At 42.0% G+C, this 279,259-nt stretch overlaps 10 protein-coding genes across 11 annotated transcripts; 3 read left to right on the plus strand and 7 right to left on the minus strand.

Moving 5' to 3' along the window:
* Nucleotides 1-48,165: 48,165 nt before the first annotated feature.
* On the minus strand, nt 48,166-103,380 carry kiaa1549lb (KIAA1549-like b). Its single transcript, XM_070834587.1, has 22 exons — nt 103,161-103,380; nt 79,470-79,838; nt 75,687-76,175; nt 75,435-75,550; nt 70,283-70,502; nt 69,848-69,981; nt 68,904-69,072; nt 64,899-64,958; nt 63,903-64,054; nt 63,179-63,350; nt 62,469-62,632; nt 61,943-61,978; nt 60,110-60,300; nt 56,365-56,495; nt 55,290-55,414; nt 54,028-54,257; nt 52,867-52,999; nt 50,873-51,247; nt 50,697-50,791; nt 50,193-50,341; nt 49,873-50,024; nt 48,166-48,429 (listed from the first exon to the last, which is right to left on the minus strand). The coding sequence occupies exons 1-22, from the start codon at nt 103,378-103,380 to the stop codon at nt 48,166-48,168; spliced, it is 4,146 nt and encodes a 1,381-aa protein (XP_070690688.1).
* Nucleotides 103,381-107,278: 3,898 nt separating this feature from the next.
* On the minus strand, nt 107,279-146,889 carry hipk3b (homeodomain interacting protein kinase 3b). The gene is made up of 16 exons (XM_070832519.1): nt 146,556-146,889; nt 135,777-137,085; nt 123,640-123,763; nt 118,384-118,503; nt 117,757-117,843; nt 117,056-117,240; nt 116,806-116,965; nt 114,180-114,303; nt 113,959-114,080; nt 113,602-113,726; nt 113,108-113,275; nt 112,677-113,009; nt 112,439-112,585; nt 112,062-112,324; nt 110,679-110,818; nt 107,279-110,095 (listed from the first exon to the last, which is right to left on the minus strand). The coding sequence occupies exons 1-16, from the start codon at nt 146,626-146,628 to the stop codon at nt 109,625-109,627; spliced, it is 3,951 nt and encodes a 1,316-aa protein (XP_070688620.1). The 5' UTR covers nt 146,629-146,889; the 3' UTR covers nt 107,279-109,624.
* Nucleotides 146,890-149,309: 2,420 nt separating this feature from the next.
* cstf3 (cleavage stimulation factor, 3' pre-RNA, subunit 3) lies at nt 149,310-160,438 on the plus strand. Its single transcript, XM_070831297.1, has 20 exons — nt 149,310-149,488; nt 150,141-150,245; nt 150,430-150,525; nt 155,497-155,529; nt 156,361-156,458; nt 156,549-156,615; nt 156,698-156,732; nt 156,821-156,947; nt 157,045-157,122; nt 157,248-157,410; nt 157,569-157,678; nt 157,767-157,883; nt 157,982-158,200; nt 158,283-158,385; nt 158,544-158,613; nt 158,726-158,921; nt 159,047-159,197; nt 159,411-159,505; nt 159,613-159,673; nt 159,846-160,438. Exons 1-20 carry the CDS (start codon nt 149,462-149,464, stop codon nt 160,043-160,045), a joined length of 2,151 nt encoding a protein of 716 aa, XP_070687398.1. The 5' UTR covers nt 149,310-149,461; the 3' UTR covers nt 160,046-160,438.
* A 1,932-nt stretch (nt 160,439-162,370) lies between these two features.
* depdc7a (DEP domain containing 7, paralog a) lies at nt 162,371-170,771 on the minus strand. The gene is made up of 9 exons (XM_070833543.1): nt 170,698-170,771; nt 167,599-168,064; nt 165,354-165,484; nt 165,025-165,217; nt 163,802-164,022; nt 163,531-163,673; nt 163,322-163,447; nt 162,957-163,035; nt 162,371-162,830 (listed from the first exon to the last, which is right to left on the minus strand). The coding sequence occupies exons 1-9, from the start codon at nt 170,753-170,755 to the stop codon at nt 162,607-162,609; spliced, it is 1,641 nt and encodes a 546-aa protein (XP_070689644.1). The 5' UTR covers nt 170,756-170,771; the 3' UTR covers nt 162,371-162,606.
* A 5,214-nt stretch (nt 170,772-175,985) lies between these two features.
* qser1 (glutamine and serine rich 1) lies at nt 175,986-189,249 on the minus strand. Its single transcript, XM_070828483.1, has 13 exons — nt 188,802-189,249; nt 186,719-186,828; nt 185,947-186,084; nt 181,825-185,166; nt 180,525-180,829; nt 180,266-180,382; nt 178,959-179,092; nt 178,679-178,866; nt 178,400-178,537; nt 178,149-178,246; nt 177,779-177,925; nt 177,464-177,559; nt 175,986-177,292 (listed from the first exon to the last, which is right to left on the minus strand). The coding sequence occupies exons 1-13, from the start codon at nt 188,909-188,911 to the stop codon at nt 177,152-177,154; spliced, it is 5,064 nt and encodes a 1,687-aa protein (XP_070684584.1). The 5' UTR covers nt 188,912-189,249; the 3' UTR covers nt 175,986-177,151.
* A 1,154-nt stretch (nt 189,250-190,403) lies between these two features.
* On the minus strand, nt 190,404-193,903 carry prrg4 (proline rich Gla (G-carboxyglutamic acid) 4 (transmembrane)). Its single transcript, XM_070828833.1, has 6 exons — nt 193,323-193,903; nt 193,063-193,226; nt 192,933-192,960; nt 192,473-192,614; nt 191,648-191,836; nt 190,404-191,504 (listed from the first exon to the last, which is right to left on the minus strand). Exons 1-6 carry the CDS (start codon nt 193,429-193,431, stop codon nt 191,477-191,479), a joined length of 660 nt encoding a protein of 219 aa, XP_070684934.1. The 5' UTR covers nt 193,432-193,903; the 3' UTR covers nt 190,404-191,476.
* Nucleotides 193,904-197,722: 3,819 nt separating this feature from the next.
* On the minus strand, nt 197,723-204,114 carry eif3m (eukaryotic translation initiation factor 3, subunit M). The gene is made up of 11 exons (XM_070834168.1): nt 203,997-204,114; nt 203,278-203,410; nt 202,862-203,000; nt 202,427-202,550; nt 202,196-202,290; nt 201,724-201,807; nt 201,528-201,627; nt 200,825-200,906; nt 199,883-200,026; nt 199,479-199,539; nt 197,723-197,963 (listed from the first exon to the last, which is right to left on the minus strand). The coding sequence occupies exons 1-11, from the start codon at nt 204,036-204,038 to the stop codon at nt 197,840-197,842; spliced, it is 1,128 nt and encodes a 375-aa protein (XP_070690269.1). The 5' UTR covers nt 204,039-204,114; the 3' UTR covers nt 197,723-197,839.
* Nucleotides 204,115-213,720: 9,606 nt separating this feature from the next.
* Nucleotides 213,721-222,105, plus strand: wt1b (WT1 transcription factor b). 2 transcript variants are annotated; one of them, XM_070840034.1, is made up of 9 exons: nt 213,721-214,446; nt 216,659-216,781; nt 217,689-217,788; nt 219,178-219,258; nt 219,761-219,869; nt 219,986-220,133; nt 220,324-220,413; nt 221,208-221,300; nt 221,472-222,105. In XM_070840034.1, exons 1-9 carry the CDS (start codon nt 214,032-214,034, stop codon nt 221,591-221,593), a joined length of 1,281 nt encoding a protein of 426 aa, XP_070696135.1. In that variant the 5' UTR covers nt 213,721-214,031; the 3' UTR covers nt 221,594-222,105. The 2 variants fall into 2 exon arrangements, with proteins under 2 accessions (XP_070696135.1, XP_070696216.1); XM_070840115.1 differs by having other exon boundaries at nt 221,208-221,291.
* Nucleotides 222,106-228,842: 6,737 nt separating this feature from the next.
* rcn1 (reticulocalbin 1, EF-hand calcium binding domain) lies at nt 228,843-234,999 on the minus strand. The gene is made up of 6 exons (XM_070828496.1): nt 234,530-234,999; nt 233,497-233,690; nt 233,221-233,399; nt 230,869-230,929; nt 230,374-230,573; nt 228,843-230,198 (listed from the first exon to the last, which is right to left on the minus strand). Exons 1-6 carry the CDS (start codon nt 234,748-234,750, stop codon nt 230,091-230,093), a joined length of 963 nt encoding a protein of 320 aa, XP_070684597.1. The 5' UTR covers nt 234,751-234,999; the 3' UTR covers nt 228,843-230,090.
* A 28,438-nt stretch (nt 235,000-263,437) lies between these two features.
* Nucleotides 263,438-274,412, plus strand: pax6b (paired box 6b). The gene is made up of 10 exons (XM_070850856.1): nt 263,438-263,481; nt 266,936-267,066; nt 267,514-267,729; nt 268,095-268,260; nt 271,516-271,674; nt 271,924-272,006; nt 272,107-272,257; nt 272,815-272,927; nt 273,224-273,365; nt 274,112-274,412. Exons 1-10 carry the CDS (start codon nt 263,469-263,471, stop codon nt 274,195-274,197), a joined length of 1,260 nt encoding a protein of 419 aa, XP_070706957.1. The 5' UTR covers nt 263,438-263,468; the 3' UTR covers nt 274,198-274,412.
* Nucleotides 274,413-279,259: the final 4,847 nt, after the last annotated feature.

Raw genomic sequence — 279,259 nt, forward strand, 5'->3', positions numbered from 1 at the left:
CAATCATTAGAGTACATTATGGGAGTAATATTTTTCTCATGTTCTTACCAGACACAATGGAGCAGACAAAGTGTGTTGGTACTTTGTGAAAGATCCCAATGAGGCAAGTTTGCTTAGGTGGGTGTAATTACCTCCAGATAGCCAATAGCCAGAGATGGTATGAATGATACTACAATACAGTATATTTCTGGTTATTGTATGACAGCAGACAGAATAATTGGACTGTTATTCTGGGCTATGGGGATATAAACCTATATGACTATAATATGTTCATTCTCAAATGTGCACTGAGGCAGAATGTTCATCTTCCCAACTTAATGAGCCAATTAATCCAAGCAATCGAAACACAGCAATCAAGCTGTAGAAAACAGATACAGTAAAGTCTATTATGATTTACAGATATTATAAATCAAATTCTATAATAATCAGATCATTTCTTCTAACACACTCTTCCTAATACCTTACTCCTAAAACACCTGTGTTACCATGCACACCAGACACACTGTATTTCTGCACTGTATATATATATATATATATATATATATATATATATATATATATATATATATATATATATATATATATATATATATATATATATATATATATATATATGTATATCTGTATCAGCTGATGTGCAAGTTTGAAGGGATGGATGATTTATTCTTCTTGCAGGGAAATTTGGTTGATCTGGAACCATGTCAAGGAGGATTTACTCCTTAATGTTTCCAGTTGGCAGGGTTGAGTTCACAAATCCCATCCCTCCAACACTGTCCTAAAAGACAGCTTTGACGTATAATTTCTTCACACTATAAATGTGTGAATGTTAAGAAGGAAGTCACACTCAAATATTTACTTGCATAATAAATCTCAGAAAGAATGGTTGTTGAGATATTTCAGTAAAAGTCAAACGTGCCAGCCTGCTGGTGGTGCTAGAGAAAATGTCTGAGGATCACCCGTCAGTTGGCATCACTCTCTAGGGCAGCGTTTACGAAAAGCCGGTACTGGGGGCTCACTGCCTTGAAGGTTTTAGATGGTTCAAATGAATGAATCATTATGAGGCTTCTGCAGAGTCTGATGACGAGTTGATCATTTGAGTCAGGTATGGTGGAGCAGGGAAACGTCTAAAACGTGCAGGGCGGCGGGCCTCAGGGACCAGGACTGGAAAATACCATTCTAGGGACCATGAATGTCGGTCCAAAATTTCACCTCGATATATCTAGGTCTGATCCATCTGTTGATGAGCTTTTTCAGACTGGACCGAAGTGGTGGACCGAGCAACTGAAAGAAAATAAAAATGAAAAAATAATGAGCCAGGCTCAGCCTAATGAGGTGTGTGCTACTACTCACGGCAATGGAATCAGCAGAAGCTCATCTTGAGCAGCTCCCATTGAGCTAATGGAATATTCTTTTTTTTACTTCAACGATCTTACACTACTCACTACAACCATTAGATATATGGCACAGGTGTTTTTTCTTGTTTTTACTTTTATTAAAAGCCTGAATGCTGGAATGGTAACATGTCAGCCACAGTGTTTGTTTGAACACCATGAACAGCCTTCTCCAGCAAACCCCTCCCTCCTATCAATGTGTATCTCAAAGTAGTCCTGTCACAGACCAGCCCTAGGCAAAACACAGAGGCCTGCTGACCTAACAGCTTTGCAGCTCGCATCTTTGACAAGGTTGACGACCTCCTCATTCAGATGCCTCGGCAATGCCAGAAGGTTACAGGCCAAGAGAGAAAATGATTCACAACTCTGAATATGAATTTGGTTTCAGATTGCTTGTTTAATTTTCAAATGTTGAGCTCTAAAAGTGTAAGATTGAAACGCTGTGTCAAAGAGAACACAATGCAAAGACTGAGAGTTAAAAGGAGCACTCTATTCATTTATTTATCGCCTTACTTTAACAGACTTTAACGGAGCACCAACAGACACAAAGAGTTAAAGACCTCATCAATCTGATGAAATCGAGTTCACACAATGGAGTTCAATAAGACTTCAATCAAGGCTACTTCATTCATGCTTATTTGTATTCAAAAATTTTAAAGGCAACCTCCTGGCTCACCCCATCTAATCAATGCGCCTAAAGCCACCATTAGAACATCTTATTCACGCTGCAGCCAGTCCCAAATCAGCATGCTTGATGAAAACCTAATGTGCTGTTGCCTGCTGCTTCTGTTGCTGATGTTAACATCTAACTACTACCTTCCCCATGCCAACATCCTCACTCCAGTCAGTTTAATAGTTCGGGGGCCTATGTTGCTGGTATTAAACACTGAAGGAGTCTGTAATTTCTTTAAATTGCTTCTGTCTGTAAACCAGTCTGTGGCTTCTGAAACCAGAGGTTTTAAAGAGTGCTATAGTATGCTTTTGAAAATTGTACAACTTGTACATAATACAGTCATGCCAGTGCATCCTTTAAACGAATAAAGAAAAGAAAGTAGTTTTTTTTATTTTGATTTCTGGCAGCTGTAGAGTAATCTTTGTGTATCAGCAATCACTTTTCTTATCTTTGTTCCACCTCCCTTCCCTCTCACCCTATATACATGTAGTAGGTATTAACTACACAATAACATTTTTTTCATTTCACTGAGCACCCACACAAGTCAATATCCAATATACATTGTCATAGACATAAAAGTTACAGGGTACGGGGCTATAAGCGCTTTCCGCTCTGAGATGAGCTCACAACCATCCATCCAGCACCCGTACCCACACACAGACAAACAGACACAGGCTTTCACACCAACCTCCAGGCAATAAACAGATGAATTTTTTCTCACGCGCAAGTTCTATTATGCGTGGGGATAGCTCTTCGTCTCAGAGATCATCACAACAGCGGGGCATTATCTCCATCTGTCTCTCCATCACACCATCCACTCCCCCAAATCCCAATACCTTCACATGAGACCATTCTTCCTGTCACCTCCTTTCCCGATATAATCTCCGCTTGCGGCATTACTCATTTCAGCTCAGCGTGTTGGGAGGTGTGTTTCACTAGATCGTGGACAAAAGAAGCACATGGCGTGTCTGATACTGAAGTTCAGTCGGAGTGAGAGTAGATGCTTCCTTCACACTGCAGCATAGCTTTTCACTTTTCACCAGGATTTCAAAAACAAATTCAAACCGATGACAATCCTGACATGTTTGTGAGTCAGATTAGGGGGTTTGATATGGCACAGAAGAGCATAAATGAACTGCTATAAACTGAGATATTCTTTCAATCAGCAACAATCCTAAATTTACAAGTGAATGATATTATTAGCTATACTGTGCTACACTATGATAAAGTAAACCTGGGCTAAGCTTATCACCACCATTAGAAAGACAGCACAGCCTATTTTGTTCATCCTAATATGAGGCTTTAAAAGACAGGACTCTCATATCACATTAACAGTCCTGAGAGTCTGCAGTTTGTCAGAGCGGATATACTCGTGGACTAGTTTGTTGCTCATGAGGAGAGGCCTGGAAACAAGAAAACAAACTCCAAACCTTTATGTTTCAACTATTTCCACACTCCGAGGTATGTCAGACTGAGAGAGCCAAGATATTCAAGGTTATATTTCAAGGTCGCATAATTTTTTCACACATATTTTTCTGAATTTTTACGGTAGAAGGGAGACAGTTAAGGAAAAAAGGTAGAAAAGACAAAGAAAAAACAAAGATTTAGGATTAAATTCCTTTTCCAAGCACCATTAGTTTGAAATGACATTCTTTGTTCAGGCGTGGTTCACACAGTGGTAAGAGTCAGATTGTGTGGGATGTGGTGCATAAAAGGAGAGTAGTAACAGAAACATCTGAGATGGCAGCAGATCTTAGAGGCACTTCACTAAAGATCAATGCATTAATACAGTGTGGATCTATTGGCTCTCTCGGTTCGGGGGGGTGGTGGTCCAGATCAGGATAGAATGAAGGCAAAAAGAGAGTTAGGTTGGGGAGAGAGAAACTGATCCTGATATGACATTTTCTATTTTCTTTGCACAGTTAATGTCCTGACCCAGTTTTCAGTTTGGCCCCAAACCACTTTACCAGAATAAACTTATAGACTTTTTTTGCCCCATCCGTCTGCACAAAGAGCATCTCTGCATTTACACAATGTACTAGTAATAACATATCATGGTTTCTATTTTAACTGAAATACCTGAGGGATAATGCCCCAATGAGGTGTCCATTATCAGGAAATAATGAACAGGCGGTTGCCTATTAGTGTGTGTCCTATTAGTGTGTAATTCCTGATTATGGACACCTTGAAGAGCATTATCCTGCTTCTACCATTGTCACTTGCCAAAGAAAAATAATCATTAATTTATATTTCCACACATTCTGAAATCAAAATCTAAAGTTTTTTACAAGCCATAACTTATGCAATGGAAAGGTTGTTCACTACTCCAGTAAATAGCACAAACTTTATGTATGAGTGGGTAACAGGAGATATTTCATGTTCAGCTCATAGAACTCTTTGGCTCAGCGATAAGCCAGAAAGCTAACACCACGTGTATAGCTGACAAACCGCAAATGCACTATGACAGTTTGTTTAACAACAAGAGTAGCTAGCTATCCAACCATGTCATTGTACCCAAATCTGTATTCAGATTTTCATGCACAAACGATAGGCCATGAGTACTGTTGTCTGATGTGAGATGATCGCTTCAGTGATGTAAAGTGTCAGTAAGTTCAGAAGCTCTGACCCGTCACTATGGTTACTCATGTAATGTAGCCAACGTTTTAATTAGGAGCGGCATTCACCCAGACCATGGTATAAAAGTGAATGGACCAGGGTGCTAGAAAGTGCTACATGCAGAATTTTTTCCACAGCATTTTCACAAAAAACACATGTTGTAAGCACACTTTTACTTCCTGCAACCATCATGGCTATTACAGAAAAAAGGTGAAATGCATACCAAACACAGAGCATGGGCGTTTCTGTCGGACTGTGCTGAAGCTCTAAAGCTAACTATACGACAGGATTAACAAGGTGCATGAGAATTAAAAAATATTGCAGGCTGGACTGATTTGAATGATGAATTGGGATGCTTGTTGCTTCCCGGTTCTCAATAGCTCTTTGTTTAAGCCAGGCTTTGGCCAAAAGTTGAGGCCCACTCAGCTCCATAGAGCTCTCCTACACCTGAATACTAATGAAGAGTTTGTGATCTTAACCTGACTTTGGCTTCAGAAAGAAGCAGACAATGTCAAGCAGTCTGCTAGTTTGAGATAGAGACATGCAGAGGGCTGTCTGAGATTGAGCTATAGAGGATCAACAGTAGAAATAGTGGAGGGCAGAGTGAGGTGATGAGAGCAAGTAGAAAATGTCAGCATGTGATGCTTACATCTGCTCTGGAGTGAGTTTACTTATGGTGCAATCATTCTGAATCACTCCTTTTTTGTACTGTTCCGTTTTATTGCCTGTACCTCAATGTGTACTCCAGTGAACAAGCACTTGATCCCATACACTGATAGCAATTACACATCATGTTAATTAAACTCAATTTCTGTTTCAATCATGAGAAAAGTAAGTGGGAGAGAGGGGAGTTTGGAATGTACTAGATGCTGAACTGAAAGTGTGTAGGGTTGACTGGTCCCCCTGAGAGTGGAGGCGTAGGGCTCTGTGGGGAGCATTAGAGATGTTTTGTAGTTGGAAACAGAAAAATGGAGGACTATCAGGGATCAGAGCAAGCTGAAGTACACTATGCGAAAAAACATCTCCCACTCCTGGTTTGATCTGTGTGTGTTTGTGCATTTGTGTGTTGCTTAGAAACATGACAGCATCTCTTTTAGCGTGGTCGTTTGACGTGGATGTCGATTGTTGGCCGCACTGACTCCCACTCACTCTCACTGCACTCTAGAGTATGCTTTATACTCAGCACATGATTGAGCGAATCAAATCTCGATTAAAGATCAGTTCTAGTACTTTGCAGCTTGAACAAAAGGCAACAGGGATATGCAGTGTGACTGAGGCAGAGCCTGCTTTTGCTTTTATAAAGTCCACAACTGTGCAAGTAATACTTTGTACTTTTGTATTGGAAACCAAAACAAATATCAACAACTTCAACACCATTCAACGTGCCTTCATTCTCTCTTCACACACAGTTGCATGCACAAAGTGATCCTCGTGTCATAATTACAGTTCAAATGACTTCATTTTGTCAACTTTCTATATGAACAAATTAAAGGATTCCTTGAATCATTGTAGTTTGTAAATAGAGCCAAAAAGAAATCTCCTTTTCAGTGAGTAGTAGCAGTAACAACATTAGCTGCACAGCGCTGCATGTTGGGAGGCCAAAGCTCTTGACATCAGCTAAACTGAGAGCGGCTGAACGCAAAATGAGATTGTTTTTGTTCTTTCTTCTGTCATTTTGGCAATTACAACCTTGTCTTCAAAAGAATTCAAGTTTTAAAAAATCATTTATAAATCATGCTTTGTGTGTGTGTTTCTGTGTGTGTGTGTGTGTGTGTGTGTGTGTGTTGGCATGTTTTGCACATATAACTGCATTGTGCTTTTGAAATCTTACTTATGATATGGGAGTACTGAGGAAAGTCTCAGAGAGCATCAGGCAACTGCTCCTCACTGTTAGAAATTAAAAAGCAAAACACTGACAAAAATCAGACTTAACCGTTTTGAATAGCTGGAACTGAAAGGTTTCTTGCAATAAAATGTCACGGTTATGCAGTCAGTTGGACAAAAATCCAGAAGCAACTGGAGAAAACGATTATTTATTTGCCAGACATACAGTACTGTAAAAGTCTTAGGGAGATGTGAAGAAATGCTGTAAAGTAACAATGCATTTCAAAAATTTTAAATGTAATTGTTTATTTTTTAACAAGTTACAAAATGCAAAATGAGTGAACAGAAGAAATCAATATTTGGTGTGACCACCCTCTGCCTTCAGAACAGCATCAATCCCCTTAGGTACACTTGCACACAGTCAGGCATTTTATAGGATCATAGTCAGGTGTATGTTTAACCAATTTTGAGTCACAGTGGTCTTTATATCAGCCACTGTCAGGATTTTTTTCCTGCAACCCAAATCAAACAATAAAGTGATGTCCGTCGCAATTTAGAGGGATTCTAAATTTATAAAAAGGACACAGATAACATGTTTTATGCTTCCTGTGGATATAATCCAATTAGTTTCATTTCCATAGCCTATATTTATGTTGTGCATACCATGTTAACTATTTATTTTCAAAACCAGATGTAGTTACATGTATATCATTGCACTACCAATGACAAATCAAGCTGTAAGAATGGGAGTGAGAAATGCTTTGCTGAAGCAATGGCGCAAAACACAATGTTACAGATCTTTTATGTTATTGTGAGAACTTGAAAAATATTTTTGGCTCATTACAAAACCGTCATGGGCTGCCAAAGTCTAGGTAATTAATGGGAAACATTTAAGAGGCACAATTACCATAAAATAATAAAGCAGAATCAGAACTTAGCAGACCCACGGGGTGAACACAGGAAACCAAAAGAGCAAAAACACCAAGAGTCCAAGATCCAGGAACCCATACCAGGATATGAGCCAACTGAAGTACTACTACTGTTGATTTTGGTCCATTAGACTACTGTGTATAAAAAGCACAGAGGTTTGCATAACCCAAGTTGGAGAAAGTGTGATTGTTTTTTAAAGCTTTGTCAATGTTAACAGTGGAGAACAAGCTCAGCATGTAGGTAGGAAAACATTTATCCCTCAGCAAATTGGAATATATGTGCTAATAATTGTGGGTACATAAACAGTTTTATGCTTATCCTGTGAACCAAAGAAAATAGTAAACTCCAAAGCCATTTAGCTGCTACAGCTGCATTGCCATGTGGAGTAGCAATGAAAGTCATTGGTCAGGCAACATTAGTTATTATTGTCCTGAAGAGCCTCAGCAATATGGTCGTAAATGTGTGTACAGTTATGGGTCTGCAGACAATAGCAAATCAATTAGACTTCTGCACAGAGACACATATTCAACTAGTGAATACTTATCTTAATCATTGCTGTGCAGGATAGCATGGTTGTTTTAGCTACAGTAATGTAGTGTGTGGAACTTTGCCTTGCATCACTCATGAACTAATGGTTCATTCCCAATTAAAACTCAACAGCATTTGGGTTCGATGGTGGTGTATTTTACTTGAAGTGGTACAAAACTAGCAGCAAATATTAAGGTTGTCATAGAGTAATGAGGTAATGTGAGTACCTCTACCAGCAAATATAAAGGAAACATGAACATTTCTTGAGATTACAGTTTTTCCTCAATGCTTATAAAACTGCTATGGCAAAGCAACTGCTTATGAAGGCTAATTAAATCTCAAATTTTTCTTTTCTTGGTGAAAAAAAAATGGTTGGCCTTGGTTCTTCTAAAGAGGATTGTTGTAAACCAACTATAAGATCATCTGAATAACAACAATATACTGGAACAATATATCAGAAACGTACAAGGCAACCTACAGCACTGAATCATCCACACAGAGGAATTAACTGAGAATTATTGTTGATGCCAATAAATTCCCCTATTTTTTCAGATCCAAGTTCTGCATTTGACACAGTTGATTATGGTACTGTGAACAACATACTTGAGAGATGGGTGAGTCTGTCTGGTGTAGTGCTTCATTAGGTTTGTTCATACTGTCAGGTTTTTAGTTAATTTAAATAATCCAAAACATTTAAACACATTAATCCAAAACATTCAGTCTACAACAGTAATTACAAATTAATTACCACTGTTGCAGATGACACACAGTTGTATATGTCTGGTTAGTCAGATATAAGCAACAACAAACAAAGCTCTGTTTACATTCAGTGTTTCTTACTAAAAACCATTTTGTTTATCCTTGAGATCTTGGGTCTGTGTTGAATTCATTTTTCCACATATTTAGTGTTTGCATCCATGTTTGCTTGCTGGCAGTGTTCTTCTTCCCTGCCTTCGTAGGCACATTGCTATCTTTTTTGGCATGTTACCACCAACTACTATCATTGAGCAGCATTGTGTGCCCTCCCATGAATATGTATGTCCTTGTGCATGTGCATGGTAAAAAACTAATTGGGTACCCACTCAAAGAAAAAGTTTTTTAATTCGCAACTAATGGTAAAAAATTCGACTAAACTCAGCCTTGTTGAGTTCCATACTACATAAGCATCATCTCTGTGGATATTTAGTCAATTTCAATAGTTACTGTGAAGTATTCCAAGATTCTTCAAATATTGCCCACTGTTCAATGTAGTGTGTGTAGCTGAATGGGGAAACAACTGGACCCAAGGCAACAGAGCCAGCAACAAGCTTCATCAGCACAATAAGGCCACCCAGCGAGGAGACAGGAGCTTACTAACCCTATGACAAATGAGCTTTCCATTGCACAGGCACTATCAAAATTATGCCATCACCTTCCTCACAAAACCCCTTAGTGAATACATGTAGAATATTACACAAAAATACAACTACACACACTGTTATCCTCTTGAGAATCCTTCTTTAACTACTCTTTAGCTACCCTACAACAGTCCCTTGGAGAAGTGAGAACCAGTCAGCGAGGTCTCACTTATAGATAGCAGTTAAACACAAATACGCACGCACGCACACACACTACAAGGTTTTAAATTATGCATTTACACCAAAAAAAGTTTTCGGCACACTCTACCCCATATCTGAGTGTGACAGATAAACCACTCACAAAGAAACAGGACAAATTAAATCCCAATGGAAAGGTGAATTTAATTAGACCAATCTGCAGCATCACTCACTCTCTCACTGTCTCTCAAATGATGTAGCTCATCAGCACTGACAAAATCACTCCCCATCAAACATAGGTAGAACAGCTTGTCCTCTGATAATACTGATGTAATTTTCTGCCCTGCTGAATAGTAGTTATCCTCTTCAATCTTAGGGAATCAGAATAGTGCAACCTGTCAAGGTGCCACACAAAGTTACATTGGCTACTAGGCTATGTTTACCATTGGGGTAGTGAAGGCAATCAACCATCTCTTTTTGCAGCTCTGCTACATAATTATGTGTAGAAATGTAACATATCAAGCAGAGGGTAAAGGTCATAGCTGTAAGACACTGTTAATATCCTTGGGAAGCATTTTATGCAAGAATACAGACTACTTCCCCAAATTATCACTGAATAATCAGTTTATTTCTTCAATGCTCATTTTATAGTATCAGTGATGCTTTATTCGCATCTTATATTTGCCAACATTAACAGGGAAAATTTGTAAATATGGGATTAAGACCTCATTTAAATGTTTGTTGCTGGCTACATATTAAAATTATATGTATGTAGCGGAAGCACAGCTGATAAAGTAAAACATTTTGCCAAATGCACAGAATATGATTCTCCACATGACCCATAAATACACTGTGCAACACATACAGACCAAGATAAGTAGACCTGCATGCAGTTAGCAAAGAGACAGACGAACACACTGACTGGCAGTTTGACAAAATAGCACATTGTAAGGGCTACAGAACACCCTGCAGGTTTAACATGCAGTAGTTACTGTATAGAAGAACATAAAAGGACTTCCATATTAATAAACATCATGCCAGATCTCTCATCTTGTAAGACAATGGAATAAATAACAAGCTCCTTCAAAGTCAACTGAAAGCTGTATGTGCTCATTATATGTGTACCAGCAGCAAGTATCACAGACCAGCCTGCCCAGGTCACACATTTACTGTAAAGTATATGTGGTTAAAAGCTGTAGAGGTCAAGCAAAGTTTTGATAAAGCACAGCATGTTCCCAATGCTCTTCAAATCAACTCAGACCATCATTTACTCTTTGAAATAAAATTCAGAGTTAATCCTCAATGTTAGGGTAGAATTTTATGTTGTTTCCTCATTAAGGATTTTCATATTGCGAGGCAAACATGAAAAATCCAGCTTTCATTACAGAAAATGCAAAATGGGGCAATTCTAAAAACATCTTTATCTTGTGAACGATTCTCTGGTTTACCTTTTATGTCTGTATTTTTATCTGTGTTGTTTAGCCAGAGTAGCAGCAGGTCGGGACAAGTCCAAATCTGGCTTCAAAGGCGAGAGAGTCACTGCTGGGTCAGGTCATGGATAGACCAGATGCTATTTTTGTAATAATTAAAAGCTGAACAGTGAAGTGACGCTTGAATAAGCAGGGTCTATACTCTACTCTGCTAATTGAAGTAAACAGCTGAAGCTCAGTTTGGAACAAAATTCAGCGAGTTTTTGCCTGGACCAGCCCCATTTTTCCACCCAACATACGTGCCACAATATCACTCTATTTATATCATCTATTAGCTCTGACTAACTGAATATCACTACTTTTTATGACCTGATGGACTGCAGTTATATCCAAGGGCGTGACGGTTAATGGATTAACTATTGTGCCCGCAGATATAATTACAGTCCATCAGGTCATAGAAATGTATATTCTGATTAATAGCAGGTTGTGGGTGAGTGAAATAACTCTCCCCATTAAGTCAGATACTGTGCACATTTAAGCACAAGGCACAGCAGCATAACTTCCCTGATCATTTCAATCTTCAGACATGCGTGGTTTCTGTGGTTTTCTGCACATCCAAAAAGTTACACACACACTCATTCCAGGTCCATATAGTGAAACAAATCCTGAGCTCTATCAGAGCTGTCTAAAAAATTATTAGAATGAGAAGCTAAAAGTTTGATTGTGTTTCACCTGAATAATGACTTCTGTCATATCAAATTTATAACTATAGTTTTTAGTTTTGCTGCTTACATCACAATATTTGCTGCATTAACATTACAGCACACAATACTCTGGCCGCCTGACATAAATCAATACACAGTCTGCAGCATGAGAGCGCGTGAAGTAGGAATACTTAAAGAAAAGAGAACTTGCGAATTAAATAATTACATTTCAAGCCTTGTTCTATCAATTCCATTTTGTGCATGCATTATGCATTGCTGAGTTTTGTGTCTCAGCAATAGCATCATCTTTGATCTGGATGCACGTTTGTCCGTCATTAGCATTTTAGCATTTGCAAATACTCCTGTACTGTAAAGTATAACACTTCCAGTCTTACATACAACACTGCCATGGCTTTCAAAAAGGACACACTCTTGTTCGCCACTCACAATTCTCACTTCTGATGGGTTCTGGTGAATAATTTAAGGTAAAACTAATTAGTTTAAACCAATGCAGTGGGGTTCATTTCAGAGAACTAATGAGTTTCAAAGTGTGCATTATAAAGACATTCATCAAGACGAAGAAACCTAGCTTGACATGAGTGCTCTCCTTTAGCCACCAGAATGACTGCATTGAGACATTTTCCACTTTTGGTCATACTGAAAGCATATATAATATTTGTGGTGAACTGATCAACATTTAACTTGTGTTAAGTTGAACCAGTGATTGTTGTATAAATTTTTGATTTTAGCAGGTGTGACGGCCTTGTGATGTGTCTCCTACCCTGTTCTTCATCAGGACTCTGGAGAAGTGGGCGTCGACTTGCCTGGCCACACCTGTAGGTGTGGTCCTGTCAAATAAAAGGCCTTTTGCTTTGGGTACACCTCCATGACTGTCTAGGTAGGTCGCCACTCTGCATGGTTGCCTGGCTGAGTCATTGGGCTCTGTGTATAAGTTTCCCACCGACACTGGTGCACGAAGACTAGGGTTGAGACAGACAGTTAAGATTCCTGGTTAGGTAGTTAGCCAGGGGAGAGGATGTTCTACCTTGTGGCTGCTGCACTGGGTTAAGGTTAAACTTTTGTGGTTAAAACATTTTTTTTTTGGCAGGCTTATGGAGGTTGGTTTAACCCTGGGTTTTTTTGGCAGGGAACATTTTTCAGTTAAGTATCTGGTGTTATTATTTGAATCATGTCTACTTTTGAGGATTTTTTGCAGAATCCCAGTGAGGGTCTGTTAAATTCTTAGGGATCAGTTAGTAAAAATAGCAGAGCATTTTGAGATTGATCTCCCCAGTCAGGGACGCAAAGATCGTATTCTGTGTATAATAAAGGATACTCTGGTTCAGTTGGGGGTTTTATCTGCTGCAGGTAAAATTAGTGACACTCAAAGGATGTTTTCTCCCCAGGTTAGTATTCCAGAGCAATCTGTGAAATTTGTGAGACCTGTTGCTGCAACAGGAGTACCTTCAACTTTTGAACAACAAAAGGAGTTAATAACTTTACAGCACAAATTGGAATTGATAGAGACCAAACTATTCGTGCGCAGGACCATGCTGTTGAAATGGAAAGGTTAAAATGTAATGTGAGGATACGTGAAGCTGAGCTACAGCAAGAGAAAGAACGTCAAGAATTTGAACGTTACAAGTTGGACTTAATTAAAGAAGGCAGGATTCTTGATTCTCTAGAAGATAAAGAGTGTGATCCGGTAGTTCTAATTTTGATGTCTCTGGTTGCTTGCAATTGGTTCCAAAATTTTCAGAGAAGGATCCAGATACATTTTTCTTGCTTTTTGAGAGATTGGCTAAAAAAAGGTATTGGAGTGATTCCGAACAGACCCTACTCCTACAGTGTGTTTTCACTGGGAAAGCCCAGGAAGCCCATTCTGCTATGCCTATGTCTGACAGTGAAAACTACCTTAAAGTAAAAATGGCAGTGTTAAAGGCATATGAATTAGTACCTGAGGCTTATCGGCAGAAATTTAGGAAGGTAAGAAAACCAGAGAAAGAGGCATTGGCTCTCATTTGGGCTTTGCAGCACTTTGAGGTTTATGTGGGTGGTGGAAGAAAACCGCTGATAGTTATACTGATCACAATCCACTAACCTTTTTGTATTCTTTGCAAAATCCAAATCAACGCCTGATGCGTTGGTGTTTGTTCCTTCAGCCTTTCAGCCTCGATATTCAACATAAGAGGTTCTGAGAATGTTGTAGCTGATGCGTTGTCGCGTGCATTCTTGCCCTGAATCTTTCTAGCATGATGGTCCACTTTCTTTTGAACTGCTCTTCTCTCCCTCACTGTTACGACCGACTCTGAGCCGCAACACACGGAGCATTACAAGACTGAATTACGTTCAAAAGAAGTATCATTTATTTAGCCAAACGAACATAACCAACATGCTGGAAACTGAATCGTGCCAGGGAGCTGAGAGAGCATGTGGGGGAAGGACAGCTTATATGCCCACAACTCCACACAGGTGTCATCACTTAGTCGTCAGCTGCACCTTGAACACAGAACAAGGAGGGAGAGACACATATGCAAAACAACAACAGAACAGTGGCCCGTAACACCCCTCCCCTTAAGATGATAGCCACGCTGTCAACAATCCAAGGCACGCGAGAGAGAGAGCATCAGCCACCAGATTATCACGCCCCTTCTTGTGTCTGATCAACGTTGAAATTCTGGACCATGAGAGCCCAACACATGAGCCGCTGGTTACTGTTGTACGTGCGAGCCAAAAATACAAGGGAATTGTGATCAATATTCGATAATAGGTTTTAGTTATGCCTAGATGACCAGATAAAACATCATCATGAGCTAAGCTCAATATCTGTGCACAGTAACCAGATGGGACAACAATCTGGTATGTACTATTGTACCCACCATCCTCATTAACTACAGGAGCCCACTTACACATGAGGATACAATCCTTCCTGTAGTAAGCCACTTGAGAAGAACCAATCTTATCTTTAGGTAACGCTGCTGCAACACACTTTGCCAAAGAAGGATCAACCTTCTGAGCTTCAATCAGCTGCTCCCTACCAACTTTTAACAGAGTCTCAGATTCAGGCAAGGTGACAGGACTGGACGATGTAACCTCAACAGTCTCTGCCACAATCGAATCAGACGGTTTAGCTACAGGTAACTCCGGAGATGCAGAGGGACCAACAGCTACAGGCTCTACACACGACGCCATAAACATTTCCGATAGGTCTACTACATCCTCAACCTTACATGACTGAGCACAGGTTACAACACAGGCAGGAAACACTGTTGGCATCTGGGATAACTGCTCACCCTGTTCATCACCAGACTATCCACAACAATGGGTGTAGGAAACACCTCCCCACCAGCTAGATCATTACCCAGAATCATGTCCACTCCTGCTACAGGAAGCTCAGGGCGAATCGCCACCCTCAGTGCCTGTAACCAAGCCAGATTGCAAGTACACAACATGCAATGGGGCTTCAATCCATGTCATACCACAACCCTGAACTAAAGCATTGTCCCCTATAAAGGTTTTTTCAGAGAGGGGCAAGACTCCCTTTACCAATAAAGACTGAGCAGCTGCTGTATCTCTTAGAATGCGAACTGAGACAAGACTCAGTGGTAGCCATCAAACCTTCCATACGGGAAGGTGCAAAGAGATCAGACTCAGCACTGTCCTCAATGGACTCACCAGGCTTTTTCACCACCCCAGACCTGTCTTTAATGAAGTGGCAGAGTTTGAGTTCCGTTGAACTAGACAGAGATGGTACTGAAGCCAACAATGTCACTGGCTTAGCAGCTTTCTGCTTTTTACTGAGAACATGACAGCTATAACATGACCAGGCTTCTTACAATAGAAGCCAACTCTCTCATTGTTTCCAGTGCTGGAACTAGCAGATTTTGTAGCAAAAACTGAAGAATTAGCTCCATTGTTGCTAGTTCTAAAACGAGGAAGGCGAGGAGAAGCATTGTTCTTAGTCTCATGGGCTTTGTCAGTATAAGCTACTCTATGAACTAAGATGTATTCATCAGCAAGCACAGCAGCATCTTCAACCTTTGACACTCGCTGCTCACTCAGATAAGTTGCAACTGCTGGAGGAACACACTTTTTAAATTCCTCTAGGAGTATCAACTCACGAAGTTGCTCTTTGGTTTCCACTTTCTGAGATGTACACCATCTATTAAACAGAATTTCCTTCTCACTGGCAAATTCTACAAATGTCTGTTTCTCCACCTTACGACAACCTCTAAAACACTGCCTGTAGGCCTCTGGGACCAACTCATAGGCACGCAGAATGGCTGCTTTAACAATTTCATAATCAGAACTTTGTGTTAGCGTTAACGAAGAATAGACATCTTGTGCTTTACCTGTTAGGACGCATTGCAACAATAATGTCCAGACATCTTTAGGCCACTCAAAAGTAGTAGCTACACGCTCAAAATGGGAGAAATATTTCTCAACCTCCTTCTCAGAGAAATGAGGAACTAAACTTATGTTCCTACCGACATCAAAATGACGTGAGCCCGAAGAGGTATGGGAACTGGCACTCCGAGACTATATCTCCATTGCCCTCAGCTCCAATTCCTTCATTTTCTCTTCATGTTCTAAACGCATCCTCTCCATCTCTAGCCTTCTCATCTCTTCGGCTTTCTCAGCCTCAATTTCTAAACGTTTTATTTCAAACTGCAACTCCAGCTCTTGTAAGCGCGCAGACTCAATAGTTTGAGTCTGCAAAGGTATGGCCTCTGTCCTGCTGACAGACACCTTTACATTTTTATTCAAATCTGAATCCTCAGTCTCACATGGAAGCACTCCTTGCTCAACGAGTATAGTGCCTATTCTGGTTCTAATTTCATCTTTCTTAAGAGAAGTTGATACAGTTTCAATGTGGTAATACTCAGTAACAGACATGAGCTGTGCTTTAGTACAATGAAAAAGCTGCCCTGTTGTAGGAGCTTCAGTAAACTTCTCCATGTCAAACTCCATAGTGAACTTTAACAAAACTAAAGAGAATGAAACTCAAAGAAGCTCACTAACCAAGACTGCGCCAAACCAGTGTAATGCAAAGCAACAATACCACAAAGACCAAGTGCTACAAAACAAAAGCACGGCTGGCAAACTACAAACAATCCAGCATGACACAGTATAGGTCAGTACAAAACCAGGTGTAAACCAATATAACACTCTAGGTCAATAACAGTAGCAGTTACTCCACAATAATTTCACACCACACAGTATAGATAGTACTAATACTGCCACCCTAGCATGAATCAGCACAACCCAACTCTAAACTCTACCAATCTTACTCCACTGAGAAGAACGTAGGTTACACAAAGTGTAGCACCTGCAAAAACATGTGACCACACACACACAAAGCTCACCAACGAGCACCTGGGTCACAAGTGTTTCAAAGGAACACAGCTACAGCCTAGACTCTAACAAACTACTGCACAAAACAAATGCTCTGACTCACCATATCCCTACAACACTGTGTGGAGACAAAGGCCTGCAAATGCCACCACATGCTATCACTAGAATGAGAAATCAATGCTGTTAACTAACCTACTCTAGAGCATGCCTAGTTCCCTCTCTATCAAATTTTCTATCTAACTAAACCTCGACTAGTCTTCATCGGCTTTCCCGGGCACGCCAGGGGCCACCCCAGGGTTACCGCACAAATAATAAAGTGGTGATGGTCTCTCCAACACCCGGAGGCTAACTTAACTAGGCAGCTCAGAAAAGAAAATCTAGCTCATGTGATGACATAAGCATGATCATCTAATCAATTAAACCAACAAACAAAAAACTGAATCATGTGCCAGGGAGCTGAGAGAGAGAGCGTGTGGGGGAAGGACAGCTTATATGGTCCGCCCACAACTCCACACAGGTGTCATCACTTAGTTGTCAGCTGCACCTTGAACACAGAACAAGGAGGGAGAGACACACATGCAAAACAACAACAGAACAGTGGCCCGTAACACTCACTCTTAACTCACGCTTCTTCTAGATACCAAAGTTGCAGGTTGGAGTGGACTGAGTACCCTTTGGGCCCTCATTTTTATGAGAGGGGGTGTGACGGCCTTGTGATGTGTCTCCTACCCTGTTCTCCATCAGGACTCTGGAGAAGTGGGCGTCGACTTGCCTGGCCACACCTGTAGGTGTGGTCCTGGCAAATAAAAGGCAGTCTGTTGTCTCTGTCTCTGTCTCTGTCTCTGTCTGAGCTGAGTTGCTGGCTGGCCACATGGCCAGAGCCCTTTGTTGTGTGGAATGGTCCAATTTCTGTTAAATTACTTGGTGGAAATAAATATCTTTTTGGAACTTTTGTGTGAACTCTCTCACTTGTTGCAACCTGTGAGCCAGGGTTGTAACACAGGAAAGACTTTTCTAAAAAATATAACCTTATTAATTCTCTCTGGTAATGAACCAATATAATTTCCCTTTTTCCTCTAAGCAATCTGTACCATGTTCATCCATCAATAACCTTTTATACTTTCCTCTCATTTAGAAACGGGGAAATACACGTTTAATATTGCCAGAATATTTGATATTTCCATAAATAAGGTTGATTGCTGTGGGACAAAATTCTAGCAGCGCTCATCCAATTTGATTTTCACAATTTGATTTGACATAAAATGACCAGAACCAAACCCTTTGTGATAAACCTATTTTATTATAACCTCTACCAAGACATAAGCCAGTCTTTCAGGTAATATGTTTACCTTCAAACAGCAAAAATAATTGGAAATGTAAATGGTGCGTGGGTGTCATCATGCCTTGCTATTATTAAAGAGCAACTTGCAGGTTAATTTCTTTCTGCCATTTATATGTAACCTTGTCTGAAAAAGACAATTTTTAAATGCAACGCAGGATTTAATATGTTTTACAATATATTAAGAAATTCAGAGGAGAAAGTGGCCATTTTCTGCAAAGCTGTCGCTGTCTGTTGCAGTAGTGGGTGGTAGAGAGTCTGAGCGATCTGTTAGGGTGTTACAAGCGAGATGGTGTGTTTTCACTGAGTTTTAGTGGCATTTCAGCATATATCATCATCGTAAATTATTGTGCTGGTTACATCCATTCATTTCATTCAGGTCATTCTCCTTTATCTTACATCACTTCCGGTTTGACTTTTTCACATGCAGAAGTAAAATTCTTCCACAAAAACATCTCAAGGAATCACGGTAGGGAATATATAACTATATCTTTATGCTACTCTTTAATGCTTTATAGAAAAGCAACCAAGATCCAAAAGAGAGGATGAGTGAGGTTAGCATATTTAAAACGGAGAAGAAAATGTTATAAATAAAACAACATAATGAAGAGGAACTACAGCTGTATTAGCGGGGAGATTAATTAGAACATTTGTATCATGGTGGTTTTCTGATAATCATTTAGAATATTTCATTCTTTTATATACTGCTAACTCTCTTCTTGCACATCATTACCGAAACCAAGAGTGAGAAAAGAGGACGCTCTGGTATGTCCAAATTTCTTTTTCATTTCCCTGTAGCAGGTTTGTGTCCTTTGGATCACCTTAGTTAGTGAATTTGAAAGCATTTTTCTTCAAAGGCACTTGCCTAACAATTGAGGTGGGTGGTAATGAGAAAAATTACAGCGCTTTATTTAAGGTACTTTTCTCCTCTTTAATCTAGTATGTGGAAGCAACTGTGACACTGTGAGAATCGATAACCTCTTTGTTGTGGAGGTGAGTCCAATAATGAGATGCAAGAGACCATATTTGAGGGAAAATAGGCTCGGACATATATTTAATTATTTTCTATATAAATCTCTAATGGTTGTTAGGCTTGTTTTCTGATGATAATCTCAATTGACAGTAAATGTATATACTGTATACTTGTATGGGTACTTGCATATATTTGATATTGCATAAAACCATGAATCTGGCAGCTAAAGGAAAGCCAAATGTCATTGAAACCTAGTCAAACTGCATAATTTCTGTATCTAAAAGTCCTTGGATAATGGGTAATGCTGTGGGAAAGATTCCCCGCAGCTACGCAAAAACAATTTCAGTCTGTGTCAAATGTAAAATTCTATCTGGAAGAGCATGTCAGCACAACTTGATCATCTAACATTCAATAAAGTGCATTTTTTCCTCAATCAGGTGTTGTCACCTACGTGCTGAAAAATGTTTTTAGTTCAGTCATCCACAATAGGCAGCATTATCTTATCTGACCACGCCCCTCTGTATTTGGTTTATTCTCTTTCTGAGGACGGCGCTGTCTAGGCATTGGAGATTTCAGACCTCTCTTCTTAAAGACGATAAATTCATCTCTTACTTAACCTCTGAACTCAAGATATTTTATGCGATTAATGCCGCATCTACAGATAATCCTTCTATCCTTTGGGAAACGTGCAAAGCTTTTTCTCGGGGTCTCATTATGTAGCATCCAAAAGGCGTCGGAAAGATGAACATTATAAATGTCTTGAATCCAAGTTAGCTGATCTGGAGAAACTCAATATCTCAGCGCAGAGTCCAAACTTGCTTAAAGAGTTGACTGCCACACGCACCGCACTGAATACTCTTCTGATTCAGAATTCCGAGCACTCTCTTAAATTTGCTAGACAAAGGCTCTATGAATTTGGGGATAAACCTGGCAGATTTCTTGCTAATCTTGTCAAAAATAGGTCAGACTCTCAAACAATTGTCTCTGTTATGAGTGGTGATGGTATCAGATCATTTGATAGTAAATCTATTAATAAAGAATTTGCATTATTTTACACTAATCTATATAAATCGGAACAGCCAGACAATGCCTTAGCCCTCATGCGAGCATTTTTCCTAGACCTGCATCTCCCCAAAGTTACGGAGGACCAAAAATTGCAACTTAATGCTCCAATCACGGAAGAAGCTTTGCTTGCCCTAAATTCTATGCCATCTTTAAAGGCTCCAGGGCCCGATGGGTTTGGATGCAAGTTTTATAAGGAGTTTAGTTCTACCCTTCTGGATCCTCTTTTAGCTATGTTTAACCATTCATTTGAAAGTGGGATACTACCCCAATCACTTAGAGAGGCCAACATCTCCCTTATTCTTAAAAAAGGAAAGTGTCCTGACAGCTGTGCCTCGTACCGACCGATAGCTTTACTCAACTCTGATCAGAAGTTGCTTTAAAAAATATTGGCTAGGCGGTTGGAAAAAGTATTACCTCACATTATTAACGAGGACCAGACCGGTTTTATTAAAGGTCGGAATTCTTATGATAATATGAGATGGCTCCTTAATGTTATTCAGTTGTCACAGAGTTCCATGGACCCGGCCCTGGTCCTTTCTCTCGACGCTGAGAAGGCTTTCGACCGGGTCGAGTGGTCATATTTACACTATGTTCTGGAGGAATTTGGCCTGGGGGGCTATTTTGCAAATTGGGTCAAAATTCCGTATAATACTGCAACCGCAGGTGTCCTAACCAATGGACTGAGATCTAGTAACTTCCCCCTCCATCGAGGTAACAGGCAGGGTGACCCCCTTAGCCCGTTGTTATTTGATATTGCTATTGAGCCTCTGGCTCAGGCAGTAAGGCAGAATACTCTGATATCTGGTGTCTTGGTTGGTGGGAGGGAGCATAAAATTACACTATATGCGGATGACATTTTGATGTTTTTATCTCGTCCTGAAACCTCTATTCCCTGTCTGACTAATCTAATCTCCTCATTTGGTGCATTCTCAGGGTATAAAATCAACCTAGCTAAGTCTGACGCCATGCCATTAGGGTCTTTGGTGTCGGTTCCGGTCCTAGCAGAACCCTTCCTTTTCGATGGTCCGTCTCAGGTTTCATCTACTTGGGATTTCATATAACACCTACATATGAGCAGATGTATAGATTTAATTTCCCCCCACTTCTGGACACCATAAAAGCAGACCTAGATCATTAGGCCCCTTTGCCCCTCTCCTGGCTGGGTAGAGTTGCCCTTATTAAAATGAACATTCTGCCTAAACTGTTATACCCGCTGCAAATGATCCCTATCTTTTTATCAAACAAGGTTATTAAGGTGCTGGAAGGCTGGCTAAGTGCCTTTATCTGGAGCAAAAGGAAGCCCCGGCTTAAGATAGCAAAACTTCAAATGGTTGGTTCGGATGGTGGTTTAGATGTTCCTAATATAAGACTTTATCGACTTGCAGCACACCTTCGGGTGATAGCTGATTGGCTTAAACAAGATCCGACCTCCATTTGGCTTGATATTGAATCGTCTCAATCCAAACTCCCCCTGTCTAAGAAATTCTGTACCAACCCTATTACTTTAAGCACAGCTTTAAGCACAAGCTTGGAGGTCCATTCGCACCTTAGAGGGTCATGCTCATCTAACACCTCTTCTTACACCTATTCTGAATGGCCCGGATTTCCTGCCAGGCTGCCAGGACCAGGGATTCAAAACCTGGTATGCTTCTGGGCTGCAAAGCTACAACGGTACTGGACTGATATTGTTAATGAACTGTCCATTATATTTGGCAAGCCAATACTGTTGGACCCTATGTGCCTCATACTTGGCCTCCCTGATGTTCATATTATTAACAGTGAACACAAGAGACTGTTCAAATTACTGACCTTTGCCGCAAGGAAGAACATACTGCTCTTTTGGGGCAAGGATGCCCTCCCAACAAAGAAATCGTGGTACAATCTCATAATGGACTCTATCCCCAATGAATACATTACATGTATGCTTCACTCAACAGTGGACACTTTCCATAAAGTCTGGGACCCATACTTGAAATACATTGGACCTACACTATCCTCTCCCATATTACTAGGATTTCCTGAACTGGTCTAACCAATGTATGTGTGTAAACTCCAGTTATATGTATGATTGGTACCTGTGCAACCTTTCTGTTTTTGTTTTTTATTTCTTCTTTCTCTGTGGTACCTACATGTACCATGTGGCGGGTGGGGGGTGTGTGTGGAGATGCCCAATGATATTTTGCATCCATTTCTATTGTCTTGTCGTGCCTGAGCTGTTGTTTATGTTGTTGGTTCTTTGAAAAATGTTAATAAACATATTGTTAAAAAAAAAAAAGTACCAAGGTCTGAGCATTAGCTCTGTCCAGCTAGACTTCTTCTCATTATCATAATCGACGCCAAGCCAGCTTCCCAGATCTGCCTTCATGTGGAATTATTCTTAGAAGTAATAGCTGATAAATTATTGATTGATTTTTGTTTAACCAAGACTTGTGACAGCACATTACTTTACTTCCTTCTCAGTGCTGCTTAGTAATAATTACTCTTTTCATTGAGAGTGAGGATCCTGTATTCACTGTTAACACAGTCAAATATTTCCTCTCTCTTAGCTAAGTGCTTCTGCTTCAGGTGCTGAGACACTGTGCTTCAGCTGAATACGAAGGAGCACAAACCATTGATGGGTTTAAAGACAGCATGGTTAGCAGTAGGCCATCTGTGATTTTGGTTGTTAAGGCAAAAAGACAAAAAGAAAGAACAGCTGAGTGCCATGAAAAGCTGCCCCTTGGCTCACCTTACCAATCTGTACCTTCTGTTCTCACATGAATCTGTTTCAAAGTAGGGAGTTACGTTGGGGTTGCACCAGGTGAGGAAATGCATGCGTCTATGGTCCAAATGCAAATGAGAGTGTGTGACAGAGGAAGAATGAGGAAGCTGGAGAGAAACCTAGTTTCACCAGATGATGTCACTTTGGGACATCGGGTGAAACAAAGTCATGCCATTTCTCTAGCATTCCTCTCTCTAATGGAACATATAGACTGCATAATGCACCCACCAAGTCTGTAATCTGACGCTTGAGCAAAAAAAACATTGTCATCAACATGACTGCAGGAGACCACTGCATGACAGACAAGCCTGCATAATAATTGTGTGTGTAACACCCAGAATACACTCTTCCACATGGCTTCTTGTACAATATTACGTGTGTTTATTAATTCAGTACCCTGTGGTTACCTGGTAGATTTGACTTTTTTAAAGAACATCATTAAAACATTAGTCATTAAAAATATTACACGAAACTAGACACCCATAAATTAATTTCAGTTACCAAAAACTTTCATATCAAATTATTTGTGGCTGCATTTTGGGCCTGATGTAGCAGCAGCAGCAAATACTTAAAGTTTCTTTGGAGTACTATGGTCATTACAGAGCCTCATTTTGATGCAAGGTTTGGTGTTCCTGCTGGGTTTGCAGTTGGCAAAGCTCATTCAAACATCAGGAGGGCTGCAGCTGGAGGGAGTGAAATGTAATAGCCTGTTTGGTTTACATAAAATCTTGGGAGGAAGCTGGTAAAAGACTTTTTTTTATATTGCACATAACTATTAATAGAGTATCTTGACAGCAAAAGTTTGTGTTTGCTTCATTCATATCTCTAAATGTTGACCTCCATAGAAGATCTGTGGTAACACTGATCTGTAAGATCTAAAACACATGGTAGCATAATATATCTCAGAAACCACAATTAACATATTCCTACCTCCATACATTACAGCAATATCAACATCTCACCTCCCTAAAGCTGATTGGCTAATATGACAAACATTCTGTGACTGTAACAAATACATATGGATACACACACACACACACATTTAGGTGGGCTAGTGTCTACACACTGAATGAATGTGGTACCATTTCTAGTCGGGAGAAATAGTTTTAATAACCAGCCAGAAATCATTGTCCACACAACAGGCCTAAAATTAATAATTTGGCTTTGTTGCAAAGATTATTGCCATGAATGTTTTAATAAAATAATTTAGAAACCTTATTTACATATGTGATACTCATTTGTGCACAACAGCAGTTGGGCACAAACCACAAGCATATGAAACATAAAGTGAAATGAAGAAAGACGAGTATTTAAAGGCTGGTGATTTAAATAAACGAAAAAGAAATCATGCTGCTGAATTGTCTTGTATCGACAGATTTTCCTCAGGACTCTGGATATTAAATAGATCCCATAAATGAATGTTATTTTTTCCTGTTCATACATGGCACTGGCATGTATGTTTATACAATATTGTGCTGGGCTCCAGCTATAGCTATCGCTATAGCGATAGCTATATAGCTATAGCTGAACTGCAATTTAAGACCTCTTCCTTCTTCTTCACCTCAGATGCTAAATTAGATTCAGGAGAACATGAGCGCAGTGGAAAATGCAATCAACGACTCCAGCTGTTCCATACTAACTAGGGGATCTATGTACTGTATGTCTCAGGTAAATTTGTGGATCGCAGCTCGGTCAGGTTGAAAGAACATGATGGGTATGCCAAATATGTAATGACCTTGGCCACAGTTAAGACTGAATTTTAATTCAAAAAGTTTTCTCTGTGGTGCCAAGCCAGTTATCCTATACTGCAGAATTTCAGGGCAATAAAGACAGTGCTCCAGTGCAAATGCAACACCCACTGACTTCTATTTTTATTTTTTCCCTTCGATTTAACAGAGACAAATGGGGGAAATGAAATAAGACATCTTTAAATAATGGTCTCAGGCCAGATCCTGTACAGTTTGCATAAATGGTATGAGTTTTAGCAAATATGTATATTGTTTCTTGATTTGTTTGCTTTCGTTACCTGCCACGTAATTGATGTCTCAACAGAGCTCATCTACCATGCTGTTATCTTCGTTGACTTACCCACATGACTTTTCATGGTCCCAACTTTAAGAACTCCACACCCAACAGTTTAGGCCCAATCTGAGTCTTAATATTTAAGTCCATATGGTCACACAGTGGCTGAAGCGCACTTCAAAACAGTACATTGTCCCTGGATAGAAGGTGGCAGCACATAAAAGAGCCGGCACCAGGATGTAGTGGATGATAAAGAGGCAATGGCATTTAATATGCAGTCCTTAGGAGCTCCACAAGGACGAACCAGTGTCATCCCGTTCCTCTGATACAACCGTGTACAACAAATCTCTCATATCTACAGCCCTCCCTCTCTATACTATTCAGCAACGTCTACGTTTGTTTGAGTGTAAGATATGGGCTTGTCAGTATTCACCAGCGAGGTTGGTGGTGTGATAGAACTGCAATTTCCAAGCTGTAGGCTCTCCTGAAATTAGAAATCATTCCTCTCCCTTATGGAAAGAGGCCAGCTATTGTACAAATCACTGCCTGACTGAAAACCAGGGCTAGCTGAAATGCTATTGTAGTGAGAGAGGACAGATATTTTGGAACTATTCAGACAGGAACACTGGTGGGCTCAGATGTGTTTCACAGGGAGAATGAAGGAGAAAGAAATGAAATAATTTGTGTAAAATGAATATAATGTGTTCATAGGGGATGAAAGCTATCTCCTATTTTAGTTCAGTTTGGAGGGAAGGGATGTATGAAAGAGAGGGGGAGTCAGCCATGCGTAGTATTGCCTCTTCAATGGGAGCACATCTCCTACATGGCAAACCAACATTACGGACAAAATGGTAAAATGGACACATCTGATCCCGGTGCAATCTTATAACTCAGCTAGAAGGACGATAGAGCGCGGCCATCTGGAGATCTTGCCACCACTGGTCTGTTACTCAAAGTACTGCAGACCTTATATACCTTTAACCTTCCTCTTGTGTTAGTTTCCTGTTACCATCTCTTATGTTAACGGGTCGGTTTTGACCCGTGTCTTAAATCAGCTGTAAAATACACTAAAAACAACTATCTATCATCCAATTTGTTTCTCATCTCTTGGTTACCTTGTTAGGCTTCCTTATCCATGAAAATATTGGTTTTAATATTTTTGGTGTGGGCCCCTGGGCCTTTTTTAGTCAGTATACCCCTCGATTTCAATTTTTAAAAAATGCAAAATGAACCTCAAGAGAATCATATAAATGAATAAAAGGTTGTTGTGTTACCTGAGTATTACTGAGGGGATTTAGAACACATCTCTTAAATAAATTTGTTTTGTTTATTTTTTCATTTTAATATTATTAACTATAGTAACATCTACGGTGTTACGGGTCAATTTCGACCCATATATATTTACTTCAAGAAAAAGGCAAAACAGTAATTTTTTTTTTCAGCAATAGAAGTTTAGTACAAAGACAAAATTAAAAGCAGAACAAATATATATATATATATATATATATAACATAAATATAAAAAAATATAGATTTGCAAGATCAAACAAACAACCCTGCAGTCCAGTAGTCATATCGAAGACCACACGTTTTCCTTGGTTTTTCTCAGGGATGCCACTCACAGTTTTGCCTGTGTAAATCTGTATATTCCAGGCATAGCTGGTTTTTGCATCACAGGCTGCCCAGATTTTTATGCCATACTTCCCTGGCTTACTGGGTATGTATTGCCAGAAGGGGCATTTTCCTTGGAAAGGGACAAGACGTTCATCCACTGTCACCTCATCAATGTCTTTCCACATGCCGCCATAGACTTTTTTTCCTTCAATGTTTGTCATAGCAATGATGACTCTTTTTAGTGACAATGGCATAAATAGCTCAAAACATGTCTTGATGTCACTGACGCTAGTCACAGCAAACCTTGTGATTCCAGGGGTCATTTTGATGACATTTGCAGCAGCTGCCCTGCCATGTACATCAGGAGGTACTGAGCTCCAACAGATCTTATCATTTTTGGACTTGAATCTTTCAGCTGGAGCAGCTTCAGCACCGGTGACCTCCTCATCAGACTCATCAGATGTGTCTGTGTCTTATGGATGATAAACCTGCTCATCCGAATCACTATGCTGCTCTGTGTCCTCTCCCTATTTTCACCAAAAATATTATCCAGAACGTGGCTCACTGAAAATCTTCTTCTCATTTTTGCATGCTGCAAATTGGAAATGTGCACTCTGCAAGTCACTAACTCCATACTGAATTGACCTCACATATCTGGACATGCCCGTCTTTGTGCAGGTATACTGGAAAACAAGGCAGAATGAGAATCCCCTAAAGCTCACATGATTGGGAGAGGAGCTGGCAGTCAGTGTGTTGGCTGACAGTGAACTTATGATTTCAGTTTTGGCTCTAATTATTTCTTAATAATCTTACTTTTATAACTGGGTCGAAACCGACCCTAACAACACAAATGTCATAATTTCAACTAGAGCATTTTATAATTTAGTGAAAACTATTTTTTTTGTTTTATTTTGTTGAAATAGAGGTTCCTGACAAAGTCATAAAGCCTTGATGCAATAAAGAAATTTATGTGGTTATTTTATGCATTTAAAACCTAAAATGGGTCGGTGCCAACCCTAACACAAGAGGAAGGTTAACTTATTTGAAAAGCTATTGGTTTTCTCCCTACTCCGTCCTCATTGGAGAAAGTAGTGACAAAAAACCCATTTGGAAAAGGAATTATATCCTAAATGTATGATTTGCTGACTGCTGGATCACTCAAGTCCTCAGACTCTAAATTAATTGCACGGAAGGTTGATGTAAAAGATATTTCTAATGAAGAAATGGAGTAAGGCGTGTAAAAGAGCTCAAACTCACGCTACCAAATCACACCTGAAGCTTCTACAGGTTAACAAGAGTACAGATTATACCCGAAAAATTATAGATTAAACAAAAATAAAATGATAAATTAAAAAATATATATTTTCCTAATAATACACATCACCGCAACAGATGCAAGGAAAAAAAGGGAGCATTCTTTCACTGTGTTTGACAATGTCTGGAGGTCAGACAATTTTGGGAGGAAGTGGGTCTATTTAATACAGGAAGGTTTGTCAATAAAAACAGCAGTGGAACCCAAACTCTTTATTCTCAGCATCTACCCAGAACAACATAATTTAAAATGCAAAGAAAAGATCTGAGATATGAGGCTTTTACGAGACAGAAAACCTACAGCGTTAACATGGAAAAATACTGATAGAGTGAGTAGTGAACTATGGCTTTAAGAGGTGTCTACCTGCCTACATTTGGAAAAAAAAATATTGTACACACTTAAAGACAAAGAACTGTTATAAAGCATTTGGGGAGCATTTATAAAGTACTTGCAGGTGAAGGATCTGTCTCACTTGTTAACTTCATGCAGGGATTATGATTCCTCTGTCGGCTTTTTCCAAATCTCTCAAAGGAAGGATTGAGGAACAGTCCATGACTAATATCTACCCAGGTTCCCCTCCTCCACCATGTATTTAATTACCTTTATATTTAGTTAACTACCTTACTTTATTCAGGGTTTATTTATTCATGCATGTATTTTATCTATTTATTTACTTTTTTAATTTCAGGTGTCTTTCCAATTTGTAATTACTGAAGGAGAAATAATGCAAATGTATGTGTATGTAAAGGGATTAATAATGTGGAATCTGCACTGAAGTAGCACAAATTGCAGCCTCTTGATGCTTATACCAACTACTAATGTGCACATATGTACATTTTTGTGCATATATTCATATCTGGCACATGTATAGTAATGCTTATAAGCTTATAAGTGTACATTTGAGTAATATTTTTGTTATGTTAGAAAAGCTATTAGTCGCAGCATGTAAATTTGACATGTTTTGACTGTCACTGCCTGTAGAATACTGCACAGAGATACAGACACTCCAGCTAGTTTTCCATCATAGTGGAGGTAACTACATTTCAAAAAAACTCAGCAAAAGAAAATAAGAATGAATGCGTGGCAGTCAAACCTCAAATAGTTTGAAGGACAGTTTGGTCTCTTTGTTGATCCACACAGATCACACGTTTTCATCTGCCATTATTTTTCATCTCTTCAGTGGAGCAGAAGCTTCAATCAGTATTTAAGTCACATGCTTCATGTCTGTCGTAACAATTTACTCTCTAAGTCCCATTTAGCTTTTATCAACAAGCCACCTTTTCCACCTCAGCCATGCATAAACACTAATTTTTTTACTCAAATTGAAAAAAAAAAAAAAAAAAAGTTCAGCATTTATGCTCAGTATTTTTTATTAATGCACAACTCTTCTTTACAGAATTGTCTTAATTCAGCCACATTGGAGGGTTTTCGAGCATGAACAGCCTGTTTAAGGTCATGCCATAGCATCTCAATTGGATTTAAGCCCGGACTTGGACTAGGTCACTCCAAAACCTTCACTTTGGTTTTTTTTGAGCTATTCAGAGGTGGACTTGCTGGTGTGCTTCGGATCATTGTCCTGCTGCATAACCTAAGTGCGCTTGTGCTTAAGGTTGCGAACTGATGGCCGGACATTCTCCTTCAGGATTTTCTGGTAGAGAGCAGAATTCATGGTTTCATCAAGTACGGCAAGTTGTCCAGGTCCTGAAGCAGCAAAGCAGCCCCAGACCATCACACTACCACCACCATGTTTGACTGTCGGTATGATGTTCTTTCTCCGAAATGCTGTGTTAGTTTTACACCAGATGTAACGGGACACACACCTTCCAAAAAGTTCCACTTTTGTACCGTCAGTCCACAGAATATTTTTCCAAAAGTGTGGGGGATCATCAAGATGTTTTTTGGCAAATGTGAGATGTGCCTTTGTGTTCCTTTTGGTCAGCAGTGGTTTTCACCTTGGAACTCTCCCATGGAGGCCATTTTTGCCCAGTGTCTTTCTTATTGTTGAATCATGGACACTGACCTTAACTGAGACAAGTGAGTCCTGCAGTGCTTTAGATGTTGTTCGGGGTTCTTTTGTGACCTCCTGGATGAGTCGTCGATGTGCTCTTCTCGATGTGCTCTTAAATGAAATCATAATTTAAAAACTGCTTTTTGTATTTACTAAGGTTATCTTTGTGTGATATTAAAATTTGTTTGATGATCTGAAACATGTAAGTGTGACAATAAAGCAAAAACAGAAGAAATCTGTAAGGGGGCAAATACTTTTTCACAGCACTGTATATCTTATATAGCTATCCCCAGCTGAGATGTCATTCTTATTCAGTAGATCTGCACATGTGAGGAAATCAGCTGTTCTGAAGGTCAGACAGAGTTTGCCCTAGAAGGATGCCTCGCTGTAAACAACCTCTCATAAAAAGCTCTATTCAAGACTTACAGGCTAAGTGATGCATTGAGCTCCAAACTCATCTGGCTCTACAGGCAGTAGCCTGGTAATCAAACTTTGAATTACTCTAGTGGTTACCGGTAATATGCTATCACACTTCTTTCTTACCCTCCAACAAAATGAGTGAGGGGCCAAATAAAGTGTGGAGGGTATGTGGAGTGTGGGGGAGGGGGGTATTTTTTTTAGTTCAATAGTACGGCAGCACTGTGCTCATTATCAAATATTCAAGGATGTGAGCAGCTATTTTAACTTCACTGTTTATACTCATTGTACTGTTTATAATTTATATAATAAATCCATACTGTATCAGCTATTTTTTCCCAACACTCGTGCTCGGCCACTGATCCTCATTTTGAAATACATAGCGTATACCACTGCAAAAAATGTCATCATGTTGCCAAAGCCTTGCAGTTCAGCACGTTTCACTATACAGTGTGTGCATCAACTAAAATACTAGTAATATCTCTCAAGATTACTGTCCCTTCTCCCTAACAAACCCTTTAGACCTTTGTTCTGTGCAAACATTAAGAAGTACACGTACTCAAACCAAAACTAGAACCCTGAAACGAGCCCGTGACTGTACTTTATCCTTGAAAAGGCTGCACTAATCAGGCTCCCGTTCTGACAGCCCTGAAATGTCAGGTGTTCTGACATATTATTTCTTTTGTGCTTTTGTGTCTATATAACTTGTGTCTATATTAGAGCAAAGTGCATGTCAGCCATACAAAAATAACAAAGGTGTTTTGAAAGAGCAACAATGCAGATAACATATATTAATTATGAGCAGCAGGGGCTGATAACTCACTGTACACACGATGTGGGAGCCATTGTTCCAGTGAATAAGCCAGCACATTTATGATGGACAGGAAGGAAAGGCTCACTATGTTATTATCTCCAACGCCATTCACTAATCCATCCCCTGAAGTTAGGGTATTATAGAAAATGTGTTTCGCAAAATTGAGGTTACACTACAGAAAGGTTTTCCAACACAAGGGCCGGCACCACAAATGTTAACTGGTGGTCAGGAGACAAGGTTGTCATTTTACAACTCATTTTCCTGCATAAAAGCATGAGCCTACAGTAATGTGGGACAATGCAGCTTGCCATACAGCTTATATTGTGAGAGGATGTACCAAATTAAGTCCTATGGGTCTTATTAAATGATTTAATTTAGGGCTATAGACAATTTAGGATTTAGCAGTCAAATCTGCAAACCGTCTCCCGAGTGGTCTTTGGAATATTCATTTGTCCTGTGATTGTGTTTCACTAATTCATATTTCCTTATCTATAGATACTCAACATTATTACTGCTGTATTTTCTTCGATACACCTTACCTACAAATATGAGAAATACATCATTCACTTCCCTGTCAGTGCACACTAAACTCCTACATCAGCCTATGTGAGTCTCATGTTTTACTGTTCATCATCTGTGATGTGAAAACATAAGATTTACACACAGTCTGAGAACTTAGAAGTGTGCATCATTTTCAGCGTTCAGTTATAAAATCTTAGCACACCACAGAGCGTCTCTCGTTTGCTGACAACCCTGTCGCTCAGTCTCAACATTCAGGCGGCACACTGGAAGGCAGCAGAGGAGGTCGTAGCAGCACTGAGTCGCGCTGGCCTGCCTCGTGCTGTCCTCTGTTTCCACTACTTAATTTCTCCACTTTTAGTTTTGGGGTTAGGTCATTTTGAGACAATTGTACAGCCTGCTATGCTGTCGCTCCAGCATTGCTCCACAGCTAAAGAGAAGGCTGCTTCAACACCTCATCACTGAAACACAGCTGCTTGCCTGTTGCTGACTGACTGGACTTAGCACAACGTGTAGCTTTAGATTCTTCTAAAATAACTTAAAGTTCCTATTTTATGCAAAATGCATATTTTTCAACATAAATATGTCGATCATGTGACCTCCTCCAGCCCTTAAGCAGGCCGACTGTCCCCGCCCACTGAAAACCTGAAAATCTGAATCCACCTCGCTGTCCGCCATCCTTCATCTGATTGTTCTGTTCCTCTAAAACGGAGCGTTCAGACTGAGGCCAAAAACAGCTGCAGTTGCCACATCTGCTCCGAGAAAAAGAACATGTTTTTTGAAAATTGAAACCTGTTCTAGGACTTCAAAATAAAAATAAAATAATGAACTTGAAAATGAGCAGAATGTGGGACCTTTGAGATAACAAATAAGACAAGAATTTGGGAGTGTAATTCAGTCTTTCAAAAAAAAAGAAATGATCAATGTGAGGGAATGATTTCAGTAATTTAGGGGAAGGAATTATTCTATTAAGGGTACAATTGATTAATTTGGAAATACAAATTATCAAACATCTTACCACTAATACCTGCCAGGTGCTACACAGCATTAACTAAACACATTTGATTAGAATGATTTGAATATCCATGCGCAGAAGGGCCAGCTATTTCTCCCACAGCTAAAACATTTCATTTAAGAAAATGGATTTTGTTCACAAACGATGTGTTGAGTGAACGAAACATCACATTTATCTATGCGCCATGTGGGGTTGCAGTGAGGTCCAAGACTGATTCCACATCCTCATTCCCATTTAAGTAACAAAAGCACTTAAGGTTGGGGAAAGATCGTGATTTTTTTTTATTTTGGCAGAAAACAAATGAAATCCGCTATTTCAACTTGCCAGGAGTGTTAATTATCAACATTTCCTCGTTATGTTAACAGACAATGTAATTCAGTAGGCGTTTCCCTCGAATTTGCTGTTACAAATTTGTTGTATATAAATGTCATTTCTAGGAGAAGAAGCTGTATTTGTAGCTATGGTCTACAAAAGGAATAGGAAGAGTGATGTCCAAAGGTGAAGAGGGTTGAAGTATTGAAAATTGGAAGTGGAGGCACCATGTCAGATGTGGAAATGGGGTCAGAGTTCATTAACTATCTCCCTTTCTAATGTAGCTTTTTCCGGCTGAGGGACTTCAGCAATCACTGCAGTAAAGCTAGTGATGCATGAGGAGTCAGGAGCCTAGGCCAAAGCCAAAGTCAGCCCTATAGAAAGCAGACAGATGGGGTCAGTATCAACGTCAACCTTTACAAGACAGCAGCCAGTGACTATCCTATTGAACTGAATCTCATTAAAGCCCAGTACTAAGCACATCTGGTGGGAGTCATTATTTCCAAATCCTTACTGCAGAGACAACCGTGAGCTCATTAAAAAAATGTTGGAGGTGCAAAAAGGTTCTGAAAATGCCTCTATTTCTCCAGCTGATGAATTGGAGTCATATGATCCAGAAAACATACCCACAGATCACAATTAGATTTCAAAGTGATTCCCAAGGCAGATAAAAACTATATTCAGTGGATGATAAATGATCATAGAAAAAAAATTAAAGCTGCAGGGAAGTTTTAAAAGTAACATAACAGCGTTTTTGTGCTGACCTCCATGAGCTGAACTTCTCACCTTGATATAAAAGTATACTTCAGGGTGTGTCACAGTACACCTGTTACTTGTGGTGTTCCTTTGAACCAGAATGCAGTGAAACACTTACTGTGAATTACTATCTAAACCTAAAACGTTATAAGTATTTGTCATGGTGGCCTATCAACCTGTAGCAATGTGTTTTTGCACTATCCTAAACTCTTTTACATTAAATATTCTTCATTTCTATTCCTAATGGCATTATACAATGCTGGACAATCTTTAATTATTGCACTGAAAATGGTGAGGATGTTTCTCTAAGTGGACCACTGGTCCTTTAAAGGAAATGTTATGCATTCATTCAGGCACATGTTTATGTGTTAGTTGCTAATGTGCTTGGCCAACATTTTGCGGAACTGAGCAACAGTTTTTTCCACTTTCAATAGTGAATAGTGTTTTCTCTACATTAACTAAATGACATGTCAAATAGTTTGATCTTATAATTAAAGCACAGGCTGAACTAGTAACAGTAAAAGCTTGTCAACAGTACATTTTATACATATAGCATTGCCCTTTTCTGCACACATCACTTGGGGCTGAATAGATTTGACGCATTACAAAACTGGTCCTGTGTTTTGTCAGCTGTCAAAATCAATACTCATTTCAGGTGACCATATTATTCTCTTATTATTTCTTCCCAGTCCTCTGGTTCAAATATGGGCCTGCAGAGTGTATTGCAGTTCTTCTGTTACCTGCAGTGCATCACACCATCAACCACAAGCATTTATTTTTAAGTGATTTCTTGAATTTTGTTTTGATGTTATTCACATAACCTCCTTCATTTAACGCACAAAAGAAAGACAGCTTCCACCTTTTAAAATCATATCTCTGTTTTCATGAGCTGCACACATTGAATCTCTGTGAATTTAGATGTACCTTCCTGTAGTTTTAAGAAATAATTCACAAGGACAAGCTGGGACACTATGGCTGCCTGGTCAGGTGTGAACTTTTGGTGACTTTGCTCAGCATCAGGGATTAATGGCACCCCCACAGAGCTGAGTAAGTGCCCATTTACCCAAAGAGTAGAAAGGCAGGAGTTAGAGCGGTAACCTAAATACTGCTTGTTTTGCAATTCTGTGTGAACCCAAAATCCCACCAAGAGAAGATGGAAGGAAAGGAGGAAAACAAAATAGAAAGCAACACAATAATCTTCTGTATTTCTCTTTGCCTACATAGGAGTCCTGCCTCAGAGTAGCACCATGTCTGGTTATGTGTACTGTGATTTACGGAGCTGTGGCTGAGATCCATTAGCAATGAAACAACATACCCTCTATCCAGGAAGTGATTTATGTATTCAATAAGCCTCTCTGGCTTTCATTCCCTCCTTTCCCTCATTTCACTTCCTTATTCTTGACAGCAGCAGTAAGAAAAACCTCAGCATGGGAAGCAGAATCTGCCAAGCAAAGTATCCTATAGGTGAGAATACAATTACACCATGGACCTGCTGTAATGGCAGTTTGCTTTGGTGTGTCTGTAAAAACCTGAAGCAAAGTTGTTCAGTTATACAATAAGTCCATTTTAAAAGCATGTAAGGCAGCAATTCTTTAAAGTAACAGATTTTTAACAGGCAACACCAGGAAAAGGAACCTGCTTTATCAATAGCTGAGGAAACAAGAAAGAATGTATTGAGCGAGTCAGTTTAATAAAGCATTGTCTGTGCTCAAACTGAAGTTTTAGAAATTAAAAAGAGCTGTAAAGCATGACTTTCTATGGACTGACAGATAACTCATCCATTGTGGACAGTTTTGCTGATGTCATCCTGCATCATCAGTGACGTTACATGGGCATGTGGGCATAACAAATTCAGGTGACTGACAGTAAGTCATGAACCGGCCAAATTTGTCCACTCTGGTTTCACAAAAAGCTCACCACATAATAATGAGCTTTATTAGGATCCACTGTAACTTGACCTCATATTATGAAAAATGAAACACAGGTAAACAACATCACCATAATACCATAATGGATGGGCAGTAACTGTGTGGCCACTACATTTCACTTCACCGGAGTAGGAAACAACACACCCGTTATGTTAATTTCCTGATGCATATAGAATAAGCCCTTCAGTCATATGCAAAAGCCCATGCATGTTGCCATGGTTACCATATAATTTGTAAAAAAAAATAAATAAGTTGTTTAAACAGATATTAGATTTTAGCTGCTATTGGAAACTTCTGTGGCCAGTGTGTTATGCTTTCAGTGTCCCAGACCCTCCTTTTGGATAAATACACCTGACTTCATCTGAACTGAACCACACCGAACCACATTTACCTTTACAGTAAAATCAAGGTCACTTATCAATGTTCACTGAATTTGTAGAAAGACGGTTAAAACTCCTTTTTATTTTTTATTCTTTTTATTTAATCTACCATTTAAAAATATGTAAGGGTTGTCGAGGCTGCAACAGAAATAGCAATGATAAAACTAAAATTGGCCGCATCATGACGGTACCAGCTGGGAAAATTACACTGAAAGCAGGCAGATGAATGAGAAGGGCAGAGAACAAGAGGAGCCTTGAAGGAGAACTGGAAAAGAGAGGAGGTGGTGCACAAGAGTGCATAAGAAGTGGCAAGTGAGGACCAAGCAGTGAAATCCTGCTGACTATTCAGCTTTTAAACAGCTGGGTAGGGAAACTCACAGCAGTCCTTAACAGTATCACTGAGCAATTAATCTACAGAGGGAAAGTAAGGGGAAGGACAACGGAGAGAGGGGAAAAGAGTTGGCAGAAGGGGTCAAGAAAGTAAGAAATCAGCAGAAAAGGTTTGAGGAAGAAGGAAAGCTGCTTACAGTAACGCCCATTAATTTCCCCAAAGACAGGTGTTGGGGATATTAATCCAAATAAAAGAGTTAAGCTGAACCAGCTTCTCTGCTCTTGCTCTAGCCAAAGCTCTGCATATCCCATCCAGCCAAAGATGCTTTCAATTGGATCCTGGAGCTGTAATTTATGGCCAAGTTACAAAGGAGGAGCCCAGCCTGCTATTTACCACAAAATAGCTTCCAACCTAGTTCTAAATTTAATCCAAAATTGAACCTCACTGGTCTATGATCTGCAGATCTGTGCCTAATCTCAACTATAAATACAGCCACCAATTATGGCCAATAATTTCAAAGATGTACATTCTCTTATTTACAGTATTACTGCAGTATTATTATTGCTGCAGTTTGGCCAAATAGTTAAAATCACAGAGCAGGACAAGTCGTAAAGAGAGGAAGTATATGATGGAGAATAGTATAGACCAGGGATCTGAATTAAAGGACCATTACATTATAGCCTCACCAGCAGGAGCTTTATAATACATCTGAGCCCATACAGTTGTCCCACCGCCTGTTGACCCAAAACAGACACAGTCCCATCCCACAAATAGCATGAGAGAATGGACTGGTTTCATAGCGTTTGTGTTAGGGAAGAATTATAAGTTTGTTTTTTGAGATAAAAAGACCAACAAACCACATGTAATATATACTCACACATGTAATATATACTCCCTTTGAACTTGTATGAGCAAGCATACAGCATTGCAACTAATAGCATACTTATTACAAGGACTCTGTGTATTGAGCCATATTTTGATGAGATCCTGAATGTCTACAACAGATCAAGCATACAGATGGACAGAAGAGAAGTGGATCATGCTGCAGAAATGGATTCAAAATTTCATCATTTTTCACCTCTATGAAACACAGTCACCTCTGGTAGCCATTGCAGCCACCAAAAGTCGGACACTGACTAAAGCTAATGTTTCTCCAGGCTGTATGTATGTGAACACACCCCGGGGTCACTTTGAGGCACTGGTGTGACCGTTTCTTTTGTGTTTATATGAGGAATGTTTACACTTGATTTTGTCCTTATTTCAAACAGGCGTCAAAAGAGGAGTTAAACAGACAAGCCAACTGGCTTGATGCACAGCTGCACAGAACACGTTGCTGAGATTTGGGAGGTGTGCGTCAGCTGCTCCCTGAGCCTCTGCGAGTGTATTTAGAGCATGGGCTTTCAATGGAGTATTCCTTTAAGAAGCCAAAGCCACACAGTAACCATACCAGTTTAACACATTCAAGGGATCAGTCTTTTCTCCCTATCCAGGCCTGACGCCAAATTGCATTGCACTAACTACAGATGTATTCATTTAAACCTCTGGCTCCTTGTTTAAGTATGAATTAGCGAGACCACTTGATTGCTACAGGATTAGTTTCAGAAATGAATCAGGCTTTAAGCATCAGCTTAAAGAAATTACAAATGTATACTTTAGTGATGTCTAGTTTAGTCTGATTTCATTTTATATCAATGGAATAGGCTTGTGTAGTCACCCCAATACAACTGAAGTAAATAGCAGTTCAGTTGTGGCTCTAAAATGCAAATGTGAACAATTATCATCAAGTATTTTCTACTAGAAGTTACAAGTGAAAAGTCACATTCATGGTGAAGAAAATGGCTGACACTTCCATGAGGGCGAATATGGACACGAGGGGTCTCACCGCTTCCCAGCATTGCACGCTTGATGGGCACTAGGTGATTGACAGGTGCTCCCCTTCCCTGAAACCATGCAAACACATCCTGGGCAGTTAATTGGAAAAACATTTTCAGTTGTGGGCTGTCATTAAAATTAAGATACTTTCCAGTTTACAAAACTGTGAAAACCTGCTGAGCAACTAGAATCAACAATATTCATTTAGTATTATTTAGCAAAAGCAACAGGCGTTACCATCTCAAAATAAAAGAGAAATCCTAAGGTGTTACATTTTGTTCTGTCCTCTAGCAACAATGCAGCCAGTGAGTGAATCATTTCATTAGGAGAGCACCCTTTGCTTCTTGAATGCCTTGAAATGACATGATTCAGGTCATTATTTTATGGGACAGTACAGAAACAGGTGGGTGAAAATTGGTAACAAAAACCTTTGTCAAAAGATGATTTCATACTGGATGTTTGCTGAGGAAAAAGCCTCCATCTAACTCCCTTTCCCTCAGCAGTAAAGTGGTATTGAGATGATGCTATACCTGCATGGTTAAGTATCTTGGACAGCCCCTAGTGTCTTCAAACAGCCACTACAACAAATGTTTGACAAGGGACAGCAGCAACTGAGGGGCAAGACTGAGAGGGGCATGCAGTTATCTTACTACTGGGCAGCAATGCTAGGACTGAGAATTTACTCAAAGTTTTACACTCACACCAACCAGGTCATTGCAGTGGTCTGATCATTTCTGAGGAGGTGGACAACTTCTGTGGACTGGAATTTGCTGCGATGCACTGACTGGAGTAGGCAGAGAAATCAATAGAATTACATGAAATAGCAGGCTGAACCACACAGAACTGCTGTTATGAAAACCCTAAAGGTTTGTCTATTTAGAGCTCATCTGCACTGACTGTATGTGCATGATTCATTTGAGCTGGAGCATCTGTTGCAGAGGCACGACAGGCGATAAGATAATTCTATTCCGCTGCGTAGTTCAGAGGCGCCTCAGTTAATGAGACTCAGTCAGTCTGGTTTTGAGTCTGACTTTCAGTGCACCACCCACTGAGTTCATATATCAAAACTGCACCACTGGGGAAGAGTTCAGTCAGTGGAAAACAATGTGCCATTTTCATCCATGTCAAATAGAAGAAGAAAATATTAGATTTTACGATACCTATCGTCATTAGAACATTTATTAATGTATCATGTCTCATTTGTCACCTCAGTCTGAACCAAGTGTGAGAGCACTGTGAACGTACAAGTGTCCTCCTGAGTATCAGAGTACAGAAACCTCACTTTAAGTGTCACAGAACATTTGTCCTCTCGGTTACTTTCAGGCCTCTTTTCCTCCCTTAACCTGTCCTTGCACTGACCATTGTGCTAATTATCTAATCTCTGTGCTGATGTCTGCGCAAGAAGGCTGTAATATAATTACTTTAAGTAGCCTTTATTAGAGATAATGGACCTTCAGCATTAGATCACATCTAATTAGAGCTGCTAAATTAGACTCCAACCATCTACGCTTTAACTGAGAGAGAATGCCTTGTCAAAAACAAGTACGAGTTGTTTGACAAGTGTTATACAAGTCAGTGAATTAAAATGGTAACATATAATAAGGTGATAGCTCTAAATGGAGCACAAAGATATGTGTGCATACAAGCAGAATTGTGCAGACATCTAAAAAGGAGTGTTGTGACACCAACATATTACTTCTCTTACATTACATATACAGTTTTGGCATCATAATGTTCTTTCTGAGACTCTCTCTATTCTTATTTGAGGAATTGTTCTTTTAGGCTTCATCATGCCCACTATACACATTTGGAGAGACGCATTACTGTAGACAAACATTAATAAACTTGTGCGTTACAACATGGAACTCATTTGTGGATGGATAATAATTATGGCGTGTGGCAATAAGAACAAGATTAGAAACTGATATGAGCCACATTTCACAATGACTAAAATATCAAACCAATTTCTTTCTGTTTTGGATGATAATGGCAGACTTTGTGCGTTTATAGACCATGACAGCACCAATGCCATGTTTTGCCTGCTTGATTGTGTGCAGTATTTACAGCAGACACCCATAAATAATGCTTATTATTGCTTCCCTCGCCTCTTCCAATATGGCATGCAGTACCCTATTAATACATTGTTGAATGGAAAATCAATTATAAACAGACAAATGTGAAAAATAGCAGACATTAGCTCTGATAGTTGCAAAAGGCAAAAGGTTATAAACATGAATAATAACATATGTAGCCAGTAAATAATCTGAACATTTGTAGTAACCCTGGGCAAGAAAAATCACCTCTAACATATACCACTGTCTCTCTCTCCCTCTCTCCGTCTGTCTCTCTGTGGAAGAAAATCAAATTAGCCGTGTTCTGATTTGGCTAATTTGGCATTGAGATGTGTCTCTCAATGACAGGCATTTGCTTACACGGCTTTAGGCTGAGCCCTGGTGGGGAAATGCTGAACTACAGATTTACGGCACTATTTGTATGCAGACACACGTCAGAGACAAACTAAGATGGGACAGTCTGGTTCTGGTGCTGGTGCTGACAAACATTAGCATAATCAAAGAAAAATAAAAAAAATGAGCACATGACTGAGCTTTTAGGTCCTTGTCATTTCATCTCTCATTCATTTCTTTTCATCTGAGCATTTGGAATAGGATCCATTCAAATGTGCAGCAAAGCAACAGGACATTGCGATATGTATTATGTTTAGAGGAGACATTCCTGGATATTTCTCAAATTTGGTCAAATAAAATGAAAAAACGCTTAGGAAGTCCAAAACATTCTAGAAGATACATATGAAATACTCCGCTTGCAGGTCAGTTTTTACTTACTGTGGTTGAGACTTAAAATACAAAACAAAAGGATGACCCAGTGACAAGCACAGAAGTGGCAAGTTGAGGGTTAGCGGCAGAGACTCAGTGGACTTGGCTGGCCCGTCCACATCCTCTGGGATACGGGGCCACTGTTCGTATCAAGATGCCTTCAGTCACCATAGATATCCTCATTTGGGAGAGTTTGTCTTGGCACAGGACATAAACCATACATACATACATGAATATATTCTGAATATGTCTCTCACTGACAACTGTTAACAATAACCATATAAAATGCAATAGTAAATCTGGCTGTCAGTCATATGGTTCACTGCAGCTCAGCTGTCAAATACATGGCAAATTAGTGTAAACAGGACATAAACAGCAGTATCTTCTAAAGTCTAAATCACTCAACTTTTTTTTACACTACCTGTCAGCAGCCATGGCACATCAGTCACATCGGGAAGGTATGTTGAGGCATCTTGAGGCATCTTTTAGTGTGGCACATCTATTTGTTTTGATGGATGTTGAGGTTGCCATATGAAATCCTGATGACAGTTTAGCTGTGGCTTCTCTACACTGGAAACAAAAAATGCATACTGAGATTATGCTTGTTAGGTGCTAGTGTGTTATGCAGCAGCAGCTAAGTCATTAGTCTTGCTTGGGTTGACAGGTGTTCCAGGCCCACAGGAGCAGTTTGGGCCTGAACACTGATGATGGTTGTCTTAGTTGTTTGGTGAGTCTGACCTGCCTCTCTCAGGCTCTGTGGCAGTCTTAAACATCGTTTAAGCCCGTGGCTTCCGGGTCTGAAAAGTGAAGCCAATGCCATTAACCTGCATTCTTTCTAATGACCAGCAAGGGGCGACTTTGCTTTATAGCTTTATTGCCTCAGTAAAATGTTTTCCTAATGACTTTATGGTCTCAATTACTAATTTCAAGTCTTCTTCAAGACAGTTTAATGTTCATTCAGTAAATTATGGTCCTATTTAGAGGAAAATACATAGTAAGGCGTGCTTTAGGGCGGGACTAGATTTTGACTAACCAATCAGAGGCGGTCATCATGGAACAAACGTCGTTCTGGTTTAAAAAAAAAGATGGCGACGCCCATAGATTTCAAAATGGCGGTCCACAAACCAACTGGTTGACGTCAAGGTGAATATGTCCACTTCTTAAATACAGTAAAGGGCTCGAGGTCCTTGACCGTATATGAAGATGGACGACTTGACAGCCCCTCCCCCATAAGTGAAGCCAAAACACACCTATCGCCCCCTGGTGGCTGGCTGCAGTAGAGGTCACAAAGCCTGCTCCCTCCAGGTTAATGTGTCTTCACATGCAGTCAGTGTACAAAATGAACTGACATGGCTCATAACGTTAGATGCCATAAATCTACAGACATCAGCAACAGTAATGTTGGTCAGTTAACTCACTAAACTACATTCAAATACATTTTCCTTCACTTAACTTTAATTAGGATTGAGAGCAAACACCAGGTCTAACACACTCAATTATTGTAACTAACATTTTAATTTAATTTTGGCAACAAAAAAAACACACATTTAAGTCAATCGACATGCATGGAATAAAAGTTGTAAAAAGAACGTTAATCTATGAACTCACCAGAGTGGAAATCTTCTTGGTGACTTTTCCTGAGAGAGAGAAAAAACATGTCATGTGGGTTTAAAATACCCCACAACACGATTTACTTTGATGGAGAAGGACTGACTCCTTGTCTTGTACATTAATGTCTCCTACTAAGAAGAACCGAGAAGAACTTGTTAATCCAAGATGGCGCAGGATTTTTTTTCTTCGTTCGCTGTCTGTTCAGCTGCATTTCGCTCAGTACTGCCACCGGTGGCTGGACATGAAATTACAACAGTCAGTGATCTTAGGAAAGCAATAAATAAGGTTTTTCAGTCAAAGTTTACTTTCAGTCAAATAGCTGAAGGTATGATGAGTGCAATGAACTGCAAACCTCTATGAATCGTGAACTATGAATTAAAGTGACCCATTGACGCAGTGCAGCCAGTGGCCTCAGACCAGCAACATGCCTTCAATACTGATGGATGTTTCCAAGGTGTTGGGACAAACGGGCCTGTTGACTGCCAATTTAGAAATTCAGAATGTCACGGCCATCACAACAACTGTCATCACTTGGCAATGAGGCAGAAAAGACTCAAAGAGGCAAAATGACCAGTGCAGGACCCATGCAATGAGTACGCCCTCATGTTGCACGACTGGGAGGGTGATAACAGAGTGCTGCCATACAGAGAACAGTTGTCAGTGACATGGACTTTAAAGGTAGGACAATTCTGAATAAGAGCACATCTAGGAGGCTGGCAGGGGGGCACTTCATCGCACTGGATGTATGCAAGAGTCAGTTTCCAGGACCAAGGAGAGAAGCTTCCACTGCTTGTGGTTTAAGGGGAAGACCAAAGGTCAAAGACTGATGAGAGGGTCTGTGTTGAGGAAGGTGTGTTTGAGTACTTTCAAGAGCACATCAGTGGATACTGCAGAGCACATGCGGATGACAGCTGCATAGGGAAGCAGAGTGATAATTCCAAAGCCAGGATGGGCAATAGTGATTAAGAACTTCATGAGGCCCATCTGTTGTGGCAAAACACGGATGGAGTGAGACAGGGTCATGCATGCCAAACTAACCAATCCATCCCAGCAGCACCGCCACTCATGTGGATTTTTACTGGCCAGTATTTTTTTTCTAAATGTTGAGGTGGATCAAAGCTTACCCAACACAGTGTAGAATCCTTGATGAACTTGACAGTGAGTGAATGGTGAGTGCATATTTCAAACTATTCCTTAAAAGGAATGGCACATGAACAACAACAGCATCACATCATCCATTATCCAATGGCTGTGCTGGGCCTGCAATCTGGGGGTTCAAGGTGGCAATCAGGAAGATGGGGGAGGTGAGCCTCGCTCCCTGAGCTGCTAATGAACCAGGGGATGATGAGTTGAACCTTGTGTGTTCTTCAGTGGGCGGCTGTGGCTCAGATAGAGCTCAGGTAGAGTGGGTCATCCCTCAATCGAAAGGTTGGAGGTTTGATCCAGCATGTGGAAGTGTCCTTGAGTGACTAGCTTCAGTGTGTGAGTGTGTGTGAAAGAATAATCTCCTCCAATTGCGATTTCCTCCTGTATGAATGATGTGTGAATGGGTGAATGAGGATGTGATGTAAAAGCGCTTTGAGTAGTTTAAATGACTAGAAAGGCGCTATACAAACACAAACCATTCATTCACCATTCATTCACTCACTGGGAATGTTAAGTGGGATCAGGCCAAACAAGAAGAGCATCATTAAAGGTGGGACAGAGTGTTAACGGAGTCAGGATTGGTCTATATGTGCATATGGCCTGCATATGGCTATGCAGGCCAGAGAGGATTCTGGGAACACATTTAAATCATTTAAAGAACTGCGCCAGAGTCTTGCAAAACCCATGAGATCCAGCCGGTGAACCAAGGAACCATTATCAGATGTCCACAGTATAACAAGAAAGAGATCACTTCCAGTCAACTGAATGAGACACTGAGCCAGAGACTGCAGTGCAGAGAGCAGTTGGTCTTGGGCAGAAGAACAAGGATCAGAAATATTCAGTTAGTGAAGAAGGCACCTGTATATCTCAAAGACTCAGTTCATATAGAGGCAACATAACCCCATGGTGTCTTAGTCAGTCGATACCCTACCTTATGGTTCAGATTTAGTGTAAGTCAAGAAAAGCATATTTAACTTCATAGATGCTACAGACTATCTGCACTATTGGTGGAGGGATGTTGTAGTGTGAATTTTGTGAAAGAGCTTTTATCTCAGTTAGCCTGCAGATAGTTTCTGTGTGGAGCCGATGGAGAGTCTAAACAATGTGTCTCCGCAATAAGGAAGTGATTGTGAAGCACATTAGAAAAAGCTACTTCAGTTCAAGCTGAAAACTGGGTGTGGAAGTGGAGCAGAAATGCAACAAGTGCTATAATTCTTTTGACACCGCCCATCAGGAAAAATGGCATGTAGAAAATACGGGAAGTACTGAAGACACGCACTGATGATTGATTCTTCTATTAAAATCTTTTATTTGATTTTAATCATGTAGGCTAATATTTCTTTCATTCTCCATCTGTCTCAATGTCTCTCGCTCAGATCAATCTCTTAGGAACATCAAATATAACAAGCAGATGAAAAGGAAATAACAAAAAGACACAGATTTTTAAAAGATTTAGCTCACTTCATATTTCATTTCATAGAATAAATATTCATCATTTTTCTAAACCAATAAACCACCAAAACCCCTTTTATTTAATATCGCTAAGTTTTCCAGCATGAGAATGTGGAAAGGTGTTCACTTCTGGTATACACAAAAATGGTTTCACTGTATGTAGTACAGTTCTTAAGACATTAAGTGCTCCTCTGAATAATGGGTAAAAGGAATCTTGGGAAAACAAGCAACAACAAAGTCCTTGTTGAGTTTAAGACATACAGTTTTTCCTTATACTTACTTACACACCAACAGGTAGGAGTATAAAAGAACATGTCTTGGAACAGAAGGAGGGTTTGCTCAAAAGTCATAATGCAAAAAGGCTAAATTCATCGAGGACTGCTGTAACAGCAACACTGGTCTACAAAAAGAAATAGTGATTTAAAGGCATTTTCACTCATAGTTGTCTTACTTCACAACTGGCGTCTTTCGTGTGACAGCATTGATTATAATAATCAGCAAAGCATTCCATGTGATTTGCATTAACATAGCAAAAGTAGGCATCTCTATAGCATCTGAATGTTTATGCAAACATATTGCAGCACCCCCGCTATGGGTCTACATGCGCTCATCTGCAGCTAGTCCCACTTAGTTCCACTCCTAAACCATCAATTCTGCATTAAGAATTCATCCAAACCCATTGACAGCTTTTATGCCACAGTGAAATATGAGTCTTTTGTCAAGGAAGATGAATTCCTTTCAATGGTACAATGATTTAATGACTTCTTTCATAGGGGTTCTACTTACTAGTTCATAGTTCAAGGCAGACTGGCCAGTTATTCAGATAAAATGAGCACAGTTTCAAGATGTTAATTAAACCTTGTTATCACAAAGGTTAGTTGGATCCTTCAATGCCCAGATCTTCCACTTGATAAAGAGCGACCTCCTTCCATCTTGTCACCATTGAAATAATTCTGGCAGGCGTGGGTCTCCTGTATTCCAGTAGCTATCAGAAGGCTCTTATTAAAGAGATGTACTATACTGTGGGAACATCTTTGTCAAAGAATTGTATTCTGTCCAACGCTTTACTTTGTACATCATATCGGGAGGCTGGGGTCTGACTCCTTCATTTATTTTTAAATTTCCTTTGCTTTTTTGGTTGATGTTTCTGATGTTTTTATGTGACCTGGTTGGCGGAAGCTTGTCATGTTGCTCTGCCATGCCCTCGTTTACTGCTTGGCTGATTTAAAATGTAATTATGACTGATGACTAATGTGAAGAGACAATTTTTAAACATATTCGATTATGAAATTAGCATTTTAAGATAAATGTCTGCCTCAGCGTATATGCACTTTGCGCCTTACGAACTGATGATTCCATTCGCACTGAACACTTTGCTTCTCAAACAGAAAACAACAAGTGCTCTACTGCACACTCAATGTAAGTCGACACTCAGGCAGACATTCACAATGTTATACAAAGACATCAGGGTTGTGCACTTAAAACTGCTTAGAACAGGAATACTGATGTAGCACCTCTTATTAGGTCAATAGTTTACATGAACTTTGTATTTTATTCATGAAATGTTATCCTTACAAGAAACTGTGGCACTACAACCAGCAGCAAAGACCATTGTTTTGTTACAAAGGTTTTGGGGTTGTGTGTCCATCAAACCATCTGTGCATCTTAAAACCATTTTGTTTTCCATTTGGGTTTTTGAAAGTGCTTTTTTGTTTTCTCCAAGAAACAACAAAGTTCATGTTTTTAAGTATTTACCATCAGTAATATACTATTACAACCGCCCATTACTACTATCATTATTATTATCAGAAAAATCTGTGTCAACCAAGTCAATGTACTCAGTGCACACCGAAAACAAATATTACAAGGATGAATGTTCCCTCTATTTTAGATACATGAAGGCAAACGTTTCCACCTATGTTACATCATCAGAGATGCTGCTTAAGATTTAATTTTCAGTTGGGTTGAACCAAAAAAGAAGATGCATATATACTGTATTTGTTTATTAACAGGAACTACAGTTTATATTTAAAATTATTAGTCCACCAAGAACACTGGGTTTCTGTTGTTACTGTTATGGTGTCAACGTGTGATGTAAAAATAAACTGAAGATCATTTTGAAAAGAGATGTGGTAAATGAATATGATATGGATGCTTGAGTGAACTGATGATGATATAGCCCGTCTTGTTGAAGCTAATGTGGCCTATAAAAGGAGATAAAATACATGATGTCCTAATACTGTACATGCTCATATACACTGTGGTTTATGTGGTTTAACCATCTGACAGGAAGTATTTGGTCCTCTCAGTACAGACAATAATGCTACTTTTTCTCTCCTCTCAATTGATGCTGATTCACAAAAAAATGCCTAACCGTGGAAAAAATTATATTTTCCATATTTAGCGTATCCTATTGACATATCTACAAAGAACAGATGCATGTAGTTACTTGGGACATCATCAATAGAGAATGGCATTTTTTTCTTAAAAAAACAAAATATGTTTTCTGTTTCTTTAAGTCAGGAGCTGCAAAACACCAATGGTGTGTGAAAAGAAATCAATCAGTGGGAAAAGAAGATCAGTCCGTTTTACAGTACAAACATCAAAAATCAGTCTGAAGGAGTACCGCCTTTGTGTGCCTCTGTTGAAGACCAACCCACAGTCCACCATCTCCTGCACACAAGGGGGCAGAATTAAAACTAGAACTCAAACACGTCGTTCTGCTTCTTCGCCAGCTTGGCCACCTCCTGCCGGATAGCCTGCACGAGCGCAGAGGTGGAGAGGCTGCTCAGGGGCATATTGTCCATGTCCTTCACCACCTGGGGCAGGCTTTGCTGGGATGCTGTGCTAGGGGCAGTTGGCGGCTGCTCCAGTGCCTGGTTATACTGCAGGGGCAGCCTGGTAGGGCTCCCCTGAGGGTAGCGAGGATGAGGAAAAGCCTCTACATACCCAGGCAGGGGCAACTGGAAAACAGGGGAGACATGAAATCAGTAATACAGTAACTTCAAATCGTTACTACCCACGAATATAATGGCTTTCAATTATATAATCAGAAGGAAACAGTATATGATATAGGTTTTTATTTTGCTGAGTGAACATTTTCTCTTGCACCACTATTTTAGACAGAATTAAATGGGTGATAAGGGAAAATATAAACAACTGTATCTGGGAAAATCATTCTAAATGGACCAAAATAACAGGGAAAGTAATGAGTGTGGAGATCTACTTTACGAGCGTGTGATACTGAAATGGATTTTGGTTCAAACGGTGTTTGAACTCCAGAATGGACTACTTTTGAATGTTAATAAAAAATCTTCATAAGTGTCAGATTTACACGACAAGAAATGAAAAAAAAAAAAAGTAAAAAGGGTGTTCATTTAGGAAATGTGCTCAACTACCCCGGTATTTTGTTGTGTCCACTCAACGCCAGCCATAAATTCAGATCAGCAAATGGTTTCTAAATGACACTGGTTCTGCAAAAAGACACTGCATGAAGGCATCTGGTTGAAACAGGCAAACAGACAGGAAAAAAAACAGAACATTCCATACAAACAAGGAGAGTCCTGTGCAGGGGAGGGGAGGGAGGGTCACATGGGTTACAACAGATCTGACAGGACGAATGGAGCGCATCTTATTTTAATGAAAAACAGAGGAGAGGGTAGGACGATGCTTAAAGAGTATTGTATAATGAGGCCAAAGGGCTTTTTAAGGGCAGATAGGAACATGAGCACAAAAAGACTTCAAATCAAAGCCAGTGACATAGTGAGATGGTCTACAAAGGTCAGTGTTTTAACACAGAGAGGCAATCTCACCTATGCATTACAGATATATTTCCCTGCTAATCGTCCTATTTCGTATGTTTTGAGTGTTTATTCCTTTTTAACCTTCGCTGTGGCAGTGCTGCGGCTCACTGGCTGGCTTCACAGAGAAGTAACAGAGAAAACATCCTAACAACCAGGAGGTGAGGGTGACGTATTTTATCACCTTACAGCAATGACAACATTTTTATTCAAGTATGTAATTTCATTGTCTGGGACTTCTTGTCTGGACTGTAAGCCTGAAAACTGGCCTTTTGTAACCTCTGCAAGAGTCCAAAATAACAGCAATTAACTGAGTCTAAACTTACAAATTCTACACTAACAAGAGAGAGAGAAAATAGGCACTTCTTTTGTGTTTAGAGCACTGTCCTGTCAGTGATCTATTTTCTGGAAATTAAGGGTCTACTTTTTAGGACAGAATGAGACTGCCCTAGTTTAATAAAGACATCTGGTCACGTTATTCTACCACTATAAATAGCTTGTTAATAATCAATTAATAATTGTTCAGTTATCTATTTCTTTGTTTTGGTTTTTTTTTTTTAAAGTAAGATTTGTTGTTTCCTAAGCAAGCAAAGTGGGCTTTCTTACAGAGTCTGCCCACTGTGGCGGCACATCCTCAGGTTCAGGTGGATAGGACATCCAGGAGGGACTGTGGTAGGAGGTGGGTGGTGTGGAGACGAAGTACTCTGAGTAGCCGGGCCTGCTGGCTGGGATGGCGTACACGGCTGTTATTGGGTTTCCTACAGAGACGAGAGGAGAGAAATTTACTGATGATTAAATTTAAGATTCCAATTCCAAGACTTTTATTTTGAGCGTCAATAATGATATTGCAAAACGTACATTGGCATGGAAGCAGAGCACATAATGGGTTGCTTTTAAAATGCAAAGTCATGTCCTCATGTGCTTACCTGAGTAGTTGGACACAGGCTGCTCTGCAGTGATAGATGGAAGTGCTGCTCTAGTAGTTTGCCCATATGGGTTGTTGTCATGTTGACTCTGCATTTCAGTGACAGATGTCTCTGAGCTCCTTCCCTTAGGCCCCAAGTCAGAAGTGGAGCTGAGTTGGACAGAGATTGAGGAGGAATAAATGTGGAGTTACTGAAATACTTGGCCATTACCACTAGATGGCAGACACACTCCATGTGGAAAAGTCAGCATCTTATTAACATTCTTGCCATCTCTCATTGCACTAGTTCAATATTCAAATTTATACAAGGCCTAAAATCACCCTGGCCACAGCACATTACCTAGTGAATATCCAGTCCCTGAATATGAATTTGAATGTGAATAAATGTGGAATATCTGATGGACTTTGGGATGTTACAGAAAACGTATGCATGTCTGTGTCTGCCTGCATCTGTGTGTGTGTGTGTGTGTGTGTGTGTGTGTGTGTGAGACATATTTAGCCTTACCGCCTTAAGGAGGTCCCTGGAGGAGGTCCAGTGCGAGGCGGTAAAGGGGGAGGAGAACCCATGGCCATCTCAGGGAGCTGTGTGAAGTGAAAGGCCTTAAACAGATAAAGAAAGATTTTTAAGGTTACATAAACTCGAACACGGTACTTGAGGGCAAATAGTCTCATCCCACTTACTGGTTTGGGCAGGCTGCATTGATACACTTCTGCACCATAAGACGGTACCCACTGCAGGCCTCCCCGTCCACAGCTCATTGTACCCGGGGCGCTGGTCACCACGTCTGCGTAGGGGAGGGGAGGCGGGGCAGGGCTGTAGTGGTCAGGAGGTGGGTGGTGGTGATGGGAGTGCCTTCCGGATGTGGACTGCCCCCCTGAAGCCAGGCTGAATGCCTCCTCCAGCAGCAGGTGCATCTGCTGTCGCACTTCATCAATGGACGGCTGTGAGCTCAGAGTGGATGTCTCTGAGTGGCCTTTCAAGCCGCGGCCGTACATGTATCCCCGCGGCCCCATGAGACGGTCAACATTCGTCTCCTCAATCAACTCCGGCTCAGTCTAGGTTGTGTACAAACAGGGAGTCATATACGAAATGAGACTCGACACACATCTTGAAACTTTGACAGTAGGTTCAGCAGCAGAACCAGGCAGTTTGTATCGTCCTTCTCCATTTCTCTTTCCTTATCTAGCAGTAAACAATATAACTGCCATTCTGTCTTCCCTGTATATTCACTGCCTGTCTGTCTTAATTATTCACTTGCTACCTCACTCCATCTTCTCCACCCTGTTTCTAACATCTTCTTTGTAACATCCCTCCAACTTTTCATACCCTCTACTCTTTCTCCCTCTCCCAGCCCACGTTTCCATCTATCCAGCCCTTACATTCAGTGATAAATTAATAGGAGTTGAGGCTGCCCTACTTCCTGTGCGAATAGAGGATGGCCACAGGAGGCCTAGCGTAGTGCACCTCATAAATCAGCCCCCCCTGCAACACGGAACGACAGACTTGCATCCGCTCTGATGGGGCCTGCAGCTACACTACTCCCATTCTAGTCAACAGGGTCCGGAGTTCTGAAAAAGGACCCCGTGGCTTGTACTAGCCATACGGTATACTAGGTATTACTAACCGAGCTACGCAAACCAACCAAACGTCATGACAATGGGAGGTCAGAATCAAGAAACTACCATTTATCTAGGAAATCTCAATTTGTAGAGCTTGCCAAGAGTTTTCAGTCATATCATTGTGAAGTTTTTCATGTTGAGGCCTGTGGCATTGTGCCTGTGGCGCCACCTTGTTTTCACAAGACCTTGATCTGTCTAAATCAAATGCACAGGAGGCTATTTTCACAGCAGACTTTTGACTTGCAATAGCAGAAAAAACACAGGTTTACATAATAACATTTATTTTCCACCTAAGTGTCCCTAAGCCATGCCAGCAAACAATACCAGAGCAGGTTTACACCTGTGTTTTTCCTGTGGTGATGGCTGGCAGGTCAATGGCAGTTCAGGGAAATATTTCTATCACTTCTCATATTTTTTACAAAAGGACAGCTCAGAGTGAAAACACTTTTTAGGATCGGTCTGCTCCATTACTCTTGGGCGCTCGGATACCAGTATTCTGACTTCATGGCAGAAATAGCCATGCACAGACCCATAATGGAGCAATAAAAGAGTGGAGGAAAAAAACCAGCCATCCTGAGATGCATTACATTTCAAAACGACAGGACCTTATAAATCTTAACTTTTAATTATGAATGAACCACTTTTCTTCTTTCAGCTTGTTGTGGTACACTTGAAACCACACCTGAGTAGAATGTCTAGCTCAGTGGCTGTGTCTTAAGTAGGGCAATAAGGCACAGATTTAGCACTGACAAGCTCTGATGATAATGATCTTATTTCTATTTTTAGTCTGAAAACACTGGCATGAGGTTTAAACAAGATGACAAGTTTGGTAATAAGTATAAATAAAGAAATACGTTTTAAGTAGTCACATAACTAATGTGTTTATATGTGATTCACAAGATAAAGTTACTATTGCCAGCATGTCAGCCTTGTACACATATATTGCATGTGGCTTTATATTATATTATATCTATATTTCAAAATGGTGAAGATTAATGTTTTGGCAATTTTAGCTGCATCCTGTTGGGGTCAGCTGGTGATGACATGTGACTCACATCATAGCCGCTGTTGCGAATGCCTCTCCTGGGTCTCTCCCTCATAACGAGCAGGTCCATCTCTGTGCCTCCAGGACTGGGACTGCTCAGACTCTGTCTGCTGCGATAGGCCGTCTGCCCTACCTGAGAGTGCCTGCCAATTAGAGCAAAGAATGGATTCAGTACAAATCAGACCTGGGTTTACAGTTATTAAATGAAATCCTCTCAATTCAGCGATCTCACTTTCAGCCATGGTTTCAGAGTGCCTGCAGTGAATGGTGGATGAGAAGTGGAGGTGGTGAGAACACAGTGGGGGAATGTATTTGATTCCCATTAATAAAGAGGTGCTTAAAGTTGTGATACAGGTCAAATGGATACAGTATGTTAGGATATCTCATAAGGACATCAAGTAAAAGAGCTGAATCAACAGTTTCAATAATGTTTAAACATTTGAATAATGTGCCATCCTTTTGCCAGGTATGAGGATATCCTTGAGGCACAGCAAAATGTAACACTGATAAAGCATCTAATAAAAAAACAACAGTGCACCATCAATGACAAAGGACAAAGATGCATATCAGCATGTTGTTGGTGTAACTGATCAGCCACATGCTCACCTCGACAGTAAATGGCTGCTAAAATCCTTATCTTGCTCACCATGCCCGGATATAAAAATAGCAAGTCTATTCAACCCTTCACTAATTTAACACACAGCCAAAATTCAAATGTTGCTTTCTGCTCTGCAGGCAGCTAGTGTGATGTAATCTTAATCTCATGTGGAAAAGGCTGTTTTCCAAAGACTCTGACCATCATTACATGCATCTGTACAGCAGAAACTGAACAGAACCAGCATGGTGGATCTCTGGACACCCTGCCAGTGCTCTTATCTCCATTACAGAAGCTCAGGACTTGAATCAAACTAATCAGACAGGCCTGATGGATCTCTCACTAACACAGGATAATGACAACATTAGAGGAGACAGTTTTCCTTATCTATAAGCTCATTAGGCAAGGCAGAGGTCAGTAGGAACGGATAACTGCCCACGGTTATAAGCCCAATATGCAATGCCATGTCACCTGCAGCACTTGAAAACTGCTTGAATTGTATCCTCACACCATTGTGTATTTTCTTTTACACTCAGCCAAACCCAGGTTCCAATCGCTTTTCCACTCTCCCCTCACCTCCTGTGAGACTTGACATAAGTGGAGCCTCGCTCATCGTCAGGCTCCAGTGGTCTGCCATGCTCACCGGCTGCCCTCTCATGGCCGTGCCGCTGTCTCTGCGCCAGGGCTCGACCACTGCTGCTGCCGTCGGTGGAGGGGAAGTCATAATAGCCCTTCCTCTTAGCCTTCAGCCTCAGCTTGTTCCTGTAGTGCTCAATATCAGACTTCTGCTTCAGAGCCAAGTTCACCTGTAGAGAGGAAAGAGCGCAGGATGCAAAGAAACACGGGGAGGTGAGAAAACAGACAACAAGGTTCTCCTCGCTGCAAGTGGGATGATGATTTTGCCTTGTCTTAAAAGACGTGTGTGGATGAAAGGTTTATGAGAATAAGAAGCTCTCAAAATGACACTGTTAGGCAATAATGCCAGACAGAAAGGTTCAGAACATTATTATTATCATTAACGTTTATTTTACTGCCTGAACGAACTGTTTCAAAGTTGTTCTTTCATCTAATGATGACATTGCTTATCCTGTAAAGGCTGTATCGTATAATTTTCTGGGCAATAACACTTGGACGAGCCTACAATATATCCAAACAATCATATTTTAAAACACAGAAACAGCACGAATATGTTTATTATTACAGTGAAAATGCCCACACTGCTTTTTTACACGTAATAATACTTGAATGTTGTCATCGGAGGTCAGAGCTTCATTAGATGAAATCACACAGTGCCACAAGACGTGCTACTAATTCAAATTCATTTGAAAAAGCCGTCTATTTTATTTGACTTTACTGATGTCAGAGTGAGGCATCTTTTAAAGCCCCAGAAAGCCCCAGTTTCAGATCTTAAGAATTTCTCTGTAACATTAAATATTGAAGTTTAGATAAACAGTGAGGGAAAAAAAAACCTCATTAGTTATCATTCATTAAGTGTTTAGCATTCAAATTGTCAGCTAATCCGATTCATTAGGACGTTATTAGGAGAGACTTGACTGACAGTTCTGGCAACAACAACTCCACACCTGTCTTTACACTTTGAACGTTCAAATGTTGCTTAACTGTGATTGATGGACAGAAAAGTGTGACCTTTTTCTAGATGAGCGCTGTCCACGTTAAACCGGTGAGAAAAGCAAAGCACACAAGAAATATTTCATGTGAAATAACCAAAACTGTTCTAAACGGTGAGCTCTTCTTTGTGGCTCCTAGTAAGAATCTGATAGAGAAAACAGTGTTCATTCGTTCATGTCTCTCTATACGGTTGTGTGCATGTGCATCACCTCTCCATTGACGATGGCTGAGTCCTGGCTGCGGTCAGAGGATGCAGGGTGTGAGTAGTTGGGCTGAGCCGCCATGGGCTTTATGGAAATGAGCTGCAGGGAGCCAGAGGAGGTGTCATATGGATCTGAAGAACAGAGAGGGAGTTCACTCACAAAGAGACTACAAATACCTCTAATCATTACATTGTCAGTCAAAGGGGAGGAAATCGTCAGACTCCCCCTTTGTCTCTCCTCCTGCCTTTGTCCCCCTCTCGCTCTCTCTGTCGCTGTCTTCACCTCGTCTCTCTGTGGCTGACACTGTGGGATTATGTCAAACATCAGTCGCCTGTGTCAGCAAATGAAGTGGTGAACGGAGACAATAGATCACAAAGATAGTGTTGGCTTCAAAAGTAGTGCCAATGCATCTCTTTGATAGATGAAAGAAACTGACTATGCTCTTTCGTTCCTTATCCAACATCGGACAAACTGGATTTAATTCTGGTTTCCCTTAACTCAGCTGATGAATTATTCAGATCCACCCATTAAGAAAATCATAATCTAGTGAACTCCATCCAATTTACAAGCGGAGTATTTGAATTTGATTAATTTAACTCACAGCCACCACATGTGGAGCATTTAGTGTCAGCAGGCTAGAACAGAACAGCGAATAGTTCAACATCTGTATGGCTTTTACTTAAACTGCTATGCATCTTAGATAGAGCACAGCATGAATGGCTTCATATGGTCTTTTTGCATTTTTGTGTGCATGTGTGCATGTATGTGTTTCTGCCCCTGTGTCACAGCATTCACCATTCTGACATCCTGTATCATGTCAGCAGAGTGTCTGGTTCATGCATATTCATCGGGTCCATCTCCGCTTACTGCTGAGTGGCTACCTTTCTGGCTGTAAAAAAAAAACCTGCAGTTGCAGTGCATTTCTCAAAGGGTACCTGTGTGCATGAGAAACAGAGACTGGAAGTGTATCATGCAGGAGAGAGGGGGGAAAAGATTTTTGGCACTTGTGACACACCTGACCTTGTCTGCAAAGGAGCTGTAGAATGAATTATTTGTATATGCATCAGTGTGTGACTCTCACCGTCCCTCTTGTGCATCTCCTCCTTTGTCAGTTTCTGCTGTGCTGTGACTTTCAGCACCGTCAAGCCCCTGCCGGAATTCAGCTTCTCTGATTCGTTGCTGATGACGGAACCGTCCTCACTCGGCAACTTGCTGCAAGTAACCATAGCAACAGGAAAGGCGGTGAGCTCTCCGGAAGCTGGGCACACTGCCAGGTTATGTCATCCCTCCCTTTATCAACCTCACCTTCCACTCTCTGTCTCTCAAGCTTGAGTCCAGTAAACATAACCTATTTTTTTTTTTATTATTATTATTGCATAATGAAAAACATGCTTGCCCAATATTAAAACCATCCCTGCACACTGCCTGTTTTTGAAGGATATCAGTCGAATCTGGCGGCATATGCTAGAAAAATCAGCTGATTGTGCCAAAATTGCGGCAACAGTCATCAGCTAATTAAGTTTCAAATGCTATGCTAATAATGCCAAAGGCTGACTGTCTTGCCGAGTAGCATTTGCCTGTGTGTGTGTTTTGCACGTCTATATGTTTTCATTAATAAACTTGTGCATTTTCATGTTCATATGTCTTTAGTACATATGCATTGTGGATGTTCTCCTAAGTATGTGTCATGTATGTTTCAAAACCGCATGACTGGCTTTTCCATTAATTGGACAAACAATTGCTTTATCCAATTCTTGTGTCACTTGCTTCAAACGCTGTACTGTAGTTGGAATTAGAGCTGATCAAGCGGCGACTCAGAGGACCACGAGGCTGACAGTGACATCAAAGCACCGTGGTCTATCCCCTAATTGTCTGGTAAAAATGATAACAGCAAAGAGAGACAGAGGCACAGTGGCTGCCCTCCCTGCTCTTGCTGAGGCGCTGCTGCAGAGAGCCAGATCCATGCAGCAGTCACAGGCTCAACAAAGACGTGTAGTGTGTAATAATTAATTGAGGTGTACAGAATACATTCAGACTGGCTATTTGTGAGGGTTGTGCGTTTGATCCTGTGGCTAACAGTTGTGTGACCTTGGTACAAATGAAGGCATGACTTCAGAGAGGAAGAAGCAAATTAGAGGTAATTGTGTTCATGCTTTTTTTTTTAGATTCGTTTGTATCCAACAGTTAAATAGTAACTCGCAACCTCGCAGCATCATGCCACAAGTTTCTCTTCCTCTGGCAGGGATCAACAGGCATTTGGGGACAGATGTCATTTCAAACAGACTGCAAGACAGTTGAATGACAGTTTTACCATCACTCATACGTCAACATGAACCGTGAGTCTACACCTGATTGATAGAACAAAGCACTTGCTTGTCTGTCAGTGGTCTAGCCATCAAATAGAGAGCTACAATCAGGTTGCAGGACAGATGCTTTTCCACCAGCTGTAGCATATGTTGCATAGCAGCAAGTAGCTGAAATACAATACTGCGTTTCTCTACATTCTCAGCTAATTGTACGTCTACTACTACAGTCTGTTATTCAACTGGAAAAACATGGTGGCTGTGCTAGAAATGCCAACATTTTCTGATCTACTATCCACTAAAATGAGTTTTAAGGTAAAACTGAGGTTGAAAATATTCCATGCACATAGTTCATAGAACTGTTCACATGGTTCAGGTGTTTTGAGGAGCATGTTGCACATAAACACTCATCATACCTCTCTGATTGTTTCGATGCACAGGTTGAGCTTAATGCATTCTCATTAAATGGTTTCCAGGTTTTGATCTCATAAAAAAAGAATTAATGAAATTGAGCTGGTGAGATGCAGTCTACCTTTGTTTGGCTAATGAAAGCTAATTTTTGAAAAATGTATTACAAATTATTTCACAGTCCTGCTGATCTCTTGGTTTTCATCTATGATGTCACTAACTCTGTGGACCTTATGAAAAAGCAGATAAGAGAAATTAAAGAACAAGGTTATTTTACCCTGGAATGAATGCATATTGCTGGTTGAAAACTGGATAAACGCTAATGAATGATAACATCTTAAGACTTGATCATTATGATCAATAGTTTGATGAATAAGAAATGAAAAACTTAAGCTGCCTCAGGAGTCTCCAAAACCATTGCTGCAGGACCTCCAGGACCATAGATTTCCTATTCTGTCACAAAAATTTCATTTGATCTCATTACTCTTCATGTCTTTCAAAAATTACGGCCTTTTGCATTCCTTGATTAGATAATTTAGTATGATTTAACACGGCAATTAATTTCTGAAACAGCGTTACTGGGGAAAATGGTCAATCCCACCTGCTCAAACAGAGAACTCTGATAATGACTTCCTACCGCTCAACATCGGGGTAGAATGAGGACAGACAATATGGCTGAAGGCATCTTAGTGTTTTATCATCCTGACTGTCTCTATGCAACCCAGGGGCTCTCTGATAGAGCAGCGGTGCAATTCTTGAGATAACACACACACACTGTAAGAACATGTACTATCCCTTAGGGAGGATGTTTGCCTTCTGACTCCGTTGAAGGAGAAACCATAAAATATTTCTGAAAAAAATTTAATCTGAGAGAACGATGATGCCAGGTTAGAAAATTATTTTGTGATCACTTACATTCTGTAATCTCCATCTTATTCAGCCGCATTGTGCAAGTCATTGCGAATGTTGGCAAGATAGGCCAACTAGCTTCCACTTTTCAAATAGAACACAAACTTGACAGTACAATAGATCCTTCTCAGTTGTTAAATGCTGCGTTAAATGGCTAATAGATGAAAGCTAACACTCTGTGGGGCTGGTTAAAAAGAGAATTAATGTATCAGTGCTCACAGGATATAAAGTTTGAAGTTCTCCAGTCAATAGGGCACCCTGGAAGCTGACAGCATGCCCCCATGTAACACTGGGCCTGAACCCATGATGCTGTTTCCACAGATCTTATCTGATTTATGCACAATAGCTGCAGATAGTTACAGTCTATAATTTTTTTCTGACATAAAACGATCACTCAAAAACAACCTTAGATGCACTTCAGTATGCTAACTTTGAACACTGTAGCTTGCAGTTATCCAAAGTGAGCTAAGCATTTAGGCCTGATTATAACAGTAGTTATAATAACATTAAACAGTGTTTTATATCCTGTTCATCCTTAAATCCTAACAGTTACGTCCTTGATGACTTTGTAGAGAAGACGGTGATGAATCTATTTTGTTAAGACTGCTTTGTAACATAGACTGCATATAAAGATAGATGATGTGTCAGCCCCCCCCCAAAATTAATCGACTCCAGCCACGATCCATCACCACCGCGCACAATCTGGTTTCAAATGATGTTGCCAGTGCAATTTGGTAGCACCCACATCCAAGTTATTTTGATTTCATGTTTGTACAGAGGGGGGAGACGGAGATGTGACGTCTATCTTTATATACAGTCCAACCTTTTATTCTATTTTAACTTTTAACTTAATCTGACATTACAATTGTCACAAATAATAATCACGCACAGTGTTTTATCTTACCTCCATAATAAACAAATCCTTTGTTAGACTGCGTATCAATGAGGTTTTGCCTAACCGACATCCAGTTACTCATAATAAAGCTATTCTAAGGCCAACATCAGCTAGATAAGGCTAAGATTTAATTTTACTATTAACAATATTATTGTATTCTTCAATCTTCAGTTAAGTCTTTTGACCCTGAAAATATAAAAATTGTCTCAAAGCTATGGTTAATAAGGCTGAAAAAATCGGACCTTTTCATACCATTTTTGGTGATACAGATCACAGCATGAGGAGGTGAACATGTGTAGATATAATGATACCTTTTGTGTTTGTCACTGGTGAGGCTTTTCTTGTTGGCAGTCCCGTCTTGCTGCAGGGCCTTTTCTAGTGAAAGCGGTGTGTCCCGAATTTGTAAAGACATCACTAAGGTATCCTGACTGGCAGGCAGGGTCTCCTCATCCCCTCCCTGTTGGCCCAGGTGCTGCTTGGCGTAGTCAAAACCCTGGACCGGCTGATGAACAGGTTGATGGAGAACGGAGAACAACAAAAGAGACAGCTTAACTAAGACTGATTTCCTTTCACATACCTGTTGTCGTGAAAAATCACCAGTGATAGGAGGAACAAAGAGATGTACAGTAGCCAACCAGAAGTGTCACGTAGACAGACATCTCAAAATAGCCCAGAAGTGTATCTTTTTAAGAGATGTCCAGAGGATTTAAGGAACAGAAGTGGGATTACTGCGCTGCTGTGCCTTGAAATAGATAAGCACAGATTTAACTGGGACCCTTTTTCATCTTGTTCCAAATTCTTGTCAAATAAATGACTCGCAGTGGGCAGTGACAAGATGAGATCTGCACACTTTCACAGAAATATATTAGTCAAGTTAAACGTAAGAACACATTAGAGGATAAGGGGGGAGGCAGGATTCACGGTGTTCTACCTAACAGTGGATATCCACATGTTTATAGGGAAGGTAGTCGCCAAAAGAGTTCAAACCCACACACACACACACACACACACACACACACACACTGAAATATTTAGGACTGCTCTCATGGCAGTGTCATAAATTGTCAGTCACACATCACTGCATCAATGCAGTTAAGGCCATGGGGCAGAATCAATGCGTGATACTCCCCCGAATGAAGAGCATGTATTCTCTCTCTTGTTAAGGCACACACACACACACACACACACACACCCACTCATAAAGAAAGCGAGGATTTTCTTTAGGTCCAGTTTTCTCACGAACTAAAAGTGCTACTGTAGGTGGAAAAAGTGGAAATTCTAACGAGGGTATGTGATGAAGATGTGAAAATAACACAGGAGAGGAAGTGCAAGAGGCTCATATAAACTTTGAGCATTTTAGAAGATTTGACTTAGCTTCTACATTATTCATTGGATAAAACAGGCTATAGACACTGCCTATGATGTGAAGGTGTGTCAGAAGCAACTCAGTAATAATAATAATAATTTTACATGATGAGACTTGGCAGGACTTAAGATGTTGTGTAATAATAACTGCTCTGGAAGCAGCACGGAAGTGAATTTCACAGTGTAATACAAAAGATTTTATTACTTTCTCTCTTATGAAGTCCCATGAATAAGCAGTGGGATGTGCTGAGTGCCATACTATGAATTTTCATTTATCTACACTGGCGTATAAGAGTGAAGAGAAGCACAGAGCAGAAAAAACAAAGAACATGGAGGTGGAGAGATAACTTTGATTAGGACATTGTGGCACCTTTGATGCAGCCGTAATGGAAATAGTTTTCAATCTTCTCTAAACAAAATCAAACAAGTGTCAGTACACACACACACACACACACACACACACACATTCATTATGCTTGAAAAAAACTCTCCCCATAACCATTCGCTGTAAAGCTTCGTCTTGCAAATTTTCCATCTGGAGACTGCTTTAAGGAGAACAGGCAATACCAGCCTTTCATCCAAGAAAATCTCATTGTGAAAGGTTTGTTACTCCAAAGTGCTCTTGTATCCTCCGTTTTCATCAGCGCAGCAGGATAAATTGAAATATATCATAGGTAATGTTTGCCCTGAATCCCATTCATATCCCACTGTTGGCACAGTTGAGCCGTGAAGATGGAAACACAGATCTGCACTGAGGGGAAACACAAAGAGATAGATACCTGGTGATAATAGCCCACATCTCTCCGATACGCCATCTGAAAACAAGAAGAAATGTTTTAAACAGTGTCTGTGTATGTGTGCTGTTCAAGGTGTCCAAGATTGACTAGGATTCTACCAATGCATACCAAATGGCACCGAGGAGGCATTATGCATGTAATACAGAACACAACACTCAAAAACACAAAACTCTGTTATCTGCATGCAAAGAGTCACCCTCCCACAGACACACACTGTACCACACAACTGTTGCTATAGAGTGACAAACACCTATTCTACGTTTTATTACATATTACATATATAGAAACAAATGAAAACTGCCCGTTAGAATTTCCCCAGTCCAAACCCCAAATACATTCAGTTTGCAATGATATACAACCAAGTAAAGCAGCGAATGATCACATTTGAGAAGCTCGAAAAATGATTGAAACAACAAATTGATTGTCAAAATAGAGCTTGTATGATTATCAATGCTGATTCGGCTGCATCCTACAGACAGACATATGCACAGAATGAGAAGACAGATACCTTAGCTCTGGGATTGAGGTTGCCGATGGCATCAGCTTTAAAGTCATTTTTATTCTTCCTGCACAGCACAGCTGTGATAATGATGATAATGAGTGTTACTACGGCGATGGGGGCCAACACCGCAGCAATTATCCAAAGGTTGTTAGGAGGGTTCTTGACCACAGCTGTAAAAAGAACAACACTTTTTTCACCGTCATCACTTTATCACATGGCACCCTGTAGACTCTAAACACTAAATGATAACAGCCCAGTATTTGGTTCGTTGGAGGTATAAGACACAGCCTGCTTCTCCTAATAACCCATGCAGAAGCATCTGTCATACCTACGCTTAGTGACACTGCGCACAGCTGAACCTATACAGTGTGGCTGATTCAGCTATTGTAGGCAACAATCTATAAGAGTGCAGCAAACTCTCTCTTTCTTCCTCTGCCTCTGTCCTGACCATCTCTGTCCTTACCCTCTCCCCCTTTCTCCCTTTCTCCAAGCAGTGAGAAGCACTGCAGCCAAAACAAACAATGTCCTGCCGGGAGCATTTCGGAGAGATTAGAGAGCAAAGAGTTTTCTCAACCTTTTCTTCTACTCCCCTCACCCCAGCAGCAGCTCCTCTTTCTAAACTCAGCATGAGTCATGTGTTTTGGTTTGCATGTCTGCCTGTCACTGTTTCTGTCTATTTGCCTACTTGTCAAGCGCTAGAGGGATGCTGTGCTTACGTTCTGCCTGCAGCTGGACAAAGTAGCCCAGGGTGAGCGCCATAGTCTGAGAGTCCACTGTGTTCAGGACCTTGGCAGCTGACGTTCCGGATAAAGGAATGCCGTTGTGCTGGACGTAGTAGGTCATCTCTGCTGGATTCTTCAAACCGGACACCCTGCGGATGCTCACCATCTGATTAGAAAAGAACAGGGATGACATATGTTTCCTTGAAGTACAGTACACTCTGTATCAGCTGTTTCTGAATGGCTGGTTCATTGTCAAGAAGCGGCTTACGTTTCAGGGAGGAAAGCAAAAGTAAAACAATGCATTTAGGCGAAGAGTCTCATGAGAGGAAAAACAACATGGACAGAAGAGAGTACTTGTTTAATAAAACATCCAACCTCTGGCTTGTTTTGATGTGCAATTAGCAGATGATGAGCTGAGAAACTCCCTAATTATCGAGGGCTGACCACAAGTAATTATGCAAGCGTGTGCAGAAGTGTGTATCAAAGTGTGCATCTCATAAAATATTCATAGTGTAAAATACAAGCCAACAAAACTATTGGATTAAAGCTTTCATTAGACTTCTGACTAACATGTCAGGGCATTAGGGCAAAACATCAAAATCAGAATCTAAAATAATCTTGAGTTTTTTCTCTCTAACCCTGTGCATCGCAGACTGTTTATTCTTCCAGAGAAATTCAGACCTGGCCCTCCCTGTGGGCTGCCGTGCTAGTTTCTTACCTGAACAGTGTAGCTGCCTACAGTAGTGGCTCGTCTGAAACGAGTGCCCTGCTGCCCTGCCAACACAAACAGCTCTGCCAGCCTCTGCTCCATTAGACTGGCAAAGCTTTGGTACTGTCCCTCCAGGCTGGCATTATCCACATCCTGGATCACTGCAAATGTCGACGAAAAAAAAAAGAAGAAGATGGCCAGATGGTTGTTAAGAGAGAAAATAAATTATTGGCAGGAGAAGAGAGTAGCACAAAGACAGAAGAGATAGAGGCAAAATTAGAAATGTGTTTGAGACAAACAAACAGTCGAGTCTCCTCTCAGTTTTCATATTCCAGTATATGTACCTATGTACTGTAGACATATGATAGTACTGCTGACAATAACTGCCAGCCAAACCAGTAACAGCAGCACTATAACAGAGGCACATGAGTGACTGCAAATGTTTTAAACTTTTTGACCATGTCAAACTATTGCAGCTTGAAGAGCAGACCATCATGCTTGATGTTGTGTAATTTCGGCAAGAGTCTGTCCGTCTGTCCCCTAGTGGTCAAACATCACCTAATGTAGCTTTAATCTGTCCGTTTTATCAGCAGTTGAAAAGCAATAATCCTGGTTGTACATCGTGTTCAGTGTGAGTAAATCCCATTATCCAGGGGATGACCTTGAAGTGACTTGCCCTCTCATCTTGGTAAGTGCAGGGTTAAGAGGTACACAGCCTGATCTGAAAGGCCCATCCATTATACAGTATAGTGGTGTGGGTGCCCTTGAACACTGTGGAATATATTCATGGTGCTCAGTACGCGTAGTTATTCATAAAGCCAACAGAGGAAATACTAAACAACAATCCATTCCATAAAAAGCTCCCTGTATGAGATTCACAATTGTAATGGTACATTTCATTCACACACGGGTGTATAATATAATATAACACTCATAAGATCCCCATCAAGAAGTTATGCTTTTTATTATTTAGTAAAAGAAGATGCGAAGCAATGATATCCCTACCTGTAATAACCCAGAAGTCTCTTGTAGCAACAGAGGTGTTCAGATTGTGGTACTCCAGTGCTGTATGGACATAAAAACATCATAATTACTCCTCTCGGGATTATTCAATCATTAATCTTCATGAATTCAAACTTAAAATTTACTATTTGATCTTAACAAAACAGTTTTGTTTTCTTTCCTTATTTAGGATGGAGAATTTTTCACTGACTATTCAAATGAAATCGTTTGATTTCTACCATAGCAAAATGAGAATGTCATATAAAAACAGACTGCAACAAGGTACAATTGAACCAAAAGGTGGAAATTTGAATATGAAAAAGACAAGAGGTGAGGATGCAAGGATAAAAGAAAACTGCAAATTGGACGGAAAGTTAAATCCGAACTATTACATGATCATTACCTCACACTGCTCTTTCAGTTTTTAAGCTGTGTGTCAACAAAGAGAAGCAGCGTTTAAATCACAATCAGTCTTTAATCTGCAACAAGTGGTGGTCTCACTCGCTAACAAATCTGGATCAAAAGTATAAAAACCTGAAGCTGCTTGTGAAGATGGGGAACAGTTTACAGTTGGGTGCATTTTGTGAGGTTGAAATCTTTAGTTTAAAGCCTTATTATCACTACATGTCAGACAAATACTGAAGCAAGGAGGGCTTTCAGCTGCCTGAGCTCTGGTTGTCTCTATGTTCTTTTACATCTATTTCCTGCCTGATTAAGCTCTTGTGCTGCAGGCTGGTGCAGCGTTTGGGGGAATGCTGTATCAGTGGCCTGTGAAAGCAGACTTGCTACAGAAATGTACACTCAGGCATGACAGTATTGGTGGGGGGGGGGTGGAGGATGGGGATTTGAGAGGAACAGGAAGGGCTTCGGCAATGTTAATGGATAGGGCTGCAGGGCTGTCAGCAAAATCTGTCCAACATTGTCTATAAGTCTGACGTCACGTGGAATATTAATCGGCAGGGAGGTTTCACATTAGCCTCTGCTGCTGTGTGATGACAGCCTGGGGTATACAAACTGAACTGAAGTCATTCCTAGAAGTGAAAAAGAATTCAGCTATTATTAAAGCAATATTTCATATTCTACATCAGTGCTTGTGATATAGTTTTCAGCGATGTTATGGTCCAAAATGAGACATTTTCCACCTGAGAGAGATCGTGTAAGATGCAGAAGGGCAGTTAAACAGCTGAACACAGCCGTCCAGCCCACACAGGCACCTCGGGAATGACGGAGAACACTGTGCTACGAACAGCCGCTTCGAAGTGGTGTGAGATCCTGGACCTTTTCTGTCAGAGCAGAGCCCAAGGTGGTATGAGAATCCCCCACTGTTAATTATTTACTGCGATAATTGGCTTTGAAGTGAGGAGGCAGCCACTGCCGGCATATGCTCACACCTCCTGTGAACAGTGTAATACCAGGCTACAAAACGAACAGGGTAAAATCACTGTCACACACTTTAATTTTTTATTCTACTCCCCTGTCTTACTGGAGTTTTTCTCTGTGTGAGTCTCTGCTCCTTTAGAGCCTCCCTCTCTTTCTCTGCTCCCTGACCGAATCTTCCCGTCTGTGGGGGACTTAACTTAACTTTCAAACTTAATTCAATCACAACACAAAGTGAGTTTTCATTCAACGCTCACTAGCAGAAAATCTATTCATCTTGATTAGAACTGTGTAAAGCAAAACTTCTGTGTGCCTTCAGTGATACTGATGTTGTGTCCAAATTCAGGAGCTGCATCCTTTTTGTTTAGATTTAGTCATAATCGCACCGAAGCCACTTGTAAATATGGTTGAGAAATGCAACCGCCATATTTTATTATATCTGTATCATCTGTGGCACTCAGTCACCCATAATCCATTGCAGGTTGTGTGACTGTGTGACAGTCAACAGTGTCAACTGACAAGTGTCAACTCCTAAAAGGAGGGAAACCATGGTTTACTTACCAGCTATTTGGTTCAGATGCTAATCAGTCACCTGTAAATACATCACATCTGGTCCAATGAAATATGTAAAGGCCCTGAACTGGGAACCAGTGTGTGCCTTTCCAGGTAGACACCTATTATCTAACATACTCCTGTCCTGCTCTGCTTAACAGCCCTCCATCGAACATGATCTTTTGGTTTAAATTCTGCTAAATATGGTCCGCCCAGGTACTCTGTGGGAGGGTAGAGAGGATAAGCCATTTACCCAATGGGCTCAGCAGAGGCGAACAGGAAGTTTAAAAAAAAAGTTGGGCTCAGCAAGATGGTAGTACAGGGAAGCTCCTGACTTTATTCCTGGCTCAAGCATGAACTCTGCTGTGATCCTGACCATGATCTCGAATAGCCAAAGCTCTTGTCAACCTGACCAAAGTCTGGGAAAATTCAAGCACTGCGGCTTTAAACCTCAAAAATGAAGCCAGAGAGACTGAGAGACTGAGAAATTCCTGCTTGAACAGAGAGGTGCCATTTCTAGACTCTTCAAATGCACAGCCAAGCCTCTGGATTTCTCCTTGACCTAATGCGCCTATATATACATTTTCTCCAGACATCCTTTATCTTGATAAGACAGAGGTTTGGTTACACAAGAATACATTATGCAAGACACTGAGGTTCCTTTCACATATCTAACCTGTGACGGTATGTGTACACAGAAAGGCAGTTCAGTCTTCTGTCAGTATCTACGCAAGATGGATTTTCAGAGACAGTATTGGGTGTAGTGAACATACGAGAGCCTAACACACAGTCACTGTAGCTACACATGTAAAACAAAGGAAAATAGACTTGAAGCTTATAAATACTATCAGGTCCGCGTTTACACGTCGATTGTAGACACATGTATTGATTAATAAATATAGTGTAGGAGCGTATCTGTTCCATAACACACACGTGTGACGGTCAACTGAAAAAAGCACCTGAAACGCTGCCTGCGTGGAGATGCCGTGGCGTTGCTGAACTCTGCCCGAGATTTAAGGCTCATCTGTGAATTACCCTACACTGTGAAAGCCCCATGGTTTTTGTTTACACTAACAACATAAGGGAAGCACAAACACACGTAAAGGTTCCTGTTAGACACTGGCGCTGACACTGGAAATGTTCAGGTGATTTCAGGGTGAACCTTTGTGTGTGAAGGGAGCTTAAACCCTTATATCAGCTACATGGTGTACATTTCTTTAGATGAACCTACATTCTGAATTTACGGTGAACAAGGTCAAGTAAACAGTGAATCTCTCCTTCAGACGTCAATAATGCACCATAAGAATTATATCTCATTATATCATCATAAGTTGTGTGTCTGCCATCTCTCCCTCTACTGAGCAGTTTACACATCGTTCCCCGGTTACTTTGGGGATGGAAACAGGCTCCACACTGGGACTCTACTAAGATTGCTGTTTAGACTCCCGCTGATTCCCTGTCACTCTTTATTTGTTATTCTCTGAGTACAACTCTAATACAGATGGAGCTCTAGGCTGAGTATGCCCTCAAAGAAGGCTGAGATGAAAGGCCTGGGCTTAGTTGTGTCTTTGAATCAACTATCTTTAAGTGACTCAATAACGACTGTGATCGTGAAAGCAGCAGAACAGTCACAAACATCCAATTACTGAGAAACTGGACGTCAGTCAGGCTTAGCGATTGAACTCTTGAGTTCCACATTGCCTGGATAGACCTTCTGAAATAGTCTAGTCCAAGTGAACGCAAAAAGGCACAGACAACAACAATTTTGACTACAACAAATCTTGTGTATCTTAATGTCTGCTGTTATAGTCAATATATATATAATATATAGTCAATCAATATATCCGTTCCTTTGTGCAAAGGTCTAGACCCAAGGATGAGAGACAAAGCCTTACAAGTTTTTAAAGAGTCTCTTGTAGCTTCAACACAAAGAGAAAACAAGGAAATTGTTGAATCTAATTTGGATTTGGAGAACAAATCATTAAGAGAACACAAAACTACTTCTGGTGTCTCTTCTTGCAAGGCTGCTGAATTACTCCTCATTAGCAAACATATTTTTGAATGCAAATTGCAACTTACGCTCAGCAATGATAAGTGGTGGATAGAAGAGGAAGTAGCCCACCAGCTCAGCTGACAGCTGACCAAGGAGGTTTGAGGCAGTGGTGCCATTAAGGAAGACAGTCCCATTCCTCACAGTGTAGACCAACGACACAGCAGGGGAGCCTGCTGTCTGAGACACACTCAGCATCTGGGAGATAAAACAGTACCGCTCAGAGAGAGAAGAAGGCACAGAGGAACATGGGTATAACCACATAAATGACAAGTATTACATGACTGTAATGTGCAAGTCTAAAAGATTAGCACAAATCTCGTAGAACAAAATGACGCAGTAGAGATGACAAACATCAAAAAATCAATTATTGTCTCGGATAAACAAATATAAAAATCATCAAGAAGCACAGCTGGGAAATTGGCAAGGCATGAAAGAGTGCAAAAATATTGCAGAATCAGTTTTTTTCATCCATGCGTAACCGTCAAATTAGCTTTAATATAGGGCGCACTTCAATGTGGCAGCTTATTAAAATTAATACAAACGCTGTCTCCCTAAAATAATCAATTTGTATTTCAGAAGGAGCTCTTGTTTAAAAGGCAAAGCCTGATACACTATGGGACGATTTTGTACAAATCGCACACAGTTTGCATCTGTAGCTGCCAGATCACCTAAACCATACTGTAATACTGACGTGTAAGACAAACTGCTGTGTAGTTACATCTGTTCTAATATGATAAAACAATATCGTTAGACTCTGTTCTCTAGCTTAAAAAAAGGTGACAACAGCTTTCTATCTGAGTCAGACTGCAGATTGTTTTAATCCAAGTTTAAGTACAATGACAGCAGAATGCTACATTGGACAAGTTTTAACACTGTAATTGTGATAAAAAACACGGCATTGCCCCTGTAACAGTGCGGGGGAACACCTACACAGTGCTGGGAGTGCAACACAACTCTTACACCACAGTACCTGAACAGAAAGCCTGCTGTTGGCGTTGAGCACTTTGGCCTGCGCTTCAGAAAAGACCTTCTCGAGCCTCTGTTCCATCATTTGAGAGAACCGACAGGACCGAGGATCATCAGCTGTTCCCACAAACTGCAGAACTGGAACATAAAAACTAAATGAGTTCACAAAACTGTGCACTGGCGAGGCTACTATTCTTCAGGATGCCACTGTGTTTTTGGTTGTGTATATATTGGGAAAACTGAGAATATAATATACAGTATTCTAGCTCTTGTGTACTCAGATGTGGTATCACAGGATTCATTTCATTCCCTAACGTCTCAAACCTAGTTTCCACTGATATCGCACCAGTGCACAGATGCAGCAGGAACAAATAACTGTAAGTCTGTAAGGCTGATCTGACTTATTTTTTGCTTTCATCCTGACTGAACACCGGCTGACCTGTTTTCAGCTGGAAGCCAGGGGCTGGGCTGGGTCTCCATGATGCAACTGGGATGGGCAGGGCTGTCACCATGGGGAGGTACTGTCGCAGGTCTGCAATCAGCTTATCACGGCCATAGGAGCCCAAGCCTTCCAGCACCACAGAGGGAGGGTAAACCACATCCCCTCCAGTCACGTGATAAGCCACTGTCATGTTGGGAGAACCGAACACTGTCTCCACCTGAGAGGGAGAATCAGAGAAAAAGATTTAGTCTTTAAAGAACTATATATGGAGTTCTTACTTTGTAAAGCACTATGAGACACTCTGTTGTGATATTGGGCTATACAAATAAAATTGAATTGAATTGAATTGAATTGAATTACCATGTTTTATCCCTTTAATTGCACAATGGTTTAACATAAGGAGATATTAAGGAGTAACCAGTATCACTAAAGGGTAAGGTCAGGTGTGGTTACAAGCGTGCCTGTATCCCCTGTAACTACACCCAACAGTGATGTTACAGGTATTGGAGACTTGCACTCATCACTACAGCGAGACGAGGAGCCAAACTGAAGCTGATGCAAAAAAACTTTGGTAAAAGTTAAGATGCTCTTTAATCAAATGTTCTAATTTTATATCATGATATCAATAAATGTATCAAGATGAAGTAAAAAGTTTTTATTTTTTCTGAACCATTTTAAAGTGAAATAGTCTAATAAGTAAGTCTGTTTTCAGCTAAACCAGTGAATTACAGTATACTTGAAAATCAAGGTAGGTTCAAAATTTACATTAATTTACTCGGAAATAAAATTACAGTGGTTCATTCTGATCAAACAACACTGATTACCAAAACACGGGAAATAAATACTGACAAAATAAAACCATAGATAAAAACAACACACAGTACATTCTGTAATAAAACTGGTAAAACATCCAAGCAGCATAAAAACAGATTAAAATTAACTCCCACTTTACGTCTTCCCTACATAGTTCTGGCTCTACTGCTGTATCCCCTGTGAGATAAAAGAGGCACTTCATCACGCTAATGCAGCAATCCTGTATATCCAATAAAGCTGCAATTTGCAGGATTGCAGCTTGATTTTACATCATTACCCACAGCACAACCATGGGTATTTAAGTGATGGCTGCCTCTGTGCTAACGGCATAATAAAGTGGTATTTGTGGTATCTATCGTACTGCCAATCATATTCCACAAGCCACTGCAAGGTGTCAGAGCGATTCTCTAGCTTCGGCACAGGCTTTTAGCCATTTTAGTACAGTATGAAAATCACTTACAGTCACTTGAATATTGCTTAAAACAGGTATTCCATTAATTTGAATAGAGATAAACCACTTCCTTCTTCACTTTACTTCCATCAAAACCCTGGTTGTGTGATAAAGAAAAGTTCTTTTCCAATAAGCTCCTTGACATGTAACAATAGAAAAAGTACAGGTGTAGATAATGAAATTAATGATGGCTGAATTCCATTGAACTGCTTCAGTTTCAGGGTCCTGATATTGTGCATGCTGTCTCACTGGCACACTGTCATGACTTAGTGTGACATAGTCAAAGTCATAGTCAAGTAAAAAATATCTGCTGCGAAAAACGCTTGTCTGAGTCAAAGTTCATTTTCATACCATAGTGAAATGAAAAAAAAAACTGCATGGAAGCCAGTAAATGAATCGAAAATTGTACGCACACTTTGGAAAACGGTCAGCTGTGATGTAAAATATGTATAGTTAATCAACATCTTCGTATCAGAAGGTGGTGTCAGAGGCTGGTGTCAGTAAATCATATCAGCAAATGAGCTGAATGACAGGATATTGAACTGTATTGGATTGATGGAGCACTTGAGAGTGTATTCCAAGCACTCACTAATGAAAGCAAGCACAGGAGAGAGAGTGATTGTGGAATACAGATGTGGACAGAACCAGGAGGGGCTGAAGGGTTGCTGGGGAGGGAGAGAGGAGAGTTAGGATGAGGGAGACATGTTGAGTTGAATGGGGAATTTGGTACAAAGAGGCCTATGTTCCTTCACTTCTAACCCGAAAGGCCAGGTATCACTGCACTCTCATACTCTCACACTCACAGAAACATAGCGTGTTTCGTAACCATCATCACATGTATGAATGTGCATGTGTTTGTCGGTAACAGCTTGACATTTTGGTGAACTGTTTGTGTATGTGGAAACCGGAAAGGGAATGATGACAGGTGTAACGAAACTAGGTGTGTGTGCGTATGTGTGTGTGTGTGTGTGTGTGTGTGTGTGTGTGTGTGTGTGTGTGTGAAGGAGAGGTGAAACCATTCAGGCCTGTTATCTAAACCCATTTGAAAGCCTGCGCTGACAAGGAGATCCACTGGCCGAAAACACTGAGAGCCTACAGTCTCTGTAGCTGAGAGTCACTGCTCGGCCTCCTCACAATTCAGCCTTGTTACCAGCTCTGGGAAAAGAGCCCTTTATTATCACTTCATCCTCTCGGGCTTCACCCATGTGAAGGTGTTATTAAGAGATTGCATTTCCAGCAAGCAGAGATTGGTAACACACCCACTAACTCTATCTCAAAAAGTGTGAAACACTGCCAGCAGATTAACCCAACGGATCTCAGTCGTTTTCTAAAAGTTTCGAGTCCGAAATGGAGCGCACAAAAATTGCTTACTTTTATCTTTTTTTTAAAGCTTCTAAATAGTTTTAGCCTTGTGGTTCAACTCATTTAGTGTATTTCTCATCATCTTTTTAGCATCACCATGGCACACCGCTCTCATCCCAACCATTTTAACCTATAATTAAACGCAGAAGCAATTTCCCTTGCCAACAGCTTGCTTCCCATTGGATGAGAGCGCAGTGCTACTAAAAGGAACCCAAGCAATGTTAAAATGGGTGACAGGAGTGCACTGAAGCAAGACACCTCCAGAGACTGCGCAGAGAGAGAGAGAGAGAGAGACTGAACTTGTGAGAGCGCTGACCTTCACATGAGCAGGACGAGTACACAGGCCTCAGTCTCAATTATCGGGTACTTCCACATTGAGAAATACAACACGGCAAGACATTTCACAGGATTGCAGATATGAAAGTAAACACACACACACACATACACACACACAGAGAAATATCCACGCACAGTTGTACTTAACACTTGCTCAAAATTGCAACACTCTAAAGGCGCTCCAGTCCACTGGAGATTTCGAGGCTGAGAGGAGAAAAGTTTTTTTGTAAATGTGGGGAAGGAATCCCATTGCTACCTCCTTCATTTCCCCTGCAAACTAAATTTAATTCAGCCATAACATTTTTTTTTTTCACATGCAGAGAAAACAGACATTCCTACCAACTCACCAACATCGTTCCCAGAAGAAGATTTCATCTCTCCCTTCTACTCATGAGCATTCACATATTTACTCAGACGCACATTTCTGCTGCTCAAAAACTGCATTTTAGCATAGCTTCTCGTAAGAGGTGCTCCTGATACAATGACATACTGAGCCGAGGTATTAGAGGCTTATTGGAGAGAGAAACTGGCTTTGGCACAGTAGGAACCATGATTGGTTCCACAAATGGCTAATCCACAGACACAAAGATCATTGTGAGTGCACTGGATCTGTTTGTGTCATTACTGCAGGGGAAATACGGGGATTTGTTTCCTCCTGAGCTTTTCTTGAACCAAATCTGGTTTGTCCACTGCTTTGGTAAGATGGCCTTTCAGTGAATCGTGGATCTATCGTCTCTCTGGTTGTAGATAAAAGTCTGTCCCTAGTAAATATGATGGAATTGGAGCAACAGTTCTCATCTACAGCACTGCCACAGCCCTAATCTACATCTGGATTTAGTGTTGGTACAGTTACTCAAATACGTGACATCACCCACTGCCTTCTGGGACACATTCAGTCAACCTCATTTCTATATTAGTCCTCATCTCTTCTCACACAGCCTACATGAGGGTCCTTGGTATAAGTGCCTAATTCACTCCCTGCTAATAAACCTCCAGATTTCTGGCGAGGGCACAATTAGGAACCATTTATTGTTGAGTTTGTGTTAGAGGATTGTTTGATTATTCAGCCTCAGTCCAGGACGAGAACAATTTGAGTCTGTAAAAAAAGCACTCTTCAATCAACATGTCTGCTTTACAAACTGCTTCAAAGGGGAAAAAAATGAAACGTACGATACACCTCATACGATATGTAAGAGACAACCTTGAAATAAAGCTCTCATAAATTAAGAGAGGCTTGACTAGCAGAAAATATGAATTCCAAACTTCATTCAAGCACAGCAAAACCTTTCTTATTGCACAATTAACTAAAATGTCAGCACCAGAGCACTGGCAGAAATTGTAACACTTCCCCCAAAAAGGCTGACAAAACTTTTTGTTCTTTATGAATTCGTTTAAAATTCATTTTTGCATTAATTTGGATTCTAACTCTAACTTTAAGTCACAGGGGATGTTTTTAGATTGTAGGCAATTTGGCATAACCATAGGCTGTATAAAAACGTATTTTAAACAGTCTGTGGACGTAACTGAATAAGCTGTGCCCTCTGCAATGCTGCTGGTTGGTAATGTAGAGATCAAAACAGTGTGGATTTCACTTACTGACCAGTAAGAAAGCATAATACTGTCTGTATGTAACCCAAGCATGCATCTAAATCTGCCCTCAGGATAAGATAACTCATTTAGTTATATTAAATGTACCTTGCGTCGTTTTTGACCACTGGTAATGCTGTAGAGCATTCTTGATAGTGGGTCCCTGTTTTGTTGGTATCTCGTGCGCACACACAGACACACGCATTCCCATGTGCATGTGCAAAGGTGTGACGTGATACTCAGACCTGCCCATGCTTTCACACTATTCTGCTGATCAACAGTTGGTGGTGGTAATGTACCAAGAAAGGCAGCGACAAATGTAGCAACGAAGGAAAGAAAGAAGAAGATGCCACGAAAGCAAACATGTAAACTATGCAGGTTTCAAATGCATCCAAAAGTGAGCATTACAAATGTTTTATGAGGGGGGTAATGCATTCAACATGTTTATTAGGCTTGAGGGACGAGTATGTGTTTTGCTGAGAACCAGCGAATGTAAGGTAATTTGGTAATGTTTGAGTGTATGTGGATAAATAAATGTTCTCCATTCATTGGAACAGCTGTATTTGTTGACTAACCAACAGTAACTGATAACAGTCTGACCTGGGCCTGGGCTGAACTATCATTCAGAGCTTTTCGGAGGCCCTGACTTAGTCCCCTCCGCAGGTTCTGCCTCTGAATGCTATCCAGCCTGTTTCTTCTCACATAGATGGAAACAACTAAGAGAGATACAGAGACAGAGAGGCAGACAGACAAAAGGGAGAGAAAGCAAGACAGGTACCAGACAAAACATGTTAGAGAAATCTTACAATGTCACAATTAAAGTTTTAAGACAGTGGCAAAACTATCGTTTACCTGTTCTCACCCACAATCTCTCCGTGATGTTGCACTGCTGTGCCGGAGCCTCTGTGGTGGTGGTAAAAGGGGAAATAAAGATGGTGGTGGCGCCCTTGGGAGGGCTTGTTCTGGGGATAGGCGGTGTGGACGTTCTCCTATTGGTTTGAGTCCTGACGGTGGTGGTGGTCGTCACCCTCCTGGTCACAAGCGTGGGCTGTTGTGTACTAGTGGTGGTAGACTGTGTGGTGACTCTTAGGGAAGGCATGGGAGCGGTGGGGTTTGTAGTTCTGGTGGTTGAAGCTACAGTTGTGGTGGTAAGCTGGACAGAGGCTGTTGAGGTGTCCTGTCGGGGGGGCAGAGGCGATACCTGAGATGTCCTCTCGGTGGGTCCAGCAGAAAGGGTGATTCTGACTGATTGAGAGGGGGCTTGGCTGGCCACTTTTTCTTTGGGGAAAGTGAGCGCAACTGCTCTGGATGTTCCAGCGGTTAACTCATCCGTCTCCGCCTCTGTAAGGACAACAAATGTCTCAGTCACTTCCTCTGAGTGATGGGAATCTATTGATAAGGCTGCACTGGGCGATGAGGATGGAAGTGTGGCTAGTACAGCTTTCACATGCATGGATGACGAAGCATTGCCTGGGTACACGGTTGGTTTGATTGACGATGTCATGCCGGCTGAATGTAATGCTGATGATGACAATGATGATGAAGACAATGATGACGATGAAGCTTTTGAAGACACTGAGGTGGGAGGTAAGGAGGACAACAGAGAGGCTTTGATACTACTGAATGATGGAGGTGAAGTCTCTGTGGATGATGATGGCGAATTCAATGAAGAAGATGACGGCGGCAGCTCTGTTGGCAGGGTTAACCCCCGCAGTTTGGAATCACCTGTGTTATCGATATCATCAGTGTCAGAGAAATTGAGCACAGGGCTGTTTGAAAGTGTGTCAGCAGTATCAGATGCAGATTCAGGAGAGTCAACAGCTGCCAGATTGGGAGGGTGCTTGCTGTTGTACGCCAATGCAAGAGAAGAAGCTTGTGAGGATGGTACAGAGTTAGTAGTTATGTGAGAGAGCGAACCCCATGCTGGTGGAGCAGCAGTGTTCACGCTGACTCTTTGCTGTAAACTGACAGCCACAGCAGATCTGAGATCAGCTGGGGACAAATTCAGACTCTCTTCTTTATATCCTGATGTGCTTTTAAAATATGTAAGAGATGGATCTTCTTCAACAGTTGGGTAAAGTGAATGTGGATCACTGTGGACGACAACAGGGTGAGTTGAATTCAACACATGCACATTCTGCTGTTGTCCGTCTTCCAGCTTTGAAAATTCATACGGTGGTCCATCTGCTTGTAAATTAGAATTTGCTCTATCAAAGCCAATAGATGTATTTTCTAATTCAGATGCAGAGCTTTGAAAAGGCACAGGCTTGGTGGCTTTCCACTTTGTATATGCTGCCATTAATTTTGTGCCAAAGCTGAAAATAGCACTAAATGTTTCACTGCTGTTTTGTCCATCACTGGAGGAAGCCATTGCGGCAGAGGAAGCAGTTGAAGCAATGGCTGCCTGTCCACCTAAATAATAGTTTGATTTATCACTTCTCACATTGGTGATTGGTCCCTGAGAGCGTGAAGCAGAGTTTGTCCTCGGTTTTAGGATGATTTCTGACCAGGAGGAAGGAAAAGACCGCTCATAGCGGCCCATTGGTGTCACATTGTCTTTATGAGAAAGACTTTTAAGAGCATCAACAGTAGCTGGATGAAAGGGGATTTCAGTGGGAGATCCTTTGCCAGAACCTTCAGAGCCTTCATTCAACATAATGAAAAGTTTTGTAGTCGTGAAAGATGGAAACTGTGCTGTTAAATGCCCTGATGGAACACCGTTCTTGTTAAATGCCGCATCTCTGATTAGAGTTGCCTCTTCATTTCCATCAAATAAAGGAGAAACTGAACTCACTGCCGTTTTTATTTGGAAGCTCTCAGCAGGCCTCGTGCCGCGCGTCACGTGAACATTTGAGGCTTTACTGTTTCCTCCACTTGTTTCCGCCTCGAACGTCGAAGGTACACTGTCACCAGTTCTCTCTGATTTTATGATATGAGCAGAAAGTTCAGCCGAGGACACTGTCTGGTGAGATTTATTGGGAGGTGGAGACAGTTCAGAGGTTGTGTAAAATCTGTGGGGAAACTTAAGTAAAGATCTTGTTTGAAAAGGTCTCTCTGAGGGGGTAATTTGGGATAATAATGATGGTTTGGGTTGGTCTGCAAAATTAGCCTCACTATTGGCAGACAGGCCGGTGTCATCATCAGTGTTGTTTGAGCTGTGGCTGAGAAACAAGGGCAATAAGTATGTAGGCCGAGTGGGGTGGGGCAGACTTTTGGTTTTATAGTTCATATATTTTGCTAACCTAACTGGCAACGCTGAACCAGAGAGAGACATTGTCCTACTGTCAGAGGAAAATATCATTTTTGGCGTCGACCATTCTCTAGGTTCCTGAGTTATGCCCCCAGGAGACCCCGTTTGTGTTACAAATTCTTTACCGTTTATGACTCTGTCACTTGGCAAATGAAGTGAATCTGACTCTGATGTGGAGGAGGTTGTTCCTGTTCTGGTGATCGAACTGAGGATGGAACCAGTAGTGGGCTCTGGCCTCAGCTGTGTGAGGGAGAGTAAGTTATTCAGGTGTGCTTGAGCAGAAATAGATTTAGGCTCTGCTCCTGCTATCTCTCCGTGGTTGTAATTTATATTGATGGCAGGAACTCTGGGGCTGCTGTGACCCACTGCCATCAGTAAATCACCAGGATTAGATGCATGCTCTGAGGACATCATGCCAGAGTGGATAGGTGTTAGCTTAGTGATTGCAGTTTCAGAGAGAGACGTTTTACCTGGTGCAGCCTGGGAGGAAACTGTAAAAAATGATCCGGTGGATCTGGATGTCACTGCTGATGATGCAGTTGGATTTACAACATGTGAGCTAAGAGGTGACGTGACTGCATCTCCAACGCTTTTGTGAACAACAGTCTGACTATCTACCGCTGTCTTGTTTTCCTTTTCCGCATATGGTGCTGGATTTAGCAGCTGCTGTGTGACATGACTAGAAAGTGAATAGCCTTTAGGATGAGCAGACAGCAGTGCTGATGTGGAATATTGTAAAGTTCCCTGCTGCCTTTGAACAGCTTGACTCTCTCGATTGGAGGGAAATGAGGTGCTGATTTCAAGATCATTGGCCGATACAGAGTTCATACCTGTATTCTTTTGTGCATGGTTAGGAGTAGAATACGATATATATGTGCTGCTTGCTGGTGTTTTGACTTCTTTTTTGCTTGCATCCCTTATGTGTGTTCCACTCACTCCATGGATTTTATCTGCTGATGAGTAAAATAAGGGTTTTGTCACTTCATTGCTTTTTTGAATGCTGGTTTTCACTTTGGTTGTTGTGCTTTGCAATCCATGTGTAACAGCTGGTGGAACAACAACTGAATGAGTGGTGGGCTGCGTGGTTATCCAACCCAGAGACCCTGCTGGTGATAATGTTGCTGTTTCTGTCTGAGGGGCAGGGCTCGACACAACCCTTTGACCTAGAGATGAAACAGCAGCAGCTTTGTTTATCCACCCAGTAGAAGATAACAGAGACACAACAGATGATGACACAGAGGAAGTGGATGGAGCTGATGAATACACTGATGAGGCATTCCTGTTTCCATCTATAAAAGACATATGTGATGGTCTAGAGACAGTTGATGCCAGGGTACCAGCCTGATGAGGAGTGGGCTGTTGGTGAGACATGTTGGAAGTCAGACCTGAGCTGGCGAGGTGGATCATATCTCCCTCAGACGGCGATGAGGAAGACATCTCAGAGCCCTGGCTGGAACTATGTGAAGGCCATTGGGTGGTGTGGGTCTCGTCCCTGGTGATAGTCGGCGAGGTTCTACTTTGATCAAGGCTCACTGGATGTTTGACAGTTCCTGCCATGACGGTTAAGACAGAAGAAAAGGCGGCCTGCCCTGACAAACCTTCCCCTTCAGACTCTGCGTCACCATCTGAATGGACCACTGAGAAAGGCACCTCCTCCTCCACTGACAGGTTAGCCAGCGGATGAGTAGGAGCAGCTGTGACTGCGGGGTCATTTGGTAAAGACGAGGAGCCGGAGGCATCATAGGCAGGTTTTTCTGTTAACAGAAAAGAAGTGAAAGGACAGGTTAATATTGGACATCATGTCAGCAGAGGCCTGTTTTTAAAACTGAAGCTATATCTAATTCCATTTTGGTCAAAACTCTTATGAGGCAAGTGGTTCTAAGTTTTAACTAATGTCTCGTTAATGTCATTTACTAATTCTTCATAGCTTAGTTATTGGACATTATTAAAAACGTTGCCTGGTTGTGATTATAGCCCGACTGGTGCTGGCTTTCGTTGACACCAATATGAATATTGCAAAAAAAGCAAACAATAGCAACAGATACTGAGGAAATTAGCTTTGAAACACGAAAAGTAAAAAAGAACCACTACAAACACCAGGGTACGCTGACTACAAACTAACAAGGAACAGTGTGAAACACAAATTCACATGAGACTAATACAAGAAACACAGCAAAGCAAAGATACACACAATTTTTTTTTACAAGTGACACAATCTATCTATGACACTGCTTCTAAACTACCTCAAACTTAGTTTGGCATTTCTGTAATGCAATTTCTTGTTACTTATCGACTGACATATCCGCTAACACTGAGTGTATTGGATAGCACTTGTACCCTCTTTGACTGGTGTTTGTCGTTTCTATTTGGTATCAGTGCAGTTGTAAATGTGGGGAGTTCGTTAATCAATATTTGTTTCTTACTTTCCAATAAGCCAAGTCTGCAGTTATAAGTGTTAGTGAGTCATTAATAAAGGGTATTTACAATAATCCATTAAGTCTGGAGCCGTGGATGCTAATAAGTTGTAAGTTAAATCGATTCTTGTTCAGATTCTCTGCAGCTCTTTCCCAGACAGTAAGTGGTCAAATGCCCATTGGAGGGTCTCCCTAAGAGCTCTTTGAAAACAATGAGCAGGTATCATCCTAGAGAGGATACACAGCAGCTACAAGTTTTATCCTGGCAACCCAAAAAATGTTCTTATCAATGGCTCAGAACTGATCTCTGAAGCATTAGTGAATGATTTATTGAAGCCATTACTCACAACAGGTGCTTTATTAGCAGGTGGTAGAAGGTTCTTGCTGTCTATGGGCCAAAAAAAATGATTCAGGAGGAATTCAGGGATTCAAGTTAGAATAAAGACAGAAACTGGCTTTCAAGTGCAATCTTTAAACTAACTGTTGAGTGGTGGTAATCATTTTAACCTGTGTGCCAAGGTGAAAACAAATCACAAATACTACTCACACTCTATGTTTGGAGATGTAAATACATCTTTCTAATAGTCACAGACAGTACACCAAGGGCAGGCATTTATGTATTCCCAAAGGAGAGAAAAAGAGACAATCCTCAAAGTGGAACAAATAGAATTATTCAAGAGATGGCAGCTGTGTGCACAAGTATAGCTAAGATAACGCTACTTCGAAAAGCACACAATGGACCCGTGTTACAGCGTTTCGTGCCTTTGCAGAAATTATGCCCGAGTAAGAGGCAGAAAGAGAGAGAGAGGCACACGGGTTCGCAGTACAGTAACTACCATGAAGATGGTGGAGGGGATTAATGCACCAAGATGGCCAACATAAAGTTGTCTCTCATCCGTTCCTGTCCTCTCCTCTCCTTTTATTCTCAGCACATCCTTGACACATCCATATAGGGGTTCTTTTATCCATTTATAAAGCTTTGCAGTCCTGTCACACCTCCCACCCCCTCAGCATGTTTCCCCTGCTCAAGTGCATCCAGCTAGCACTCACATAAAACTCTTCAGTGCTGAAGGAGCATGAGCAGGATAGGGGGAAACATTTATCTAGATTACAAAAGCATACCAGATCAGTCATTGTTCTCATACTGTGGTCCAAGCTTGATTAAATGAATACATAATTTTAGCATAAACTTTAAATCCTGAGAGCTGTCCAGCACACACTGTGGAAATAACTGAGGAGTCCATGTTTTCCTGAATTAGACGCATGATGCTTAGCCTAAGGCAGTGTGTACTCACACAGCTGGCACGGTAAAGCTTTCTGAGCTTTCAGTCTTCAGACATTTGCCAACCATTAAATGAGAACTGTAATAGGACACACTGACCTACAAAGTCAGTAAAAGTTCCAGGTCATTAAGTCTGCATGTATTCTTAAATGTCACCAATATCCCAGAGAACCGGCATAATGCTTTTTATGATTTGTTTTCAGAGAAATAAATCTCTATATTTCATTAACTGCCACTATTCATTTCTCAAAGATAGTCCCTTCATGCTGTATGCATGATCCCACTTAATTCTTTTCTTCCATAAATCACTTATGTGTTAAAATGTGATTACTGAAATTGCTATACTGCCATTTTTAATCCATTCTTAAAAAGACGGTGATGTAAAACAAAGAGTGGGAAGAAGGGAAATGTATTTCTGTGTTCCCAAAAGTGCTCTGAGATAACAAAGGATGTGTGTCCTGTTTCAAGGCCACTAAAAGGTCAGTTAGTCAAATGAGCAAAATTAAAGAGAACTTTGGCCCCCCCTCCCTGGCCTGCTTAGTGCACCCAGTGGCAACACGAATCTGGGTGCGCGGGAGCGAGGCCAGTCCGAGCGGAGGTGTGGGGTCCACCTGTGGTTTGCCACCTGCTCTGACAGAGCTGAGCATATGGGAGGATTTTAACAATGGACGAGAGAGGACAAGGTGTGCAGATAAAAGGAGATAGAGGCAGAGAGCGGACTGTAAGGAGTGGAAAAAGAAAACCATATAGAGCCTTTTGTGGGCAAAAGAGTGGTAGAAGAAAAGGACTGAATTTGCAGTGATGTGTCCACAAGTCTGCTTCCAACTAAAGTAATTCACCTTCATGATTCCTCAGACTATGAAGCTTCAGTCTTGAAAGCAGATTAACAGATGATGTCACATTACTGCAAGTAATACTGCATGTTGTGATACTTTGTGGTATTAAGTCACAAAAGTAGAGGGTCTACTTTGTAGTAACGGTAGCGCTGTGTACTGCGTGCGCTGTTTTGTGTATATAATTATGGACGAGACAACTAGAATATTTTCCATTTGATGGTTGCATGCAGCCATAAAACACATTCAGCGTAAACATTTAGCTTCAACAAAGAGTTGGAATGTGCTGATGCAGAAAGGCTGTATTCGATATTGTCAGGCAGTGTAGAATAACTCTTAATATGGTGGAATAACAGTGAAATATAAACCTGCCAGAAAGTGACACTCTAAGCATGTATGAGCAATAAAATTTATGGTTTTAATGTACTTCTTCAGTCATGAGACAGCTACATGACCCTGACTTGTGTCTAAAACCTTGTGCAACCAGCACACACAAACCCCAGACCTCATTTCCACACTCATTTCTTCTCCTCTGCAACCAGCACTATCTTAGAGCTACCAGGACACAGACATGACACTGCCGGGGCTCCCGCTGCTCCACTTGTATTATACACTGCTTCTCCTTTTGCTTTGAGCTGTTTTTGTTCTCTTATGAGTGGAAAATGGTAAACAAGAGAGTGTAATTCAATAGTTAGGTGGGTAGAACCCTGGGAGCACAGAAACAAATTTAAGAAGCCTGGTCAGCTGCTTCTGAGGAAGTTTTGTTTGGCTGTCTGTGGAAGGCGACGCCATATGCAACTGCTTTGAGCTGTTGTTGTATCCAAATTCTAAATAAGAGCTTCGGTGGTGATGTGGAGGGAAGTCTGGGAGGAGAGAAATTTGAATGGGAAACGTTATCTGAGCATATGTACTGCACACACCCTCTCCGTTTTTTTGTCTGTGTGTGGAGGCGTCATGTCAAGTGCAGGGATGGAGGAGGAGGGCGGCAGTGATTGCCGAGCACTGCTGAGGTGACAGTGTGGATGGGAGGGAGGATGTCGCACACACCCAGCACCATGCTTTTCTTTTTTTTTTTCACAGGGGGCAAACAGCACAGTGGGTAGAGACACACATCAGCTGTCTGGAACACGGCCCAGCGGACACTTAACCCTGCAACCACGCAGAGACATGTACATGATATTAGAGGAGATGTTCTTTCAGTCATTCACTCTGTTATTAGTCCTGAGAAAGAGGATACTTTAGTCTGTTTGTGGCCCAGAAGAAAAAAATATATATTATTATCATTATTAACAAACTCTTCCTCTAACTAATTACTCTGAACACTCTATAGGGTTTTGTTGCTAACAGCTCTGCTTGGTCTGGTTTGAGCAGTAGCTTATGGTGAGTAATGGTAGCTAATATTTGCAAATAGATATTGTTGGACCACTGATAATGACTTTGCTATAAGTGTTCTACATGTTCTAATACTCTAATCTTGTACTTGTTGCCACAATGGGCACTTATTGGGCATTTATTGTCAATGACTCGGTACACGCACCAGACTGACACGGCTGTCTTTCACTACGTATGTGCATTTTCTGCATTTGCACATCCAAATGCAGCTTTCTAAACATGACCTAACATATGAATACATTTTTCAGATTGTGTAGCCTTGGTGGAGGGATGCATTCACATGCGTTGAGTGTTTTCTAGTTAATATGTTTAATAAATCACCTAAAGGGCACTTCTAACAACTACCACATCACAGCTTGTTTTTGTTTCAAGTATTTTTTTTTTTGATCATGTTAAGAATCCAGCACCCCTCTGACACCAGTAGTCTCTCCATGTCCACTGATAAAATGACAGAAAACAAATACTTGGAGGAAAAAACAGCTCTGGACAAGACTCTGACTCAGGGGAGGCTGAGCAGTCTCTCGCCGCCTATTTTTCTCTCTCTATGTCTTGCTCTCCCCTCTCTTTCTCTCTCTCTCTCTCTCGCTCAGGCTCTTCGTCTTTTTCAGCCTGACACGTCGACACACTGACTTCTGTCCTGATGCAGCTCAGGATGCTGCAGTCATGGCTCATGTTGTTGCACTCTGTCCACTCCTATTACCGCTCACCGGCGCTGTTCTCCACTGTCCCCGTCCCTGAGCTTGAGCTAGCCTCATTCATGGCTGAACAATACGATGATACATGAGACGATAGAGATTTGTCAACAAGTAGTAATAAGTGGAATACTTACTAAATAGTTCAACACCACTCTAATTTCTTCCTGTGTCCGTATCTCCCTAAACATAGGGATACATTTGTACTATCAAGTGTCTCTGTGTTTTCCACTGCAGGCACTAGCTCAGTTAAACACACCAGAGAGCCATTATTCAGGGCTTTTAGCAAGCTTTTGGGAAGGTGACAGGGGACACATTCCCTCCACTCTCAGCTGAGGGATCATATATCTGCTGCCTCAAACTCTTTTGGAGAAAATGGACGAACGGCAGCCAAACTTAATTGGTACCCCTTACTATGCAATGGCCCTTGGCCCTTACTGTCTACATAACAAAAGAATAACAATTACGCGTCTAAATGAGCGACCACATATGTCAATTATCTCTCAAAAATATGCTTATCATGGCGCCACATTTGCTGTCCTCTAACCAGCCCCAACTGATTGTCCCCCAAAGCTTCTTTAAGTGCTCATTTTTAAATTGCTGACTATGGTGCAAGTTATATTCTATGTTCCACCAGCAAATGCACTCAAAAACTGTCTTAATGAACTATTATCTATTGTGGTTTCGCAACAAAGCTAATACTGAGCCGGGAAATAAGAACTTATAAGTGTTTCTGGGTATTGTATTGTTTTAAGGACATGGACACTACGATGATTTCCGAAGCATTTCAGTCTGCATCTCTTGTCTGATGGCGAAGTCCCTAAAATAAACCATCACATTAACAACTATTATATCGACAGTAAGGAGTTAGAATAGTCTTAATGGATATAAATGATGCAAAAGCATAAACGACCTTTAGAGTCAGTCAAATGCCTTGATTTTTAAATGTATGTTCTTCAACTGACAGAAACACTGGTTATCATCTACACTTGATCCTAAAAAGTCAGACCAAAGTCAAGATCTATATAAATAAAACTGAAACTCTCTCTAGCATTGAACAACCTAAATAAATATGGCATGTGTGTGTAGCTTTGATGAAGGATCTTCTGAGGAAGCTCAGACTTTTTGGGAGTGTAATGCCTGAGTGGCCTATTCAATATTAATATTAGATAGACAGCACGTTAGCATCATCAGCAGAGCAGCGAAATAAAATATGGTGCTGTTTTACATTTCAACGGGAGGAGGATGAACTGCCAGCGGCTACTGTGCTGATGGCTGAGAAGTTCAATATGCTTAACATTGCAATGTGTTGTAGCGCAGCGGAGTACACTGAGGTCTGAAAGGATCACATCTGAGTAAACTGCTACATCTTATAATTTCAAGGAAAACATTTAGCGCTGCACAACTCAGTTATATGCAGACAATAACTAACGGCAGGCATAGCCCCTCATTTACCCAAACTATAACCCTCCCCAAACTTTAACTTTAACTTTAACAACATCATTTTCTAAAACTTAAATAAAGTGTTAGTTGAATAATTTCCAATAAAATAAAATAGCCACTGTGCCATGGGTTGTTTCCTTATTTAAATTGAAAAAACAAATGCCTGATTTTTTCACATCAGCTGTTTTGACCTGTCCCACCAAGAAAAGCACAGGTGGAATTAATAACATTAACAATGGCTCAGCTCCATTAAGTGTCCCAGCAGTCAGCATGAACAATAGCAGGGCCCTGAACAGGTCACATCTAAATGGAATACACTCCTTAGTAACTTTATTAATTGCACTTGTGTGCTTCCTGCAATGACGTCAAAACGGTCTATATTAAGATAAAGTTACTCCTGCACAGCCCGTGGAAGTGGATCAGAAGTAGCCTGGTTAAGCTGAAGGAAACTGGTTGCATTTCATCACAAAATAACACACAGAATTACACTGATTACTATAGATGTATGCTATATAAAAATGTAAGAATATTCATGAAATAAATGTGAAATATTCCTTTGATGCGTGGAGCGATCGGATGAACCTCGCTGAGGCAGACAGGATGACTGGAAGTGAGACAGCTCAGTAGGGTACTGCAGGCAATCACAGTCCCATTAAAACCACCCAAAGTAAGTCATCTTTCACTTCAGCACCATGCCTGCAGGCAACACTGGCCTGTGAACTGTCAAGGTTGAAAGCAGAGAGAGCATTTGCCGGGAGCGGAGAGGCAAGCAAAGGTAAATGCATGTGTTGTCTTGCCACAGAAGCATCAAACAAATGAATTCTAACCATTGCATTTATGTTTTTTATCTGAAATATCTTACGTTGAGGTTGTATAAATACAGCACAGTGTGAAAAACATGAGATATAGCTCCAAACAAGATCTAAAAACATATCTGATGAATCATCAAAAATATTCTACATATCAGTGCCTCTTTAAGGAAGACCTCTTGTCGTGGCGTAACCTAAAACACATGCATACGTAGAGAGAGAGAGGGGTCGGTGTCAAACTGGAGCTCATGGCCGTCTCCTGGGGCCGCACATATCAGAGCAGGCAGGGGACGAGTGTAGGAGTTTAGCTGCATGCTGAGGCTGAGATGTGCCCTGGGATTAGAAAAGCCATTTGACGAGGCAGGCTGGGGGTGTGAAATGACAAGGAGGTGGGGTGGGGGGGGGGTTCAAGAGAGGGCATGAGATGGTGACACAGCAGCTGAGAGGACAGTGTACTGGGTTAAGGTGAAGGTCTCATTGAGTTATGTATATGCTCAGCTTGATTTTAAACATATACATTGATAATAAATAGGGCATTTTTTCACATAAAGGTTAAGTGACAAACCGCAGCAAAGGCTCCCTGTGGAGTTTTCGACCTCTAGTAGAGCCACGGAGGTGTTTCTCAATGACTGGGTCACAGTTTTGTTGCTACATGCAGGTGACATGACACACAGTCCTGCCAGTGGTTTCATGCTGTTCCACTGACAGGTGGCGGGATGATGCAGAGATTTGCTGCAGTGCACCAGCAAGGGCAGTAAAGAAGAATGAAAGCTATGAATGTAACTAACGCAGGACTTTAAATACTGAAAACATCTGCACTGCAAATGCTTCATGAGGAAGGCAATGCACTCGTTGCCTTTCTTCAGTCTCAAGGATGCACACGATGCACATCTCCTGTAGTATAGTGAAAAAAAAAGTATCAGATGGAGTTTTACAGTATTGGGTCGTGATGTATGACTACATCCATCCAGAGAGAGCGGCGGGGGTACACCCTGGACTGGTCGCCAGCCAATAGTGTATGATTATATGCTCAGCCCAAATTGGAAAAGTATAAAAACAGAAAATCTTGGGCCTGTTTTAACAAATAGACCGGCAGGCATTTTGACTTGTCAACGCAGAAAAAGCACTGGCAGAATTAATGACATTAATGATGGCTGAGTTCCATTTAGGTGAGCCAGTTCCAAGGCTCTGGTACTGTGCATGCTCACTGGGACACTTGATGGGATGGAGCCTTCATTAATGTTATCATCTACACCTGTGAAAGGGTCTGTAGGAGGCAGATCAGTAGCCAGCTGAGAGAGGCTCACTTTCATATGTGCATGAATTGCTTATCGTGTTTAGATCTACTAAGGTTCTTTTAGGCAGGGACCTTGGAATAGTCAATGTGGGAAATAATTACACGAGTGAGAAGAAGAATAGCCCATTGGACAGGATGGGATTAGCAATAAAAACAACGAGTAAAAAGTTAGAATTAGTTAGTTAGTTAATAAAGCAGAGTGACCTCGGTGAAGGGTCGAGGCCTGCGGTCTGCTATTCGAAAGGCCAATACATCACAGGGAGGACAGGTGAAGGATAGGTTTGGTCACCTGTGACGGTCTGAGATAGAAAAAACAGACTCCTCAGGGGCGCTCTGGTACCACTGTTGAGGAGATCACATGCCTCTGTCTTTCTAATTAGGCCCTCAGAGGGTTAAGAGGAAGCCAAAGCTCAGCTTCCCAAGTGACAGACTTTTATGTCCTGCACAAATGCGAGGTCTCACCATTCCCACAGCACCCATAAAGGTAGAACATGTAGCATTTTCCAATATTTGTGTATTACTGTTAAAATAATTGTAGCATTTTAATATAATTACCATCAACCACTATTTATGAAAATTAAAACCACATTTTCCAAAAGAAAAAGGATAATGACAACACATAATGAGCATACAACAGTTTATGAGCTTTTAATGTGAGTGCTGAATGCACAATGGTTTTCCTCTTCTGTTGAGTAAAAACCTAAATCCAAACCTCCAACGGTCTCGTTTGTTTATGGTAGCAATACTAATGAACCCAAATGATTTTACCTTTGAGTTATTCATGTTGGATTTCTACACATGGCATCTTGAACCTCTAGTGTTTGACATCCATGTCATTAAGGCAACATTTCTCCTTCATTTACTGTACATGGTGAATAAAGTGACTCTGATTCAGTGATTCTGTCACAGCGATACATAATTCATGCCCACCATGTCAAACCAAATTGCCTCTGGGGTGTATTAACATAAACATGATGCAAAAAAAGACCATTGTGAATTTCAAGGCTCTTAAGTGACATAACAAAGACATCTTGCAGCAGGTGTCTACCTGTTTGCTGCACTAACCATTCAGATGCCTACACTTCACTATGATCATATGTGCAGGATTGTGAGCAACTCCACCCAATAATGACGTTACTTTCATCTTTCTCACCCCTCAACACGTCTAGGGGCTTGAATTCATTTGGTATTTCACAAGAAAAAGCAGAATTAGACAAAAAAAAAACAAGAATAATGGTCATGATAATAACTTTGCATGGCAGACGATCCTAACGTATGACACTGAGCAGATACACTGACTGACCGTATTTACTGGCTACAGCACAACAGAGGTTAGCCGAGGCGTGAGGAGGACAGAGGGAAGAAGAAAATAAGGGATAACAAGGTGGGATAAGCCTGTTAAGCTTCCGGGATCCCCTCTAAAATCCACGCTCAAGTCAAGCACGAGAATGTCAAAATGTATGTAATACCATCGCAATGCTTTATAATCCGAGGTCACTACAAGCAGCAGGCCAAAAATTAAAGCAGAGAGCTTCACCTGGTGACGTTATTTGGAGTTTTTTTCATTCAGATGCATTTTGGACGTTTCTGTATTTTTACTGCATCATAAATAAATGATGTGATACGTTTTCAAATGTTTTTAATGGAAACACATTTTACTCTGTATAGCTATTGAAATACAAAATGAAACCATGTCCCCTCTAGACAGCATGCTAACATATAGCCTAACAAGAAGTCCATTAATAGGGCTATTCAACTGAACAGAAAAGACCATTATTTAAACAAAAAAGCTTAAAATTCTGTGGTTTCCGCCTCTCAAATGTGAATATATTTGCTGCTTTTCTTCATTTTCTATTATTGTAGATTTTGGTATTTAATTGCTGGTTGAAGAACACAAACTATTTGAATATGTTCACTGTTTTATGGTATTTTCTTTAGACAAAACAACTAATTGAGGCAAGAACTGGCAGGTCATGAAAATAATTGTAAGCTGCAGCCCTGGCTCATGTGTCTCTGGGGGTGTATGGAGGCCACACTGGGAGCTATTCAGGAATATGACCACTGCTTATGTTTTTGCAAGTGTTGGTGAGCCAGTGAGAAATATTAAAATGGTAATAACTTGTTCATGCACCGCAATGCAGCTCAGCACAAGACATGTAATGCGCTGTCTGAAATGAAATATTTCCTGGACTTGCTGCTCCTTCGGTGATCAGAGAAGAAACACCATGTAACAGTTTACATTACACCTCCCGTTTTGTGAGAGACAGAGAACAAGAAGAGAGAGAATCTTACAAATGCAATATGCAGGTGAGAATGAAAACAAAGCGCAGCAGCGTACCATATGGATGCCAGCTTAAACAACATGTTTGAGCTGCAACGCTGACGACAGTGTTCGTGCTTCACATCCCAGCGATCATACATTCAACCTTGGCACTCCACACAGTCAAAGCAAACACAGAGATCGTCACCTCCTCCAGCAGGCAGCATGATGGATGAGCTCTCACACAACGGCCTCGGCTACACCCTCAATTCACCACAACACCGCAGGGCCAGGGGCTGTGTCAGACTACAGCTATACCGCTGTCACTGTGGCCTTGTAAGATCCTGCTATCATGTCTTTTATGAGTCTCTGTGCTCATTTTGCAGATATTTGCACCAGAGCAGTGGTATGTGAGTACCCACGTCAGTAGCTGTATCATTCTATGTGTTTCAAGGGTTATTTCCATCGATTTTTTCTTTCTATAAGTACACATTACATTACTGCAAACCACTTCCAGTGTTTAAGACATTATTTTAATATCCCCACAGGCTGATTTTATTCAATGTTGAAAATCAACTTATATCTATTGTCATATCTAACACTATGATGTTGCTATAATTTCAGACTGATCTAAAAACTTCTCTTCTTTTCCTCCATTTTGAAAAGTATGGAGATATGCAATTAAATGTTTTAGAGGTAATTATGTAACGTTCTTCTAGCTGAGTACAAAACAAACATCTAATTAAGCAAGTTAATTATGAGAGCAGTTGAAAAACAAAGAGCGCTCAGAGGGCATATTCAAAGATAACAATATGTAGAATTTAAAATAAAAGCATAAAACCTGGCTTTTCAAAGGCTGGCTTATATAAGTGAATTACACATTTTTATTCAAGAGAGAGTTGGCTTTGTTAGTATGTAGCACCATGGGTGAGACCTGACAGTGAACACAGAACCAAACCAGAAACGCTCAGTGGAAGGTGAAAACACACTTTGGTCCTCACATCCAGACATCCAGGGTACTTTACTGTGATGACAACTGCAAAAATCAACGGATAATAAATTCAAAATCTCTTTGGCAGAAGGTGCACATAAGACTGATGTCAGTCTTGATTGTTGTATTGCTTTTTTAGGTACTTAACGAACGGATCTGAGTCACAGCTAGTGACTGAACATTAGCAGTACGTTGCAACAGCAGATGTGACGCTAAGGACAAAGATCACCTCAGTTTAAGGCCCCACACTTTGAGGTAACTAATGATGTATTGTATTCTATGTTTTAAGACATAAATCCTTGTTTCATAGTGTTATAGAGAGATAAATCCTTCAATCATTCTATGGCGTTACATTTGTGATCAAGAGCAACAAGAACATAACGAGAACTGGATCTCAGAAATTGATTTTCTGCCATAAAAAGTGGGGCTCTATGAGTAATGTAACATGGTTTAAGGTGTCCTCTGTTAATGTCCAGCACTTGAAGAATTTTGATATGCATTAACAGTACTGAGTACTCATATTACAGAGTGGATGGGGGGGAATGAGATAACGTGCAACATGCACTGGCAGCATGCGATGCATATCAGAGCACCAGCACCAAACACTTCCTGTGCACCAAATGCAGCGTTTGAAAGCAAGATGTCCGAATACTGCTGTCCTAACATAAATAGCATTTTCACACATGTACAGTGCATCCGGAGAATATTCATACCGCTTCACTTTTTCCACACTTATTCCAAAATTGATTAAATTCTTTTTTCCCCCTCAAAATTCTACACACAACACCCCATAATGACAAAGTGAAAAATGTTTTTTAGAAAATTTTGCAAATGTATTAAAAATAAAACACTCAAATATGACATGTACATACTGTAAATACTCACACCCTTTGCTATGAAACTCTGTCCTGTTTCCACTGATCATCCTTGAAATGTTTCTACAACTTGACTGGAGTCCACCTGTGGTAAATTCAATTGATTGGACATGATTTGGAAAGGCACACACCTGTCTATATAAGGTCCCACATTTGACAGTGCATGTCTGAGCACAAACCAAGCCATGAAGTCAAAGGAATTGTATGTAGACCTCCGAGACAGCATCGTATCGAGGTACAGATTTGGGGAAGGGTACAGAAAAATGTCTGCAGCATTGAAGGTCCCAAAGAGCACAGTGGTCTCCATCATTCGTAAATGGAAGAAGTTTGGAACCACCAGGACTCTTCCTAGAGCTGGCCGCCCGTTAAAACTGAGCAATCGGGGGAGAAGGGCCTTGGTCAGGGAGGTGACCAAGAACCCAATGGTCACTCTGACAGAGCTCCAGCGTTCCTCTGTGGAGATGGGAGAACCTTCCAGAAGGACAACCATCTCTGCAGCACTCCGCCTATCAGGCCTTTATGGTAGAGTGGCCAGACGGAAGCCACTCCTCAGTACAAAGCACATGACAGCCCGCTTGGAGTTTGCCAATAGGCACCTAAAGTACTCTCAGACCACGAGAAACAAAATTCTCTGGTCTGATGAAACCAAGATTGAACTCTTTGGCCTGAATGCCAAGCGTCATACCTGGAGGAAACCGGCAAAGCTTCACCTTCCCACAGGACAACGACCCTAAGCACACAGCCAAGATGACAAACGAGTGGCTTCGGTCTCTGATTGTCCTTGAGTGGCCCAGCCAGAGCCACTCCCCAAATCCAGGTGTGCCAAGCTTGTAGCATCATACCCAAGAAGACTGGAGGCTGTAATCGCTGCCAAAGGTGCTTCAACAAAGTGTAAAGGGTGTGAATACTTGTGTACATGCGATATTTCAGTGTTTTATTTTTAATCAATGTGCTAAATTTTGTAATTACGGGGTATTGTGTGTAGAATTTTGAGGGGGAAAAAATAATTTAATCCATTTTGGATCAAGGCTGTAACATAACAAAATGTGGAAAAAGTGAAGCGGCATGAATACTTTCCAGATGCACCGTATACGTGGTCTAAGATAGTGTTGCATCTCTATGCTTTTACAGTTGGTCAAACAACAGTGTAGGCTATCAAAGGTATCAAAGGCTTTTAAAATGAATGCATACATATTGTCATCCAGGCTGCTACCTATCAAAAGGATCCAAAAAAATACAGTCAAAGCTCCACTTCTTTTGAAGTACGGGGTTGAAAAGGGGTCCTTGCTTTTTGTATGAGGATTTATATGTGCTGAAAACATTTGTTGCAAGTGGAAAAGATGAATCTCCGAAGAGATAAGTTTTAGCGATACCAGCGGCTAAGACGCCTCCTCTGTGCTCCTCTGGTTGTGTGGGTCAAGCAGAACTCTACGTCAACACTTGGCATCTCAGAGTTCAAAAGTATTTGGGAGTCAATATATTATTTAATGATTTTTTTCCTCCATTACCACAAAGTGCAGCTCTCAGACACTATTATTGAAAATGCTTACTGCAGAAAACAGAGGACTTTTTCAAAATAGTGAAACCGGTTCTACTTCAAGGCATTTAACTGATTCTACTGGACACCGTTCAAGAGCTGAGTGTTGGAGGTGTCAGAGTTCAGATGAGGCCATCTGCTTTGACAATGTCCTCTGATTCAGATTATTTTAGGGGGCAGAAAATTCAAATGCACTCCTTTCTTTTTGACTTTTGACCGAGCTTATATATCCACTCGCAGTAGCCCACTGTGATAATGCAGATTTATTCCACATAAGTTTAATAGTGGAAAGACAGGTATGATTAAGAGGATGGATGTCCCCACAGGGGCCATCTTTTAAACAATGCTTTATCCAGTAAGACAAGGTTGCTTCATTTGAAGAGAGAGAAATGGGACCAATCAAGACAGATCTAGATGGGGACATTTTTCTGACATGCATCTGTGGTGTCATAAAGCATTAAAAGGTAAGACTGTAAGAATGCAATATGGTCTCAGTACCTGAGCTGCTGCTCATTCATGACATATGTGTATGTGTATGTGTATGTGCACTTGTAATATGACTATTGTTTGAACAGAAATGACAAACAAGCCAAGATGCCTTGATTTTTAGTTTTGTGATCCTCCTTAAAGGCGTTTGTGTTCAGTTAGATATTTTGTCATAATTCTAATTTGAACTTGTGCCCGCCCCCACTACGACAGCATTTAGTACGCACAACTTAATGGGTGCCATCCATGATTTGTAATGACATCCACTGTCAAGGAGAGGCCTGTTTCCTGGCTGACAATATCATTACTGAGATGTATGTATACCATGAGCTAGCATGATCTAATCCTACGGACACACTCTTAACCTTCACAGGCAACGAAGCAACACTGAGTCAGAACCACACACACACACACACATACACACAGTCGCACTCTAAACTGCGTTTCACTGATAGTGTTCTGCGCAGTAAAACTGTTAATTTGGTTTGTTTGTTTGGATGGTAGATGAATAAGAGAGTCATGCATTGTTGTAATTTAATCACTGAGCCTGCGCAATATATCAGGTCATTGTATTTTAGCACCAAAAATATTGATGCAACACATTTGATATTAAGAAACAAATTGAACATCAAATGCAGCAGCTCCATCATTTAAAAAAATGTTTAATATTAAAACAAAGGTAATGTCCCCTCTCTGCAGCAGGTTATAAAGTGCTGAGAGGAGGCAAGTTGTGACACACATCACACAAATCACATGCACGTGAATATGCGCATGCTGGGCCAATCTCTGAGGCCAGACTAATAAAATATCCATGAAGGATGAAGGGAAACAAATTCTGAAGCTCACATAGACGGTATGAGCTGGAGCATGTGTAACGGCCTGTTTGTGTGACTGCAAAGGGTTAGTCCTCCAGAGGCGGTGGAGCTACACACTCGGATTATCCCGGTAATGAATTGGCCTGTGGGGAACAGCCCGTCTCATTTTAAGACATGAGGGGTGACTTCAGCGCACTAAAGTAAGATTATAAATCAAACAAATGCTACGTTGTATAGATTTATGAATGTGCATAATAGCGAGTGCATATCAAATGCATTGTGTGTGTGTGTGTGTGTGTGTGTGTGTGTGTGTGTGTGTGTGTGTGTGTGTGTGTGTGTTTGTGTGGCAGCAGGAAAATTTCCCTCACACTTGGAAAAAATGACACCAGTTCAAAACATTCAACTAAATACCTTTTTTAGTTTGTGCAATGTGATAAGAGTAAGTATAAGCACTACTACTAATAAATAAAATGTTATTTCAAAAAACAGTGTGTCCAGCACACACAAACATATAAAAAGTCACACACACACACACACACACACACACACATTTCCCTGGAGAGGAGTACTACTTCTATATTCTGTCAGGAGAACATTTTTAAAGTTCTGAGACAGCTTGATTACTGATTAATAAGATAGGCTTCTAAAACTGTTGAACATTTCCTTTAATGCTGTCTGAGTTCGGCTTCGCCCTCCCCAGGACTCTTGATGCTTCACTGATGCTGTCATCGCTGCCTCCACTCTCAACCTGCTTCACTAAAGCTCGAAATCAGAGAGCGAGCGCCTGAATCTGTGATGTCACGGGGGCTTAGAATCAAAGGGTCCTCGGCAGGACCGTGAGTGGGACGCTGATGTTTCAGAGCCATGATACACTACAAACAAACCTTTCTCTGCCTTGGGCTGCAGACGCTACATGGGGTCACTTGATGTGCTGAATCAGTTGTGAACAACATCTAAGATTGATGCACTGATTGTAGTTTTTTATGAATAAATTCTCTCTGAAATGAATGTCACAATATCGAACATCTCTCTCATACTGATGCTACCACTACTGTGCACGCCCAGACATTGTGTGCAAAGTTGCACATATATGCTAACATGATACAATGGATGGTCAGTGCAGTGCATTATGCATTAAAACAGAAAACAAACAGCAAACTCAACTGATGTTACCAAACATTTACTTTTTTAGTTCTTAATTAAAATTGATTTAATGAATTTTGCACAACCCATTATGCCGATCCCACCATGGTGCGATCATATGATATATATATATAAGTTGGTAGACAATGAATTATCCCAGCCTGGCCTCAATTTCTATAAAATCCAATTACAGCACACAAAAGAATGACATCCTCACATTTACATGACAATAATGAAAATGCTCTGATAGTTGTGGTCATGAGAACTCTCAGGCTGAAAAAGAGGTCACATACCAACAATGCACCATTCACTGGTAATTTCCTACATTAATGTTGATTCAAATGGCTACATGCAATGTGAAAGAGGGTGCCTGCAGTAAAATACCCACAAAGAATTGGCAAATAACTCTAAAGGCCTGTGTAGCTTTTTAACGTCTCTTAGTCACAATTAATTGTTTTTGCTTTACAGCCACAAGATGCAGAATTAGACACGTTACACTCACTTATAAACCTGCACGTTACACTGAAATGTCTGTACAGGATTTCATTTTTGAGCACTTTTGACTAGAAACGTATCCAGAAGATCCTGCAGAACCTGGAATCAACCATATTTTGTCCACTTTTAACAGACAGTTCGACATTTTATTCTGGATTATGCTGTTACTCCAAAAACAAACTGAAAGCCACGAGCCACATCTCAATGAAACCGATTTTCTAAATCTCCATAATTATAAAATTCTTTTGTTTGCATTCTAACTGGCTTGCCGACCAAGGACCTGAAGACTGGGTAACTACCCAGCGTACCTCGATGGTGCATTTCCTTCCCGAATTTCCACTTTTACTGTGATTGCTGAGCCTGATGAACCCAAACATCAGCACTTCTCCTATCAGTCAGTTTAACTATTAGCTAATGCCCTAAAGATTCTTCTATAGGTTTGTCCAGCTACATGTACTTATATTTAGTAAACAGCTCATATACACCTACTGTTCAACACTTGCCACACAGCCAAAGTTAGACAGTGAGGAACTCTATGAGCATACTGAAGATACCAGCACACTTTTCTTATAGGTTGGTGCAGCCCAAAACAGAGCAAAAATACAAATGAATGATGTTGGACTCAGGTGGGCAGAAATACAACTTCATTAGCACAATAATGTTGTTTTGTGTCTTCTACATTTGTAAGTAGGCAACTGTTGTCAGCCATGACACCTTTAAAAAACAATACTATATCAGGGCAGTGTGTTTGTCAGCTTGTTTCTGCCCTCTAGTTGCCAAAAAGACATATAAGTGCAGCTTAACTTTCAGGAAAAGTGCTGCACTTTGAGTGTATCAGACAAAAATAAATCAACTGGATATACTGTGCAGCTCGTGTTTCTTGCTTGTATGTATTGTGTGACTGTGCGTGCACACTTTGCTTGCCGCAAAGCATGTAACATACTCAGTGTAATGAATGAGTTTGTATGTCTCAGCGATCTCGCATTCTCTCCTCCAGCAGTTCAAAGGGATTAGCTGAAATGCCACAGTCCACAGAGGCATGTGTGGAAAAGTGAAGCCCACAGCTACACTTAGCCTTACACTTAGCATTTCCATTTATAACAATAGCAGAGAAAAACTAAATATGATACAGTGATGGAGATGCCATTAAATGTGACTGATGACCCCATCCGCGAAGAAGCAAATCTCCCCCTTTCGCTCTCTGTCCCCCTGTCTTGCTCATTTATGCAGAGCATAAATCTAAATCCTGGTCTGATCCAGTCACAGTCACTTCTGGCAGCAATCTTCTTAAATTTTTAACTTCCGTATCTTTCACTTTCCCATCAAATCACTCAAAGTTAAAGAGAATGACTTCGCTTGTTCAAATATGACAAAAAGCAGGGCCCTCATATGTGGCTCCCAAGAGGTGCTTCAGTGAGATAGCTTATAGAGCCGTATCGTATAAAATATATTTTAGATGTTAAAGAAAGACGTGCACACTACTGTTTGAGCATAAAACAAGACAAATAACACCTTTTATCATCGTGTAGTCATCCACCTCCTCCGGGGTCTCCCCTGACTGTGGAGTTAAAGTGATATTTACCTCATTCTATTTTTAAATCTTTTATTTCCTATAAAATAGGGTTCTTGAAAGCCAAGTCACCAGATTTATTCCTAACATGTCCCTAAATTTCCCAGAGAATCCTGCCGCCTCATACTGTGGTCCGTTGTGATGAGCGGCGGCCTTGTGTGGAGCGGTGTGGTGTATTACACAGTGTGTCCCAATAAATCAGGCATCCTGCTGTCCTTCCTCAAGCAGCAGCAGAGCCGAGCCTTTGTCCGCGGCATCAACCGGGCGCCAGACAGCCAAAACACAGGGAGACAGACGAAAGAACAGGGAGGTACAAGAGGTACAGAGAAACACTGGAGGAAACATGGAGATATCTCCACACACACACCACACAAACACAATATTCCCTGATTGCACTGCACTATACAAGGGATAATGTGAGGCAGATGGTCCACGATACTAATTAGAAGCCTGTTTGCCTTTCCTACCATCACATCTATGCGTTGTCGGAGTGCTGCCTGCTTTGCTTACAGCGGTGAAGGAGAAAAGACTGGAAAACCTTTTAACTTTCTTTAAGATCTATCAGATTAAAGATCCCTGAGGGTAAATTACAGTGGAGATGGATTACAACAAATGTTCTTTCACTCTCACAAGGATTGCCAGCACTAATATATATTTTGATTACTTGAGAACGTTCTGTTTTTGCCCCTTTAGCATTTTCATCTCTGGCACTCAAGTTCTTGCATAGCGTTGAACGGAGCTCAGATAGTCTCCCCGTCCAAACGTTGGAAGAACATGCAAAGGAAAGCAGATGGAGACGTGAGAGTAGAATATAAACAGTGCTTCTGTTTACAAAAGAAAATCATCGCTGGTTTTGCAAATTGACCTCTCAGTTTGATATCAAGTCTGTTCACAAAAACAAATGCTTCCATCACCACTGAGCTCCAAGTCAAGACAAAAGAGTCACACTGAAGCTCCACCTGAGGAGAAACCGTCCATCTTGACTGCGCAGACACACATCACACATATGCACACATCCATCTCTGACATGCTCACACGACGTAATTAACTGCTGTACAGTAAATCACAGCAATGAGGCGAAACGAGAGAAAAATAAACTGGGAGACGGTGTCCTCAGTGAGCTCCTGAAACCCCAGAGAGCACGCAGACAGGTCATCAGACCAAGGGTGAGTCATGGCTGCTGTGTTTTAAAACCAATTCCTGGAAGCTGGTTTAACATTAACCATTGTGACAGCACGGCCAAATCCAGGCAGAGATAAAGAAAACTGCAAGATGCTGCACCACACAAAGCAAAAACAGCTATGAATCAGAGATGACGCTGGGATGTGCAGCTCCCTGGTCGATTATTGCATGTTAACAATCATTTAATAGGCAAAAAATGCCCCAGACTGCATTGCAAATAGGAAATGGCTTTGAATCTTCCTGTGATGTCTGCTTTCAATGAATTCCTAAGCAGAACGTGATGACTGGCTACAGCTCAGGGACAGCATCTCATACAGCGAGAGGTCTGTGAGGTTAACCCCCGTCAAAACCGGGCTGTCAGCACTCATAAGCAACGGGCGCGCTGTGGTAGTAGGAGTAAACAGAGCTGACGTCAGGGGGAAAGTCATTCGATTGTGGAAGGATCAAAGATGCCTTTGCTCAGCTCGCACTGCTGTGCGTCCTCAAGCTGCTGAGTGTAATTTCAGCAGCTGTGCTAATAAGAGAGCAGTAACGCAGACAAAAGATCCTGCCACTTAATTAAAGATCAATCCGACTGCTTCATCTTTGCGGCCACATCACCCAGGATGCCCGCACTGCACCCTGCACTGCCCTCTTGCTCCACTGACCTCTGAGGGGTCCAAAGGGGAAATGGTTAATGATGGACAAAAACTGGCGTTCCCATAGTAACCACATGTTGTGCTGATTCCACTCAGGAGGAAGCTGTGAGTCAGGATATTACCAGCTCACAGCAGCTGAGGATGTTTTTCATTCAGGAAATCTTTCACACACACACACACACACACACACACACACACACACAGCATTAAAGCCTGACTGATGCTGGATTTTTCAGGCTGATGCTGATATTGATGTTTAAAAAAACCTGATAAAGATCTATTGGCCGATAGCAAATATTTAAACATGAAAAGAAAAATCTTGTTTTTTAAGAATTCTGACGAAGATACAGAACATTTTAGAGCTGAAATATCAACTTGTCGGCGCTCTCTTGAGAACAAATTCTGCAATGGTGACACTAAATTCTTAATTAGCTCAAACTTAGTTTGGCATTTCTGTACTAAAACATCGTGTTACCTGATACAGATGAGTCTGCAGCAAGCTGATATTTAGCAGTTCAGTCTAATACCAATGATCTGTTTTTTAATACATTTAAAAATCAAGATAGCTCACTGCATTTTTATGCAAGATAATACGAATCCAGGGATCACTGTGGCACTAAAAACTCAATCAGCGGCTCTCTGTCTCTTAATGAATGGAACTGATGGAGGAAACACATAATTTTATAAAGGCACGGACAAAGAAAAGGTCTTTGATGCGGATCGGTCACATCATGGCCGTTACCTGATTAAGGTCAGTATGTGGGCTACGATACAATGAATAATGTATCCCATTACTGATCCATAAGGAGCCGTGGAAGGAGGAGATTTGGACTAAGCCAAACCTTAGAAAATTGCATTCAGATCAAAGAAGATTATTGAACTATGTATAAAATTTAATTTACAGAGAGGACAGGAGCTCCTGTGTGCTCAGTGAAGAACCAGTACCTTGAATGTAAATGCGTTCATGAAAAGCAGCACCTCTGTGTTTTTTTTTTGTGATCTTGCTGGTGCCGGGGATGAATTTAGGTTTCACTGCCCGATGTACAGTGACTCTGAACACAAAATGTAAAAGAATCCAGATTTGCTGTCATCTAAAGGTAATATGTTGAGTTGGCTCTTTAATGAGGAGACTTTTATTTTGGTGAGCCTTACAGAAAAATGTAAAAACTCTTTAGTGTAAAAACTATTTAAGTGTTTCATCTTTTCAAATGTGTGGAATTTTACACAATGATTCGATGTGTGAACATCCTGGATGCTGCTGTTGTCCAGTGTCCTGCGAGCCCATACGCACGCAGGACACTTAATTAAAGAAATCAATGAAATCAATGAATCTGAGTATTGACTCGTGCTACATTACATGATAGGTTTTCAATGAAAAAGACACACATTGTAACTGTGAGAAAACCCAGGATTTTTCTTTTGGAGCTCAGAAGGACAACCTCCATTTTCCAAACCTGTAGCACGACTAAGAGACAGCCCACTTACTACGGTAAACACTCGGTCAACCAGTGAAACACGGCAGCATCCAACATTCATTCTCAGCGGGCCAGTTCATTCAAAAACACAAAAGACTACAGTTACTTGGCGATGGTCGATACTAGAGGTACTGGTGTGCCTCTTTCACCCAGTGTGTACTGTTTAGCTCAGGTGCTGCTGCTGCTGCTGCTGCTGGGCTCATGTGTTTAAGAATGGATGTGCTGACTGTGAGCAGGAGGAGGTGGAGGTGGGAGGGAGGGAGGAGGACGAGGAGGAGGAGACTATGCTACTGTAGCAGTGCATCAGCAGGAGGTGAGACCACAGCCACTACAACGCAGTTTGCAGGCTGGAGAGAAGGTGATGGAGCTGCTGTTGGATGCACTTCCTTTTGAGGTGTGTGTGTGAGTGTCTCAAACCCACACTGAGGGTTTGTATGGCCTCATTCATACTGAGGTGGTGTAGATAGTCACATGTTGGCGGGGGGGTGGTGATAACGCAGCCAAATCAGTGCACGTGCAGAGACTAAGTGTCTTTTGCAGCCTTTTCTTTAACGGCTGAAGGGCAGCTATGTCGGCCAGCTTTACCCCAGCTGCCTCTCATGCTGCCAGAGACAGCCAGACCTACAGTGGGCTACAGTAAGTGTGTCATTAGTGCTGACCCAGATGCTCTGAAACACTGACTGTCCTGTGACTGCACAGCATTTCCAGCATTCCCTTTATCTCGTTACGTGCAGTAACAGGGCTGAATATCCTCTATCGTGGAAATGCAAACCCAAAACAAAAACAAAATGAAATGCCAATAGCAATACAAAGGGGAGGTGAAGTTGAGATGCAGGACCAAGTTGAGGCTGAGATGACTCGCAGTGAGTCCAGCTGCAGAGGAGAGGCAGAGGTTCAAGGTCTGTGCAGCGCAACCTGATCGGAGAGACAAAAGAGTAGACTGGCTTCAGGCTCAGGTGGAAAGATTAGTAGGTGAGAGGGGGGAGAGAGAGAGAGAGTTACATCACATGAAGCGAACCCTGCGCAGTCCAGCATCCACACCATGTCTCACACAGCATATCATGCCAGTGCGGCCGGTGTGGGAATGAATGCTGAATAACAGCAACGTGGACGCAACTCTGATTGCGCAAATTTCAATGCAATAACAGCCTTTCTGCACGCGCCAAGAGCTTAAAGGTGCCTGGATCACAGATAGTTAAGTTTTTTGTTCTCTATTAAAAAAAAAAAAAAATACAGCATTCATCCATTCAGCCTGTGAATCACGCACCCAGCAGCAATAAATGTGCAATGATTACAAAACGCTGCCTGGGTGAAACAAAAGATCCGCTTTCCGCCCAAAAATGCTCCAACTCATCACAATAGATGTCACCGGCAGTGCAGCCTGGATGTGACTGAGGTTAATGCAACAAAATCGGCATGTTGGAGCAGACAGCTCGGCGGTGCTTACCCTCTGCGGCCAAAGCGCACCGGACAAGAAGTAAAAGCATTCCCACAGACAGCAGACAGTTTCCCAGCATCCCCGCTGCTCCGGCTCGCCACCTGGTCCTCAAACACCTCCCCTGTCCTCCGGCATCCGTCCTCCGCGGCGAGCACCCACCGGGCTCCGCTCCGCCGGCCCCCACCACTTTGGGGTGACCTGTCCGCCCACTCCTCAAACCGGGAGCCATATCCAGTGGATAAGTTGCTGAAGTTTCGGTCGTAAATAATACATTGGATCAATCCTCGTGCGCGAACGGGAAGCGCAGCGGTCCCGCGGTCTCGTCGTGTGTCCAGGGCTGGAGGGGGGGTGGGGAGGAGGGGGGCGTGTGGGGTGGGTTGGTGGTGGTGGTGGGGGGGTGTGGGGGTGGAGAGCGGCGTGAAGGGAAATTAAGAAATGCGCCCTATCGCTCCGCTGCGCTCGGTCCAGCCCTCACCGCCGTGTGGCGCAGGGCGGCGCGCACACTTTGCCAAGGGTTTGACATTTAGCTGTCGGAGGTAAAGAGCCTCAGTCAGACCTGCCGCAGATGCTTGGCAGGCGTTTAGGTCCGCTCAGGTGACGTTTGGCCACAGACGCAAGGATGAGGAAGCTGGTGGGTGGATAATTAAAGTGCAACACCCCTCTGGTCAGAGTGAGGAAATTAGTCTCTGCTGTTAATTGTCGGGAGGAAGTAGGAGAGAGCAGCTTGTAGGGCGACCTCTGCTGGGGGGAATGACGCCATGCAGAACTCCAGAGGAAAAAGAGGGAATTTTAGGCTCGTTCGGCCACACGGTGGATTAACGTTGAAAAGAGCGATTTCAGAGTTTTTCTTCCCCCTCCACTAACAGGCATGTGCAGTCTGTCCTGAGGGACTGCAGTAATTGCCTCCTCGGCATCCGATCGTGTGGTTACAAGCACGGCTGTTGTTCCACCTTTCCACCACAAGATGTCAGCACAGACCCAGAAAAGCACCAGACTACTCAAACCTGCAGGTGAAGAGAGTGCATGTAAAGGCCTCAAAGGTGACCCAGTCAAACCCCACGGTGCAAGAATTCTCCACAAAGAACCTCTTTTGGAAATGATCTCTACTTGTGGAGAAAAGTTTTTTTGCATCATTTGAAACTACAGCGACATGATTAATTTAGAAATAAGTTTGTTTTACATGGAATCCAGGGTGAAAGGTGTTTGGCCCATATTACTCATGTGAGAAAATATCACCACAAGGTCCATTTAGAAGTTGTTCTGCAGCTTTTGATTATATTACATTAATTACATTAGGTCTTCGTCAGCACATGCACTTATAGTGGAAAAGTGTCCTGAAATGTTCAAATGTCTGTTTATGTGTTCTATGGATTTTATGGACCTCTTTTCTGTATTTGGAGCAGAAATGTCTAGTCAATTATTTGATTGACAGAAAAGGACTCCAGAGAATGACCAGTTCATCCTGAAAATGTCAAACACACTCAACATTGTTTGGTTCCAGTTTCTCAGATGTAAAGACTTGCTGCCTGCTCTTCATGTAAAGCGTCTTGAGATAACGCTGTTGTGAATTGGCGCTATATAAATAAAGATTGATTGATTGATCGATTGACTGCAAGAATAATTAAAAATGTAACAACTTTGAATTTTTAACAGTTGGCCAGACATGACGAGGGATTTGAAGATGCCACTCTGGGCTCTGGGATATTATGAAGCACATTTTTTACAATGAAAGATGCATTGTGACTGTAAGAAAACTCAGGATCATTTCTTTGGAGCCAAGACGCCTCCCTTTTTTTTTTAGTGTTTTTAGATATTTTACAGATAAAATTATTGATCAATAACAATAAAAATCATTAACAGTTTGCAAACTGAAGCATGATGTGCCAGAGTTACTAACCAGCGCGGTCTCATATCATCATCATTAGTCCGTGTGTTCAATACTAGAAAAGGACCTGAATGAACGAAATGAAGCAAAAAACAGACCGAGACAAAAGGAGCTGCATCAATAGATTTTTTTTTAATTCAAAGTGAATCTTAACAATAATACACCATAAAGTCTTATTTTGACACTCACCAAAAGAGTCACCTGGAAAACCCGCTTAATGTGACAAAGTAGAGAAGGCTTGGTCACACCTAAATCACTGAGAACTAGAGAGGAAACACTATCGCAAACTGTAAATAGACATCACATCCATAGAGTTAGTTTTCCCAGTCCTCATACTGTAAATATTGCACAGTGCAATTGCTACATGGCAAACTAGTGTAGCACAAAATAAAAAAAGCAAATGAAACAAAAACAAAAAAAACAAAGCCACAAAAAGTTTACAGGTATTAAAACAGTAACAGTTCAGATTTCATGATCAAGTCTATTGATGAGCAATCTAAACAGATGATTCCATAACTTGCAGTGTGAATTAACTCTGAAATTGATACAGATGACCAGAAAACTGAAAATAAGAGCTTGAGTAAAACAAACCTCATTAAATCAAAGAGTAACACAGTAGCACATTTAGACAGACCCTGAATTAACATTTCTAAAAGGATAATACCGCAGCAGAGGATTTTTTTTTTCTGATATCAAAGTCATAATTGTAATAGTAGTAATTTTACAAACGACTGTTTTATCTGTTAAATGTTACATGAATCCTCAAAAAAAAAAAAGTTATCCATAAACCAAGGTGTCAATCATGTGGAAAATTAAAAACAGTTTTAAGATTTCTCTCCTCTTGCATCCATTCTTTTCCTAACAAGTATGGGAGAGTTTATGCAGGCGCATTGCTGGTGAATACCTTTGGAGGAATCAAAACACAGATCACATTTCACATGCTTATTACTGGGGAACTATTACAAGCACTAATCTGCCAAGTGCATGCCTTGTCTTCATAAGCTTTCTTTCCCAAAGTGATACTCGAGTATGATCAGTAAAGCATACATACAGGTAAGAAAAAAAAAAAGCTATCAAAAAACATACAACCACATCAATGTCAGTGTTTCAATGTGAAGTATTGCACTCATGACTGACTGTGCAGAGAAACCACAATAATCTCCTTGACCGAGCAGTTTTCCGTTCAGAGCACAGAATAAGCATCCAGACTCCTGGACATAAAGCATGGCTCCTCTGATTTTAAAAAAAGCCCAGTGTTGTCAACTGTGCTCTGGTTGCTCCCGCCGAGCCTCAGCTTGCGCGGTGGAAAAGCTGCTCTGAGCGGACAGCTTCTAGGCAGACAGAGTGAAGCAACTTAGGTGTACATGCAAGGTAATGTAAAGCATGGAGATTATCTAAGAACACTTGGTGGTGCAATGACCGCACAATGTAAAGTATTGCATCTGCTGTTCAGCCAGAGTGAGTGTCATTCAAAGTGTACGTACGTGTGTGTGTGTGTGTGTGTGTGTGTGTGTGTGTGTGTGTGCGTGCGTGCGTTTTATTGGTGTGTTATCACAGAGTGGTGGCGGCTATCAGAAACAAGAGGACGGCCGCCGCCATGTACGTGTCCTCTGTCACGTCTATAAGCTGATCAGAGGAGTACAAGACACTGTGATGAAATCCTATTTTGTGTTTTGTTTTGTTGGGTTTTTTTTTTTTTTTGTTTTCCTGGTCATGTGGCCATTCAAAGTCTGTTTACTCTATACGGTTATGGACTGGTTTTGGATTCTATCTATGCCTTCCTCTACAAATAGAAATCACCGTCTTGAACTCTCACTTTCTGAATCTCAAGGCACATACACAGTGCTGCTCACACTGTCTCAATTTCAGTAAGGAACACATAACAATGGCCACAGTTTTGCATTGACAAACCATCATTTTGATATGAGAGACTCATAAAGGGGAGAGCGATCTGAACACAAGGCAGTTTAGAATATCCAACTGTGAAACCGATATTCTCGCCAGATATGACATTGGACAGTTACAAGGTTGCAATAAATGTTTGTTCAAATCAATTTAACAGTAAAACAAGTTGTAAAACATTATTTTGGAACAGAGGCATTGGGCTGAATTTCTTTTTTGGACACACAGTCTAATCACCGTTACCCTTACAAGCCTGACTACCTGTATGAGTGCTTAGTGGCAGGTGTTTGTGTGCGATTGGTGGAAACATTACTGAAGCTTTTTCAATGAACACGATGGATTTTTCTCTTTTTTGTTTCGTTTCTGGCATCTCACAGTGCTCCTGCAACACACCAAAGAGTACTGGTAGTACAATGAGAAAGTTAAATCAATCCTGCAAGCTACAGCTCTTAGATGTGTACAAAACGTCAATATGAAAACATACAAAAATTAAGTTACATCGATACATCATTTATATGCAGTGATGAGCCCAAAAGGTTAATAAGGATAAAATACTGATGCAAAAACACACACCCCGAGAAACAACGAATGCAACTAATGTTCATCATCAGCAATACAGTAGTTACAATGACACTCCAAATATGAACGCAAAACACAAAAATCAAAACCACTTCTATTTCAGATAATTAGGGACCTATACAAAAATAGCAACGCTAGGTTTAAACTCAGAGAAATCACCTAATTTCACAGCTATTGAAGTGGCAATCATCATATAGCAGCTTATCTATGATACATTCAAGAAGAAATGATACGACTTATTAATTGCCCAATAAGCTAGACAAAACCTCGGCCATTTTTTTTTTTTTTTTAAATACAATTTTTTTGTTTGTTTGTTTTAATTTAACCCCATTCTACAACTACAGTATAACTGAGGTCTATGCGAACAGAATAGCTACCTTGCTCAGGAAATGAATTACAGTCTTTGGTGCTGCACAAGCAACTTCATTTTGAAAATAAAAAGACAAAACAATTACACACGTAACTAGTAAAACGAACAGAAAAAAAATGCACACACAGCATATCTACATATATATATGGACTGGTGCTACCGTCATATATATATGTATATATCCTCCCTGACGGAATGTATAAAATAAGCAGTCGACACCGATAAGCCTTAAGCCTTTAACAAATGGTATAATGTAAAGGGAAAAAGTTAACTTTGTCACACATGCATAAATGAGAGAATTGCACACAATTAACTCACACCTTATCAAGCATCTGTACTAAATAGTCTAGCTCTATAATATATGTCCATATATGTGTGTATATCAAATACTGCATGGTTTGCTCAGGCTTAGAAGATTCCATACCGTGAATTAATTTGCATTTTTTCCTTACCTAATCAAAGCCATGCCCACCACACTTCTAAACATCTAAGAAACAAAGTGAAAACACTCAAAATGAAAATACGGAGACGAAAAAAGAAAAATAATCAACGACTATTTAGATTGTATTGCAGTTTCGTCAAACAGTACAAATACTGTTTGTAGTAATAGTTTCACTAAATAGAAAGTGATTATCAAATATTAAGCAATACTCAGTACTTGCACTTTGTACACTAGTTCATTCGGGATAAGGGGTAACGGAAAAAAAAAAAGAAGAAAAAAAAACGAACATTTTTAATGAAACAGTAAGCATTCGCAACAGCAAAGCATGCTGTTCTTGTTGAAAGAACAGAAAAGTAACTCACTACACACTGAAATATACACCGACTCCAAAAAATAAGCACCGCTTTCCGCGATACATCACATCAATGCAGGCTATGCATGGACATATACACATGTGCATATATATACTCACACATAGGATGCATCGACCGATTGGAATTTCAAGTGCTGCAGTCCAGTACATTAATATTCATGTATATAGTCATATATAAGTAGTAACATTAACAACCTCAAATATGTAAGGCACTATGGCTGGGGACAGTTATACAATGCAGCGAGTCTTGTGACACGAACAATAAGAGCAACGTCTATGCATCTTTCCGTTTACATTTTTGCTCATGCAAGACCACATGCAGCGTGAGGAACAACCCTATTTAAAATCGGTTAATTGACTTGACATTGCTAACACCAAAAGACACCGGAAAGGTACAAATACTTCAAACGCGGTACGACATACACTGTGGACAATGTGTGCATCTTTCAATCTAGAGCTAGAGAGTGGGATGGCTTTACAAATATGAATGTGTCTTGCACACGTAAGAAGGCAATATAGAAAAATAGCTGGGATCAGGGGTGCAAAGTCTAACTATTCAACACCACCCCAATTATTTACCTGTTTTGAGGAGTATTCGTAGAAGATCCAATGCAAAGATATATATCAAATGTGCAAAACACATTAAGTGTGAGTTTAACTACTCATTCATTCTTTCATTCAATCATTCATACATTATTTCCTTCTTAATTTTTGCCCAAATCATCTCCACCATTGGAACTCGTGTTGTTGTTTTTTTTAAAGCTTGAAGTTCAATTACACCCAAGTCTACATGATTCAAAAAATAGCTTGCTTTCTCTGTGGTTGTGCCATGGTTTTGGAAATGAAAACCATGTTTGTGGTTTAAGATAGAAACTGCTCACTTAGCCCTCGGGTGGTATGAAGGGTACCTGGGCAGCCGTGCTCAGATGTAAGGGTACTGGTTTATTTTGGTGGGGCTGAGAGGGAAACTGGCGTAGGCTGGCGAGGCGATGTAGGAGTGCGGGGGAAATAGGGGCTTGAATTGGCCCTGGGGGTGCAAGGTAGGGGAGGGCAGCAGCCGCGGGTTGATGCCCACTGTGACCTGATGCACAATGCCTGCCGGGTGGGAGATGCTGTAGGTGGGCTGGAGGACGGGGCGGGAGGCTACGGGGGAAGCCAGGAGGTGGGCCACGGGTGCAGCTGTGACCAGAGGACCAGAGGGGGGGTAGGACAGTAAGGTGGGCTGGGAGTGCGGGTGGCCCCCAAGGTGGGGGTGGGGGCCCGTAGTGTGGTTTGGGCTGCTGTGGGAGAGGGTGAATGTGTGGCCATGCATGGTGGGAGGGATATAGGCCTGTGGTCTCCGGTGGGCAAAGTTGCCGTTCCATTCCTGATGGCAGGAACCGAAATGCTGCACCTGAAGAGGAGAAGAACAATATTCGGTTCATCAACCGTTTGTCTTTTTGAGCCGCTAGGTGCCGCCACACTGTGGGCCTGTTGTGTCTTCAATCATTAACTACCCTGACATGCACCTCATCTTAATTTGGGCGTCTAAAATTACAATATTCCATTCATTCTCACTGACAGTAAAATGCCTTCAAACACACACACAGTCGTACTAGATGTTCACCCATCAACTGTGAGCAACTCTGAGCGAAGCTGGTAGATTTGTTAACAAAAAAAGCAACTGTGGCAGATGAATTAAGATCCATTCACAGCGTGTGCTCTTGGCGGATGCTCTGATATGAAAAGGAAAACGAAAGCAATTCAAATGTTGTGCTCTGTATCACCTAAATGCACAGAGTGTTGTCACAACCACTTTAGAGACTGGACTTTCTGGTGCAATTTGCAAACTTCAAACTTCTTCACATTCCACAAAAGGGACAGGACAGTTATAAGGGGACTTGTCCCCATTGTCTCTCTGAGCTCAACATATGGAATATAAGTAGTTGCGTGTGTTGTGTGCATGTGTTTGTGGCTGTTTCACTGCCTGTGCTCACCTGCCCAAAGCCTATAGGCTGCTGTTGCTGGGGCTGGAATGCAGGGGTGATCTTCTGCGGCCTGTTGAGGATCGGAGTCGAGTGGTGATGCTGTCGCCCAGGAATGCCTCTGCCTTTGGACTGGCATGAAGACTCCAAGACTGAGGGAGGAGGTCATGTAAAGGTGGACGGACGGAGACACACAGACAGATGGACATGACATGTGTTAACGTGCATAAGTTGCTGTCTGACTATCAATATCACAATGTCAACAATAGAAAGCAAACAGCAAAAAGAGATGCAACTGAAGATTGGATCAAACCACAACCACAGAAATGGCAACATCTGTGGCAGGAAGCTTTGTAGGCTTGATTTCAGCTGTGTTTGATCAGTTCCAAACCTTTAAATATAGTGGCATCTGTCCTCGGAATATGATCTAGGTGATTATAAATAGATATGTTTGGGGATGTGGGAGGAGTTGGTAACTAAGCTTGCTCATAGAGCTTATAGTGGGGTCAGACATCAGCTATAAATACACCTGGTAGCACTAGAATAGCAAGCTGTGCCCTTTTATGTGGGGCTTTAGTTGCAATAGTATGAGGATTGGGAGGGGAGATGCCTTTGACATGACAGACGATTTGACTTTCTTCTCAGAGGATTTACGGTTGAACCCTCCACAATAAAAGACCTATAAAGTGAACTCTTGCTGAGAGGGACATTGACGTCCCACCGACCACAGCTGTTGTAAACCCTACATATAGCACGCGTAACTCCATTTCAGCGCCTGAAAGCAAACATTCATCAAACATTTATTTGTTTATGACAGCCAGAAAAACATGCGTCCATGTTCTCTGGTTGGCATCCATGTTTTGAATGTTTGAATTCAGGACATTAAACATTTTGGGGCAATTACGCATGTCTTATGTAGCGTTGAGAAGTGCACGTCCACACTCTCTGAGTCAGTCTAGAGCCAGAGTAAGCAATGTTGACAGCAAACAAATATCCACTCCAGAGATCAGAGCAGATACATCAGGGCAGGTCACCCATAATCACCTGTGAGAACCTCTGTGGCCTACAAAGACAGCGTAATCCCAGGCCATGTGACCTGTGGAGCAGACAGCAGCAGCGATGACTGGATCTTTGAGCTAGCATGACCTCCTCGTGCACCTGCTAGTCTTCTGAGTGGCTAACACCATCAGTGTCCTGTCCCCTGCTTTATTTACATGCTAATTTAGGTTTAGAGAGAATCTGGGTCTAATAGTCTACTGGCCACTTCTACTTCCAGTAGTACTCAAGCTTGAAACTAAGCACATTCTTTAGTCTGTAGGCTTGCGGGTATACATTCGTTAACTCAGGTCAATTCAAAGTCTGACAGACTGAATGTATTTGTGTTCTCAGTTTTACCTGTGTTGCCATGCGCCTCACTGACAACAGGGTTGTTGTTGTTGTTGTTCTGCACCCTCATTGGAGGCACCACGACGGTACGAACAGTTGGCTTGCTGGGCTCCGTCTCCGGGGCAACGCACGCAACACGGGGCTCGCAGTTCTGGTTGCTGCCAGCGATGAAGCGCCGCTCTGTGAATGGACTGTTGCTATGGCCAGAGGCGTCTGAGGCAGGCGAGCTGTCCACTGTGTCACAGCCACTCTCCTGTTCATCATCTGACATGCTGCAAGAGGGCGACCAGGGATGAGGGAAGTTTCAGACATCTCTTTTGTTGTGGTGTGGCAGCTAATGTGGAAGCGAGAAAAACATTTGTCTGGGTCGGCTGCGTTGAGCGTACCTGTTGGGGTGTTTGCAGGGTGATGTGCTGGACTGGGCCGAGGCCGAGGAGCTGGTGCTGAGCGTGCTGTCTGGACTGCTGAGGGAGCAGACTCTCTCCATACTGACAGTGCTCTGGCACGCCTCGCAATCTGCACTACCCTTACACCTGTGAGCACAGAGGCAAAAATAATAAGACACAGCATTTTTAGAACCAACCTAGAAATGTTGCTAGAAGGAACCTGACGGTTGATACTCACTCCCCCATCGAGTGTCTTTGTGTGCTCTCCTCTTCGTCGCTGCTGATACTGATAACACTAACAGTCGGGCTAGCAAGGTCAGAGATCACCATGGCCTGCCGCTGCTCCTGCGAAACTGACAGCTCCTCACAGTCTGGCTCCACTTTACAGCAGTTCTCCTCGTCGTCCTCCTCCACCCGCTCTGTTCCCTGCTCCTCCCTAGCAGTGCGCCCTACCTCTGGGCATCTGGCCTCCTCCTCCTCTACTTCCTCCACATTCTTTGCTGTATCGGCCATCTTTGGGGATTGGCATGCTAAATTTTGGATGTTTGTGTTTTGGGAGAAGTTGCTGCCCCTGTTGAAGAAAACAAGTCATTTTCAGAAAGGCAGAACGCCTTTTAGCGGATGCACATGGGGTTTTAGTTGCAAAGGGCAGAAACCTACGTGCCGTACCTGTTCACACAAGGCTTTGCTCTCTTGTTGGCAGCTGGCTGTGGCCACACCACATGTGCAATGCCGATGTTGATTGGCTGGTGGGTGGACATGGTCATTTGGTTGGTTAAGAACGGCTGAGGGTGTGCAATCATGGAGCTGTAATGGTTACCATGGGGACGCACTTTCCTGCATTAAGAAAACAGAACATTGCAAATTGAGCCAAAAGCCTTTAGCACCATTACTGACAAAATGGTCTCAGTCACTGGTCCCAAAGGACATTTATGACTCATCGATCATTAACATTCAGGGGAGCAAGCGTGCTGTATCAGAGCACTAAAGCCATTCCCAAGGGTGTACACAGCAACTAAAGGAAATAAAGCACTAACAAATCTAGCTTTATTTAATACTACATATTGAAACTATAGGAAACCTATCAAGAAGGGACATGAATAATGTGTCAAAAAGAAGCTGCACTGTAATCTCTTGAAACGAGAAAGAGAAATATTGCTTACCCCCAGTCACCCAATCTCTGTGAGCCTGCCACAGTGTCAGATGCCAAAGTGGTTGGTGGTGGGGGCACTGATGTCACCTGCTGCCAAGTGGGCACCAAGATCTGCTGTGCACGGTTGGACCAGGCCTGTAGAAGCACAGAGAAGGAAAGCAGTTACATCTTGAAACCTTCCTCTCAATGACCCCCATTTAAAGATTAGCTTTCGATTTCATTAACGCACACACACACAAAAACTTTTTTTTTTATGATGCACAACAGGAAATAAATGCACCTATCAAACACACCTGATCTACACTTAACCTCAGCCTATGTACTCTGACCTCATTTACCATCATTCCCATCCCTGCTACACGATTACCTGTGTGATGACTCCAGGTCTGATTTGTATGGGCTGGATGGGGGGTGCTTGAGTGACCAGAGGCACCGAAGCCTCCATTCGAACAGGATAGCCTGCTGGTTTAGCTGTGTTGGTGGGGATTCCTGCAGAGACAATGAACAGGAAAACATTTACGTCAAAATATTTAGTCTAACCACTAGAAAGAATAATAAACAAGTGAAGTAAAGATTTACACTTACTACCTTGGATGGTTGGGGGACATAGAATGAGTGCCTGCTGAAATGAATCGTTGCATCCAAACTGGCCACTTCCTGTCTGCAGTGGTATCCCAGGGTGCATCACTGAGGGGGCTGATGGGGCTAACCCCTAAAAAAAGGAAAAAGGGACAAGACTGAACTTTTCTGAGGTATTAAAATGTGCAACAGTAGCATTGAAGAGCCAGTAGATGGCGATATCTCTGCCGAGAGCAGTCTGTTTTTCTGTTTGTCAGAGAACAGGAACCTGTCCTGTAATGAAAGATTAGCGGTTTAATCGGTTAGCTTCAGGCCTTAACCCAGGCTTTACAATGGGAAAATGGTGGTTCAACTTGTGGAAGATCATCATAACCTAGAATACACGGCTGACTCCAGAGGAACTTCAGGGTACTGAATCAAAAAGTATTCAAGGCCAACTAGCTTACTAATCAACTCAAACAGTGGGTCATCCCTCAATCAGGACAGTGGTACGAGCCCCGGCTCCTATGAGTCAGCGTGTCGAAGTGTCCTAGGGCAACACACTAAACCCCAACTTGCTCCTGAAGCAGCTTCAGTTTGTGAATGTGTGTGAAAGAATAATTTCCAACTTAGATTCCTCCTGTATGAATGATGAGTGAATGAGGATGTAACGTAAAAGCGCTTTGAGTAGTTGAAATGACCAGAAAGGAGCTATACAAATACTGAGCCTTTACCATTTAATGTGTATTGATCAATACTTTTATTTTGTTGAAATTGTGCTCTTGATCTGTTGTTCTTACATGTGATTGAAAACCTTTTTATATGAACACGCACACAAATTGACTGTCAAATCCTGGCTCATCAAGGTCAGTTTTTCCTTTAAGGCTGGAAAACTAAAATGTTGTCAAACAATGGTGACTTTGGTTCTTATCGCACAAAGAACAGTCAAACATGTGCCTCTGCTTCGCTCCGCTCGTGCCTGCCTATAATCATACTTATTGAATAACGTGAACTAGGCTTATATTGTTCTGCTGCAGCTCCTACATGTAGCCCAGCCCCCACACACATGACAGTAGACACAAAGCAACCTTTCAGAGGATCATACTAAAAATCCACCATGTTTCCCTGTTAAATTCTCCTGAACAAGGAAGATTTACAATTTATCGTGCAGGAAGCAGAAATTACAACTGAGCAGTTTTATTGTGCATAACCAGGTATCCTTTCTTCATGTTTCAGTTCTGAACAGGAAGCCTTTTAATATTATTCTGGTATCTGTACTGATTTAACACATGTAGTCACGATTAGACTGTATTACAAATAAAGTGTCACAATCTTTTCAAGCATCAGTCCTCAGTATTGTGGCTTCTGAGTTGACTTTAAGATGTTTTGCATTAAAAGACTGGATGCCAAAAAAAGGGTCAACTCCCTTTTTCTCCTCAGCAACAACACTGCTCCCATGACCTTACAAACATGATGTGATTTTGTTGCCATGACAGCGGTGCTAAGACGCAATAAGGTGGGTAAGTCAGCATACACAAACGCAATAAAGGCCAGGAAACTGTTTATATAATCAGTCTTCACAGGAGCAGATGAACAGACCACACATTGCATGTCAATAACCCAGACCATCTGTGATTATTTCGTCACACAGATATCAGGGTGTTTTGTTTTTTGTTTTTTTTTCAAACAAGAAAAATGCATCAAGAAAAATAAAGAAGATAATCATGTCATTGATTTAGGGATGCACCATTTTATCAATATTCAATTTGCTGACCGCCATCTGCCCATCAGCAAATAGGATGACATTCACTGACAGCAGTGGCTGATGTTTACCTGTTGTGTCACATCAATTTTGCGTTGGCTAAATGTTGTGTTGGCTAGTTGTGGACGGACCTGGACATCAGCTGCTGATTTTAAGAAGAAGCCCGCGGCTGGACGCGACTCTGGTATAATGTAAGAGGGCGACGGTGCTGTGTGCTTTGTAGTGAAATAAAAGTGACAGAAATTGTCGGCCATGTGAGAGCACTGCACTGTCTCCGAGAAAGATCAGCAACGTGCATTTGTAAGATATGGACCATTGACATTTCAAGAGGAAGTGCAACAAGCAAGAATGTTAGCACGTCAAACCTCATCACTCATTTCAAAACCATTACTTGAAAGCGCACAACAAAATGGAGAAATGAACTGGATGCCAAGAAAGCACAAACCACTACGACCAAGACTCGGTCCATAATAACCACAGCATTTGAGAAAGCGCCGAAGAGACAGAGAGCCCTCACATGATTAGGTTGTTTCATGTGAAAGAAGGTTATAATGAAGTTTGTTTCATAAATGTATATGATTGGATTAGTGCTCATTCACAGATGGTGTTATGAATAGCTGAATGACTTTATAACAATTCAGCTTTTTTATAATGAAGATTTGTTTCCCCTGGCAAAAGAGGGGAATAAAAAAAGGACAAAAACTAAATAAACTACAACATCAGCTTTAAATATCTCTGCCAGCCCACAATTTCACAATGTGTGCATCCCTGAATTAATTGGTTGGTTTCTTTGTTTTTAAGTGTTTGCTGCTGGTGGAATGAGTGCAACAAAACCACTACTGCACATTGATAGAAATTGCAGATCATGATACAAACACATCCAGGAGGGCTTACTTGAGCGTGGACGCCGGTCATTTTGTTGAATGGGTGGTTGACAGAGGCAGCAGCGGTTGTGGTCACAGGTCTGACGAAGGGACCTTTATTTCTGTTTGCAGCCTCGTACGCGCTGGGACGAGTCCAGCAAACATCCATGATGTGGAAACATGACTTAACACTGCCATTGAGAGGAGTGAAGTTAAGGAGAAGTTAAGCACCGAGGTCAGAATGATGACATGTCTGAAAATCTGAGGCAAAGGGGACTCACTGGTTGCTATGGGGAAAGTCGAGCAGGTGTTGCATTGTCACAAAGGGGTGGCTGAGAGCTTCCGCAGGTGCAATCCTCTCTTCTGCATCAATCAACAGCATCTTCTTCAGCAGGCCCACAAACTCCCTACGGTCGGCCTTCTCCGCTAGCAAGTCACAACCTTCCAGATTCATTACCAAGTTCACCTGGAACACAGAAACGTTACTATTAAAACTACGCAAAACAGGGTCAAAGTGGCTGTACTTCCAGAGAATAAGGCATCACATGAGAAATGTTACATTACAGTGCGCACTGTGTATGATGTGTCAAAGGATTTTTGGAATATGACGCTCATTGTCTAAGAAGACAAACAATTAGTCATAAACATGAATTCGCTAGAATCTCTGCTGACTTACAAAAGTACAGACCAGTACGAGCACTGGCGCCTGCCTGGGGAATTTCCACCTGTGGTCTGTTTTGCTGTGAGCGAAACCTGAACCTTCACTTTTAGATTTGGTTTTAGTATTTAACTGAAGGGAAGTTAAGCTTAGAGGAGCCCTTGTTTTTTCCAGTAATACCACGTGTACACTCTATTTTGTTCGTGCAGCTGTAGTTGTACTTCCTCTGGTAAAGGCCTAGCAGCCTGCATCCTCTACACATTTGATGTTGAACTTCCTCTGAAGTCCTATTAAATGCGTTGTGGTCTGAGAAGCTGAACATACGTGCGCTATGTCATCCAAACAGCTGAAGATGTACTTCCTTGCTTCCTTTGATTTCATTCCCGTCTCCGTCTCATGCTCATCTGTTGACTACAGAGGGGGGAAAAAAAAAAAGTCAAGTGGGGATTTAAGAACCAAAGTCAGTAAAGCAGCTGCTGTGCTCAGTTGCGTTATGATTTTAACCGTTTATGTTCCCATAAACTGGTTCATTCGTCTTACATAGAAAAACCTGCATGCTCACAACTTGTGATTCTTAAGTAAGGAGAAGAGCTGAGAATTGATGATTAAATGCTCCTAAAATGTATTTCCTCTGCTCATTAGCAAGACATCATTGTAGAACCCTACGCTGATTCACAGTGTATGAAGCAACTGAGAGTATAATCTTTCCTTTGACTTGATAAGACTTTATCTTAACGGTTAATCCTGTGCATGTTTCAGGTTGTTTCCACAAAGCTATCATTGTATTAGTAACTGCAGTCATTGTTTGCCCAGAGGAAGGAAATATTTGTTGATTGAGTTAGAGCTGTCCTATGATTTTCACCATTAGCTTTATAGTGAAGCAACACAAGGCTTAAGGGGTTATATGTTTTGAATGAGTGGTAATAAAACCACTGTGTAATTACTTCTCACCTTTAGTCTCCATGCTGCATACGGTGAGTCGGACTCTTTGCAAAAGAACCGTGCCGTCTTTGTCCCAGCATTCAATAAATGTTCCCCTGGCAAACCTTGTGTCTGAGAAATGTAGCGAATCTGTTGGATGTGAGGAGGGAGGGAGGGGGGAGGCGAGAAAAAAAGAATATGAACAGAAGAAGAAATACATCTTGTAGCTTAAGAAAACAACATTTCTATTGGTTTAAATGTGTAATAAAAAAGCTCTGTAAAACAATTTTATATTAAATGATCAACATTTGTCTTCCTTCTAAAAATGTCACTTCAACAATGAGCGCTGCTTTTTCACATTATTGTTCATTTCTCCAGTGGTGGTTCAGTGACATCACACCATCCAGTCCCTCAAAGTTGAAGTTACTGTGTGTACACGTACACGGTGGAGACAGCTGCACACAACTTGAACATGGCACATTCCTGAGAAATAGCTTGACCCAAATAAGAGTCCCGTACGGACTGTGATCTCAGAAAGGTGTCAGGGTCTTTTCATGTAAGCTCTGATAACAAGGTTCCTATGGTGTCATTGCCAAATGCTTTGCTGCGTAATGATGCCCATCAGTCAGATGCTGTGGGGCAAAAGTGTCACACACAGGTTTATGACAGGAGACCAGTGAGAAGCCTGGCTGACGTCAATCACACCCGAGTGTAAAGGACAACAACCATTAGAGGTTCAGCACTGCTAAGAGGCCGAGACAGAGCAAAGAGCTCAGAGTCACTGGACACATTATGTGGCAGATTAAAGATCAGCATAATACTAAGGTCTGTCTCTCAGGTGCTCTTTGAAGTACACAAATGTAGATGTAAGGCACACAAGCATGAATGTCTGCAGCCCTTTACTTAATGTATATGAAGTTTCTACCCTGAAGCTGCAACAAATAGCTGCAACAAAATTTCCCAAGCAAGCAAACAAGAAAGAAAGAAATCAAGAATCAAAATGCCAAAGTCCTCGAAGATAAACGCATGATACGGGGGAAGAAGGACATCCAAAACCAGATCCAGCTGATGTCATTAGCTGAACTGTAGCTAACACTGTAGCTCTACGATTGCTGAATAAGCAGTTCCGGTCCAACCTGTACCACCTACAGGTAAGTACAGTAGCAGCAGCAGTTTGGAACAGCAGATGTCACGGCGTTGATGTGAGCCATGTACAGGCGAGAAAACAGCGCCTGGTGGTTGTGCCACCTACATCTACATATGTTGTTTTCTTGTCTTAAGCTCACTTGTCAGATGATCAAATGCCTGACAAACCTTGATGTTAAACCCAATGTTCCACTTTTTATTTTTCAAGAGGACAGCTGGCACAAGTGCTCAATGTAAAACCTCTAAGAACACAAACAGAGACAACAGGCTGCTGAATGTGAATGAGTGTGTTTGTGGTTGAGTTCCATGAAACACCTCACATTTGAAAAGTGAAAACTACAGAGACTGAGGCTGTTTTTGTTGGAAGCCCCTCGCATGTTGATCTTCATGTTGCTCTCCCTGGCCAGTGTGATGCTTGAGCGGTAGCTTGTTGTTGTCTGACGCTGAGGTTAAAGTATAGACATATTGCAGTATTTGAACATGGGTGGGACCTGTGTCTGTTAACTGGTTATAGATGAGGTTATGATAATGAATACATTCACTGGAATTCTGAAAACATGCATGGTGATTATAACCTCATCTGCCAAGAGATTTAGATGGAAGGGTGGAGATCCCCTGGTGTATCTAAAGGCACACTAACATCCAAAAGTGCCACCGTCCATTCCTCCTTTTGGAATTGCTCTTTAGTCATTTCTCCAGTAATGCTGATTTATGTCAACCAAAATCTCTCTCCCTTTCTAGCAAGTTCTGTCTGTCCTACCATCCACAACTGAGCCTATTCACAACATAGTCAAAGATTACTGAAACTGTACATTTCAGCAAACTTTACCCTAGAAGAACACTGACTAAATTCCCCCTCTTTCATGTCCATGTTATAGCTGTGCTGTGGTTCAGCAACACCATGTAAACAGCAACAGACACAAAAAACAATACCGTCAGTGTGTGTGGGTGGGAAAATTCTTGTGACGGGAAAACCCTTATTTTTCCTGGAAGGCGTGTCACTGCAGAGACCTCACAAACCAGGGAGATCACTGGTGCAAAGCTACCGCTTCACAAAATAACTATCTAGCGAGCCTGGGCCTGCTGAAGAGCAGACAGGAAGCGCAGGCAGCGTTTGTTTATGGCTGTCCAGATAACAATACACACTGCAACAGATTCATTTCAATGATATCCGTCACTGCAATAAATAAAAGTACATCTCAGCTCAGAATAATGTACCCACAACCTCCTACGTACCCGGTGGACAGAGAATCTCTTCCACATTTTTGAGGCAGCATGTACAAACTTACAGGAAAAATCCTACTGGAACGTGACGCCTCTAACCCCCTCTAACCCAAATCCTTTCTGCTTCCACTGACCCTGACTACATCCTCTTATTCTTACAGATCTTCCAGGTTGCCAGCTAGGCCAAGTCCCAAATGAAAGAAAAAAAAAAAAAAATCAGCAGGCATACGCCACTTACATGGTGCCTGAAAAAGAGGGCATAAAGAGGGAGAAAACAAAAACATGGGAAATAGAGTGATGCCAAAGACTACAGCACCTGGGCTAATCATAGCCACTCATAATAAGACAAAGGCTGAATCATGAGGTTTACCAGTGAAGTAAAAGGTGGAGTGACTGGGCGATGAGGTAAGGAGAGGGGAGAGTAAGAGAGGAGGAAGGGGGGAGGAGGAGCCCGAGTTATAAATACAATATGCTGTGTAGCATGGAACAAGACCCCTTGCAGAAAGATAAGAAGAAAAGGGGGAAGAAGGGGGTGGTGGTGGCTCAGTCAGCTCCAGCCTGATCACCCTTTGGCCCCTGGGTGACACCTCACACCAGCTGCCTGGCTGTTTACTGGCAGTTGTCTATTTATTTTAGGTGATAGAAGTTTACTAACTTTCTAATTTCAAATCTATTATTTCCATATACTTAAATATAGATATTCATTTGCTTCCACTTGTTGAAACCAATAAATTATGGTAGATGCACAATAAAACAGGGCAAAGCTACAAAGTAATTTAAAAAAACTGCTAGTTTGGATGCTAGAAAACTAAAGGCATCCAGTGATATCAATATATATTGATACTGTTTGGTTTTTAATCATATACACTTTAGTCAAGCATGTTTCAATAGAAAGGATGGTGGTTTGGATTTCGAATCATGTTGTCATGTTAAATCATAGTGACCCACAGCTCGATCAGTGACAGAAAGACAGAGAATATGGACAGACAAGTGTACGTTTGTGTTCTTGATGCTATTCTATGACTGAAATTCTTTAATGACTGATGATTTATTTAAAAAAAAAAACTGTGTGTACTGTACTTCCTCTAGAAAGAACCAGAAACCAAAATAAAATAAAAATGAAGTTGTTTTTTCTCATTAGTCCTATGATACTGCACTTGCTGGTTTTCCCACTCGTTGGGCATTTCCATGACCACATTGAGAACTGTGCGTGCCAGTAGGCACGCTTGGCAAAGAGACAAAGTGCTTACTATGTGGGGCGGGTGTTCAGTCACAGAAAAAACCGTAGGGATTCAGTGCGTTTCTAAAAGGCATAGGGGTTAACAAGGATCCTCCAGGGTGAATTACTCACACCCTCTGCCACAATCCACCACTTGCGTTTACACTGCTTTTGAATCAAATCAGCTACAGTAAGTTTTGATCTCTATCAAATACAAACTACATTCCACAGGTTCCTTCTCACGTGTTATCTTGCTTTTTATTTCATTGTCTCTCACACTCCCTATGTAAGCAAACTTTATCCTATCCCCCCTTGTCACCCCGCCAGCTCTAAGCAGTCTCTCACTAAATTGAGGAGGCTCTCCCCAGATATCTCTAAAGCAGCTTTGTAACATGCTGACTGGCTTTGGCAAAAACAGATTCATCATATTTAGACTGGTGGGGCAGCACTCAAGTCAAATCTCTTTCGGAGGTGTTGAGTTATCTTTCTTGTCTTGGTCCTGCGGAGAGTGAAAAATGATGCCAGGCCATAAAAATACTTTGGTATGAGTGCAACGTGCAGTGGGGCTGAGTGCCGTAATGTAGGGTGCTGCGTGAGACAGAGAGGGATCTGACTGAGGCTCTATTGGCAGGCTTTGAGTGGATAGGGCTCCAGGGCAGGGGAAAGCAGCTCAGCGTAAGCCCAGATCAGTCTAGTCCTGAGGAAGACACTGTCAGGGCTCCACTGGGGGAGGCAGGCTTCCAACAGCACCTAATAGACAAGCTATCAATCACAAGAATATGCCTATGAATATGCTATTCTGCTCACTGTCACAGACGGCAGCTGATACAATCCTCAGGGTACGTAGGTCACCAGGGAACCAACAAATACTGGACTAATCTGTTAGGGCATGTCACTTGAGCCCTCAGTCTTTCTTCATTCAAACAATCAATCACCATCATCCATGACATAATTAGTGTATTTATGCCAAAACGTTTTTCTTTTCTTAAACCGCAAACGTTTCTTCTCCCTCCTATCCATGCTGTCTGTACAAAGAAAATCCCTCCAGTCCCTTAAGGCAGCATTAGGCCTAGATCTCACACAGATTAAAATAACAGATTTTTCCTACTGTACACACTGTGACAATGTTGCATTCTTGTCCAAGCTTCAAACCATCTGTCCAAAACTCTGCAGCTGTGATGTTCCTGTCTGCCTTTTTAAGGCTTTGTCAGCTTCCCTTCCCGACTGAATCTGTGCAACACTTCTTCTGGGAGATTTAGACTGGCGTGGCCATGGGTCACAGTTCTTGCAAACCTCAACAGTGGGAGCCATGTCTGAGTCAGTAACCTGAAGGCAAGACTGAAATAGAGAGCTGGATTGAATGCAAACTCAAAAACAAACTCTGAACCCACTCTTCTGTGGGTTGCCTTGATTGGAAAGTGTACAGGGGTAATGGAAAAAGGAGGAGAGAAGAAATAAGAAAAGAGGCGCAGAGAAGAGAGCAGGAAAGTAACTGGTCGTGTGGAAAAGAGAGGGCGTAATGCTACAGAGAGGGTAAAACTTCTAAATGGAGGAATGAAAACGGAGCCCCAGAAGAAAACAGCTTCCATGTGGAGATGGTACAGAGAGGAGAGACTGACTCATGGAAGTTGAAACTAGAAGTAGGAGATGCTGGGATAAGTTGCTAAAAAGTGAGTGAGGAGAGGATGGTGGTTTACCTGGTCATACTCCAGGGCCCCGGGGTAAAGGGGCCAGCCCAGGAAAAGTTCAGCAATCACACAGCCTAGGGACCACATGTCTATGGCTTCACAAAACGGCAATCCCAAAATAATCTCTGGAGCCCTGTGGAACAGACAAAACACACAACTGTCAGTCTGAGGTCACACAATAATGATAACGCAATATGAAAACATTAAATGGTGTTATACTACAGAATTTTATATATATATATATATATATATATATATATATATAAAGGAAAAATGTTTTTGTGCCATCTAACTAAAACGGAAGCAGTCTGTCTGTCTGTCTTGTCCTTCGATTTTCTCAAGAACTGTTTATCTAATCAGCATCAGACTAGAACGCTGTAGGGATGACGTATTTCTGTAGACACACCCAGAAGTTAACATCGCTCAGGTTCCCTCAAAAAAATTGCTTTGGATTATTGCAGAAAAAAAAGCTCTGTGGCAAATAAAAGTTTGATACTTGCATGTTTTGTTTATCAACATATTCTCCACAAATGAACGCCACTTTGATTTGTGTAAATGCCAGAAGTAAAAAGCTAATGAGTTTCAGCGTAACGTCCCCGACAACCTCTGAAGTCTCATTTAGCCACTTGTTAGCAACCACATTTTCTGAGACAGGTAAAGGCTTCACAATTCCAGAGTGGGGTATTGACGGGCTTCTTTTCTGTCGGAACAAAATGTGAAAATCTCTTAAGCTTGTGTTAACCACAGGGCTTATACAAGCACCAAACCAAAAGCTCATTCAAAAAACCTGAAGACTTTGGGGACAAGAGAACTAGAAGTGCAAAACTGCTAACTCATTTTCAGGTTTCAGGGCTCGTTCCTGTGGAACTTTTTGATGAGGACCCAAGGCAGTGCTCCTGAGACCTAAGGCACATGTTAGTAATGCATTACTGTGGACACACTGTGTGGTGTATTGAATCAGGACGCCTATGGACTGTTACATGCCGAATGGCTTGCTGGGTGCAATTCTCCACTGCTCACGACAGAATATTCAAGAACAGATGAAGAAAAAGAGGCCAGAGATGTTACATTGTAGAAAACATTTCAAGCATCAGAGAAGTAAATTGCAGAGTGAACGCTTAGCCTGGTCCCACATACCTTGCTGGTAGCAATGACCAGGTATAAACAGCCTAGGTAAAAAGGGGTTAATAAACATTTAAATCATCAGCAGAGTACTCTAGAGGTAGTGTGTCTGCTTGCTCCAAGGGACAACATTACCTCGAGTTGCACTGTTGAGTATGTAAAATCTGCCTTATCTGGACTTGGGGGGCCTTAACTTCACTCTTGCTCGTGTGAACCTTTGCAGTAAATGAACATATATACTCTAGGATTAAAGGGGACACAATAGCAGGTGTATTGCCGAGGACCTAAGGAAGCACAGTGTCGAGTGTGAAGTTGTTCGGATGAGCAGTTCTAGAGAAGCTATAGATACTATACTGTCAATTTATGCTTCAACACCACCTTAAAACCCTTTTCCCCTCAATTTCGCTATTGATGCATGCATTGCTTTTTGGCTCTTTAGACTGGTGCTGCTGTCTTGAGCGAATAAATATCCATTATTTGTAATGTTTTTGAATTCCTGTTCCATCAGATGGGAATGTGTGACGGTACCAGGCGACTTGTAGGCAAGTGTTGTGAGCGCACTACAGTCGCTAAGCATCAGCAGGCTGAGTCAGTGGGTTAGCAGGTCAGCCAGACCAGGATCAGACCTTTGACAGGATGTTGTATCTGCTCTAGGCTGTGAGCAAATAAGCAGCACAGTCACTATGTCTTCGCCTGCATGCTGGGTCAGTGTTACTTCAAGTAACTCCATAATAGCCTTGTAATACCATGTCACAGGGACGGCTAGTGGTGACGCAGGACTGTCAGCAACAATTAAGGTAAGACATGGTGACAACTGTCAAGAACTCTGTGTTTAGGGCACACCGCAAAGCCTATAAACTGCGACAGTGCACTGACAGCATGATGTAGCCGGCACTCTTTTCCCGATTCCAAGTTTTTCTGTGCAGGAGTGGTCTCTAAGCTCATTAAAATCAATACGACACAATGTCTTTCCAGCTTATAGACTGAGCCAGGGCGCTGCCTTTAAGGGAGAATGTCTTTAAGAATGACAATCAGAGTATGGGCATGAATAATAATGCTGAATACTGGCTAAAATGATGACAGATGTTGTGTGTCAGAAGGGCAGGGGGATAATTCAACCATATCGTTAATAGTCTTAATAAATATATAAAGATATATGTTGGAATGATGCTGTGCTAATCGTTTAAATAGTGATTCTGTTCTTGTTGCCGACATAGATGACAGCATTTCTTAGAATAACTGAGCCCTAAAATTACATGAGAAACTTGAGTGACTGAGACATATCATTTCACTTCCGCTCAGCATATATACTCAAGATATACTCCTCAAACTATTTACCAACATGAAAGAATCCAGAGGACTGAAATAATCTAACTGACGACAAGGATCGCCAGTGAGATCGCAGTTTCAGATAGCGGGGCATGCCAACTGAGGCAATCATGCTCTTTCATACTGATCATTTCTAAAGGGTTCCGGCAGACTACTCTGACGTCTTTGGAGCCTTGTGGGACTGAACAGTGTTGGACATATGGCTAGCAACAAACTTAAGACCTGCTAAATTAAGTTTTAGACAAATTTATCACATGTTCAAAACAAACGCCTGCAACAGCTGGTGCGGTAAGAAACATAGCAGCAAGAAAACCAACCAGGCAGTTATGCCAACCATTTCAGCCTCACAGGCATGTCCTATTTATAAGGAACAGGTTTTCCCTGGAGAGTGAGGAGAGAGAAGCTACATATCAACACACCCTTGCATTCATCTGGACACGGGGCTAATGTAAGGATATACAGTAAGGCCCATCAGTTCAACTTGAGCTGCACTACAAGGCATCATTAGGTTGATCTAGTAGTTAGAGGCTAGCCTGTAACTAAAAACTGACAGGTGCCCCCTGCAACAGCCAATGCCAAGTCCATCAACAGCTCCTATCGAGGTCTGAGTTTGACAGCCTACTGGTTCTATCAATTAAAGGTGCACTGGATAAGAGCTTCTACACAGGCCTTAATGGCCACACGGTTAATCAACATCATATATTTCTTAAAATCAACATAAACTACTAATTGGGTCTGTGCAAACAATAGTTACAACGATGAGGCAATTCAGTATTAAGGTCTGGTCAGGGATACAGTTTTCTTATCCATGTGATGTACAATATGTCAATGGTCTCAGAGATCAAAACCTGAAACGGTTCTAATTTCAGGAAAATAACCAAGACAAGGAAGGGATAGAATCAGGAGTCACCTTATGTTTAGCTCCTCTTTTGTTTATTACTTTGTCAGATTCCACCGAAGATTGTGCTTCTGGGTACACTGATGAAAGGTTAAATGTGCTATTTTCTTACCTTCCCCTGCTGAATGCACAATATCAGAGGCACATGTAAAATCGCAGAGTGAAATTACGGAGAGCCAAGTAGAAAACAGGTCTCTCTCCTTTGGTTTCGTGGGGATGAGTGGATGTTGTCATGGTTGCAGGGCTCTGTCCTAATCAACGCAGCTCAAGCCTCACCGCCCTCTTGTGAAACTAAATCTATTTTCCATCCTGAGGATATGACGTACAAGCTAAGGGGCCACTGAACCCTAGACGAGCAGAAGCCTCGTGACTGTTGACTGCCACGTGCACCAGCTCCAGAGGAAATGGACAGGTACAATGAAAAAAAAAAATGAACAAGGTGATGGACTGGTATTGTGCTGTTTGCCCAGGGCATGGATAGACTCCCAGCCCATGTAACACCCAACGGGAACGAGTGGATATGGACAGTGAATGAATTGGTGTATCTGAGCAAGCACAAACTCACAGATGGCAGCACAAAGCACCCGAGGGCTGTACCAAGAAGCAAGTTCAACAGAACCAGGCTTTCTTAGCTTGGCAAACCCTAAACTCACAACTGGAGATAACAGGTATCACGACAGTGGTTTTCAACTGTCTTTGTTAACCTAGGCTTTGTGCTGCCAGCTCTGTGTGCCTTCCTATAGAGCTTTTATGTATCGTTTTATTGATTATTCAAAGAGTTTTATTGTATTGTGGTCTGACACTGCCTCATAATGACAGATGTGGAAATCCCTTTTGTTTTTGGCCAAATCAAACTGAAATAAATCTTATTGATTGAATATTATCTGTGATAAATACCAATAGGCAAATCAATTTTCTAATCAGTGGAGCTGCAGTACTTTGTAGCTATTGAGGAACAAACATAAAAGCATAATCCACAGACTTTAGCTGCTGAGGCTTAGTGTGATCTGCTGTGGAACATCTGACAGTGTGTGTTAAGAATGAAAAGTTGTAAATATTGTGTCGACCTCAAGAGTAAGTGTACTAATAACAATAATTATATAAGCTGAGAAAACCTTGTTTTCTAAATAGTCTTTGACCAATTATGTAAAGAAATATTAAAAACATTATAACACTGCAATAGATGATTTCCACTTTTTCTTTTCCTATACTATTATATTTTTATTAGAAACACTGGTTACACCACCTGACTATATTGCTTCTATATCCCCTACTGAATTCACATAGTTTCTTCTAAAGACACCATGCTGCAGTTTGCACCACTGTAACTGCACGGCTTCTTTCAGTGACATTACTATAACGTATGACTCTACATGTTTGCATCGTGATTTGCATACACAGTATAAGGTCTTCCCTCTACTTCGCCCAAGTTATTACCACACAAACCATGTAGGTACAGTTTATACAGATACAGGTCACTCCTATATGTAGCAAACACAATGGCAAGTGGTACATAGTACAGCACAGTACATGAGTGCATGATATAAAAATTATTTTAAAAAAACATAAAATCTAAAAAATAAAAAAAATCATAATATCACATTGATGATAGATTGATGAATTAATGGATATTTGCCCGTACTTGCGAAATATCACATTTATTGACTGTTTATGCAACAACTAGGGATGCATCAACCCAACATCAATATAATTTTACCATCTATTAAATGCAGTCAGTCTGCTTCTAATTCTTTAATATGTTGCAAATATATTGATTGTTAATCAAATATAACACAATTAATAAAATACAAAAGATTAACACATTTTCCCTCAGTCAGAAGACAAAAGGGTGCATATCAAGCCTGTCGACTGATACTGTGAAGTGTTCAAAGGTTGGAAATGAATTACTATGAGTGAGACATGACTTTTCTACAATATCACTGTGTTCAAAGGTTTCCATAGAGTGTCATGTGTTAGCGGTGAAAAACACCTCCACTGGCAGCAGGAGGGGAAAAAAGACACATCTTCAAAGAATTTCCTGCGTTTGCTAGCAGCGCTGTCAGAAGCACTTTTCAAAACATTCCCCGGTGCACAGATCACTTCTAGTTTCAATCTTTCTATCGCTGTATGCCATAGAATTTTAGAGATGCTCATTAAGTTGAAAACAGTTACAAGAATCTTGCGAACAACTTTTTCCAACAACTTGCGCTTTTAATGACTTTCTTCAATACATTAAGCATGAAACGGTGCAACATTTGGTGTTGGTGAAGTCACTGCAGAACACAGCCTGACTGAGAATAACAAACTCTGCACTGGCTGCTGGCTCGTCTTTAATGGGAACCATCACTAACAAACCCTAATGCACAATGCTGAGCACAGCAGAAACAGCAGGCCCGGCACGAGCACACCACTGTGCCAAGTGGAACCCGCCCACACTGCAGGTATGACATTCAGCAACAATCGCAAAATAGAACCCAAACCAGCAGGAGCAATGGTAAAATTTGGTTGTCGTTTTTTTCTCCTTACTGCCGTCCAGTATATTTTACTGCTCCTTTGTGGATCGGCTCTGACCAATGAAAACAAGTCTGTCCCCGGTCAGCAAGTTCAACGGTTTGCTCCTTCACCTCAAACAGCTGCTTCCCGTCTTCCATCCATCCCTTCTTTTCCTCCCTCTTTGTTGGCCTGTCCACATCCACAAAGAGGCTGAGGCACAAGGCAATGTTATGTCAGTGGAAGCGACAAAAACATGACGCCAAAACAAACAGTGTACGTTCACACTACATCGTTGACCCAGAGGTTCAGAAGTTAATAAGTTAGGTCTTCTTCCCACACGGATAGACATTCAAACATGTTTCTTTAGCCTAGGCTGCATTTGTATGTCTTCATTATTTAGAAATTCGGTTGAATCCTTTACTAATTTTAAGTTCTGCTGAGTGACACTGTGTCTCCAGCTGGTTTGGAACAACTATGTTTTCACAAGAATTGAATTTAAAAAAAGCTAAAATACAGCATCAAATATGTCAATAGTCTTCTCCTCGCAGTCAGGTTGCCAGCTTTGCACACTGCCCTACCTCTAATCAAAACCCATTTGACGGATGGTTGTATTGGTGCCCGGATTGCTGGCTAATAGTTAATACAACATGTTAGTATCTGTCTTCATTTTTTGGACTTTTGACAATGGCTAAGTGTTCCTTTTGCTTTCAGTATGAGTCAGGCTAAGCTATCAAATACACCACATATACCTCCATGCTGTGCTCACTACTGCACAGATAAAAAAACTGATATTAATCTTCTTCTCTGACTGTGAGTAAGACAGCAAACAAGCATATTTCCCAAAATGTCAGCGTCGCTTTGATATGAAGTCTGTATCTTATTTTTATCTCACCTGAAAAAAAAAAAAAACACAGATACGAGTTTCATTCTTTGTAAGAGGGGCCATGGCAGAGCAGAGAAATTATCTTCATCTCTATTTCTTATTCATGGCCATTATCTCACACTCCAGAAATAGTTCTCTGATCCTCCCTGCTCGGTCCTCACAGGGAGGAACCAAGTGTAAAGTGGCATCCTACCAGCTCACACAGAGAACAGCAAATAAGGGTGGCTACACGTAGGGAGGGGGTCATTGTCATTGCACGCTCACCCGGGTCTTTCGGTAAGCTTGTTCTGATAAATAAACTAATCTGGCCAACACTGCAGTTGGCAAAAGCTCAGCCACAAAGACAAACTAACAACATGGTGACTCCATGATTGAAGAATGGAGCTTTACCTCACATCTCCTCCAGGAAGTGTAATTCCAAACACACTCAGAGCAGCCTGCATTATTCAGTGGAACACAGAGGCAGCGTAGCAAAGGCGGAGGTACCACTTGCACTCTGATCCGCCCAGACCTTAGATTAAGGATACATGGCTTTGGACATGTTTTACAGATGTTAACCATTCAATGTGTTGACATGGAGCCAATGTTACAGAAAGTCTTTTTTCCAATTCAGGTGGACTGAGTTTCCCCTCTTCACTTTTTCCCTGAAATAAGGATCCTGAATTCAGCTGCAACAACTGCATATGGGCTCTGAACAAGCTAATGAGAACCTTTGCCTGTGGACAAACAAAACTAAAAATGGGTCTATATTAAAAGTTTTTTAATTTTAAGAGAGAAAACTAATTTTTCTAATGACAGTGAAACAAAGCTTCATGTACAACAGCTTATGATCAACTGAAATCTTCTTTAAGCCTAACATATACCAGAGTATATAGCAAAACGAGAAAGCCATCGGCACTTTACGGCCTTGACAAGAGCATTTCCTCGCTTGTAGTTGCCAACTGCATGGCCTTGGTCATGCAGGATGTCATTTTCAAGGTGAAGTCTCCCAAGTGCTCCATGGATATTTCACTCAAAAGCCATTAAAAACAACAGCATAGGTCTACAGACATCAGATCGTTGAATTTGAATTACTTTCTTCAGGTTAAGCTATCAACGCAAATAGGAATACCAGAGAAGGAAGCATTTAGATGTAAAGCAGTAGTATTACAGCACAGTATTTTACTGAACTGCAGCTCCCAACTGTGGTACTATGATTAATGCTGCAGGACTATTCGAACAACATTTGAACTATAACATACTTTCAAAAGCCCACAGTCAAGTACTCTTTGTTTTGCTCACATTTAATGTGATGAAACAACACATTTGCAGCTTTGAGGTGAGGTAGCCAAAATGCTCTTTCACTGAGAGATAAATGCAGCAGCTTCTGTTATTCTTTCCATTAACAACATATTGTGATGTGATCTTTGGCACAATATTAGCAGAATCTGACAATATGAAGCAGTATGTCAGATGGCCCTGATGATGGGTACGGGGTGCTAGTTAGCATAATAAAAAGTATGGCTGAAGTGATCGACAATGAGTCTTAAGGATGCGTGTATACATTTGAGATATTCCTGTAAACTTTAAGGGAATATGAAGTTAAAAAAAAATGTGTCAACTTAAGACAAAAAATCAATAGGGATAATCACATGACATGGCATCAAAGTGAACTGACACACACACAAAAAAAAGATGTTGAATAAACAGCATCATGAGAATAAAGCATAATGCATAATTGAGGTGCTTGCTAACTGACAGATTGGAAGTCACTTTGGCAATATGAATACCTGGAAGCACTCATTACCCACTAACCGAAAGAAGCACATAGTTCATACGAGGGTTAGATGCATGTGTGCCCACAAGTTCCCACACACTCACAAATCAAGTCTCTAAGACCGTCTGGGGGCTTATTTGCTCATTCTGTAAAAATGCCAGACCTACTTTTCAGGAAAAACATAACCCGGTAGTCATAGTGACTACTAGTAGTCATAGTGACTTTTGATTGTGACTATGCTAAATTGTTGCACAGGAACACAAACAAATAAGTGTTTACTGAAATACTGCTATTGCATGTCTGCATGTGGTAAGCTTAAAAGTGTTTGTGCTTAAATGTGCACATCTACATCCATATTATTCATGACCATATTATTTGTAAGACAGCATGTTTTTGAGGACTACTTCCTGGCAACGGATGGTATTTCGTCCTGTGGGTATTTGGTAATGGTAATATGAGAACAGTCTAACTGATAGATACTGATATGTATTGACATGTATGGCTGCAAAAGCACTGTCACATTTGGGTTTGTGCCAGGACTAAGGGAAAAACAAGAGGGGCCATGATCTGTACTCACTGGAGGCATGACATCGCCTTTTGGCTTTATGTGGAATAGAATGGATTACACTGATCTAATCAAGATGATATAAAAGCATTTACAACCTTCTTATATTTATCATCTCATCTTTTCTTTTGCCCTGACAAAAGAAAAGAGCAGATTTCTGAGATGCTCATCGGTTGATAAAAACATGACTGAATGACTTCTGTAAGTTATTTTTGAAATGAAGGATCTCTGTTTAATATCAAACCTGAGTTTCTGGCTGCAAATTGGACAAAAAACACGCTTGAAGCCCCAGCGTCTCGGACAACAGAACATCAAACATCAAGCTGGAGGCTTAATAGAGGAAACCGTGTTTTTGTTTTTTAGTTGGAATATGTATCTAAAAAATACGAGAGCTCCAATTAAGTGGCAGACCACAGCAGCAACTTGTGAGTGGCCACTGGCCAAAGGCTTGTAAATCGTGGAGGCAGCTGGGGTGCCTGCCAAACTTATTGGTCTGACTGGCTGATAGATTTGAGATATCCATCAGTCACTTTGCATTACTGGCCAACAAATATCTGGTGCTGCGCACACAACCAAACACCCAAACACAAATGGACATATGAAAATCAAAACAGCTGACGTTAGAGCTGGTTGACCTTGAACAAGTAAGTGAGAGCTCCAGTATTTCGAGCTGTCCTTATTTCATTCTGGCTGCCTATGTGCTTCACCATCTATAGAAGTCAAAGCCCACTGGCCGGCGTCCATGAGCTATTTTAAGCAACCCTTCACTCTTAGCCTCAGCAACGCTGTTCCCTCAAAGTATGCTTTGCATAGGGGTCTGCCAGGGGGTACAAACTGTAGAGGGACAATCATTTTACAAATTTATCCATAATAAAAAATCTAAGGAATCTACGCCCCTGTTCATAGCCTATGAGACATGTTACTGTACAACATAAACAAAACAGTATTTTACATTTCTGTGAGTTGGCATCAACAATTTCTTTTATTGAAACTCCACACAGCCATACCAAATGACACTGATATAGTATGGTGAGCATCAGTAGTTTCTTTATTTCAGGCTGAAAAGTGTTGCCACATGAGTCACCCATTAATTGAACTACTTTCCATCCGTGAGCAGTTTAACATCGACAGGAAAGTGAAGCACATTTTCAGGGAGCTTGCTTCGCTGATATAAATCAATTAAAACTGGTGCAAATGATGTGTATATCATTCTGCTCTCTCAAGTCAATAATAGTATTGATGTATATTGTATCAAAATACAACACCATGCAAGACCTGCAAGAAACTGCTGGTCACCAAAGCCTGAGGTTGACAGAGCTGACAAACAGAGTTGAAGCAGCTGCACTGTTCACTTCCTCCCCCACAAAAGCAAAGTACGACAGTTCTATTTTGAGCTACTCTCTGAAACAAAGTGCATTTACAATAACAAGAAAATATTCACCAAAATTATTCATAATGAGAAGAGAATGCAATAATGATGTCATTGACAAGTACTCTTCCCGCTGCTTCTGTAAACTATGACCAAGGAATGGGTCAAAGCAAGTATTGTCTTCTCACTTTAGTCAGTGAATGCAAATACAGACGTCGAATCATCTATTTGCATCTATTTTCATCCACTGTATTTTATTTCCTGTGGAGCGTATTGCTTCACTGCCTCGGTGTGCAAGCAATGAGAATTATTCAAATGCCATGTAAATGCCTTTCACTAAAACAGCTAGCACTAACCTGAGTGTGGCTCATAAATCCTGCTCTCGTCTTTCCAGCCCAAGAAAACCAAGGTTTAAGACCAAAAGCACTAAGAATCTACACCACAAAATCAACTTCATTTTGCCATTAGATTACGTCAGCACCTGGCCAGATAGCTATATAGTGTCAAGCTGTGAGACACTATGATCAACGTTTGCTTGAGACAGGGAGAGCATACGTTGAAAATAAATGTGTTCTATTTGGAACTGGGAAGTCGGAATTTCCAAGTTCCCAGTCAGAAATTTCTACTGGAAAGCCCCCTAAGGTCATATTTCCAACTAATCAAGGGCCTCATTAGTTGCATCAGGGGTGCTTGAGACACCATCTGATTTGCAAATGAGTGCTCTATGAGGGATTTAATCAAAGAAGAAGAAGAATTTTGAGACTGCAATAGTCATTGAAAGTGGCATATCGTGTTGAATTTAGAGAATCCACTTGTAATACTAGTTGTGTTGAGTTATTTAAATTGTTCTTTGCGCAAGTTGTTCATTGAGCACAGCTGAAAGATGGCAAATTTTGCATAAAATGGCACGATGTCTTACTCTTCTATGTTTTTATTATCTCTTTTTTATCTCTATGCAAACCAGAAAAAGGTACAAACCAAACTGTGAACTGGGTCACTCCTACCTCTGACATAACAGGTGATGCTATTTCAGGCCTGTTTTTCCAAATCAAATCGAAGTATTCGTGACAAAATGCCACGGTAATTTGTCCTGACGGTTTTCCTGCGGCACATCCAAGACGACCAAAAACACAGGCGTCCTCTCGCATAAACATGAGGTGCCTACTGCCATGTCATACCCCAGAGCCTGTCACAGCACACTTATTTTTGGAGTGACATTCTGTAATTTTTCTCCCAACCTTTCTTGACTTAATCTAACTGTTCATGCTATGCATTTTTTTCAGCCTTCAAATATTTGCCTATCCATTTTTTTCTATCGTACTATAATCTCTGTAAATCCTTTCAAGTCCCAAAGCCAAAGCAGCTTCGCCCTGAATGCAAATAATGCCAGACAGTCAATTAAACATGTTTTTTTTTTCCTTCGCTGTTTTTAAGTCTCGCAGAACACAATTTTCTTTCCCAGGCAATAGGGACATGAACAGTCAGTGTGTAGTCTGCTAGTAAACACTGCAGGGTCACATTTTTTCACAGGCTGTGGTATGTGGCTCCTAAATGGGCAGGATGTTGTGCAGTATGGGAGACATTTCCTTGTTTTGCTAGAGGAAGGGCTTTTCTTTTTTTAACCTGACTATGGTGGTCTGGACACCAACAGAGGCTGGAATTAGCTTGAAATGCACTGAACTCAATTCTGCTTTGTTAAAAATTGTCAAAAATGTCTTCGTTTGTACTCACCTATAGTACCGAGACTGGAGGTACGTGGAGCACACCGCCTTGGACACGTGACTGGCTGAGCCAAAGTCTATCACCTTCACCCTGTAGGGTTGCCTCACTGGGTCCACCAGCATTATGTTCTCCGGCTTGAGATCTGCATGAATCAGACCCATGTTCTTCAGCTTTTTCAGAGCTGTAGCTACCTGCTGTAGTACAGGTCTGATCACTTTCAGGGGCAGCGGGCTGAACTTATTCTGCTTCAGAAAATCATACAGGTTCTGCTCAAGCATCTCAAATACCAGGCAGGTGTGGCTGCGGTGCTGGAAGCATTCAAAGGCTCGCACCAGGTTGTGCTCATCTGCATTCTCCCCACTCAGACGAGCAAGGATGCCAACTTCAATTTGACCCTGCCGTGCATATGAAGGGTGGTTCTTCAGGATCTTCACAGCCACTACCTCGCCCGTGCCCCTCTTCCAGCACTTAACAACCTGGCCAAATGTGCCACGTCCCAAGAAATCCAGCACTTCATAAGTATTCTTCATGGAACACAGGACTTCATGCTGTACTACCTGATAGTCTCCATCCCCTCCTCCCGTCCCCCCTGCTGCACCCACACCCCCAGGCCCTACACCCTGTTTAGAGGGGCCCCCTCCTGCCCCCGTGGGCACAGGCGCAGTCATGGTTGCATTCCCCACATTCGTCGTTTGCAACATGGCAGGCAACATTGACAGTTCCTCCACAATCTGCATGGTGCTCCCTCGGTTATCCAGCTCCTCACTCTTACGTTTCAGCCCACATCGCTGAGAGCTGTCAGCTGAGTTCAAACCTCCACAGTTCACTTCTCTATCACCCTCGTCCTCTCCACCTCCCTCACCTTCTCCCCTGCAGCCCTCTCCCCTTCCCCCTCCTCCTGCCCCTGTTGCTCCACTGCTGCCCCCACTTGCTGTGTCTGTCTGCTGCTGCTCCTTGCCCTGCGAGTGGACAACCCCTGCGTCCTGTCGCTGCTGGGCCGCAGCTGAGCCTGGTCCTCCTCCTCCTCTTTTACCGGGCTGCTGTCTCTGTACACCACGCACCACCACCGTCTGCACCGGGTACTCTTGTCCTCCACGCACTTTCACACCCACTGCCAAGTCTCGGCTCGCAAATGAGTGGGCTTGTTTTGTTGGTTGCACTATGCCAAGGGTTCTGCTGTTCAGATAAGTCCGCGGGTGTGCCCTCTCATGGTACACACAGCTGCTGGGCTCAACTTTGAGTTTCTTCACACTGCTAAAGGCACTTGTCTGGGTTTGATAAATGTGTGGTGGGTAGACCAAGACTTGTGAGGCCATACCTGCAGAGAAAGAGAATAAAGCAATAGGTCATTAGTTTGGAACCTCAACAAACAACCGTGTCAGCATGCAGGGTTTTCCCTGCCTAGCTAAATCAAAGGTGGGCTGACAAAAAAACGCCAAAGTTATTGTGCTTTTTATCAGCCACTGCTAGAGTTACACTCAACATAGTGTCCCTGGCACACCCTTAAAGATGACATCATCAATTTTATTGCGTGCATGGTGCTGCACAATATTTGGGACTCAGTGCCCACTGTTCTCACAGGACTTTTCATTTCAGGGTGCAAGGGAGCAAATTCAAAGGGTTCAAACAGGCATCTGTAGAACATGACATTTGTTCATAACACAACTGTGAAAATTACAAGAAAGTAATGTAAAGTAAAGAACTGTTTTTTTAAAATATATTAATTTGTCTTGTCTGATTTAAAAAAATGTTTTTAAATGCTTTAAAACCAGGAGGCATAACACAAACAAACTAAGCGACTGAGGCAGCGGTAGACCAGCAACTCATACCCCTCGAGGTAAAATTACTGGTTTTGTAAACGGTCTTTGAAGACCGCCATGTAACAACTGTTTCTGGTTAAACAAAAAGGATCTTACAGGTCTATCTTTCCAGGGTTTCTCTCAGTAATGTTGTCAGACACTTCCAATAACAATCTGAGCCTGTCAGTGGCAAAAACAAGCACTTTTAGTGGAGATACTTTGACAGGAGCTGTTGCCCCAAAAGGATTACATTACAGCTATTGTAGCACATTTGCATCCGTTTACAGCTGCCGGCTGAGGGAATCTGTTGGGCCAGTTCCAACGGTTTTGTACCTACCAGGGGGGCTCAGGTTTAAAAAGACCCAAGCTATCCTAAGGTTGAGGGTGAGTTTAAGTCACTATGAGTCCAAAACAGTGGACAGATTCCATTATATTGTTTGTATTACTACTATATGATGACATCACAAGTAATAGTGTCCCACTACCATCCCCGACCACATATGCTAAATGTTTCAGGGTAAGATAACATGTTGTAGTGGAGTGCTTGAGAACACCTTCACCATTCTGCCCTATCCACTGCAATCCCACTAACACCTCCACACAGTAGATGACTAACTTCTCAAAGGTTTGCCTGACCTTTTGCTGCCATTTCCATGCATCCTACTGCAGGTCTCTAGGCAACCGATGGAGACAGAAAAGGGAGAAAAATAAAGTCACAAAGCATCATAACACCCATGTTCCAATTACCCTTTTAAGACATGGTTTATTTCCCCCCTCTTCTCCCACCATGTGTGTGTGTTTGAGGGAGGATAAAGCATTTAATGCTCTTGGAGAGACCATCATATCTTACTGAAATATTCTGAAACTCAATAAAGCGTAAAGGAAGAAGAGTAGTGAGGTAAAACAACAAGTTTCATGATTCTGCCCAGCTTCAAAATCAAATTGAAAACTGGCACACTGACCTTATCAGACTGCGTCTGTGTGCCATACTGGAGTCTATGACCTACTTTCATTCCAGGGCACATTCACCGAGATACAAGCAGCTAGTCCCCAAAGGTTTCCACACTTTAATCAACAGTGCATTTACAGAACCATGATCACCTACATAGAAAACAAATCAAACAAATCTTAATCAATGTCCCCAGAGCTGTGCATTAACAAGCTTATCTTAGTCGTACCACAATCACATTAATGCTTCATTTACCCAACTCATTCAAAATCTTTCAGTTTCTAAAAATCTAAACGAAAAGGACACACAAGTAACACAGGTTTGGGCCGTTAATGCCCCTGTGGAGTCTCCTAAAATAGAAATCCTTGATGGAAAACACACACTTGAATTGTGATAACACTGACGCTGTGAGCCACCCCTTTGACTCTATTCTGAGCAGCAAGATAAGGTCAACCTATTCCCTTGACAGCTCTTTGTAAAATCACACCCTGTGTTACTGTTTGGTGGCACTGTTTACCATCTTCTCTGTTAGAGACAATTTATCAAATTATCCCAAGCAGGGCTCAAAAGGGCAGCCATTTTGGTCGTGAATGGAAACAAAATTGGAAGGGCTCCCTGGGGAAATTGAAATTGGCGCACCTACAAATAAGTGTCCTAGCTGTCCAGTCTGAGGCCTGCCAGTGTCAGGAAACGTTTTCATTCTCAGCCCCATACAGCTAAAATGACTTCTACTGGTGTTAACTAGGCTGGAAGTTAAAATGTTTTCAGTATCTTGGCAGCTAGTTTGGATTTTTCTGTGTAGGGTTTTGCATATTCTGTGCCAGCATGGGTTTCCACAGTCCAGAGACGAGCAGGTTGGATGAATTACCTGTAGGTGTGTGAGCGAATATTTTGCCTGTCTTTATGTGCCAGCCCTGAATTAGACAGTACTCCACCTCTGGCTCAGTGTATGCTGGGATTTGCTTAATTTTTGTTGGGGTTGCTAACCCAACCTGTGTTTATTGTGTGTTGCCTGTAATTTAAAGCCATGTGATGTGCAGAATTTGAGATTGTCAGACTTTGGCAATGTTGGGAGAAAAAAAAAAAAAAAGATTATGCTGCATCAGCAGTTTGAGAAGTTTTTATGTGATTTCACATTTTGGCACTTTTAGAGGCAATTGTAACTCTGGATGAAACATTTAGGGCAGAGAAAATGCATACCTTAAATACAATCCAACCTTCTGGCCAATACCACACACTGAGGTTGTGATTAAATATTCAGTTAGCTTTAAAGGAGTGGATTTCCCGCTTTGATTTGATAGTTCACAAAGAGGGTGGGGTGACATTTTTCCCCTCATCAGGCTCCGTAAATGCACATTCAACAGCAGCTGATGTGCAGATCCGTCATGTGCCTCACTAAATTCACTGAATAAATGCTCAGTGATCTCTGATGTTTTGTGATGTAACAAAGCCAAGTATTTTTCATGACTTCCACATCTCATCTTGGTGCCTGGGGATTGGAGATGTTAACTGACTGGTCTGGAGATGGAGAGCATGCTGTCTGGTGCCTCCACTTGGACCACTCTCTCTACTAAGCCATCAAGATGTCGTGATATGAACAGACCCTAATTTCAGTGCAGTGACAAAGGCAGAGTTGATTGTATTAATAAAAAGGCAGGCTGTGTTAACTATTGATCAATAAGAAAGATTGCCAGCTCAGTTGTGGTTTGGCTGCGCAACAGTTTGCACACGTCCTTTGTGCTGTAAATCAAGCCCACATTTTTCCCGGAGATCGCACCTGGTGGCAAACAGTAGGCTTAGCTCAACGTAAACATTTTCAAACCAGTTTGATATTTATTTTAACTTTCCTTCTTCTAAAATTTAACATCAAGGTAAAAATGATGGAAAACTTTAGAAAGGCCTAAGAATTAGGCCCACAGGAGGCGAACAGCAGGGTCATAGTGAAAGTTATCAGCTGGTCCACCCCGCTGATCTTTATTTTTAGCCGTCTGTCTAGGCAGACAGTGTCCGGTAACTTGTACTTTCATCATGACAGATCACGGTCAGTTAATTTATTCGAACACTAGTGGCTCCGTTTAGAGCATAAAGCTATAATATTATGTTGATCATGTTGTCATATCGCTTAATGCTAATGTAATACAAGTTGGATTTAGCCATGTCTGCACAGGTTGCTAATACAGGCTAATTTTAATTTGCCAGAACGTCTCATATTCACAAGTGCCGGTTCAGTCAATGCACATAAAAACAAACCAAGTTAAGCTTGTACACCGGACCATACAGGCAAACCAGAAGCCGACCCAATCCTAGCAGACAGATTTGCTAAGTGACAGCAAGGCTTATGGGGAACCAATCCAAAGGCCGATGGTATCATTACCCTATAACCACTACACTGTGCAATCAACGTTAACTTTCTGCTTAAAAGCATAATAAGTTGTCTACTTCCACTTTCATTTCCCTAACAACATAAATTAATAAATAGTCAGATGAATTCTGAGAGGGATGTGAAGCAGACAGCCTTTGTTGTTTCAAAGCCAAAATAATGGCAGCTGCTGCTATTATTACCATCTGAAGCTAGATACTCCCATGGCCAGCCATGAGGCGCCTTTTGTGGCATCACATTACCTTTAAAGCTGTACAACCTCCTCAGCAACCTTGAGCTGCTAAGTAATTGCTCACAGTTGAACTTTTGACCCAGTCCTGCTGAAAATTAAATAGTGAAGAAAATAAACACTAGACAGCTGTCCGTGATGAACAAATGGTAGGCTATTGATTGACATAACAGAAGTGCCTAAAGACACAGAGACAATAGTAATAGGTGAGAGGACAGGTGAGGACAGTCACAACATGTTGTGAGGGGGGGAAATAAGTAATCTTTCCACCCCATTTTCTACCCCAATGGGGAAAAACAAATAAAAGGCATTAATCTAATCTGCGGTCAATTTAAAAGACAGAGTCAAGTCAATATGAGAACCATCTTGATATGGCACCTCAACATCACGGCTTATCCAAAAAAACTTCTCTCTTTTAGTAACAATCCTAGGTGAGAGGCAATAAGTCTCCAAACCAGGCCTGTGTTCTGTAGACACACGTCCTTGCCGCTCAGGACATGTAGAAACTATTCATGGCTATGGGGCTTGACTCCACAAATAAAAGCAAAACACAGTGTTGCTGTGATCAGTGCAGCTTGGACTCTGGAACATGTGAGCTCTAAATGTTTGCCATCCTACACCACATCAAAACAGACGCATAAAGCACTCACACTTTTATCAAACACCAGATGATCATGAAATCAGTTAGGGTGATAACATCAGCTAGCATTGTGCGTTCTGTTAGGGTAGCTTCACTTTCTGTACAAAAAGCAAACAAGTGAATACAATACAGGAGATAGCCCACTACAATTGTATCATGTCCCAAGTGAAGTGAAATTACTGAAATGGTCATTATAATCTTATTATGCTACTGGAGCGCAGCATAGCATCAAACATAAGCATTAGCCCAATCAGTTCTGTCAGGCTCATGTATGACTCCATAAATGATCAGAAATGTGCTGTGACCTCAAAAATATGCAGTTTCGCATTCCTGACTTGACTGCGGCTTGATATTTACTTCTAGTGTAACAGGAAGGCTTTGTGTAGCATTTGTGTTGCAAAGCAATAATCCTTGAAAAAGTGACCAGAGCCATCACTGACTAACTTACTGACTAAGGCAGTAACTTAAGTCATGGTCGTCATAGTCTTTTTAAGGTTAGCTGTGGATGTTTGAGTGGCCACGGGGATTTTCCCAAGTTTTCCCTCATGTTTTTGAGGCATTTCAGACCACACATTCATGGTTTTGCATTTGCTCGCAAATCATCATGGTCTTACCACACAGCTTTTTTTTTTTTTTTTTTTAATGGTACAAACAGAGCATTTTTGTCAGAGCTTGGGATGTATAACTTAATTTGTTGTTACTCACCATCCCCAATGTCATGCAAAATATTATTTGTCGTTCCTCAGATATCGTTCTTTCATTTTACTCCACCGTATCTCTTAGAATGAACAGGCAGAATGCTGCATATTGCACTGTTGTCACAATATTCATGAGTGGATGAGGAATATAATGCAAAAGGAAGTGTGTATTAGACTTCTTCCTCTTCTCCCTTACATGTACAGGGCTATCTTAGACACAAACAAGTGGTGAGGACATATGAACCCAATTTATTATCAGTTTTTATCCAATGGCATTTTGTTCCTCTGCTCTCTAGTTGACTGCCAACATTAATACACATGCATATTGATTAAGTTATCCATTTTGCTGGGCAATATAAGCAAATAAATAGTAAATAGCGATTATTGTGTTATATATGGTACTACATAACAGTTTGAATAATTTATTCATAAACTGGCTAAATATGTTTTGATGCAGCTACAAATGCATTAACGGATATATAGATCTTCATGCATCACTGTATCACCGCTTTTCATGCAATAAAATAAGTGCTGTGCACAGAATGGTTGCTTGGTATGCTTGAGACGTTTCTAAATGCTTATTTTGTGTTTCTTGAGGTCTCTGGATGCTTCAGCCAAACTAGGTTGTATGACGTGTTGTAGGGTTGGGGTCTGGGGACTGGGTAGACGCTCTGACATATTGCTTTCTCATGGTTTAAAGGAGCAAACTCACTTTGGCTGCTCGTGTTTTTAATTATATTTGACCCAGAACATGTTTGGTTATTTATGAAATTATGCAGCGAGGTCTTCTTGGCCTCTGCTGAGCTCAGATGATGATACCAACGGCAGACTGTTATAGTGGAAATGAAAGCAGCTACAAAAGTCCCTCTCTGGTTCCTGCTGTTGCTGTCCCTTGAGCATTAAACAGTGGTGCCTGTCTTAACTCACAGCCCCACAACACACTGTGGTACTTTTCCTGTGTCTCGTGAACATGATCTTCTATGCTCAGTAGATAAAAGGCCCTCTATTTCCTAAAGCATGTGACCACATGGTATTTCGACTGTGAACTTATGACTATCATTTAGAAGTATTCTCCTTGCCGGATTAGCTCCTGTTTACAGGCAATACACTGCAGAGTTGACTAATGTGCTGAGGGGACGGTGAATGATTTTTATAAGGACCACAAGAGTTATTTTACTTGTACAATTTGATTTCACATGGCACACAATGTGAGCATTTGTGTTTCCGAAATTAGCATTTACCTCCACTCAATCTTATCTTATAAATGCCTAAACTGATTGTGTAGGCACAAGGAACATGTTGATATAACTCCACTGTTGGAGCATTAACCCTTTTGTACATGCTGTAAATGAAAATTTAAAAATCAAGCTCAAATGGGCACAGTGAGAAAACATAACATATAACAAATGCTAGATGTAGCCGATATTGGCTATGGGCAAGAACAGGCAAATGTTTAAATATAGAAATTAAAAAGTAAAACAATTTATCAGCATCAGGGAATAGTCATAAAAAAGAACATACACACCTGTCAATCACTGGCTGTTTGTGCTGTCTATTTTTTTTTTTTTATTTCTACCTCAAAAATAAGAAATAAATGCATTTTGCTCCCACAACCATCAGTTTATCACCTCCAGAGCCTCTTAACAGCCATCACCAAGTCACTCACACTGAAATACTACACGCCCCCACAAGCACTTATATTGATCAGCAAAGCATTGATCATAGAGCCACTCCAGCTGTTACACTTCTCATTAAACCAGCCCAAAACACAGAAGCATCGAGAGCTGTTTCACTTTAAACAAGTATTTCTTCCTCACCAGTTTAGAGACAAAAGCATCTACTGTGTTATTAAAATCCAGGCCTCTGACCAGATCACTGACTGCGTAAAGGTAATTACGTACTGTGTGCTGGAGCAGATGTTTACTTCTTGGGATATTGGACATTTTCTACCCATCACTTTTGTGAGTCATGCAAGTTACCGCGCAACATCTTCTTGGCATTGCACTCTCCATCATTCTGTTTTGTTTACTGCCTCAAGTCTGTACGCACGTCTCAATATGACATCACTCAGAAACCCGTGTTTAAGTCAGCCACAAGGCAATACAGACAACAAGCTGTCCCACGCCATTGCAGATCCGCGCGGCATGACATCGCATGACATCACATGACAACTCGGTCCCACGTCCTACTGCCTCCCCACCCCCGTAACAACCAGCATTACTCACTAATACCTAACAGTAATAAATTACTGTTGGGGAAAACACTTCACACATTTATTTACTGCCCACATTGTGCTGAATTTCTTCTGGCAGTAAAAGTATCATTAGCACCCACAAACCTTGCTTTTGTGCCACTGATAATCTGAGGAATGTGACACACGTACAGCAGACAGAAGTGTGTATGCAAAGGGGAAATCACACAAACATAGCAGTACAGTGCTCCAGTGTACTCGTGCTGTTTCATAAGGTTCATCGTATTCACAGATGGTAACTGGTGGTAGCCTCACTACCATAAATGTGTTTAGATAGAGTTGGCAGTGAAATAGGAATACCAGCTCATCTCTATTCCCAAGAATGGATGTTTACAGTATTAAGTAATTTGGATCAAATCTGAATAAACATTAGCAGATAGCCTCATTGGTACTCAAGCCGTATTAGAGAAATGTTCTCTACAATCAAATTACAAGGAAAAACAACAGTGATCTTTGGTCCAGCAACAAGAACTGTAACTTCAAAACAGGTCTGCATATGTCTGCATGAGCCAAAGTCAGAAAAGCTAGGAAAAAAAAAAAACACAATATGCTATTCCTTTATTGCAGGACAACAAAAGAATAAGTGCTGCTATCATACAGATGGGGGAGGTACATAAACTTCTAGGTGTACAGGCCACAGCGTACTATCTCCTTCCAGTTTCATCATTTAACAGAAAAAGCCCCCATGAGTCTCAGAAGGGACAGGAACTCCAAGTGATGGCTCCCTGCCATAGAAATATTGCTGGCTGAGCAAACAACCCAGCCTGCTATTAAATAATAATATACTTTTAGTTTGGTGGTGGTGAAATTTCATATAGGAGCTGTGCTGTCATTCCCCATCTCATGAATACAAAACAATCACCTTCATTATAGTAAAACACCAAGTAGATAACAGCCATGTTTAAGATAGCATGATTAACATTAATCCTTTATGCCTCTTGTTTTCCCCTGTGGGTTCATACCTGCTACGCTGACTAAGGATGAGATGACAAGTGAGGGAAGTTGTGATCCACGACTACAACTTAAGCCTCTGAACGGGAAATCGGCCACAATGACAAAAATACTCGACTTGACATTTAACCAGGATAAAGCCTGGGGCGGTTTTCCAAACTTTAAGAGAATCAGCTAGCTTGATTTAGCACGCAGTTTTCATATAAATCCAGGAGACACACTGAGGTCCCCAAACGCTGTTTAACAAGTGCGTTTACTGAACAGTTTTTAAGTAAACGGTGACATTAGCAGACATCTTGAATCCAACATGTACGAATCTGTAAATTCTGGGTTTTGTTAGCCATGACTGATCGAGAGGTTGGAGTTAATATTAACCGAGCACCTCGCAGTGTTTTTGCTGTGTTAACTGAGTCACTTAGGGAGCCCGGTGTTAGCTAACACAAGAGCAGTAACACCGCACTCACAAGTGAAATGGCTCGGTCCTTTTAGGGCAGGTTTATCGTAGAAGAACCGACGAACTAAACGCCATGTTAGTGAACACAGCTGATGATCTGAGCAACATGCTGAAAAACATCAACTGGTCGCTGTGACAACACTGGAGAGGACAGTCACGTCCATGATTACCAGCAACGTCGTTTGCTGTGGCTAGTTGGCAGGATAATAAAAAAATAATTCACTAATAAATTAATTAACTCTAATAAATTATTTACCTCAAAGTGCTGACAGGGCTGGCTGAGTACGAGGCTAATATTGACATCTTCTACAGCCAGAAGCTCGCTAGCTAAGTTTGGGGCTAAGTTATTATGACTTTGTATTACGTCACATTTAGTATCGTTTCAATTGTTAAATTAGGAAAATGTCACCACCGGCAGCCTTCTCTGCAACACTTACCTTCACATAGAGTCACTATAAGTATAATCCAGGGCTTCTCTGAACATGTTATGGACTTATGAATCCATACCATGCACAGTTCGCCTGCATTGCTGCCATCTTGTCCTAGACGACAGGAAGGGAGAGCTCGCTCTCGGTAACGACACCATCTCCCACATTTTAAACATTAAATAACTCCTGCATATGAGCGTCCAGGCACACCACGACGAGCCCGGGTTGTAGCTACACACTTCAAATTCGTCTCCGTCCTCTTTGGGCGAAGTAGCCCATCTCTGAAAGGGTGTCCGTAGCCCAGTCTAGACGTGCGGTTCCTCGGCCTCGCCACCCTCTAACATGTCCCTTTTCTCCAGCAACTGCAAGCAAATGTTTGTGAACTGACGGCATCGGGCAGACCTGAGCAATCGATCGGCGAGCGCACACGTTCACAAAGCCTGGTGGAGGGAGAGAGGGAGGGAGGGTGGGAGGGTGCTCATGTCACAGTCAGCTTTACTGACCAAAGGCGTGCACACAAAAGGAATCTGCCTTGTTTATTTCGTTGATCTCAGTGTCAGGACGATAAAGCTGGCTCTGCACAAATATAATTCTATATTACAAGTATATGTAGAACAAATGTGAATATTGCAAACAAGAACACAATAATACAATGGTACAAGCAAAGGCACTGGAATAATAGTGGAGTGATTAAAGTAACAGGTTATATTCAGTGGATGTGAAAGTATTCGTACAATGTACGCTATAAACAGTGTGCTTTAATTTATATTTGACAATGTTTGACATGTAAAATTAGATTAAGCAACACAATACATCATTTAGACTGTGGATACTTGGTGTTAGTTAGTGTCGCTGTCATCAGATGGGTTACAATGTGCTTTTGACTTGTAAATAAAACATATCTAAGTTAGAGGTATAGGCTATAAGTCAAACCTGCAAGTTGATTTTAAAAAAAACATTGATAATAAGACGATCACAACCTCCAGTTATTCTCCGTAATGACCTGAAAGTTCTGCATTTGAATATGAGGTTGAGAAGGTTTTATGGGTGATAACAATTAGTGGTTAGGGATCAGCTGATTTGTTACTATATTTTACAGGCATGCATATTTTAAAATAGCTTCTAATGATAAGTGTGGCTAAGTGGTTGCTGAAAGGTGAGCAAAAATCTAATAAACCTCTGATCAGTTTCTGACTTTTGCCCCATATCTGATCTTTGAAAATGCCAGTGGAAGAATATGATAATAACTAATAATCATTCCTCGTGTTACAAAGTGCTAACAGCAGAGTGTTCTTGAGGAAATTAGTGGGGGAGGACAAGCCAACGTCTGCTGCTCAGACAGTCAGGAGGCACCCAGCTGACAAAGTAAGCTGCTCATAAGCCCCCAGTGTCTGAGAGGACCAGCTGTAATTTAATCCACCAAAAGGCATTTGTCTTCTCCAGTCCTCCCCAGCCCCCACTCCAATTACAGACAACAAACCACCAGGCCCAGTCAGCTGGAAAACAGGTGTGAACACCTATTGTCTAACCTGCTGCATCATGAGTAAACACAGCTGGGGTTTTAAAGGGGGAAGCAGAGTAGCCCACAGGTCTACGTTCCTTTAGCTTCTCATGGAAGACAGCAGAGTGCTTCTTGGGGAGCCCGGATGTGTTGGCCTACCCAGTTTTGTCACTGTCAGTTGTGCATAGTTTACTAGACAAACATATATTTCATCACTGTGACATCATTAACAGTATCCTTCAAAAGCACACTAATGTCACACCATCCGACTATATCGTTAAGCCATGATTTTCTCAAATTTAACTGAAAAACCTTAGATTTTCTCTTTTTTCCCTTCTCCACAAATGTTTGCTCCACCAAGACTCAATCACAGTCAGGCTCCTGATGCTGTAAAAACATCTGATGTTTAGTCAGTGTCATTAATCCAGCTCATATGATCCAGCTACTGGAGGATCCTCTGGGTGATAATACACAAGTGTTCTTCTCTGTGGGTGGTGAGGAAGCTGCTCTGCGGTCTTCTGCTCTGGTCTGTTCGGGGTTGTTGGCGCTCACGGTGGCTGTCATTTGTCTCCCCCTTCTGCCAAGCAAGGCGATCAGCAGTGTGCAGGACAAAACGGGCTTTTGTTGTGTTATGGCTGAGAGGTATTTTTGAGATCTTAGTCACCGTAACAAAATAGTGACCAGTCCTGCATACAAATGGCTTGAGGTTCATCAAATCAGACGATAGAGGAATATAAAGGTCTGTATTTGTCTGAAGGCCACTGCGAGAAGCCGCCTATGGGCCACACTTAGAAAACTTGGTTTGCAGTTGCGTATGAGTCATCTGAATGCACGTGCTTGTCATGCTTAACATATACACACTATAGGTAGACGCAATTATTCTACACAGCACGTGTATGTTTACACATTATACATGTATATATTATAATCTAATGAAATGCAAAAGGCACATCCTACTCCCCATAATTAAAAAAAAATCCCCATTTCTAAGAGTCTCAGTCTTATTCCAGTCAAATGCAAAAGTGTAACCCTCAACACATAGAATCTATATCTGTTTCCTTCTGGTTACACTAGTTATTATGAGGATATATTGTATCGCATTGCAGCATGGAATTTGCACAGTGACAGCACACACATGAACATGTTTTAGTCACATTGGGAGATTGCTGTTTTATTTTGAAGGGCTAGAGCCGGAAGTGTTGTTGTCGCTGCTGCTGGCGGAGCGGAACACAGTTTTCACGCCATTTTGAGGTACTGGCCAGCCATTGAGCAGTTAGTTGCTCGATGGCAATGTGATCGACCCTTTTGAAGCTATGCCAATTACTTAGACGTTTTTTTAAAGTTGCCATCACGTTCTTATTGAAGCGTCAATCCGAGTGGTGTAACGTTTCTAACCTAGATTGCTCTTCCAGCCATGTCCGCCGAGGGAGCAGCCGACCAGGTAGCTAACTGTTACATGCAGCTCTGCGGAGGGGCAAGCTAGCCCTCACTGAAACTAGCATACTTTAGCATGGGTGTTATTCTTCGATAATGTGAGCTCTGGTGCAGCATATGCGCTGTATTTATGACCTCTTACGCGGCAGTACTAGCTAGTATTACACAATTATGCAGGCTGTTTTTGACTTTAACGTGTTTGTTGTAAGTTTAGCATGTCGTGCGCCGCTTTGACTTGGCTAGCTGTAGCTAGCATCGACGCTAACGTTACTTGTCCAGCGTTTACGCGTTAAGCTAACTTAACATCACCTCTAAGTTGAATCTATATTAACGTATTATCATTTCTAGTTAGTTAACTTTACTGCCTCCACTTTTCACGACGATGTATTCCCCCGAGGTAGTTAACGTAGTGCTTAAGACGGTCTTTGTAACTTGCTTTTCCTATCTATTAGCCGGAAGGCCGATAGTTTTACCCCATACTGCAGAGGAGGAGCCATGTATTCAGCGCCCCATTAATCAATATTTAACCCATTTCACCATGCTGAGCCTGTAGCTTGCGTTATGTTGGCCCTCTCCCGCCACGGGCCCCTTACAGTCGCCACCACAGTGTCTTTTCTGCAGCATAACCCTTTTGTCCTGTGCCCTGTGTTGTCTTGCAGGCAGCGGCAGAGTACATCCCAGAGAAGGTGAAGAAGGCAGAGAAGAAGTTGGAAGAAAACCCATATGACCTTGACGCTTGGAGCATTCTGATTCGAGAAGCACAGGTTTAGTGACACAGAGTTGCATTCCTGGGGTTAAGCAAACTGGGAGTACTGGCGGGCGGGATAGTGGGTTAAGGGTTGTAGACTGTTATAATACAAAGCACTTTAATCTTTCCTCCCTCCCCCTTCACGATTGTTTCTTCTTATGTTAAATGGTGTGGAATGTAAATGCATTCTCCTCCTTTAGAACCAACCCATAGATAAAGCAAGGAGGACATATGAGCGACTTGTCACGCAGTTCCCAAGTTCTGGCAGATTCTGGAAACTATTCATTGAAGCAGAGGTTAAAATTTCTCTTTTTTTTCCTTTAGTGTGCATGGCTGGGAATTTTTCTAACATGATCAACAATGTGATTTTCACACAAACAAAATGTCTCCTACTTCTCTGACGTTTAAAGTCACAATTTTTGTTTTGTATCAATGGGCCTGGCTACGTTGTTTGCAATCCTCAGCTCAAACCTATACAGTCTTCATCCCAAGTTTATTATCCATGGTTAAGGGTAATGAATAAAGACATTTTTATGGTTGAAAGCATCCACCTGACCAAGAATATCCTACATAATGATGGACTTTTAATTTGTCAGGCTCTAGCTGGACTCATTAATAATTGTGCCTTTAAACACAAACAAAGGGGAAATTAGCTCTAACCATTTCTTTTTCAGAAAATTCTTATGTTCCCAGGATTTAGAAATACAGATTCTCTGCGTCATATTTAAATGGGGTAAAGTGCAATTGTTGCATGTTTGGTCTGCAACAGTATTAAAACTATTTTAATGGTATTGGAGTGCATTAGCCTTTTATTCACTTGTCGTGTCAATTTATTGCCTCCTGTGTCATTTCTTTCGGGTAATTTTATAAACAAATATTTTGATTGTGTGACCCATTCTTTCCTTGAGACATTTCTCCCCATTCCTCCCGAATATATGACCAGTGATCCATTTGTCTTGATGCCGTCAACATGCTTTGCTGTTATACAGTTAGCTACTGATGGGGTGATTCATTTTTCCCTCACACATAATCATGTTTGCTAACCTAGTGAAGTGCATTTTCTGATGCCCTCCACCCCTGCAGATGACTATTGCAATTGGAGTTAAACGCATTGCTTACACAAAGTTCCACAGTATTATAAACCATGACAATTTAGCTTCTAGGTTAAAGTCCAGCATGTAGTTCTGGCAAATGATTACCTCTTTGCTATCAGTTGACTGTTGCTGTATGTTGTGGTTTGTTGTTGTGGGGCTGCTCCCCTAGGCTGAGCTACCCCCACCTATACCCTCAACCTCAGTCTTCATCTACTAGTAAAACCCCAGTGCAACAAAAGGCCAGGTGTGATATTTCATCAATCGGACGTTTGGCAAAAGAACACGTTGGTGCCTTTTCTAGATGGACTATGCTCCTCAGGAATAGTCCTTTTGAAATAATTCACTGTAGCCCATAGATGGCGCTAACTCTACTTGTATCAGTCTCCACATTACTGACAGGCAGCAACAACATAAAAATGCCAGAGCAGATAGTACAGCTGATAGAGACGTTTAATGTGTGGTCCTCAAGAGGGGGGATCAGATAGAAGGAATTGGAGTAAAACATGTTAACGTCACTGAAGCTTCAGATTCAAGTACATTTTTCTGAAAGGTGACTTAGATTCAATACATTGATTAGTTTTAAACAAGCTGCTTATTGCTGCTGATATATATTTTAAAATCAAAATATGCACAATATCCCCCAACAGAGTAATTGGATTTAGATTTTAAATGTTTAAAAGTTTGTACAGACTTAGCTTTTGACTGTGATTGTTGGCAGATGGACAATTACCTAAAGTTAAACTGAAGAGTGCATTTATAGGAAGAACATGTTCTGACCATATTAGATATTTTCACCCAGTTTATTTATAATGTTAATGTGAACAACTAAGTGAGCAACAAAATGAAAGAAAAAGTAATTGGGCTAATGTCCTACTGTTTATGGTTTTAACATTTTATTGTTGGGGATTAGGCTAATGTATTGATGTGAATCTGAGAAGTTGTGACTGAATTTAGACTTTATGGCCAGTGGGTTGTTTTTTTTTTTAAATAGTTTTTAGGTCTCCACCAAATAGAAATACTCAGGTTACGCTTTTGATAGAATAGAAACACAAGGGGGAAGTAAGCACAAAGAAGAGCCCCTTAAGATAAAATGAAGAAATACTTGTAGTTTGTATTAATTGTTCTCCCCACTAAACTCCAAACCACAAGTCAGCTGGAGGTACTACTTTGGCATATTTGCATAGAGGTTTCTGTTTGCCAAAACAAGAGACTGGACATTTGAATTAACACGACGTTTTTCTTTTTTTAGAAGTGAAAGCAGACAGTCCTAAAATTAGTTGTAACCCAAAGCATGTGTTGGCACTATAGTGTAGTCATTTACAACTCAAATCATAGCATAAAGACACCTACCTTATTTGGTAAGTATATGGATGAGCTGTTTTCTGCCCTTAATTAGAACTACATGTAGGTTAAAACTATTAATTCACTAACCCAATTAGGAAACCCTCATGGCCCGAAAAGCCAACTTATTTTGCTCTTTTTTTTGCCATTGAATACAAAGCATTTTCACTAAAGCGTATGCAGTAGTGTACCCCTGTGCTTGTGTGAGAGTCTGCTTCTCTGGAGATTTTACATAGACCTCATTTGTAAAATTTGCACACCATTGTTCACATCTGTGTTATTCCCTCTTTCAGAGAGTCCAGCTCAATCAGAGCACTTCACACACTGCATTCACCTTAATGCCCAGTGAAGAAAATGTGCCCATGAGTGAAGTTTGTCAGCCAGCGTTGTCTGGCACGATGCTGCAGTTTATCTTTGAGTTATACTTTTCAAACCTTTGGTTTGAAAATGTGGTGAAGATGTCACATGCGGAGTGTGAGAAGGGCATATTGAGGCCAGCTTCCCCAGTCAGTCAGTCAGTCAGTCTTTGAGACTATTTCAGGATACTTTTTGTCGTGCTTTTTTCAAATCCTCTAATCATTTTTAAAGGTTACAGCATGAGCAGTGAGGAAATGTATTGTTTATCTTGAGGGAGAAACCAGCATGGACTAATAAATAACCCTGTGTAGCCAAAATCAGCTTAGAGTCTACTCTAATTCCTGCTGCATAAATTATCTAAAAGCGGTAACCAAACTCTGTGGAGTTTCAGTGTATTCACCGCTGGATTGTAGAACCAGAGCACAGTTACACACTTGGTAACTGTAGAAAGTAGAAAGATATTGACATCAGTCAGTGCTGTGCTTTTACTGGGCGGTAGACCTTACACAACTGGATGACTGTATTCAGTGTGATCAGACTTCATCACAATTTGGTTACAGTATTGTTTCCGCTATGTTTTTAAGAAATCGAGTTGAGGTCAAGGGAACAAATAGCGACGTCGTGATTCATTATGGCAATCATGGCTCCTACCTGCCCCTCTTTGTAAGTCCATGTGTGCTTCAGGAATTATATCGGTGTGTTGTACATCTTTTGGCAGTGCTCTGGCAAGTCAAGTTTGTTGTTTATGCGGCTGTTATGTAACCAGGCACAAAAGACTCAACCGTAAAGCAGTCGGTCGCTTCGTAGTAAACATTCCCCTCCAGCAGCAGCATCTAGAAAGATCTGTAACCATCCACACGCCATATTACACCATCAGTGTAGTCCTGCTCATATGCATTATCTAACTGATCTTTTTCATCAGTTGCAAAGGCTAACATATATTTTACAACTTGAGAGGTTTAGAAAATCTTTTAGTCATGCCCAATGTTGGTTATTCCAAGAAAGCCTGACATACATATGCCTAACATATCCATATCGGTGGCATTATATTAGATTTTGCATGTGAATTAACTGATTTCTTGGTTAAAAATAAACATTTTCATCAGTAGATGCTCTCCCTAAACACCACACCTCTTGTCTCTCTCTTACTAGATATTCACTGTTGCTTTTTATGTTTTTTAATGAAGGGGAAGCTTAATGTGTCAGATGTGCTTTTTCAGTGCCTAGAATGTAGGTCAGTCTTTTTGTTTTTTTGGGATGTTACCCTAAAGGTAGTCTGAACTGTATTTGGCGCTTACTGCACTGTTTTACAACGATCGAGCTTTAGGAAATTAATTTCTTAGAAAATATGCTGTTGTAGGGATCCAGTGTAGAAGTTGTACCAAATTTGAAAGTTGTTTCTTTGTGTGTGTTGTACAGCAGATTAATTTTTGCACTTTTTAATTGCATAAATTAACTAAAGGATTAAAAAAAAAAAAAAAAAAGGCGAGTTGTTAAACGTTGCTTTGTACGTACCAATGTAGATGCAGATAAATGTATGTTTTTGGGCCATTTATCATTAGTGGACAGTTGAGTGGACAGGACACCAGGGGGGAGAGAGGGGATTGTAACAGGAACATTGCAGTCACAGTATATGGAATACATCTCATTTAACAAGCCACAGGACGCCCCCACATAAATGTATGTTTAGATTTAGTCACAGCATGTCACTCAATCAAGTTCATAGGGTGGAATTGAGTCGTTAGTGTTGCATAAATACCAACACAATTATGCCATCATGTTTTTAATCATTTATTCAACAGTTTCACTCTAATTTTGTATTCATCAAAACCCCAGCAAAACAGTGGTCTAACAGCAGGTCACTGTTCTTTCTCGGTCTCGTGGAGACATTTTATATCACACCAAGACTAGTTTAATTCAGTTTTTCCGACCTTGTAGAGCACATTAATGTGAACACAGTGGAAAAGGATAGGTCTACCCATGTGGGCCTGGGGTCTTAATACTACAGAGGCAACAACCCCCCCCCCGTCTGTATCGGAGGTGCTGTGTGACTGCTGCTTCAACTCAGCGGCAGTAGGCCAGATACAATTCCCTGCTGCAACAGTGTTTACCCAGAGAACACCTAAGGCTATGACAGGAAGAGATGCTCAACATGCCAAATACTGTATCTGTCAAAGTTGGAGCACTTTTTCAGCATTTTCCTTAAGATTAGTGTTTTTTCTGTAACACATGGTCCCTGGTGTTTTTTTTTCTGGGTCATGTGGCACAATCTAAAAAGAAAATAAACCCCTTTATTTGAAAGTGAATTGTCATTCTTGTGTGAATTTCACTTTGTTGATCTGTAGAGTCCCGTGTGTGTGTGTGTGTGTGTGTGTGTGTGTGAGAGGTCACATTTGCATGAATGCATGTTTCCTGTAAGCCGTTAAATTAGAGTAGACCTTTGAATTAACGTTGCATTTACACTCTTATTTGCAGATCAAGGCTAAAAACTATGACAAAGTAGAAAAGGTAAGTGTCCATCACACTCATGACAGCTGACTAGTGTGTCATTTTGATACCTGGGTGGGTTTGATTGTTTTCTAGTTTGTCTAGCTCTTTTATACTGTCACGATTTTTGTGATTTGCAGTAGAAGGTGCACACACATGATTACAGTGTCCATTAAAATCATCGTTGTATTACAAAGCATCTAAAACACAAATGTGAGAGATGTGTCATTTTGCTCCCAACAATAGCAAAGTGCGTTTATGGGAGAAAATGTCTTCTTAGAAAATAAATGGAAGTCCTTAGAAGTGGAAGCATGTGACCATTATTTTGGTACTACTGTTGCCTCTGCATTGGTGTGGGATATAGATGTGTTGTTTCTCACTGGGTTTCCCCTCCTAATAAATGATGTGAGCGTATCCTGTTCAGTTTTTCAGTCATGTCAACACCTCAAGACATTTGTATCCCTCAAACGAGCTTCAAAACTGCGGTGTGCTCATTTGAGTTTGGAGGAGCAGACTGAAAAGTAGGCCACATCTGAGGTCTGTCTAATGAAGCAGAATAAGTGAAGTGCACTGCATAACTGTGCTGTGTAAAACCTGGAACCCTCCCCAAATCTGGCATATGGCTGAAGTAAAACCGCTTTTCTGGGTTTTCCTCTGAGCGTCGGTAATCCTCCTACATGGGATATGCCACCAATAATCTTCATGCTAGTTTGAACATGGCTTTGTAAAACCAGATCAATGGAACACTGCAGATGGGGCTGGTTGTCTTGTTGAATGTGTACAGCACATATAAAATATGTATTTGTGTCTCCATTCTGGTTATTTTATTTTTCTGTATTTTTGCACGTGTAGCTGTTTCAGAGATGCCTAATGAAAGTTTTGCACATCGACCTGTGGAAATGCTACCTCTCATACGTGCGAGAGACCAAAGGGAAGCTGCCCAGCTACAAGTAAGAGAATGTGCTGCACAGTGGGGTTAACTTTGCTGACATACTGTCGTACCGGGAAATACACATTTTTTGACATTTTCTTATCCCTAGAGAGAAGATGGCCCAGGCGTATGACTTTGCCCTGGATAAAATTGGCATGGAAATCATGTCCTATCAGGTACACAGATCATTTATTTGTGCCGGTGTGCATGGGTTTCTGTCAACTACTGTCACCTAATAGCTATTCTTTCCTCAATCAGATTTGGGTGGACTACATCAACTTCCTCAAAGGAGTGTAAGTGTTCTTCCGTAATGCTCTGAGACTTCATAAACTGCGTTAGCCAAGTCATAAATGTTGACGTTGTTGTTCTGCGTTTCGTTAGTGAGGCTGTGGGCTCATACGCAGAGAACCAACGGATCACTGCAGTACGGAGGGTGTACCAGAGAGGCTGTGTGAACCCCATGATCAACATTGAGCAGCTCTGGAGAGATTATAGTAAATATGAGGAGGTGAGTGACCCACCAAGGCCTCTGGCCTTTATCTGCCTGTCTACATATGTTTGCACATGCAGCTGTTTAAAGACTGACTTGTCTATTTCTTTACCAGGGAATCAATGTACACTTGGCCAAAAAGATGATTGAGGATCGAAGTAGGGACTACATGAACGCCAGGAGAGTGGCAAAGGTGAGACGTTGAACCACGCAGAGTGCGAAAAGACAGACACAGACCTGTTTTGAATTCTTGTGCTGTACATTGAGAAGCCAGGCGGTAAACTATTGCCGATTGTTGTATGTACTGTGCGATTCCAGGAGTATGAGACTGTGATGAAGGGTTTGGACAGGAATGCACCCTCAGTTCCTCCCCAGAACTCCCCTCAGGAAGCTCAGCAAGTGGAAATGTGGAAGAAATACATCCAGTGGGAGAAAAGCAATCCATTACGCACAGAAGACCAGACACTCATCACAAAGAGAGGTAACTATATTCAGGAAGTATTGTCTGTATTAGAACTAGTAAATCTATGCCTCTCAGTGGAGATACGTGATGTATGACAGGTTTTCTCCTGTAGCATTGCGGGAAGGGTGCAGATAGTTTATGAACTGTAGTTAATTGCATTGTGTTGCGTGTTGCAGTGATGTTTGCCTATGAGCAGTGCCTGCTGGTGCTGGGCCACCATCCTGACGTATGGTATGAGGCAGCACAGTACCTGGAGCAGTCCAGCAAACTGCTGGCGGAGAAAGGGGTAAGAGATAAAACCTTCCGGACTCTCAGAGAAGTCAAACTTCAGCTCAAAGCTCTCCTGTAATTCTTTAAATGGTTCCGTCTCTCAGGATATGAACAACTCCAAGCTGTTCAGCGACGAGGCAGCTAACATCTATGAACGTGCCATCGGGACTCTCCTGAAGAAGAACATGCTGCTATACTTTTCGTTTGCTGACTATGAAGAGGTGAGTGTCCAGCTGCTTACTGAACAGACACAGCAGCAGCAGCAGCAGCAGGAGACACAGGGGGACTCATCAGTGTACATGTTCTGCTTTCCTCGCAGAGTCGCATGAAGTACGAGAAGGTCCACAGCATCTACAACAAGCTGCTGGCCATTGAGGACATCGACCCGACGCTGGTCTACATTCAGTACATGAAGTTTGCCAGGAGGGCAGAGGGCATCAAATCGGGTCGCACCATCTTCAAAAAGGCCAGAGAGGATCTACGCACACGTCACCATGTGTATGTGACGGCGGCACTGATGGAGTACTACTGCAGCAAGGTAAGCACACGCCATCACACGTTTAGCATGTGGTCGGTAAAGTCACGTTTTTTTACTAAATTCTGTGCATCTTTCTCCATAGGATAAATCAGTGGCCTTCAAGATTTTTGAGCTTGGTTTGAAGAAATATGGCGACATTCCAGAGTACATACTGGCATACATCGATTACCTCTCACATCTCAATGGTAGGTTTTAGGAAATATGTTCTGTACTGCTAATCCATTAATGTAAGAGAAGTTGTCTCGATGTTGTTGCTGGTGGTGAGGAGGCTGTCAGCTGCTCCATGATTGTCAATATACTAGAAGATGAATGAGTAACTGTTCCGTCTCATTTTCCTCTCCAGAGGACAACAACACCAGAGTTCTGTTTGAGCGTGTCCTCACCTCAGGAAGCTTGTCACCAGAAAAGTCTGGGTAATGTCAAGTACTGATTAAGTTCTGTGCGCGTGTGTAAATTATTTAATCGCCGCTATCTCCGATCATGTTTGCTGATTTGTGCTTCTTCTTTTTTTTTTTCATTCTTCAGTGAGATCTGGGCTCGGTTCCTGGCTTTTGAGAGCAACATAGGAGACCTGGCCAGTATTCTGAAAGTGGAACGCAGGCGATTCACGGCCTTCAAGGACGAGTATGAGGGCAAAGAAACAGCCTTGCTTGTAGACAGATACAAGTTCATGGACCTGTACCCCTGCTCTACAAGTGAACTCAAAGCCCTTGGATACAAGGTGTGTATGCGGCCATTTATAAATGACGTGTCCTGGTGCCAAATCACATACACACACACACACACACACACACACACACACACAGGCTGTTTCTTTTAACAAATATATTTAAACTGTGTTTGTAGGATGTTTCTCGTGCCAAACTGGCAGCACTGCTCCCTGAGACCGTGGTGACGCCGTCTGCACCAACACTAAAGGATGAAGCTGACCGCAAACCCGAGTACCCCAAACCTGACACCAATCAGATGATCCCCTTCCAGCCACGTCACCTTGCCCGTACGTAGTCCTCAGCACTAAGCAGTCCTTACATCTTCACTCAGCTCAGTCTAAGAATTATCCATATATAATATACATATATGATAATATAATATATATAATAACAAAAGATATGCAGATGTGTTGTTGCCATCTCTCTGCACCACTGTCTCTTGTACATGTACCTGATGGATAAAAGGATCCATCTTTGACGTAGCCTCTTCCTCTCCACAGCTCCAGGTCTACACCCTGTCCCTGGTGGAGTTTTCCCAGTCCCACCAGCTGCTGTTGTCCTAATGAAGCTGCTCCCTCCGCCTACGTGCTTCACTGTGAGTAGCAACAGCTTAATAGCATTAAGCTCATATTTACTGGTAATGAAGTAAAGACTTTTTCCCCTACCACAATGCAAAGAGTGTCTGGTTGTGTCTCGCTGCAGGGTCCCTTTGTTCAAGTGGATGAGCTCATGGAAAGTTTCAGGAGATGCACACTTCCTGAGAGTAAGTCGCAGTTGTCAGATCTTTAAATGAATCCAGACAATGTCTATTTTTAGAAAATGTCAGTCAGACAGTTGGTCAGTCACCCTATGATCAAATGGTGTGTTATAGTGTGTCAAAATGTTCTTCATCCCCATGTCTTCCACGTTTACTGATGTATTTTCTGTCTCTCCAGCTGTTGATGCTGCTGTAGAACTGATCACTGGTAGACAGCCCGATGCAGGAGGGGAGGGCAATGGATCCATGGAGAACCATGCCACTGCCAAGTCACTCAAGAGGCCTAATGCAGACTCCGATGAGGAGGATGACAAAGGAGCTGTGGCTCCGCCCATACATGACATCTACCGTTCACGCCAACAGAAGAGGATTCGATAAACTAACTATAACACACACTGAACCCTACGAGAATGTAATCTTAACAGGTGGTGCCGTGCGGTAAACGTACACGTCCACATGTTCGAGTGCGTCTGACAGATTATACATCCGTTGATCTCTGTACAGAAGACATACACATGCACACACACACTCACACAGACAAGCATACAGTATGCACACCTGAGTGTTCTTGTGGCTTTCCTTTTCGTTAACAGTTTTTATTTTTAAAGACTGACCATTATACTGTACAAAATTTTTAATTCAACCATTGATTTTGGCACACAGCTCTGTTTTGGCCTTGTGATGTTCCAGTGATGGCTTTTTTTTTTTTTTTTTTTTTTAGATAACTGGAGGAAAAACAATTCCTTTCAATAAAAGTGGAAACAAATTCAACCAGATTTGCCTTTTTATTTGACTTCACTGATTAATTTTTTCCCCAAGACTTCTCATTGAGCGCAGCCGTCCTGGGCCTCACCACTAAGGGGCAGCATACAGCTGCAACGGATCTCAAATGTTCAAATAACCAGAGGCCTTCTGTGGAGAGCAGCAGCAGTTCATTGGCCTAGATTGACCCAAACTACATGAGTGCCACATGGCTTTATTTGGGGTTTTTTTCCCAACTTAAAACTTCTCATTTGTGGCTATTTGTATTTTAACTCTAGTTTAACATTGAAAATCCAAATTAAAAATGTTCATTTAAGCCTTTGGGCTTAAATTATTTTGACCTGCAGTCATTGTATCAAGACAGTGCATTAGTTGTGACAACAGTGAGCATTTTTCAATGTAGACCAGCTGCTTATTTTCACATTGGATCTGATTACATCATTATTTGTCTGTCCAGCACAGCCTTTGTTCTGAGCACGTGGCAGCTAGTATCAGCCTGGAGCCTATTCACAGGTAGCACTGTGGCATAAAGCAGTTTCTGCAGAATACGTCCCTACTGCCACATAATGAACGCTGGTTTCTGCTTTTAGCAAACTCTGCCAATTGCTCTTAGAAACTAAAATAACTTCTGAATGATAAACGCTGGAGAATAATTTGTTTCCCTCTAAGTGTTCAAGTAGAGCTTCAATCAAGCAAAGAAAATGGGTTTTGTGTCTTGCTCATTTTCCTGTTAGTTGTCAATTTCAAGTCGCTGATTACAGCAAGAGAACAGTCAAGGCATATTAAGAGTTCTTTGATTTTCTTTAGAGCAGAAGGCGAATCTAATGTCAGCCACCGAAACCAAAAACCAGTTTCTGAAGGGAAAGTACAGCTCCTTTTCTTATTTGAATTGATAAGCGACTGTTTGCATTTTAAAGTGGACTACCGAGATATTGCGATGAGAGCATGTTTTTTGGCTGGAAATGTTAATGTAAGCAATGACCGAATACGACAAACAGTTCTGAGCTTTCCTAAAGAGAAAGAACTCTGTGTCACAGTACTTCCAGACTACTTTAATTATTTTACAGACAGACAGTATGAGTGAATAACAGTTTCACATGTTTTGTTTGACTGGGAACGTCAGTAACATAAAACAGCCTTAGATTTCACAATTATGTCACTCTGTTGGGAAAGGAGGGGGATTGTGAATTTGTTTTTAACAGAGAAAGCTCAAGTAAGAACGGACGCAGAGAACTACTTAACTCGAAACTGAATATTATTTGTGTTGTGTGGATAAATAACCTCACATACCAGATGTCACTCTTTTCAACAGAATATGCACATTTTAAGCCTGCAATGAAAAAGGTTAGACACAACTCCAGGTGAATTTTATTTAGACATGCCAGAATACAATGAAGATTTTGTGTGGTTTGAAACCCAGTCTGGGAATGCTTTTGTTACCTGGAAATGTGGATGCAATTTCCGTATTTTAAAGCAGAACCCTGGAGGTGCCATTAAAACGCGGGTAACGTTTTCAGTCAGAGAAACACAACAAGAAAAACACAAAAAAAAAACAAAACAAGAAGTTACAAACATCTGTTTTGCTGATTCCCAGAGGGCTGATTCTCATGAATGCCTCTGACTGTTAACTACAGCACAACATCAGACTTCCAAATGTCCAAGTTCAAATTTCCGTTTGGAGGTTCCTCAGACATAGCTCTACTGTGCGTCACATTGTATATGAGAAACCACATGAACGGACACATTTTTATTGCTAACACTGTTTCTGTTGCACGCGCATAAAGAATACATCCATTGAAAAGCCATATGCAGACAGAATGCCATCGAGACGCATTGCAGCGCGAAAACATTTAAAAAAAAGAACAATTGGTTCACTTTTTCATCCTGGGAAAACAACAGTCTCATATATAACTGACAAGAACTTTTCATGTTAGTGTCCCGCACCAAAGAAAATATCTCATAAGTTTCAGATAAGTAAATATGTCCTTAAATATTGCAGCTTATTACGAGTCTCTTCAAATCAAAATTCACATTCTTGTTCAGTAATCTAAACTACTTCTCGTACAAGCAAATAAAATCCACTTACTGCACCGAAAATCATTTACATCACATTAGCTTTTGGCCTCACGTCTGCCCCTTTTTACATTATAATACATGAATTGTTAAACTAATAAATATCACTGTAACAACATGTTGATGCTGGACAGTCTATTTCCAAAGTACTGGACAAAAATCTCTGGGTGGCCTTTATAAAACTGTCCCAGCAGGCGTCTCTTCTCCTTGTTGGAGAGTTTAGGGTTCTCGTGGATTGTCCGGAGCAAGGACCAAAGTTCCTCTTTAGTGGTTTTTTGTGCATTTTCCGAATAGGCCTTAGCACTCACTCTCGTGCAGTAGGTCGATCCTGCGGTGAAGAGAGGTGGACAAATTAAATTAAATGATGGAGGAGTTCTTCCAAAGAGCTCACACAGACAGCAGTTAAAATAACTGAATGTATACGATGAATAGACACAAAGGGAAATCTGTAAACCTGTTATTGTATCTGGATCCTTCCCTTTCACTATATTCGTTATTCTGTCACTGACCATCTTGTGCAACGAAACAGGAATCTGGGGGAAAAGAGAGCAAAATAAGACTAGAAATCGAATATGGATTATGTTATGATGAATTATTATGTTTAGTTCATTTGTAGCATCTTAAACAGTCGAGCACATTTGATTTGGACATTCTCTTTCAAGTAATATCTGATGTCAGGGTTGCAATCCTGCCTCTAAAGAGCCTGTGTAAACATCCACCCAAGACAAGAAGGTCTCTGGCAGAGATGTTGTTACATCCGTCCTACCACACCGGACACACACACACACACACACACATTAGGACATTAGGAGTGCTCACTTTGAAGAGATCGCAGTGGTTATCCATCATGAACAGGACCATCAGATCCACCTTTCCTTTGGAGAGTCTACTGCTGTAGACGATGGCATTCGCGAAAGACCTTTTCACCGCCATCCTGTTCTCGATCTAGACAGGGGATTATTTCGAGTTAACAAAGATCAAACGCACACACGTGCAGACTCACACAAGGTGCTCACAAAAGCGCTCACCTCTTTGTGGAGTTTGACCTGCTGTGATTTGGCTGCGATGGACATGAATCTCAGGAGCCTGCGCAGCTCCTCCCTGCTGCGAGAGTCCTGCAGTTTCAGGCTCAGCTGCAGGGCCTCCAGAGCTTGCTCCTGCTTGCCGTTCACTGACATTAGACCACAGAAAATATATGGATGAAAACATGAAAATGTATATAAAACCAGCCCCATCGCCCCTCCTGAAAACTACACGACACCAAAGATTCCTCCTCTCCCTCCTGATTCCTCCTCTTACCGAGTAACTCCGAGATGCCGGAGTGGATGTCGAACACGTGGTTACTGAGGAGAGGTGGCTGTTGTGGGTGTCCGTAGTACTGAGCCAGGACCTCGTGGAGCAGTCTCTTAGACTGGAGCAGGTCGTCGGCGCAGCCAGATAAGCCGCGGCTGACCTCCACCACCACTTCATCAGGCAGAAACTCCAGGCAGTCCACCGCCCCTGACATCCATTCGTCCGCCCTGAGGAAGAGGGAAGTGTAACGACTTTAAACACAGCTAGCAGATTGGCCAAAGATGGTCAGATAAGTTCTTGATCTTTGGTGATTAGCGAGAACTCAGCTGCTTCCAGTAAAAGTGTGGATTTGGTCATTTGCAGATGCAAACACATCTCGTACCAGTGTCCTCTTTTTAAGACCCACCTTTACTATTTAGCTTTTTCTTGAATGTTGGTGTTTGTTGTGCTTTTATGGGTACATGTATATATTCATATATGTACACTGTTGCCCATAAAGTTGGAATAAAATGTTTTTTACCTCTTCTCATGAAATGATTGTGACAATGTGATTTATTCTTGATAAATAAAGTGTATATCTTCTCAACTTTATTGATCAAACTCTTCCAAACATATCACAGTGAAACTTAAACCACAATTAACCTTTGCAAACTGTGTATTCAGGCTTTAACAAAATTGGGGGTATTGAACAATTATTCCAACTTTATGGGCAACAGTGTATAAATATATATATATGCACATACATATATATAAAGTACTTTGCCCTCTTTTTTTGGAAAGGTGCTATAAAAACACAGTTATTGTTATTATTATTATCTAGGTTAAAACCAAGCTAATTACTGATTACTATATATAATACACATGATTTATACATTAATCAATACTTTAACAGCTGATCACATGTTTTGTTATTCAGTGTAAGTAGTAACTCTTGGTTTCATAGAAATGTTGACGAGATAAAAGTAGAAAAGGTCCCTTTGAAATGCAGTGGAACAGAAGTAGCAGCATAAAACAGAAATTCTCAGGTATTTAAATACTGTACTTGAGTACATGTTATTTTCCACTACTGTATGTAATATTTGTTTCGGCACCATTTCAATGACCAACCATCATTTACCACCATTCATCACCAGTGTATCAGTTAAAGAGCATTACAAAGCAAAACATATCCTATTTATGGCTTTATTAGACCTTTCTCTGTAAAACTGTAGGAGCTTTTGAGGGCTTACTGTGCTTCACTGAAGGCCTTGAGAACCTCTCTGTCCAGGTAGCTTGATGTATACAACAGGTCCGGGTCACTGTCCATGCCGTGCAGGGGGGGCCGCGACCTGTGTTTACCCTCTAGCAAGTTCTCCAACAGGGGGAGCTCTATCAGCTGCAGCAGTCTGAACACCGCCTGCTGGTGCCACACCTCATCCACAACTGTGAAAACACAGAGTCAAAAGCCATGAGGGTCATATGTTCACTGGCACACTGTCACCAAGCATTTGCTGCATGAAAACATTGCCGCCTGTTTTGCATCACTCTCCCGTGTCTCGGCACACGGGAGACGACTTACTCTCTTGTGAGAGGCCGAGGTTGATCATCTGAGGGGTGATGGTGGAGCTCAGGTTGAGGTTTCCCAGCACGTCCTCCAGTGATTTGTCTGTTTTTACCGGGGAGTGGGTGGAGTAGCTCAGCACCTCTTGTCTGAAGAGTCACATAATAACAGCAATCAGTGGAAATGATTGGGAAAAAAACAGACGTAACCTATTACAGGAACAAATGTGTGCACACGTTTTCTAGTTGCTGTGATTCAGCCACAGTTTGGTGCAGTTTTGATTCTGGTCATTTCATATTCAACAGACAAAATAAATGCTCAATTTCTAGCAGTGAACAGTTTCTGATTAGCATTAAATAGGCCACGGGAAACTTTTATATTCAATTTACATTATTCCCTTGAAAACCTGACGCTGAAAATAGCATGTTGTGAATAACAAAAACCTCATTTAAACTATTAGAGCAATCTTTCATCTCCCATCAGAGACAACAGGGCTGTCAGTCCCTCCACAGCACTCAGCGCTGAGGCCATGTGTTAGCACCTCATGGCCGATGCATCCTGCCTGTCTTTGCAACAGGCTGGACTGCCTCTGTAGGAGTCACCTCAAACAAAAGGAGAATCTGCTTTAGTTTAAGGTTAAATAGCTTGACATTTTGGATAATACGCTCATTCTCTTTCCTGCTGAGAGTTAGATGAGATGTTAGATATGACTGTCATGTCTGTGTGGCAAATAGGAAGCTAGCAGCCAGTTCAGCACTAAAACCCGACAGCGTAAAAAAAAAAAGAAACGACACATTGTGGCTTTAAATGGAATTATGTGGAGAGTTGTAAATAAACGACAATAAACATGTTAATAAGTGATCTTTAGAGGTGCTGGTCGGTGCTTTTTCTAAATTAGCCGGCTGCTGGCAACAGGTTGATATTGACCATACAAACATGAAGGTGCCGTTGATCTTCTCATGTAACTCACAACTTTGCAAGAAAGAGAATGAAATGTGTTGGAGTAAGTACCTCCGTGGGTCCGTGTCTTTAAATCTAATGGGTTTTTTTTATTTTGTATTTTGCATTTTATGGAGCTACTAAGGCAAATATTTTTATGTTCTCTCAACAAACTTTTGCAAAAGGTAAAAAAATATATATTTTGGCATTGGTGTCAAATATAAAAAGATTAAATCAGTTCTTGGCAGTGGACGTGGTTTTTATGTAGGTGAGAATACCGCTTTTCCATGGCCCAGTGGGAGCACACAGCCCTATAGCATTGTATATTTATCTACTGCATTAATGCTTAACAAATGCTCTTATTTGTGGCAATCATCTTTAGAATCAATCATTGTTGATGATGCCTATAAAAATGAAGGAAGCACTCTAAGTAGAGTTCCAATTCATTTTCTCCAAAGAGAAAAAAAAACGTTTAGATCCAGAAATCCACGTTGTCCATGGCTTTAGACCCTGTTCTACACCAGACATATATATTCTATACATCAACATCAAAAAGAAGCCATTTCATTACTTTCAATGTTGCCTTATAATCTTGCCTTCTATATCTTGTCATGCTCTATCAAGTGAGTATACATTTTTTTCCACAATTATAATCAGATTACTACTTTATTTACTACTGAAAGATGAGACTATTTTACATGCACTACAAGCCAAACAATATTATTAAAAGATAGAAGCAACAAGGAGTCTGGGGGCCCTAGTGGTAGCTCATGCTCACACCCAGGAGCCTTGTGGTCTGTGCGCACTGAGGGCCCTGGCTTGGAGGCCCCCGTGGCACTGACCCCACGGGGGGGGGGGGGGTGTTCATAATCCTGCCTAGGCAAGGGAACACTCTCATCATGGAGTGGACTCTACCTTGTGGTTCAGGTTGAATTTATTAGCAACTCAACTGTACTCGGGACGGCTTGACGGGCACTGCTGGGTATACTCTAAAAATCCAGAGAACGTGGACTATGTGTGAAGAAAGAGGACGGAACTACTTCTCACAAAGGGCCGAACTTCATCTGGCACCATGGGGGTTAACTTTTTTTCCACCCATGTCCTCTTAGGGGCTCTGTAGTATTTCAACTCATTGTCACATACTGATAATTAGGAGTATCAAGACGTGACTGCATGATGGGACTTCAAGGGTCTCAGGTCATGCGTCACTAGTTTTCAGAGGCACCCAGTGTAAAGCTATACTGGACTTGGGATTAGCTCTGGAGGAAGGAGAACAAAGCGAATCAAAAATGAGATCTGAGGACGTTATGACACGAGTCTGTACCTTTCACGTGACGGACTGTAGCTGTTCTTGTTCCTGTTCATGCTCGGTGAGTCATAGCCGCTCTCGATGGTGCTAGTGGAGAGAGAGTTGGCATTGGTCAACGATGAGGATGAGGAGCTGGTCGTTGGGCTCAGGAACCTGTACAAACTGCAACTACTGTCCTCAAATGTAGCTCGCTTCTTCTCCTTCCCAAATACTTTAGCGCCCACTGGCTCAAACACCCTCGAGTCCATCAGGGCCTGACAGAGGCGGACGGCCTTGTAGCGGGGCACCGCCTCGTCACCGAAGAAACGGTTGAGCGTGATGTGTGCCAACACCACGTCCACGGCCTCCGAGCCCAGGAAGCAGTCGTGGTAGGACTTCAGGTTGTGACGCCGACGTTTGACCTCCACATGACTGTGGAGATTGGAGATGATGCTGCCCCAGATGTAGGTGGCCCGGAAAGGCTTCCCAGCCATGCCTCGCTCTGACGGAGAAGGGGAAGGAGAGAATCAGTGGATGGTAAAGAGGAGAAGTTTACATCATCATTGTGGATCAGTTGGTAGACCTCCACCTCTGGCTCTGGGAAGCTGTGCTGGCCATTTTTCCACTTTTTTTCTGACATTTTATGAGTGAGCAATTAAATGCTAGAAACCCTCTAAACTACTTACTCAACTTTCCTAAACACAATGCGTTTTGGTGACTCACTCGTTATTCTGGCATCCTCAGCCTTGTCCGTTATCTGAGCACCACAGGAAATTGTGCTGTCTGTTTCGACCAAACATACACTCCCTCTCCTCCGTGTAATTTCACATAATCACAATCTGATCCTAAAAGTTAGTGTGTGTGGGTGGAACAGCACATGGTCCAGAATCAGTGCATCTCAAGGGGGGAGGTTGCCAAACCCAAATCCTCTTTTGAGGCATGCTTGCATACAGCACAGCAGTTCAGAGGCTTCATTTTATTTATTTCACTTGACTGATGATTAACAGCTAAGAATCAAATACAGCCGGTTAAAAACATTAAGAAAAACCAAGAGCATCATGTGTGCCTGATTTTCTTACCAGAACAGAAGCCTGATGCAATCTATCTCTGCAGCCCGCTACACTCAATCACACACGCACAAGGAAACGGAGACAATGATCATATTGTGAGCCTCCTCTCACAAGAGATATCCTGATATGTTCCTGTTGTATTTTCCACTGGACGGGCTGCATTGCTACTAATACAAGCACACAAATCAGAAGATTCATGCAATGAAATACTAACACGTTCAACAGTCCATCTCATCTCATCAGACCTTTTCTTTTCTTATGGAAAACTAGCAGTTTGGATCATCCATAGCAAGCCAGACTGAGGAGAGGCATCTGAGCTGCACTTAGCGAAGATGTCAGCGGGTCTCTCATCTCACAACAGGAAACATTTAAAGCCTGTCGAGCAAATGTTTGGGGAGGATCTGAGAGACTGACTGAGGCCAGGGCCCATAAATCAGGTGTCGTCAGCAGCAGCCAGGCTCCATGTTATGATAACACAACAAGACAAATCCTATTACTGACCCATCTGTAAAACTTGAAAACACTCTGGAACAATACGGCAGCGAACAGATGTTTGCCCATTCCTGAAAAAAGAAAACCGCAAGAGCACATGGAGAGCAGAGGTGTGTGGCAGACATCTGTGTGATCTGCTGATTAATGAGACACATCTACGTCAAACTGCGTCTCCCTCTGGGGAAGAGGAAACTGGGGATTTGCTAATCAGGGAAGGACAACTGGGGCTGCAGCCGCTGGTCAAGGAAGAACGCTTTCAACAGCTTGCGATCATGATAGGAATCATGAGAAAATATAACAGTCTGATGATGCGTTGAATTTAAACATTTCTTTCATTGTTTTGAGACTCTCAAGATTGATATTGTGTATATATTGTGCAAATATGAACTCTATCACAGGAGTAGCACACGTTTTGGTAGTAGTAGAAAGAAACTGCATTATCAGAATTAAATCAGGACCATCTGGAGAATCCCGTCAGGGGTCCCTGGATTACCAGTCACACCATAAATCCGGATCTTATCAATACCCATTAATGCTTGTTAAAAAAGAAGACAAATAATGTGGGGGGCAGGTGGAACCTGGCTGTGTGTGTGTGTGTGTGTGTGTGTGTGTGTGTGTGTGTGTGTGTGTGTGTGTGTGTGTGTGTGTGTGTGACAGCAGTGCATAGTGTTTGCACACACCAGTGCAGGTAAATAATCGCAGGGGGAGCACTCATGGGGATCTCCCCCCTGTGAACACCACTGTCATCACCAGAGCTGCGCTGGTAATGTAAAGCAAAAGCACAGGAAGACTGTAAGGACCGTACCTGGCACATGACTAATGATTTTAGGCATGGAAAATACCATCAGCCCGAGCAGCAGGTTGTTAATAGCCTGTGGCAGATACCTTCATTCCTGCAGCATGCTGGGACTGGTGAGATTAACTGATCCAGACCACGCTGAGCCTCGGCAGGCTATTGGCCCGTATGGATTTGAACCAGCATATCCTGTGTGATATATATGTTGGTTTATACACACACACACACACACACACACACACACACACGCACGCACACACGGATTTGCCCTGCTACACCTGTGTTTTGACACAAACACTGCACAGCTGGCTGCTGAGTCGGCACTGATTCCAAATGTCAAAGAAGACAAACGTTGTTTTAACAGCTGATCTACACCGTGTTTGATGACTTATACCACTTTAGTGAAGCATCATTCATACAAGGGACCTGTTTTTTTTCATACACTTTGGATACTACAATAGTTTAAGAAAGCAGTGAATTTTAATGAGAAATAACATCCAGTGTTTAGTGGAGGGAAATGGATTCGCTGTAAATAGTCCCAAACACGCAGCGTGCGTAAAACACATGATTGAAATATGGCACATTACATTTCAATAGTTTTCAGTCAAATCTGACTTCTATCTATATCAAAATGCAGCTTCTTAGAAGATCCCATCTGAACACAGCAGGACTGAATAAGCCGAACTCTTCAGGTCACAAACTTATTTCAAACACGACAAGAAGGGAACATCTATTCTATGTTTTATCACAGCAGAGTAGTGATTGAAGGTCCATTACCTGGTGCTCGGTGCATGGACGCGTCCTCCAGTGACTGTACAGACAGCCATTCACCCATTCACACCCCGTCCCTGGTCCTCAGCTCACAGCGTCACGCACGCAACTGACTACAGTAGAGCCCGAAACTGCCCCCTCCCACCTCAGCACATTATTCATGCCCCCTCCCTCCCCTCCCCTCCCCACCCCGCCCCGCCGGGACATTAACGTGGTAATGAGGCTCCTACTGTTTCCCACAAGTTTAACAAAAGGCGCACTCAAAAGTCACTCCTCACATTTGGGCACTTTTTTTTTTCCTGAGCTGAGAGCGAAGAGAGAGGGAGGAGGACCGGTCAGCCTCCCCACAGGTGCTGCCACGGTGGAACCAAAGCTGCTCTGGTGAACCACTCATTTACAGCAGGTCCAGATTAGTCTCTTTTCACCCCTGAAAGCATCATCAGACATTACAAAAAAATCATTGTAGCCAAAGACAATATGCATATTAACAACGTTTCCCTTTATTAAAAACATTCTTATTGGTCTTATACATTATGTTGGTCTACTATAAGACTTTTAGTTTAAAGGAAATGCTAAACAGACACCAACTTGGGATGGAATCACACTGTGTGGTGCACTGGAGCACTTGATATTAGAAAAGTGAGTCTGGTACAACGGATGAACTGTGCCAGATTAAATTTAACATGTCCAACCACCTTGGCATGGATGGGGATATCCAAGTAAATGTTTAACGCCTTAAATAGTATGTTTTATTCATTAAAACGCTCACAGATGTCTGCTGTGTTAGTACATTATGTGAGATGTGTCCAGCTGTTAGTAGGTTTCTGAATGCAGGTTCACATCGTCATGTAGAATCTAGATTGGGTCAGATCAGTGGACGGGAGTGATTGATTGAAACTGGGGATGAACCTGCCACTTATGGTCCATTCCTACCCCCCCCTACTTCCAGTGCACTTGCTCAGACCACACCCAGTCTCACATACGCACCTGTGAAGTTTCCTGATTATAAAGTTTATTCCACGGTCATGATGTTGTCGCCTCAGGCCACAAACTGACAGACAGTCACAAAGTACTCAACATGGTTTCTCCAGGACCACCTTTTGCCTTGACCACACACACACACACACACACACACACACTTGTGTGATAATCACAATTCCAGCCCCACGCTGTCGCGGCTGATAGGAATCCAGGAAGTTTTAACACAACCTTTCACTCACCAAGTCACACCCTTAAAGCCTACAGTGGAAGCAGAATCTGATCTGATAAAGACCTGCAGTGTTTAAAAGCAGCTACCACGTGAGACAGATGTGGGTCGTCCCAAGAAGAGAGGAGAGGAAGAGGAAGTTTGAAAGATTTGGGATTTAAAGGATAAAAACACAGAAACACTGAGAATGTGGATGTTATGGAAAAACAATTTCCTCTGCCCTTCGGTCAAAACAATGCACTTCGCTGGAGACACAGTACTGAAACATGTGACTGCAGGCGCCTCGGGTGTCAGAGTGGCCTAATGCTTGTCTGGGATCATCTACACAGGCACATTGTCACTGGACTTAAATGTCTCCAGAGAGCCTTGATAAACAAACACACACACACACCCCAGAGTGAACACACCTGAGCTGCAGCAGGGACAGATTTCACGCGCTCAGGCTCTAACCTGGTGGCCTCTTTCTTCAGGTGTAATCTGACTGTGGAAAAGCAGTAAGCTGACACTGTAAACCCAATGTTGGTCACTCGCTGAAAGAGAGACTGAAAGGAAGACAGCAATTATCATCACGAGGTGTGCAGCAGGTGCAAACCGGTTTGATTACTGTCCTTCTTTTACTTCCTTTAGAGAGAAAAATGCTCTTTTACACCAGGTGAAGTGGCAGCGTATGAGCATGTAAGAGAATTCTGTTAACCTCCGCCCTCATATACTGCTGAGCCGCTCTCGGTGCTCTAAGGAAACTGCAGGTGTGTTTATGTGTAACTTTAAAGGGGTATTCCACTGATTTTACACATGATGCTCAGCTTACTCGTCAAAAGGAGTTCTAGTTAGCCCATGAGAAACTGTTGTGTAATATTGTTTGCAGGTCTGGATGAAGCTTTTGACATGTTAAAAATTGGGTTGGGTTTAAGACGTGCCTGTGTAAACAAACTGGAGGTATTATGGGAAATGTATTGGATTTGGATTGGATAATGGATTGACCCCTACTTGGAAATAAAAGTCAGGATATCTTGACAATTCGTCCAGCTATGGAACCGCAACACATGGAGTACCCCAGTGGCTTAGAGGCAAAGATTCTGTTGGTGTGGCTCCATCTAATTCTCGAAAGAGTCTGAGCATTTAGCTGATGTGTGCTTCAGTGTTGTCCGTATTCTTGGTTCAACTGTTTACTGAAACTTTCTGATTTAAAATATAAAACAGAAAACGGCAAATATGGTCACAGACTAGTCCCAAGGCTCCATAGCTTCCATTAATGATCTCAGGAGCACATGTAGCATGTATTTACACTTCAACCATTCAGAAGGCAGGGCTGACCGCAATCATTATTGGTCCTAATTTTAAGCATAACAAAATGAGACCATGGAGCTAATTATCCTTAGCTGGTCAAACACAGCAAAGCTATTACAACTATTACAAATGACGCCTATGTTTCTATCATACAAATGGCTCTAATGCTGGCTGTGAATCTGTGTGAGTCTGGCTGGACACCTTTGTTGTATCTCTCTTCTTGAGTAATCTAATAAGGCTATTAAATGCCCCTAAAAGTAGCACATTAAAAAAGGAGAAAAGATCAATTATTACTTATCAGAACCATTTCCTTGGATGGCTAAACACGGGGACAAGAATAATGGATGGAGTACTACAACAAGCCGTTACAATAAGGGCTATAAAGCTGTGATGACTTTAATGATGTCAGTCAAAAGCTGCTAAAGCAAAACCTCTTTTCCCTGATACAAAAATCTCATCACCCCTGAGTGCACTCAGTCACAAAAGTAAACCCAAGTCTTGAACAATTGGCATTGTCCGCACAATGAAGTATGAATCATAAGCACTATGCTCCCAAGCAATGAATTCATAGAAGCTCGGGGGACTTGTCTGTAGCTGTGACATGCTGTGTGTGTATAGAAACTCACCTTTTCCTCTGCTGTAGATGGTGTGTTTTTACATCTATACAGGCATCATGTCCATATGGAGGCAATCAAAGGAAATGACAGGAGACAAAGGAGATCCGTACCCTGAAGGAGAATCAGCTCTGTGCCTTCAGTGAGAGAGAGAAACCTTTGGCTGAGGGCGAAACTGGTTTTACAACTCCTCAAGTGAATGCATTGAAGCCTGATGTGCTGGTATTTTGTAAACTCGCCTCAATGCTGACTTCAGCGTCGAGGAGTGAGAAATGTTTTACACCGACACAGAAAATCAAAGAGAGAGAGAGAGAGAGAGAGGAGAGGAGAGGGGGGCGAGCACACTGGTTCACACAATCAGAAATTCTAGTCCACAAGGTCAAAGCAATATTTACTCTCCTGTTTCTCCGCATGTGCCCGGGAGGCCCTGCACGCTTCCTTCTCTTTCTCCTTCACGCTTATCGGTCATGTAATGTTGGTGACGTAGTAGTTATGATGACAAATATCCAGGAGATGGTTTGCATAGTGAGAAGAGAGGAACCTACTATGTGAGTTTCTGTTATGCGACATGGAAAAAATGAAGGAAATGTTGAGCGAACAGGTGGCAGGCACAGTGTGAAGCGCTGCTGCTACTGTGGAAGTCGATGATTTAGATCCATTGATAAAACTGGGGGATGCAAGAAGATGAGAACTCTTGAGCAAATCCCAAAAATGCCAGTGGTGGATGATGCAGCTTCTACCCTTCTTTTATATACTTTTTATACTTTTTTATGGCACTTAAAGTGGATTGCACTTTCAATTTCGTTGTACCTGTACAAACAACAATAAAGACAATAGAGACATTCTATTCTATTCTATGATGCCTCAACTAAGTAAAAATACCAATACCACAATGTAAAAATACTATTACAAGTAACAGTCGTGCACTTAAAGTCTTAAAATACAGAAGCATCAACAGCAAATTATACAGAACACATACTGATGTGTGACGTTATTAGGTCACTAATACCTGTGCGGCCTTGTGTAAGTAGCATTTTATTGTTGTTGGTTGAGGTTGAGCTAGTTTTAACTTCTTTGCGTGCACTTTAGTCCAGTTGTTCCCAAACTACAGGTCAGGCCCAATCCTTCACATAATACATACATACACCTAGACACTGCTTTTTTTCTAAGGGTCACAAGCCAGAAATTTTATTAACTTTAGTTTTTTTTTTTATAGATCTACATTTATTTTATTTTCAATATTTTGCTCTTAATTGAAGCAGAGTAGGAGTGTGAAGGAGCGTAAAACGATACAACCAGATAAAGTAAAGGAACCTAAAAAACGTACTTAAAAGTGTCATCTGAGTAAAGTTAGTTGCTTTCCACCACTGCCAGATGTTCAGTTGTTTGTAGTAAATCTGAAATCCTCCCTTCTACAGATTTCGATTGCACGTCCCTAAAGTGTGTATGTCAGTGGTTAAGACAGCTTTGAAACATCACCGGTATCACACAGTAGATCAGGTTTAACCACGTCCCATTTCCAAACCCAACAGGCAGTCGATGTTTCGCAGTCTTATATAACATCATCCGTCCAGTTACTGTGCTCTGCTGCCTCAAGGGTGCTCTCAGTCTGTCTCCCACATACGGAACAATGCAGTGCATTAAAATTCATACGCTTTTCATCTGGAGAGCAGACATCCAGTATTTGTATCCACCAGTGGTGCCCGTACTGGAATCCCAAACGCTTGCCTAACGGGCCGTCCTCCGCAGCTCCAAAGGACAGAGGACAGTGGCTTTCCTCACAGAGCCGATGCTGCAGCACAGAGGAACTTTTGTTTTTTGGGCGCCTGCAGTAATTTTGCTTTGTGGCTCGACAATCATATTTTATTCAAAAGGCTCTAGACCCTCTCAGACGACACAAAGTCAGCCACCCATTCTCAGTGAATAGTTTAGTCATGAGAGCATGGTGGGCGAGCATTGCAGCAAGTTTCTCGCCCTGCAGTGGCCCCCCCCTCAGAATATGAACTACACACTCCATCAAGCAGGTGGAGTTTAACTCTACCCGACCTGTCTGAGCTCAGAGGTGGGACATGAGTTTTGAGTTGGGGGGGGGGGTGCACAGTCGAGACCAGTAGCAAAGTTGTAATTAGTATTAGCGTGTCGTGGACCACGTTGACCCCCTCACACGAAACATACAAAGGCAAACATCTAATACATGCGACACTTTATTTACAAACTGCATCTGTAAAGAACAAGATTTTCTTTGATAGCATAAAATTGGTAACTGACTTATAAAGAGTCTGTTTAGGAAAACTGTGAAAAAACAATGAAAAAGTGTCTCAGAAATTGTAATGAACAAGAGAACATAACAATATTTACTTCTGTGAAAAATATATATCTATCTGTCATAAAATGTGGGCTATGTCTGTAAAGGAGTATAAAGACAACTTTTATTTGTTTCATTTTACCCTCAGATAAGTCAAGGTAATAATATCTGATTAACAAAATTCACAAAAAGCAGTGCTGGAATGGCACTGGCTTGTATCTTATAAGCAAAGGGGTGTCTGAAGCTCTAAAATTAAACCACAATATAGATACAGTATATAGTTACTAAATTCCTCCTTAAGAGAATTGCTGCAGTTCCCACCTCCCAGTTCTTTTATACAAAATGTACATTATATATAAGTTGGCGCTCCATTATAAAATGGATGTTTTACAAACAGTATATAGCTACGGTTATATATAATATAGAGGCATTTTTTTCTTTTTTCTTTTTCTTTTTTTTTTTTACAATAAATCAATTTCTCTGTATGTGAGCCTACTTATGAGATGATTGATGAAGGCTTGTTATAAGTGTACGTAATCAGATTTCTGCATTTTCATTTGCCGTGCTCTAATTCCTATGCCGATTGCTTTCTATCTAGTGCATACTCACGGGTTATGATCTGGCATTTAAAAAGAAGAAAAAAAAAAAAAAAAAAGAAGAAAAAAAAACCAAAATAAATCTACGAAAAGGCCCATAAAAGTGGGCTTGTAACTACAAAAACCTACAAAGACTAGGAGGAGCATTGCAGCGAGTGGAAGTCTTCCAAAAACAAAGTCCTTGTCCTCTGATGATCAAGCAGTAACTCTCTGCCCCACCGTTCCACCGTTCACCTGCTGCCACTTTTAGGCCACAGGCCCCGAATGTGTTCCAGGTAAGTCGGGTGACAGCTCTCTGATTCGAATCTCTCTGTGGCTGGAAGGAGACACTCTCTTCCTCCTTCTCTGCTGCCATTTCGAGCTGGAGGCATCTTCTTTTTTTTCTAAGTGTCTGACTGTTGTTTTAAGCTTTCTTTTTCTCCTTTTTTAAACCAAGCCAGTGGAGGCTGGCTCATCGGCAGACCTGCTGCACTTGATTAATTAGCTCTCCAAAGCGATCAAAGAGCCCCTCTACCCAAGCTCCGTTCTGCAGACACTTCTGTACCGTCTCCTCCTGCCCCAGGTCCTCGGCCTGCACCCGCATGGATGCGATCTGGAAGCCAGAACCACAAACAGTTCGAAAAAGAGCTAATACAGAATAATAAGCATCTGAAGATAAACCTGCATATTATGACATGTCAGAGAGTAAAATCTACACCGACTTAGCACCTATGTAGAAAACAGTTCATTACAGCAAGCATACATGTGTACAACAGTGTCTCACCTCGTCCTTGCACATGAGGTACGTGTGGTACTTGTAATGCTGCAAAGAGTGGTACAGAGAGAACCATTGAGTTTTCTGCTGGTCCACTGTGTATTCCTAGAAACAGAAAAGAAATGTCTCAAAAAGCTTTTCTTGGACATTTGAAATTCCAAATATTAGTCTAATAAGAGACATGCATGATGGGAAAGCCAGCAGTGGCATCAGAGCTCAAAAGAATAAAGGACTGAGAGAGAAACACAAACAATGACACTGTGCCCCCTGCTGGTAATATATTGAAAGCACAGGGACATTTACCAAAACATGACCTTATCTTACCTGGGGCACTTTGTTAGGCATCTTGTGGGGCTTCATGGTTTTCTTGTTGTATGCCTTCCCACTGAGACGCACTTTAAAGGCCGGGGTTTCACCATCCTTCTTCAGTTCAGTCACCACCGAGATCTCCGGGAAGCTGTCTAGAGCCGTCTGAAGACGTGAAACAAGAGAGTTACATACACCGCAGTCAAGGTCCTGTGCTTTAGCTTTGCCTTCAAAACAAAACAACTTATGTTTTTTAAGCTCGCCTGTTACAGTGACAATAATTCCCTTGAAACAAATGACTTAGCTGGGCATCACCTCAATATTGAAATAAAGAAAACTCCATCATCACATTTAATGAATTAATATGCTGTTTTTAAGATGCACCCACCTTTAGGACCTGCCCTATGTGCAGTTTGTGAAGCAGGCGTTTCCTGTTGTCAGTGATCATCCCATCCACTCTTTTCATGTGTGGCAGCAGCAGCTCATCTGAAGCAAGACAAGTTAACAAATCAATATAGATTAAGTCTACTACATGACTCACGTGACCCCTGATTCTACGTTTTCATTCAGTTTTACTATCGAGTCAAAACTCCATAAAAAAAACAAACAAAAAAAAGATCAATGGGTCGATTCACTCACCGTTTGCTCTCTCAAGTGCCGTGATCACATCTTCGTCTAAGGCGATGCTGATGAGCAGTTCCACAAAGCTCTTGAATGTCTCCTTCATGGTTCGTGTGTTGAGGAACCGTGAGGTAAACGGCACCGGAGGGTTTAACTCTGAGAGAGTGTGTGTGTCAGAGATCAAAGATCAGGAGGGCATCAACATACAGTGAGAGAGTGGGGAGAGACTTCGACTAGAAATAATATCAGCTTATATACAAACTAGATTTAATGAGAGAAGTCAAAAGGCTTTCTCACCATCATCCTCGCCACCTTCTTCTGCAGAGGATCCCGAGGCAGTAGGTGAAAACTCCTCCTTCCACTTCCTCCTCTTCTTAGGCGGGGGCTCTGCCCTGGACTTGGGTTGCTTGGGTCGAGGCTTTTGGCTTTGGGAAACCGCAGAAGGGGCGGCTGTTAAGCCGAGCAAAGTCTTCACCTGAACACCCCTGGGTGGCAGAATAACAAAGTTACACCACTGAAGAGTCATGTTTAAAAACACCTAGTCATTGAATTACATCAGTCAATGCTGTGAGCGTACCTTAGGGAGTTCATAGGCTTGCAGCGTGGCTTCCTACTACAGACTCGCACGTACTCCCTTTTGTTAACCGTGTCCAAGAACTTCACATATACCCTCTGGTACAAGGTCTTGGCATCGCCAAAGTATCCAAGATACTACGCACACAAAAAACAACAGAATTAAGAAAAATCATTTAAATTATAGTGACTGCATAGCAGTGAGCAGTGGCTGAGCATGTTGAGGAGGAAGACGATGAAGGATAAGATGAAAAATGGGAAGAGAGGGAAGAAATGAGAAATACACAAAAAGGTTCATCACCAGGGACTCAAACTCACATCCTTAGACATCACCAGCAAATCATGATCTTTTTGAGCTACCAGTCAATTCACTTGACTTAGGGCAATCACCAGAGATTCATTTATAACCGTTACGTATGCAAAGAACAGGGGGCTGAAAGAGGCGAACACCACTTCCATGAAAAAGTTGGGATCTATAAAAACCAAGCTGACAAGAGAACGTGCACATCAGAGCTGCTGAGGAATTCAAGATGACGTCAATTAGCATGAAATAATTGCAAAACAGAGCATCACTAGTTTTTAACAATATCTTCTAATACAGAATATATATAGTCACCAGTTTAAGTTTTCATATAGTTTTTGTGTGAAAAAAAAATCGCTGCTCTGCCTTCTGCAGTCACATCACCTGACACATTAGGCAACATTGCCAGCATGTGTGTGTACACACAGTTTTGACCATGGTATTTTCAGCTTTCAGCTTTCAGCTGTCAAAGATATTTTTATCAAGACAAAATTCTGAGAGTTTCTGTATTTCATCTAGACAACATAGAGGTGTCTGTAATTTATTTTTACAAAGAGTCATTACTCGATAAGTGACAAACTAATGTTTAAAGATGAGCTACACTGACTGCAATAGTTTAAATGAGGAAATCTAAAATTCACCTCACTACATTTACCATGACATCAAAACATTTTAATGCACCATGGGCTCAGTTCTTTACAATTCAATAATCTGGCTGGATCATTTTTGGAGGACAGTCTGGACATGCAGTGTAGCAGGTTTATAGTCAATAGAGCAAAAAATGTTTTACTGTTTTTGAGAAATAGAGTGATGGACCAGCACACTGGTGAAAGTTGCAAATTGGTGGCATGTACAACTGATTTGTTATCAATTAAAGTTATCAATAATGAAATAATAACAATAATGATATAAGTTAATAATAATGATAATAAGAGCAGAGCTACCTGCCCCCTAATGACTAAGTACTCCTACATGCACACATGGGTATTGGCGTGTCTGCTTTTACTTACGCTGTTGGTGGCTGAGAAGACCCTCTTTCCATCCCTCAACTCAGGCACAAATTTCTGCAGTAGAGCCTTCTGGACTTTCCAGATGGCTGGAGGCTCACTGCCTGCTCTCATTGTCACCTGGATGCATGCACATGACACCATGAAGAACAGGCTTTAGTTTGTAGTCACAGTTGCAGTCTAAGAATATAAACCAATGAACGTTCAGCTATGAGTGTACACACAAGCATTCATTTTCCATCCACATTTTTCCAGGCTGTACCTTCAAATTCTCGATGTCCTCATTCCTGACGACAAACTCATCTCTTTCTCGGTACATTCCCTCCCCTCCGCTGTCCGACAGCTCCTCGTCAGTCAGTCCCTCGATGGCCACACTCATCAGCTGCACAGCCAGCTGACCTGAAGGGGTCTCTTTGGACTCCTCTTTGGCCACAAACACACTCCCTCCAGAGGCTGCACTTGTTGCCTGTGTAGGAGTGGCGACTTGCAACAAACAGGTCTCAATGACAGAGTGGGGCATGGTGGCAACTTGGTTTGGCTTCATCATCGAACCAGGGATGTGGTTATCTGGAGAAAGGTTGCACATGTTGAGGAAAAATGACAGCTAGTCTCTATATACATAATAAATCAGTCAGCGTTTATCAAAGAGGAAAAGAACACAGACAATGCATATCGCATCACAAGACTAAAGAAGATGTAAGAGCATTATTGAGGTTTCAAGCATGATCAAGTTTTGAAGAGACTTTGTTGATTTGTTTTACATTTTTGCATGACATCACACAAGGAAGCATAACAGCAAAGACTGCAGAGACAACATGTGACGAAGGTTAGTGAACCAGCTTAATACCAGCAACTATTCTTTCATTAGCTGAGGACTAACTGGATAATGTCAGCTTGCCAACAAATTTCCTGCTTTGCTCTTCAATGGAGCTTCGTGAGACATTTCTGGTTGAGGTCTGGGCAAACTCTTCTCTGTTAACTTGATTCATGTGCTTCCACAGTGCATTGACAGTATGGCTGGATATCTAATCTCAATACTGCTTTATACTGTATCTGTACTGCAAGACAGTCAAGTACCGAAAACGGGTGTTGAACGCCTGGTGAGCTCTTCTGTCCTGTTTATTCAAATCATAAATTATCTGATCAAAAAATAAGCAAACATTTTCAACTTTACGATGTAGGCCGCCTTTCTTTACTGAATGAAAAGATGGCTACAATACCCAGCCACAACTGAATGAATATTATTCAGGCATACTTTTGATTACAAACACTTTTGAAGCTTATCGGGTAAAATACCTTTTGCAGGTTACTTTTATATTCTTGTAAATGTATTTTATATACATTTGGGTCTCTGAATGTTGGACAGAAGAAGCAATTTGAAGACACTAGTCTGAATCTACAGCAACTTATGGGGGTTTCGTTATTATTTTCAAAATTGTCTAAAATACATTATAATCAAAAACACAATCAATAGATGAACAATTCTAACATAATATATTGCACATTGATGCTCTGGTAACAATATTCGTAGCTCTTAACAGGCTTGAGAGGGGCATCTTTACCTGTCCTGTTTTTCCGATCTGAAGACTCATCCAGAGCCGAGAGCGCTGAGCTGATGCTGTTCCTCAGGGCCTGGTTCTTCCCAGTGTTCTCCTCTTCATCCGAGCTGAACGATGGCAGAGTCTCCAAGTTCTTTTGCAGATCCTCGTCCAGACGTTTCTGCTGAGAGTTCACTCCTTGACTCTCCTGGGGAATCAAGGGCCCAGGCAGAGTTTCAGAGCAGAGAGCCAGCTTGGGAGGCAAAGGGGGCAAAGTACATGGCAGTGGTTTGGACGCAGTACAGGGCTTTCTCGGCCGACTAATAGTCCGTGTGGGACTTGGAGAGTATTGCTGTTTGGGGCCAGATTTGATGAAGTCGAGGAAGGAGCCAATGAAGCCAGTTTTGACCTCTGGCTGTTTCTCTTCCACTTCACGGATCTTCTGCCTCATTCTCTCCTGCTGCGGACAACCATCAAATACACTGTGTGAGGACGACGGAGAGCTGACGTCACTACCCCTGGAGTTTTGCCGCTTTGCCTGCCCACTGCGCTTGGCCAGTCTGGCCTGTCCACCGTCCTCCTCAGGTCCACACGGCTTGCTTAAGTACTTAGAGCGAGCCTTCTTTTTAGGAAAGTCTTCACCACCTGGGGATTCCATGAGACTATCCTCTGTTTTAATACACTTCACATTCCCTTTGACTCTGTTCTGGAGACCTGAGGGGTCATACACCTGCCCAGCTAAGTGATAATCATTCTCAGAGCTCCCTCCATCTCCATTTGTGTCCAGCTCAGAACTGTTGTTGTGGTGAACAGACTGACCCTGACAGTCTGTGGCCATCTGAGCTCCATTTAGTGTCATGGTCATGGTGTGGGAGTTAGTGTTGGCGATGATTGGATGTTGTGCTGTAGAGAAACTTGGTGACATGTGCCTTATATCGACTGTCTGGAAGTGACCTTTAGAATCAACTGGGCTTGCCATCACTGCCAGTTCAGCCTCAGCAGAGGATGTAGCTTTGACAAAGTCTTGTGGTGTGACTCCACAGGCCGCCACAGTGGCAGCCAGGATATCGTCAACATTTGACAAGATATTTCTGTCATCTGCGAGTAGCATGGAGTCAGGGAAGCAAATGGAGTTGAGAGCGAAGTGGTTCTTAGCATCGTTTGATTGCTGGTTTGCCGCCTGGCTGCAGTGGTGTTTAGAGGAATCAGGGCACCCTGAGCTCTGTTCACACACTGCTGTGCCCTGCTGACTCTGGGTTTCAGTGACACTGGGACCCATCAGCTCTCGATCCATCTGAAGATACTGGACATGAACATGGCCCAGATCTTGTGCTGGTTGAATACCTTGAACTGATACCACCTTTGAGGTGTTTTGACCATGGTGGACAAGGGGCTGCTGGAGCAGAATCATCTGGTTATGCTCGAGGAGAACCTGAGTGCTGGGGACGGTGATAAATTGGGTGTGGGCGGCCGAAGCCTGGCTCTGGGACTGACAGTGATTCTGGTGGTTTTGTTGATGCGGCTCAGATTTGAGTTTGAGTGGGTGCTGCTTAGGGTGCTCTGAGCTAAGGGGCACATGTGAAGATACAATACTGGAGTTTGTAGTTTTCGTGTTGGCAGTTTCCTGACCATTGGCACTACTTAGATGAATGTGCTGTTGGCTCAGAGAGCCCATCCTTTCCCCCTTTAGCTGTGCTGTGTTTGTATGACCTAATCCCATGAGCTGGTCATCAGAGCGTGAATTGCTTCGGATAACACTTTGTGTTTTGTGATGATCGTCCATTTTTGAAACAACATAGATGACATTGTTGTGAGCAGACATATTGCTAGCGGCAGCAGAGGCCTCCATAGATGCCTGCTGGAGAGCATCTAGGTCCTGGATAGGAAGCTCTTCAAGTTTTTGTTTGCCATATGTTGGCTTTATGTCCTGTACTGAGGATCTGACGTTATTCTGTAAGGCTTGAGCAGTTGAAGAGTAGGTAGGCAACGATGCAGACAAAACATATTTATTGGGCTGCGTTTGCTGCTGGGAAAGACTGTCATGAGTTTTAGCTCCCACTGAGGCCTGCATGAGGGTGTAGTCCTGTGTAGAATTTGATGTGGGTAGACTCCGCACGCATGTGGGTGGGTAAGAGGAGTTAAGGGATTGGCTAAGAGATTGTCCTGAGGCATAGCTCTGAGACTGAGTCACTGAAGCTTGCCCCTGTGACTGAGATGTGAAAGTCACATTTGGGGCACCCTGAGAGTGCGTTGTGGGGTAGCTCTCGGAGAGATTCCCCTGACACAAGCCCTGGACCTGGGTTCCGTACTGGATCCCCTGCTCCTGGCTCAGCCCCGGACTGGAGGAGTAAACAAGAGTCTGACTTACAGATGCCACATTGTCAGACTGGCTGGAGAGGGAAGGCAGAGTCTTGTAAAGGGAAGAAAGTTTCTCTGGGGTGGAATGGGAGGGCTGTGACTGGGTGTGGGGGGTGATATAGGTTTGAGGCAGACCACTCGACATGAGGCTGGAAAGCTGGACTGTCTGCTGATTAGCTATCACTGAGTTCTGTTTCTGTGCAGGGGAAGAATAATGCTCAGGAGACCCACCTGTCAGGTTCTGGGAGTGCTCATGGCTCTCTTCATCCCCACCAGGGTGTGGAGCTAGTTTGGAAGAGCAGTCTTTAGCTTTCAGCAAAGAAGTGGACGAATAAGCTTGAGTTACGGAGTCCGTTTTGGGTTGTGGATCTCGACTGACCCCTTCAGAGGCATCTGCTCCTGTGGAAGGGCTGCAGGAAACTGGGGTCTGCTGGTAGGAAACATCCGTCTCACTGCCAGAACCAAAGTACCCCTGTAGGGAGTGCTCTGAATTGGGCAATTGCTCTGGAACTACATGGCTGCTGGAAGGCCTCTGGTGGTGTTTGATCACACTACATTCACGCTGAAGAGCTCTTTCAATAGAGCCTGAGAAAACTGTGGCCCCGTAGGGCTGTGAGGCACCATGAGGGGTGGGCAGGGCAGAAGGTAGCAGGCTGAACTGGGGTTGCAGGAGGTGGGGGGCTGACTCCTGGGCTGAGCGATAAGTGGAGGATTGGACAGGCAGAGTCGAACCCAAAGCAGGGGTAGAGAGGTGATTGAAGGCCAGCGCAGTGGGAAGCACGGTCTGGCTTGGTTTTAGATGGAGGAGGGGGTCATGGTGAGAGAACAGGCCATTGGTGGAAGTGCTGAAGGCAGGGTCCTGGAGAGCCAAGGAAGGGTTGGTGGCATAACTCCTAGAGGGGTAGGCACCTGTGTGCTGATAAGACGACAGAGCAGCAGGAGAGGGGAAAGTGGCAGTAGAAGGCAGGGCACCAGTCAAATACAGCTCTGTGGTGGAGGAGTTGGTACCTGCATTGAACAGAATAGACAATATAAGGACAGTGTGGAAAACACGAGAGGTATAATAATAATACAACAATAACAATAACAATGTCATAAATTAAACCTGTATACTCAATAGATAAACCAAAATATTGGAAATAATTACATTTTTTATCTTTCTTATCATTTTTTATATCTTTGAAGGTCAGTAAAAGTCTTCTCCAAGTTCTTTTAAGCAGAGGTTGACTGCTAGCAGATTTTTAAAGGCCAATATAATAACAATAGCTTCGAGCTGGAAAAAGCTGACTGCGAATATATCCCACGGAGCAAAGTTCCACCAAAGAGGATAGCTTGTAAAATGTCCTATCTGACTCATTTAATCAGCCAAATTGATCATATGAGTTATGTCCTAGTTCCGGTTTCAGACAGATTTTGCCTTTATTTTTTATCTTAATTCAAACCATATTCGCACGCAACATGCTAACTGCTTGAATAGTTTAAAATATTTACAATAATCTGACAATTGCCAGCGAGCAGGTAGTTTTATAAGTTATTTGAATCCTTTTTGTATTTGTAGTCCCTTCTCTATAATATATAGATTAGGTGACTGAATTCTTGGACAACACTAGTGTTTTATCAATGAATATGTTTCTCTCAAATACACATCAACACAACATACCACTAAAGAAATGGGATCGTGTTTTCACAACTCAGTGTCACATATAAAATCAGTACCTGCTGTAGGTAGATCTGTACCACAATAAGTGATGTTTAATTAAAACACTAAACAAATGTATGCACTCTCACCAGCAGGCCATGATGGGGGTCTAAACGGAGGAAGCAGTGAGGCACTAACAGGACCAGCCTGAAGGCTTCTAGACTCCATGGCTGACAGGAAGCTCATGATTGAAGTCTCAGACGTACCACTGCTTGAGTCAAGTGCTCCTGACAGACAAAAGAAAAGAATAGAAATCACCACAGGAATGGGCAACAAAATAACTAAAATTTCACGTTCCAATCGAACAAGAGCCTTAAAGGCTTTAGTTAACCCAAACTGCGGAAAAACACAACAAAACAAAACAAAATAAAAACTCTCACTCACCCCTTGTAATATCTGCAAGAGGTCGATATTAGACCAGTGCATATAGCATGTGTATTGGCATTGTAAGCGGATGAATTACAAACAATTGAAGAAAAAAAATGCCAAAAATATATTCTGAGACAGTTTCACTTTTCTCTAGTTTGTTCACCAAAGTAATGACAACTTTATAAATCAAGTTAATTACTTAAACTTTAGGGCAACGTTTATTTATATTATAGGTTGTATAAAGATTAAAATCAATACAGATATATTATTGCCTGATTTTCTAAACTCTTAAATATCAATATTAGTATAAACCTTCAAAATCCTATGTAGGTCAATCTATAACATCTACTCATGTACTCAAACAACCAAATCATATTAAACCAAAAATATCCGTACAACTAGATGTCACTGGGGTTAAGTGGCAATGTACATTTATTGTAATCTGAGTGATCCGGCCCTTTAAAAACACTGTATATGGCATTTATAACTCACCTGCTGCAGCAGGAAGGTGTGATGTAGTGAAGGTGGGAAGCTGGTGGGTGGAAGTGTAGCTTTGCCGCTGGAGAAGCTCTGCATCAAGGTGTGCTGCACCATAACTGGAACTGCACAAACAGACAAGCACATGCATTAAAGATCTCATCTTTGGAAGAGGTAATAAATCAGCCAACAACGTATGACCCATGTAAATGGCTTCTCTTGACACACACAGCGGGCAAGTGTTCATTCTGTAAAGTCTTGGCTGTCTATTCCATCACAAACTCAGTAGATCCACACCCGATTTGCAGAAAATGCAATAATAGTTCAAGGAAGCTTGCTTTAAAAAAAAAACTGTTCATATTCTATGTCAAACTTCACAAGTGCTGCTGTTAATGCTCAAAAATGAAAATGGATTTCTCTATTTGGTGTGAGTTACTATGATGATACTTTTAATAGCCAATTGTAGAAAAAAATCATAGGAAAAAGAAATAAAATCAGAAGTAATCAGATGCAGACAGTCTGATCCAATGTGTTCCCTTTTTGCCAGAAGGTAAACATCTGTGGAAGAACACAGAGGGGAGAAGGAATCATCTGGCTCTTTCTCTGGTCCCTTCAACACACAAACACACCAGCAATTCTGCTGCTTGACTGTAAAGCCAAGAAAAACTAACAGAACACACAGCCAAGCCCAACATACACTCCCTGGCCACTTTAATAGGTACACCTACCTATACCATTTAATACAATCCAACACAGCAGATCAGCCACAGATCATTAAGTTTAGGTTTTGTTGACTCTGTCACAGAGATGCTAATTTAACCGTATGTTTATTACTCTGGCCGTAGTTAGTGGGGCTGTTGTACTGAGCTACATTTTACGGAAATGCGGTTCTCATATTCTGCCCCTTTGCGTATGTGCAAACGGAGGAGGAAACATTAGAAACACCTCTTGATGCAAACTACACCCTACAATAATAAACATATGGTTTAATTATTACCTCTCTGATAGCACCCATCTGTACAGAAGACTACTGTCTTTGTAAGAGGTAGAATTTGAGCTGTTGCTATTGGATTTAACTAGATCTTTCGAGGTATATCTAATAAAGTAGCCACTAGGTGTTTATCAGCTAATCAGTCTCTCAGGCAATAATAGCAAATGCGTGGATCATTTTATCAGTGTCTAATCTAGTCTAATCAACAGCAGCACAAGCCCCTGCTATTCAGGTCACACAGATATGACACAAGGAAAAAGTCTGAGCATTCCTGAACCTGTGATCAGCACATTTATGGTGTATTTTGCTTGATTAATCATCATGGCCAACTGATTATAAATACTGTAGCATGCTTCGATTATAGCTATTAATCAAATGGATTGTCTAATGTAGTGGGCTGCCTTTCACTTCATGTTGTAGGAGGGTTTAAAGAACATAAACTCAAGTGCTGCTTGTGCTACAGTTTTGTCCCTCTCCATTATTAGCACGTCTAATACAACATAATACACCAGTTTTGAGTTTGTCTAAGTTAGAGCGCCACAACTTTGTCAGGTTACTCTATTTTACAAAGCACGTAAGTAAGTTATAATAATATTAAAAGGTAGCAATGGCTGTCTACGTCTCCTAACTAAGAAAATGTCTTGAATATGCACAGATTTGGACACGTCGCCCCAGTAGCTGTGAGCCACTAATGAGAAGTGCCATAACTGACATGATTAGCATTTCTAGCTAGTTACCTATGTTGTTCTGGCGTTAGCGAGCACCTGTGGGTCAACAAAACAGGCCCATAAAATGCAGTTTATGCTGCCTAGCTGGTCAACTTGGTAGTGCTGAAAAATAAATGCCTTCCTAGTTTGTGCTAACTGTGTACATGGCCATGCTGGGGAGACGGTGTGCTAGCAAAAAGTAGCAAGGTGGGAGACAGTAATTAACGCACGGCTAAGAAACCACTGACGACTCAACGCATTTACAACTCTGAACACATTTCTCCAATTCCTCCAGTGCTCCCGATAACAACCAGGACCCCCGCACTTTTCTCCCAAAGCAAAGCTAGGCCCTCCATCACCGACATTTCCTCCGGAAGGTGCCCTCTCCTTCATCCTTTACCTTGGCTTGACACTAGCTGTGCTGCGGTCATAGGCCCACGAAGCTACGGTCTGTGCTGGTGGAGCCAGCGCGTCCGCAAAGCTGGAGGTCGGGTAGTTCCTGTCCATCATCCGGTGAAAGATTCACTTCCCCGACGGAGCTTCGTGGAGCAGCGGACACACATCGTAGCAGCCCGGGTCCGACCCTCCGACCCACCGACCAGGGTAGGCAGTCCCGTCAGAGCGCCTCACAGCCCGCCAAGCCGCCGCGGAGCTCTGCTAGATCCTCGATAAAAGTGTACCGTGAGCCTTCTGACGGTGGTATCGTTATTTTTTGTTCATCTCCCGTCATAGAGAGCCGTGCAAACACTGCATGGTTTCACGTACCCATGTTAGTTTATTTCCCAGGATGCACCGCAGACTTTGGCTGGAAGTTTTGTAGTTTTTCTTCCTTCCACCCCAAAAGTTCAGCTCCGTGTGTCCCACCTGCATGGTTCCTGGATCAGTTCACATGCCAAAAGGTTTATTTCCTCTGATGTCACAGAACCCACAAACACCCATGTGAAGCGATAATTGGGTAAAGAGTTCAAATTATTAGAATAATGCCATGATCTCAAATAGTTTTGTGAATATGGTTATTTAACTACTAGTGAATTGGATAATAACAATAATAATAATAATTGAAGTACGTTTGTTTAAACAATTTGAAAACTTTAAAGTAAGTGTGAGGTTGTGTTCTGAATCCCCTTTTTTGGAATAACTTATTTTATCGGCATTTAATTTTAAGATAAGATAAGATGGACTTTATTGATCCTCCATTGGGGGAAATGTACATGTTACAACAGCAACAAAGGCAGGGGCAAGGTAAGCAATAATAGAAAAAAATAAGCAATAGTAGAAAAGTTATGCAGGATACTGAAGACTGATACAATACTATAACAATATTAATAACAATAATTATCTTTTACACTATGTACCCCTTTAAAACAAGAGGACATTACTACAAAAAGACAGAATAAGAAAAATACAGTAGTAAGTAGTAGTAGTACTAATAATAAAGGCAATAGACAATAGACAATAAAGGCTATTCTATTCTTCTTCTATTCTAATAAATATTTACACTATGTACACCTTTCACTCTTAGTGGAAACACACGGTGTGCAGCATATTGATATGGTTGTTGTTGATGAGTAAGGTGAAATGTAAAAATACATAAATAATTATTGCACATGAAAAATTAAACATAAATGTACAGTATGGATGAGGTATTTTGAAATTATGAATTAAAAACAGTTGGATACATCTCTCAGAAATATAATACATTTACAGATAGCAGCCCAGCTTCTCGGTGTTCAAACTGTACATTAATTAAAATGCTGTATAAATTAGACAGGCTTGTGTTTTGTTTCAAATCTTAATATGAAGTGTAATCCCCTACACCTTATGCTCTGTACTTTGTGTTGGCACAAGGTATTTGTTCTGGTTTATTTCATTAAAGAAGAAGACAAAAAAACAATGGGGTCTCTGTATTACTATTGTAAAATAAGGGAACTTCATCATACACACACACACACACACACACACTTACACAACCTCACACACGGTTGAAAGATGAGACAAAAAATTAATCAAAATATCCATTTTATTTAAAACATCTATCAAAGAATTTAATTTCAAGTAGTTATGCATCCAATCATCCTTCAACTTTCCAAATGTCCTGATGAAACTTTGGTATTATAATTTGCTCTTTAACTCCTCTGCAGCATCGAAGGAGACACCAGCGTCCAACAGCTAAGTGAGTTTTGGACGAACTGCTGTGCTACGCCCTTTACAACTGAACTTTTTATTACCCGTCATATTCACCACAGCTATAATTTTCTTGTATGACAGCTAAATAGCCTTGTGTTTAAGTGTAAACCCTTGTAAAACTGCCTTTGAGGAGCGTCCACCTCCATCCATTTATGATACATTTAAGAATTAACCACAATGTAGCTACAGAACATAAAAATGACTTCACATATTAGAAGAATATTCTCATTAGTTGATAGGTTAAACACACATAAGACAATCTGCACTTAAAAAAAAAGGTAAAAGATGATGTACAGCTGAAAGTACAAAAGCACTTTCTTTATGACAATACTAACCATCATTTTGCTGTTACTATTTTTCCTTCTGATGGAGACAGGAAGCTGCATCTCTTCAACTGCAAGTAATACTTAATGTGTAATGAAACGTAGTCGTTATCTTGCTCTCGGTCCTTATATACATGTTGTATGTAAAGAAACAGCTGTATTCCAGTATTCCAACAATTTAAAGCTCTCATGTCCGTCACATTACTGATTCTTCATTTTCATTTAGATAAAAGCAGCAAACCGAGTACAGTGTATTATAAAGCTTATTCGGCACAGGGTCGGGGTTATATTACAAAGCATAATCACACCTGTGAAAAAACTCAATAGGGGTTACTGGAAAACTGTGTTTTGGCACAAGCAGAAGATAACAGAGCTAAAAACGGAGAGGATTATTCTCCTATGGAAACAGTACATCAACACAACGATTAGAAAAATACGAGTGGAAAAATCAGTGTTTTAAACCTTATGGTGATGAAAAAAGGTATACAATGTTGAGTAGAGCAGCACAGTGTAAATGTTAGTCAGACACAGACATGCAGAAATGTTGTGAAATGTCTTGACGACACTACCGCCGAATAGTTCCAGGTCGTGAGCTAAAACAGAAAAAACAAAAGAAAAGATGTTGTTATAAAGACGTGCATGAATCACCTGTCTAACCTCCTGTAGCCTGTAACAGCATTGTGGAGAAAAACCTGAAGTGAGCTGTAAACATGAATGCAAATGCATATTCAAATACCCAGGATAGGGAGGAGGTGGGGCGTCGTGCTGTCCACTTTTAGCGATCGCCTGCTCATAGGAAGGCAGCCCAGGGGGGTCTATTTCCTCCATAGGGGGTGGGGGTGGTGGAAGCACGGGTAAGGACACCTCGTCTAGTCGCCGCATTATCAGAGAAGCATTAGTCCTCCTCGGTCTCGCCCGCATGGAGCTGTGAGAAGAGTGCAGACTTATATATCATTCATATGTGACCTTCTTGATCCCTTCAAGTATTAAGATGAACTTTATTCTGTTTATACAATTGTGTGCAGCAAATTGCAATTGCAATTATTTTGATTTTAGTCAATGTTTGAGCGAAAATACAGAAAACTCACTGGTTCCTGCTTCTCAATTGTGCTCAGTTGATGCTTTTCTTTGTCATGTGTGACAGAAATCTTTGGGGTTTTTTGGACACAAAAATGCTTAACTGACTAAGTTAACGTGGGCTTTGGGAAATTGTGACAGGCATTGTCCACTATTTGATAGAAAATATGATTAATCAAGAAAATCATCTGGTGATTTATTGATAGTAAAATAATGGTAGTCGCAGCCCTAAGCAGGAAACGATAATAGTTGATGAGAGCAACATCAAATTAAACAGTAAAAACCTGAGATGCAGTTGTCAGTAAATGAGAATAATCTGAAATAGTAAGTGTTTATTTACATGGTGTTTGTTCAAGTACCCGAGTTTATAGAGCAAAAGAGATGTAAAGAGTTCCTAAAAGGTGGTGGTAGTGGTTCTATACTTAAATCAAAGTGTAGGAACAATGTAGCTGCCAGTGACTGTAACACAGACCCTCTCACTCACCCTGCACGGCTGAAGTCGTCCTTGCATTTGCCTTGACAGAAATACCACACCAGGAGACCAAAAACAACGACGGCCACTCCAGCAGCGATGACTCCCACCAGAAGAGATGTCACATCAACTCGTGAGGGCCGCTTGTCCTTATCTGTAGATCACCGCAGGCCACAGTGAGTAACTGGACGCCAACTGAGCTTGTTTGGTAATGGCGGTGGCTTTTTGTTACGTTATTTCACACATTTTACGACCGAGCGACATGTTGGGCTGTACACTTGTAGACCTTTGATGAAAATTCAGAGCCACTGCGTGCTGCTGAACAAGTGGAGAAACAGGTTTCGAAAACCACCAGTAACATAATTGCCTTCGCTGCAGGCTCCTAAACAAACCATACACTACTCAGGTCTTCATATTTGATCACATGCATTTAAAATGAATAAAAGGAACAAAGTGAGGTATTTAACCCTACCTGAAGTGTATTCCTTCCAAAAAACGTCCTGCAAAATAAAACATCATTAGTATGGTGACCTGTGCTGTGTGTCCTCCTCTGCCTCACTCCCACTGAAGCTCCCCCAGCCCACTGAACAGCCCCACTTAACTGTAGCCGGGATGTTCTCAAACACCTCCCTCGCCTCCTCGTAGTTGCAGACCTCTTCATAACACTCCCTTTCCAGATTTCCAGGAACGAAAATCTCAAAGTCAAATCGGTTGAACAGCAGATGGCGACCCAGGAACGAATTTGCGTCCCCTTCATCTACAAAGACTGGGAGCGGATGGAAAGATCACCGGGAGAGTTGACAGATGTTGGGTGCGTAAAGTGGACACACCTTTACGCAGCGAGTTAAAATATACATCTCACCTTGTTGGCCTTGTGACGCGTCCTCTTTGGAGAGTAACCTCCTCGTACAGGCCAGATCTCCGCATGACAGGAGGTGAAGGAGTATGAACAGATGAAACAACATGGCCATGCGTGCACCTGCGCGCAGACAGCGGGTGGGGCATTAATTGGCGGCGCAGAGGGCAGAGTACCACGAACGGCGCACCCAGCCTCTCCAAACTAGTACAAGTACACTTTACTTTTAACCAACCACGACCAGACTCCTTTACTCTACATTACCTACGACGAAAAGTGGCACATAATGCTGGACAGAGCTCCGCGCCGACAAAATGAAACCAATCTAAGCAATCGGAGGCTACGTGTCCCAGAGTCGGCGTCGATTAGACGAGTCAGGAAACGTTCAGAGATCCTCAAAAACTTCAAAAAGTTTATCCAGGCGCATCATTTGCAGGCAAAACACAGTAATCTGCAGCCGTGGCGGTCCGTGAACAACCCAGGAAAGTTCGGGCAGGTTTAACAAAGCCTTTGTTTACTCCCAACAGATGTGGCCTCAGCTCTTCCTGAACTACCTGCGCAGACTCGACCAATCGATCGCGTTTACCTGGATAGTGTGATAAAGTTATGGAAGCCAAAGCGGACGCTAGATGGCAGCTGGATCCGCGAAAGTGAAAGTACCCTTCAGCAAGTCTTTTCTCACATCTATGTATGAAATAGAATCACACATGCATCATCTGATCATCTGACTCTGAGTCACATACCACAGCTGTACTCCTCCCAGAGCTCAAATATTTCAAGCTGGAATCACATGCAGCTTATTTGATTTCTGCAATAATACAGAAATTTGCTGTGAAAAAAAAGGGCTAGCAGCTAAATATCTAAGAGGGAAAAACATGAAATTGGAAACAAATAGTCTCACATTTTTTTCATTTTTTAAATGAATATTTATTACCATTCAAGCTTCAACAGCTCTCATAATGCATGTGGACTGTGTGTAGTGTATGAGCGTTTTCACATTTTAAAACTTTAAAAAAGTGTTGCTATACAATAGATGTTGGCCCTTAACTATTCCATGCAGATAACTTGCATTTTTCCCCATTTTAGATTCTAACATAATGTTTTCGTGACGCATGTTCTGTCGTGTAACCTCTGGTTGATCTTGCCAACTGAGCCTTAGTGAGATTTAAAGGCCTTTTTACTTTAATGACCCTTTAAAAAGCCAAACGGTTCAGCTGAACAGGTAATATCTTTTTTTCACGTTTACAATGTTGTCTCTTCACTTCTAATGGGTGGGCACAAATTACTGCTGTAACACGATGCTATCTTTTGGGATCAGGACTCTTTTATAAACCTCCTCTCTCCAGACCTCTCAGTAGCTGAGGAGCTGGTGACTACACCACCATGCGCAGGCCATGTATGGGAAAAGGGTGTGTAATGGGCTCCAGTGTCATTTTGACAGGATGGAGTCATCTGTGATAAAATACACTTAGAGTGGCCTTTTCCACCACAAAGAATGGTGACTATAGCAACTTCACAGACGCCACAAACAGCTAGACATGCAACACAGCAACGCAGTCAAGATAAAGTTCCCATTCTGCCCGGCAAACTATCCTGCGTAATAGTGTTTATGCTTCACACTCTCCATGTAAATACATGTATCTATCTCTGAGCCCCCGGGCCTCTGGGCCAGTGTTTATGTAAAGCAGAGATAGGATGCAATTGAACATTATCAAGCTGACTACTGCATGGTGCTAATTGAAAGGCAGTGAGAGCCCTTCTCTCGGACTTGGCTACATCTCTGGATACTGTCAGAGTCTTAGATTTGCCCAAAGGAATGTTGATACGAAGAAAAAGGGGTGAAGAAAATGAGAATTTCTGGACTTTATCTGGTGAATGATGTCAGGTGATATTGCCACCTTACACCACATACTGCCATATCAATGTTATAATGATTAATAGTGTCTCAGTGCTGGGGAATTCATGCGGTTATACATGAGCTCACACAGTGCTGTTTGCACTTTTGCACTGGTGAATTTTCACCAGTGGTGGAAGAAGTATTCAAATCCTTTGTGTGACTAAAAGTACAACATTGTAAAAATATGCGATTACAACAAAAGTCTTACATTCAAAATCCGACTTAAGTAAAGCACAAAATGTCCAACAGCAAAATGCCATAAGTAAAAGTTTAAGTATTCATTGTGGAGAGAAAACTACTTTTTTCTGACGTATTATTATAAACTATGAATTTACATTTAGGTAGTTTAGTCCAGTGCTTTCCAACCAGCCTCTCTACATTGTCGCAAAGTAAACCTGGGGGGTCATGAGATGATTAGTGGTGAATGAAAGAAGAAAAAAAAGTTCTTCTGCTCCCTAATCTTTGCTTTCTTGAGTGGAATGTGGATAATTCTATAATAACAATAATAATGCATTTTATTTGTAGTGCTCTTTATATTAGCAAATCTCAAAGTGCTACATAAAACACCAATAGGCAAATCAACAATTGAAAAATCAGTTTTTAAACAAATCTGTGAATGTGACCACCTGAGGAAATCTGCAGTGGAACCTGCTAACAACTCAAAAACACATGAAATGTGACAACGAACCCCAGCTAGTCACTGCTTCTTCGTAAGGAGTCACAAGCCAAAAAGATTGGACACCGCCAGTTAAATCTTGAGCAAGGCATTTTATAAGCTTAATAATATGTGTTATGTACAATCTTAATCTGAAAAGCTATAAAACAAATGTAGAGGAGTTACAAATCTATGATAAATGTAGCCGAGCACACATATTAATTATTAAATTAAAGACAATGGAAATACAATTAACTCAAAATTCTAATGAAAGTACTGGAGTAAATGTACTTGGTTACTCTCCACATTTGCTGATAATCAGAGCTGCTTGTGCAAAAGGGGCCAGTTAAGCAGCTCAGCTTCCAAGTGGGATATCAGCTCATTTGCTTTTCATCACCAAACAGTGCAGAACTACTTCTATCTGACGATGATAAGAGGAGGCCGTGACATTTGCACCAGATAAACCCACCACGGCACACAGTCTTTACATCTGGGACATCTCACATGACGGGCCATTCATAAAAACCTTACTTAAAGCCAGTGAGACAAATTAGAGACAAGAGGAGGGAGCGATCATTGTTCAGGGTGAGACAAGCAAGCAGCCGAGCAGCTCTTCTTCATGCAGAGAGAAGGCGCTCACGCTGAGAGATGGATACCAAGATGTTTGGCTTTGCAAACATTCTGTTAGTCACATTGGTTTCTATCTGCTCTGCGCTCCAACTTGCGGGTGGCAGTGATGAGGTTATGCTTCTGAGAATGTGTTTTGTGATTTACACCCGCTGATAAGAGTCTGAGATGCTGCTCCCTGAGGACAACTGGACAGGGGTGAGCGGTGAGCCTCTGCAGACCTCTGGCATGATAGGGAAAAGAACACACAGCAGCAATAAATGTATACCTCTAATGCCCATTTCATCTGAGTGAAAATATTTCAGTGGCAGGGCTGAAATGATCAGATTACTCGGTGCAGAATGAGGAGTGGCACGCTGCTAAAGAAAAAGAAGAGGTTAGCAGGTTTAGCTGTGGCTTTATAAGTCAAAGAGAAGGCACTGTGTATTTGTGGTGGGGGGTGGGGATTCAGAGAGTGCAATGTCAGTAGTCTGCACTTTGTCAGTTTGTGCTGATTTCATCACAGTCCCAGAGGGAGAGAACTCCAACAGACCCCTTTTACACCTAATGTAAGGGCCATATATCTTTAGAGTTCACATCCTAATGCACTGGACCGATGCCTGAGAGCAGATTTCTGCGTGGGATAAAGGGCACTTTACAACAATGGGCAAAGGCAAGGTGAACTAAAAACTCACCGTCCTTGTTTTTCCACTTTTCAGACACATCTGGGGACAGTGAGTCATGCTGACTACGGCTTAACAGTATCTACTACCTTGGTGGACTGTTTCAGACTGGTAGCGGCAGTGATTCAGCTGATGCCACAAGTGTTGATGGTACAGTAATACATCTCTGACCTCAGCAGACAGGGTCATCTTAAGTTTACTTCCCTATTGTCACCTCCCATGCGGTCCCAAACAATGACCCTCTCACTGCAGGCGTTTCTTCACTCCAAGTCACAGCTCATCTAATACTGGCGTGCTGTCCTTTAAGTGGAACCAGATGTTAAGAGCCGTTAGAGGACGGGTCTCCATTAAAATCACTTTATGGCTTTCTGAAAAGATAAGGCAGGTAGTTGTCTGAAAAGACTGATAATCTGTGTATTATCCATTAGTGGCGCTGGCATTGTAAAGCTTTTGGCTGTTTCACAAAATTTGAGATCGTCATATTCAAGTTAAACAACTTACTGTGGGTGTTACTTAACTTAAACAAAAACAAACTATTAATAATTCAAAAAGACGCAATCACATGTTATCTCCACTGTTCTTTTATTGGATGAATATAAAAACTGATCATTTCAGTCTGGGGATTTGGAGAGCAGAAAAGAGTAGAGGGTCAGGCAGTCTAGACAGTCGGGTTAAGGTGGAATTAAGCAGAAGGTGACAGGGCTTGCAGGCTTGTCTTGACGGCTGCTAGGTTGGCCTTCCAGGAGCTGAGGCTGTCGTGCAGCTGCTGCCACTGCTGCTTGCCAAAGGTGCGGTGTGTGCTGTGGCTGATTGAGTGGAGACAGAAAAGCAAGGACGTTCATTTGACAAAATAAATGTGGGCCAAGGTGGGTTCTTCCAACGCTGACGAAATAATATGTAGCTCTAAAGTAAACGCAACTGTGAAGAAAGACGGACTTGGACTCTGTATTAAAACCTAAAAGGAAAAGATTTACAAACAATAATTTTTCTAGCTTCTGCACGGATGACGTGTTCCTCTGCAAACAACAGCGCAATAAACTCATCAGCATCCTTGAACACACAGACCACACTGCTTTGACCACATTCAGGAATACAAACTAATCCTAATTAATTCGTTAATGTTTGCAGTCTTGTTTTAGCCTTGTAACGACAAGGAAAAAGATCAAATGAAAATCTCCATGAAGACAAAGAAAAAAAACACACATCATCTGAAAGTGAATCTCAAGATGTTTTTAACATGAACAGATTTCCAGACCCTTTTATGCAAATCTTGCTTTCAAGATTTCTCGTTCGAATGCCAGTGAGACGTTAATTCGAGTTATGAAAAAGTCAGAAACAAAATCTGACGCACACACGTCGAAGTATTATTTATAATATTATAATTCCTCTGCGCAAATCGCTGAATGTTTTCTCAACAAGAAAAAAAAGTACTGATCACATGCTGCTCCTGCAGTCGGGAGGAAAGCGTCGTTATGAGGAGAAATATGAGGAATATTAAAAACTGTTGTTGCAAATAAGGCAAGAGAGGAATTCTTGCAGAGTAAGTTAAAATCAGTGACTCACGTTTATTTCTAACGTAGTAGCTGCACACTGTGGACTGAAATGTTGTCTATGTAATAATGTTTTTTGCTGTTAGCTTTCTCCTCTCTTGCTTTTGGTCAAATTAAAGTGAAATTGATTTCACTGACCAAATGTTATCTGTGATAACTGATCTATTTTCCATTAGCTGTAATACCAGCGGTGTAAAACAAACTTTGTGGTGTCCGCTAGTTGCTGAGCCAACCGTAACTTCACAGCATTCAAGCTTCAAAAGGCATCATGACTCACATTTTATAGTTTACTGCATAACAGTTTCCCTCAGCTGAGAATCTATAACGCTCATAGAGAACGTCATCAGGAAAAGAGGCTTTTTACAGCTGATTTAAGGTGAAACTTGGAACATAACCTGGTACGGACCAGGTTAAGTTTGCAGTGTAAGTTGCCACGGTGATCTAGCCGGGCTAAAAGAGAGCCACCTTCGTGACACAGAAAACCTCGGCTTTAACCTCAACAAACCTTGGTAACTAATCTCACTTTGTAGTAAAGCCCTAAGGCGGCTGCACCATGAGTATTAGGACCGCTTTAGGACCAGTTTTTAGACGATCATCTTGTTTCTCTAAGCACGTGCTCCTTTTCTCTGCAAGCAATTGCTTCTCAGCTCCTTTTCCCAAGTACATCAGGTCTGGATTAGTACCAAGCCTACATTTACCACCACTGCCCCTCCCATGCAGATATTTACTTAGTCCAAATCTAACGCATGACAGTTTGATGACACTGCTTACCTCACAACAACTTTTCGCTGCGTCTGGTCGATTTTGCAGTACACCATCTTGGTACGAACAGCTAGAAAGAAAAAGCAGATAGGACGGGAATAAAGAGACCGCAAATTCCTTTCAGAAATCAATAAACATGCCATTGACACAAGAGTGCTTTAAGAGTGGACGCACCAGAAAATTATATTGGAGAGGACGCTAATCCCAGCTACAAAATACTGAAAATGCTATTCTGGGTTCTAGGCCATCTTTTTGCTGTAAGTTTGTAAAATCCCACCCACGATCGCCGCCGCATTCTTTGTTTAAGTAGGGAGACAGAACTTTTTTTGGCACAAGTGAGTGCTTGTGAGAAACTGCCAGCACACTTAACAAGGGTAGACAGTCAAGATTAATTTGGGGTGAAGTGCTCGTACCGTCAATGACAAAAGCCTCGACGTCATCCGCTCCAATCTGCAGCTCCTGTTGCATGGTGTCAAAGGAGATCTCCTTGAATTCCACTGCCATGCCCATGAATGTCAGCAGACGCATCTTGGCCATGTTTTGCTCGTGAGACAGGCCTGGAGAGCAACACGCAGGGATCATTAAGCACAAAACAGTCACAGTCGATTACTCTTGACTCGGGGAGTTTCCCTGTGATAATTGTTTCTGCATTCAGGAGCATGCAGTCAGGGAATCTACTCATTAACACAAACACCGCTCCACACTGTCTGTTTTGAGAGTCCATCCTACACATGCTAGTAATTACACCTAAGCCTTTAGTAGTGAGAAAGAGACACACTGCTGACACTCACACATTCCTGTTCAGTGTCAACAGAGCACACGCTACACTGGCTCAGAAGAGTTGCCAAAAAAACCCACAATAACATAATGTAACTTACTATAAGCCTGTGTTTAAAAAAAAAAAAAAATGAAACAGTGGAAACGTGGTTTTTAAATGCACTTTAGAAGAGCACAGATGTATTTACACAGAAGAACTTCTTAGAAACAAATTACATTCAACTCCAAAGCTAACTTTCCCTCTCAGAAACAGCAGTATATTTGAGTTTTTACGGTGTTACAATCTTACAGAGTTCTGTTCTTACAGGAAGTTCCTAAAGACAAAGAAAATACTATATGTACACTATACCGTACTGTACTATACTATAAAATACTATATACTAATTCAAAGCTGGTATGTTCTTAAAATGGCAACATTAAAAAGTAGGTTTATTACTAACATTTTAGGTTAGAATACACTTAGACAATGTGACTACCCATTTATAATTCTAAAACTAACTACGGTACAGTTATTTAAACATAGTACGCATGTTTGGGGAGAAATGTTGCAACAAATATCTTAAGTTAATGTTACTCACCGAGAGAATCAATGAAGTCTTTGTTATTCTGGTAAAACTTTACATAAGCTGCTAGTTTGGCACTCACAAAGATGGTTAATAGCTGAAAGAGAGTCAGAAGAGGGAGATATGGCATTATAAGATACTATAAGAAACACAGTCGGATGGTCTTTGTAATCATACGGGCTGAAAGTTTTGAGATTGAGGCAGATAAATAGAATACAAATGGCAGTGGCTACAAGGCAATACCTTTACAAATGTCTGTTGAGCAACTAAATCTGTTTTAAGAAACCTCGCACGCACCCTATTAAAAAATACTTTTACATACATATTCTCAACCTGTTCAGCTGGCAATGTACAACAAAAAATTCCTGCTGCTCAGCTTGAAACTTGTTGGCATTATATTACAATGGGTTGCACCTTAATTATCACTGACATCAAAAATGCTTCCGGGACCCAAGTTAACAGTCAGGAGGCTTTCACGTCAGTGTGTTTTATCACTGTGTTCACATGACCGACGTGGGCATTCTACACATACAAGACTGACAGGGTTGTTTCAGCGGCTCATGGACAATGTTGTTCTGGGGAAAAACAATGGGGATTTGGAGGATTTTGGTGTGCTTTATGGGCTAAGAATGGCATAGCACAATAACTCTAGTTTCTAGCCAGTGATGCCTTTTATACATTTAACGCCACAAAGCATTGTACATCCTTCAGTACTCACGTCATGGATAAGTTCTCCCTCCAGGAAGCGAACAGGTTTCAGGGTGAGCAGGTGGTCAATGAGGAAGGTGTTGGGGTCTTTGAGAGCACGGACGATACATCTAAAACAAAAGAGACACAGATGGATGTTTGTATGAGGGATGTACATCATTTTGGAGGCTCAACGACTAATGTTAAAACCAGCTCTCTTAGTTTACCTGTGGGCATCGACACGTGCTTGTGAAGCGTTGTCTTCTGTGTAACTTCCCAGCAGCTCAACCATCACTTTTGCTGCAGCCTCACTGTGAAATGAGTGCAAACATTGTTGACAACGCTCATGACACACAATCTCACACAGGTCCTATTGATATTTGGCATTGCCACACGTGTTGGGAGGACAGAGCCAAGTACGTCAGTTCACACCTGGCATTTGAATGCATCTCCAGTGATCACTTCCTACTTCCTCTATTTGCAAATATAGTACATCATTTGTACAAACATTCAGAAAAGAGTTTGAACATTTAACAAAAAAAATCTAATAATCTAAAAAATAGCAGAGCTAATCAAATGGTGGCTCAAGTCTGTGTGTTGGTGCCATATTATCACAGCATCATACACTGTGAATTAATGTCTCTGCTTCTATGGATACCAAAACATGAATTTTACACGTCTGACCCTATATGTAGTTACCTTTTTTTACAGTCAACCAATGCTTCATACACCAGCCTCAGGAGTGTGTGTTTCTTCTCTGTGTTCAGGTTCCAGTCGATAATCCACTTGCGCACCTGACCAAAAGCATAAACATACATCAGAAATCAACTGCAGAGAAGAGAAATGCAACCTGTGGAGATGTGAAAGGTGAGGAAATACACAATATCTGACTACTGTATTTCTGGTGATTCCTGTGGTGAACAGATATACCTGATCAAGGTCAGTGGGGATAAAGGCGATGGCATTACAAGTTGCAGCCACCTTGATGAGGCCACAGAAGACAGTGTACCTCACTGGGGTGTTCTCATCCATGCCATGGAACAGGTTACTCAGCCTGTAACATCAAAACGTCAAAGAAATAGATCAGTGTTGGAGCGGAGAGATTCCTTTCCACAATTCCATGTTTTCCCAACACATGTTGTTCATTTTTTAAAGGAAGATGCTCTTAAAGGTGTCCTGATGATACGCTCATAAGGCCAGCAGTGCATGGAAACTAATATATGTAGACCATTGTTTTTGCCTCAACACAATGCTGAATTAGTTTCCATGCATGTGGGCACAATGCGTGGTCAGACTTTTGTAAACAACAATGAAGAGAGGCACTGCTGTGAAGAGGTTTAAGGGAATAAAACAAAAAGCACTCACAGCTGCATCCTGAGGGAGGGTCTCTCTCCTTCGCGGAACTTCACCAGCTTCTCACACAGGCTTTCGATGAGAGCCTCCTGCTTGTCTGTCTCCAGGATCAACAGCAGGGACACGATGCTGTTCATCACACTCTCTACATCTGCAGAGAGGTACACAGGGACAAGCCATGAGCAATGAGACAGTGTTATCTATCCGGGGGCAGTTTCACAGTCAGGTCACATTCAGCATAAATAGGTCATGCTTGGTCACTGGAATAGCTTACTGGGTCACTTAGTGTAACTAAAACTCAATAGATGATATTAATTACATGCATGTTTTCCCTGTAAAACACATCAAAATATCTACTAATATAAAAAAGTCTACTGCTTGTTGTCCAATATCTAAATAACTGATGGGTGTTCTTCATCATTTCCTACCTTTATCATCATCCTTGAGGCACACATCACATGCCTCGATGATCTGAGCCAGATCTACATGAAGTCCACCCTCAGAGTTCTCCTCTGATATATCAGCACCTTTGGACTTGATGTAGGCTCTCAGCTCTGAAGCCTGTAATGTGAGACAGGAAAATAATTTGTATTAGTGGGCATAGAAAACAACACACACACACACACACACAAAGGTGCGTTGTGTCATGTTGTCTTTTCATTTTCAAGGATTTCTGCTGCAGCCATGTGGGAAGTAACAAATGTTTTTTAAAATCTAGGCTAAGTTATCAACTTAATATCAAGCTGTCTATCAAGCAGAGTGCCTCGAGTGGGATGTTACTTTTTCCGGCTTTGTTTATTGAGCTGCCTTGCTAAGCAGCTAGCTAGCATTACAGCTGTGAGAACATTTGTGCTAGCGTTAGTCGCTAGCTAACTAGCTGAAGTCAGCTAATGACAACGGTTCTCAACCAATTTACATACGAACAGCCAAAACAGTAAATTTACCGCTGTAATCACCCATAATGATCGTCCACATGTGTCACATAATCAGTATGTAGCTAGCTAACCACCAGCATGTACCTGTCAGCAGCTAAGAGCGGTTAGCATGTTAGCTAGCGTGCTAAGTTATCTGTTTGGTTAGTGTCCGTTTATCGACTCATCCGCAGGCGGAACAGTGAAAACTGAGTGTTTAACGACATGAATCGTACCTGGTCTTCTTCTGTAATGTCGATAAACGCCGGGACGCTCATCTTGGGTGATTTTGTGAGCCTAGATGATGAAATCCACGCTCCCACCACTGCTGAGACCTGAGCGGAAAAGAAAAGGCTGCAGCACCGGTGACCAAGTCTTCATCTTCCGGGTCATGTTATTAAAGCCACAGGAACCTAAAAACCCCTGTTGTGGAGAGCCCCCTTCCACTAATGTTACAAGGTTGACTTAGGTTAGCTATGTGTGAATTTTAAAATATGGACCACCATTATGCACATGAATTATTGATATACTCAATGAATATCTTTATGGAGGGGAGGAGAACTCCATGCCAGTGCTGCACAGCCTCAGCTTGTGCAACCACCTTTCTGCAGGGGTCAGACAACCTCCTAACTTTTATTTATATCACCCAGCCTTCCACCTCCACATCCTAATATTTCATTCTATCTTATCCAGATACTAACTTCCACTCCGGCAGATTAACCCTGGATGTCTTGGATGAGAGTTACAGAGGTGAACCTGATCCCCAGGAGAGGTTATCTGATGGAGCTGCAGCCCATCTGTGTGGACCACCATGGCAGGCCAGAGCTTTCCAACCCGGAAACACCGTCAGTGTCAGAGGGCAGCACTCTTCCTCCAGACACCCGCTGACCTATGGGTGAGCTTGTTGGGCCTCTGTACTGAGCGGGACCCTGTGCATTGTTACCCTGGCAGGTCACTTGGTGATTGAGGTGAGTGAGGTGAAGAGGGTAAGTGGAGCAGGAGGTCACCCTAAAACTATGTAGTCGGGTTACTAACGTTTGAGGTGTTGCGCTGGCTGTGTCCCAGGGTGAAGACACAGTGGAGTGTTTTCCATTTCGACACAGCTCACAGTTCATCTGTCTCAAGAATATGTGTATTTTAGAGGATGCATGGAGACACATCATGCCACGTCATAATTCCTTAAAAGCCTGCTAGTCACATATTTCTCCTAGCAGTTACTGTTAGAGAAGTGAACTCTGTTGCGCTCAGCAGGATAAATACCGTAAAATGGTGTGCAGAGAGGAAATGGCTGATGGAGTGTTTCACCATAATGCTGGTATGATGCGTCATTCGGTTGGGAAGGAAAGTGCCTGGTACCAAATCCCACCCTCACACTCTCCCTGCCCTGTCATGGCAAAGAATTTATAGCCGCTTCTCCACAAATGTGCTTGTGTAACTTTGAGGCTTTCATTATCTGATTAACAGCTGTTGTCAAGTGCCTGGTGTATTTCACGTCCAGAATAAGAGTTTTGGAGGCTTTGAAGCTCCAGGTGCATGCGAGACATTGTTTTTGTCTTCTTTAAAAGGTCTTTAAAATGCCATAGTGTGTTATGATGCTTAATAGCCTGTATCATATTCAAGGCAGAATGTCCTGAAAATAGCATGGATATTAGACGCAAGTAAACCTTTTAACTCCAAGGAGTCTGTACCTGGTACATGTATTAAACTAGGATTTAGTCTGTTTTATATCAATCTAAATCTAACCTGGCAAGGGCAACAAAGTCTTGCCCAGATGTATACTTCATCTGGCAGCAGACATCACCCATCTTTTCAGAAACTAACGCAGATGAGGATTGGGTGTTCTATGGTGGTGTATATGTGCAGAACTCAGTGGAATAGTATTGGTAATTCTGCGTTTGTCACGCAGTCTGCTTCTTGAGGTCACAAGTTCTCTTGAGGTTGTGAAATCATTACAAATATTGCCAAAGATAATTCATATCATCTTACCTTAACAGGAAAACTTACGTTAAATCTCAGTTTTCTTATTTTCTTTGCCTTGTTGAGACAGATTCTTAGCTGACTCCACAGAATACTGAGCTTTTGTTTTTGTGGCTTGAAAATACATTTCCAAGTAAGTTGATGAAAATTTTATGAAATATTTCAAAATAGCTTTGGATTAATTCCAAAGAAAGCTGGTAAAAAGCTAAACTAACTGTTTTCTTTGATTTTTTTTTTTATCTTGAAGTGTTGAAGCACTAGGTTTTGACCATATGTTCATAGGTACATGTATTGGGTTATGCAAATGTGTGTGTGTGTGTGTGTGTGTGTGTGTGTGTGACGATGTTTAATCCCACCTCTATATTTGGTAGAAGATACAGTAAGATCTAGGAAATATACATATATGATATAAATATAAGACAAAAGGCTACTAACCATAATATAAAATGAATATTTCTGATAATGTGTACGTCTGAAATATTTATGATTTCAGTGTGTGTATATTGACCTCATCCATGTTTGTTTGATTGGACATAGCACATGCTCTTCCTAAACGGCTGGCAAATTGCCTGCTCAGCCTCCTCAAAGATAAATGACTGTGTGCTAAGAGTTCGTTGAGCCCAGGTGTCTGCTTTCTCCCTGTCAGCCAGCCAAGTGGTGAGTATCCATGTAAGCCTTCTCGTGGTCATCATCCAACATGGCCGCCTACCTTCCACCCACTAATTGTCTGGTTCCCACAGTTCTGCCTGCCTTCACAATCTCTGAAAAATCCCCTTGCCCAGGCTCATCTATCAGCCAGTGACCTTGTCAGGGTGCACCGCATGAGTAACTTTCCTGCTTCCCTAGGTGGAGCGAATTGCTTGTTAATTACTTAAAAGCTGAGCCACCCTCCCCACACACATACACACGTATACGAGAGACAAATAAACACACAAAGCCAAAGTATTTAATGGAGGTGAGTCCACAGTTTACAAAGGTCCAAGACATGAAAAACCCCATGACACTCTCAACTTTCTAGATATTATAAAGCCTTTAATACTTTTAAAGGCTTTTAAGGTTTTTCATTTAGTTTGGATATTTTAATATGCTTGGCGGTCAAAATAGTTCATATAGATATTTAAAATAGATTTCACAACACAGATTAGTCTTAAAAACCTCTGATAACTTATCTCAGCTGACATCTCATTTAAATTTGGGCCAGTGAGCCAGTAGACATTTAAATATACGAGTTAGTTAAGCTAAAACAGCGCTGACATGTGAAGCAGTTGTTACATCATGTTAAAAAGGAGCCGTTGAGCCTGTCTGACCACTTACCCATGTTCTCTGCTCATTGAAAGCCGCTGTACTGTACTGCCTCACCTAAGACAGAGTGGGACAAAAATCAACCTAAGGACTCAGAAATATTTCTCAGGACTCGGTGGGGACGGCACTAGAGCTAAATGGAGAGTGAGTATTGTACCTACGGGTGGCCAGAAACGCGACTCCCAATAAATGGTGATGTTGCTCTGTGTCCTCAGTATGTGAGGTATGTAACCAAAAAGGTTAGCCACAATGGCTTCATCAGCTGGTGATATGACATATATGTGTACATATAAGTGTGTTTTTCTGTTTTTCTGCCCCTTACAGCCCAGGGGTTGATTCATTCAGCTTTAACACCACCAAAGCTCATTCCATGTGCATAGAGAAAAATGCCCTATCTGTCTGCTATAGACATGTGGATGCACATAACTCATCTTACTGAGTGCCTGTGGTCTACTGTTAAGTCCCTGTGATCAGTTATCTCCTCTGCCAACAGCTGACCAATCACAGCTTAGTCTAATTGAAATACAATTTCTTTTGTTGGTTCAATTAGAATGTCACTGCCCTTTTATCTGCTGTCTAGATGTTACTGACTTGGCTGTAATTTACTAGCAAATGCAGCAAAACTCACGCAGGACCAGACAAAGAAGGTTGGTACGAGAAATACCGCCGTTATCTTACCATATCACTTAATGACCAGCTTCATATCACACCAAAGACGGCAGCAATCAATCAAAGCGAGTTTGCATTTGTGGTGTGGAGCTATCTGAGGTCATTAATCCCCATACATGGAATGTGTGTGCTCTGTTTCAACCTAATGGCAACAGGGGGAAAAAAAGCAAAAAAAAAAAAAGCGACAGTCTTCCAGGAATTCTGACGTTCTCGTCTGGATACATCGAGTCACTGCAGTAGAACCGGGGCTCTGTTAATGATAGAGTGGTCTCTTGTCATCAGAGTGTGTTTATATTACACACACTCACAGGCTAGGAGGAGCAATGCAAGTTTAAAAGGCACAGTCAAACAAAGAATCAAATTTGTTTCAATTGAGGATACATTGTACAATATTTGGCTTGAAGCTGTACATGCCAGATCTGAGAAAATACTAATTAGAGGCACGTCAAACTGTGTGACCCTTTGCTTTTGAGATACCATTTAGACTGTTTCATTAGTGCTGATAAATATGATACTGATGACGGAAAACAGACAGCCATTAAAACTTTCTCAATAATGAATGCAACTGCTCAATAATGAAGACAAATACATTTTTTTCACACAAAAGCTATGTAGTGTTTTAAAGGAATTATTGAAATATTATTTTATTTAGATTTACAAAGCGATAACAAGCTTACACAATATATAGTAGAGCAATCATCATTTCAATACAAAGATGAATATGATGTCCTTCTGGGATTGAGACAGTTGCAGTAATTCGGTGTTTCCCTACAATCACGTATCTGAGGTCACTTTCTGTGCTGATTGTGGTCATTTTTATATTTTCCCATCATTGTGCACACACCTCAGAGTCATCCCATAAACTTCTGCTTGTCTAGCCTCAGAATGAGGCTCAAGGGTATGACAACAGCCAGTAACCGCTAGAGAGATATCTGAAATGTTTTCTGATGACCTTTTACACCCCGACCACAGCTGCAAGGGTGTGACAGCATGGAAGAGGTTGTAGTTTACTGTAAAGAAGTGATAAAGACTGGCCTTAATTGTGACACATCAGGCACCTGCTGGGGTGAGACATAGGTTGTTCAGCGGCATTTAACAGAATAGCTTTAACATCACTGACATGTGTTTCATTAATAAATGAACAAAAAACAACAGAAGTTCCTCAGAATTCAAAGCTTCTGTTTTTCAAGACAACATTCAGTCACTGTCACAATGTCACTTGATTACAGCTTGTGTTGATTATAACGTCCATGAGTGAGATGTACATCGTAGTTATTAGTAATTTAAGTGTTCCTGGTTGATGCAAGACAAACTATTATCATTTTTATCTTTGGTTTGGAAAAGGTCAACACTGCCTTTAAAAAAAGAAAAAGTCTATACTACTAGCTACATATCCAGGTATGTAAACAGAAAATCTTTGTTGCTTTTGAACGGATAGCTGACAAACATAATGACAGAGACACAAAGCACAAAATGTCCCAACAGTTGTGCTCCCTCAAAATAATTTGGTAGTTAATGTTCTATATTTTATATATATTCTTACTACCATTAAAAAAAACAAAGTCCAACAACGACTCCACCAATAAGTGTTAAAAATGTAACCAAAACCTGCTGTCGGTCACTCCTCTGTGCCATCGAGCTCCATTGTAGTGCAAACACTATAGCATTCATTACAATAAACATGGACAGTGTAGTTTATTTTGAGTCAGTCCCACATACACCATCCTGCTGCTTTTAACACTCCATGGCACACCAGTTGTGTCTTAAGCCGCAGCTGAAAATAGTCCCTAACAAATACACTGTTTACTTCTCTTTTAGTAATCTTTGCCAAAAATTACAGTGCCCAGCTGTTTTAGCAAACTATTTTGCTTTTTAGTTTGTATGATCTGTTTTTGAAAGGTAACAATCTCAGACGGAACCAGTGGGCTTAGAGCTGAGTGCACATTGTTGGTTTTCTTGGTGACAATATAAAAAATGTAGAACATCGCCAGCATCTCCTTTAATGACTGTCAGTATGGAGTAGTTCTTTAGTTTGATCTGACTGTTTATAGTTCTTGGTTTAATGTATTTCCTCGTTTATTTCGCATTTCCAGGAGCATCGTTTTGACCAGGTTTGAATGTATATGAACACAGGAGAGGGAGGAGCCTTAGGTTTGGTGATAGAGGGAAAAGGTGATCATCTAGAAGAAGGAAGAGTGGGTGTGTTGAAGATCACTGGACCAGTGTTGTGTCTAATGCATGAACCATGGAAATGCTCACTCTCCCACACATCTTTCCTCTCTGTTTCTTATCCGCACTCTGATATGCAGCACTTTGAAGAGCACTCAGAGATGATGAGAGAGAATTAAAAACTGAAGATTGTTGTCTTTCATGTGGGTCATAGGGAAGAAAAACAATGTACATGCTGGTTAATGCAGAGTTTCTTTGCAAGAAATTCATTTTAGGCATAATATAAATGTTTCCAAATGTATCTTTAGCGATGAGTGATGACCAGAGCGTTCAGATTTTGTTATCTCAAAGAGCAGAAACTGGGTGCTCTGAGAAAGTAGCAAGAGAAGACAGAGGGATATTGTTCTGCCTGTTTTGTTTTGAATAGTAACCATTTCTTAGAGGCCACGGGCAGATAATGATGAAACATTACAAGGCATTGCTGTTAGGTTTGTTATCAGTTTGTTTCCATGCTCACACAGAGAAGTGAAAGACTGGGTCCTTTTTTATGCCACTCTCAGCACATCAAACTAACACCTGCAGCCCTCTCCTTCAGGCTGTTTTGATGATCATATCACAGCAGATTAATACATTTTTAATCATCTTAACTTAAAAGTCAGCACCCTACAAAACAGTCTGTCTTTAAATGCAGAAATAGCACGAATACTGATGTTTATTAAAATGGAAAAAAAGTAATTTCTTTGTCATATGTCATATGCCAGGTCACATATCTGCGTAGTTTATCATACGTTTCTCCGGCTGAGTTAAACCCTTCTCAGATTTCCCACTTGTGCTGTAGAAAGTTTGAGTCTTGAGTATTTCTTGTTAGGGGTCAGAGGCAGTATTGACCATTTCCCTTCTTCTGCACAGTGATGTTGTTTTAAACCCTGAGTTAACCAGAGATTGATCTGAAGAATGGGTGTATTTGGGGACTGCCATCCGTCATGGGGGCTGAAAGGGTTGTTTTCTCCTGGCCCTGTCACCTTTGATGAATCCCCCGCTAAAGACTCCGCTGGGGAACGCACAGCCAGCATTTGCCTTGGCTCAGAGGCACCGCATTTTGTTTCACTGTCTCTGAAATTTTTGGCAAGATACTTTTAATTGTGCTACAACCTTTTGAATGTAGTACATTATTTTAGTTTGTGTTTGTTTGTAGTGGGTGGACCCCAGAGGGTTTTTTAAAATTGTTTTGGGAGAAATTAATTTTCTTTGCTACTATTTTGATGTCAGCTACGTGGACATCTGAATGTCAGGGTGTTCCTCAGGGATACAGATCTGCCTTTGCACTTGCTTATTTCCAAGAACAGAGTAAGTCGGAGAGCAGTTTGTCTTCTCCATGACCACAAACCACCCACATTAATCTGTGTTTGGCTTGTAGAAGCATTTGTAAGGTTATGACCGATGTCATATTCAGTATTTCCTTGTTTTTGCAAAAACTGGGAAAATAGAGTGGGCGTTTTATTGGAGTTTATTGTAGAGTAAAGCTGCCAATATGCTTCTTCAGAAGCCTGTCAGATGGTCAAGTAGCTTCAGAGATTACCTTCCCATACGCATTACGGTGTCGGAAGCAGGGAATGTGTCTAAATTCTGTGTCTCTGTCCAACATTTTTGTATCTTTTCAAAACATTAAATCCACCATTCACTGCTGACAACATGTGGTACGAACTAGTTCTGTTTAAGCATGACCTGACACTTAAATTGCGGCTATTAACAAGCTGCTATCACTGCTGGGTAAGACGACTGGATCAGCACTAGAATCCCGAATGTGGAGTATCTGTAGGGCTGCAACACTTACTCCTTCAACTGATCTGAAACAGGAAAGACATTGGAACTAAGAGGGCATTGCAAGATACATGAGTGACATTGTGACTGACAACAGTAGCCTTTGTTAATGCCAGCTCAGCAGCTTGCCAGCTGATTTCAGCTCTCCTAAAATCTCTCTCTCTCGCTTTTTGTATACTTTGCCGTTGCCCATTTTTAGTGTCCTCCCCCTTATCCATCCATCCACCCACCCACCCACTTCTTCTTTTTAAGTTGAATTAGGGGTCACTGACGTACACTGGAATCCTAGACTTATATTCCAGATGTTGATGACAGGAGCTGGCTAACGCTCCTCAAAGCATTGTCCCTGGTCAGATTTGCAGCAGATTTTTAATGCAATCTCAAATTGAGTGTATGATATCATAAAACCCACCGAATAACTTTGTAAAACTAAGTCAGTAAGCCTTTTTTTTAATCATGAATATTAAGGATAATGCACACATAAGACTGTACAGTGAAAGTGAGGCAAAGAGAGATGTGGGAGCTTTCTGTCATAAATGTTTGTTTGCTATTTTCATTAAATAATGTCTAGCAAATACAAAATGACAGATAAGACTTGATAAAAATGGCCAACTGTTCTTTATTTCTCCAATATGATGTTTTTGTTTATCGTTTCATACTATAATCCATTATATAATCCATTTTAAAATCTTATCGTATTGAATAAATGTGCGATTTATGGTTTCAAAGGTTCAAGAGCACTGTTGTCTCATCATAGGTCAACCGTAACTGATTGTTATGCTATATCTTTAAAAACTGCTGATTTGCAACACTGTTTCTAGCCTGTGAAGAAAGGAGGAAACCGGCTGCTGATCTGACAAATTTAATGATATCAAAAGATCCACAGCAGCTGTCTTGAATTTCTAGACATATTCCAACTTACTGCATTCCTGTGTAGTTCCACATTGAGTTAAGCTTGAGTTAAGGTCAAAACCTCTATCTCTTAAGTGCTCACACATGCACACACACTCACACTCACACACACACTAACACACACACACACACACACAACTCCCCCTCTCCTCAGCTAATAAATAATTATCCTTTTGTGTAATGTGGCTTTGCTCCAAGGCCATGCAGTTTATGCGAATTGCTTTTAGTGAATCAGTGCTATTTCCAAAATGGGAAAAGTTAGAGAATATTTTCTGCATGTTTTCACTGTGGGTAATAATCAGTTCATCTGTATATTCATTAAAATGCCTTCAATGTATTTAATCAAAGAAGAAACACTCCAAAGCAAGAATTAATGCATCAGTGGAAATTAAAGATACCAAAACCGAGATGCTTTGGTGTCTTCTGACTCATCTATATTTTTTTAATCTCTTCTGTTTACATTGTTATCCAATCCAGTTGGTAACTGATTTTGAAAGCGGGATATGTTTCAGAAAACAGATGAGTCAGAAGAGTCAGAAATGATGACGAATGCCTGACAGGATGGCTCAAGCCAATAGTGTAGAGATAACAAAACATTTCACTGGAATTATATTCTTTCATCTTTGGGTTAATTTTTGTGTAATTTCTTACGTAAAAAACATTTGCATTTTATAAATCCCTTACAAAATTTGAATGTGTGCAAACATAGAAACCAGCATGATGATGACTTTTACAAACTACTATTTTACTCACTAATACACATGTTGCTGTTCAATGCTGTTAATCTGTCAGCGCAGTTCTTCATTTTCAGAAAAATTCAACAAACACCACCCCCCCACCCACCCCCCCGCACACTTATTCATACGCGCTAACACAAACACTCAATATGAGCAACACTTGAACTTGAACAAAACACATAGAGCAACACCCGCTCATGCAAATGTGGCGTTAGTCAGAATCTACTCAGAAGTGCAGTCTGTGCTGGCCGGGGCAAGGCAAGGGAGTCATCTTCTTCTCAGCCTCCCTCGCTCCTCCCCCTGTCCAATGAGCTACGCAGTATTTGAGCCTTCAGGAGAGTAAGGAAAGTCAGACATTATAGAGACTGAGGGACAAGGCACTGTTACCCTCACAGACTCCCAGATACCCAAGGAGCTTAAGACTTGGCATCCAGATTTTGGTTGTCCTTGCTATTTTCATTATTCAGTTCATCATCCATGGTTGGAAAGATGGCTCCTGTAGTGCGTTTTGACCACTGATGCTTGTCCCTGCGGAAAACTTTGCTCCATGCTTATTGTTTCCTCAGGTAGTGCTTTTGTGAAACTTTCAGGAGTTTATTACTGTGTGGCTTTTTATCTCCCAGCTGTGTCTTCTACTGGAATACCATCACTCCTTCCTTGGAGTGTCTTGAACCGCCTTCACCAATGCTGACTGAACCGTGTGGAGCCATGTCGATGGGGTCAGATGTTCGAGATCTGACTCTCTTACCTCCAGCACCCCCTGTGCCGTCCTTACCGGGAGCTGGTGGTGGCTGTGGGATGTCTGTTGGCGGTGGCCAGTGGACCCAACTGCTGGACCTGCACCCCGGCTCTTCCTACAGCTCCTTGCCCTCCCACCACTCCCTCATCAAGCAGGAGCCAGGCTGGACCACCGACCCGATAGAGGACCCTCACTGTGGACTTGGGGCCTTCACAGTGCACTTCTCCGGACAGTTCACAGGCTCAGGCCCCTGTCGAGTTGGGGCCTTCGGAGAGCCGACTGCAGGCCAGCCAAGGATGTTTCCCAATGGAACCTACCTGGCTAGCTGCATGGACAGTCCTCCTGCATCTAGGAACCAGGGTAAGCATGCTCATTATCCCTTCACCCCACCTCTATCTTCAGTCATCAGCTTAATGTTATTTAGGGGTAGTGAAGTGTGTGGAGCAGTTGTTTCCACACACCAATCAATGAAATCCAGGTTTTAATACAAACCACTGTTTTTTTCTGCATTTCCTGTTGTATGTGTTTTAAATGATGAATCCCCATGTTTAGTGGTCGTCAACAGTGTTGTGTCTGAGCAGGATGTTATGTACTGCACTGGGTCATTCTGCCCCATGTCGGGAAAAGGCTTGACAGATATCTGGTAACGCTCTGGCAGAGTTCTTTGAAACACTCCCTTTTCACAGGTGTGTTCTGCAAACTGAATGTTTTCAGATGCTGCCAGGCTCACGGTAACCGTCATGGCACCAGTATAATATATTATTGTGTTGCATTCATAATTCAGAACAGATAATTAGGAAGATCATTTGTAAGGGTTCCCCAGGTCTTACTGCATACCTTATTTTTCCATTTGTTGAGTGCAATGGCCACATCTAAAGTGCAGGTACCTTTGCTGGATTCACGTTAAAAGTATTTTATGATGCTTAAGCCACACGCTAAAAATCAGTGGCTCAAAATGGACTGTATTTAGGTCCATATAGCACCAACACAGTACTGGGTTAATGTGACTCAGTACCAACGGAAGGAAAACCACCTGGCCCAGTGTTAGTATTATCCTGTGTAATATTGTTGGCTCTGTAACCCAAAGTAAACATAATTGTGAACAATTGTGATCTACTCTAGCTCCTTTTAAATGTACATGTCACTATTTGTTGGTGATTGTCAATAATATGTGTATCCTTTGCAGGTTTGAATATCATGCACATCATTTTGCACAACTATTAATAAATTTGTCACAATTTTAAGGTAAAACCTGAGTGTCTTTATAACAGCAGCAGTGATATAAAAACTATCACCAACTGTTGGTCAATATAACCCACCAGAACTGGGTAAAGTTAACACGCTAAATTCATAAACAATACATAAAGGCCTGTTTAGCTGCCACAGCGGATGTTGCAGTACTCATCTAATAACTTGAATTTATCCAGTGAATTAAGGACATGAGGAAAAGTTACTGAAAAGGCTCATCAACTGACTGTGAATAATTGACCTTGAAGTTTTGAATGTTAGAGGTTTGGTTGCCTTGGCATGGTCAAATGCTGTTTTATATTACATGGATACATTTCCCCTTAGTGACTGGTTTCTTGGAAGAAAAGAGTCCCCTGAACACAGTAGCCATGTTGAGCAGTGAAACCGCTGAAACGTTCAAGAAGCATTTCTGAGGAAGAATTCCCAAAACAAAAACTGAAATGAGGAAAAAAGTGATGAACTGTGTATCAGAAACTTGATTTACTGTTTTTTTTAAAATCCCAGTAGTCCTGCACAAAACAGATCAGAGGAAGTTAAACTGTTATTTATCTGGAATTGTAATCCGGAATAAAACTTAATTTCTGTTTCCTGTGAACATAGATATGACATCTCTACCTTTACGGTAAACAGCGCTTGTGTCTGTTGTCTGTTGGAACTCATTGCTCAGAGGTTTAAAACGACATGTGTTTGCCGGTGTGGCTCATTGGAAAGTGCCCTTTGATGAAATTATAAAACACTCAGCGTAGCGCTCTGCTGGCTACAGGGATTTAAGTAAGAGAATCATGTGAGTCATTTTTCTCAGAAACTTTTCAACATCCCTCTCAGGCCTGAATCAGCAGGCTTTATGTGTGTGCAAAATAAACGCTTCACACGTTGCATGTGCTTGTGTGGCCTTTTTCACATCTGCGATTATAGCACTCTTCTTTAACTGTTGAACTCAAATAATTACAATATTTTTTTGCAGTTTTATAACTGAAATTAAGTTAGCATGCATGCAATTCATTACTTCTCAACCTTATTTCTTTCCTGAGCATATTCTACAGTAGCTCCTCTGTGGCGCGTGTGCCAGATTTCTTTTTCCACCTGCCATAAATATTGCAACCACAAGGCCAAAGATAGATGGGGGGAAAAAGAATATGTTACAAGGAAAGAGGATTTAGTAGTTTGATGAATGTCTCTCTGTGGTATCCCTGCCAGGGACTAAAAGCTACTACCAGGGGGATTGAGATAGCTGACCAGATACCCTAGACTTTAATCTAATGGCTCGACCAGGCAAACAAGAATATTTCAACTTTCTTCTCTCTTTGTTGTCTCTTTTCTTCAGGTTATGGAGCTGTGGGTTTCGACAGCAACCCCAGCTATGGTCACACTCCGTCTCACCACACCCCTCAGCTCTCCAGCCTGTCCTTCAAACACGAGGACACACTGTCACCGCCAAACAACATAGGTAACTGTCTGCACCCTGACGGGTTTTCACTAAATTGACTCGCAGACTGGAAGGCTGTCATGTCACGGCAAGGTTACATAAGTAACCTGCCATTTTTCATATCACAACAGAATCGCTATTATCGTTTTTTCCTTCATCTCACTCCGTGTCTGTCTGCACGCACATTCATATACGCAGGCATACATAAACACACTCTCCCTCTCGCTCTTTAAGCATACGTATGGTTAATGACTCTGGAAATGATAACTTGAGGAAGGAGCTTTATGTGACTCTGCTGGAATGTCAAAAAGTGTCTGGGGAACAATATACTTTATGAACCTGAAAAGGGCCACTGTTTCTGATTGACCCGTTCTCTCTTTGAAAAGAGGAGCTGTGCATTTGTGCAGACATGCACAAGTGAGCCTATATGTCTTTGAAATGATGTTTAATTGAATGTGTTTTGAGTCTGCTCTGATGAAAAGAACACGAAATAATAAAGACACTCATGTATAAGATCATTCTTTGGGGAAGGTTAGCAGCACAATAGTACTAGATATTAAGCCGCTAAGGGAAATTTTGAGGACTAGCAACTTTTTGAAGTGAGGCTGAAACCATTTGTCAATTGCAAGAACAATAATAAGCAACAGTTTGGATAGCTGATTAATATTTTTTTCAACTAAAAATTCACTGCTTAATTTTTCTGCCTGCTGTCTTAGTTTTTATGATAATTAAATTAATTTATATCTTTTGGTTTTGGATTTGATCTGATTATGTCTGCTTCTTAGAGAAGTCACTGTTTTCTGACATTTTAAAGGCCGAACAATTCATCTGTAATGAAGAAAATAATTGATAATTGAAATTAGTTGTTTAGCTGTTCATTTTTTTAGTTGCAACCCTACTATAATGCAACATTTGTACATTTTTTCAGTCGACCAGCAGTACCCAGCTCCGTCTCCCATGTTTGGTTGCCACAATCCTTCAGAATCTTGTCCGAGCAGCCAGGCTCTGCTGCTGAGAAACTACAACAGGTACAATTACTTGTCCCTACATGCACTTTTTGTGGCTTTTTTTGGACTCCTGCTGCCTTAACCCCCCTCTTTTTGTACAATTGCACTCTTCCCAAAAGTTTTCAGACTCCTCTCTCATCAGTTAACGTCAGATTCTTTCCACTAACACCACATGCAGCTTGCTCTCTTGCTAGTAATTTTTAGAAGTGTGAACTCTCTCTGATCCTGCATTAAGCCCTTCGTCTGCCTCTGCACTGTCTGGATTGTGAATCCTAATTTGTACCGAGGTTAAGTGCTGCCCACTGGTGCTCAGCAGGCCAAAACAAACAGTGAGTGATCTACTGCTGATGTGTCTGAATCCACCCTGCGGAAAAATGAGGAGAAAAGTAAAAGAGACAAGTTCAGTGAAAGTGAAAGTTAAGTGGGACGAGGGTGGGGGGGTGGTTAATGCTGGGAATCTGCTTATTTTAACCTGTGAATGTGTTTCCAGCTTGTTTTCATTTTGATGCGAAACATCTCAAGGGGTAAATTAGGATGAAATTCTTTGGATGCCGCCCTGCGATGCTGTTGGAGGGAAGGAACATGTGCAACCCAAATACTGGAACAGCAGTTGATAAGAGGGGGGAAGTGGTCACTGTTGTTATTGCTTATTGCATGAGCTGGAAACCCTCAAACAAACACAGGGACGTGCACAGGCGCTCTCTCTCTCTCACACACACACACAGTGAATATATGTCAGATATCAGTGAGTCTTTCCACAGTTTAACATATTTCAGAGCTGATTAGTGAGCCATCGTGATCCTTCCCTCAAGGACTTCTCAAGGAATGCCGTCCAGAATTCCCCCGAAACTGGTTCCCGCCTTTAATGATACTGAGGACAGAGTGATGTCATGCACTGGTCCATGGTGTACTAGGCACGGAGGCTCTCACCCCCGCAGAGTGTGCAACCACATCTCCAAGTGTGTGTATTTCTGTGAAACGTGTGTGTGTGTGTGTGTGTGCATGAGTGTGTGTGCGCACTAGTGTGATCTGCCAAGGTAAAGAATGGCTCAGAGCCATGTTTTTTAATGAAGCCAGTGAGGAGTGTGGTGGGTGGACAGGATGTGTTAATAAGCGAGCAACTTGGAGTTCCCCCTCGCTGAAACATCTTCATTATCAACACAAGGGAAGAGAAATGACAGACGGGATGCACAGTAACATAAATATTGTTGGTGTTTTTCTCTTTTCAGGATTTCCTAAAAACATCTAATTAATAAAGAAAGAAAAACAAAATAAGACACATGCAGTATTCCCTTTCATCTGTTATTAATGTGATGATATATTTTATTGCTTTGAACTAAAGAGTCTTTTTTTTTTTTTTTTTTACTACAAATGTAAAATGCTTTTGACTGTGCTGTACGTTTCATGCAGTGATAACCTGTACCAAATGGCCTCTCAGCTGGATTGTGTAACATGGAACCAAATGAACACGCTGGCATCTTCCATTAAGAGGTGAGCCTTTTTTTTTAAATAACACACTTCATTCTTCAGTCTTCACCAGTGTTTGCGATGGTGCAAAGGAGGAGTAACAGAAGGATTTGACCAGATGGCTGTTGGCCTACTGCCTAGGGAAATCAGGGGGTGAAGGAGAGCATATTCACATGTGAATATATGTGTGTGTGTTTTTCTGTGAGGCCTTGTACTTCTATTGTGTGGTTTATAGGCTAATTTGAGGTTTTGCTAAGTGAGGACACTTGACTGGATGTCACTTCTTCAAGGACTTAAGAGTAAAGTCATGTTAAGGATAGCTTTGAAGTTGTGATGGGTAAGAGGTGTGTGTGCTGTGCAGGATTAAACTCTTTTTGAACTCACTGTTGGATTTATTGTGGTTTTACCTTTGACTATTTTAATTTGGACTGGATGTACCTTTTCTACCTGCCTACCTGACAAATCAAAATATCAGTTTTGCGCTTAAGATTTCGTGTTTAAATAATTTTTCCTTTTGCTCTTGCAGCAGTCATGCATCCAGCTACGACAGTGACCCTACAGCACCAACGCCGCAGTCCATGCTCGTCAGTGCCCAATACCACATACACACTCATGGTGTCTTCAGAGGGCTACAAGTTAGTTAGGATTAACACATATGCAAGCGCAAAACATAAATGCACAGACGAACAGTAAATAAATGATACAAAGTGAACTTTGTCCCCTCTCTTGTCCTTCTTCTCTTTTCTTACAGGATGTTCGACGAGCAGCTGCTCTTGCTCCACCAGTTGTGAGGTCATCAGAGGCCAACGAAAAGCGGCCATTTGTATGTGCTTATCCTGGCTGCAGCAAGAAATACTTCAAACTGTCACATCTGCAGATGCACGGCCGCAAACACACAGGTGAGATGATGTGATTTCCCCGCCCAGACCTCAAACTGCTGCGTTTGATACGGATTACAATAAGAAACTCATGCAGACTGTTGAAATTAAGTCTGAAAAACGATGCGTTCTGATGTTCTTATGCCCACGTGTGAATATGTCGAGCTGTGTGAGTTGTGCGATGATGTGATGTGGGTGTTTTATTTTGCAGGAGAGAAGCCTTACCCGTGTGATTTCACAGACTGTGGCCGCAGGTTCTCTCGCTCAGACCAGTTAAAGAGGCACCAGCGCAGACACACAGGTACAGCTGAGGACACTGACAATCCCGCTCTTTTTTTTTCTGAGTTCACATTCCATGATGTAAAAAACTTTAAAGCAGAAGCTGGGTATTTTATAGGCAGATTAAAATATTTTTAGTCTCAGTGCATTTAAATTGGACTACTATATGGTCAGTAAAAAACTGAATAAATATTTAATGGATCGAGCATTTCCCCACCAGAATTGTACTCCTTTTGGGAGTCTGTTATTGAACCATGACTTCATTATATCTGAAATCCTGGTTGTGGCTCTGGTTCCCTCTTTCACTTCTCCTTCTACTTAAGCCTCCCCCTGCTTCTTTTGAAGATAGATGTCATCATCATTTTCGCAAAACAGTGGTATTACTTGTACAATATAATTCAATCTAGCACAAGATTAGCACAAATTACATCTTTGGAAATTACCTTTCTGACACGGGCCTAACAACAAATTAATGTAATGTGTTCCTTTTACCACATAAATCTGGCTTTTAGAACTTCAACTCTTATTTGTTCAAATATATGATCCAACATGGAAAACCATACATGTTTAATTAATCATTTTAATTAACTGATGATTCATTAATTGATTTAATTAATGATTTGAATTTAAACTGTGAATTTTCTACCATTAGAAACCACACAAAAAAAATGTGTTGAAACTGAAGAATCTCCCTGCACAGTTTGTAATGCTTTCAACCTCCACAGCGAGTGCTCCACATTAAAACTGTGACCCTCACCTCACCCTCTTCTCATTTCTGTCTCTGCTACCGCAACAACTGCTGGCATCGCCGTGCAGGAGTGAAGCCCTTTCAGTGTGAGACGTGTCAGAGAAAGTTTTCACGGTCAGATCATCTTAAGACTCACACTCGGACTCATACAGGTAAAACAAGTGCGTACCCCTTTATTTTCTTCCTCTCCATTCTTCTTCCAGTGGCATTGTTTTGTTTAAATAGTCCCCTTGACTTTAATTTGTGTACAACAAAACCTACATTCCAAGAACTGAATTCACTCTAAAGCAATGAATCCTCTTGCTTTTCCTTGTTTGTCCCCTCCCTGTCAGGTGAGAAGCCCTTTACTTGCCGCTGGTCCAACTGTCAGAAGAAGTTTGCCCGCTCTGACGAGCTGATGCGCCACCACAGCATGCACCAGAGGAACCTGACCAAGCTTCAGCCTGCCATCTGAGCAGCGAGAGGAGGAGGACGACGATGAAGAGGAAGGTGACAATATGTTGTGCCAGCTAGTAGGGAAAGATGCTGGAGCCTGGTCAGCGGTTATGGTGCTTTGCCAGGTGAGCACAGCGGACGCCTCCCTCAGCCAGCCCACTTCAAGAGACTCTGATGATCCCCGAGATCTTCAAGATGTGCCTCAGCTAGCACTGTCTGCTTATTCGACATTAAAGCTCTGACTGAGAAGGCACAGTACTACAGTAATTCTGAGCCAAGAAGATGTTTTTTTTTTTTGTTTTTTTTATGTGATTTGAGGAAAATGTTGATACACCATTTTGAATATTTTAGTACACTTGCACTGGCTTCTTTTTTACTGTTAAAATTATGTCACCTTGAAAATGTGCTGGACAGTTTAAACTGGATTTACGAAATGGACAATGTGTCATTTTTTTTGTCCATTAAGAGAATCTTGATATTCTTACACTATGTACACATGATACTCACCAAATTGCTTTGTATATATGTGGTGTCTTTGCTTACTTTTATAGACATTCCTTTTGTATTTTCTCTTTTTTTTTGTAAGTTTATAAAATGTTGATTCACATCGGTGTCAAAGCCAAGAGCATGCGTTTGTGTGTGTGTGTGTGTGTGTGTGTGTGAGAAAGAGGGAGAAGAGGTGTTGGTGTTGTCAGGTTAAGAGGCCACCTATGAGTGGTAGTGGTGTGAGATGAGGGCGGTGACAGACACTAAAACAGCACCCCACTGTGACTCTGACAGGGTGCAGGTCTCACCCTCCTAAATCTCTGACACACATCTTCATAACCAGGAACATCTGGAGCCCGGTAAATCTCATTAGAAAAGACACATACCTCAGTGTCAGCTGGCTGTACTTCACTGACTGCCCCCTTCTGCATAGGCTGGGCCCCAAAACACACATGCACACACACACACACACACACTAAAGCACACACACTTAAGTCCCTATTGTAAATAATAGCCTCCACTTCAGAATGTCATTTTACATCCTTGTACCACATGATGGCAGTATCAGCCTTTTCAGTCCAGCTGGTCGGACTTTGCCTGCCAGCATTGTAGTGTGACTGAACCCATAATACTGGTCTTACCTTTACACTCCAGCTTTCATATATTCCACCTCTAACCCAATCTTTCCCTTATTGGTGCTGAGCAGCTATAATAAATGTATTAAAATCAACAAATGTGAGAAACAGGAGGACACATTCAGAGTGCGCGCTGGCCCATCAAATATACATAATGTGGATGGAGTTGTATGTCAGCTTGTGTGCAAGCCTATAGGAGGTGAGATGATTCAGCTACAGCAGGTATGTTAATAAAATATGACTTCATGTGGGGGAGAGAGAGAGCTGTTGCATGGCTCTGTGGGCTAATGATGTCACATACCTAGAAAAGCAATGTAAACACGCACATGCACACGTGGTATATTTAGCTGTTGGCTACATGTTCTCGTATGGAAACCACAGCACGCGTTTACTGAAGGCGTTCACTCATACAGAAACACATACGGAATGTACACACACATACGCACCTGCACTGCTCGTTTCATTTCCACATCTTGACATTTGCCAAACTAACAGACAGATTAAAATGCCGTTCTCCTATTTAAGGGTCACAGACCGCTCATTTGAAGTGGTGATTCAGGTTGTTTTCCAATTCACTTAATGGCTGAGAGGTACTATCTCTGTGATGTTCTGTTTTTTTGTGCTTCTTAATCCAATGCACTTTGATTAAGAAGTGCTTCTCTTTGTTCTTTCTCTGCAGGGGCCCCGGGAAGCGGAGGAAGATCAGAGGGACAGTGGAGTTGAACATTTTACTCACTCCAGTTCATTCTTAACTGGAGACTGCCAGGGCTGTGTAGAGTGTGAGGACCCCATGCTTTAAATGTCCTGAAATATTACCGGCATGATTATCAGACACATTCAAACAGAAACTGACTTCAAGCCTACACTGATCTACCTGATCTGCATTCCTTACACTGATTGAGGAAGTTTCTGTTTGAAGATAGAGGGAGGAATATCTGATAACACAACAAATGTCTGCGCTCAGTCCCATTCTGCCAATCTGAATGCATGAACACACGTATCCATGCACACACGCTCACATGCACACACGCCACCAGATGCCCCCTCAGCTGTACTGCTGGCTGTTTGCCTTTAAGGGGTGTCAGCGTGGGTAATCTCAGGTGACGTACACCTGGTAAAGCACAGCCCAAGACATCTGTAGGACAGCAGGCCTGCTAGCTTCACAGCCCCTGTATCCACGTGCAACCCCCCAAAAAGGTTTCTTTTCGAATGCAAGTGTGATATAACGTCACCGCCACAATGAAAGCCAAGAAACAGGCACAGTTCATCATCCTACATGCACAAGTTCCAACTTACATATACCTGCAATCACTTTCTTCATGCGTTGGAGTTATAGTGAATAATGAGGCTTTTCATTTACTTGGTCTGTTAAGGAGTGACATTATTTTTCAATATGTCATTCAGTAAAGTCCCAGGTGCATCCAACACCACCGCTGTGATTCTTTGGGCCAAAAAGACGTTATTTAACCTCCGGGTGCGGGAAAGGTCAATGCACATGTAGCACACAGAGGCCTCGATGAGCCCCAAGGGATTCTTAACAAGGTCAAGGCCCCAGAGAGGAAACTTAACGGGGTTACAAGGAGGCCCGCATGCAGAAACAATGCTACACCAACAGGAGGCGCTGTCAGGGAATGTTCAGGTGTTAAGTGAAGCATGTTCTTAGTTGTATTCCCAGACAGCATCCCCCTCCCCCTCGGGCTAGCTCTCTTGTGCAGAGCTGCTGCTCCACAGTCTGAGGGGCCTAGGGGTTCTTGGGGGTATTCCCTGTAGTATAGCAGGGAGCCTGAGGGGCTCCGGTGTGTAGGAGCTCTGGGAATGCAGAGGCCTTGGGGGGCCTGGAGCTCAGATGGGGCCTAGAGGGTAAACTTTCTCACTCAGGGAGCAGAGATGGAGCAGATACGGAAAGACAGCGAGGGGAAAACACCTTAAGAGGAGTCTGTCAGATATGCAGGCAGCAGCCGGGAAGATCCCATGAGGGTACACAGGCACAGACACACAAACACACACATGCATGTATACTCTAACCCCAAACCAATATGTGGGCCAGAAGATAGAGGCAGATAGAGCTTTTAAATATTCCCCTCTCTCCTCAAACATCCTGTCTTTAATCTTCTCCTTTTTTCTCCCTCCTGCTGTCTCCTCTATTCTGCTGTAAGATATTAATGCCTAACAGGATTAGATGTGTCTCTATCATGTGAGATACAAGATCACAAACCATACCAAGCCCCCTGGGGAACAGTGGGATGGGAGGGATGAAACAAGGCCTCGTCTCCCCTCTCCTCCCCTCCATCCCAAAGGTATCCAGATGCTGGGACATGGGGGGAGAGGACCAGGGAAAGGAGAGAGACAAATGTTGACAAATGGAGCGAGAGAGGCGTTTTGTCCAAAGATATCAGTCTCACTGGGATAACATCGTCTCCACCCTCACTGCCACAAACTCCAAAACAACACAAATGTAGGCCACTTTGCCCGTATTTTAATTAAAACTCGAAAAGTTTCTCTTTGCATATATCATGCAAGATATACAGCAGCCTGTCAGAATGAGTGGGCGACTGAAGCAGTGAAGCAGCTGTATAAAAGCTGTTTGAAACAGATTTTGAGTTTTTCTGACCTCAGTTCAAAGGGCTCCCATTACTCCAGAGGTACTTATAATTAGTTACCAACTCACTAGGTTTATGGTTCCTAAATTGAAATGTATTGCTCTTTAAAGCCTTCTCTCTAATTGTGTAGTCATTAATGGCCGATTGCCTATCTACACTGCGTTGATGGGCACATAAAAATGATGATAGACGAGCACAAGCGCAGTTGTGAAAAAGTGAAGAGGTTGTTTTTTTGTTCTGTCCCATCACCACTAGGAGGAGTAGAGCCCCGCGCCGGGAAAGAGGACGGATAACCACTTTATGTGAGATGACATGAAAGATTGATGGGTTCCTTCAAGCTTCATTGTCCAGATGTAGAAACATGCGAGGCGCTGAATTAGCCCACATTCGCATGACACGCACATACAATCACACAACTTGCACGAACACAGAAGGAATGGTCACCAAATCGCCAAAGCTGTAGGCAGCATTTTAGAAAAACAGACCTCACGAGTCCCAGTGCACCAAATTGAGCCCCTCAGAAGGTTTTGGCCACACACAAGAAAGAGGATCTCTACATTTTTCAGATGTACTTAATTTGTTTGAACAGCCTGGGGCAGAAGATGGTTCTTTGTTTGCATTGTAATGTAAGAAGTTATGTTCATGTCTGACAAATGTTTCAACACTGGAACAGTATTTTTGGTTTTTATAAGTCCATGTGGACTGGACACTTGAATGTGCATGACACCATAAATAACACAGGAACCTAACTGCAATCAGCCTATAATTTAGCCCCCATGTGGAAGTTTCTGACTCCTGCAGTCCTACCTTTAGGTTGATAAAACTGCCATATTCCCAGACAAACTACAGAGGACATGATGTCATGTGGCTATATATAATTATTAGCATATTGGGAAGTCTGAGGAATACTTCTAAATATGACGGTAATGGCAGCAATAGTAATAACAATGTTAGTAGTTAGTAGTATGTATTTGGCGCATTCACTCCAGTTTCAGCCACAAAACTATAATTTGACCTCCAACAAGAAGAGAAAGGGAAATTCTATCTCTTGAGCTGTCATGTTGAGGCAAAGAATCAGATAAAGTTCCCATTCAGCTTCGTAGATAGAAAATGTTTCATCTAAACAGCTCGATAATGAACAGAGATTGTATTCTTTCTTTTTGCTTTTATGCACGTTATTATATAATGGGCAGAAAGCCTGTTATGAAAGCCTCAGCACAGGATGGGTCAGATGTCCCAAAGATCATTACGAACAACACCCTGGGCTACAAATCCCGAGGGTCGAAGGAACAAACAAGAGATAAAAGACAGAGAAGAGGGAGCACAGATATATTCAGATGAAAAATAGGGCATCGTGATGATAACAGTCACAGAGGAGCAGGAGAGTTGAGGGGGGACTGGATGCACTGTATACTTTGTTATGCTGGCAGCTTAATTGTAGTAGTCATTTTGGGTTTACTGCTGGTAATTGCTGATATGGAAATGACAGTGTGCTATGAAGAAAGCTTGATTGTCGTTGGAAGAGACTAAGTGAAAATTATACTGGATTGGGGGTCTTATAGTCTCAGACATTAATATTCTACACTTTATGACCCTCCACTCCCACTGTCTCCACCCTGTTCTCACCCAGAGGGCTCATTATTATCAGTGGAGAGGGGTTGATCTACGCAGACACTCATATGAGAGCTGTCTGAAGGCATTACTGTACACACACTCCCCCAGTGTGAATGATTAGGAACCTATCATAAACAGGAGGGGCAGGCTGTTAAACATGACCGCAAGGCAGGCTGTGCAGATAGTCCGTGTGCCCCCATCTTGCTCAGGCAAACACACATTTGGTTCTTTTACATCTCTGTGCACCACTAATACTCATCCACCTCCACTCACACATTGGCCCAGACACACAGATGCACCCTGACACATGACAAACCTCATATGCTATTTGGAGGAAGTACATTGAGCTACTTAGTGTTTTAGGCCTCCCAATTATTCAAATGTACGATGCAAGACTGACCACACACTCTTTAGCAAGGCAACAGAGCAACCATTAGATTATCTAATGGACATTATAAAGACCAAAAATAACTAAAAACTTTAAATGTCACCACAGGAGACACCTCCACTTTGAATACTCCTTTTTTTGAACAAAGAAGGAATTCATCCGGAAAGAAATTCATATTCTTGGATGGTACCGTTCAAGTGGAGCCACGCCAGAATTTCGTCACCTATTTCTGCAAATTTTTATGAAATAAATCATTGTTATTGTCATGTCGCCCTCTTCTGAAGTTATTTAATCCTGGAAAACGTCAAAGAAATTTATATAAAAGTAAAAACATCAAGCAGGAACTGAATATTTAATAGCTTTCCAGACATTTTTGGCCTCTGCAGTCATGGTGGAGAGTGTTTGAAGAAACATCACAACAGAATAACACGGCCCACACATACATCGCCCTGTCCCTTGTTCCTAATGAGCTTTATCGCATTGGTCCCGCTTGACTTGTCTTGCTAACTGGCACACATATATCCATATGTTCCACATGAGCAGGCAGAGGGGACAGGCTGGGTGGCAGAGCTGCTTTCTCAGTTACATCTGAGTTTTACTGCAACAGCCAGCAGCAACAGCAAGTCAGCTCAACTCCATCTCTACTGTGCCTGTGCGCAGACCGTAATTAGTCATGAGAAGTGTTAACAGCATCCGCTTGCCCCTGCTGTTCAATGAGTCAAAAGTCCAATACAGACTTGAACGGCCTCTATCCAACATAGGTGACACACTGTTTGCCCATGTGAAACGAGTCTAGTAGAACCACGTGAGACAAAGGACAAAAAGACTAGCAAGTAACTACTGAAATGCACAACAACATAGGAGCCGTCTTCAAAAATGTTCCTTCATTGTTTGAGTGCCAGTAACCACAGTAGGAGCTTAGGAGAGGACATTGAGAGAAACCGAACTCAGTGTATCAGTCCGGAGGGTTGTGAGGGTGGTAAAAGTATTATGTGTTGTAGGCTAGTATCAGACTCTGGACAGACGTCCATCTGTGACCATGTTCTTAACAGCAGGGAGACAAGGAAGGTAGGACACTGTTTAATGTAGACATGATGGCCAGTATTTTCACTGGTCTAGAATTATTTATATTTGGATCACTCTGATGACACTGTTGGATTTGTAAGCCATGAGACTACGCTATTGCTTTATCTGCATTGGAAGGTGGTACTAGACAGATTATTCAGTTAATTAAATGAATGTATTAAACATATTGGGAAATTAGTTTGTCTTTCTTGCCTTGGTTTAGATAAAGGATCATTACCAACTCACTGTGGTAAACTAACTGCCTGCAGCCAGTTAGCTCAGTTTCCAGTTTTTGTGCTAAGCTAAACTAAGCAGCTGCTGGCATTACTGATCTTTGTTAACCAAAACTATTCCTTTAAATTCCCACCAATTCAATGGTTTGGTAAAAACACACAACAGCGCAGCAAACAGCCACAGATTTCCTCTTAGCTCAATAATGATGCTTTGGAAGTCAACACAAGATACACAATCCTTCTCCTTTTTCTTTATTTTGATGCACTTCATGAGCGTGTGCAGTGTGGAAAAGGGGAATGTGTTGATGTTTTTGTGCTCATGAATGATGTGGAACATTAGAATGGAGAAAAAAAAAGGGTTTTGAGGATCAAATTTTCAAAGTTCAGTCTTAGTTTGTTCTTTTCATGAGTTGCATAGTTCAATGCACCATTCATACAAACAATCCATAAAACAATACAAACAATGGGATAAAAAAAAAAAAAAAGACAAAAGATGAACTGCTGATGTTCCAAAACACCAGGCTAATATATACACAGTAAATGGAGTGGAAAACAATTTCGGTGCATCTGATACAGAAGATGACCTCTGAGTGACGTAACAGGAGGCAAGAAGTCATGTGAGAGGAGAGCAAAGGAAACTTTTCTACCCTCCTCTTATGTTTTCAAAACAAAATCCAAGGGTAAAGCTCAAATATCACATCAGATAGGTTCAAGAAAAATGTAACATGGATCATACTGTTGGCCGTAAGTATACCAATAAATACATTTCAAACTAAGTATGAGGGAAAATATATCTTTCACAGGCTACACTAAAACCAAACACGTGCAAAGACCATGCCTTTAAACATCACTTAAACAGTTCTTAAAGCACTTAACTAATTAAAAAAAAAAAAAAAAAAAAAGATTGAAATCATCAGGCAAGGAAAATTGTAAACAAGGAAACCTCATTATTCTTATTTAAAAACGATCTCTAGTTGAACACTGTATTCCTCTCAAACCTAAAGTTTGAACAAAGAAATAAATAAAATCAGAATAAACGTTCTGCACTGTAGTTTCACATTAACATTGCTATCAAAAACTTTTCCTGTATCTGACAATTCACGTGAAGCTCGGCATTCGGCTTTGACAGGTTTTATTAAAAGACTATCTACACGGATCTCTGAGGCAGCGTGGCCGACAACGCGGCTAGAAGGCACCGTCAATGGACAGTAAGTCCACCAGGTCTGGCTTGGCTCCTGAATGTCAGAAACTGAACCGTGGATGTAAAAACCGAGATGGACCCCAAGTGTTAATGGTAGGGCCGACCCTTGTCCCTCCTCCTGTTTGGTATCTACAGTGTTGTTTACAGTCCAACACACTGACATCTGTCCTGCTGTTCCGAGGAAAGAGTGGAGTGGTGGCTGCGGCGGTGGGAGGAGGTGCAAGAGTCTGTGATTCTAGTTCAACAACCCTCCTCTCACACACAGACGCGCACGTTAGACGCTGCACCGAGAGCTCAGAGCTCGTCGTGGTTCTTGGTGAGGTCCTCTCCGTAGTTGGTGGCCTGACTTCCCACAAACATGTTCCAGTTTTCAAGGATCTCGTCTTTAGTCAGCATCTGGTCCTGAGAGGGGCAGAGGGGATGCGAGATTCCATGTAAATGACAAGAAAACTCTTGATTGTGCTGAAAAGAGCTAACATACAAAAAGCATTTTCAAATGAATCATTATCTGTTCAGACTTCATATACACAAGATGACAAGAAACATATGTTATACATGCTGATGCCGCTGAATGTACCTTGTCCTGGTCAGACTCATACACCAGATGTCTGGCCTCAGCTTGGGCGTGGTCATAGTCCTGTGGCATAATCCAGTGGCGGATTTCGTCCTGGTCCATCTTACCGTCTTTGTTCAGGTCTCTGAAGTCAGAGAACTGCTCCCTCTCGGTCCTGACCCAGTCGGGCTCCGGGCCGCCGTCCTCGTGAGCAAACATGTCGGCTGAAACAACCAAGAGCCGTGACGTTAGCGCAGGAGTGGTGACTCTTACATGCAACACACATGCAAAACTAAACCGTATGAGGAATGTAATCAGAATGCTTTGAGCACTTAGAAGCTATCATTACGGCATGTTAATTGCAAGTCTTAGTCCTGGATTGAGCAACTACAACATCCCATTATTTTCAACAAGCTTGGCCACTTCAAGAACTAACGGAAGACATGCTTAGCAAGCTATACATCGGAAGAAATGCTTAATTAGCCTAAAATGAATCAGATCCAATTCATTCTAACTCACCAATATACTCATCTTCATCCACATGTCCGTCACTGTTCTTGTCAATGTCCTCCAGGGTTTCCTGCATCCAGAAGGAGTTAATGATGTCATTAAAGGGAGACACAAGGGTCAACAATGGTGGAACTTTCACTCTGAGTAATAAAGGAGAAACACGTCGCCCCGGGCAGAACGCGTGAATGCATGAGGGTGCGCTTACAGATGGCCTGGCAGACTGACACTACAATTACAGGATTCCCTTCTGATGAGAACCAAACCCTCCACATTAAAAGATGATATACACTTGTTTTTTTAGCAAACAATGGCAGAAGCATTGTCTTTTCAAGCATTGGCACATGGTTTTCTCTCTCACATCCTGGAATTGACAGAGTGTGAATTTGACTAAATGGTTACTTAAAGGCTTGCCGTGTGAGCTGATCATTAGTTAACAACCACATACATACATGTACGGTAATTGCAGTGCATCTGGGCATAACACATGCACGCAGCTACACAGATTCACATCACTGTATGCATCCCTTCCTGCAGGTGAGAGGGCCTCTCTGAACCCTGCTGAATGATTAATAGCCATGTAGCTTCTGTGGTCTTACAGCTGACTAATAATAAACAAGTGCATCCACCCACCCATCTCCCATACCCACTTAACCTGTGAAAGGTTGTGTGTAAACAAGAAAAGACAGAACACAATGATCACTACGGGCCTCTGTAAACACTGACATAAAAGAAACACAATCACAAAAGTCTATTCTGAGACACATCATTTTAACATTCTTGGTATATGTTACTACCATGGCTAATAATATACAACAGGGTTGTCTGATCAACTAAATTCATTGGATTGCCAACATGACCTAAATTCACTCAAACAATTTGTCTTCACGCAGTTCACGATACATAAATAGAATTCCATAATGATTAAAACGGGAATAAGTGCAACAACTCACGCCATCCAACCAGATGTTCAACTGGCCGATCGGCCCTAAATCTCTCAGTCCATCACAGGTCACACTATCGCTAACCTGGACACATATCAAATGTAAAGCCAGCATGGGCAAGAAAACGTAATGTTGTATTTAAAAAAAACACATGTATCATTCTAGATATGTGTTATCATTAGAGAGGTGTTTTAATACAGATTTGGAAATACAGCATGCAGAGCTACTACACAACTGACCTACAATAAGTGTCGGCTTAGTATGGTTCAAAAAATGTATTTGAAGGAAGAGTTACTGCTATATTGACTTAAAGTAATTATTCTCAACAGAGGATTAGGATAAATTGATCATTTCAACAATAAAAAAAATACAGAACAAGTCATTTAACTGCTCTGGACAGACCTTAAGAGAACTAAAAACACCCCAGTGGGAATAGAGTGCCTTTGCAGATGCATACGACACAGAGCACGATGCAGTGCGTCACAACTGGTGGACAGTGAACAGCAGTGGCACTTAAACTAGAGGATATGTGGGTAGTCGGTAGCGAGTGGTTTTTCAGTTTTACAGTGTACAGTAGTGGAGGTCTCTGGCCTCTGGAAGCAGATAGCGACAGGTGAAGCCGGACATTTAAACAGAGTGCTCTGTTATGTGAGTACGTGTGTGGGAGTAGAATTAGCGCTCAGGAAGCCTGAAGCTGCACTACAAGCTCCATTAGTTATCTGTGCTGCCGGCATACAATCATTCACTTTTTTAAGCTGTAAAGAGTCTCTTTCTTTGAATAATTTTCCTCATATGACTACATACACCAACAATTACTCTGTGTTGCACAGTTATGTGAAAGCTCACTATTATGAGAACCAGGCCCCTTATTAGCTTCAGCCAGATTCATCACAATCACTGAAGACTGAAGACCCCGGCTGAAGACTTCTTTGGTAACATTCGTTGCCATCATAAAGATGAGAGATTAATAATTAACTCTGTCAAATGGGTAGTACAACTTTTATGAACAGAGCATAGTGCATCACGGCTAACATTTGCCACGCAACTGCTCCATGAAGCCAAATTTATATTTAAAGATTGAGTCATAAATGGGACAGTCGGCCCATCCCACTGGACCTGTTCCAAAAAAATATAGAAACTCCATCATTCCCTGGCAGAGTTCAGATCTCATTAAAGAAGTTATCCAAATGTAGCACATTTGTCTGAGAAGCCCATCACATTTAACACACGGAATAGAAACTCGGATGCGTTACTGTAATGAAACAGTATTTCTAAGTGGACAGTTGCTCTAAGTTGAGGGGATTTTATTTTCTCCTACATGCAGATCTGAATGTTGAACGTGAGGCAACAACCAGACGAGCCTTACGTCCCTGACCCTTTCTAATCGTGCTTAATAACCATGTGGTCACAGAGGGCTTACCAGAACCACAATATCCCTCATGTGCTCAAACTCCTCAGGGTGGAGGAAGGATGTGAACTCCTCTCTGTCTGCGGCCAGGTCCCCGTTCAGATCAGCTTTCTTGAACCTCCTCTCATCACGAGGAAGCATCTTCTTGAAGCTGAACTGGTCTGTTGCGTCCTCGAACTCCTCCGGGTTGGCTGAGAGGAGGGATTCAAATCACAAACAGCTTTGTTATACTTTAGCACTGTACTGCATGTGAAAAAAAGACACAGCATGCCTGAAAGAAACCCATACCGAGGTAGTATCCATATGTGGCCTGCTTGTACTCATCCCATGAGATCTTGTTGTCTTTGTTCAGGTCGTAATCTGTCCACACCTTCGCCACATTTTCATACACATAGCGCTTCTGTACGCGTTTTATCCAAGCCTTGAGTTCTGCGGTGGAAATGTAGCCATCGGCGTCGCTGTCTATCCGGTCCACTATTTTACTGTAAGGCAGGAAAATAAAGAGTTATTACTTATAATGATCGAACATGACAGTGATGATCCTTGCATAGGGGCAAATAAGTTCTACTTTAGCCAAGTCTTTGTGCTGATCAGAGTCACTACTCTTTCCAGCAGGCAGCAGAGTAAGAAACAAAAAGATAAATAACTGGTTGTACCATTTTACTATTAGGTACGTGGCTTCATTGAGACCACTGTAGTAGGAGGAGCAGCCAAACCCATTTTTAGTGAAAAGTGCAGTGTAGCTTGTGGTGTATTCTTAGACTTGTGTTGCCACGTTGTGATGTTACAGGGGTCCTCCCACTCTCAACACCACAGGAACGAGTTTCCTTTCAGGGGAAAGCCCAGTGTGTTACATGGTGCCAGCTTGTCATCCGAGCAGTGGCGAAAAAAAAAAAGACCAGGTAGCACATGAAGTGTTTTACACTGCAGCTAGTGAGAGCAGCTCTGTGTGAAGACGGTCTGCTGCCACACTCATTTACTCAAACTCCAACGCCTACAAATGGTTCTTTAATGACGATCTATAATTAAGATTTCGGCTAAGCAATTAACCCTATAGAAGTGTTGTGCGAATGTAATAATGCACCGTTTTATCTGGGCCTGCGGAAGTGCTGGCATGCACATCTTTCTCAGGCACTTGTGCTCATGTTGTTAAAGTTTTATGTCCTCAGCCTGAACAGTTTCACGCAACATGACTCAAGCTGGAGAAGAGTGAGTGTGCGTGATTTGCCCCCCGTGATAATAACAGTAGGCCTGCCGGGGGCCACACTTGGTGGTATCCAAACCTGCCCATGTGCCAAGAGTAGTGTTGGTGTGTCCTTACCCGAGCCTGTCTTTGCTCTCCTCGGGGGTGAGCTGATCAAATGTTTTGGCTTCCTCTTTGCCCAGAAAGGCCTCATGGTCGTACTGGAAGCTTTTGTTGTCTTCGTGGGCCTGCCTCAGTTCAGGGTCCTGGTGGAGGACTCTCTCTTTTCTTAACGTCGGCTTGCCGTGCGCCACACCGGTGCACAGAAGCAGCGCACACACGAAGCCGAAGACGTCCATGAGTGAGGGGTGAAGCAGCTGTGTCCGAACAGGCCCGTGACACTACAACGCACCACAAGCAAGCGACTATGGAGCCACTTTCTCTGCTTGAGCCGACACACGCTAAAACCTTTCTTCTTCTCCTCTGCAGCGGCGCGGTACGATGTAGCTGCTGCATTCAGTGTCCAAACCAGCAGAGAGCACCTGAAGCCCGGCACACAGGTCCCCTGAGCACACCTACGGTCCTCTCCCACACGGTTTCAGCCAGTCCTGTTCCTTTTCCTGACGACGGGATGCAACCAAACCGGGATTTTCTGCCGCCTCGCGTGCAGCCAATCACAGTGCCACTTCCAGGCTAGGCCCCGCCTCCTTGCACTAAAAGCAGCCTTCCCATTGGTCGGCGGGACGTCGGTAACACGAGATGGATTCAGGCGCCACGTTGCAAGCTGACGCTGAAGCTGAGCTCACTATGGAGTCGGTAAGGGTCAGTCTGAGACCACCGAGGGGCGAAAATACGAATGTGTTGCATCTGTACAGCCCGCAGAGCTGCTCCAGTGTCATGGCCGTGTTTCCCTCTCGTACCAACACGCTCCCGCCATGTCAGTGTGGCTGTGTGTAAATGTGTGGAGCGTACAGGTATGTGAATGTGAGGATGGGATATAAATATGGTTCAAGCCCCCATTGTCTTAAATATCCACTTTCACCCACAGACATGTTACCCCGTGCAGTCTGCTGTCTGCTACAGTCCGTAACCCCACAAACAAAGCAGGTGGTTGTTGAAAACATGGACTCGTGACTCAGTAAATAGCTGTCTGCTAAGTAGCTGCTAAATGTTTCCAGTTTTTAGGTTGGTGGCCTGGTTAGCTGGTGCCACAACAGTAGCTAACCAGTAGCATATTAAGATAAGGGCCTGCAAGAAAGTTATTAGGAGGAAGAAAAGTGGGAATTTTACGTGTCTTCTTTTTTCTTAAGGGATTGTGTTTCTGTTTTTTGGGAGAAGAGCTGGGGAGGGTCTTGTAACATTTCTCATCCCAGATTTCTACTTTAATAAGGTTACATTTCTATTTTGAGAAAGTTATCATAAAAAAAATGAATAGTTTAATCAGAAAGATGGCTTTGGCGTGCTCCTCAGAGGGCCTGCACCTAGCTGCCCCTTCAGCTGCCATGTACAAGCCTCGTCAGCTTATTTGATTTCTCTATCTCTAACATGTCCGGCCATGCAACTTGATCATCATACGATTTGATTGTGTCAGACTGCAAAAAGGCCTGATCTTAAACACAGCATGATGCAACATCATCTGATCTAATTCATGTTTTTATTATTTGAAGTCTTGGAGTGAGGATGCTGCACCCAATGCTCTGCAGATAATACGCAAAGGAGAGATGATATGAAACTTTACCTTATGTATTTTACATTACATGCATTGCATATTACATGAATGCATTTATTGCTCATTACTCATTTCTGAAGGCTGACACAGAATACAGCCTCTGAGCACAGCTGCTCTGAAGATGGCTGAATTTGAGGTAGAGTCTATGATGCTACAGCAGCTGTGCTGTGACTACTCTTTACTGCTGCTGCTAACATTAACCAAGAAAGCGCTGTTAATCCTCATTGAATTTGAACCATGGATGTATAAAGACAACTGGATACAGGGTTGGAAGCTGGGCTCCGTTCATTCCTATGAAAGTTGCTTCCTGGGCATAAAAATACCTGGATATTCTGCATTTTTGGGCCCTTGGTGCAGGAGCACTAGCAGCTCAGGTCTACCGAGCCAGCTAGCCCTCCGCTGTAATGGTGAATGGGGATAAAATGATTCAACCGTACAACTCTTCTAGACTCCAAATGTTATCTGACTGAATGTAGCAAATTCTGATGGTAAAACAAGTAATTTTTCAGGGGTTGTGACTCTCAAAAAATGTATTCGCTGATTTTGAAACGCCTCCTTCACAATGTAAGTCTGGAAAAAAGTCTTTGGACCCAATGGCATCACATGACGGACGCCATTGTTGTAATTACACAGTTTGGCCATTATGTAAAATGGGCTTCAAAACCTGGCCCACTACCTGGGCGCTTGATTTGAATCCAGGGTGTTTATATCAGATATTACAGATGTGAACTCAATACAGTGGTGGAGTTTAGGAAGACAGTAGCATCGATAGACTCAGCCAGCATAACCATGGCAGTTCACAGCACACCAAACAAGGCCTGCATGTAGTCAGTGTGTCACCCCTTAATAAACTAATGTTTCAAAGCCATAATCATAATGACCAAAGTGCAGCCACAAAAAGCAGCAGTGACAGCCAAAGCTTTGTCATCCCATGGCTGTAGTCATAATCACAGCTATAGTCTGTCAGAATCATCCATTTATAATAACAGTGCAGTGAGCTAGGTTAACTACAGCTGTTAGAGCTTCACTAGTTTTCTATTTGTAATGGTACAGATGTTTGTCTGAGCCAGCCCCAGCTGAGGATGTGCCTACTCTTACTGTGGTCTAATACATAGGCTTGATATATGATACTGTACTGTATCACAATACAGATCAGCCTTCCTCTATGGATCAGAGGGAGGGAAAACGTAAAGTCTTGGTTTTCTCATCTCAGTATTTTTGCAAGGTCCCTTATTTTAGTTTATTTCATATTTTGAGAAGGAGACGTGTAATCACACACACATTTTCTTAAATGTGAAGACTGACACAATAGAGTCGAAGGCCCAAGTCCAGTCTGGTCCGCACACCTTCCCACTCTGTGATACTGAGACACGCCTGATAATGGAGAGGGTCTTGTAAATAAGAGCGAGGGTATAAACACGTTGGCAAGCTTTGGGACTAGCTCACCTTTCTCTGATGGAAACATGGTGTTCAATTAACAACTTTCAGCTGCAGTGATTTTGTGCTGCAGTCCATCACCTGATGGAGGATGCAAATGTTAAAATCTTGTGCTAACAACATTAACATTTTCCAAAATGCTCCTAAATGTCTTTTTTAGTATCTCCTTTCTTCTTCTTTATTATTAAGTTTTATAAGGCTGTATTGTTTGACTATAAGATGTATGTCAACATATGTAAGCTTACGTTCATTGTATTATTTTGATAAACTGTTGTTCTTTAGTTATTTATACTGAACAGACATTACTTCACATATTTTGCCTTCAAATATGTACCAAGTTGCCAATATTTTGGCAACTCATCACTCTTGGTTGGGAAATAACTGCATGGAACGCACATTTGCAGAAATGTGGTGTTACGTCCATCCTGAACACAAAAGTGCCGCTGCACTTGAGAGAAGTGTGGTTTGTAAGCGTGCACCGATGCAGAATCTGTGTTGGAGGGCTTTATAACCCACTCCCACTTAACGCTGATTGGCTTGAAATGATGCCTAATGTGGAGGATCCTCTGGGCGAGAGTGGCTAGGGGGAGGGTGTAGGGGCCAGACTGGAGTTTGGCCTGAAACTTATTTTCTCAGTTGCCTTTAATATAACGAGAGAAAAAGATGCAGGACTTCAGGTAACCAAATGTATCGGTGTTCGGCTGAGATGTGAGTGGTCCACATTAGATACAGTTTCTTTGTCAGTGTCATTATGACATTTAGTGTCTCTGCTATCACTTTATTATTTCAGTCACTGTAGGCCTCCTGTAACCTTCATATAGAAACTATTCCATCAAGTTCCAAGCATTGAGCTGTGGAGAGTTTAAATATAGAAAAGGAGGGCCCCGTTATCAGATCGTACTTGGTTGTGATAGATACCCTGATGGTGGTAGGTAGGAGGGTAGTGTGTGAGTGTGGAGGTGACCTGGTTTTGTTAACTTTAAGCTTCCAACGTTATGTTTTTTTTGTAAGACACAGAAAGAGTTTGCAGGGGGGGGGCGATCATATCTACGTGAAGAAGACTAGAAGAATCTTATTACTCAGATGCATCTCAACATGCTGTAATATGGAGGAGCAGACTCTGTACCCTGGAAACAACTTGCTGACGCTGCCATGCCTAATCCTCCTTCATGGGCAGGAGAAACATGTACTTTGCCATTCATCAGTAGCATAATAAGCCAGCACATGGCACTTTGCTGTTTTGCATAAATAGTACACCCCAGTTTATGATTATAAAGGGGCCTTGGGGCTAACTAGCCTCTTTATTCAATTAATGAATAGTTAATGTATTTAAATTAGTCCTGCCTGGTCAATTTGAATCAGTGTGTTGTGCAGACATGAAGACATACAAATGTGTTTTTTCCAGTGAGACAAAGCTAGAAAATGTACTAAAAAATAGTATAAATCAACATAATCTTATATAAAAATCAAATACTTATTCTTGATATTTGATATAAGACAAAACCTCACAAGCTTTATCTACAAGGAGAGACGACATCTGTTACCAATGTGAATGCATGTTATAGATTATACATTTAAGCACCAGCCACTCATAAACACTATTTTATACATCACAGATGATAGTGGATGTTTTTGAGCCATAGGTTATTGCGAAGTTAGGATTAATCTCAAACAATAGTAGCATGGCTGAACAACTGCAGGCATTAACATGTTGGAGAGAGAAAGTAGATGGGAAGAGTGGCTTTCAACATGAATATTTCACTGAGGGATAGAAAGGGGAGGGGGCTGCAGCTACAGGGGTGTTCAGTTAACCATGAGATTACACACACTGCAGAAGGCATTTGGTTAATGTAATTAAGAAAACCCTATGGTGGGAGACACAGAGCATTAGCGTCCAGGATATACACTTCTGTTGTGGCCTCTTCCTGCCCCATACTCGCAGCCACAGACTGTATAATTCTCTAATTTGCTATTTGTGTGTGTGTGTGCGTGTGCAACAACAGAAGTTTGTTTAATCATGAAAAATTAATCTGAGCATGTAAATATTTAAGTGCCCATTTTGGGTTAGGGTAAGGCTAAAAAGGTGGGGTGATTCTACTATTTCATGTCAAGATTCACCATCGCAGCTTTAAACCAGGAAGCAGCGACGAAAACACACTTACTGTACTTTCCAAAATGACCCTCATAGACGATCGATCTGAGACGGAGAAGCTGAGCACAAACAAACCGTTTCATCTGAAGTGTACTAAACCCAGAAAGGTCCAATTTGCTGAATAACATTTTAATTGAAGAGTTGATTTATTGATTAGTTGATCAAAATAGAATAAATCAGCTTCTATTTTGATAATAGATTCATCGTTCTAGTCATTTTTCATGCAAAAATGACAAACATTTGTTGGTACCGTCTCCTCAGATGTGGGAACATGATGCTTTTCTTAATCACATTTGATACTAAACTTAATATCTCTGTCCTTTTGGACTGTTTGTCGAATAAAACAAGACATTTGAGTACACCTCCTTGGGCTATGGCAGATTTACCAGACCTGTTTTGCTATTTACTGACATTTGATTGACAAATGATTAATTGATTAAAATTGACACATTGATCAATAGCGAACATAATTGTTAGTTGCAGCCCCAAAGACAGACTACATGTATAAAATGCAACTAAAATGTATCTTAGATGCTTTTGTATAAATAGGTAACATTTCCCTGTAGTTGTTGATAAAAGATGATGAACAGTCGAGTCAATCTGAAACAATCAGGGAGATTAATTTAATCATTTAAGCTTTTATTCATTTTAAGCATGTGCTGTTTTAACCAGAGCAGACCTACCTACTATACATTATCTTTGTAGGAGACAGAATTTGCCACATTTATCGTTGTGACCTTTTGAAACTTCAATGTCATTATTTCTTAATTTCTCCTCTGCTTTATTTCCTTCAGGCGCTGTCATTTCGTCACCAAAGTTCCTATTCTTTTTTTTTTTTTTAAAACAAATTGTTTGGGGGTGCAGTGTGTTCTTGGGATTTCCCGGTGCTGTTTCTGACAAACATGTCACCTTTTCTGCAGCAGCTTCCCATCAGTTTGTAGGTAGGAGGAGGAGTTGAAGTAGGATATAGATTTGAGTTAACAGTAACAGAGAATATGGAGTCTCTCATCACACAATTACTCTCCACAATTTCCCTCTCCCCTGTGAATTTTTATAGTTACAATAACTCACTGCCCCTACTATTCCGGATAGATTAATAAACTTCTCATCGCTGCCACATAGGAGAAAAGAAACCTTTGCTCTGTTTAATGACAACTGTAAAGTGGAGGCAATCATGGGATGCCTCCCATGACATTTCCCCGCTCCTGTCCGCTCCACTTATCTTAGACAAATGGCCGTGCCAGGCCACTATCGAGATGAAGCGTTTTCCCCGAGTCATTACGTCTGTCAGTGGGGCCATTTCCATATTGAAAAATCTGAAACAATAAACGACGCCTGAGCCTTTAATAACTGTGAAGAAATCATATTTGGAAAATTGCATTGAAGCAATAACCTTTTCTCCCTGTAATTAGATGACAGAGAGGTCCTGGTTTTAATTAAGTCAGCAATTTATAGTCGCACAGCCATACCTCAGCGTGCTGATTAGTATAGGAGGGATCACAGAACAGCGTTGCCTCAATTTGAACAGATTTGATCTAGTAATTACTGTGTTATGTGGCAAAGGCCGCAGCAAGTCTCAGACTCAAGACTGTCGATGCAGTGCTCCGTGAAGCATTGGCCCTTCCCATCGTTACTCGAGCTGCAAATATGTGGCGAGCAAGTGTCTGTCTGAATAGGTCTTCAAAGGGGGTCATCAACAGAGGACATAATGTTTGAGGAGCCATATTAAGGTGGAATTGTGAATGTGAGGCCCCTGTATGTGCGTTAGAGTGGATTTGTTTGCGTGCGGCATCATTTTATGCTGCATCTTAATTGAGCCCATTGGTCACTGTTAAACGTTGACATTTGCACGAGGGGGCCGAGCAGTTAAGGATGCTGTTTTAGTGCTGTGTTAATAAACATGGGAATTTACTGCCAATTTATGTCCTGACAGGTCGTAATGAAGACCATGAAAAGAGGATTAGCTGGAGCTGTTATAGCAGACCGTCTGGGGACCGTCATCATCAGACTGTAGGGACCAGTGCTTGTTGTGTGAGCTGGCACCCTCTGGCTTTCTGTAGCCGTCCACATGATTGACATTAATGGTCCAGTTTAGGAAAGAGTGGGAAATTTGTGTTCTCTCTTTTGGGAATATGACATTTATCACATCATACAAACATGCATCTATAGGCGATCAGAACAGTAGCACATGGCAGCCCTCTTGACACATCATTAGTGACATCAAACAGATGCTTGTGATCTGTGTCGCTAATTTCATTAGCTTCTCCGGCTAACCACAACAGTGTTACAGTGCTCTTAAGGCCTGTTTTGCAAGTGCAATTTTAGAGAAATCACCTTAGGTGTCATTTTTGGGGCTTTCGGCATTTAAAATGAGTTACCCAGTCACTTTTAGTGGAGAATAAGGCAAACAAAGTCATGTCCTCCCACAAACTGAAAAATGTGACAACTTTGTGCCATCTTATGGATGCCTTTAGAATTAAACAGGAAGTGCACACACCTGATAGAGATCAGAAGAACAGTGCGTGTAGGCTCCTCCAGGACCTCTCCTAATCTAAGAAATGCAAATCCCAGAGGCCTAATGGGAGAATGGGGTTAATTAATCCTTGAGGACATCTTAGATTGAAGAGAGGGGCTCCTCAGCCCCCTAGATCTCCCCTCTATAAAGGTCATGTTTCACAATAAGAGAGCAACGCATGTGTTGCCCCTCTGAGGACTTCTCATCCTCTCCCTCAAAACATCTAATTTGATCTCCTCCCTTCAATCAGCATAACTATATCGCCTGAGAACAAACCCCGGAACACACTGGGACATTAAGTGCTAATACTAAACGCCGTCCCCAGGCTTTGAATCAACCATAGATCTGTCACAGAGCACCCTCAGAGGCGATGGAGTCTGGTGCTAAATGTCCGCCACTGGCTAAACATCATTTGTGTGCCGACGCTGGATGCTAAAGACTGTCTCTAGGCCTTAGCTGCGTGACTATGGCCTCTGATTTATGGGTCATCGTTTGGGTGACATTTTCCTCTGGTCCAACATCGTAGTCAGTTGTGATTACAATACTTCCTTTACACCTTCTCTGCACTGAGGCCTGTTTCAGGGAGACTGTGCTCAATTGTGTCCACGTGCCACAAACGCCATTTCCAGCCTTTGCGCTGTGGCTGCAGGGTTATTCTGTGGCAGAGGACACTCTTGTACAGCCACTCAGCCAAGACCTTAATACTATGTGATGTAAAGAGGTTTGTGTCCGTAGTCTAATGACCCTAATTCTTCTCAGAGCCTTGCATCAAGAGATAAATGTCAGATCAATGAAAAATTTCCATGATAATTAAAACGTTATGAGATATTAGCATTTTCTCAGCACTACACCTTCTTCCTCACTTTGGCTTTACAACAACACCCACAAACTCTTTCTCTGTGTCGTCTCACTTGATTCCCCACTCCTCCATCCAGCAAATCGGGCGGAGGAGCGTTTTTTTTCCCTCTTTTTTTTTGGCTGCAGAAAGAGTGTCTCCCCTGGGCTGCGGCGCGGCTCCTGTCCCCTTCTCTCCCTGCAGCTGGAGCTACCAGAGCCAGATGCTATGTAGCTCCACCACCCTCTGTCCCCCCTTTCTCTCTTCCAGGAGGATGGTGCCGAGAGAGGAGGATGACAAACGCCTCTGCCTCCTCTTACTGACGGATTTGGACGACCTGACTCCAGCCCCGCACTGTTCCAACCGCCAGCACAAGATGTTGACTTAATGGAAGAGGGTTGGCTGTGGATTGGCCCATATGCGTTTGTATTGGGGAAAATATGGCAGGGCTGTGTGTCTGTGTGTCTGTGTATTCAATAGGATTGTGTGTGTGTTTGTGTGTGTGTGTGTGTGTGTCTTCACCTAGCCCAGACTGCCTACATCCATCATGCCATGGCACTCTGGCAGAGAGTGGGACTCAGACAGCTTCACTAACACACGGTCAGTTAAATTGCCTGTTAAATTGTCCTGGTCCGTCGCTATCTTAGGTGTAGATAAAAACACTGCACTTAAAGCCTGCACTTAAAGGCAGAAATTGTCAAGTAAATGCCAGCCTCCCCCCATGCATAGAGAGAGAAAGAGAGGGAGAGAGGGAGATCCTCTAAGGGAAACAATTTCCATTACAAGACAAAATTCTGCAGCACACACACACAGGAATTTACGTGTGTCTATTGTAGAAGCTACAACTGTTAGCAGTTATTTCTCAAGCTATAGGATCAATAATCTTCATAGGTTCCTCAAATTACGCACTTTATAGTCAGATATTATGACTTACAGGATAGCATACGTGGCATTCCAAGATTCCCAAAATGGTCCAAGAGGCCTATATTTTGGCCCTCCTGATCAATAGGCGATATTATGCATGAGCAGCAAAACCGCAATACCTCTTCATCAACCTTCACTGTGCCCCCTTAATGATTAAAAACAACGGTCTCAATCCAATACGTTTGACATTTCTCTCCATGCAACCAGATGGAAAATTAAATCTCATTCTTTTAACATTACTGGGATATTATGGATAATTGCCTGCATCCAACTTGTGGACGTGGAGCAGAAAGCTTGAGAGAACCGCTCTCCTGTAACCAGTGATGTAATGATAAAGAAAAAGGTGGGCTTGGCCTCTGGTCCGGGTTTGTCATAAAGAACGAGAACAAAAGTATGAATTTGTATACTAAATATAAGATCTCACATGAATCTAGACTTTTGGAGATTTGTTACAGTTCTACAGAGTCTGTTAAAAAAAATCAAGCTAGGGAAAGCTTCTATTCTCCAACTACATGACTGACTAAAACTCAGTAGTCTGTGTAATGAAATTATACCTAGTTAATTAAAAATCACTCTTTATGCTCCAAAGTGTTTCACAGGTTTTACTTTAGTTCTGGATTTGGCCCAAAACTCAAAATGGCAACCTTTGTGTGTATTCAAATGAATTTTTAAAGTCTAATAGTCATGAATTATTTACACTAGTTATATATTAATGCTTGCTAAAATTACTTTATTATTTTATGGATCAGGAGAATTGTGAGCCATGTACATAGCCACTGGGTGATAACCTGACATTAAAATATTACATTTAGATGCGTTTATCCTCAGAAAATTATCACAATAGATTCATTACACTTACTGTAAATAAAGAGACTCCTTTATCCATAAATCTGTCAATTTTATGTTATTATATAATGCGTCAGATGCTGTACAGTATTTAGGACAGCATACTGTGCCATTTGTAGTAGTGTTAGAACCTTAATAAGGAGATGGATGAACATGGTCTGCCAACATAAACTCAGTGATACGAGAGGTCATTCCTATTGACATGCCAGGGAACTACATGCATACATTAACCGCATCAATAAACAATGTGTGACAATAACTGTAGAAACATCAATATGTGTCAGCAGCCATTAAGATTTTAATGTTTGCACAAAGCCACGAAATTATATTTATTTAACAGCTCCAGCGTAACACGGAGAAAACCTGATACATCAGATGATCGGATCAGTTTTGATGGGACCCATAAAGTTACATTTATTCTCACACCTTAGTTGTGAGGACTTGTAGTGTGAAATCCACATCTTTGATAATAAGACATAATCTAGCATATGGATTAAGATTAGCAATAAAACTACATCCTCACAGTGTGTTCCCCCATGATGCCAAACACACAGACACATAATTTACAAACGAACAAAACATTCATTCATTTCATTTAATTCTATAATCTAATTAATGCCAGAACTCGAAGCAAAGGCAGAGGACTCAGACAGTGAAACTAATCATTCAGCAAAATGTTTACCAGTTCACCTGAATACAAACAGTGCCAGGTCACGTTAGTTCAGCAGAGTGCAAATTAACCCAGCAGCATGTTTCAGTTCTCCGTTACATCCCCTCTCACGGCTTAGCGTGTCTCTGGTTGGACGCTAGGGGGCAGAAAAGCTCCACAAGTAGCGCGGACGGAGCTCAGCGTGGCGGTCTGTGGAGCTGCTGCAGCACACACAGGCCAAGTTTCCTACCATCACTTATCATCTGAAGATGGTTTTATAGGATTTGGGCTCTGGTTTCCATTAAGAGCTTCAAATATTCCTGATTCCAGCTTGTTTTTCTGTCATTGCTCCGTCCATGATTAGATGTTAATTGGGAGCACGGCCCGGCCAATAAGTATGCACAGATCTGCTGTGCGTCCAATCTTAAATATTAATACAACCAGCTATATGTCAGCCCTGTGTGAAATAGGCACCTTAATCACAACACATCACATTAGAATCATACATCCTGTTATTACATGTCAAAGTTATACCACAGTTGTTACATTGGGCCTCACATGTATGTACATTATAGGATTATTCTGTCTTGAGTGGCAGATGTGCCTGCGTGATTGTGTGGAGGAGAAAGGTGGAGTGGTGATGGAGTCTTCTCATCGCCGTGTTTTTACTTTTATGTGCACATGACAGCACTCTCTGTCGTCTACAGGGCTGCCTTCCCCGGGTCTGGATCCGGACTGGTTTTCAGGTCTGCCAGTTGTTCGGGGGAGACGCGGCGAGGTCGAGAAGCCAAAGTGCAGCCTTCTCGTCGGGCCTCTCCAGTGGTGGCTGAGCAGGCAGGGAACTTTGCGGGGGATTTTGGCTAAAAGTCTGCCCATCTGCTGGCCCATCTGAAGAGGGGCAAGTCTTAACTTTCACAATGCAACTTATGGAGGAAGTCTCGCGGCGTGTGAGAGCGCGCGCGCGCGCGTGCGTGCCTGGGGGATGAGTGGGTGACTGATTGAAGCCAATGTGATGAATATTCATAACTAGCCATACCATGACAGTTTTATTGCATTTTGTATGACGTGGTCTGCGTGATCGGGTGTTATAAGAAGGCTTATCAGGATCAGCTGCAGGCTTCTGTAGTGATACTCCAGGTGCCCTTTTACGCACAACATATGCCAAATATTTCCACAAATCCCCTCCTTTTTGCAGGTTTGGATTAGTAGTTTAGATTATTTGCAACTACTAGTATTATTATGCAGTCTCTTTAATGAAGCCTGTCTTTTACCTTTAACCATTAATGCGCGATAAATGTATTATATCAGCACAACTTCTGCTTACGAAAGGATTTCCCTCATTTGGAATTTAATTCCAAAATCGTCCTCACACCTCGGATTGAGCATCACTGACTGAGATAAATATATCACTAGGAACAAAAAAAAGTTAAGAATATTCTAGCGCGACTGGAACAATATGTAATGTGTGATGGCAACTTTTACGCGCGCGTTCAGCCGCACTCTTGCGTGTGTGTAATGATGATAATGTCGAGCCCCCGTCCTGCCCGGGCTCTCAGATGTCGGGCTGTAGAGCGCAGGCATCACACTAATGCAGTTTGACCGGCGGCTCTCTCCTGCGACAAAACCCAAGAGCTGTCCTCAAATCAATACATGTCAAAGAAATATGAAAACAAACACCCAGACCGCCGCGACACCCCTCACTAAATGGGAACGTCCTTCTGATCTCATACGGGGGGGGTTAAATAGTGTATTATACAGTGGAAAGTAGAAACTCGCCCATCCTGGCTGCACCTGCCGTGTTAAAGGAAGGGACAGAGTTTATTCTCCTCTTATAATCTGACAGAAATGTATGTTTGATTCTATTTAAACCTGGAGCAAGACGCACTGGAAAGTAATTGGTTTCGTGTAAATGATTGACTCCTGTTTATCCACCGTGTTGTGGTGCATTATGCTGATGAATCATAGTTTCACCGTCATTATTTATTGAGTATTACATTTCTGCATAAACGACCGTGCGCGTCTTGGTTTGTGAGCTCCCCTCTTCTGTTCCAGTGCAGGGGGAGGCTTGCATCTGTTAGGGTCCAATGTTAGTCTTAATTACTGGCCTTCATGTTCTCCATGGCCCTCAACCGTCTTTAATTAAAACCTTGATTAGGGGGGAGGAGGTCTCGGGCAAGACTATTACCAGATGGGTTTCCAGCAATAATAATAAAGACTTTATCCGCTGCCGCTGCTGCTGCCTGTGTGCCATAAAGCGCAGAGCTCGCTGCCCGTCCATATCAAAGCACAGCGAGCAGAAAGAGGCTGTTAATTACGCCGGTAATTACTTGTCTAATTACGGTTCGTTTGTGATTAGATTTAGAAACGTTTCGTGGTCTATACAGAGGCTTTCTGTAGCCAGTGTGTAGGCTTAACACTGTATAGGCTGAAATGTAGTGTGTATCCACAGCGGGGTGCTGCTGAATAACCGGCCTGTGAGGGATGGAGTGAATAAGATCAATAGTGAAGCACTGACCCGAAACTTATCTTTATTTTTCTCACAGAAGTCCTCAATAATCTATATGTTCAAGACACAAGCAAAGTGTCTCCAGAATAAGTCACAAACATGTTGTCAAACACAGATTTCGCCGCTTTTCCTTTCTCGCCTTTGTGTCTGCGTTTAAGAATTAGCATTTTCCTCCTAACCCTTCGCTTCAGAGGCTTCACTGAGCTTTCTTAAAAGTAGCGAAGAGGTCAGCTCATGTCACATTTTACCGACGGGCTTTTCCGTGACCTTCGAGAGCCCCCCCCCCCGGATCTCCATCTGACTATATATTTCCATATTTCCAATATTTCCACTCTTTAAAACAATATTTTGAGGAGAGACAAAAAGCTCAAATCAATAACGCACCCTGACAGGTTAGTAGAATTGCATATTAGCGATTTAAGAGTCGCCACATTATGAAAATATCTTGCCAATGGTCTGAAAGTCATTATGTGTGCGCACGGGCGCGCCGCCGCTTTTATATTCAAGACAGAGAAACTTGCAAATAACAATCAGTTCAATTATCCTCAAAATATTTACTCCAGGATAGGATTTGTCATCCAGACACAGAGAAGGAGGGAAGGGACGAGAAGTGATTTGTTGCTGCACTATGTGCGTCCATTTTCCAGACGGTTTGTCGTCGTTATTGCCTGATTTAGTGTGTGTTGTTTTACATAGCTGTGTGAGCTCACGTACAGCGCTCTGCCGCTGCATCCATTTATACATATCACACAGATCTGCGCTGAGTTTGTCACATTTGCTGTTTTATGTTCTGTCTCCTCTTTCGCTTGCAGCTATAGGCTTGTTTGGAGAAGGTCCCACTGGCCTGTGCACAGTACTGGCATCACATGTGCATTTAGTCAGACATTTTAACAGTTTTTTTTGTTGTTTTTGTTGTTGTTGTTGCAGTTTTGCACACAAATAGCATCCACGTATCTTTCTAATATATAGCCTACTGTACATTACGCGTGGCTGCAGTATGTGGCCATGTGTGCAGCGGTGCCGACAGTATAATTACCTCTTCTCCGCGGATCCCCTCTCGCTGCTCCTCTGCAGCAGGTGCTCCGGCCTCTCTGACCCTGCACAGAAAAGTACCAGAGGCCAGGTGATGGCATTAGTGAAATTATGTCTATTTTTACGCGCGCACTCCGCCCCCTCCATCAGGAGAGAAAGGAGAGGGGGCCGAATGAGATCTTTACAAATGCCATCCCATCACCTGTCACTCACCGTGCTCGTTGGATCGTGGTGAGGTGAGCCTCTGTGCGCAGTAATGAATTGTTACCATCATCTAGTGGAGAACACATGCGATATAGGCAATAATTGTGTTTTTAATTAATGTCCCGAAGTACATTTCTGTGTAATCGAGGCTGTGGGGAAACAACTGTAATGATTTTACTTCCTTGGCTGTTTGCAGTGTGATGTTGCCCACTTCGTCTGTCAAATTACTTAATCTGTGTTCTAATTTTGTCCTCAGTCTCCCCAGTTGATGTGAACACAACATTTAACTGGCTTATTTATCAATCCTCGGAGAAAAACGCGCTGATCCCACTCTGAGTCAGCTGATTACCCAGACAAGCATCATCATGAAACCAGGAGGTAAGAGCAGCTCATCATGGGTATTCATAAAATGGATTACACACAAGATAGGCCTCACATGATCAAATATATAAACAAATGGATATAAACGGGTAAAACATCTCCAGTACAACCCACAGAACCACCAAAGAGCCTATTTAAAGCACCAAGGGTGTAGTTAGAGCCCAGCATCAGCCCTGCCCTGGGGATTATGTATCATGACCAGGACTACCATACCGTGTGCTGGCTATGCAGCACACCATGAATTACACAGAAGAGTGAACAACCTCGGCGCTCAACCTTATTCACAAAAATCAGTCGGATCACAGCTAGTCCACGACTGACGGGGAAACCCTCCGAGTGCAGACCACTGCCAGGGTTGTGACCGGGGGCAACTTTTACGCACGAAAAATAAGTCACGAAAGTTTGCTTCCAGTTAAAGAAGCAAATGTCCCGCGCAGGTTAGAGCAAAAATAAAATAATAACACTTCAGGAGATGTGGTGCTGCGACTCGGTGAAGTGTTTTATCACTGCTTGGAATATTAAAGAATGATGTTCAGTCTTTCGTGTAAATACTATCATTAGTTCATCTTTTGGGTCTGGCGTAAGAAACCAATTAATTCCAACATATATCAGGTCTTTGGATTGTTCTAGATCTGTTTGCCAGTTAACAGGTGATAGGTACACACCTCTTAAAGTATTTTCCATCTGAAGCTGAGATGTGCTCTGATAAAAAGACTTTTTCCACAAATTGCGGCTAAAATGACCACGTGTCGGAGGGTCGGTTTTGCATTAATTATTTGTTAATCAGCTTTAGTCTAATCGCTCGTGGAAAGTAACAACACAAAGTCCAAGGTCGAGTTGGTCTGTTGACTACAAATCATAGGTGTTATATAGATACAATCTTGTTTGGCGGTGCTGAATCCGGGCCAACACCCTTTAGCTGATGCGTAATTTACCTCACCGTGCGTAATTAACTGCGTCGCCGCCAGACCCCGGTATGTGTAACACTTTATTTTGAACGGTGCAATACGTTTCCATTAAACGTTATTAAAGCGCGGGGAGTGACGAGCTCTCATTTGTCTTGTCAGGACATCTGACAACCTCGTTAGCTCCCATTTTCCCCTGTCAGCTCACAGCGCGACACGGACACTGACTTCAGCCACTCCTGGCAAGCGAGTGATAAATGCGCCTACTCAGCCCTGCGCAAAACAGCTGCATTATTGTTGCCAGCACAAAGCATCAGAATCAATCACAGGCAAGTCTGCGTGGCAGGTGTCAGTCTTAGGTTTTTTTTTTTTTTTAAATCCGGCCCACTGTCGATCTTTAATCTAATTTAAAGGGTCACAGATTTGGGGCATAATATCCCCTCGTTTGGACTTTCTCTCTCGAGGCAGACTCGGCGCATTGACCGTGTGCACCACCGCCGACACAGCCCGCATTTAGCGCCGCACACAGGCCTCACTAGCAGATCAGAGGTGTCGCAAATGGAATTGTTATGAATATTTGTGAGCAAATGGAGGATCTTGCTATTTAGCAAAAAAAAAAAAAAAAAAAAGAGAGGGGGGAGAAGAACACTTAATGGCATGGGATCTTTCCGCTCGCTGCACTTTCAGATGCAATTGTAGATCGAAGTCAGACTTGTCACGTTGAGCCAAAGTGAATTCCTAACATCCAGGACGTGCCTGTCTACTCCGGACAAATTGCATCCAATCACCCCGGGGGAATTCGGCTAATGTCTCGATCCAGGGCCGGAGAGCATGGAGAGAAAACAAATCAAACTCTGCACACAGAGCGTGTAGGGCTTATTAAAACATTTCACACAGGGGGAGAAAAGGAGAGAAAGAGAGAGAGAGAGAGGGAGGACGAGGAGTGTGTGAGTGTGTGTGTGTGTGTGGGGGGGGTTACTTAGGCTATATTATCTTTGGGCATCTATCTTCTATCTTATTACCAATCTAAACATATCTGCACACTACATGCCTGCTGCTGGACTGGCAGAGTCAGCGGGAACATGCCTGACAGTGTTAGCCACTCCATTCCAGATCAGCTTCCACTCTGACTAGTTTTGAGCTTTCTGTCCAATTTGTAGTCTAATGTAGGCCTATCAAGTTGTTTTTGACGCGAACAAAACTCAGTATGCAGTTAAAAGTCCATAACTTGGTGCACGTGAGAAAGTTCCAATCAAACTGAGGGCCCATTTCACAGCTAGTTTAAACTTGAAGTTCAGATAGAACTTACCTCCTCGTCTCCAGTGCAATTAATCCTAATTTAGATGGATGAAACGCACCCTTTGAACGCAGCATCATCTCTGCGTGCGCCCCGTGCGTTCTGGTAACGTGCTCGGTCCCCTGGACATTTTTCTCTGTCTGCCACAGCGGCAGTAAACAATAAGCTCATGAGGCGCGGGCTATGGCAGCATAATGTTCTGCATGGCTAGAGAGGGGAGGTCGATCATTACACAATTTGTTTCAAATCTGATCAGTCAGAACAAGCAAGAGATTGGCATTTCCCGTGGAAGGCTCTCGCCCATAGGTTTGAGACTTCCCCCGTCCTGTAGGTTCTACACATGTGGTGCGCGCAGGCCCGTTCACAGCCACATCGGCGTGTAACTGGGAATAATGTCAGATGTTGAACTTTTATTGAAATGCGTGGTGACTAAATATGCATTAGCAGTGGAGATTTGGATTACATGCAAATGTAGGCAGATATTTACCGTCACTAGTATTTGAGTTGCAAAACAGTTTCCATATATGCATAAAAATATCAGAAACAACTGTCAGTGTGGTTTAGTGTGTGTGTGTGTGTTAGAGAGAGAGAGAGAGAGAGAGGGAGGGAGGGAGAGGGGGGAGAGGTGGCGTCGTGCAGCAGCGTGGTGACGGCAGAGGGAAAACCGGCTGGACAGATTTCCGTTTACGCCTGATCTGCTTCTGAAGAGCGGGGCTGTGTGGGAAGGGAAAGGGAGCACCTGGCCCGACCGCTGTATCCCATCTCGTTTTATTGACAGCCTGATAAGCAGGGACCAAGCCGTGCGGTTTCCAGCGCGGATGTCGAGCACCCTGCTGCGTTGCACAGTATCAAGGCCTCTTAATGGCCGTTCCTCCAAATAATGGCCCAAACACAGCCAGTCCTGACTGGCCCGTACCTGCGCTGCCCCGGTCTCTTCCTGAGAGACAAGCGGCGGCGCGGTTGCCCATTTACTCACCGTCTTGTTCAAATTGACACAAACATCAGAGGTTGTGAAATAGGATTCGAGGCTTTTAGCCTGTCTGAGTAAAAGGGAAGCTGAAGCCCCATTACGAGCTGCGCATGACAACTTTTATAGGGCTGTAGAAATAAAAACCGTTTTCAGCGCAGGCCAAAACAGCACAGCTCTTTACATCACAATTCATGTTTATGGGTTCAGTCTTTACTCCTTGGATGTGCTGTAATACCACAGCTTTGGAGATGCGTCCAGGCCCACTGGCCCGACACACCGTGGGGGACAGTGAGAGGTGTTTCCAGGGCTTTGGAGTGGGACTTGCCTGCACCTGTTCAGTCCACACCTGTTGCACACTGAGCATGCTCAGATTTAGGAAACACAACAACTATGTTCTTGCTCAGGTCTCAATAGTCCCCCCCCCCACCCCCCGCAACCCCCTTGTCTCCTCAGGAACTGTTGAAAGCAGCAGCTGTTAAAGGGAAAATGCAGGCTAATGTAGGCTAACAGCTTTTCACATTTAAAGTTATGTGAACAATATCTTGGAGAAACTCCCCCATGGAAAAGAAAAGTAAAACAAAACAACAAAAACACAACATCCAATTCACGCTGCATGCTTGTTTACACAGAATAAAAAAATCAAAAAGTTTTTCAGTTTCAGGATAAGCTCAGAGAACCTTTCACCATACCTGACTTTTATTCTTAAAATCAGTGAAATCACACCAGACCTGGTTTTGTTTCTGGACAAGCAGGGTGGCAGTGGGGAATACATTTTTTTAAAAAAAGAATGAAAAAATAATTTAATAATTGTAATCAAATAGTAACCAAACCAAATGAAAAGCCCCCCCCCCCCTGCAGAGTGAGGTGTTAGCTGTCAGCCCCCGCACACAGCTCTCTCTGGGACAGTAAACAGGCCGGTGTGCTCCACATGCAGGCTACCTTGTGCACTTCCCCGTCCTGCGCCGCGTCCCGTCCAAGGTGTGACGTCGGCCCGTCGCTCCAGCCAATCACTGCCAACTTGAGGCTGATGCTGAAGGGAAAGTTGCTGGTAAGAGCCGCAGATTTTTTTTCCCACTCTCATTGACATTTCAACTCCACGACGGATCCAAAGGTAGATAGATTTTAATCTGGACCTATAAAGTTTGTGTCGCTGTGACACGGAGGAGAGATCCGGGGAGGGAAGAAGCGACTTTACGCGCACAGGATAGCGGTCAGACGCGTCTGCTGCCTTTCATCCGGTGAGTTTGGACGGACTGTATGTCAGAACGGCTTCTTTTTTTAAAATATTTAAATACCTCGGAAATTCTCCTTTTGAGAATATTTAAACACCGAATAAGTGCGCACTTCTGCGCTTCGCCTGGGCTCCTCAGACTTTAAGGTCTGGAGGAGGATGACGGCAGAAAGTTTAGTGTGCACGCAGCCTGATTGTAAGCCTGCTGCATTGGCAAAGTTGGACACAATTATTGGTTAAGTGCTCGCACGTTGCGCCGTGGAGCCCACAGGAGGTGAACACCCACACACGGCTGAACACAGCGAGCTCACTCCGGTTTTGTTGTCATCTTTCACACGCACATACAGCGTGTAATTAGCGATCCTCACGGAAGAATTAAGCGCACGTCACTCCTTTTTTTGTTTAAAAAAAAAAAAGCGACCATTATTGCATTGTTTTGCGCCGGGGAAAACGAAAAGCTTCGACCTGCACAGTAAAGTGAACGCTTGTGGGATCTGTTCAGCTCCGGTCCATCCATCGGCGCGGTGGAAACCAAGCTGTCCATCAGAGGAACATTTCACTTCGCTGCTGCACATTTAAGACCAGACGAGTCTTCCTTGTCGCGCTGTGATCCACGTGTGACCGACATAGTCTGATATTTTGGCTTAAATGTCGAGTTATTGGTCGTGTTGTAAAATTATAACAGGTTTCAAAGTGTCAAACTGCAATTTGAGGGGGAAAAATGGGTAAAACGAGACTGTCAAATTTGAAAAGAACAAGTAAGAGCATCCAGGGAAATGACACGGTCCCACAGGGAGTTTTCATATTGATTTTGGCCTATAAAAAGATTCTGGAAGTTGTTTTTACACTGCACAGTATATTTAGGGTATTCATGTGTGTGTTTTTAAATATACTTTTAAAAATTTTATTCTTGTGCCACCTTTTAAGCAGGTTGCTTTCCATCTGATTTCCCCCTAGAGATAAAAGATAAAGATACAATCTGATGTCCAGTCAGTAGCTGGGGGGCTTTGGGGGTCTCAGGTCCAGGCTCTTGTATGTTTGGTCCAGTGTTTCTGTCTGTCACGCTTGCCGAGCAGCGCTGTGACACCATTAGCCCCGGTGTTTATCCCAGCCTTCAGCCTTTTGCCAGGAGAGGGCTTCTGTGGGCTACACACCTTCTGTGGGCTACACAACAACCCTCCCCCTGACTACTTAAATTGTCTTGTTAAATAAAAACTACATTTGCATTCATGTATTTATCCCTGAACACGTCCTGCCCACGAGGGAGAAGCTGCACCCTGGTCCAGTTGAAATCGCAGCACATATTATAGGCACATAAATCTTTATTTTTGATGGAAGATGTTTTAAAAAAAAAAAAAAGCGCCTGTGAGGCAGAAGGTTTGTCCCTGCTAGGCCTTTACAATCTGCAAACTGCGAGCATTTCCTCCTGGGAAAGCTCCACAGATTTGTGGGTTTCTATTTCCTCAAATGTCCTGAATGTGCTGAGAAATAAGTCGACAATAACACAGAGCAGCCTCTGATTGGGGACGCGCTCCGTGTGCAGCGGGCTTTAAAAATAGCAGATTAATGAAATGTCTGCGTGAAAGTCAAACAAGCATGTGACTGTTTAATTATCGCTGATAAAACAGGAATACACATTGTAAAAGTGCAAATAATGAATGCAAATAAAGCAGCGATGCGCTCATGAATGTGTTCGCAGAGAATAAATGTGACAGTCCGAGGCTGCTTGATAAATGACAGGTCAGCTCCAGAAGAAGGCAGCTCACAAGTTCAGGGCGACGTTTGCACTCATCATTGTGATTACAAAATTAACAACACTGCATAATAACATTATTATTATTATTATCAGCATTATTATTATTCAATAATAATAAAATAAATATCTACTAACTACATTTTAGTTTACCTCAATTTATTTTTTATGATTAATAGTACTACATCATAGTACTGCCAACAATATTATCAGAAGAATAGATAATAATTCATAATAGTCATCATCAGCAATAACCATAGTAGAAATAAAAATGATGCTAAACAGCAGTACTAATAATAATACTATTAATAATAATACTATTAATAACAACAATAAGAATATTAATAATACCAAAAATAATACTAGTAATAATAATATGCCTACTACTATTAATAATAATAATTAAAATATAGAAATAGTAATATTAATAGTTCCTTGGAGGAATAACTACCTCAGCCTTCCCCTCCACAAATAATGTAAAGGGGTGTAGAGAAATTCTCCACCAACATGAGTTGGATGGTTTCAGCTCAGCCACGTTTTATTTCTTCTATACAATCTTGTAACAATATTGTAACATTTTCCAATAGACCTCCCCAGATGTCCTGATACATAAAAGGTGAGTAAACTATGACCTCCAGTGGGAGACCGTCACAAAGGAAAACTATCAATCAAAAAATCTGATCCAGTCATTTAAGCAGATTTTTTTTAGAAAAGAAAAAAAAAACTAAACAAATTGGAGGCTCACTTTCCACCAGTTTTGCACATGATGCATTTATCCCCAACAGGTTTGTATCAGCTTTTAAGGCTAAAGTGTAATCCCAAACAAGAGCTATCTGAATGAGGCTGCTCTACCCTGCACCACATCCTTTTCCCTGTCCAAAAACAATGTCACTGTTTTTCACCGCAGCTCCCCTCCCCTTATGTTTTTTCTTCCTTCCTTTCTTTCCTTCTTTCTTTTTTTTTTTGTATTTAAAAGTTTCTAGATGGGTACAAATACCACGTTGCCTCAGGGGAAAATAGCGACCAGATTAGGCTTTCTTTTCAAGGCCTTTGGCATTAGTTGCTGCTAATCCGAATTGGGCTAATTGCTTTCCCAACATCAGCCTATCCCGTTTTTTTTTTTTTTTTTTTTTTTTACAGACGTCCACAGCCAGAGACTACCTCACAAAACCAAAAAAACCCATCTATAGGCCGATAGGGAATATAGTTTGGAGCAGGGCTGTGGTGAAGCTGAAGGCCTACTTGGCATGCCAGTGAAGGCTGTGAAAAACCCCAGAAATCTCCTCAGAGTGGAGACAACGAATTAGCTCTTGGAGCGGATTTACAGCTTAACCAAAGAAATCAATAACCTACTGGAGGTATTGTTTCCAAAGAAAACTACTTGACACACTCATTGGGGAATCTGTCTTTCATGGACGGGCAGGTTAGTGGTGTGAATTTTTGACAGCTGCAGTCTGTGACAAGTGAATGGCAATAACATTTGCACTACAAAGGTAGGCTGTAAGCACCAAGAAATAAGTCTCTTAAATACAGGGATGGAGGCTGTTTTCTGGGAGGGTTTTATTTATTTATTTAGTTTTGCAATTGAGATCACATTTTAATATTCAGCTGGGCGAGATGTTACATGTTTATCAGCGTCTTGTTGCGCAGCTGAGCTGAGCTCATGAGTTAAAATCAGAAAATGAAATCGAGTGGTGCTTTTGGTGCTTTGGTTGATGCTTCAGCAGGTCCACAGCTCGGCCACGCTGTGGCTGAGCGGTTTGGTAAACACTGCAGGACTTCAGACTCCTCTCCTCTTCAGTCCTGCAATCCAAAACTCCAAACTGGACTTTGTTTTTAGTGCCACACCAAAGTGTGCTCCCTCAGTATTGGCCATTAAATGATTCTCCATGCTGACCTCTTCTAGAAAACAGAGAAAAAGTGAATCCTGGATTAAAAAAACAAACAAACCTGCTGCTCTTTGGAAGTTTAACTCCACCTTCTGTTTTACAGTAAATCTGGTTCCCTCATAGCGCAAACTCCTATCGGGTGGGGTGACCGGGGGAGGGGGTGTTTGTGGTCTAATGCATGTCTAATAGGGGGGTCCTTGACGTGAAAATGTTTGGGAACCCCCCCCCCCCTCCTTCCTCCTTCCTCCTTAGCTGATATAAGCTGCGGCCATTCACGGCAGGCCTATAGGCTGAGCCACCAGTCTAAGTGAGTAGAAACAATGCAGCAAGGAGAAACAGATGAATGTGCTCGTTTAGTTTACGGGTTGTTTGATGAAGGAGTATTGGCCAAAGTGTTGTTCCTCACCGCGGGACCCTCGGTGACAGTTTGAGCCGGTCCTCTCAGCTCATTATCTCGCCGGCCCACTGAGGGCCCCATTCAAGCCGGGCAGTCCCTCTCTCTCTCTCTCTCTCCCCTCTCCCTCTCTCTCTCTCTCTCTCTCTCTCTCTCTCTCTTCCTCCCTCCCTGCCTCTCACCCTCTCTCTCTCTCTCTGGCAGCGTCGTTTGTCTACTCATTGAACCCATAGTCAGGAATGCGATGGTTGTTAGGGAGCCCTCTTTCACCTCCGAAGTGTTTTATTGATGAGCTCTGACTTCTCCTACTTTTTCACATGTCAAAGAAAGTCAAGTGTAGGCCTCCATGACTTCATTTCATGGCCTCCCATCCAAAAAAAAAAAAAAAAAAGAGAAAAAAAAGAAGAAGCAATTTCTCTCCCCTCCCCCTGCTTATGTCTGTCCCTCGCCCCTCTCTCTCTCTCTCTCTGTGCCCTTTCATGCACCCCCTTTTCTGCTTTAGTTTGGCTTCCACGTCCATACAACGGTCATTCTCTCTCCTTCGGTTCTCCTCCTTTTGGAGTAAGCGACGGGGCTCCTCAGTGCCGAGACTGGTGCTGCCCAAAGCTCCGGGTGTATGCTCAAACACGGGCGCAGAGGGGTTGCTTTTGGGTGCGTTGAGGTGTGCGTTAATAGCCAGTCATTCAACCAGCGCGGTTTGGGAGCGTGTGGCCATGGCTACACAGTCATTTGCTTTACTTTATTTACGCGTGCTATTTGCTGTCAGGTCGCAGGAGTGACGTCGCCGCGCCTCGCAAATGTGTCCATAAAAAGCACCAGAGCTTGCCTAAAGGCTGCGCTCTTTACGCATGGCGTTCTTGTTGACAGGAGGGGGGGAAGGCTATTCAGGGGAAGGTGATACCCAAAAGAATCAACAAAAGCACGTGGTGGACATTTTTGATTGTGTTTTTTTTTTTTTTTAACCGAGGCAGGGCCGTGGCATCTTCAAATGCGAGGACTTGAATGTAAATATGCTCCTGTTTGGAGATTTTAGTTTAAAATCCAACTTTTTTTTTTCTTCCCCCCAAACTCGGCTGCGCATCCCAGGCAGCACTGGAGTTTTTATTCATTCATTCATCCACTCACATTTTGTTTTTATTTCGGAGCAATGTACTCTTTATGTGTAAAGCCGATTTAAAGTCAGAAAGAGAGCAGAACACTTGTTTTAAATTGTTGCTGATGATCTCTTTCTGCACTTCTACACCAGACACGTGCATTCAGAACCACAAAGGGAAAACAAAATTTTGCAAACTTTTTCATCCTAACAGCATAACTCTTCTATACGCGCCTCTTTAACATTAATGTGCAGAGCATCGGCTGCCTCAGAAAAAAAAGCTCGCTGCAGCTCTTTGTAAGTATAATTTGCTGTCGGGAGCTCCAGCGCTCACGTGTGCGCTGCTCCACTGCTAGTTTCTGTCCCCCTTGCAGCACTAGTTAGCCTCGGGTTGGAGCTGGGCATGCCTGAGATTCCCTGCGCGGACCCAATTCAGCCTGGAAGAATAGAGCTTTCCGTCCAATGGGCATTTCCGAGGCAGTTGCTTTGCAATAGGGCAATATTCAGCAAGTGAGCGCAGGGTATTTGCATGCGTGGGCTGATTAGTGGGTTGGGAAGACGAGACTCTCCCTCTCTCTCCCTCTCTCTCTCTCTCTCTCTCTCTCTCTCTCTCTCTCTCTCTCGCTGTGGCTCTGCCCCGTTTCCCGCTTTGGCTGTGGTGCAGGGGGAAGTGTTTATATGGGGGATGATGACAGAGGTCGGGTCGCGTTAATGGGCCAGTGAAGAGCGGCGGAGGGAGGCGAGGCGAGGAGAGAGGAGAGGAGAGGAGAGGAGAGGCGAGGCGAGGCGCGCACAGCAGACCAGGAACACATACATTAATACACTTGTTCCATCACCAATCAGCATAGGTGTGTTCATTCTCTTCCCCCCACCTCCTTCTACCGCCACCACCACTCTCCCTCCCTCCCTCCCCCCCTCCCTCCCTCCCTCCCTCCTCCTCCCCTCCCCTCCCTCCCGTCTCTCGCTCTCTTTCTCTTCCCCACTCTCTCTCTTTCCGACTCTCTCATTCGCTCTCTCACACGCCAGCGCACATCCTCGCCAAACTCCGTGCGTCCTGACATCTGAGTTCACTGTCAATCTCTGTCCACTTCGCAGGGATATCCCCTCCGTCTCCGGCGAAGACCACTGGAAACTAATTTTTCCTCTTCTAAACTTCCCGAGAGAGACTGATCCTGGTCGGCTTTTTTTTTTCTCTTTCTGTGTGTGGAGAACTGGGCTGTAGCCTATAGTTTGCCAAGGACTTTGACAACCTCGCAGGATGCCCCAAAAAGGTGAGAATCTGACTAAAAGTTTTCTGTGCCATTAGATTATTGAATTATTATTACACATTGCTGTTCTTGTTATTGCTGCAATATTATATGAATCTTACACTAGTTTGTTATTGTTGTTATATGCTGTTATTATAGGTCATTTATTCTCGGCTGAAGGTTGAGGTTCAGTGGTGAGCTTGGGAGTGTTTTATCGGGTGGATTGTGCAGCCTGTCTTCTGACTGGACTCTCAAAAGTGCGAACAGCCTTTAGCGCCTCTGTCTGTTTTATCTGCTCGGGTTTCTTGGTGTGTTTAGGCCTACGGATAGCTTACCGCTTATTTATGACAGTAAAGAGTAAAAAGTCACGTTGGGCCAGGACAGTGATCATCGTGGAGAATGGGGCGCAATGACCCGTTGAGGAAAGGTGTCAGATTGATTCATGCAGGCGAGTCACCCAAGCGCCTTCTACCAAGAAAAAAAAAAAAAAAAAAGAAAGAAAAAAGAAAAGCTCCACGAAGCACTTGTGGAGGAGAAAAATACAACTTCCCCCCTTTTTTTCTAGGCTGTTTCTGTCTTTCCCCTTAATGACAGCGACTTCAGCCACTTTTACATTTCAGCAGTTGGGCTGTGTAGCAGTAAAATAGCCACATACTGTCTTGACAGGCCCATCATCCCATTTATATTAAATAATGTTTCAAACAAATTCAGCGATTTAATAAAACACATAATATTGGATAGAAATTGCTGCTGCTTGCAAACAATTTTGTCAATTAGACAATTAGTAAAAAAAAAAAAACATGCATTAATTCACTTTAATTATGCATTTAAATTTTTTTTAATTTCAAGGATAAATTCCGTGTAATTCGGCCAATAAATATAATGTAATTAAATAAGAGTGAATTAAAAAAAACCACACACACACACACCAGATCTATGGCTTAATATGTTAACATATGTACTAATATAGTTGATCCTTTGAGCTGAGATTAAATCTGCTGGCCACACGTATGCTAATAACTAATTCACTAAATATATTATGTAGGCTATGTACATATGTACATGGGTACAGATACATATCCTCTGCCAGCCTGTGACTTGCACCGGGGCCACTGCAGCTCAGGCCTACATGGAGCACTTCTGCATATGAATGTTGTGAGCGCAGGATCCAGCGGCCAGAATAAGCATGTTGAATTAAGACATTGTTGTTGCGGATTACTAAAGGAAAAGAAATGCAGATTAGATCGTAGTTAACCTCAGGAACGACAACGTTTGAGCTTTCGACCTTAAATAAATCATTAACCACTTGGACCTTACAGGGCTGCTGACTGCAGTGCGTTTCCAGGCTTTAACGTTCACACATTTCCACACCATGACATTAGACCAATAATACTAAAAATAATAATAATAATACTGATAATAATAAGTGGATTTAGCAGTGGCTGTTTTGGTAATTTTAGGTTATGCTAAACAGGCTAAGCCGGCTATGTGGGCCAGTGTGATGGAATCTGAATGTGATTAATGCAGCCTATTTGTTAAACATGAGACAGAGCTACAGTCTAAAAGCAATGGCGGCCCTGCGCGCATCTCCCAGCCCAGCCTCGGCCTGCACACAGCCTGTTAGACGTCGGTCTTGGGGCCATTTTGCTCCGCACACAACACAACTTTGCATGGAGGGAGAAAACGAAAAACTTGAGACTTCTCCCTCCCTGGCCCCCTTTTTATCTGTCCTCCCCCCCCCCCCTCTCAGTCAATAGCTTCTTTAATGCATTTGTCTTTTCCAATTGAGCGCCCTACTGCGCTGTTGTGTCTTTCAACCCACTTTACAACCCGCACCAGCAGCACAAAATAACCACCAAATATTTAGATGAAGAAATTACTTTTTTTTTTTTTTTTTTTTACATTTTTCCCCCTATAAAAGCGGGCCAAACAAAACCCACATTCACTCACTAGCTGCACCGGGGTCACGGTCGTGTGTGTGTGTGTGAGAGTGAGTGAGTGAGAGAGAGAGAGAGAGAGAGAGAGAGAGAGAGGGTGTGTGTGAATGGTCCCGGAGGGGGTGGATGCATGCCTCCGGCTCTTTGTATTAATCTGAACTTGTTGGTGTGTTTAGTGGGGAAGCTGTGTGTTTCTAGTCGCGGAGGCCGAGTTTGCGCCCCGGGTTTGAGGTATACGGAGGCAGAAAAGGGGGTGCATTGTTGGAGTCCAGCGGGCTTTGTACACCAGCTTTGTACCCCCTCCTGGTCTGGACTTTTGCAGAGCAGTGAGGCGAGGTAGACAACGTGTGTCACTGTACAGTTTCCACCGTAGACTCCACAAGAGGAGGGATCCCAAGTTAGAAAGAAAGAAAGAAAGAAAAAAAAAAAAAATCCAGCAGCGTCTTGCTGAGAAGATGAGGGCTGATTGCTGCATATGAACCAAAAAGCCTTGAAAGAAATAGTGCTGGAAAAGACTTAAAGGCCCAACACACGGCTAGGCTGTTTGTTTGAATCCACTTTGACAAGCGCTCTCGGAAACAGGCCTGTAACAGAGATGTTAACATAATCTTGTCCAGCGTCGATTTTTCTTTTTTTTTTTTTTTTTTTTGGATTTATTTGCTCGGCGGCAGCATCGAGGTTAATAGTAAATGTAGGGCACAAATACATATACAGCAGCTTTAAGTACACCAGTATAGCTGTGGCTGTGCTAATGTGTTGTTTTGCTTTGTCCTATAGGGAGACATTAAGTAGTGAAAACGGCAGATGATTGACTAAATTGTTATAGAGTGGACAGTCAACTCTGTTTCCAGGCAAGTTTAATTAAAATACATACATACACTGAGGATGTGAAATTCATTATGCATCAATACTGTTTAAGCACAAGATCCGCAAACAAATTCAAATCGAACGATGAGATCAGAAACTTGATTTGTTTTTAAAAAAAAAAAAAAAAAAATTATAATAATTTGACAGTAAAAAAAAAAGAAAGAAAAAGTGAACCTATATGTGTGTACAGCAGGTTTATGGTGTGATGCTAACCCGCTTTGTTTTTCCCCCTGTGATGCTTAGAATACCACAACCAAGCCACGTGGGAGTCTGGCGTAGCCTCAATGATGCAGAACAGTAAGTTGTCTTTATACATTATTTTCTTTTGATTACAACCGCCAAGTTGTAATGTGCTTGCATGGAAGCAGCGCCCACTGACATTATGCACTGGTTGTTATAGCGCAATAACTTTAAGGACACTTTAAAGGAATAAAAAAAAAAAAAAAAGAAAAAGAAAAGGAAAGGAAAATGTACGTGTAGGCATAAATTTGCATGACTTTGAGGTGCAGGGGCGACATTTTCTCAGTTATTTGATGGCCGTTTCATTGCTGTTAATTTATTATTATTTTTTATTATATATATATATATATTTGCAATGATAGGTAGGCAAGTTATTATTGAACAAGTTAATCACACGTCGTCCTGCTCCAGAGAGGAAGAGAGACAGAGAGAGAGAGGGGGGGGGGATAGAGGGGGTTGGGTCGAGAGGGAGATTTTTGTTTCTGCTTGAGTTGGTATTAAATAATTGCACAGCCGTCTGCATTAGCGTTAGAGCTGGCTGCCAGGCTGCATACAAGATTAGCTGCGTGGAGAAGAGCCCTGCATGAAACATGAGGAATAGCAATAATGTCTTATGTATATTAGTCCATATTCTTCACGGACAGACAGAGCGAACTAGAAAAGAAAATGCTCATATTATAACCGCAGGCCTCACTGTTAGGGTGCAGGCTGAGCTCTCAGCTCAGGAGAAATATTAACAACCATACTGTCGTGGGTGCCAATCAAAAAAAAAAAAAAAAAACATGGTAGATGAAGTTGCTTATAGGCCTCCTGTGTGTTTTTTTTTTTTTTAAAGTGGCCCATGAGTTGAATATCTTGTCTAATTCCTGGTGTGTGTTGAAAACAAAAAAAGATAAACATGAAACATTTTCTCTCTTGCTGCTGGACAAGAGGTGTATGACATCTGTGATGAAGGTGTGTGGAATAATTTTATTATATTATTCTCCATATACCTCGATGACGTGTCTGTGCTGTAATCTGTGCGCTTTGGTGCGAATATATTTGAATCCAATACTGGACCACATGACAGTTGGATTATTTCATGTGTCGAGGTGTGGGGGTGGAGGGGGGGGGGGGAAGAAGAAGAAGAAGGAAAAAAAAAAAAAAAAACAACAACAACAAAAACCCAGAAGAAAACAATGAGAAAAGTTTCCCTGTGATGAAGCACAAAAATACTTTAGCAGGCTGGTGGCGTTAGTCTTATTATTCCCGCTTGCCAGTTGTCCATTACAGAGCTGATGGGGCCTTATCAGAGCTGTGTACAACACCCAGCGCTCCTGCTTTGCTGCGGATTGATGATAATGGGATGCTCCCCTGGCTTTGGCGTGTGATGTCTGGTGCGAATTGCAGAGGAGATATCATTGGGCCCGGCCCTTTGGGTTGTCTAAAGGTCGCGACGGCCTCGGTGGCTTTTGTGCTAATAACTCCTGGGTGTATATGGTGGGGAGCGTCCAAATTGACACCATATGTTTTCCTATTAGTCGACTTGCAATAGAATACAAGGCGCATAATCAGCGCCAGCGGGCGAGATCGACTCTGGGCACTTGAGGGAATTGTGCCATGATTAAGACTTAACCTTAGGAGGGTGTGATTTTTATGTGATGTCCTTATCTGACGGTTTTATCGATCCGGAGGATTTATATGGTAGTTATAAATCAGAGGTGATGGAGCAGCTCTGGAGAACCCGCAGAGCAGCGCTGCTTAACGCGGGTAGGCCAATTTCATCGTAAGAACTCTATTAATTCCGCTTAATCCTGGAATTACCAAAGAGCAGGAGGGATGATAATGGATTTACTATCAATCAGATCCACGCTGGAAGATTATTACACGTAGCGGCCAAAAGGGAAGTGCTGCTCGGTGGAACAGGTTCATTTTCACTCGTCTGCACACACAGGCCCTTTTGGTCATTTTCTCTAAAATAAAGTGTGCAGTTTAAGAGCAGAGTCCAGTGACATGTTTCAGAGCAAAGACGCCTACCGATTGCACACAACAGGACTGCAGTGGCTGTGAGCATTTGTTGTCAAATACAAACAAGGGGGGGGAAAAAAACTGCATGTCACTTTTAATATGTTAAGAATCCAGGCGCGCCCTCGTTTCTGTGGCCGCGCGTAGCCCCTGGCCACCTTAAAACGAAGTCTCCCTCGGAGGGTAAACGAGTAGCGTCCAATTTTGTCTGAGTGATATCCAAATGCAGACAGAAAGGGTCGTTTTATCATGCTACTATTTGTCGTGACGATGCGATTTTCAAAAGCAGAGCGGTGTCATAAAGTGACATGCCTGCCACAAGTGCTCCAACTGATCTTTTCAATTAGCCTCCCATGCATGATCCGAGGCGACTTCCGCCTATTTCCAGAAATTAAGCTCAAACTTGACGTGCAGCTAGCTTTATTTTAAAGACAAATGTCAGGCAGGCTCATCATATTTTCCCCCTCTTCTATATTTGGAGCTTATTTATTGCTAAGGAGCCTCTGCTCCCGGAGTCAATGTACCGGGCGGCAGCGCAGGGGAAGGGAGCGGAGACACAGAGAGCAGCTCAGGCACTCCGGGGAGTCAGCTCTCCCATTTGGCTTCAGGTTTGCGAGCTTATTCTGCGCTTTACAGAGATGCCATTGAACAATTTAAAAGATAATTTCCAATTGTCAATTTTTAAAGACAATAACCAGTCGTATCGTTTGCTACTTTGGAGCTGGTATCCCCAAGTGGAGCCTTTCTTACCGGCGCGTAATTCTTGTGTGTTTTTTGGAGGACGACCGCAGGAAGGAGCTGCCGATTTAACGCCGCTTTCCCCCCCCCACCCACCCCCTCCTCCACAAAAAAAAAAAAAAAAAAGCGATGCCTTTTGAATGAAAGCTAATTTAAACACGGTTTTTCTGTGGTGGTCGCTGCTGCTGGTTGTTGTTCTGAGGGTAGCTGGTGAGTGAGAGGCGCAGGTCTTGGCGATGCGCAGCTGTACAGGAGGGGATGGATTACGGTGCGAATGTTTTAATACTGAAGTTTGCCGGTTTGATTAAAGGTTGGTGAGTTGAGTTTTCCTCCGGGCGAGAGAGCGACTATATGTGTTCATTGTATTATTACAAATAACACATTGAGATGTTTTGGTTTAGTTTATGTGAGGCTGTTGTCTTATAATCCATGTCCTGCATGTGCTACTGAATATAACTGCGCAGTGTTTGTCTTCAGAGGGGAATGTGCCGAGCGGTGGAACACTTCCTTAAAACTATTATTTTATCAGTGCACTTGGATTTAGCAACTTTTTTTTTAAAATTTTTTATTTTTTTATATGACAATTATATTTAATTTTTCTGGACTGCAATAAACCTTCTGTACTTACTGTCTTCACGTTTCATCTCTACCTCCTGAGCGCTCCTGCCATTCTCCTCACCATTCAGTGAAAACCATTTGCTAGAACTCATGTGTTTCCCTTGGAGTTGAAATGCGCCGCGATGACTCCGATGCTTTTGTCTCCATGTAGGTCACAGTGGCGTAAACCAGCTCGGTGGTGTGTTTGTTAATGGTAGACCGCTGCCGGATTCCACCAGGCAGAAAATAGTTGAACTTGCTCACAGTGGCGCTCGACCCTGCGACATCTCCAGGATACTGCAGGTGACAATCACACTCACTTTATTATTTTTTTAAAAAGCTGAAAACAGCTTTATACAGACTCTGTTTTCAGTGGATGCGAATAAAATCTGTTAGCACAAGTATGAACGACATGGCGGTATGATTTTCACATTCAATCCAAGTTTCCTGTTGCCTGGAAGTTGATTGTTTTTAAGTCAATAAAATGACTATTTGCTACTTGCTTCATTAAATGTAATAAGGTCGGCAAAAACAAGTAATAATAAGCAATTTGCTTGCTCTTATAAAGACTAAATCTATTGTAAGAAATGCCTAATACACCATTCAAGGCATATTTTTTGTGTTTATAGACCCATGATGAAGTCCAAGTGCTGGACAGTGAAAAGGTGATAATTATTTGACGTAATCTTAGAAATTCCATTAATAGTCGTAAATAATGTATGTGAATTGTGTCTTTTGTTTTCTATCCAGGTGTCCAACGGCTGTGTGAGCAAGATCCTGGGCAGGTATTATGAAACTGGCTCCATAAGACCGAGAGCAATAGGCGGCAGCAAGCCCAGGGTCGCAACTCCAGAGGTGGTGGCGAAAATCGCGCAGTACAAGCGGGAGTGTCCGTCTATTTTCGCGTGGGAGATCCGTGACAGACTTCTGTCGGAGGGGATCTGCACCAACGACAATATACCCAGTGTAAGTGTATTGACTGTAACTTGTGTGCATGATTTAATTTGCCCCATGGAATGACTTTTTTCTCATGCAGCGGAGGAAAAGGAGATGGGCAACCAACCATTCAGTCTTATTAAATACAGAGAGCGGGGCGCGCATCACTGCATGTGTGATCACCCAAACATGCAGTCAGATAGAAGGAGCTGGCTGTCCGTTTGTGCGCTTTGCAGGAACACCTTCCTGCACAGATTTATTATTACAAGGTGTGTGTGCGTGTGTGTGTGCGTGTGCGTGTCACTGCACACCCACATCCTCGCGTAGCAGCGCACCGGCACGGCGCTCCATCTAATCCTAATCCTCACTTTCATCATATGTAATTTGTCATTCAGGTGTCATCGATAAACAGAGTCCTCCGCAACCTGGCTAGTGAAAAGCAACAGATGGGCGCAGATGGCATGTATGACAAGCTGAGAATGCTCAACGGTCAGACAGGAACTTGGGGGACCCGGCCCGGCTGGTACCCCGGAACATCAGTGCCAGGGCAGCCCAACCAAGGTGAGCCTCATTATCACACAGTGGCAATAAAGACACCTTGACACATGCGCGGTTGTATGAAAGAAGGATGCGGCTGAAGGTCTGACTCTGTGGCTCCTCACGCTCGGTAACATTTACGCGCAGCCACAGAGTGAACGCGCCTCTGCTGGACGCGTCAGGATCACTGTGAACTCCGCAGAGGTCACCATAAATTGTCATGTTTGAATATGAATAGTTTTACAGCTTGCTATTCCAGTGGTTCCGGTTTGCAGGGAAGGTATTGTGCTGGCATGCTTTGATGGCCTGAACAAGACCCCCAATTAAGACTAGTCGATTAGAGGAAGCCATGGGCCATGCATGCAGTCTGAATGCCTCCACTGTCCCAGACATGGATGTGCGTGACAGCGGCTTGTCCTTTCAGCAGAGGTGTCCATCCAACAGCCTGCGTTTTCCTCCCCTCCCGATGGGGAGGCAGGGCCGGGGAGCTGTGTGCGGGGATACTAGTACAAAGGAATGTTTTCCTTCACACGCAATGATTGGTTATGGGAACGGTCCGCACTACGTGTAATTGCTCATTAGAGAGGGCTTTGTCTCTCATTATGGCAACATGCAGGAGTGTGGAGATGCTCAGGCTGCTGTGGAAATATTCCACTTCAGAGGGTTTTCCTGACGGCCTGCTGCAAGGCCACAGGCTGAGCAGACTCTCCTCCAAGGAGCACCGCTTCTTAAATATTCACCTATTGGACGAGTGTTGGGGGTGAAGCGCTGCTGCTGCTTTCTATGCATCAGAATAGGGAGAGGGTGGGGAGGGTGGGGAGGGGGGGGGGGTGTAAGTGCTGGAATTCAGTCGTAGCAAATAATAATTTGCATTTGTTTGATTTGGGCACGTGGGGCTGTTATCAACAAGCAGTAAAGCGGAAACGATCATATTAACAGCCAAAATGATTCACTTCATTTTGGAATCACTTATTATTATTATTATTGTTATTGTTATTATTAGTATTATTATTGTTATTTTACACAACAGTAAAACTGACCTCATTTAGTTGTACTGTGCTTGCAGTGGGTACAGCCTGTCATACCACATTACATGAATTAGTATTGATTCCAAATACAGCAAATATTTAGGCCAAGACATGATTATTATAGGCTCTTATATTTTTATTATAATAGTTAAAAAAAATAAATAAATAATAATAATTTCTTTGGTCACTGTGGTTTAATTCAGGTATTTCTCTAAAGCTTTGGTCTCGGGGGAACGAAAATATGTTTTCCATCCGACAGCCGACTAAGCAGATATAATGGCTACATGGAGAGTGACAGGCCCCCCAAAAGAAGACAACTCTATCCAAAGAGGAACGAATAAAACTCCTCACCGATTCCGTCTTTTATCTCTTTCTCTGTCGCTGGCTATATGGCTCTAAATCCGTCTATAGGATTTAGTCTCTCACTCTCTCTTTCAGTTCTAAGCGGTTTCTCAAGAGTGTTTTGATCCGGTCTCAGCAGCTGAAAGGTACCGCAATTGGTTCGGTATCTCTCTTTTTTTTTTTTTTTTTTTTTTTTGCTGCTTTTCCGCCTCACTGGCTGAGACATCGTGATACTAAAGAATGAGTTTATTTCCCAGCGCTTTTATAAAGAAAACAAATCCCATCCTAGCGTCAGTGGGTCTGGCAGACGGATAATAGCTGCACATTCACTCCTTTTTATGGATTATCCAGAGCGAAGAAACAAATAGCGTGGATACAAACTATTGGCCTATAGAAGGACACTTTTGTCTGTTTTGCAGCAAGGGAAATTGTCGCATCAGGTTTCCTCCAGTGAACCAAGACTTTCACATTTAGAAACACTAAATATGTTTTCAGGCCCACAGAAAGGCGCGTTAAATTCCCTTGCAGCAGAAAAATGCAACTTGCTTGAATTCACACGAGGGAATTTCTCACCGCCGGGGCCACCAGCTTCGGCCCGTTTTGCACGTTCAAAACTTCATTTCTGGGTGTGCATGGGTACTTTTCAGAGGCCGCACGAGCTCAGTGCACCTGCTACAGACAGACCTCCTCCTGTCCTTGAGGCAAAGGCGCTGCTCGCTAAAACTGTGCCAATCCGGGTACAGACAGAAACTCAAATCTGCATACAAAAAAAAAAAAATAAAGAAAAAAAGCTGAAATGCGCCTTTTACGGGTTGAACCCACGGCTCCAGACAGACATCAGCGAGATTATTACATAAAGCACCCTCTATCAACGCACCCCCCGCTTAATTTCGCATTAACTTCTCGGTGTGATAATGATGTCCAACAACAAGACAGACATTAGTCGATAAGCCTCGCCCTGCAACTGAAGGGGCAGTGAATAGATTGGCCTTATTTTGGTTGTTCAGGGGGTTGCATGCTCTCTCCTCACTCATTTGTTTCCAATTGAAGACAGAAATCCTGACTGGCGTGTAGCTGGCCGGGGGACGTGATTAATGATGGTAGTGGATAAGGGTTAACACACTGGACTCAAAGCTCTGTTGACTGGGATCCTCGTGCGCACAATGCCAAAGTACTATAGCCTGTGCGCCTCCAGAGAGAGAGGATCCTTTTGTCATCTCCTCCAAAGGCCCCCCTCCCATATATTACACCCACCGAGGGCTCACTGCTCGTCCCTGCCTGTGTCCATAGTTTAATGGTTTCCCTTACTCCTGAAGGCATTGTATCATTCTGAAAAGCGTCTTCTCCTATTCAAAAGTTGGTGGTCACCTCAATGGCTATACCAACGCCCATATGGGAACGACCATTGAGGCATTGCTGTGCCCTAAAAAAAAAAAAAAAAAAAAAAGGGGGCTAGAGAGTTTGGGGTTTTAATACATTTCATAGGGCCTGAAAAGAGGCTCGCCACATCTTGTCACATTTCTCTTAACCTTTTGAGAACACACGCCATTGTTGGGAAGCGATAAGTACGCGGAGCCTTCCCCTCACCACCGTGTTTTTCCCACAATATTTTATAAACACTTTAACCGCTAAAGCCTTTTTCATATTGTCCCCTTTTCACTCTGTCTGTAATCTGGCAACATTGGGAAGAAAAGTGCAATCATTCCTCCGATTCTGAATTAAATCAGCCATGATAGGGGCTTTAATTAATGATGTGGCATCGCGGTCTGTACAATTAGCTGTGGGCTGATACAACAGCAGACCCGAGAATTAATTATTCAATTAGCTTAATTGAATGTATATTTCCATTATATGCTTATTCCTCTCTCTCTCTCCCCCCCCCCACCCCTTCTTCTTCTTCCTTTTGCAGATGGCTGCCAGCAACAAGACGGTGCAGGAGAAAACACAAACTCCATCAGCTCGAACGGGGAAGATTCAGAGGAGACACAGATGCGCCTGCAGCTCAAGAGGAAACTACAGAGAAACCGCACGTCCTTCACACAGGAGCAGATTGAAGCACTGGAAAAAGGTCCAGCATCCACTGACCCAGTTATATCCGCCATGTTTCATCGTTAACTTCTTCCAAAATGTTGTCCTTAAACACACCATCCTGATAATCTCAGCTGGATTCAAACAGAAAAGAGACTAAATGGTTTATTGTAATAAAGGAATAATATCTGTCAGCCATGGCACACGCTTGTTTAAACTGTTTTGTGCGTCTTCCTCCGTGTGTTACTGATTTACTCACACTTTCCTTGTGCGTTTTCTTGCGTTACAGAATTTGAAAGAACTCATTATCCAGATGTTTTTGCGCGAGAGAGACTAGCAGCGAAAATCGACCTGCCCGAAGCAAGAATACAGGTGAGTGCTCCCAACTTTTCACACCACATGGCTGAAAGTTGTTTTTTTTCTAAAAAAAGAAAAAGCCTGTGGGAGAACTAACAAGAAGCTTTCGGTGCAGGTATGGTTCTCAAACAGAAGAGCGAAGTGGAGGCGAGAGGAGAAGCTGCGGAACCAGCGCCGGCAGGCCAACAACTCCTCCAGTCACATTCCCATCAGCAGCAGCTTTAGCACCAGCGTCTACCAGGCCATCCCGCAGCCCACCACACCGGGTAGGTCCACCACACAGGAACACCCCCCCCCCTCCCCAGAGCAATAACAAAATGGGATATTAAAGTAGAACTCGTCAGCTGTTGTGTTGCACAAATGCCGCAGCGCCACATTACATAATTACTGTAATAGCGTAAGTAAGAACACATCCAAGTGTCCGCGGGTTCAAGGCGGAGAGGATCCATGTGAGATATTAGTTGATGTTATTATGTGACGGCCTACGGATTCATGTAAAAAGGGGGAAGAGGCCTCGGTGGCTGTGCGCTCTAGTTCACACGAAGAAGCACCGGTGGTTTCCTTTTGATGGATGATTGAGCAAAACTTCTCAGCTGACTCTGTGCGTAATTACCGAATCAGGCAGGAGGGCGCACCGGCAGAGCCGAGGCTCATGCTCACAAGTCAATCACCTGAGACACACACTGCTCGGTATCTGTCCGGGCCCATCAGCCTGGCAAATAAGGCGTCACCCCACGCACGCACTGCTTCACGCTAATGAGACGGCCTCTCGCGCCGGAGGACCGCGTGCCACTTTTAACCACGTTTTCATTTTCATTCACAGTGTCTTTCACCTCGGGGTCTATGCTGGGCAGACCTGACTCTGCACTCACAAACACCTACAGTGCGCTGCCCCCCATGCCCAGCTTCACCATGGCAAACAATCTACCTATGCAAGTAAGTAGCTCAGCAGCCAGTAATGTTTAAAGAGGCACTTTTGATGTAATATTTTGCCATGACTGATGTGATTGTAAGAGTGGAATCAAACGCACCATGAGTAATTTTTTTTTGAAGTGTGTTTCCTGGCCAAACAAAAGGCAAAAAAAAAGAAAAAAAAAAACTTGAAACTTGAACTTGAAAATTTGAATTAAAGGATGGCTTCTAAATAAAAATGACATCAAGACAAAATCTTTCTCTGAGAGCTTCCAGTTCTGGTTGGCTAAGCTAATGTAACATTCTCTCCCCATCTATAGCCCAGCCAGACCTCCTCTTATTCCTGCATGCTGCCTACCAGTCCGCCTGTGAACGGGCGGAGCTACGACACATACACGCCCCCTCATATGCAGGCACATATGAACAGCCAATCAATGACCACTTCTGGTACCACCTCAACAGGTAGGCAGAAAGTTCATTGTTTACCAACATGCTCGGGAGGTTAATCCTGACAAACAGTGCATTCTTTGAAACATCTGCCACCTTTCCTGTAATTTGGGGGTACTACATAGCCATCTTTGACCCATGATCTGTTTCTACGCCTCTCCTTTTCCTTTTCCGCCTTTTTTATTTTCTATTTTAATTTTTCTCCATGGTTTAAATGTTGGCCGATCAGCATCTCTACATTCCATATCATTTTCCCTCTGCAGCTGCATGAACGAAACTCATTTCATCGCCGCCCTACGCCATCATGTCAATCCCACTACTCCAGCCCATAGTTTAGTTCCACCCCATTAGGGTGCTGTTACTGAGAGCCATATATACTGGTTATAGTCATGAAGAGTTAATCATGCATAACCACATTTCCTCTGTGCTAAATTGCTAATTAATTTGATTCATTTGCTGTTGTACTCGCCCTGTTTAAATGCCATTGCCAAAGCCTCAATTTATCGAGCTCGCGAGCCTTTTACTGTGCAACCATGTGCAGAGCATTGTGACTCATTGCGGCTCCACTGCTCGTCTACCTATTTGCAAGTGTTTAGAGCACGTCGCTCTGTGCTATAAGGCTAACTGGTGGTAGCTGTCACCCGACCTGTGCATGGTGCATCCACTCATCTAATTTAAAATGTTGACATGTGGGGCTTTTTTTTTTTTTTTTCATTCTTTCTTTTAAACATACTGACGTCTTCCTGTTCTTGTCTCTGCAGGACTCATCTCTCCTGGAGTGTCTGTCCCTGTCCAAGTCCCAGGGAGCGAGCCTGACATGTCTCAGTACTGGTCAAGACTACAGTAGAGAGAAGAGCTACTTCACCCTGTAACCACCCACTCCACCATCGCCCTCCGGCAGTGCTCCTCACACATACACGGCACAGGAGAGTAGAGAAGGCGAGAGAGGGTTGAGAAGAGGCAAAGGACGGGAAGAGGAGAGGAAGAAAGAAAGAAAAGAGAGACTCTGGGAGAGCCTTGGGACGTCTGGGCTTTGTTTTTCCAGTGGGACTGTGTGCTGTTCTGTAGCTCTAGGCACATTCAAAAGGAGGACTTGGAAGAGAGAACAACTGTGGAGAGACCGAAAAAAAAAAAAATGGACCTCTGTAAAGTGCCCGGTGTTAAATTTTTATGGAACAAAAACTTATCTGTTTTTTTTTTTTTTTTTTCTATTTCCAACTTCAGTCATTGTTTCCTTTTTTCTCTGGTGTGTTAGTAAATGGCCATTTGTATGTTAATATGAAAAACCAAGATCAAGTACTGATAGATGGACTGCTAGAAAACCATGTTGGTCTTGCGTTTTGTTTGAGAGAGGTGAACCTGAGAGATTCTGCCATGACTATCTTTTAATCTGCTTATATCGAGACTTTCTACCAGCCTTTGCATGGTCTCTGGACGCTGTTGCATATCATTAAAGACGAAAAGCTGGAGGGAAGACTCTTACTGTGTCGAGAAAAAAAAAACAAAAAAACAAACTATTTATTGGTCTTACCTCCTACGAATGGATATTTAGCAGAGGAAACTCAAACTCGATCCACCCACTGAGGCTGTGGTCTCGACTCCTCTGACACGGGCCTGCGTTTGCTGACGTATTAAACACGGATCACTATCAACGGCTCAAAGTGTGCAAAGACGGCGCGACGTGCGACACAACTTGGACCTCTTGCTTCGGTGGTTGGATTGATTCTAGATTACCACCAAGAACATTAAATGTGGAAAACAGGTGTAAAAGAAAACCTGTAGTCTGTAAATGGTAGACTGCGTCTTTGATATAATCCAGTTTGTTTATGTCAAAATGTAAAGTACTTGTCTTCCCTAGAAATCTTCCAGAAAGATTTCTCCAATAAAAGTTGATTTCATTTATATCCCTGAGAATATTCTATAAATGTTCCATGCATCATAAAATACATTTCTTTAGGGTCAGGTACAATTTGTCTCTTAGGTATAGTTGTATTATAGTGTCCTATGGTCAAAAAAAAAATTTGTGCAACTAGAAATATTTAATTCCTATAATTATGATTAAACATTGCTTGACAGAGTTTTAAACTTAAGTGTTTGGCAGTTGTTTACAAGTACATATCAGATTTAATCATTGTTGATTGTAAAACAGACCAAAGCCTTTGTATTTCATCTAGTACACAGTGTTTTTTTTAAAGATATTAGTCTTGTGTTGCAAAATTTTTGTAAACACGTTCTGTTCGATTACATTGGCTTCGAGTTCGTGAGACTGCAGTCGAACCCCGCAGTCCTTATTTATAATTGAAGACCATGGGAGGGTTTTTCTAGCATCATCTGTCATGCTCTTTTGAGTTTTGCATTTTTATTTCAGTGTGTACATAGAACATGGACACACACTGGGTTTACGTCTGAGCAATGCTTCTGAGATAAAACGTCTACACGCTGTCTCTTAAATATTTCAATTTAATTTTATTTAAAATGGAGCTTTCTAAATGTATTTTGTGAAAACTATAAAAACATTTTGTACAGTAAAATTGTGTCTTAAAGAAAGCCTTTTTGCCTGTTCAATGCTGTGTCTCATGCAGTGTCAGTCTTCACAGAGCGAGTGGAGACACTTGGAAAATGTTTGTCATAATGCATCATAGCTGCAAATTCTAACTAATCTAACGCTGACAAATGCCATTACAAGGCCTTGTAATGCACACGCACAACACCTCCAATTCCCACCAAACAAAGATGTCCACAATAACAAACCTCTCTTGATGTATTGGGCTGAACCAAGTCGACACAGACCACACAGCACAACACCACGGCACAATGAGAAAGGTCAAGCAATTCACCATCACTGGCTCTTGTTGTAGCAGAGTTACGATGGTATGAAAAAAAAAAAAAAATACAGAACCAATGGAGGAGCAGGAGGGAGCAGAGAAGAGAGGAAAGAAAAAAAAAAGTCATGGAATAAAGCAGTCAGTGCCTAGAGCGAGGCAAAGGAGCGATTGTGTGGCAGAGTGAGTTATTTTGCTTCACTTGCTGCCTCAGCAGGGGGGTTGTGTCTCTCTGTGTGTGTGTGTGTGTGTGTGTGTGTGTGGATTTTGAGGGGGTGTACTAGAAAGAGAGAGAGAGCATCTAAAAGGAAAGGATGTCCAGGAGAGACTGAGGTCAGGTAACATTCACACAGCATGCAACAGCACCAAATATCTCGCTAAAATTGATTAATTGAATTTACACGTCTCACTCAATATTTAATAGTGCAGTCGGACTTTTGAGGATTGGCGCTTAATCATTCTTTTAAGAGGATTTTTTTTTTTTTTTTTTTCTGGGGCTAATGCAATTTCTCTATTAATTTAATCCAGTTTATCACACAGACGGAGGAATGGAGCTTTGAGAGCGCCGGGAGGAGGGGGGAGGAGGAGAGAACAGGTTAGCCGAGACAGAGGAGGAACATTAATAATTACAGAGAGAGAATGAAAGAGATTCAAAATGCAAGAAAGAGTGCAATTAGCAGAAGTCTAAATAATAGACAGCTTCATAAAAAGGTTTAAATGTAATTCTTGCTTGGAACAAAGTCGATATGAGTGTCTTGTGAAAAAAGTTCCTGAGAACTTTCTACTCTTTGATCTATTTTTTAACGAGACACAACTATTCTGACTGGAGATCTGAATCTGGAGCTGCTGCTCTCCTATTGAGTGTCAGCGGTTAAACTATGTGCTCTGTGTGTAAGTGTGAGCAAACATGGTATCACTGTAAATACTATAGTAAGTAAGAAGTTTAGCTTTGTGTATTTTATCATATCATCTAATCTGTAACATAATGTGTTTGAAGACAGCTCTGCTTCACCAGACTAAAATTTGCAGAGAAACATATCCGACGTGGTAAAAATGTATATACAGAATAGTGCTGCGATGTGATGGCCATTCAATAATAGAAGCTAAAGCTTGTGTAAGGAAAACAACGAAGGCTTTGGGTGGGAATCGATAGGACGTGAGTGGCAGCTGCTGCTTTGCTAAAGGCAAAGTGGGGCTTTCAAGATGTAGGTCCTTTAAAAAAAAAAAAATGTTCCAACAGCATTGAGTGTTCACGTGTTACTGTCGCAGATTTCATTAAGATAGAATACAAGCTTAACCAACAAAAAAAAAAGAGAAAATACCTTATATGGAATCCATTGCTTCTCCCGTTAAAATACTCACATATAAAACACAATAACCCGTTACATTATTTATAATTACTGAGATCTGAGCAATAAGAAAGAAGCTGATAAAAACTCTAAACCATTCTGTATAATTACAGAGTCATGTTTCTTACTGGGGGTGAAGTGAGGGGGATTAGGCCATCTGATGAGCCATGTGGGATCATTTATTTAACAGGAGAAAATACCGCATTCTCGACCTCATTGTGAAGTTCCCGTTATTGTGTTCACAAGCTTAAATTAATTGAGATTTCCTGGAACCCTGAATTACTTATTCTTCCTCACAACAGAAGCATGTGCGGCTAATCATAGCCCGCAGCACCGTCTAACCGCGTGCGACCAACTTTATCTGACAATCAAGCAGACGATACGTTAAAGGACGTCACATTTTAAGCGTCGTTCATCTTGATCTTCAGCTAGAATTACTGCCTCTGTGTGCCCTGGACTTCTAAAGACTTTCAAGGGGTTGTTTCTCATCTGGGGTTGGAGGATGCTGCTGCTTACTGCACAGACTGTGATGCCCCTCGAGGCACATTTTGATATGGGGATACATAAATAAAACTGATTTGACCTGACTTTGTTTAGCTTTATTGTTTTTGCTCTGCTGTATGTCTATTAGTGTTTCACTTCATTGCGAGAAACCAAAAGCAGAGTCGAAGGCCTTCTGTGTGTTCACACTGTCGGCCAATGATGAAGCTGATCCTGATAGAACACAAAGTTGTAGCCATGACGGCAGACGAACATGGATGTTTGATCACCGCGGTCTCAATGTGGGCAAGATCAGTGTCATCAATTCGTTATCCGACCACACGTGAGATACAGTCATGATCTCCCCTTCTGTTCCTCAGTTATGGCGATGAATAACGGCCCGAAAAGTGTTTCTGCAACAACAATATGATGTCACGGTGAAGTTGACCTTTGACATTTTGCATTTAAAATGTCATCACTTCATCGTTTTAACCTATTAGACATTTGTGTGAAATTTTTTTCAGAATTAGTGAATAAATTCTTGACTTCTGGCCAAAACTGTGTTCAGTGAGGTCACAGTGATCTTGACCTTTGACCGCTAAATTCTAAGCAGTTCATATAAGAGTCCCAGTGGATGTTTTTCCTACATATGGACCACCCAGACATATAATGCACTCCAACCACGGCTGTCGCTGGTGCTGAGGCACAGCTACATGTGGAATCTATGGAAACGTAATCTACATGAAGACATCTCTTGAGCGAATGTGAATATCTAAACGTACTCGCACCTTTACATAAAAACACGAGAGCCCTCGCTCTTTGTAATGTGACTTCTTGTGACTTTTTGGCTGGTTTTAAAACTTTAAACAATCCTACTCTCTGAACTGACTGAATATATAGCGTATATATAGTGGCGTGCGGAGTAACCAGACATACCAGCAGTATGGCAACGTAAACAAGTGCCGGGATGAATGTATTCTATTTTAATCCACTTTAAGAGCGTAGCCTGAATATGTCAGCTCTTCAACAACAATAACTTGAAAAAACTGTTTTTATCCCGACAACACAAGCTTTGGTTCACCTGTATAAGTGACCTGTGTATGTCATCTCTCTCTCCCATACACCCGATGTAAGAGCACTCCATTCATGCGTGAAACTGTCAGGTAACACTACCCTCTCCCAAAACGTGTTGCAGATGGTTACCAATACTGCCAGTTTTCACAGGCAAAAATATTCAAACTGGCATCAGCAGCAGACT

The sequence above is a fragment of the Pempheris klunzingeri genome, chromosome 1 (genome assembly GCF_042242105.1).
Source record: "Pempheris klunzingeri isolate RE-2024b chromosome 1, fPemKlu1.hap1, whole genome shotgun sequence".
Classification (NCBI taxonomy): Eukaryota; Metazoa; Chordata; class Actinopteri; order Acropomatiformes; family Pempheridae; genus Pempheris; species Pempheris klunzingeri.

Bases quoted from the DNA above. Each gene is read 5' to 3' on its own strand.
- kiaa1549lb (XM_070834587.1), bottom strand. From the start codon at position 103,380: ATGGCTCCCGGTTTGAGGAGTGGGCGGACAGGTCACCCCAAAGTGGTG. The intron at 64,055-64,898 runs GTAGGGATATCA...CGACATTTGCAG, and splicing joins AGACTTCTGGGTTATTACAG to TGATCCAGGATGTGGATAAT. The intron at 60,301-61,942 runs GTATCTATCTCT...CCTGTTCATCAG, and splicing joins ATGTGGGCTATTATCACCAG to CCGGTCCAGGGTTTTGACTA.
- wt1b (XM_070840034.1), top strand. From the start codon at position 214,032: ATGCTGACTGAACCGTGTGGAGCCATGTCGATGGGGTCAGATGTTCGA. The intron at 217,789-219,177 runs GTACAATTACTT...CGTTTCATGCAG, and splicing joins CTGCTGAGAAACTACAACAG to TGATAACCTGTACCAAATGG. The intron at 219,870-219,985 runs GTTAGTTAGGAT...CTTTTCTTACAG, and splicing joins GTGTCTTCAGAGGGCTACAA to GATGTTCGACGAGCAGCTGC.
- depdc7a (XM_070833543.1), bottom strand. From the start codon at position 170,755: ATGGGTGAATGGCTGTCTGTACAGTCACTGGAGGACGCGTCCATGCAC. The intron at 168,065-170,697 runs GTAATGGACCTT...CTTCTCCGTCAG, and splicing joins GTCCATGCACCGAGCACCAG to AGCGAGGCATGGCTGGGAAG. The intron at 162,831-162,956 runs GTTTACAGATTT...TCTTCACCGCAG, and splicing joins GGATCCAGATACAATAACAG to GATCGACCTACTGCACGAGA.
- pax6b (XM_070850856.1), top strand. The intron at 271,675-271,923 runs GTCCAGCATCCA...CTTGCGTTACAG, and splicing joins GATTGAAGCACTGGAAAAAG to AATTTGAAAGAACTCATTAT. The intron at 272,258-272,814 runs GTAGGTCCACCA...TTTCATTCACAG, and splicing joins CCCGCAGCCCACCACACCGG to TGTCTTTCACCTCGGGGTCT.
- qser1 (XM_070828483.1), bottom strand. From the start codon at position 188,911: ATGATGGACAGGAACTACCCGACCTCCAGCTTTGCGGACGCGCTGGCT. The intron at 186,085-186,718 runs GTGAGTTATAAA...TTTGTCTGTCAG, and splicing joins ACACCTTCCTGCTGCAGCAG to GAGCACTTGACTCAAGCAGT. The intron at 177,926-178,148 runs GTGGGTGCATCT...TCACGTCTTCAG, and splicing joins ACATAGGGCAGGTCCTAAAG to ACGGCTCTAGACAGCTTCCC.
- hipk3b (XM_070832519.1), bottom strand. From the start codon at position 146,628: ATGGTATGGATTCATAAGTCCATAACATGTTCAGAGAAGCCCTGGATT. The intron at 117,241-117,756 runs GTATGTTCAGCT...TCTGTGTTCCAG, and splicing joins GTTTGGATGACATAGCGCAC to GTGAACTTGGTAATGAATCT. The intron at 114,081-114,179 runs GTAGTAAGTGTA...TTGTCTCTGCAG, and splicing joins ATGTCCCCCAACCATCCAAG to GAATCCCCACCAACACAGCT.
- rcn1 (XM_070828496.1), bottom strand. From the start codon at position 234,750: ATGGACGTCTTCGGCTTCGTGTGTGCGCTGCTTCTGTGCACCGGTGTG. The intron at 233,691-234,529 runs GTAAGGACACAC...CCTGCCTTACAG, and splicing joins GAGAGCAAAGACAGGCTCGG to TAAAATAGTGGACCGGATAG. The intron at 230,199-230,373 runs GTACATTCAGCG...TGCCCCTCTCAG, and splicing joins ATGAGTCTGACCAGGACAAG to GACCAGATGCTGACTAAAGA.
- prrg4 (XM_070828833.1), bottom strand. From the start codon at position 193,431: ATGGCCATGTTGTTTCATCTGTTCATACTCCTTCACCTCCTGTCATGC. The intron at 193,227-193,322 runs GTGAGATGTATA...ATCCGCTCCCAG, and splicing joins CGCGTCACAAGGCCAACAAG to TCTTTGTAGATGAAGGGGAC. The intron at 191,505-191,647 runs GTATTTGAATAT...TTTCTGTTTTAG, and splicing joins CCACCTCCTCCCTATCCTGG to CTCACGACCTGGAACTATTC.
- cstf3 (XM_070831297.1), top strand. From the start codon at position 149,462: ATGTCCGCCGAGGGAGCAGCCGACCAG. The intron at 157,679-157,766 runs GTAAGAGATAAA...TCCGTCTCTCAG, and splicing joins AACTGCTGGCGGAGAAAGGG to GATATGAACAACTCCAAGCT. The intron at 158,922-159,046 runs GTGTGTATGCGG...CTGTGTTTGTAG, and splicing joins TCAAAGCCCTTGGATACAAG to GATGTTTCTCGTGCCAAACT.
- eif3m (XM_070834168.1), bottom strand. From the start codon at position 204,038: ATGAGCGTCCCGGCGTTTATCGACATTACAGAAGAAGACCAG. The intron at 202,291-202,426 runs GTATATCTGTTC...GCTTTTGGTCAG, and splicing joins TCCCCACTGACCTTGATCAG to GTGCGCAAGTGGATTATCGA. The intron at 200,027-200,824 runs GTGAGTAACATT...GTTGCTCTCCAG, and splicing joins AGACTTCATTGATTCTCTCG to GCCTGTCTCACGAGCAAAAC.